Below are 220425 nucleotides of genomic sequence, written 5' to 3'. Positions count from 1 at the left end.
TTTAGTAAGAAGCACACCCATGGTTTCGGCCTTTGGAGGGAAACAAAAGAGGAAAGCAGTACGTGTATTACGTTTTTTCCTGTCTTAAGGTCAGACCACTCAACCCTGAATTTTCCCAGCTTCTCTTTGCTATGTTTATGGGAGCCAAATTGGAGCTTTAAATAGACATTATTCACTTTGTTCCTCAGTCTGGATTCTCTCTTCGTGCCTCGATCATATATATCATATATATATTTCTGTATATCGTTTATTCACCTCACTGTTCTGTGAGAAAACTAAGAGCCAAATTTGCTCAATTGGGATAAATAATGTTGCGAGTCCCTAAGGCAGTCGCCCACCTATAGTTAGACAACGTGTTACTGTGCTATGACTTGATCTTCAACACTCCCAATAAAAACTTCGGTTCTCTAAATAACTAAGACAGCCGGCAACCAACACAGAAAATGGCAGAAGCACAAGCTCCTTTACTCCATGGCTTCTGATCTGGGCTTGTTTACTTATGCCTTGGACAGGAGCCGGACCTTGAGTCGGAGCGGAGCTGTTTTTCGGCGCTCGACTGTAGTTCCTTGAACGATTGCTCGGGCGCTCCTGCTTTGATGTCTGGGGCGATCGTGGATTCGGTGATCTTTTGCGCCGTCTTCTTGCTTGATGTCTCCTGAGCGGCGGCGGCACCGGGTCGAAGCCTGACTTTTCCGCGAGGCCGCGCGCTCAAGCTGCTTTCTCCCGCTGGTCGGTGGAGCGGATCCCTTGCTACCTCCCTGCCTCTTCTTCCTCTCTGTGGCTCAGTCCAGCCGCTGGGCAGCCGACCGAGCCCCCGCCCGCCTTGCAGGTAGGCCCGGAGGAGTCTGGGAGGCCGGGCCCGGCATCCTTCCGCCGCCGGGTTGCGAAGACCTTGGCGCCGGCGGGTGGGCGGGCGGCTCGGTCGCGGAGTCACGGCCAGAGGAGGAGCTACGCGGCTGGGCTCGGGGGCGCGGTCGGAGAGGCGGCGGAGAGCTGAGGGAGAAGCCGGAAAGAGGGAGAGATGCTGGGGCTTCCCGGTGTGGCTCGGTAGGGAGGGGATGTGGGGTCGAGGGCGGGTGTCGCACCCCCAGTGTGTGGGGAAAATCGCTTTCCAGGAACGGATGGAGCTTTGCGCGCTTTGACCCTCCCCCTTAGTCTCTTCCCCCCTCCCCGCCCCCAATGCTCTGGGTGTCATGACTCAATTGCACTGAGGATCCCCTCTGAGTCCAGCCTTTGAAGGGACCCTTGAGTAGGTGGAGGCATGTAGAACAAGGCCCTCTCGCTCCTCGGAGCGAAGTGTCACATTCTCGCCTTTTTCGGGTAGGGAAACTGAGGCTGAGGTCTGGGATGTGACTTTTCCCCATATCCCCGACAGATCTTTAAATGTCGTTTTTTGTCATTTACCAGTTCACTTTTTTTTTTTTTTTCATTTTACCAGTCAGTGGTTTCCCGTTTGGTTGTCTGTAATCCCTCCTTCCTAGGAATATAGATTCTGTCTCTGGGGACTTCAGAAGTCAAGGGACCATGCGATCTTGTGGCTGGTTTTGCTTTTCAAAGTCTGTATCATTTTAGCGAGAGTAGCAGTAACAGTTTCTTTTTCTTTCTTGATAGAAAATTTTGTTTGCTGTCCGCTTTGCCTTCTGGTTGATACTTATTTCTCCTCCTTCCCCTCAGCCTGTTTCTCAGTGGACGTCTTTCAACTCTGCTGTTGAGTGGTTAATGTCCAGCAGAGGATGCTCAGATTTTGAAGTCAGATATTTGTCCCGAGAGAGTTTGCTTTCTAGGAAGAATCCAAAGAAAACCCAAGGGGTCTCTTTCAGAACAGTTTTGTTATCTTTGGTTAGGGGGTTAGTTACTGCATGTACTAAGAGTTAAAAAAGCTGTGTGTAGGAATCATTCAAATATTGAGATATTTAAATGAAAAGTTAACATTCTGGGAACTCCATTATGTTTTCCTTTTCTCTCCCAACTTGGAAACTTTGGGGACTAAGTGTTCTTACTCATTTTATTTTCATTGGATTTAGTGTCATGATCCTAATTTCTGTGACTTCTTTGTCGAAAAAAATAATCAGCCTAGAGGTCATTCTAGGTTGAATAAGTATTTCCACAGTATGTAGAATCAGTAACAGAATTGTTTTAAGGGAGAGCAGACTAAATTCTTAGTTCTTGGATGGAAACTCTACAAATCTATGTTCCTTTAATAATTTTAGAATTCTCATATGAGTTTTGGAAAGATTATTGTTGCTCTAATTTTTTTGGGGGGTGTGAGGTCAGCAAGATTTAAATGAAGGGCCCTTGATCATGAATGATTTTTCCTAGTTATAAGGACCTCTGTACTTCCAGAAAGGGATTAATGAAAAGCCACCAGACTATCTTTATGGAGAATCTAGATTGGGAAGTTAGGCTAAGAATGTGTGTTCTCTGAAAAATTTTTTGTGATAGAAAAGACTTTATGTCAGAGGAGAGAATTTAGAGAAGGAAGCACATTATCTCCTGGTGTTTAATGGATGCTGTGTAAAATTTAGAGTTAGAGAGTCTCTGAGTGGCTCCTAATGAACGCTAAATAATAAATGGAGTATGCTGTGAGTACCACAGAGAAATGTTAGGAACGTTTTGTTACGTTTCTGTAGGAAACAGCAGAGATGTTGAATTGAGGAGGGCAAGAAATTTAGTTGCGGTGGGGAGGATATGGGGATGCAGCTTCTTATCAGCTTCTCATGTGCTTTGTGATCGAAATTCACTCCACTTTTACCCTTCTTGGTTAAATCTTGTGTTATTCTGTCAATGTCAGATCAAGCTCTCTTCTGGAGTTTCCTTTCGGAAATTTACAGGTTCAGAATGTGACTGAGGTATTCCGTCTTCTCTTTAGTAGGAAAGTTCTTGGAGATTATTAAAAATGTGAACTTCTTTGAGTGTCATCTAGAACTTGTCCTGGAAGGAGTTATGTATATCACTTGATAAAAATTAGTCATTTTTATTAGCAGAGTAATAACTTTATGCCGTATAATTTTCAAAATATTTTCAACACGTGTTATAAAACTTACAGAACTTTTTCTCTTTTGGTCAGACTGCTTTATGCTGTTTATTAATGCTAAATCTAAACATTTATGGTCTTTAAGGATCTCCATGAATGTTGGCAGTTTATGTTGACAATTTATCTCACTCTTCCCATGTATCCCACTCTTAAAGGAACTAGAGAAAAAGTTTTGTTGTTAGCATACTGAGGCCTCTTTTTTTTTTTAAGATGTGTCTCAGCCTTGATAGACTTATTTTGGAATGGAATACAGATCTTTTTGCCCAGTGGTTTGGTTTACCAAAAAAACCCCTTAAGTTCCTTTAATCATAGTCATTCTTGTTTCTTTCTCCAATTGTTCCTCATAAACCCAGAGAGAACTTTCTGTTTCTTGTCATAATTTCTGTTTTTACAGAAGTGCTATGGTACAACCTGTCCTGTGGTTTGGGGGTAATTTATATTTTATAATATCAAACCCCTTTTCCCTCCAAGTTAATTAGATCTATTTTTTTTTCCTTTGCGCAAAGCTAAAATTAGTTACTTATAAAAATTTTGCGATCACTTATTGGCGGAATGTATTTATGTGCCCAGTAGCATGTGGCAGTCTGCCAAAGTGATGTGGTAAGAAGAAAACAGATTAAGGAATCAGGAGACCTGGGTTTAAGTCTTAAATTTACCAGCTTACTTGCTGAGAAATCGTGTACAAATTATTTAAGGAGGCTATAGGAAAGGTTACTGTCCTTTATTGAGCACTTATGTGTCATGTCCTTTACATGGGTTGTCTCATTTAACACTCCTAGCAGTCCTTTAAGATAGATACTATTTTCCCCGTGGGTACTGAACTCAGAGAGAGTAAATAATTTGACCAAGATCACCCAGCTGCCATGTAGTAGAGCTGGTATTCAAATCGAGGGCTTTGAATGCTTTTATGAGTCCGCATGTAAAGAATGGGAAAGATAATACTTCTATCATAATACTTCCGTTGAGAAAAAGTGCGTGAAGCTGCTTTCAAAAGATAAAGTGCTCTTCAAATGTTAACTTCTGTGCTATCTTACGGCAACAATGAACGGATGTCATCTAGGTTCTTGGACAACTTAGTTCTTTCAGGGCAGCGTTACGCGTGACAGTCATGGAGGCTAGTGGTGACAAACACTACAGCGGCGTTGGAGGAGCTTACTCATGTGGATGTGGAGAGGAGTAAGTGCTTGGAAGTCCTAGTGAAAGCCGGGGTTTAGGTGCTGTGTGTTGAGATGGGGGAGACTAGGTTGTTTACGCCCTCTCTTCCAGTTAGTGCTGGCTTGGCTGTCTGTAGATTAGTGTAGGAAGTATCTTTTCTGTCTCGTTCTCTGTCTGTTCCTTTGCTTGTGGGGTTGATAATCTCCACTTTTCTACCTAAACTTTCTCCTTTCTTCATTGAGTATTGTTCTTGGACTGTGGTTTTTCCTGAGCTATGAAATATTCCTCTCAGACCTTTTGGAACTATTTCTTTTCTTTTTTTTTTTAAGATTTTATTTTTTTTCCTTTTTATCCCCAAAGCCCCCTGGTACATAGTTGTATATTCTTCGTTGTGGGTCCTTCTAGTTGTGGCATGTGGGACGCTGCCTCAGCATGGTTTGATGAGCAGTGCCATGTCCGCGCCCAGGATTCGAACCAACGAAACACTGGGCCGCCTGCAGCGGAGGGCGCTAACTTAACCACTCGGCCACGGGGCCAGCCCCGGAACTATTTCTTGATTGTGACTCTGTTCCACCCTCACCTTTTCAGACTTTCGTTCATCTAGCAAATATTATTGAATGCTCATTAGATGCTGGGGTACAAAGGTAGACATGAGTGTTCTGGTTCGTACAGTTTATTCCACTGGGGAACAGAGTTGACTAGGTATCTGATGAATATTGAAATTTAGGCTGTGCTTTGAAGGAAACAAACAAGGGCTGACAGAGAGATGAAGCAGTGAGGAAGGTGTTCCCTGGCTGTTCACTGGGATTGGAGTCTTCAGTTATGACATCCTTAATCCCCCTAAAAAGTTGCAATCACAACATACCATGATTCAGTAAATTAAAGTTCCCCTGCTGCCATTACAGTGGAAGCCTTCATTTAAGATTGCTCCATGTAATATTTGTCTCTTACTTAATGTGTGATGACACTGGCTTTGGCATCATAAAGGATAACTATGACTTATAAATATCCAGCTTGCTTGACTAATGAGTTTAATTTCTTTTTTTTTTCCTCCAAAGATTTTATTTTTCCTGTTTCTCCCAAAGCCCCCTGGTACAGAGTTGTATATTTTTAGTTGTGGGTCCTTCTAGTTGTGGCATGTGGGACGCCGCCTCAGCGGGGCCTGTTGAGTGGTGCCGTGTCCATGCCTAGGAGGCGAACTGGTGAAACCCAGGGCCGCTGAAGTGGAGCGTGCAAACTTAACCACTTGGTCATGGGGCCGGCCCCTTCCCAGACTCTTGAATAACATAGTGGCACTGACTCTGGAGCCAGGCAGTCTGGGTCCAAATCCCAGTGCCACTACTCTGTGACTTGGGCAAGTTACTCAGCCTCTCTGTGCCTCTTCTCATCTGTAGACTATCACACAGTTGTTGTGAGAATTAAAGGAGTTGATAGATGTAAGGCATTTAACAGCACATAGCACTATCTGTGCCAGCTGTTACCATTTCAATATGATTGTTATAAGAAGATAAAGATTTGTATGTTCAGGGGCTGGCCCGGTGACGCAGCAGCTAAGTTCGCACGTTCCGCTTCTCGGTGGCCCGGGGTTCGCTGGTTCTGATCCCGGGTGCGGACATGGCACCACTTGGCAAAAAGCCGTGCTGTGGTAGGCGTCCCACGTATGGGGTGGAGGAGGATGGACATGGATGTTGGCTTGGGGCCGGTCTTCCTTGGCAAGGGGAGGAGGATTGGCAGCAGTTAGCTCAGGGCTAATCTTCCTCAGAAAACAAACAGAAAACACATTGTGTGTTCTTCAGAAGGAGAACAAATAATAGTGATACTAGATTGAAGTTTACAGTCTTGAGAAAACTTGAAGAGGACTTGAAGAGGGAACAGGCAGTTAAAGCAGCATGTCAGGGGCTGGCCCCGAGGCCGAGTGGTTAAGTTCGCGCACTCCGCTTCGGCCACCCAGGGTCTCACCTGTCCGGATCCTGGGCATGGACATGGCACCACTCATCAAGCCATGCTGAGGCGGCGTCCCACATGCCACAACTAGAAGGACCCACAACTAAAAATATACAACTGTGTACCGGGGGGCTTGGGGGAGAAGAAGGAAAAATAAAATGTTAAAAAACAAAAAACAAAAAACAGCGTGTCAGTCCCTCCTTCCCCTCACTGCCCTTCAAATTAAAGTAAGCAGATGAGTCTACTGGGCAAGAGAAACGTAGAAAACAAAATTTTCTGAAAGAGTTCCAAGTGTCAGATAAATGGCAAAGTTTTGAGGATTTTTGTAATATATGTAGCATAACAGGCCAGAGTTATTTTAGGAACAGAAGAACATTTCTTTGCAAAACAGGTAGAAGATGTTAGCATCTGAATTTTACCATCTATTTGAACTGTGATTGGTGCTTGAAGGATTTCGGAGAAGTTGATTAAAGGCATGGAAAAAAATGACATTTAGGGAAAAGTCAAAGCTACCAAATCACCTTGGGTAAACTTGTGGAAGAGTGAACATGTTTTTTGCATAGTGGTATGCAAGGAATCCAGTGGAGTTAGTTTTTGATTACTCTTGTCTCTTTATGCCATTGTAAATTGTGGGTGGCTTCAGTCTTTGCGTTAACTGTTCATATTTTCTTCTCTATATCTTTATAATAGTCCTGCTCTGTCATTTTAAAAAACTGATTTAGGGGCCAGCCCCATGGCCTAGTGGTTAAGTTCAGCGCTTTCCACTTTGGTCGCCTGAGTTCGGTCCCCAGGGGCAGAACTAAACCACTTGTCAGCAGCCATGCTGTGGCAGAGACCCATGTACAAAATAGAGGAAGACTGGCACAGATGTTAGCTCAGAGCCAATCTTCTTCAGCAGGAAAAAAACCCAACAACAACCTTATTTAATGGTAAGAGTGGAGTCTGTTCTTTTTCAGTTATTCATTCAGTAAATGTTTATTGAATGTCTCCCTCTGTGGTAGGTGGTGAGGAGACCATAAGAGCTGATCAGAACCAATACTTACTGAAGTGCTTTGTGCCAGGTACTTGGCTAGGTGCTTTGTGTCATTGATTCTTTTCATTCTCATAACAACCTTATGGTGTAGCTACTTTTATTCTCGCCATTTTATAGATGTGGAAATTGTGGCACAGAGGGGTTGAGCGGTTTGCTCAAGGTCATAGAGCTAGTGACTAGTGGAACCAGGATTTGAATCCAGGCAGCCTGGCTCCATAGTTTCCTCCTCTTAATCCGTAAATTATACTGATTGTAACCTACTTTAAACAATTCTAAACTCTCTAAACTACTGCCACCATACTAAGGCTAGAGTGAAAGAAATAGATGTTGTCCATGCCCTTAGTCCAGAGGGGAGAGAGAGAGACAATAAACAAAAAATACACCAGTGGAAGTATACTTGCAATGTGTGTAAAGTCCTATGATGGAAAAGTGAAAAAGAGAGTATAGTGGGGGAACCTGAATTATATTGGAGCTTTGGGGAGGGTTTCTCTGAAGAAGTGGTATTTAAGCAGAGACGAGAAGCATGAAAGGGGAAGGTAAAGAGAACAGCATATATGAAAGTCTTGAGGTGGGAAAGAACTTGGCACATTTGAGAAACCGAAAGAACATTTGTGTGGCTGGAATACAGTGAGCAGTGGGTGAGGCAGGAGAGGGGCACAGGACAAGAGTACAGACTTCGGACTGTGTCAAGGATTTTGGATTTTTCCCCTAAGTATAATAGGAACCTTTGAGGGTTTTTTGTTTTTTTTTTTTTAAAGATTTTATTTTTTTCCTTTTTCTCCCCAAAGCCCCCCGGTACATAGTTGTATATTCTTCGTTGTGGGTCCTTCTAGTTGGGGCATGTGGGACGCTGCCTCAGTGTGGTTTGATGAGCAGAGCCATGTCCGCGCCCAGGATTTGAACCAACGAAACACTGGGCCGCCTGCAGCGGAGTGCGTAATCTTAACCACTCGGCCACGGGGCCAGCCCCCCTTTGAGGATTTTAAGAATGAGTGTTGTGACCTAATAGATGACTTTAAAAGATTACTCTGGCTACATTGTGGAAATTTTTGGAAATTTGTCGAAAAAAATTTGGAAATTGTGGAAAATTTGGAAACAGAACAAGTCAGGGAAGTATAATCATTAGGATGTGTTATAGTGGTCCAGGCCAAAGGTGATGATGGTTTGGATTAGGCTGTAGGCAGTGGAGATTGAGGGAAGTAGAAAGATTCAGTAGATATTTTAGAATTAGGACAGGCAAGACTTAATGATGGCTTGGATATGTGGGAAGAGGAAGGTGTCAAGTATGATTCCCAGATTTCTGGCATGAGCATCTGGGTAGATGAAGTTGCCATTTTTGAGACAGAAACATTGGAGGAGAAGCAGATTTTGACTAGAATTGGGGAGTGGAATGAAGACCTCGGTTTGAGTCATGCTAAGTGTGAGATGTCTGTGAAAACATAGAAGTGGAGACATCAAGTACGCAGTCTTTGAGCTAGTGCTCAAAAGTGGCGCTGGAAATAAATCTGGCTGCTCTTGGTATATAGGTGGTATTTACAGCCAAGGAAAATGGATGAGATTACCTAGAGGAAGGGTGTGTATAGACCAGGAGGAGAAGAGTGCTCAGGACCAAGCTCCAAGGAATTTAAGAGAAAATCTCAGAAACTGATAGCAGCGCATGTTTCAAGAAGGAAGTGATCACCTAAATTTTGTTGGATTTAGCAACAGAGATCATTGATGATCATAGCAAGAAAAATGTTGGAGGAATGTAGGGCCAGAAGCCAGATTGGAGTGGGTTTAAGAAGTGGAAAGGGAGGAAGTGAAAATGGTCTGTATATTTTGATTATTAGCCTGTCTGCCTCTCCGTAAGAAGTAATACTTTAAGAAGAAGTAATATAATAAGGTCCATGACGGTAGGAACAATACCTTTTCATTTCTGTGTCCTTGGCTGCTTAGCCTTGGTGTCTTGCCAGGAGGTTGTATAAAAGGAGAAAGGGGCAAGGCAATGAGGATACTTGCAAGATGGTGAGAGTAATGATTCTCATGGTCCTTATATGTGGCCTCGGAATTTAAGGGTTTATGTACTTTTCAACGTTAGTGCCATTAGCCTTTCTATTTTCACCTCCTTACCTAATGGGTCCATATTTTGTTATTATTGGCTTTTAAAATTCTTTCTTTACCTTTATTTTTTCTTATTGCTTTCCTATGGTCATTGTTGCTATAGTTAATTAGCTAATGTGCTTGGTTATTTACTTTATCTTTCTTCACTCACTTATTTCTTGGCTCTTGTTTCCCTATGGGATACTGTATAATTGTGACTCTAGACTTTTGGTTTCTTGTTTGTTTCCCATTACATACTCTTTGCTGAGAGTCTGATAGGCTATATTGAGGTAATGTTAAACATTTTGGTTGTCATTCTACCTAGAATTTTATATGATGGCTTTCCTGGGAAGAGCTAAGCATTTTGTGGATATTGTCCCCGTTAGTTCTCCTAGCATTCTTTTTTACAAAATAATTTATTGAGGTAAAATTCACATAACATAAAATTAACCATTTTAAAATGAACCGTTTAGTGGCATTTTAGTACATTCACAATGTTGTGCGACTGCCACCTCTCTCTGGTTCCAAAACATTTCCATCACTCCAGAGTAAAACCTCCTTCTGATTAAGCAGTTTCTCTTCACTCCCCCCTTCCACCAGCCCCTGGAAACCAGCAGTCTGCATTGTGTCCCTATGGATTGATCTGTTCTGGATATTTCATGTAAGTGGAATCATGTAATATGTAACCTTTTGGGTATGTAGATACCATAATTTCTTTGTCCATTCATCCGTTGATGAACATTTGGACTATTTCCACCTTTTGGATATCATGAATAATGCCGCTGTAAACATGCATGTGCATGTACTTGTTTTCAGTTGTTTTGGATATGTACCTAGGAGTGGAATTGCAGGTCCCTGTGGTAATGCATTATTGTTATGATTCTTCCTAAACCATAAGGACCAAAGCCAGCATCTGCAGCTTCCATAGAGTGTGAGCTTTGAGAGTTGGCTGGGCTTAGATTGGGACTGAGAATCTCTTTCCTGTAGGTTTAACCTTTTGAGGAAGTGAGTTCTCCTAACTCACTGGTTTTATTATTTGCATTTTACTGATGGGATAATTGAAGTACAGCGTCTGCATCGTTTTAACTTCCTGTCATCTTCAGAGCCAGTCAGTGATGGAATTGGGAATTTAAGACTCTTAATCATGTTCATTGTCTAAGGTGACCCCTTTAAAAGCACGTCGCGTTTGCATGAAGCTGTTTGAAATGGGCTTCCTATATTTTATAATCTCTTGAAGGGATATTGTTCAGGTGGTGGTAAGCAGATGTTCTCTTTCCATAGAGGACAAGACAAGAGGGAATGTGTTTTAATTGCAACAGGAGGGATATAGATTACAAATTAGAAAGAACTTCCTAACTACGAGGTGCTGGAAAGTTACCAAAGGCGGTTGTGAAATATCTTCCCCAAAGACTTGATAATTGTCTTTCTAGGATGATTTAGGTGTGGGCTTGTTAAGAAATGAGGGAGATGACAAAGATGACTTGTGGAGGTCCCTGGTAACCCCAGAACATAGTTGTTTGATGGTTAATCAAAACGGTATCTCTGGCATTTTAATGAGTATATTTTCATTTTCCTTATGAAGAAATAATCAATAGAGAGTAGGTGAATTGCTCAAGGTCTCCTGGTAAAATAGATGATTAGCATTCTGAATCTTGTTGGCTCCCATGTTGAATGCTCAAGGCTGTGTTCTTTCTTGTGAATGAGTCTTTCCATGGCTGTATGATGTTTTCTGATTGTTATGATCCTTCTTAAACTGTAGGGATCAAAGCCAGCATCTGCAGTGTCCATAGAGTGTGTGACTGGAGAGTTATTGGCTGGGCTTAGATGGGGACTGAGAATCTCTTTCCTGTAAAAATTGATTTGGTCTCCTGTTGCACGTGTAGAAATGGGAACACATTATCACTAAGAGTTCAGGAAGGACCAGGTTAAAATTGCTTCGGTGAAGGTACATATGACATAAACGTATTTTTGGTTTGTGCTGCCTGGAGAAATAGAAGCCCAGAAGATGAGCAAATGAACATTAGATTCTGTTGTAGAACATGAACATAAAAATACTCATTAAATGTAGTATTAAGTTGCCAGTTTCAGTGCTCAGCTCAGGAAATGCCAAAGTTAAAGTACTCAGAACATCAACTCTTTTACCTGAGACTTAGGGTTTTCATTAAGGTATATCTCCTAAGGGGTCTCTTGTTAGTATCAAATCGAGCTTCGCCGTCCGTGGGCCTCTGACTGGGAAGCTAAGCTGGGAGGGGGTATTACTGTTGGTACCTTTAACGAAGGATTTTTTAGGTTGGTTTGTTTTAGTTGAGCTATGGGAGCATTTACTTGTTCAGTTCTCTCCTACTGAAAATATCATCAGATAGATTTATTGAGCTTTCTTGAATTGGCAACGACTGTTACCTCTGCAGGATAAAAGAGAGGGGGCCAACTTTTAAATGCTTACTGTGCTGGGAATTTGATATTTGTTCCTCCATGTAATATTCATAACAAACCTATAAAGTTGATGGTGGCATCTCTATTGTAAAGGACAAGAAAAAATGAAATATTTTCTTGCCAGAGATTATAGAGTGAATGGCAAAGCTCAGATGCAGAAGGCAGAATCTTCTGTTTTTAAGCTCGTGTTCTTCAAACTGTGTTTTTTGGAGGTGCCTAGGGGGTGGCCGCGAGAGAAGAGAAAAGCTTTGGTTCTCCCACTCTGCGTAAACCAGAGCAGCTCAACTTTGATCTGTTTGGTATTTTAGTGTTTTCACAATAAGATTTCATTTTGAAACGATCGTTTTGCTTCTTAAAAAAAAAAAAAGGAATATCTGGAAGACCACTGAGGAACCATGAAAGAACATTAGTTAAAACAATCTGAAGGTTGAAAAGATGGTTCAGTTAGGTAACTGTCAGTCATGACTTGATGGCACAGCCACGCCTGCAGTGCAGTCACCGTGTCCTTAGGGAGCATAGGCTAGTGGGAGGAGAGCACGGACTCGAGTTAGAGTTCTAGCTCAGCCCCTGGGTAGCCGTGGATTCGGGGATACTCCTTGAAACCTGGCGAGCGCAAATGTACAATGCGGTGATAACACCTGTCTTTCAAGAGTGGTGTAAGGATCAGCAATAACAGGTAAAGTGGCTGGCTCACAGTAGATACCCCCCAAATGCTAGCTATTGCTAAGATGGTGGTGGTGGTGTGATGGCAATTTTTTAACATGCTGACGTTTTCCTCCCAAATGCCTGAAGAGCTTCTGCCACGTCAAGGATAGGCAGTCCTTACCTCCGTATGTACCTCATCATGAGTGCTTAGCATGTTTGTTTTTGATAAAGTTAGTCTTTAAACTGCGCATGATTATTTATTCGTGGATGCATCTGTCATTTATGAAGTGAGGAAACTTGACTTTGATTAAGTTCATTTTCATTGGACTTAAAGAGAGAAGCAGCAGTTGGAAGGAACCCCATGCAATGAGTTGGGAAACCTGGGCTTTTTGTCTCAGAGCTGCCTTTAGTGAGACTGGAAACAATGGACGGGTGAATTTAACTTTTTAAGATTTTGTGTTCAAAATGATGTCTCAGTCACTTTTAACTCTGTACATCCATGATTTGACCGAAAAGCTTAAAGATATTTCATTGTCAGTGCCAAAATTTCAAAAAATTACAGGATTATTTTTGGAGAAGGAGCTTTATGCTGATTCGAGCTGGTGACTTCCGTTCTTACTTATTGAGTGTGTCCAGGCCAGCGTTATGTGTAGAAGGACATCGCAGACGTGTTGCCCAAGGATCAAGAAAGGAAACAATGTGTGACTTGTCGAACGATCAGAGCAGTGTTGAAACTAAGAACAATTGTAAGGAAGCTAACGTGAGGGATTTTCATCTGTTTTGGGGAGGATAGCTGCATTCTCCAAACCCAGAGCACGCTGTCCTTCCTTGAGGGTGACACTGGCCGCATTTCAGTGTGGTAGTTACACTTAACAGCGTATTGCAGTCCTCTCGCGCTAGACTGAAAGCTCTTTGAGATGGCTGGGCTTTGCTGTGTTTGTTCCCACCTCTCTGTCCGTGTCACCTATAGTAGGGCTTGGCACATAATATAGTCCCCCCCAAATATGCTAAATGAGAAAAAAAAAGTTGAATCAAAGTCAGCAGACATATTAGAAAATGGCTTCTGCCTAAATACACTTGTTAAATTCATTGACTCTCTTCTGTTGGCATGTGATAATATAGAAAAGCTTGATAAAGTGGAAAAAGCACTAGTTTTGTAGCTTTGAACGCCAGCTTCACCCTTACTGGCTGTTTGGTCATGGACAAATTATTTCCCATTGAGCCAGGTTTTTATCTGTAAGACAGGCGTGGGGAGGAGGGAGCTTTAGAGAGAGAGTCTGTAAAGCATGAGCACTGAATAGTGGTGGTAGCTAATATTGCAAATGATGTTTAAAAAATTATCAACAATACATCTTGCCCTTCTGCTTGAAGGAGGAATGTATTTTCCGAGATGTTTGTTTGCTGTGGCTTGAGTACATGGGAGAATTATCCCCTCTTGCAATTTTCTGCTGAAAAGAAATCCTTTAGCATTGCTTCCTCTGTGGGCCCACAGGATGGTTAATGGAGGAGGCCTAGGGGGAACGGGAGCCTCGAGTAGCTGCTGAAGACCCTGCATTTTGCAGATCTCTTTAGAATGTTACTTCTATATTGCACTCTCTGTTTGACTCTCACTGAATGCAGCTGACTCGGCTGTTGACATTAGCACGGTAAACATTTGTCAGATTTACCCCAGTCAGAAAATATTCTGTACCTGCCATCCTGCTTGGCGCTTAAAGATTTTTTTTTAGCTTTCTATAATAAAGTGATTATAGGTGAAGAAAGTAGGCTGCAGGATAGTGTGTAGTGTGTTTGATCTTATTTTGATACAGAAAACAGAACTATTACATGCTTATGTGTTTGTATAAGCAGTGAGTTTGCGTGGTTATCTCAAGAGGGTGGGAATGGGCGGGCTCAGGAGGGAGACTGACCACAGACTGTTTGACTTGTTACAAGGAACATGTGTTACCTTTTTTGAAAAAAATTAAACCTTTTGTCTTGAGATAAATGTAGATTTACATGCAGTTGTACGAAAGAATAGTGAGAGAGAGATCCTGTGTGCCCCTTCCTCAGTTTTACCCAGTGGTAACATCTTAGAAAACCATAGTACGCTATCACAGTCAGGGTATTGCCAGTGATACAGGCAAGGTACAGGTCGCGATACACAACGTGTCCATCGCTGGAAGGATCTCCCCTGAAGCCCTTTCTTAGCCTCTCCCAGTCTCAAATCATAATGCTCAGATAGTACAGTCGGTAAAGTTACAATAAAGCTTTGCACAGAGAATCAAGGGAAAATACCCATGGGAGAAGATGACCCATTTCGCTCTCCCCCAGCCCTATCTGTAATCCCTGGCAACCACTAATCTGTCACCCTTTGTCATTTCAAGAACGTTATGTAAATAGAATCATGTAGTATGTAACCTTTTGGACCGGTGTTTTTCACTCAGTATAATTCCCTGGAGATTCATCCAAATTGTATGTATCCATAGTTCTTTCTTTTTAATTGCTGAGTAGTATTCCATGGTTTGGATGTACCACAATTTGTTTAATCAGTTGACCCTTGAAGAACATCTGAGTTTTTTCCAGTTCTTCGCTATTACCAGTAAAGCTGCTGTGAACATATGTTTATCATTTCTCTGGGATAAATGCTAGGTCATATGGTGTATATTGCTTTTTAAGGTGAAATAAAAGGAAAAAATAAAAAGTAAAATAACTAATTATATGGTTCTTTTTCAAAGTACTCAAACCCTACATTCTTGCACATCACATACTTACCTTGATTTCTGGTGCTTTTCTCTAGCATCAAAGCAGTAACAATAATGCTATAGTTTTCCTTGTCTCTTTCATCTGGTGATCTGTGTATATATTACAGATATTAATTAACACTCACGACCCCCCAGGAGGCAAGTGATGGTTAGCTCTGGTGAAGTCAGCTCCTTTGTGGATAGTGGGTTGAGGCATAGATGTCATGAATTTGCCTAAGGTCACAGACTGAGTCACCGTGCTGTGACTCAGACGAATTTGGATTTATTCACTCTCTCTCTGTCTCCTAAATCAGCTCTTTGTAGTTATGACCTAGGTGTGAGGACACGAAAAGGGCTTTTTTCTGTGTCTGAGGTTTACTGCCTGTTCTTTAGAAGCTATGTGTACTGTGGTTAGAGCACGCAGTTTGGCAGCTGATTTGATTTTGAATCTCTCCTCCATGTGGGCAAATCATTTAACTTCTCTAAGCCTCAGTTTTGTGATTTGTGAAATGAGGATAGTGGTAGTACCTATCTTAGAGTCATTGCGAGAAATAAATGAGATAAGTGTGGAAAAGCAGTTAGTGCTGTCAGGTGTGTGGCAAATGTTCAATGAATATTAGATAAAAGTATTGCTTTAGGGGCCGGCCCCATGGCTGAGTGGTTAAGTTCACGCGCTCCGCTTCGGTGGCCAGGGTTTCGACAGTTCGGATCCTGGGCGTGGACATGGCACTGCTCATCAGGCCATGGTGAGGCGGTGTCCCACATGCCACAACTAGAAGGACCCACAACTAAAAATATACAACTATGTACCTGGGGGCTTTGGGGAGAAAAAGAAAAAATAAAATCTTAAAAAAAAAGTATTGCTTTAAATATGTGTGTTATATTATGTGACTTGTCTTTATCAGTTGGCAGATAATTGGATAAATATCGGGATTTTTCTGCCATGTATTTACAAAACTTTGATTACTGTTACTTTTGAGGTAAGGATACTTTCTTTGAATGCTGTTTCAAATTTAGCCTTATGTAGAATTATTTAAAAATAGGAAGTAATGTTGGATTATATTTATTGTAGTATTTATATGAAAATATTTTAAAGTTTCTTCTGTGTTATTCATATTTTTCAGGCTCATATTCATAGAAAAGAAGGAAATGATTCTAAACTATTGATTTCCTCCCTTTAATCTGCTCCCCTAAACATTACTTTCTATATTTTCTTCCTAGCATTTATTAGTACTTGAATGAAAGTATTATCACTTTTTAATTAGATAAGTAATCACCTAAGTTTTTCTTTCTTTCTTTCTTTTTTTGGTGAGGAAGATTGGCCCTAACATCTGTTGCCAATCTTCTTTTTGCTTGAGGAAGCTTGGCCCTCAGCTAACATCTGTGCCAGTCTTCCTCTATTTTGTATGTGGGACACTGCCACAGCATGGCTTGATGAGCAGTGTGTAGGTCTATGTCTGGTATCCAAACCCGCGAAGCCTGGGTTGCCAAAGTGGAGTGCGCACGAACTTAACTGCTACACCACTGGGCCAGCCCCTACATAAGCTTCTTGAGGGCAGGAATGTTCTTATGCACGGTGGTATCCCCAGTGCCTAGAATAGTGCTGAGTTTGTAGTAGATGTTAAATAAACGTTTGTTGGCTGTCTATCATTACTTTTGCATCCTCCCCCTCCCCTGAAGTGTTTTTTGTTTGGAAAGTTGGGGAAATGGAATCAGCTTCTACGCAGCTTGAACCGACTTGGTTCTTAAATCGAGTGCCTTATTTTGATTGGCTGAGAAGTGTGATTGGCAAGCTGGAGGGGCATCTGGACCTTTTAGCATAAGAGCTCTGCATTTAATAATTTGACTTCTCCTTTTTCTGAAGCCTGAGGGAAATTTTTCCTATCCCTGTCCTAGTGAGCCAAGAACCTGACCTGGGCTGACTCTAACACTGGAGAACACTGAGCGCAGTATCTGCTGAGCCAAGGCCCGGGCGTCAGGCTCTGATAGGATCTGAAGGAAAAGCCTGAATTCAAATCCTGCTTTGGCTACTGACTCATCCTGCAAACCTGGAGGAATTTCTTAACGTCTTCCAGGTTTTATTTTTCTTATTTGTCTGACGAGTGATCTCATCTGTCCTGGGGCTTGTGAGGACTCCTGGGTTCATGTTATCAAAACTTTTTACAGTGCTGTCGCTGTGGCTCGAGGGGTTTCCAGGAACTGTTGGGGGCATTGTGGTGCTCCAGGAAGGAGAGTGGGACTGCCCATTTCCCAAAGAAAACAGAAAACAGAAAGATAGAATCCTTCGTGATTTGAAATCTGCTCTATTTCTGCCTCCTAATGTTGGTGGATGAAAGGTATGTTGTTGCCAGAGTTGTTAGGCCTGTTTGCCTGAGGCATCTGGGGTCAGTTCCCATTTCTGGGGTTAAGCTGTTTGTGCCTCTGTGAAATTGCTTCCATCAAAAGTGACTCTTTTTTTTCTTTGCTTGCTAATAGAAAATCTCTTGCCATTTTTGTGCACTTAAGGGTAGCCCTCCTGGTCTTCTTGATTCTGATGATAGCTTGAGACTTAAAAACTGAGCTTCACTTTCTTCTTGGTTCAGTGGTTTCCTCCTTGTTCTTCCTTTTGCGTTTTTGGAGATTCTTTTGTTCTCAGTGCACTGTTTCCCCCAGAGTAGTTTGCAGATAAAACTTCATTTCTTTTTCTTCATCCTTCTCGGGGAAGAGGGAGTAAGGAAGATTGTCAGTCTCAAATTTGGGACTTCGGGCTCTCTATTTCCGGTGCTGATCACACCTTGTTTTTGAGCACAAACTTGCCTGTGTCTCAGACGTTAGGTTACATCGTTGTGAGTTACTTTCGGAAGCCCTGGTAAGCAAAATCTGTAGCAGAAAAGCTGGAGCTTTCCCCTCCCCTTTATTATACTACGAGTAATTAGAATTTATTTAGTTTTGTGTCTTCAAAGTGTTTTGTAAAGTTGTTAGCCTATACCCAGTAGATGTCTGCCTTATTCTGAGTTTGTATATGAAGAACCTGGGGGAGATGGATATGAGAACAAAAAAGAGATTACATTGCTTGCTTGTCTCTTGGTAAATTTGCGGTGACATCCTTTGTACCAGGTGCTTGATTCATTGTTGCTGCTTAGCCTGACTTTCTAGATGGAGACCAGTGTGTTTTAGAGTATTTGTAGTCTGAACATCAACACTGTAGCTGAGATAGAGGTGCAGGTGCTGTCCATTAGCATTTTCTTTCTGGGTTTCTGGCTTCTTGTAAAGCAAGTGTGTATAATTTTTTTTCTCCCCTCCCCAAAGCCCCAGTACGTAGTTGCATATTCTAGTTGTAAATCTTTCTGGTTCTTCTGTGTGAGCTGCTGCCACAACATGGCTGCTGACAGACGAGTGGTGTGGTTCCGCCTGGGAACTGAACCCAGGCCACCGAAGCAGAGTGTGTTGACATTTAACCATCAGGGCTGGCTCAAGACTGTGTATAATTTTAATTCTATTGGTTTTGATTCTATAAAATTATTTCCTTCAGTTTGTCAGGTGATTAATTAGAGGTACTCTCTGATTCTGCTTCACAGCCGCTGTCATCTCCTTTGCCCTCAGATTGGTATGTGCCAGACCCCCTTGTGTGAACTCCATTAGTTGTGTACTCTGGTTATTGTTGGTTCCTAACTTGGCTTTTACTTCGAAAAGTAGTAATCCTGCCTTGAGTTTTTTGTAACCCATTTCTTTTAAGATGCTCCAAGGACATTATCCCCTTAAGGTGGAAAGAGGGTGTTATTACTTTCAGTTTATAGGTGGAGGAAAAGCTGAAGTTCAGCAGGAGTGTGATTTGTCCAAGATTATATAACAACTCAGTGGTAAAAGTCAGTCATTGAAGCTTCTTACCTCTTAGTCTTATCTTTACTCATTAAATCACATCTCTTTTATATCTGTACTCTCAAGCTTGAAAGATATAATATCCCATATTCCCATCCCTGCCTGTTTACTTTGTTCGAAATATGCTGGGTTTCAAACATGAGGATAAAAAAGTGTTGCTTCCATTGCTAAGGTATGTAAGTTTTTAGGTTTTTTCCCCCTGTGGTAGTGGTGGGGATGCCTTTGCCCTGGACATGCTCTGTTGCCTGGCCTTGTCGTGATTAATGACATGTGCATAATGAAATGACTGGTTGAGAATGGTACAGAGTTTTCTCTTTTCAGTGATATTTGACTTGTGGAACTGGAACTTATCAGCACCACCCCATAACTGACCACATTTTTTTTTTTCATCTAGATGTTGCTGTTATGAGAGTTTGGGGTTTGTTTTGGGTTTTCCTCATAACTGGATATAAATACAAACACATATTCGTTCTGTTCTGTGCTAGGCACTGTGCTAGGTACTGGGCCTATGACTGACATGGTTTTGTCCTCAGAGCTTGTAGTCTAGTAAGGAAGAAAGAGTCCCAACAGGGAACTACACTGGCTTTTAGGTGGATAGTGGTTTAGTTATCTGTTGCTGTACACAAACCACCTCTAGTATGTGTTTTTTCCAGCACCACCAAGCATTTCTCCAGTTCTCAGCACACTGACTGGGTGTCCTACAATTTAACTCAGTTCTCACACTCTCTACCTGGAGATAGTGTCAGATCCCACCGGTTTAAGGGCTCGGCTCCACAAAACTGCACCCCTTCCCCAACTTTCGATGCCAATTGCAAGTCCAGGTTGTCACCTGTGCTTCTGATTGACTGGCTGTAGATGGAAGTTCCTGTGACCCTCTCCTTGGATTCAAGTAATTTGCTCGAATTACTTGAGAGCGGCTCACAGAACTAAAACATTTACTTATGTTTTCCAGTTTTTTTTTTTTGGGGAAGATTAGCCCTGAGTTAACATCTGTGCCCATCTTCCTCTACTTTATATGTGGGACGCCTACCACAGCATGGCTTGCCAAGCAGTGCCACGTCTGCACCCGGGATCCTAACTGGCGAACCCTGGGCCGCTGAGAAGCAGAACATATGAACTTAACCGCTGCACCACCGGGCTGGCCCCTCATTTACCAGTTTTTTATAAAGGATGCAGATGAACAGCCAGATGAAGAGGTACATAGATCCAAAAGGGTCCCAAGCGCAGGAACTTCTGTCCCCATGGAACTGGGGTGCGTCACCCTCCCGGTAGGTGGATGTGTTCACCAACTTGAAAGTTCATCAAATCTTGTTGTTCAAGAGTTTTTCTAGAGCTAAATCTGCAGGCCTCCCTAACTCCCTTCCCCTTCCCAGAGGCTGGAGGCTGAAAGTGCCAATACTCTAATCACTTGGTCTTTCTGGTGACCAGCCCCATCCTGGGGCTATCAGGGACCCCACCACAAGTCACCTCGTTAGCATAAGCTAGAAGGGGGCTTCTTATGAATGACAAAAGACACTGCTGCCCCTCAGGAAATTCCAAGGGGTTTAGGAGCTTTTTGCCTGGAATGGTGAAGAAGATCAAATATGTACCATCATGAGCTGCATAACATTTCGGTCAACAAAGGACCACACATAGGACAGTGGTCCCCTAAGAGAAGTACCATACGGTCTAAGTGTGTAGTAGGCTCTACCATCTAGGTTTGTGTAAGTACACTCTGATGTTCACACAGTGACAAAATCGCCTAACGACATATCTCTCAGAACATATCCTATCCTGAATTCCTGGGTTAGGAATTTGGGCAGGGCTCATCTGAATGGTTCTTCTGCTCTGTGTTGCATCACTTGGGGTCACTCATTTGTCTGCTTTCAGCTGGTGGCTGGGCTGGGTTAGAGGGTTCAGTAGGATTTCAACTCATTGGTCTGGTTCATTGATAGTCTTCCCTGTGGCCTCTCTCTCTCCAAGTGGTGTCTTATCATCCAGGGCTTCTCTACCGGGTCACTCTCTCCAACAGGACATCCTGAATTTCCTTGCAGCTTGGCGGTTGGCTTCCAAGAGTGAAAGTGGAAACTGCCAGGCCTGGAACTGGCACATCATCACTTCTGCCACATTCAGTGGTCAGAACAAGTCATGCAAGGGGAGAGAAATACATTCTCATCTCTTTTTTTTTGAGGAAGATTAGCCCTGAGCTAACTGCTGCCAGTCCTCCTCTTTTTGCTGAGGAAGACTGGCTCTGAGCTAACATCTGTGCCTATCTTCCTCTATTTTGTATGTGGGATGCCTGCCACGGCATGGCGTGCCAAGCAGTGCCATGTCTGCACCTGGGATCCGAACCGGCAAACCCTGGGCCACCGAAGCGGAATGTGCGCGTTTAACCGCTGCACCACTGGGCCGGCCCCCATTCTCATCTCTTGATGGGTAGAGCAGCATGGGAGTAGGATAGGAAGGAATTGGTGGCAGCTGTCTTTGCAGAGAATCTAGCCCAGGCAGGTAAACTAAGTTAGTTATAGAGAATCTTGATTTGGGACCAACTCTGGCAGTGCAGGGAGGTCACTAGCACTTGTGTCTGCCATGTGGATGAGAACGGGTTGGCTTGAAACCATAAGAAGACTCAAGTGTGTTTATGTCATATTTCATGTTTGACAAAAGGGTATGCACAGGTTTGACAGAGTATGCACGATCACATCCTCTATTGATTATATATATATATATATTTATTGAGGTTATGATAGTTTAGGACCTTGTGAAATTTCAGTCGTACATTATTATTTGTCAGTCATATTATAGGTGCGCCACTTCACCCTGTGTGCCCACCTGCCAGCCCCCTTTCCCCTGGTAACCACTAATCTCTTTTCTTTGTCCATGTGTTTGTTTGTCTCCTGGGTGTGAGTGGAATCATACATATTTCGTCTTTCTCTATCTGACTTATTTTGCTTACCATAATACCTCAAGGTCCATCCATGTTGTGAGTGGGACAATTTTATCCTTTTTTATGGCTGAGTAGTCCATTGTGTATATATACCATATCTTCTTTATCCAGTCATGAGTTGATTGATTATATTTTTTAATATTTATGTTCTATCCTGGTTGACAAAGTAAATTTACTGTGACATCTCTATTTCCTGATAGGTAATTTTTCTTATTTTGATGGAGTTCGTAGTTTTGTAGGGTAAATTCATAGTAGCCGAATTTCATGATAGAGTCTCATTTGGCACTTTATCAAACTCAAGAGTTATTTGTGGTCAGAGGTTTTGAAGTCCTGTTTTCTCTCAAAAACTGTGTAAATGAATTACTGTAAAGGAAAGATTGAGAATTTTTTTTTGTTTTTCCTCTGCGTCATTCTTTAATTTCTTCAACTTTGAGGAAATGAACATTCAAAATAGAAAGCCAGCAGATTTCCAGTTGATCCTGTAAGGTAGTGTACATTGATGGAGGGCCTAACACATGAAATAGGATAGGAGGTTTTATCTCAGGCGTCAGGGAGTTTTCTGCAGTAATTAAGTATCTAGACTGTGGAGCCAGACTGCCTGGGTTTGAATCCTGAATCCACCACTGACAGTGTGGTTTGTTCTCCTGGGACCTCACGCACCTGATGGGGGTGCTGTGAGGACTAGAAATGAGTTACTTTATGTAAAGTGCTAAGAACAGTGCCTGGGGCACGAAAAGCACTGTGAAAGTGTTAGTTGTTATTATTTTAACCATTATCTCATGGTTTTTTTTTTTTTTAAAAGGTGACAGTGGTAAGTCCTTTTATATGAAAGGGTGTGGAGAACTCTGCAGTGGACAGTCTCATTTTGCCTAGAATTTGTCTTAAATTAATTTGCCTGATTGTTTACAGGACTTTGTGGCCCCCAAAAGTTTATTTTTCTTATTGCCATTTTAATTTTAATTCTTTATTACAGAATGAAATTATCATTCTAGTATAAACATTGGAATTATATAATAGTGAGCACTTTTCATATGGTAAATCTTTTGATCCTCATGGTAGCCTTATCATATACGTACTATCAGTAGTCACGTTGTACAGATGAAGAAACTGAAGTATGAGGAGGTTAAGTAACCATTCCAAGAAACCTTCATATACCAAGAAAACGACAAAGCTGGGATTAAAGCAGCCAGTCTGATTTCAGGGCCCATATACCACTAAACTCTTACTTAGAAATTATGGCTAAAAAAATAAAATAAACACTACTTAACATTTCTCTATCTAGATTTAACCACAGTTAGCACATCCTAGGCTGTCCTTTAGTTGTCTGCACACCGTAGGTACACAGTTCAGGTAGTGGTTGAAGTTGTTCTGCTTGCAGGTGTGTTTGCCTTCCGATTGTGTTAGCTGTTTACACTTCTAGATTTGTGATGCTTTGCCCCAAATTCCCTGCCCCCGTGTAAGTTCAGTCTTGTCTAGGTGTCAGGCAAGAGCTGTGTGGAGGCAGGTAATGTTGCTGGCTGTGGTGCTCACGTTTGGCACTTGGATCCTAGATGGTGTCATTTGAAGTGTCCTGAAATGCCTTGTAGAAAGTCCTGTTGATGAAAACAAAGCCACCAATTGTAGAAAGCCCTGTGTGTTTCCACCCACATGGAGTTTCTAAAGGGTACTGGGTCACTTTTAGGCCTCCCATTAATGGTCTGACATTTTTCAGTTAATTTTCCAGTTGTTGTGAGAACTTTACATATGCAAGTGATCCTAGATTTAGTATGTAAAGGATCTTTTTTTCTTTTAAAGAGTTAACCTGGGCTTGAATCCTGTGTGTTGTGGAATGTATGCTGGTATGACAGACATGGTCTGACTCCTGGGCTTCGCCTGCGTGGGCGCAGCGGAGGGATGCAGCTCCTCAGGTAAACGAGGTGGTTGGATTCCGTTTGGACAGTGCCTTCCAGGTCTTCAGATAGTTCTCTGATTCCCCCCTCTGAATGCTGTTGGAAGGGAGGCTGAGGGTCTGAATTATCAGCCAGGCTGCAGATAGAGCTTAAAGTTGTTCATTCTGTTTTTTAATTCACTTTACTTATTTAATTTATTTTTGCCAAATCTCATTAATTATTTTTGCTACACAAATCTCCTTTATTTTCCTGAATGCTGTTTACTTTGTTGTCTGGTAACAGCTTTGAAGTGTTTCTTAGAAATCTGCTCCTCTTAGGAGTTGTGCCATCTTGGGTCTCTGGGGTTTTACTGGCCGTATTGTTTGGTGAGGGAAACCAGAGTGAGCCCCAGAGAGGATTGAGTGCTAATGACAACAGTAAGTCTCCACCACTCTTTTCTTACTGGAGCCTCGCAGCAACCCGATGAAGCAGATATTGCGATTCCTGTTTTACAAGGAGGGAGCTGAGTCTCGGAGAGGTTAAGTAACTTGCCCCAAGTCAAATAGCTGGAATGTGGAGTAAATGCTGACATCAGATGATCAAATTGCAAGGGACCCCGGAACTCTAACTTTGAGTTCCCACCTGGTTGTGGCATACTCTCTAGGCGATTTCTATTAGTAGTCGTTAAGTATAATTATGTCTTACAATTAAGCGCAGAAAATCTTGAAAGGTGGTTTATCTTCCCATCTTTTTAGAGTGCTCAGTCATGTTATGTGGAAGTTGGGGGTGGGAATGGGGTAGAATCTTGGCATTTGTGTTATGTACGCATCCCAGTTGCCTCCTTTTGGTTCTACTTGCATAAAGCTTTTGGTGATTCAGAATTGATTCTGGGGACTGTGTAAAGGCATCACAAAGCCTCTTCCTGGCACCCTTTGTCCCAGTCTGGTTTAAGGGACAGATTGGGAAACTTGTTTCTTCCTCCTATTTAGAAAGAGGAATGAAAAACACACTTGACTGTCACTTCCTCCTCGCGACAGGCCTGTCTGACTTCAGTTGCTTTAGCGCCTTTTGTTCTTTATAGAGAGCAAAGTAAAAATCTCTTCTCAGGTGGCTGTAAGGAGTCTTTCAGGAGAGAAGTTCTTATCCTTTTAAAGGAACAGAGCAAATATTTTTCTTCAGACAAAAGAGAGACTGTGCAATTGTTTGAGTCCCTTTGACTTGTTGCCATCAGTCAGACTTTCTCTGGTTTGAACTTTTAGTGTGTTTGGGTCCCTGGGAGTTGATAGACAAGCTGTCTGGCAGTCCTGAGCTTTAGTTTGTAGTTTTCTTGATCAGTGGTCTTTGTAGTAGCTCTTCCCTTTCCCTTGATCTCTGTAGGAACTTGAAGTTGCATCCCAGTTTTCTAAATTGTGCCATGTTTCTGACCTATATTTTCTTCTTCCTCTTGAGTTATACAAGATCAGAAGGTCAGATTTTTTTTAAGGGATTGGACTGCTGCTGTTTTTACCACATTTTAGGTTATAAATGGTTCAAATGTATTTCTTTGAAAGTACTTTTATGTTGCACTGTTAGGGTAAGGGAGCCTCAAAACTCATTTCTTCTGAGCTTTTCTATATTAGGTAAAAGAATTATAGGCTCAAAAAAAATTACAGACTCAGTAAAGGGTTAAGGTGAACTAATGGGAACTCTATTTCTGGCACCTTGCTGGTTAGTAATTATTCAGCTGTGTGGCAGTTTCACTTCCAGACTTTTGGTGCTAAACCATGAGTTGTCAGGGTCGCCAAGGAGATTATTTCCTTCCAGTTAGTTCATCCGTAGTTTATTCAGGAGGTTGGCCTGCAGCATGTTGACATTTTCAGTGTGTACATATTTATATCATGCACTAATGAGGCATGAGAGCTATACCATGGGGGTAGAGGCTAGAGTTCGTTCCTTTGTCCCTCCTTAGGGAACTTTCTGCTGTATGTGACAAGGAACTTGGAGCTGTCTTTCTGTAGAATCTTTCTAACTTTTTGCATATTAATATTCCAGGAAGAAAACTCCTTTCAGCACATGCTATAAATATTTTTCCTTCTGTCTATATTTGGATACACTAGTTGTGTACTTTTTAGATTGCAACCTTCGTGAAATGTAAAGAGACAATTGTTGTTTGACGTTTTGAAATAAGCATTTAAATTTAAAAAGTGAAAAGAACACTGCCTTTTCTAATTATTAAATTATGTATAATCCCACCACCCCAAAACAACCATGGTTATTATTTTTTATATTTCTTTTGTGCCATTATTCTCCAAGATTTTTTTAAACAAAATTGAGATCATGCTGTGTGTGTAATTTTGTATTCTGCTTTTTTCACTTAACATGTATTTTCACGTCATTAAATTTTTAAAAATAAATGTTGAATAGGTAAAAATGACATAAAACAAAAACATTGAGAAGGCTCGCTTTCATCTTTGTCTCCATTCACCTTGTCCCTTCAGTCCCTAATAAGTGACTATTAATTTCTCCTCTTATTCAAGAGGTAGCATTACTATATATATTGTTCTGTGCTTTGCTTTTCCCCGCTCTTAACAAGGTATCTTGGAGATCTCTTGTTATCAGTACCCAGAGAATCTTCCTTTCTGTAAATTAGTCCTCTAGTCCCCTTCAGAGAGATATTTTTGTTGTCCCCAGGTTTTTCTATTACAAACAACAAGACAGAAGTCATAATTAAAGGGGAAAAAATTAAGCATTTACCCTGCTTCAGTTAGTACGGGAAAGTTTTTTTCCCAGAAGAATCCCAGGTAAAAAATATAGAAATAGGGGCTGGCTGGTGGCGCAGCGGTTAAGTTCGCATGTTCTGCTTTGACGGCCCAGGGTTTGCTGGTTCGGATCCCGGGTGCAGACATGGCACCACTCAGCAAGCCATGCTGTGATAGGCGTCCCACATATAAAGTAGAGGAAGATGTTAGCTCAGGGCCAGTCTTCCTCAGCAAAAAGAGGAGGATTGGCAGCAGATTTTAGCTCAGGGCTGATCTTCCTTAAAAAAAAATGTAGAAATAATGATGGAATTAGAACATCATATTTTTCAGCCCCCAAATGAAATAATTTAAGAAGGAATCATCGATGACTGCTAAACGGTTAAGCAAAAGGTTGAGGACGAACAGGATATTCACATGGTGCCAAATGTTAGCCACAGATTGCTAATTGTAAAGGTGGAGTAGACCTTTCTAAAAAGAGCTCTGGCTGTTACAGACTCAACCAAGTGATCATATTTTGCCAAGTGGTCACATAATTTACCAAGTGCCACTAAGCAGGACAGTCTGAGCACATATGCTGCCTGATATGCTGCATCATGAAATACATAGATAGCATAACCTGTGAAGCATCCTAGCCGACAATGCTTAGCCTAAATCTCATCAGTCTCTTAGACCTAGCCTTTTTTACAGGAAATATAAGGGATGGAGAGGCAAACTAAATGGCACTGTGAAGGAACAATCAGGCAAAACTAGGATGTAAGACATTCTGTAAGTCAGCTGTCCTGGTCTTTTTAAGAAGCTTGTGTTGTAAATAAATAAACAAACAAACATAAAACCAATCAAAAGAAGACTTGGAGGCCATTCTAGAATAAAAGAGACTAAAGAGACATAACATCCTCATTCGTCGCTTAGTCTTGATTAGATTCTGGATTTTTTTTTTAAAAAGCCAACTATTAAAGAATTTTTTTTTTTAAAGATTGGCACCTGAGCTACCAACTGTTGCCAATCTTCTTTTTTTTTCCCTGCTTTTTTCTCCCCACATCCCCCCAGTACACAGTTGCATACTCTAGTTGTGGCACGTGGGACGCCACCTCAACATGGCCTAATGAGCAGTGCCATGTCCACGCCCAGGATCCAAACCCTGGGTTGCCGAAGTGGAGCGCGCAAACTTAACCATTTGGCCACCGGGCTGGCCCCCTAAAGACCTTTTCTGGACAGTTGGGGACATTTGGATGAGGACTGAATATTAGAGATAATCGGTATGATAATGGAATTATGGATATGAAGCCAAATGTCCTTATTTCGAGGAGATGCACAGTGAGGTATAGAGGGTTTCAGTGTCTTGATGCCTGCTGAAATGGTCCAGAAGAAGGATTAAAAACAACCCATGTATAGCTATATCCCTATCCATGGAGCTAGATAAAGCAAATTTGACAAATTATTAACAATGCTTGAGTCTAAGTGGTGAATAGTGTGTGTTTATTCTGTCTTTTCAGCTTTTTTGTATATTTGAAACTTTTCCGAATAGAGTTGAGGAAACAGTGCTGCAAGGAATAATATTTACATACGTATTCTTTTGAAACGCCATTTTATTGGGCTGCATACTCCATTGTATAGAGGAGCCACATTCTTCAATTGTAGCATGCATGTGTATTTTGCTGCTAGTTGACATTTTAGTAGAATTTTTCTTTCTTTTTTGATAGCTTTATGCCCCTTCAGGCTTGTGGTGGGTGAGAAAAAGGAACTGAAGTTTTCTTCTTCTCTTTCCTCCTCCATCCTCTACTTTGGGATGTTAGTGGAGAAGAGAATAAGAGAGCGAGAAAGGTACCCCACAGTAGTCCTTACGTCCTTGCTTTTGGGCAGTGGATAGAGTTGAAGCTGCTACTTCAGAACCATACCTCAGGTAATAGCCTTTTAAACTCAGTTACCTGTCGTGTAGTTTGGAGGCTGCCCAGGTGACTAGGAGGGGTGCCAGCAACTAGGCAAGCGGCGGGGCACGGAGTGGGAGGGCAGGTGTGGTGTTGTGTTTTATTTTGACAGGTTTTTAGACCTTTTTATTAGTAGCAGAAGTTCTTCCTGCCTGATAAAAATAATAACAGAATAACTGCTTTCGAGAATTGTCTGTTCTTTAGATATGAGGCTGAGCTATGGAGGATATGAGAGGAATTTAAGGATGAAATATTTTTGGAAGAAGAGTCCTGGGAGAAGGGTCTTTTCTGAGAAAGTGTCTTTAAATGTGAAAAGAATACTTTCCTCTTTGAGCTAGACTTGCATCTGCTGTGGGCAGCTTCTCTGGTGGTCCTTTGACATTAATATCCATACCTTAGGTTTCCATGAAGACAACTTACAAGGACCTGAATGGCCTCCTTTTAGCTGCTTCAGCGTGTGGAGCTGTTGCTTGCTCCTTCTCTTCCTGTGCCTGGTGTGACAGTGGCTACTGAGCGCCATGAAGGTCGTTCCAGAGAAGAATGCTGTGCGGATACTCTGGGGGCGAGAACGGGGCACTCGAGCCTTCGGAGCTCAGCGGCTTCTGCAGGAGCTGGTGGAAGATAAAACCCGATGGATGAAATGGGAGGGCAAGGTAAGAAAAATGGATATTTTTGACATATGATTTGTATGGGTGATAGTAGAATGGGGCATTAGAATGAGTTAATGACATAGAGTTAGGGTGTAATTTATTTTGTGTAGGAGAATTGATATATCTAACTTAGGGAGTTTTTTACAAGTTTGGAAGAATTTATGGGCTAAAAATATCTTTTTCCTTTAGAGCTAGACATTTTTCCTAAAGGTAATTTAGATTTACCTCTCTCAGTTTGTAGCTTGATCACAGTCCCCAGTTTTTAAGCTTACACTGTGAATGCTAATGTAGAATGGTTCATGTGCTTTTGACATAGAGTAAGCCATAGCTTATAAATAATGTATTTTAACTTTTCTTTTTCCCAGAGGGTTGAACTGCCGGATAGTCCGCGCTCTACCTTCTTATTGGCCTTCAGCCCAGACAGGTACCTCGTACTTCTCTATAACTTAACCTAAGACGTGTGACAGCATTGCTTTCTGTATATGCGGCCTAGCTTGATCTTCTAAGTCAAATCCCTTCAGATACTGCTCTTTGAAGTATTGTGTGAACAGAGCTTTGCCAGTGTATCAGAAAGGGATAGAAAGTAGATGAGCAGTGCTAACCATAAAAATAATGGGAATAAGCAAAGGAAACTATGAACATCAAGGATCAAAACTTGGAAAGTTTCTCAATAACAGTCCTTTGCCTGTGTGATATAGGCCACCAATGGCGTGATAGTTTTCCCAGCTGGAAAAAATACTCTCTGAAGGAGTATTTATTTGTCATCTGGGAACAGTGTGGAGAAGCCAAAAGCTTCTAAAGATCAGAATATTTCTGTTCTTTGTAACTCTAAGGTGTGGTTTTTTTCATGCTGGGACGGGAAATAGTATCAATTTTCTCTGTTGTCCAAAGTTGATAAAGTCTGTTACCCGCCCACATGCTTCACATTCACTTCCTACTCTTTGATTCCCTAGGACTCTCTTGGCCTCCACCCACGTGAATCATAATATCTATATTACGGAGGTGAAGACTGGCAAGTGTGTTCATTCTCTGATTGGACACCGCCGCACTCCATGGTGTGTCACTTTTCATCCCACCATCTCAGGCCTTATTGCTTCTGGTTGCCTGGATGGGGAGGTTAGGATTTGGGATTTACATGTAAGTATTTCCTTTTCTTAGGTATTCTTAATGCAGAGACTTGTTTCCCATTGGGTTCTTAACTCTGGAGGAGAGACGAGCCAGGTTCTTAGGACTGCATCGGACTGAGTGGTAGTCATTGCCCGCTTAATTGATAGGAAGTCTAGCCCATAGTCCTCTATTCTAAGATGAACATCTCTTTGTTCTTCCATCTCCCCATTCTGACATACAACAGGAGGCTCTAAGACGTGTTCAGGATGGATTTCTGTTGTCTGAGAGCAAGGATTGTACTGTACTGTGATCATGATCATCACAGTAATATTGCTCCTTGTCATGGTGATCAGGTAGTGGGTTGTTGTGCATCATGTCATGCACCAAGCTTGAGTTTTCACAAGCTTCAGAAACAGAACTGTGTGGATGCTCATTGCTTGTGGATTGCAGATGACTTGGAGAACTGAGCTGACAGTAATATTTTTCTAATAAATTGGTGATACTGCCAGATCACTGATTTTCTACGTTGTTTTACAGAAGACATATTTAAAGTAGCCCTTTCTAGTAATCATTTTACCTTAAATGGATGGTTCGTGAAATTGACATCCTAGCCTGCTGACGGCTTATAACCTGAGAATATTTGGGATTGGTTCATTCATAGGGTGGCAGTGAAAGCTGGTTCACAGATAGCAACAATGCCATCGCCTCTCTGGCTTTCCACCCTACGGCTCAGCTCTTGCTGATTGCCACTGCCAATGAGATCCACTTCTGGGATTGGAGTCGACGGGAGCCCTTTGCTGTGGTGAAGACAGCTAGTGACATGGAACGGGTCCGGTGAGTGCTCTGCCCACCAGCGATGTCTGGCGTAGAACTAACATGGTAGACAACCTTTACACTTGCTGTCACTTCAGGAGTCAGATAGTTATCCCTGCTGAGGGCAGGTTGCTATTCCTGCTGCTCCCCTTATATTTTAAGCAGCTGGCCAATCAGCTGAGAAGCAGTTCATTTTGTTTATTTTAGCTGTTCCTTATTGGCCTCCCCTTCTGGTCTCTGGAGACCAAGGTCATTAGAATCTTTTTTAGGTTCAAAGCTATCTGGGTTTGGGATAGAGCTCTTTTCTGGGGAAACCCGAAGGTGGGTAGCTTGGTGGATAATTGCTCATCCCTGTTTATTAAACTGAAAGATGGAAATGTATGTATGAAATGGGCTAATTGATATTTGGTCCTCAAGATGAAACACACATTGCTTGAATTAAAGTTGATACGTTGTTTTTCTTTGATCCTATTGGTATTGCAATTGGATATAAGCTAATTTTCTAGTCTCAGCTATGTCACTTGATGCTGAGACTGTTGTCAGCACAACTCATGCTTCTTGCCAGTGTGACTGCAGTGTGAGGGAAGAACCGAACCTGTGGCAGAGGGAGGATGTGTTCTCTGCTTTACTGTCATGACGAGTCTTAGATATGAGCAAATGTGTGCTTAATGTAGCTGCTTCCTGGGATGGAAGCCTAGATGGTTCTTGAAGTTATTTTTGTGATAAATATTCTCTTCTTCTGGCAAGTGTGAGGAGGTAACAGGAAGTATTGAGCCTTATTATTTTAGTCTGTTTGAAAGTTTCGAAAGTCCCTAGCGTGAAATGGATAACTTGGTAACCCCACAGTTATCAGTGATCGCTATATATTTGAACACGTTTGCTCTTCTCTGTTAACATGATCTCTCCGTGTGTGTTTCTGTCTGTGTTTTCCTCTGTGTTTTCAGTCTAGTAAGATTTGATCCTCTTGGACACTACTTACTCACAGCAATTGTTAACCCCTCTAATCAGCAGGTAAGTCAGCTGTTCCAACTCCATCTAAACTGTGGGTTATTTTCTAAACTAGTGCTCTAATTCTGATTGTATTGGACTTTCATTTTCAATGCCCAAGTGTTTCTTTCTACTCAAGATTCAAAACCAGCTTCAGACTATCTATTCAGAGTTACAGCCATAATCTTGACAGGGGTGTCAATTCTGAAACCCCCAAATGATCGCCTCATTAGAAGTAAGCAGGCAGTGTTGGGTAGCTTGTCATTCATTTGCCTCTGGCTGGATGGCATTTTGCTTCCCCTCAGTGATTCCATGTCATGGAGATGCCTTTTCTAAGAGAGATGGTTTGCCAGCTGTACTCGTTCGGAAATGTTGCTAATTGGAAGTGAATATCTTATGGTCATTCTGAACCTGAAGTCAGTGGGTTCTCAGTGCTTCTTGGGTAGAGTCGTTGCTGTCTATGAAGGTGGTTTCCTTGGATGATTATCAGTAGTTACTTTTTCCTGATTTACCTGGAGGTTCTGCCTAACTGCCTTGCTCTGCCCCTGCCCCACCTTGGTCCACGTTGCAGGGTGATGATGAACCAGAGATCCCCATAGATGGAACAGAATTATCCCACTACCGTCAGCGTGCCCTTCTGCAATCACAGCCAGTTCGCCGGACGCCTCTCCTCCACAATTTCCTGCACATGCTGTCCTCCCGCTCCTCTGGCATCCAGGTGGGAGAGCAAAGCACAGTGCAAGATTCTGCTACCCCCTCACCCCCACCGCCTCCCCCTCAGCCCTCCACGGAGCGCCCCAGGACTTCCGCTTACATCAGGCTCCGACAGCGGGTCAGTTACCCCACAGCTGAGTGCTGCCAACACCTTGGGATCCTGTGCCTTTGCAGCCGCTGCTCTGGCACTCGAGTTCCTTCCCTCTTGCCACACCAGGACAGTGTCCCCCCTGCTTCTGCCAGGGCTACTACTCCTTCCTTTTCTTTTGTACAGACCGAGCCCTTCCATCCCCCGGAGCAGGCCTCGTCAACGCAGCAGGACCAGGGCCTCCTGAACCGGCCGTCTGCCTTCAGTACAGTCCAGAGCAGCACTGCCGGCAACACGCTCCGCAACCTCAGTCTGGGTCCCACCCGTCGTTCTTTGGGAGGCCCTTTGTCTAGCCACCCTTCTAGGTATCATCGAGAAATAGCTCCCGGGCTGACAGGATCTGAGTGGACCCGGACAGTGCTCAGTCTGAACTCCCGCTGTGAGGCGGAATCCATGCCCCCGCCCAGGACCAGTGCCTCTTCGGTGAGTTTGCTGTCTGTGCTGAGACAGCAGGAAGGTGGCTCTCAAGCATCTGTGTACACTTCAGCCACAGAAGGGAGGGGTTTTCCAGCGTCAGGGTTGGCAGCTGAGTCAGATGGAGGGAATGGCTCCAGCCAAAACAACTCAGGCAGCATTCGCCATGAGCTTCAGTGTGACCTGAGACGCTTCTTTTTGGAGTATGACCGGCTTCAGGAGCTGGACCAGAGCCTGAGTGGGGAAGCCCCGCAGAACCAACAAGCCCAGGAAATGCTCAACAATAACATTGAATCTGAGAGGCCAGGCCCCTCCCACCAGCCCACCCCACACAGCAGTGAGAACAACTCCAACCTGTCCCGTGGCCACCTGAATCGCTGCCGTGCTTGCCACAATCTCCTGACCTTCAACAATGATACACTGCGCTGGGAAAGAACCACACCTAACTACTCCTCTGGCGAGGCCAGCTCCTCCTGGCAGGTCCCCAGTACCTTTGAGGGCATGCCGTCAAGTGGCAGCCAGTTGCCACCTCTCGAGCGGACTGAGGGCCAAACGCCCAGCTCCAGCAGGCTGGAGTTGAGCAGCTCTGCTAGTCCACAGGAGGAGAGGACTGTGGGGGTGGCCTTCAACCAGGAGACAGGCCACTGGGAAAGAATTTACACCCAGTCCAGCAGATCTGGAACTGTATCACAGGAGGCCTTACACCAGGATATGCCTGAAGAAAGCTCCGAGGAAGATTCACTTCGGAGGTGAGCAGCTCTTTCCTGTCCTCTGCATCCTCTCCTTTTCTCCTTCTGTCTCTTCCTTCAGTCCTGTAGATACTGTGGCTGGTCTGGAGTGTCTGGGACCCACGCATCTGGTTCTGATCTCCTAGCTTCCATTGCATCTTCTTGGGAAATCTGGCCTGGTGGCAGACAGAGAGGAGGGGGCCTGGCAGTGTGAGTCAGTTGGCTCTGCCAGCTCCTTTTCTGGCTAAGCTCATGTGACTTTTAGCCTTAAAGTAGAGTGTCGGTTACGTTAGAGAGGCATGAGGAGGTGGAACCATTGACTTTCTCTGCCCTGCTTCCTGACCTTCTTGAAGGATTGTATGTGCAGGACTAGTTATTAAGAAAAGGTCCCAGAGTGAGTGCCTAGGAATGAGTAGTAAGAGAGAACCCTGCTTGGGTCACATTACTGTGTTGGCTCTTCTTGGATTGCGTTGCTTTGGACAACTGTGTTTTCCTCTTAAACCTTATCTTTTGGAACATTGCAGCTTGACAAAGGGGAAAAGAATACATATATATGTCAAGGAAAGTCCATATTTTCTTAGAGATACCTATTTTTTGGACGGCCAGGTATTTTCTTAGTTAAGAGTCTTTGAGTAGATCTTCCAGATGGACATTCACCTCGGGGTGGGGAAGAAGAATAATGCATAGAAGGAGGGCCTGTCCATACTTGGATCAGCATCCCAGGCAAGTCTTTCATGGAAGGAACAGAGTGGGTGTAGTTGATTGCCTGCCGCATGTTCTGTGTATGGCCGTGTGCGCATCTATCTTGATTTATTAGGGACTTCTTTCTGTCATTCTGTAAAGGTCAAATCTAGCGTAATCACCAACTCCCAGAATATGCCTGTTGGATCCAAACAGCATATTGCTCTGCATTACATCCTCTGTTGAAGCAACTGAAATTTTTCTGACATAAGCTTCTAACAAGGGTGAGAATATGGATTGTGCACATAGTGTACTTGTTATTTTGGGAGAATCCTTTAGAGAGTTACCCATTAAGTATTTGTTGAATGGTTACAGTTTTGCCACAGTGCTAGGCACTGTGGGAATACAAAAGAAGCATAATACCTGGTTTTTGTCCGCTGGGAATATACAATGCTATTGTAGAGGCAAGACTTATTTACGTGCAATTATATAAAAAATGTAGATGACCCCAGTGCTTCATTGTATGGTACTGAGATTAAATGTCGTGTAATTTCAGAGAAAAGGAAGTGTCATCAAAGAAGGCTTTACAAAATCAGGTCTTGAACGATGGGTAGGATTTAGAGAGGGGAAGACCTTTTTATTTTAGGGGAACAGCACATGCTAAGGAAGGAAAGGGCATGGTGTATGTAAGACAGTAGGCGGTTACTAAGGGCAGTTGCTAAGGGGAGCAGAGGGAGACTTGGTTAGATGTGAAAGATAGACGGAGCAATAGAGGTGGTTACTGTGCCCATATGATTGAGGCCAGTTCTGGATTAACATCTCCTAAATGCCTGACTTTGGAATAGTTTGCCTTGCATAATAGCCCAAATCGGGAGCCTGGGACTCTGTTCTTCCTCTTTGTCAAGAGAAGTGAGAAGGCAGCAAGCAGAGTGCCTGACATATGGTAGGCATTCATAAGTTTATTAAAGGTAGCCATAGAAGGACTGTCTTCAGTTACTGCTCTGAAAGCCAACCACGGTGGCAGTGGGCTTCTGGTCAGCCTTGGGCCATCCTCTTCTAGCTCTGCCTCTTCTTGGGTGGTTCTGAGAAATACCTGAGTGGTTTAAACCAAAATCTACTGTTTGATAATAATTTGAGATACCAATTACTGAGGGCCTGCCTGTGTGTTGTTAGGGACTGTGTTCTTGCTTTGCAGCAATTATTTCTAATTTCCACAATAACTCTGTGCAAGGCAGGTATTAAATTTCCCATCATACACTTGAGGAAAGTGAGACTCAGAGAAGTCGAGTTTCTTGTTAAAGGTCCTGCAGTAGGTTGCCGAGTAGGGATTTGAACTCTGGTCTGCGTGACTACAGATTTTTCCAAACTGCCTTCCACGGTGTATTCCTTAACGTGATGACTTCATTTTTAGGTGAACTGATTTTTATTTATTTTTCTTTTCTTTTAATGTTTTATTAATGGAAATCTTCAAATATATAACATTGAAAAGAAAAGTATAATAAATGAACTATACCTATTACCTAACTTCAAAACTTACCAACACTTGGCCAGCCTTCTTTCATTTATATCTATATCCCTCATGCACTCCTCCCACACAGAAATCATAATAATTTCATCTGAAAATACGCCAATACGTTTCTTTAGAGCAATGCTGTCCAATACAACTTTCTACAGTGATGGAAGTGTTCGGTATGTGTGCTGTCCAGTATGGTGGCCGCTGGCCACAGGTAGCGCTATTGAGCATTTGAAATGCAGCTAGTGGGATTTGAGGAGCTACATTTAAATTTTTAAATTTTAATTAAATATATATAGCCACATGTGACTAAAATATTAATAGTCACTTCTTAATAAAGTAGGCCATTTAAAACCCAGAAACTACTAAGGATCTACCACAAACTTCTGTAGACAAAAAGTAGTATGTTTGTGGTTTAAATTTTAAAAATTCAAGAATTCAAAAATGTGTATTGTAGAAAATGAAGTCCCTGTGTTCTTGCTGTAAATAATTTTATCTGTATGCCTTTTTTCTTTTAAAATATACAAATGCATGGTTCTCACTGTAAAATAGTGCATTAATACAGTAGTTACATTATTTTTGGAGTCACTTTTAGATGAACTAGACTGAGATGTGCCAGGAGGGCTGATAGCCTACTCAAAAAATGAGGTATACTGTAAAATATTGTAAGTGCACACCCTTCGATGGTGGGCTGCCACTTCCTCATAAGTTGAGTGGCTGCATTCCAGTGTAAATCACTAGTACAAACAGATGCTAATTAGCATCTTCTGCTACCTTCTAAAGGGGCCCATCCTTTCTAGCTGATGAGCCGGCCCTTGCTTGGATTTCCCCAGCAGGTGTCACTGTTGGGCTGTTGCTGCCGCTGGGCTAGTATGTCAGGGAAGAAAAGATGTCCTAAATGTATGTGTATGTCTACTTGAAGGGAGACGGTTTATTCTTTGACCTTGTAGTGGGAGATAGACCGAGGCGGCGTGTTTTTATCCTTGGTGCTGCTGATATAATTGTAGTGTTTGCAAATAGTAGAGAGTATTAAGCACAAGTGTCTTTCAGTACAGCTCTCTGTTGCCGAGTGGTAATAACCAGTTCACAGTTTGTCCCCTTTGGCCAGTGGGCAGTGGAGCGTGAGCTGTCTGTGTAGTCTGACTCCAGCTTACAACTTAGAACGTCAGTGGCAGGCCCCTTTGCTCCACCACAAGACACTTCTTTTGGGGTCTGATAGCCCAGGATCTAGCAGAAGACGATCAGGGTATTGTGGCTCTTTGCAGCAGGTGTCCCATGGGTCTTAAAAAGCTAGTATTAGGGAAAAGAGAAAATTATTTAAATGGCATCTTAAAACTGGAGAAAACTTAGAGTTTGTGTAGTCCAGCCTCCTTTTTTTTTTTTTTTAGAGATGAGAAAACTTAGATGTAGAGAGAAGTGCATCTTTAAGAGCATCTTCAAGAAGTGCATTTTTAAGAGGTGACTGTAGCAAAGGTGAGATTTGAACCCCTGGGTCCTAAAGAGGGCAGTCTTTTCTCCTCTTCATTTGAAACTCCTTTCACACAAGAGTTTTCTCCATCAAAACCTCTGTTGCTCCTGTAGATCATTGCCAAAGGGGGCTCTTCAGTCAGCTCTCTGTAAGAAATTGGAGTTCTGAGATTGTTTGTAATTAGTGTCTCAGGTAGAAATGTAATCAGCACATTTCTAGGGCTACAGGAGAAACGTAGCTTTAGTCTTTTGCCTATAGAACTGCGTTGATTAGTCCTTTTAAATTTAGAAATGTTAGAAAAGTTTACTGTTAAAATCTCAGTAACTGGGAGCTCAAGATTGGGCTGAATCTTCCCCACTTCCGTTGTTTCTGCATTCCTTCTCCAGGTGGGTACCAAGGCCTTGTGCCTGGAGTATTTAGTAAGGTCGTGTTCTGAGAGCTGTTTTTTGATCTGTACTTTTCCCTAATGAAAGATGAAGATTGGGACAGACATTGATGGTTATAGCATGAAATTTGGCTCAGAACATCGAAGGTTCGAATTGGAAGCCCTCATTAGATTTCTGAGATTTTTTAGACTTTTGTGAAGGAGTTGCTTTGGCATTTAGAGTGATCTGAAGCCTCTTGAGGTTTCATGGGCCAACTTGTTTGATGCCTCAGCTCTGGTCACATGGGGATTCTGTAGGCAGCTCTCAGCAGAAACGTCATTGATGAAGGGGAATAAATGGCTATGTCTGCAGGACTAGTCATAGGTCCCTAAGTGGGAGAAGGTGACCTGGAAATTAGGAGAGTACCTAATCAGGAAATTAGGAAAGTATACGGAGCATCCATCTTTAGTAGTTTTCCTGTGCCAATGACCTAACTGAGCCTGAAGGGTTTATATATCTAAAATTGCTCCCATTTGCTTTGGACGAGGAGTATACTCACTTTATTATTCAGAACCTAACGCAGCTGTCACTTTGCCTTTGGGAAACCTTCCCTGACTGCCCCAGATAATCACTTTCTCTTTTTTGCTGCTTGTGCACTAGATATAGATACTTCCTTGTAGTATTGCACCCGTGACAGAAAAGAATTTGTTTCCCTTCTGTTAGTGAGCTCTCTGAAGGCAGTGATTGTGTCTATATCCCTACTATACCTAGAACACTACCTAGCACATAGTAGGTGCTCAGTACATGTTAGTTGAACAAATGGAATCGAAATTACATCCCCTGTGATTGCGTATGCAATGTAAATCCTTTTTGGCTTTTTTAGTAAAAAAAGAAGAAAAGACCCATTATTACATCGCATCCGTTAGTCTCCTAGAGAGTTGTCGGCTCAGTCACTGCTTGCTGAATAAGTGAAGTGGCAGTACCCAGGCGGTACATGCTGAATAAGTGAAGTGGCAGTACCCAGGCGGTACATGGACGACACCTTCCATGCCTTGAGCTCAGGTGACCTAGAATTTGTTCCTCTGATATCTCCCGTTGTGCCTTGTTTTTAACTTGTGTGTTGGTTGTCCTGCAGCCTGTAATAAGTCTTGTGCACCTGATCAGCTGTCTTTCATGTTGTCTCCCACTGACAGCTTCAGGCCCGCACAGTCCTTCAGTGCACTGGCATCATATGCAGCTTCCTCTGGGGACCATTGGCTGGGCATCTCCGTGATATTAATGTTTCTGCCAGTCAGCGCTGCTGTTGCTTTTTCCTCCTTAAACACTGTAGTCTCAATGATGGAATGCTTGGTCTTGATAAAGTCCAAATTAGATATGAATGAGCCAAATTAAAAGTGAAGGTTCTACTTCCCGTTGATGCTTTGTGTTTCTTTTAGTTTCTCTGGAAGGCTTTCACTGAATTTGTTTAGAAGTAGGATATTTTGGGTTTGAGGAAGTGGGTGCTTTCACCTTTTTTCATTTTGGGACCTCAGCATTGTTAGAATGAATCTTTTTTAGTTTTGAGATGATTTTAGGTTCTTTTGGCAGGGGAGGGGTGTGTGTGTGTGTGCGCGCGCACAGAATCCTTATGTTAAGAGAGAGTTTTGCTTTACCTTTAATTATGCTCCTAAAAAATTGATGGAATTGTTGTCTTTGGTGTTCAAATTACAATAAACTCTTCCTAACTTTTGAGTTCTCAGAAGTGTGGCATTTGAGGACAAAGAATGGGGAAGAATCTACAACCAAGAGAATTTAATTTGTGGAAGGGCAAATCATGAGTTCCTTCTGAGAAAAGAAAGAGCCAGGTATTGAGAAATCCAAAAGGAGACAAAGCTGATGGTGGCGTTAAGCAGCTTAGTTGTAAGAGAGGTAAGGGAATCTGGGGAGGTAAACCCAGGCCTTAGAGCAGGGAGCTGAGGAGTACGGACAAGGGCTGCCCGTGCGTGAGCCTGGCTCTTACAGTAACCCTGGGAATCGGGCTGGTGAAATAATTACTCTGATTGATCCGTTCATTCATTCGTTCATTCATTCAGTTAACAAATATTTACTAAGCACCAGTAATGTCTCTCATTCTAATGGGAGGAAAACAATAAACAAATCAATAAAATATCTAGTATGCCAGGTGTTGGTAAGTTCTATGGAGAAAAGTAGTAAAAAATATAGGGGGTGCTGGGGTGGAAGTTTGCAGTGTTAAATAGGGTCATCAGAGGAAGCTGCTAATGTGACATTGGAGCAGAGACCTCAGGGAAGTAAGAGAGTAGACTCTGTAGACATTGGGGGCAAGGGCATTCTAGACAAAGAGAAGGACAAATGCAAGTTCCCGGAGATGTCTGGCTGGAGCACAGCAAAGGATGAAGTGACAGAAGATGAAGCTAGAGAGGTAATGGGGACCAGATTATGCAGGGCCTTCTAAGCCATTTAAGGGATTTTACCTCTTACTCTGAGTGGCTTGCGAAGCCGTCGGAAGTGGAGTAGCATGATCTTATATTTTAAAGGATCACCGTGGCTGGTAACTGAGAATAGACAGAAGAGGCTTTGCTAAATAGGGTAAATTAAAGTTAGGCCAACATCACACACTTTTAGATTAATTTATGCCTTGAGACTGTAGTGAAAACCAGAAGGCGAGAGTCAGTGATTGTGTCAGAATTAGGAAGGCCTTAAATATTTGGATGAAGAAATTGCTAAAGAAATAAAGACATAAAGCCTCTTAGCAGGCGTATCTTCTGCAAGAAAGCCCTGCCAGTAACATCCGCCATCCTACAAACCATAATGGCATATTACTGAAACTGCGAGGGAGGGAGAGCCTGAAAAATTTGTAGTGGGCAAAGGGCTCATCAATGGAAATTTTGAGATGCCTATTTCTTCTGCGGACAAAACTAATATGAATCCATTTATAAAAATTCGAACATTATAGAAATGTGTGATACAAAACGTGAATGCCCTCTGCAGTGCTAACCACTGGTAGCAGTTTGTCTGTGAACTCCAGAATTTTTTTCTACAAATGAAAACACGTTTTTTCTTTATTTGTGAAAATGGGATCATACTAAATCCTGCTGTTCCAGTATTTACGTATTTTGCTTAATATGTCATGGACATTTTTCCGTGTTGATGTGTATAGATCTGCCGCATTCTTTTTAACAGTGGCATAGTATTCCAACAGTTGGACGCACTATAATTAACCAGTCTCCTGTTTCTGGGTTTTGCTTCCACAGACAAGGCTGCAGCATCTTGTGTCCTTGTGCAGGGGTTTCTAGTAGAGGATGAATTTTTAGAAGTACAGTTGCTGGGGCTCAAGAGTATGAACATTGTTCATGATAATTGAAAATTAATTGTATAGTGTTCGTCATTACTAATTTAAGATGTTTAAAATGATATTTTGTGTTTCCTATTCCACTTTAGTGAATGTAATTTCATAGGTATTCATCATTTTATAGATTGAGATTCCTGATGCTGTTTTTATTTTCTCCCGTAAAGGCTTAAGTTTCTTCTTAAGTAGTTAATTCTGCTACCACTGGGATTTTCAGGAACCTGCTCCAAGGTTGAGAAGGACTTCTGTTTTCTTAGTTCTAAGTATCTGCCACCTGGAGGTGTTGGTGTCCTTTTCTTCCCCAGCAGCCTTGTATGAGGGAGACATAACCTTGCTTCTGTCTTTGACATTCACTTACTAGCTCTGGGCCCCCTAGTCTTCTGGGTCTTGTTAAATGATTGGGGAAATCCGGGCATCTCTTGCCCCATCATATGGCAGTAACATTTAGCTGTTTGACTTATTTATCTTCAGAGGTAGTGAGAAAACTCATTTCTCTCTTTGGCAGCACGAGGGTGAGGATGAGGTGGAAGGGAGGTACCATTGCTGTTAATCTTTTTTCACCTTCACTGCTCACCTGTCCAACTAGGTCACTCGATATTTGAACCTCTTTGAATTCTGACTGTGATCCATGGCTGTATCCTCTGGATCAGGGATTGGCAAACGTTTTCTATGAAGGGCAAGATAGTAAATATTTTAGGTTTTGTAGGCTGTACCGTCTCTGTTGCAGCTACTGAACTTTGCCGTTGTAGCATGAAAGCAGCCGCAGACAATATGTGAGTGAGAACGGCTGTGTTCCAATAAAGCTTTTATGGACACAATGTGATTTTCATTTCATTTTCACATGTCATGAAATAGCCTTTTGATATTTTTCAGCTATTTAAAAATATCACAAACATTCTTAGCTCCTGGGCTGTACAAAAACAGGCAGCAGGCCAGATTTAGTTTGCCAATCCCTGCTTTAAAATGTGAATGTGGGGCCAGCCTGGTGGCGCAGCGGTTAAGTTTGCACATTCCGCTTCGGCCATCCAGGGTTTGCCGGTTTGGATCCCAGGTGCGGACATGGCACCGCTTGTCAAGCCATGCTGTGGCAAGCATCCCATGTATAAAGTAGAGGAAGATGGGTGTGGATGTTAGCTTAGGGCCAGTCTTCCTCAGCAAAAAGAGGAAGATTGGTGGCAGATGTTAGCTCAGGGCTGATCTTCCTCAAAACAGAAAAAAATTGTGAATGTGATTTGGAAGAGAGGTGCTGTGGTAATAGAAGGCATTGTGATAATGAGGGCCAGGAGGAGGTGGTAGGGCGCTCCTGCACTGTTCTCTGTCTCCATACTTTGGACTAGATATCCTAAGTATTGGCCCTTAGAAGATTCTTTGCTGGTTAAGAGCAGGTCTAAGTGCAGAGAGTTGCTTGTTTCCTCTGCTGTCTGCCCTGAAGCAGGGTTTTCCAGCCTCCGTCTGTGTCTGTCCTGGGAATTGTTGGTAGTGAGGAGGCTTGCCCTGGTGTTGGGACGGTGTGAGCCTCCACGTCCTCCCGGCAGTGTGCTTGACGGACAGCCAGTCCCCCATGGCAGGTCACATGAGCACCTGTTAGGCTGAGCTAAATGATGCCCCATCAACTCTCTTTCTGGGGCTGAATGGTCTAGAGCAGGCTAGGTGCTTTGTATACACACTGAGAACCTGAAAAGATGTGATCACTCCTGGCAGCCCCGAGTGTTGGAGAGGTCGGATCTCTATGTGTGAGCCATTTCCTGTGTCCTCATTCTTCCCCCTTCAGGTCCCCTCCTCTACTCTCTGTTCAGAGCAGTGCTCTAAAGGGTGCGTTGGAGGTTTTACCGACAATAACACCAGGTGTATGGGGTTCTGTTTGCGTAATGTGTTTTGCTTATTGTAATCTCTCTCAGTCCATTAGAGCTGTGCACGGAGCTTCACCTCCTCTTGGATTTCTTCTATATTTATGGGGAGGGGGGGATCCAGTACATCTTCCTTCTCCTCCTTAGGAGCGTTCCTGACAGTGTGTTCATGTGAGCAAATTTGGCTTAAATGGGTGGGCCTGTTACATTAACCCAAAGAGTGCAGGATGCCATTCAGGTATGTTTGTTTGGCCCTCACAGTCTTTCTTAAAATTTCATTTTTTTCCACATAAATCCAGATTTCTGGATTCTATTGAAAAAAATTAGAAGTTCTGGCCTGCCTTCCCACAGAATAACAATCAGCAGGAGTTGAGTAGCTGTTGCCCCTTTTAGTCGAGGCGTGGACTTTCTTTGTGCCTTAGTCTGCACTGGGTTGACTTCACCCATTTACTTCCAGTGTTTTGTGCTGGTTACCATTGCATTAGCTCAAGCAAAATGTGTTGACGGCTATGTGTAGACGAGTACATATTTCCCAAGTGCCCTACCACTCAGCTCCACCAGGGGGAGGCAGTGGACATTGCCGTCCCCTCTCCTCTACCCCACCCACCCTGCCAAATTCACCCACAAGGGGCTCCCCTGCTGGCTGTAGGCTGACATGCTGACAGCCCCCTCACCTGAGAAGCTGCCTGACTTTTTAATAGCAACAATTAATAAACTCCTCCTCAGTTTCCAAAGAGGGAAAGTGGGGGTGCCCAGCTTATTTGCTGGCTGTGGCACACTTTAGTGAGCAGATCTCTGTTATGTCAGGTTATGCAGGATGAAAGCAAGCTTCCTTTAATGATAGACCATGTAAAATCTTGGAGAAGAATGTCTGCACCTCTCCCTGTGAGCAGAGCGCCTTGGACAGAGGGGTGAGTTCCAGTGAAAATGCACTTGATTTGGGTGTCACCTGCCAGAAAATGAAAATCAAGTTAGACCAGGAGTAGAAAATTATAATGATAAAGGAATCAAAGGCTGAAAGTATGACTTGTCATAGAGAGAGAATTGCAGCTTAACATGTGCCCTCTTCCTTTGCTGCATCAGAGGCCATAAGTGTAAATCATTTTGCCTCTTTTGCTTTTTTCCTCCCCTACAGGTGTTCACATATGTTTCTTAGTTTTCCTCTAGCTCCCTGCTGTCTCCTTGGATCGTTTCACCTCAGCAAGGTGGCTTTTATCCTTTCCTTTCTTTGTTCTGATGGTAAATGTAACCTCCCTCCTCTTTTTTTTTTGGTCTTTTTTCTTTTTGTTTCTTTTAAAGATTGGCACCTGAGCTAACGTCTGTTTCCAATCTTCTTCTTCTTTTTTTTTCCCTCCTCCTTCCCAAAGCACCCCCTGTACATAGTTGTATATTCTAGTTGTAGGTCCCTCTGACTCTGCTATGTGGGACGCCGCCTCAGCATGGCCTGACTAGTGGCGCTAGGTCCGCCCCCAAGATCCGAACCAGCGAAACCCTGGGCCCCTGAAGCTGAATGTGCGAACTTAACCACTCGGCCATGGGGCCGGCCCCTGGTCTTTTTTCTTATTGTGATAAAAAACACATAACATAAATTTACCCTCTTAGCAATTTTTAAATGTACAGTATTGTTAAGTATATGCATATAGTTGTGCAACAGATCTCAGGAACCTTTTCTTCTTGCTTGAGTTAAAGGCCATATTCATTAAACAATTCTCTGTTTCTCTCCCCTCATCTCCTGGCAGCCACCATTCTATTTTCTTTTTCTATGAGTTTGATTACTTTAAATACCTCATATATGTGGAATCATGCAGTATTTGTCTTTTTGTGATTGGCTTATTTCATTTAGCATAATGTCCTTAAGGTTCATCCATGTTGTAGCATATGACAGGATTTCCTTCTTCTTAAAGGCTGAATAATATTCCATTGTATGTATATACCACATTTTCTTTATCCATTCATCTGTCGGTGGACATTTAGTTCACTTCCACATCTTGGCTACTTTGAATAATTCTTGAGTGAACATGGGTGTGCAGATAGTTCTTTGAGATCCTGTTTTCAGGTCTTTGGGATGTATACTCAGAAGCGAGATGGCTGGATCATATGGTAGTTCTAGTTTAAATTTTTTGAGAAACCTTTAAACTGGTTTTCCTAGCAGCTGCACCATTTTGCAAACTCACCGACAGTGCACAAGGGTTCCAGTTTCTTCACGTCCTTACCAACATTGTTTTATTCTGGCGTTTTGACAGTGGCCATCCTAATGGGCATGGGGTGATATCTCATTGTGCTTTGATTTGCATTTCCATCATAATAAGTGACATTAAACATCTTTTCATATGTTTGTTGGCCATTTGTATATCTTCTTTGGATAAATGTTCAAGTCCTTTGCCCATTTTTTAACTGGATCATTTGTGTTTTTGGTATTAAGATGTAGGAGTTCTTTATATATTCTAGGTATTAACCTCTTATTTGATAAATAGTTTTCAAATATTTTTTTCCTATTCTGTAGATTGCCTTTGTACTCGCTTGTTTCCTTTGCTGTACATAAGTTTTTTAAGTTTGATGCAGTCCCGTTATCTATTTTTGCTTTTGTTGCCCGTCTTTTTGGTGTCACACCTAAGAAATCATTGACCATTACAATACCATAAACTTTTTCCCCTCTGTTTTCTTCTAGGAGTTTTATAGTTTCAGGTGTTATGTTTAGGTCTTTAATCCATTTTACATTAATTTTTTTTATTTGAGTGCATAATAGTTTAGATCATTATGAAATTTCAGTTGTACATTATTTCTTGTCTGTCACCACGTAAGTGCTCCCCTTCACCCCCTGTGCCCATCCCCCACCCCCTTTCCCCAGGTGACCACTGAACTGTTTTCTTTGTCCATGTGCTACTTTATATTCCACATATGAGTGAAATCATCTGGTGTTTGTCTTTCTCAGTCTGGTTTATTTTGCTTAGCGTAATTCCCTCCAGGTCTTTCCATGTTGTTGTAAATGGGATGAATGTGTCTTTTTCTGGCTGAGTAGTATTCCATTGTATGTATATACCACATCATCTTTATCCAATCATCGGTCAATGGGCACTTGGATTGTTTCCATGTCTTGGCTATTGTGAATAGTGCTGGGATGAACATAGGGGCGCATATGTTACTTTGGATTGTTGATTTCCAGTCGTTTGGGTAGATACCCAGTAGTGGGATGGCTGGGTCGTATGGTAGTTCTATTTTTAATTTTTTGAGGAATCTCCATACTGTTTTCCATAGTGGGTGCACCAGTTTGCATTCCCACCAGCAGTGTATGAGGGTTCCTTTCTCTCCACATCCTCTGCAACTTTTATTATTTTTAGTCTTAGTGATTATAGCCATTTTAACAGGTGTAAGGTGGTCTTGGTGTAGTTTTGATTTGCATTTCCCTGATGATTAGTGATGTTGAACATCTTTCTATGTGTTTATTGGCCATCTGTATAGCTTCTTTGGAAAAATGTCTGTTCATCTCCTCTGCCCATTTTTTGATTGGGCTGTTTGTTTTTTTGTTGTTCAGTTGTGTGAGTTCCTTATTTATTATGGAGATTAACCTCTTACTAGATTTATGATTTGCAAAAATTTTCTCCCAGTTGGTGGCTTGTCTTTTGGTTTTGTTCCTAGTTTCTTTTGCCTTGCAGAAGCTCCTTGGTCTGATGAACTCCCACTTGTTTATTTTTTCTTTTGTTTCCCTTGCTTGAGAAGACATGGCATTCAAAAAGATCCTTTTAGGGGCCGGCCTGGTGGTGCAGTGGTTAAGTGCGCATGTTCTGCTTCGGCGGCCCCGGGTTTGCCAGTTCGGATCTGGGGTGCAGACATGGCACTGCTTGCCAAGCCATGCTGTGGTAGGTGTCCCACATATAAAGTAGAGGAAGATGGGCACGGATGTTAGCTCAGGGCTAGTCTTCCTCACCAAATCAATCAATCAATCAGTCAATCAAGAAGGAGCTCTTTTTTTCTTTGAACTTCTCCAATTTAGTGTCTTCCCAGTTAAGCACTCTTTCTTCTCTGCATGCTTTTCTGATTCCTTTTTATACTTACCTCTTATGAATTCTCAGAAAGAATTGAGGCAGAAGCTGAACTGGTTATTTTCTGTTCGCTCCTTGAAGGCAAAGGACCATTGCTGTAATAGGTATCCTAACAGCGTTGCTGAATTTTTAGTCCTTCATAGAGCCACTAAATTTGGTACTGTTTTGGATGTGATAGGGTCAGAAGACAGAGGTAGATGTATCAGAATGTGTTTATTGTGAGATCTTTGGCTGGTGGTTCTCAGAGTGTGGTCACCAGACAAGGAACATCAGCTTCTCCTGTTAGAAATACAAGTTTCTGGGCTCACCCCAGACCTGCTGAATCAAAAACTTGAGTGGGGGGCATGCAGTCTGCATTTTTAACAAGCTCTCCAGGTGATTTTGATCCGCACGAAGTTAGAGAACACTCTTTTAGACCATCTAGGAACTCTTTACCACCACCTCCCCCTCCCCCACACCTCTGTGTACTAAATCCCTTTGCGTGACCGTCAGCTTTTATTTTTCCTTTTGCTCCTGTCCCCTGTGATGCAATGCTGCTTTAACTGTCAGTGTCCTTAGGTGGTCTCTCTCCTTGTAACTTATTCTAATGGAAAGATTTGGAGTTGAGCAACGCTGGATTCAAATTCTGGCTCTCTTGTGTCACCTGGGCAGGTTAAGTAGCCTCTCTGAACCTCAGTTTCCTCAGTTGTAAAATTGTGTGAGGATTAAATGAATTAAACATCAGTTGCTTTTTCAAATTTAGGTCAAGAAATGTCTGCTCTTTTCTCCCTTTCTCCATTATTACTTTGCTCAAAAAAAAAACACAAACTTTTGCCTGATACATTGCCTGCAGGTCAGTTTTTTTTCTGTCTGTATCATTTCTTGGACTTCAGGCTTCATGGGGTATCCGTGAAATCTCACCATGTAAAATTAGAGTAAACCGAACACATGAAAAAGTGAAGCGCCTTGTAAGGGAGGGTAAGGAATGGCTGTTGTGATGGGGCTGCTGCTGGTTACTCACTTGCAGCAGACACAATGAGGTTCTATTTTAGAAAGTTCAATAATTCAGAAGGTAGCCTGGTCCATAGCAAGGGAATAGGATATTATTTTCATTTTTCCTGCACTCTTTTATAGTGATTTGTGCAAAAGGAACTGGGTCCTGCCTCTTGATAAGAGAGGAAGCACAGATAACCTTAATTTCCCATATTCTAGGGCCACCTTCTACATTGAGAGGGAGCCATCCGGAGTAGAAGTGTGTTTCAGAACGACGGAGAGCCTGATTGGGATAGCTAGGAAAGCGTAGCAAGTCTTTTGAAATTGACATTGACCCTTCCAGCCAGTCCCAAGACCTTGTGCTTTGGGCAGAGTGAGCAAGTTTGCACTGAGTTTTATTGTTTCCAAATGTCTTGTTTAGTGGGATTTTTCCTTTGATCACCAAGGTTCCTTTAAGTCCAAATGTGATTACTTTAGGCTGGTAAGCCAACTTTATGGGCTTAGTTCTAATGCAGCTGTTGTGGCTAGCTTGAAAGCTCTACAAGTCAGGAACCATTTCATTCGTCTGTCGATGCATAACAAACCACACAACTTAAAACCTTAGTGACTTAAAATAACAATTTTATTGACTTTCTTTGTTCTTTGGGTAGACTGGGCTCAGTTGAAGTTTTTCTGCTGGTCTTGCTTGGGGTCTCTCTAGAGTCATCTGGAGGCTCCGCTGAGACAGCTAGGCCTCTCTCGCTCTCCATGTAGTGTCAGGGACTCCTCTCTCCATGTGGCCTCTCTAGCAGAGTAGCCTGACTTCTTACGTAGCAGCTTAGGGCTTCCGTAAGTGACAGTTCCAAGAGGGACGGGATGGAAGCTGTGAGTCCTTGTAAAGGCTTGGCCCAGAACTGGCACAGCTTGCCACATTCTCTTGTTTAAAGCACGTAACAGACTGGGCTAGATTCAGTGTGGGAAGAGACCGCACAAGGGCAAGAATACCAAGAAGTACGTTTCTTTGGGGTCCATCTTTAGAGACCAGCAACTACAGGGACCATATCTATTTTATATACTAATATATACCCAATAGTAGACACTTAATAAATATTTGTGGTTTGAATCAGTGATTGGATGGACCAACAGACGGATTGGTGGATGGGTGACTGCTTTTGTTGGTGTATTTGGGTGAGGCTGATGAGATTCTTAGGGCTCAGATCCCATGTTTATGCCTTTACAGTACCCATCTTTCAACACATGTCTTTCTTTCCAAGAAACCACCTTTTTTTTTTTTTTTTCCAAGAAACCACCTTTTTAAGCATAGTGACTTGAGTGGCCAGAGTGCCTCATGTTCCCTGTAGACACTTTGGGAGTTGTAATCCAAGGAAGAAAAAGTTGTCACTATTTACTGGACTATGTGCTGGCTGCCACACATATGTTCTTATTTAATCATAACACCTTGTGAAGTAGGGATTTCTCCTTAAATTTGGATGCTGATGATAATGAACTTGCCCAAGGTCACACAGCTAGTAAGGGACACAAGATGGTGAATTTAAACTGCAATCTGATTCTAAAGCTGAAGCACTGACTTCCTCATCTATTAGTTATTCAGAGTTCCTCTTGGTTGGTCTCAGACCATTAGTATATATCAGAGGATTTCTCAACAGCAGAGCTATTAACACTTAGGGCTGGATCAATTCTGTATTGTGAGAGGCTGTCCTGTGCACTATAGGATGTTTAGCAACATCTCTGGCCTTCACTTACTAGATAGATGCCAGTGCACTCCCCCCAACCCAGTTGCAACAACTAAAAATGACTCCAGACATTGCTGTATGTCCCCTGGAGGGAAGCCCCTCCCATTGAAAACCACTGGTGAGTTATTTCATAATTTGCTGTCCTTTGACCTTGCTGTGTTTTGAATATTGCATCTCACAAGGAACTGGCAGTGACTTCAAAGCATCTTATTCTTATTATAGTTATGATAGTATTGCCTGGTTCTGATGGTCTTGAGTCATGCCTTTCTCTCATTGCCTCTCTCCTCTTTTGCTTTGTCTTCTTGCTTTTGTCTGGATTCCCCTAAATAAAATGCAGCGGGATAAAGTGGTGTTTGTAAGGACTTTTTACACAGGTATCGATTCAGCAGGCATTCAGATCTCTGAGATTATAACCATTAGTGCCAGTGAAAAGAAGGCAGTTTACATCTTCTGATTATAGTCTGGGGGGAAATGCATAATATTTAGCAAGCTGGGAATTAAATGGCTTCCAGGTTCCACAGGGTTAATCTTCAGGGTATTACTAATTGACATGCCGGAGGACACTAATGTGCAGTTCTTTTGGCGAATGGGGGAGGAGAGTGGAAATTGCACTTTCTCTACTAATTATTCTTTAGGTGTCGTTTATGACAATTTCATGTTGTCTAGACAGAGGGAAATGGTGGAGAAATTATTCCACTGGAGTCAAATGCTGAGTCCAAAAGGAGTCAGTTAGATTGCTGAAGTCAGGATCAGGATGGAAGGGCAAGTAGTATACCCCCCGAGGCAAGTCAGTGAAAATCAAACGTCACTAGGAGAAGCAGTTCAGAGTGAACCCGTGATATGAGAAAAGTGATTATACTCTGAGCTTTGTGTTAGCTCAAGGCTAACAATGGATTGTTTGGGGGCCCAGCTGGAGTCTCTGCTCTCTCGTCTATTTCTGTAGACTCCAGAAATCTCACTGCTTGAACAGACATGAGCCAGGAAGGCTGCCTCTTTGCCTCTGCTTCGTAAATGCTTCAGCCCACTGTGCATTCCTTTTTCTTCATTCTCTTGTAAGGCTTCATTTACTCACTCTTTGTCCTCCTGATGTTGGCCCTAAGGTTTTACTTCATATTATAGAGTACAGTGTTTGCAGTATACCAGGGTCAATGGTCTGTCACTTAAGAACGAATGGCCTTGATCAAGGGTTTTAGAAATTTCAGGTCAGGAATATGAATGTGAAAAATCATCTAAGAAGAAATGTACAGGTTTGCTGTTATTGAAGCGGTGAATGATTCTACCAATATATTCTTTGTAGTATTAGTGGGTCTAGACATAGACTTGTTTTGGAATTTTGTGTTATTCTAAATAAAATTAGCTGAGAATTCAGGATTAAATTCTCTAAAGCTCTTCTTGATTTTGGGGGAAGCCAGTCAATTGGGATGCACTCCTGCCTCTTAATTAAAGTCTAAGCCTGTATGTCACAGCTGCTGCCTGTCGGGGTGTGTGCACATGTGAATATCAGAACTGGCCGTTGTCTTTGACATGCTCTTACTCATCATTTGGTGAAAAGCCTCTGGTCTAAATTCCTAGTTTTAAAAAAAAGTCTGTGGTCTGGGAGCCGACCCCCAAGTCTCCCAGAGAAAATGGATTTGGAGACAGAGTAAACATGTCCATGTAGGTCACCTTGGGCCTTTGAGTGAGTTTTTATTATAAATTGAAGTTTTGTAACTATAGTGTAATGTGTTGAGGATATACAAGAGCCAAACATATTGCCAACCAATCGTTTTATACTTGTATTAAAAATAACCACCCACCAAACAGCAGAGGATCAGATGTTCCCAGAGGGGTCTGGCTGATTCTTCAGGCAAGACTTTTGTATAGCTAGATACACAATTGCACACCACTTATGAATTCTGTTTCCAGCTTCTTCCCTTCTGGTGTCTGATTATGTTGTGCTCTGATGTTTTGCCATTTATCTCTCACTGCACAGAGGCATTGAGGAATATGTTAATGTTTTGTAAAGATGTTTTAAAGCTTTTCTGGTGAAAGACGTTGTTTTGAGCCCCGTGAATTGTTTGTGCTTGATGATAGTAAAATAAGGCCGATCCACAGACAGGCACTGTGAGCTCCTTCTGTAGTATGTCTGTTTTTTCCTGACATCAGCCTTTTAGCAGTGCTGCCTTGCCTTGGTCCACCCCAGAGCAGGGGCAGGAATTGCCTGCCAGGCTCTGCTGGCAACTGCCTCATGTGCTGCAAGTGCACCCCTAGAAGTAGGGGGCCCTGCAGCGATCAGATGAGTGCCTATCGTTGGATAACTTAAACGATAATTGCCAGTGTGTGAAATGGGGAGGCTTCAGTGCCTCCGCGTTACAGCAGAGATGTCAATTTGGAAATCATAATAGAGGTGTCGTTTCAGAACACACAATTATTTTTTACAAAGAATAAGGGCTTGTCATCTCCCAGCCCAGGCATGCGCCAAGGCATAGATATGGGGCTTGCAGAGCAAGATTCAGAAAGGAAAGAAGGCATTTAGTGCATCCAAGTTTCTTTGGCCCCCTGCCCCTTCTTCTCCCGAAAACATTGCCCTCTTTCCCCTTTGAGGTCTCTAGGCACTACCCCATTCAGGAGCATCATTGGTAGTTTCCCAGGCAAGTAGCCAGCCTCTGACTTTATGAATTAATAAGCCTCCCAGGGACTAGGCTGCCCTGCATTTATCAGGACAACTATGTCAGCACTTTAACCTGAGCAGCTTAAGTGACCAGAGAGATGAAGGGTGATATAAGCAGTTTCTGAAAACCTTGTTCCTTCGGGAATTTTAGCGTGAGTTTTGGACATTTGGCAACCTCGTCTGAAAGTCACAAGGTTAATGAGGGGCAATCAAATATGTCTTCTTGCCTATTCTTCCAAATCTAGTTAGGGCCGCTGACGTATTCACTTAGTTATTTATTGGTCTCCTATTACATGTTAATTAGGATGTGAGTGGGAATAAAAAGATGACTTGGATCCAGTACCTGCTTTCATGTAGCTTGTAGTTCAGTAGCTGGGGCGAGACATACTTAAAGTAACTGCAGTACAACGTGACTTAGGAGAAGCCCTTTTTTTTTTTTAAAGATTGGCACCTGAGCAACAACTGCTGCCAATCTTCTTTTTTTATTCTTCTCCCCAAAGCCCCCCAGTACATAGTTGTATATTCTAGTTGCAGGTCCTTCTGGTTGTGCTATGTGGGATGCCACCTCAGCGTGGCCTGACGAGTGGTGCCATGTCCGTGCCCAGGATCTGAACCGGCGAAACCCTGGGCCGCCGAAGTGGAGCGTGCGAACTTGGCCACGGGGCCAGCCCTGGGAGAAGGCCTTTTAAGAGAGGTTTCAAAATGCTATGGGGTGTTGGGGAAGAGAGGGTGAACTTTTGCCCGGGAGAGTCAGGTATGTGAGCTTTGAAGGATTTTTACAGGCGGAGATGGGGAAGAAGAACTTTCCAGAAAGAAGAAATGGTCAAGCTAAATACATAGGTGAGATAGTGAAGGTATGTTTAGTTTAGCTAGAGAACCTATAGTTCTCAAAGTGTGGCCTGGGGTCCCCAAAGTCAAAACTATTTTTATAGTAATACTGAGACGTTCTTTGTCTTTTTCACTTTTATTCTTTCGCACGTATACAGTGGAGTTTTCTAGAGGCTACATGATGTGTAATGAGGTTATCACTCTGATGGCTAATGGAGTGTGTCCTTGTGTATTAAAAATTTCTCGGTTTTAATTTCAAGTATAGTAAATATTGATAGATAAAACCCATGTAAACAAAAGCTCTTTGGGGTCCTCAATTTTTAAGAGTGTTAAAGGAGTTCTGAGACCAAGTTTGAAAACCACTGGGCTAGAGCATATAGTGTACCCAGGAGGAATGAGAAATTTGGCTGCAGAGCTTTGGATGCCAAGCTGAGGAATTTGGATTTTATTTCCTAGGCAGAAGGGAGCTATTAGTTTGGGTTTGGCTCCCCTGAACTGAAATAGCAGATGTCACTCAGACATCAAAGCCAGGATGGGAAATTACTGTTTAGGCCTCGGGTACTGGTGGCGTCTTAGCTTCTAGGAGCAGGTTTTCCATTATCAGTACAGGTCACAGAGTTGTGGCAATTCATTGTTTCCAGTGATTGGAGGAGAGCTAAACGTGTTTAAAGTTGGCTTTAGGATACTGATTTTCTCTGTGCGCTGACAACTAGTTAAAAGAATATCTTCAGGATATGATTGATTACTAAGGAAGAGTTGTCTCTGGCGTGTTTCTTCTGTCTGAATTTGAAACAAAGCTTCTTTTCTTTTGCGTGACCCTTCTCATCTGCCCTGACAGCTTTGCTCTTTTCCAGTGCTGCTTCCACTATTTTTGATTGTTTTCTTTGTCATCGAAGGATACAGCGGATTTGGGGAACTCCGTTGCATATACTCAGGGTATTAATCAAGGAAGGAAGAAATATTTGTAGTCATTTAAAATGCTAGGAATTTTACAGCTTGAATTGTGTTCCTATTGACTTAGAATTTTAGCGGGGCTTGATACTCATTTTTGATAGTGTGTAATACTTTGATTTCAAGTTTTCTGTTCCATTCCTTAGTGTCTCCACCTTATCTTTCAAGGAATCTTATGTAAGCAAATATTTTAGAGCAAGGATGGGCAAATTTTTTCTGCAAAGGGCCAGGTAGTAAATATTCTAGGCCTGTCCCTATCCAGGATTACTCAACTCTGTCTTCCCAGCTCCAAGGCAGCCACAGACAAGATGTAAATGAATGAATGTGGCTCTGTTTGGATAAAACTTTATTTACAAAAACAGGCAGCTGGCCCAGGGCCTATAGTTTACCAAACCTGCCTTAGAGAATTAGGGCAACTTGCTGTTAGAAGAAATCCTTTTTAAGAAGTGTGTAATTCTTTTGAAAATGAACGGTTATCTCTTTAGTTTTTGGTGGTTTACTTTTAGATTTTTGTATATTGGATGTTTTTAATTTTTAATTTTGAAATAATTTGAGACTTGCAGAAACGTTGCAAAAATAGTACAAAGAATACTCTTTATCCACATTCTCTAAATGTTAACATTTTGCTACATTGCTTTAACATTCTCTCTCTTTTGCTGTCTATGTATGAGTGTGGTTATACTTTTATATATTTATGGGTTTTATATTTATATTTTACATATTTGTGGATATATTTTAAATAATGAATTTTCTTAAAGTGGTGTATAGTTTGATAGAGCAGTGGCCTTCAAACTTTAAAAAAAATTCCTCCGTTAGTAAAAGACTTTTGAGCAATCCCTGTGTGTGTGTATCAAAATAGCACAACCTGTGGTGTACCTCACCTGGATACCACTGCTATAGAGAATGAACCAGGCAAGCTTGCAAAGAAAAGATTTTTGTTTTTTTCTGTCACGGCTTCAGTGACTCTTTAAAACATTTCTGAATTGAGATTATAGGTCAGAATGATATGGTAACTTCAAGCTTGAACATGCTTGTCTGAGCCCTTCCTGAGTCCTACCTGATTTCACATTGTTGAATTGCATGATATCTCGTTAGGTCAAGTCAGATTTGCGGTGGCCAGAGCAGAAGGCTCGCAGCTGCTCTCCCGTTCCGTTTTCTTTTTTTTTTTTTTTAAAGATTGGCACCTGAACTAACATCTGTTGCCAGTCTTCTTTTTTTTCCCCTTCTTCGTCTTCTCCCCAAAGCCCCTCCCAGTACATTGTTGTATATTCTAGTTGTGAGTGCCTCTGGTTGTGCTGTGTGGGATGCCGCCTCAGCATGGCCTGATGAGCAGTGCCATGTCTGTGCCCAGGATCCGTACCGGTGAAACCCTGGGCCACCGAAGTGGAGCACGTGAACTTAACTACTCAGCCACAGGGCCAGTCCCCCATTCCATTTTCTTATGTCATTTCTCCATTGATGGCTCTTTGCAAGAAGCTAACTGGAGGAGAGAAAGATCTTTCTTTGAGGTTCCTAGAAATGGTGGCGATGTTTACTCATCTAGTAGCTCCCATTCTTTCTTCATTCAATACCAATTGCAGAAGTCTTTTTTATTCCTTCAAATAGCGTTTGTGTTGTAACCGTAGAGAACTTAATGTTTCATCAGTGATATGTGTGTGGGGGTACCATTCGTAGTCATTGGCTCTCCTGGTTTTGTGTATCAGCAGTTAAAATGCCATATATATATGGCTTGCCAGTCTACTGTATTGTCTGGGGAGCAAATGGTGCCAACAGATTGTGTCGTAAGTAGACACAAGGGATGCATGTTCCAAAAGAACCTCATCAGGGACCCTCCAGAGACAAAGCTTAACATTTTGGTTTTACTCTGATTTAAAGAAGCCTTCCTAATTAAGATAGGAAGTTAGGGTGGGAAGTAGACTTTGCAGGATTATAAAATGGAATCATTAAAATTGAAATTATCTAATCCAAACCCTTCTAAAGTTATCTCTCTGAATCCTCTCACTGCCTTGGCATAGTAGGGGGGAATATTGGCCTCCTAACTTGCCAGGGTCATTTTCTAGGCAGAAGTACTTAAGAAGGATATATCTTGGTCACTCTGGAGGATGCTCCCTGCCGAAGGCCCTCTGCTTACTAAGCAGCCATTTGGAGGGGAACAGGACAGGGCTCAGTGACATTCAGGACTCACTCCACAGCCCTCGGGGGTGGAACAAGCTTCTGGGTATTTCAGGACAGCCAGCTGCTCCCAGATCTTCCTTCCCTTCTTCAGCTCCCACCCAACTCCTATAGAACTAATTTATTCGTAATGAATAAGTAATGAATTCGTAATGATTGAGATGGCATAAATGTCCTGAATAGATACTCTTCTCACAATTTCGCTTTTCTTCTTTCTCTAGTCGGTGTACCTCTCCTACTCCTACCTCTCACAAACATTCTGTATTTCAGACTCAGAGACATGCCTTGAGTTTATTTCCCCCAAAGAAAGAAAAAAATCCTAAGAATTAAACTGTCGCACAATTGTAAGATGCATCCCAATTTCAGAGACATTGAAATGTGGAGGAAAAAGTGTGTCTTAGAATTGATGAAACAGCATTTCTGCTGCTGTGAACAGTGATATCATTGAAGATTCAGGTTTTCAACCAGAGAGATGTATTTTATTGCTTTCTTCTTTTCCTCCTTGGTTACATTGTATCCTTTCCCTTCAATGGTAGAACTATTTCAAATGTCTTAAATGTGAGGGTTACAGGCCTTGTCCAGATAGAAAACATCATTTAACAATTGCTTGTCCTGGGCAGGGAAGGTAGCAAGCCAGGTTGACAGAGCCTCTGCTGTCTCTCTTCCCCAAGCTGTTGGGGGCAGTGCTTCTGTGGGCCAGTTGCTGAGATAAAGTGACTGCACATGACTATACCTAAAGCCAGCTGGTTTTAATAACAGTGAATTAAATTAACTCAGTTGGAGAAGATTGGTAGCTGCTGTCCTTATCCTGCAGCTCTGCTTTAAAGAAGAGTCTGGCAGGGAGCTGGAGGCCTGTTCCCGGGAGAGCCAGGCAAGATGCTGCTGGAGAGGAACAATGTGCGTTTCTTTCTGAGACATTTCCTTTGAAACGTGCTCTATGGCAGGAGCCTGATTGGCTGCCAAGGCTCGTTTGAGTTGGGAAGCAGTGTGGCAGACATGGCAAACTGGGGGGTGCCTGGGCCATGTTTAGCGGATGTATTTTAACTGGCCCTTGCTGTATGAAAAGGGAAAAATGTTTTCGCTAAAATTTAACTAAAAGAGATTTCTTGTGAAAGGCCAGATTTCTGGCTTCTCTTAAAAAATAGGAAGAGCCAGCAATACTGAGCCCACGTTCTTGCTTGGACCACGGTGGATACCTGGAAGGTCCTGTGGTATAGCATGGCAGTTTGAAATTGACAGACCTTTGCTAGACTCCTAGCCCTATCACTTAATAGCTGTGTGCCACAGGGGAGTATACTTCTGGGCCCAGTGTTCTCATGTATGTATAGTAATGCCTACCTTTCCAGGTTGTGGTGAGGTTTAAATAAAGAAATATATATGAATTACTTATATTTGCCTGGCACCAAAAATGCTCAGTAAAATGTGTGTGTATCACGCATGATCAGTTGAATTTATGATTGGTGTAGATTATATAAGTAAAGATTTTTGTCGGTTGTTAAGAGTGCCCGAGGAGTACTCTTCCTCACAAAAGGTGTGGGCAAAGCAGACTGATTAGAAGATAAGGGGATGTGGCTTAGCTTGACATGGAGGAACTGAACACCAAGATAAATGTTGGCACTACGTGATAATCTCTGGGTATGCCTAATTTTTCCCTCCTGTGTTGATCCTAACCTCCTATTTGTCTCCTGGAGGTACTGCAAATAGAAATAAGATCACGTCTCTGAAGCGCTTGTTCATTTCTCACTGAAGAGCAGTATTCAACCTGATACAGCGGCCGGATCCAGTGTGGGAGCTCTGTAGCTCTTCATTTATTTATGTCTCTAAGTATTTACCTTGTAGGAAGGGTGTGATCCCAGATAACAGGTGTTAGCTAGCTGCAAAGGGGGATGTTATTTATATCTCCCCGAATTTTTCCTTATGAATGACCTCTGAGTTGGTAATTGACAGGGATTATTGCCATTTTTTTAATCTCTGCTAGGAGGCTGCTGGAGTCTTCCCTCATTTCATTATCCCGTTATGATGGAGCAGGATCCAGAGAGCACCCAATTTACCCAGACCCAGCGAGGTAAGGCCAAAGTGAGAAATGGCACTAGGTGGGGGGGAGGGGCTCCCCTTGGGGTTGCCAGGCTGTTGGAAGCCCCATTCTGTGCCTCTCTGGGCCTGGCGCTCTTTTGCTCTTCAGTTACAGTTTTGAGACAGGTGGTTCAGGTGATGGGGGAGTATTGCAGGTAAGTGAACAGAGCCTCTGGTGACAGAGGGTTATGATTGAGCTCTTGTTCTTTGGGGCTCATTTCTTTAAGTGGGGCACTAGAGGGGGAACCCGAGGAGGCCACTGGCAGAGTCACAGGATATTCCTTTTCTGCTGCTAAGAGAGGCTTTTGCCATTCAGATGGCTAGCCAAAAGGGAAACAAAAGTTTTTATTAGTAAGGAAGTTACTTACAAATTAAATAAACAAAAAATCCTACTTGCTCTCATTTGAGAGAGAATTTAGAATATTCAAAGGTAGAAATCAAGTGCATTCACATGTTGAATTTTTGGAGAATACTTGAAAGAAGAGATGACTGACAAGGGTAACTGAATAAAACAAGTTGGCATTTTATTAAAATGCTTGTTTTACACCGAGTAGAAGACTTTGGAAAAGTTCTTGAGGAGATTAAAAAAAAAAAAACACTAAACATTCAAATGAGTTCAAGGCCAGCCTTTACCTGATAGTGGTAGCTGAGGACCAAGGATGAGGTGTTGAGTTGATGTGTTAACATTTATTTATAGAGAGCAGCTCCTTGGGCTTGTCACAGCCAGACTTAGTGATTTTGTTAATGATCTAAAAAGGGGATAAACCTGCACATTATTTAAGCAATAGCAAAGCACACTGTGAGTCTCTGCCGAAGGAAAAGGGTAGCTTATAATGGTGGGGTTGGCAAGTTAACAGTGTAGGTCAGATAAAGCCAAACGACCTTTGCTCTAGATTAAGAATTTCAAGTGTGGGAACCTTCAGGCCAAGTTGATTCCGGGGATAGTGAATGATTTGGTTGTTGCCACAGTTATGCCATGATACCGAGCATTCTTTCTGAGGTGCCGGGGAAAGCCTCCCCATTATCCTCTTACTTCCTTGTCCACACCCTGGAAATGGCAAGTCCAAGGCTCAGGGAGCATGGAGAGGGACGACTTTAGCTGATGACTAAAGCAGGCAAGTTTATGTTAGTCTCTGATCATATTTGAAAGTTATAAGCCCTAAATGGGAGAAGGAAATTTTTTGCATGAATCAAATACTCTGAAACACTGAGCTAGAGAACTTCTTGCTATAAAACAGTGCCTTTTAGGACAGCAATGGGAGTCTCATCCCCAGAACCTTTAACCTGACAAAGTTTGACAGTGATTCTTAAAGACCATTATTTGTCCTCCTTTCATGTAATGAATTTGTTATTTATTCCTACTCAGATCTCTTTATCACGGAGAGTGTCATACATTGTGGTGTTGGTATTTTCATATTTTCCCTTTGAACACAAAACAGGCTTTTTTGGGAGGGGAAAATATTCTTCCTTGAAGAAAACTTGAAGATTTATTTAAACATTTAAAATTTTCACTGGGAACACTTTAGGGTTGGGTGATTTATCCAGCTCTTCTGTGGGAGGGTCATTGTTACGTCATTACCGGTTAATTTCTTTTTCCTCTTAGTCCTCACCTTACACAGATGTATATGTCAGAGCCATTGGGAGACAGCTCATCATTCAGATCCTTAGCTTCCCTCTGAATACCTAAAAGAATGAGGCTAAGATGTACTTGTATTTAATAATTGTGCCAGGAATCCTTTTTAACCGTTGATGCATAGTTTTGTAGCTCAGGGAATTCCTGACTTTTAGTGAAATTAAACAATTGGGGTTACCTAGTGCTGAATCTGTGCCCCTACATAAAAGGGCCATCTTTATTGTTACTGTCAGCACCAACATTATTTCTGCCTCTATCACCAATAATATTATAATTTTTCCATTAGTTAGGGTAGGCTATCAACTGAGGAATGAGTGTACTCGTGGTCATTTTTCAGAATCAATTCCAAAAAAAGATTTCATCATTCTCCTCTTGAAACTTTTTTTACATTCTTTTCTAGGCTGATTGACTTGAGAATTTAGCAATGGTTGATTTCTACTGGAAGATTTCTGTATATTTGATAGATAGAGGAACAACTCAAGAGTATTGATTTGTGTCTGTTGAAAATTTAGAATTCTTGATTCATCGTGACAAAATGCACGGGAACAGGGACTCAAACAGATAATAAAGTTCTCAGTGCAAGTTGAGACTTCTGAGAAATAGTTCTCGTACTCCGATGATCTTGGCCAAGGCATCTGTGCATCCCATGCCCACCTGCTACGTAAAGATAATTTGGATTCAGGGGTGCCAAATGCAGCATATTGTTTCATAACACAGACTTTTGAGATCTAAAGATTGTCAGCTGGCATGCCTGGGAATTCCATTTTATGCTTGGCCGGAAGCACACTCCGTCAGATGACAGACATTTCAGAGGCAGGCGTAGTTCCTCTACCAGGTGACCTTGGCCTGAGTCAGTAGAGTTACTGGGGATTTGGCCAGAGATTTTGCCCAGGGTGATGAAACATTAGGCAGCAAGATATTTGTAAATACTTTTCCTACAATTCGCATATAACTATTTTTATTTCCGTTCTCAGTTTTTCCAGATTTCCATTAAAAAAAAAAGTTGCAAGCCTTTTTCCTTTTCTATTTAGACATTATAGAAGTTAAGGTCTCCAGGAATCCTCATTAGGATTGTGGTGTTTCCTTTTAGTTTTTTGTTCTCATTACATAAATATATATTTTTATATCCATATTCGTGTATACATACCATTCTACAATTTTTCTCCCACTTAAAATTTTATTTTGGAGGGCTTTCCTTGTGCATATATAGGGATAATTTATTCTTTTTAATAGCTACATAGTGTTTCTTTGTGTGGATGTAATTTATTTAATATGTTGGTGGGCATTTGCTGTTTCCCAGTTTTTCACTAATTCTGGCGATGTGCTTATGTGTATATATATATTTTTGCATCCTTGTCTGTTTCTGTAGGATAAAATTCCTAGTGGAGTTGTTGAGTCAGTGTGTGCCTCAGGCAGGTTTTAGGTCTGGAAGTTTTTTAGTAATCCACTTAATGTTATCATATAAAACATTTTTCTGTTATTGTTCTCCCCCTTTCTCAGTTCACAACCTCAAATTATGTAAGCGTTGTGAAAGAAGGAGGAAAAACTTGAGAAAGAAGGGAACGTGGCAAATTGTATGGGACACTAGATGTTTTCGTGGAGTGTGAAGACACTAGGCCGTAGTTGGAAGAATATAGACCTAGATGAATTATTTACTGAGAATAGCCATACTGAGGGAGAAGAAAAAGGAATGCCTGTGCTTTCTGTATTGCTCCGTGCCCATGTAGCCTCTGATGCTCTGTTGTAAGAAAGAGAAAAATCTCCTTTTTTTTTTCTGTAGATTTTCTGTTCTGAGTATATTTTACTCTGTCTCTATCCTGAATATTTTCTCTTTGTTACAGTTATCTATGAATAATCCGGGAAGGAGAGATAAGAGGTTCAAAGAGATAATTTTAAGGAGCTAGGACAAATCTGGGGCTATGTATATTTGTTGGAGAAGGAAGGAGTTCTGGTGAAGATGATGCCTGTAGATGCCTTTAGTCATCTCAGGTTTGCCATCTCCTGGCCTGTTTTCTTATCTATGAAATGAAAGAAGAGATGACCTGTAGATGATGCCTTGGTCCCTTTCACTTCTTACATTTTGAGTGTGGATCATTGAGGAAAAGCTGTGAATCTGTATAAAGGGTGCCCTGAGAAGCTAAAAGAAACTAAAAAGAAAGGTCCAGTGTTACCCTCTTGGGAGGGGGCAGCTGTTGATCAGATGATGACTGATTAAACAACCCCTTTGCCTTATGTCAGAACAGAAACTCTGGTGGTAGTCTGATAAGCATATTGTGCAGTACAAACCTCCTGGTGAGTTAAATGCCCTTTATTTTTCATGTCTCTGGAGTTCGCCTCGGCAGGGAGACGCCATGGGAGAGCTGGATTTCCTGCCTCGCACAGTGTTCTCCACATTAGTGCTAGTTTGTGTTTGTCCATCTCTGTCTCTCTCAGATTATCTCCTGCTGCATACTACGCCCAGAGGATGATCCAGTATCTCTCACGGAGAGACAGTATTCGCCAGCGCTCCATGCGCTACCAACAGAACCGTCTCCGTTCTTCCACCACCTCCTCTTCCTCAGACAACCAGGGTCCATCAGTAGAGGGAACCGACTTGGAGTTTGAGGACTTTGAGTAAGTACCTCCTCAGCTTACTTTCTTCCCTCTCCTCCCAAGCTGTGAGTGCTTCCAAGTTGGCCACTGTCTGAGCAGCAGTGGTCGACACTCTTGCTTTGAACCCCTGAGTTCTTATTTATGAGTAATAGGATGGGGTGAGGAACAGGGTTAAAATGCCCAGGGCTCCCCGCTCTGGCAGTTGCACTGCTGATTCACCAGAGCCTGTGGGAAGAGACGGCCCATTGGGCCCCAGGCCAGACTGGGAGAAGATGGCTGCTGCTCTTTAGGCAACATTTTTATTTCCCTTTCATGAACAGTGACTGGGGAAATGCTTCTCATGGACTGTCTTTGTAGCACCAGGGAGGCAGAAGGGCTTGTGTTTCTTCTCTTAAGCAGAGTAGGTATAGAGATTAAAAATAAAGAAAATACCCGGATTTCCCTAAAAAGCATCTTCTCTTAGTACCCTTGATCAGACCAGTTCTTGGAGGTCCTACTCCCTTGCCTAAGCTTTCTCACTCTCCCCCGAGTAAAGATCCTTTGAAAGTTGCCTGTCAAATTAATATGGCGGGTTGAGAGGTGAGTCCTTGCTCTGCTGGTCTCTGAGTGGTTGGTTGTGGGGTGGGGGTGAGCTAAAGGAGCACGGTCAGCTCCAGGCTCTAGAATTCCAGCTCCCCAACCTTGCTGCTGGGTTTTGCAGTCTCTGACCTGCTTCTCCTGACCTTTCTAGCCATTCTTTATGGGTTTTTTCATCTTGAGGCTGAACTTTCCTGGCTTGTATCAAATTGGACATTTCGCTCGTTTTGATTCTTATATTTTGATGTTCTCAAACATGCAAAACAAGAGAGAGAGAAGGATGATTAAGCATTTTTTCCCCTCCTTTTTTTCTGGCAGTATTGGAATAGGACAGCCTGTCGGTTACTTTCCCTCCCCACCCCCCAACCCCCATCTTGACATAACCTGGTCAGGTTTGGGATCTTAAGAGCTCTTGCCTCCCCTCAGCCTTCTTCCTCTGCAGTGAGCTGAATGGCTAGTTCCCCAGGAGCCTTGAATTTCAGCAGTGCTGTATGGTGTGTTTGAGGAATCTCTTTGCCAGAGAGGATTGAGAAGGGGGGAACAACCTTGGTCCCAATTTGCCTTCCTGATGCTGGGGTTAAACACACTGGCAATTGTGTACTTGGAAGCAGAAGGAAGACTAAGTGGGAGGTTCATTTGTCTGAGGAAGATGTAAATCTGAAAGAAATGCAGAGATGCCCTGAAGCAGCTGTGGTGTGGCCATGGAGCAGGGGTGGCAGTCCTCTATCATCAACTAGGCGGGAAGAGCCCAGCTCCTCTCTGACTCTCAGCGTGTGTCATTCTGCCTTCTGTCCTCTCTAGGGCAAGGTGGATGCGTATACCGGCAGTGAAGGGAACAGAGTCTCCACTCCCTTAGCCAAGCAGACACCTGTAGTGAAATATGGTCCCCTGTAGATAATGATTATTTTCCCAGCACCAATGTCTATTCAGGGGAGCACTGTCAACGTACACGCTGAGGCTGCTGGGACTTAGTGCTTCTGAAAAGCCTCAGTAATCCTGTGGAGCTCTGGGCGTTAGTGCAGATTGCATAGCCCTCTCTCCGTGCACGTCTGGAAGGCTGTGTTATCTCTCTGCAGTGGTGAAATGTGGGGCTCGTGCCTTTGAGCTGTATCTTGCCTCGTGACTTGTCCTTCACAATGGAGTTCTGGGTTAGTTTAAAATGTTCTGTTCTCATCTTACCTTCTCTTTCTTCTGCTACCACCTCCTCCCTTCCCCTTCCTACCCCCTCGATTTTCCTGTGTCAGACTGCCTCCTCCTGTGCTCCCCACGGCCCACCTGTGCTCTCACCTCCCCCCTGGCTTCAGCACGACCTGAATTTACATTGCCTTCTTCACCTTTCGTGCACTGACTTACCATTGTTTGTTCCTAGGGGCCTTGTATTGCTCCCTGATTAGTAACAATGGGCTGCTTCTCTAACGCCCCTCCAAAAGTCCCTCCCTGGGTGTTTGCTTGCTTTTTGGGCTGAGACAGACTGTAATCTTGTTTTTAATGGCAGCTGAGGATTAGTCACCTCAGTATTAGTCCAGGTCTTCTAGTGAAGGATGTTGCTGGCTGGCTGATACTAATTTACCGTCTGTGCGTTCTTTCTGTCTCCTTCCCTGCCCTCCTCCCCCCACTGTAAACCAAGAGCTGCTTGTGGTTGCTCCTCTTCTCTTAGTTCCTGGGTGCTCTGAGGAGGGAGAGAGTGAGAAATTAGGGAATGTGCCAGCCCGTTTTAATTTCTTTGCCTCAATCTTTTTCCTTAGCATTGATAACTAGAAGGAAAGTTGGAGGCTTATACAGTCATAATTTATAGTTCTTTCAGGAACAGGGAAGCAGGTAAGTTAGATAAGGCCTGGAATGCTTAGGCTTAGGGTACCATTAAGAGAGGCTGTTCTTCTCCTGGGTTTCTTCACCTTCACAGCATATGCCTTTGCCACTCCACTTCAGCCTCTTCGCTCTCCTGCCGTTTGCTAAGTTGTAGATCATTTTGCCATTCTCTAGCTTGTCCCATCCAGGTGTATATAGTCCCCAGAAAACAAAAGGAGCCATTGCCCAGATCCCATCTTTTGTGATTCTCTTCCATCATCCATTGAATGAAAAATATCAGCTATAGTATTTTTCATATGTATACTAATTTATAACCTACAGAGCATTTGTAGTTTATATAAATGTTAATATATATAATATATACATTTGAAAATCCTGTTTAATCCTTATAATAACCCAATGAGATAGTTATTTACTCCACTGTGATATTTTTCTAAATGAGGATACTGAGACTTGACCAAAATCAGACTTGTCTAAGATTAGAGACTAGAAACAAACATATTTAATATCTGACTTCTATTGACCTGAAGATTTAGAAACCTTTAAAAATGGTGTACAACCGTATTTATTATTGAGCCCTTGCTCCATGAGCTTGCTTTGAAACAAGACTATCTACATTTATCTCTAGGGAGGATAGCTTTGAAGGTTGGTCAGCATCGGGTTAAATTTTCTGTACTTCTGTGGTTTAGATTAATGACCGTCCTCCCAGGCAGGCATCTTCTCCTGCCATTCATCTCTGTCTGCGGCGAGAATTGAGGCTGCATGGTCCCTGTGTTTATCAAAATGCACAAACAGGACATCCAGAAACCTGCCGTCAGGAGGTCTGTCCTGAAGCCCTGAGCATCTGTCTTTGCATAAAGATGTTCACAAGCAGGGTAAAGGTGTGACTGCCCCTGACATTGCTGTCTGCCTGCTTTTGAGCCCAGACCACCTGCTAGAATGTAGATAGCAAGTAAGCATTAGGAAAATTCCCATTTTCATTTTCACCATTCCTCTGGAAAGTGGGAAGGAGGTTTTTATGAAGCCCAGGGTGAGTGCTGTGTCCCAATAGTTGTTAAGGCCTACAGAAGAGATAGTGTTATGTGACTTTATGACTTTTGTTCCAGCTGTCCCCAACCCCTTCCTCATTTTATGTTACTCTGAATGTAATTGTAATCCCAGAATCGTCGCCAGCTCATGTTCCTGCTTTTTGTAACTACTTTGCCTTCCAAGACAAAGGATACCCTGAGCTAGTAACAGAGCTGGAGAAGCTTCCAATTAAATCTGTCACAAATATCTCTACCCTGCATGCTGGCCACTGGGAAATTGTTTTTTTTTCTTTTTAATAAAGATTGGCGCCTGAGCTAACAACTGTTGCCAGTCTTTTTTTTTCCCCCCTGCTTTTTCTCCCCAAATCCCCCCAGTATATTTTAGTTGTGGTCCTTCTAATTGTGGCACATGGGATGCCGCCTCAACGTGGCCTGATGAGCAGTGCCATGTCTGCGCGGAGGATCCGAACCCTGGGCCGCCAAAGCGGAGCGCTTGAACTTAACCACTTGGCCACGGGGCCGGCCCCTGGGAGATTCTTGACTGTTGCTGGCACGGAAGAGAGCAGGTCCTTTATTCACAGCTGTAACACTGGGCTGTAGTTTGGAAAAACATCTCAGTGAGAATTCTAGTCTTTCAGCCTTAAGATGAAGTGTCTTTAGGTCTATTACACTTATTTTCTTACTTCTTCTAATTTATCTGGTTGTATTTGGGTTTCCTTTACCTTGAAATCCATATTGTGACCATATCTGCAGCGATATTTCATTGTGAGTATAACAGTCATTTCTGGGTGCCAGAGATGAGTTCTGGTTCCTTAGTTTGGCATGATCTGTTCTAGCTGTACCACATACACATGTACAGAGCAGCCTCATGCAGAAAGAGCTTCTCCTTTTATGGTCCCCTTGCTAGCACCTCTGGCAAGGGAATCATTATGAGTTTTCTTGGTGTATGTTGTAGCTGAGGCGAGTTCTGAAGGCTGTCACTCAGCTCTGACATCTCATTGGATGTGGCACAGGAGAAGTTGCTTGCCTTTAGTTCATAATTTAATATTCATCTGCCCTTTTGCCATAACTGAAATTTAGTTGAGCCATGGCAAAGAAAATATGTTAGAAACCAAGCACTGCTACTTTTATCATTTGTCTATAGGTGAAATCTTGACGGCTTTGCGAGACTCTCCTGCTTGCTTCAAGTTCTCATAGCAAGAAATTCCAGTAGCATGAAGCCACGTGTCCTGGTAGTGCTTGCTCCTGCTCTTTCTTCTGTGCCCGGGATTTCCAGGACTCCTGTGGGAGTCAGTGACTCCTGATAACAAGTTGATAACTTGTAGCCTAGAAAGGAAAGGGTAAATCTTTGCAGGGGGACGTCGTCTACTTCATTTTGAAATGGAGTTGCCTTTGTCTCTTCCTTTGACATACAAACTGTAGACTTTTTGGTATTAGAAGTGCAAGACAGACTCTAAGGAAACACTCTGTAAAGTTATTATTCTCTTTACAGACTGGAACCTACGAAAGCAGTCAGGATCCAACTCCATTTGTTGAGTGGTGGTATTGTACAGAAGTAGTTCTTAAAGTGGCATGAGAGAAGACACTGTTCTCTTCCCTTTTACCAGAAAGTTTTAAATAATTTCAACTACTTTATTTTTGTAGTGGTTGGTTATTTTTACAAAGTGGGCTTATAAAAGAGAAAGGCGTAGGTCTTAAAATAGGACCTTCTCTAGGTGTATTTGGGAGAGAGGCAAATAAATGCACATAGAAACGTGAAACAGTATGGAGTGTTTCAGGAATTCCCTTGTTGATAAGTATGGCTAGACTCAAAGTCCGAGATGCGTGGCAGGAGATGAGCCCCAAGAGTTTGAGTGGCACCAGATCTTTAGAGTCTTATGTGCCTTGCGGTGGAGGTGAGCTTTATCCCGTAGGTGAGAGGAGGTCGTTGGAGAGTTTTAAGCTATAGAATAACACAATCAGATTTTTACGTACCATCTTACAAGATGGACTAATAAGGTCCTACCGAATTATACGGCAGCACTGTGTGCAGGGAAGAGAGTGTTTGGAAAGATGTGAGAAGGCTTGATGGGTTCATCAGGCTATGATGAATTGATGTGGCGGATGGGGTAGGGAAGGAGATCGTAGACAAAGGGCGGAGCAAAAGCCCGGAGACAGAAGATTTACAGAATTTATTCAGGGACTCTGAATAAATTTGTGGCTAGAGCTGTGGAGTGTTGTAATATGAGAGAGAAGATCTGAAAGGCCTGAACTGTGGAGGGCCTGGAATGCCTGGCTGAGAAGTTTTGACTTTATTTTTATCTGGGGGCAGCCATTATTCAATATGTATTTCAAGCAGCCAACTCTTGACAGCACTGGTTAGGGTGACCTAAAGTGGCAAATGTATGAAAGCAGGAAAACCAGTTAGAAAGCAGTGGGTGAAATACAGCAGAGAACATGTGAGGACTTGAGTATTGGGTCTCAGAGGCCTTGGTGTTTTCTAAGAGTGGGGACTGTTTGTGAATGTTCCCAGAGGAATGAGCTGTCTGAGAGCTCAGCCGTCACACTTCCTACTTCTCAAAATAAAATGTTGCCCAAGTCCTTCTTTGCGCTTACTGGAACCAATTTTGAACTAAGTTTATAAAACAGCAAGTGACTTCTAGAACAGCTGTGATTGAACTGGGATCACTTGTCAGTGCCTGGGTCAGTGCCTGCTGGCCCCGTGGCCTGACAGCTCTGTCTAGGGAATAGCTCTGAGTCCTAGTTTTGGCTGAGCGTGTGATTTGTCATTTGATCGTGGGTAAGTCCCTCCCCCGCCCTAGGCCTCAATGTCGGATCTGTAAAATCACATTAGATAATCTCTGAAGTTTATTTTAGCCTGAGAGCTAAACTAGGAACTAAGGAACTAACTACCTTAGAAGAATTTCCCTTGTACTCAGCAGAGGTAGAATAATTAAGAAAGAGTCTCCAAAATGTGGGGTAACTTCCTGAGGGTTAGGAATAGGATTTCTGGTACCTGAAGAGCCCCAGTATATTTATAAAATATATGCCTACCTGAATGCTAGCTCTTTACTGAGGATTTTGAGCCTATTGCTTAGAAATATATAATATTGCTTGGCAACTTGAGAATTAGTACTCTTTGGCAAGTAAAATACATATGAATATTTATTATGAGTGATGCAGAAGAAGAGAAAGAAAATGGAATATGTCTGGATTATGCTTGGGCTCAGAATAGGAAAATACAAAAGGAAGAATTAAATAGCCAGGAGGGGAGAGAGGGCAAAGGAGGACGTCACCACTTAGAGATATATATTTATTTTTTTAACATAAAATACACAATAGGAATGTGGATTTGCATAATGTACGCAGATGAATTAAAGGTAGACTGAGGAAGGAGTGGAATTTGTACATGGTAATTACCTGTTATTGCTATTCCTTGGAGGAAAATTAAGCTCTGCAGTTCCGAGAGACCTCTGCTATTAGGTATACCCTGTAAATGATGTCAGCTGGGCCTGGGCCCGCCTCCCAAAAATCTAAGCCCTTACACATGTGCACAGTCCTTGGCAGTAGAGGCTGCACAGTGTTTTCCTAACAGCACCCAAGTAAGGAAGGGACTTGGCCAAGATGACTGTGTCATCCAGGGACAGGAATACCAGCTCGGCCTTCTGTGGTCTGGAGATTGAGTAGAAACAGAGGAACATAAGGAAACAGGTATTTTTTTAATAGTCTAGTTTTCAGCAAAGTCAACTGTGTATTGTCAAGAGGGCAGTGGCCTTTTGAGCTTTTTGCTGCAAGAGCTTCATTTATAAAAGCTCAGATCAGGGCCGTTTGTCGGTGAGGAGTAATGACAACCCACCTGTCTGGTCAGGACTCAGACAGCAGTCTGTAGGTGTGTTTTTCATTCCTTTAAATTACAGCCTGTCTCTGAGGCAATTAATCCCAGGCATTTAGCAAGAGTTGCTGCTGTGTTTCTCCCTTGTTCCAGAGATGCATTTTCTTGTATTTGGCACTTGTCTTGGATGCTTGATTGTTTGAAGGATGTTTTTTCCTTATGAAATCATTTACAAGAAAATCTTATTTTTTTCACTCTCCTTCCCAAATTATCCCTCTGAGAGTTAATCAGAGATGCACAGAGTTCAACAACTGGAAAGGCCCTTAATAACTGAGCCAGCCTCTATCCTGCTGGCTTAAAGGCAGCTTCTGGCTGATGAAATTGATGAGGATTTCTTTGGTGTTTCCCCGAAAGGTATTCTGGTGAGAAGGAGTCCTCCTGTGAAGAAGGAGCAGGACCAGCATATTTGCATAGTCTGGTCTTCGCTGTTTTTTTTTTTTTAAGCCCCCCCCTTGAAAAGGGTGCAGGCTATGTTATGTTAGGCCCCAGGATTTAGCACCCTCCGCTGTTCCTAAGGTGAACTGTCTCTCTGGGTCTGCCTTTCTCCCACTGTTTGTCTGGCAAACATCTTCCAGTACACTCGTATTCGGTCTCTACCTGACTAGTTTGGCCTCCTTCATTTTGTGGAGCCTTGCTTCGTGCTGATCTTGTATCAGCACTGAAACGAGTGGCAGAGTCTGTGCAGTTTTCTAAATACATTATTTTAAGTACTTTTAATTCCTTTGCTCTTTCCTTGCAACTTTTACCACTCTCTCTCTCGAGAGCCCCTTGCTTCTACTCCCCCAACCCCTAGCCCCGAGAATATCCTATGCATTGAAATTTGTTTCCCCGTCTAAACTCCTTATTTCTTAATCTCCCTTCTTTCTAGCCTGTAGAATCCAGAGTCGTTAGTTGTTGTTTTACCTCTGGTTTATCTGGAGCTGTGCCTTCCGTCAGGGAGTTTGTGTGCCAGTACTAAAACCCTAAAGAGGGCCTTTTCCTCTTCTTGCCTAACGTCCTTTGGTTGGACATTCTGACCTTTTGCTGCCTTCCTGATTCCTGTTTTCTAGGTTTTTCCTAGTCAGTAAATGTTTGAGCTGCTTTTGTGGTAGGCTGTTTCTCCTAGATGTCTTTGTTTTTTTCTCTCATAGGCAGCATCTCATTTGTGTGTTCACCACGCTTCACATTTTTCTAGTCATTCTGGGTCCCGTTCTGATTTCTCCTTCTTTGCTAGAGCTCTCAACACTTTCAATTTGAAGTCTTCTAAACATTTTATTGAGATGCCATTTAGCTTCTACTTTCCCTATTGTTAGTCAAGATATTAAGTTGAGGACCAGCAGGTACATCTCCACTTACTTAATGTATTGCCCCTTTCGTGGTGCCTAATGTAACCGTCAGTCTAAGAGTGCTTGTATCTGAGCCAGCTGAGCTCATTCTTATTTTCCTATATGTACATCCTCTGGTAATCTCTAAATACCATGAAGCCATTATCTCTGGCCATGTTCCCCTTCCCCCTTTTTTATAAATAGAGGAAGAAACTCAGGAAGTTTTTAGGTTTTAATAACAATGAATAGAGGCTTGTGAAATATGTTGTAGGAGGCCAGATTTTTCCCCAGCTCTGGTGTTTGTCCATTTTTCTGGGTTATCTTTTTGTGTCCTTTCACCAAGCTCTGTGTCATCTTTGGGCACTGGCAGCTGCTGAGCAGTACAGGCTATGCGTGACTTCTCCTTTCCCCCTCCCTCTGCTAACACCAGGGAGAGTACTGTTTGTTGTCCTGAGGGAGAGGGATCTTTGGACCTTGCAGAAGCATTATCTGATGCTCCACAGTGTGGTAGCTGTAGAAGAAAGCAATGAGATCTGTCCCATGTGCTTCTTCCTGTAGCTTAGCTTTCAGCCTTTTTGAGGCTTAGGACCCTTTTTCTTCTTTTGGACCCTTTTTAACTTCAAAATATTTCCTAACCCCTCTTGTGTTAATTAGTTGTACTTTTAGTGCCTGTTGAAAAGTAAAATATGCTACTGTGAAAAGCTGTATGAATTCACTTGTACTTTTAAGTGAATTGGTACTTTGATCACAATTTGAAGCTACATATATTTGAAAAATAATAATATGCTTAATTTGGGAGCTATCTTATTTATTTGATATTCAGTTACTACTTGGGTACATGTGGCTCCCCAGAGCTAGTGTCTGCTGGACAGGAACTTCTGAGTTCATTGTTCTTTTTAATCCCCTTTTTACTTTCCATATGGTCTTCTCTCTCTTTCTTCTTGCCTCTTCCTTCAGCTGTAGAGTTTCAAGTCAAAGAAATATGATATGTTAAAGAAAATAATAGAATGGTTTCTCTTTTGGGGAAATAAAAACCAAGTACTAACTTTTAATAGATCAGCTTCCAATATCCCTGGTATTGATTTATCTCTTAATGCTCAGCATCCAATTCCACCAAGATATAAAAACCTTCCTAGGCTTTCATTTCTGGCTTGTAAAGCTCCCAATGGTCCATTTGAAAGCCGAAGTGTTGTCTTAACTTTGGTTCCAGGGCGAGTTTGAAGATTATCTCATTAAGCTGAAGACAATCCAGAGGGAGAATTCAGAAAATGTCTCAAATCAAGCTCTCAGAGGTTCCTTTATTTTGTGGAGTTGGTTAAGCAGCTAATTAACTGCTCTGTCCAGCCAATGCCCTTTTGGCTTATTGTTCCTTTGATGCCTTGGGGAACTAAGCCATGTGAAGGCTCTGTCGGCTCTTCTCTTGTAGGAAGCAGTGAAGCGTAGTGGAAAGAGCAAGCCTTCAGAGTCATATTCCTTGAATTCTGCCTCAGGTTACTGGTTATGTGACCTTGGGCTTGGTTTCTCTGGTTCTTAGTTTCCTTATCTGTAAAACAGCTAATAATACCTCATAGGATAGCTAGAAGGATTAAATGGGATAACATATTAATAACCGTTGTATTAGAACTTAGTAGATATTTAATAAATGGTGGTTATTACTATTGCTTTAACAGACCATAAAGAAAACTCCTAGACTTTTCTCTTTTTACTCAAATGACCTGGCTTAGGATTGTATTGTCTCATATTCTTCATCATTTCCAATTTTTTAGTCTCCAAGAGAAGGGACTGCCTAGTGTTTTTTTTTTGTGTTGTTTTTCTTTGACTAATCGATGATTTTTCCACACCAAGGACCTAAACAGATTCATTTAAAGATAACCATTTGCTGAATGAAATTGTTGGGGGAATTTTTCATTTTTCAAGATCTCCACAAGCCAAAGTTTCTCTGTATCTTTCAATCTAGAAAAAGAAGTTTGTATATATCCATTGCATATCTCTTAGAAGATCTAACCTCGGCTTCAGTTTCAGATGTTACAGGGTTCAGAGATCACATTAACTCAAGAAAATCTTCCTCCTTCTTACTGAACTGTTACTAAATGCTTGTAAATCTTGTGGTCGAGGTACTCTAGAAATGCAGAATATTAATGTGCCACCCATATTGGTAAGCAGCCAGATGACTGACTTCTCTGGGGTCTTCACCTAAGTGTAGGCGTTTAGTTCGAGGGATGTTTGTCTTTGGGGCTGGTGGCTGATTCTGCTTAAGTGACTCTCTTATGTGTAGTCTTTTTGTTTTCTCCAGGGACAATGGTGACAGATCCAGGCACCGAGCTCCACGCAATGCCAGGATGTCTGCACCGTCACTTGGACGCTTTGTCCCGAGGTAAGAACTGGGTAGTCAGTTTTTATGAGAGACTTTTCTGAGAGCCTGGGGTTTCGTTTTTAAACCTACTTTCTGGTCTTTGGATCTCGATATCTGGGATTATTTTCTAAGTGAGCCTGCCACCCAACCCTGCCACCTAAAGTCTTGACAGTAGATGATTGACCACAATAAAATGGTAGAAAAGTGGCTTCCAATCCTGTTCAAGATTAGAAGCCCTGGGAAACTTGAGAAGAAAGATCGGGAAGGAAGGAGATCTGAAAGGACAAATCCTAGGAATTTTTACTCCTCTCTGGGCTGCTGTGGATTCCTGGGCTTAATGGATCCCTTAGCCTCGACTGTTGAGGGTAGGGAGCTGGCATGGCTCCTTTGCTTTATGGGAGTCTTTAGTAGGCTTTTCATACATGCTTCCTTTTTGTAGGCGTTTCCTGCTGCCTGAGTACTTGCCTTATGCTGGGATTTTTCATGAACGTGGACAGCCTGGCCTGGCTACTCATTCTTCCGTTAACAGGGTCCTGGCAGGTAAGGAAATGTTTCTTTGGATTTCGAAGTTTTGCAGGGGCAAGGAGCCAGATAAAGCATTCTCCTTCTTTACCTATGTTGATGGGATGGCATCTTGGTACCTGGTTGAAAAATCTGTTTTGAGGTCTTGTGCTCAGTTCCTGACTTCAAGGCCGAAGACTGCAGGATTGACGATAACTGTTTCTCTTGGCCATTCTCACTGCCTTCAAACATCTTAAAAAAAATTTTTTTTTAACTATTTGTTTCTTAGTTCTGCAGTTAGATTCTGCCTTTGCTTTTAATTGAATGATAAAAGTGTCTTGTTCATGTTTCGGTTGGTGAGATCCTCATGAACCAGATCCTGTGATTTAATTAGGAGCTTAATGCACACCCTCCAACCACTCTTTGCTACTGCCAGCAGATGGAGTTTCCAAGCACTGTGGAACCTTCCCGTAGAAGGAGGAGGAGAAGAGACCCATAGAGCTGGCTCAGAAATCTCCCCAGAACAGAAAATGGGCTGGACAAGCCCAGCGGAGGCAGTTTTATGGTGGCTGCATAGCTTAGTGCCCAGTGTTTTGGGGCTAAGATGCGTGAGAGGACTGGGCTCTGAGACATGGTATGTGCCGCTGCTCCTGGGCAGTCTCTAGAGGAAACAAAGCAGAGTTCTGTCTTTTCCTAAGAATGGTTGTTTCCCTGTCACTCTTTCCCCGCCCCTTCCCCCACCTCCACTGCCCACTTGTAAATTTATGTATGCGAAGGCATGAAAGGTATAAAAATCAAGTCACATTTAGGTATATCTTTAATCAGAATCTTTATTAAAAATATTTTAATGACATTATGTTTTGGAAAATCTGGGCCATGTGGTGGTTGAGGGTAGGAAGGGATGTGTGTGAGGCAGTGGCACCGTCAGCTGGGAGAATGGGATTTCTAATTAAGCTGCTGTGACAGCTCATAGGCCATGTGATCTGGCCCCCCCAAGTACTACTCTCTTTGACCCAACATCAAGGCCTAGAAATCCCAGAAACCTCAACGGTTTCTCTGCTGGACGCCAGGACTTCATAGGCCCAGGCTTGGCCGGGGAGCAGAGGACACTCTGGTCTCCTGACAGCCTTATCTGAGGAGGGCTGTCACCCTGCTTGGTAAACAGACCCCCTGGCTCTGCGCCTCTCCATGCATGGTGCTTCTCTGTGGCTTGGCTGATGGCACGTGGAAGGTCCTCACTGGCAGATAATCACTTGCTGCCAGGCAGTACTACAGAGCTCTTCTCCACCCTTCTTTGTTCCAGACATCTGCCTCCACCACCCCACACAGCACCTCCTGCTTCGCTACTGCTGGAAAAGCTCTGTTTCTTTGGCATTTGGCTTTTCTGGAACAGCTGTATGTTGTTTTTTTCCTCCTTTGATCTAATAACTCTCCCTGCATTTCCTATTCCCTACTTTATGCCCAGAGATCTGACCCCAAATGGCCCAATGTCACCTCTGGATACCTTTGAATATGGGGGTTGTGTTCTGGCAGATGGTTGTTTATAGATATGAAATCTACTGAGGAAAGTTCTCTAACAAAGGATGCTAAGTGCCTCGAGGGGAAGGAAATGTAGCCTCAAGAACCTCACTCTCGAGTTAGATTAGCAGATGGTTTCCATTCACAATTAAACTAGTTTCTCTCATTTTCTCAAGATACCTGTTACGGAGTGCCTATTGTCTTTTTAAAAAAGTCCTCATCATTTGTAGGTATTTGGATGTCCCTCCAGATTCTATTAACAATTCTGTTAGGTTTTTTCTTCTCTTGAGAAAATTCTAATTATAATAATAATGGCAACCCAAAAATCCTAACATTTGTTGAGCACTTGCTATATACTAAGGAGTGTTTTGAGAGCTTCTCGCAGTCATATTTCGTTTCTTTCTCACAGTAATCCTGACCTGGAGCTGTTCTCTAATTAGCAGTGGAGGGAACTAGAGCCCACGAGGCTGACTCGCCCGGAGTGATGCGTGCAGCTGGACGTAGAGGAGCCAGAGAGCTTCCTCGTCCGCCTCCCCAGTTATCTTAAAGGACCTTAATCTAGAAGAGGGAAAGAGCCCCCAGGGAACTTGGCTCATCTTCAAGGTTTTTCTTGTTTGTTTTAGTTCCTCTTTTTTTTAGTGGTTTCTAGACATAACTTTTTATGACCCAGTGGCACTTGCTGAGGAAAATCTCATTATGTAACAGCCCTTTCCTGAGCCTTCTTGCCCTCCTGGACACAAATATTTTGCTTTTTATTAAACTTACTTGTGATCGTATAATAGAGCTGCTATAGTAATGGCTTTCGAAGTAAAAGACAAATTGGCCTCTTAACAGTAAGCACTCCCAGTTTTCCTGAAAAGGCACTTTCCCTTATGTGATAGGAGTGAGGTTGTGATGGTCTCAGAAGAATTACATCCAACAGGTATTTGTTCTGCACCTATGTGCCAGGCACTGTCCTAGAGTACCGGAGTGAGCAAGACGGACGTGATCCCTGCCCTCCTGCAGCTCAGAGTCTGGCTGGTTGACCATACCTCAGTCTTGCCATGTGGTTCTTAGCTCCAAACATAAAGCAGAACCCTTTGTGAGTGAGTGGCTTTTTACAGGGGTGAAGCATGGAAATTTGGCAGACCTGGAGAGATAAAGCATATACACACCTGTAGTTTTAGGAGGTGTGACTGGTGCTATGGTGGCAAATGAGTCTCCAGTGGACCCTAGCCAAAGCCGTTGGGAATCATCAACAAAAATGGATTTGTAGAAAATTAAGAGCCGTTCGGCTCACTTCCTCCCACGTGAGCCTGAGAGCGATGATAGAAAACAGAAGCTCCTGCAGGGGAGGGTTTTGTTCATCGTCATCTCTTCCGTCACATCTTGGGGCCTTCCCCACATTCTGTAGGTTCTTGGTGACCTCCAGCCACCCGTCGACACATGCCATGCCCCTTCTTCAGCAACACAAATTCTGAAGCTGTGCTTGAGGAAGTGCAAATACATTTAAAGCCACTGCAACTCTCCCAAGTATATTCTTGGGGAAACAGGAAAAAGTCTGGGGAGCTCCCCCTGCTGACTTTTTAGCAGACAGCTCTAGCTCTGTGTAAGTAACAGCAGCTGCTGGTAAAGGAGGAAATGAGGTTGAGGACCGCCTGCCGTGTGCCAGGTGCTGGCCTAAGTGCTTTCCCATGTGTTAGCTCCTTTCATCGTTATGACAACCCGGTGAAGTAGGTGGTGCGTTTCCACTCTGCAGGGAAGAAAACCGAGGTTCAGAGAAGTTCTGTTACTTGCCCAGTAGAAGATAAGGAGAGGCAGACCTGGAACTTTAAACCAGTCTGTCTGCCTGACTCAAGAACCTATTCTGTCTTCTGTGGCGTGTTTGCCTGAGTTCAAGTAGGGAGTATTTGCCAAAAGGTTCTTAAGCTTATAATATTTTTCTGCATGTTTGAGGCCTCATAAAAGTGAAATGAGAAGCTCTGGCATTTGACATCTTCCTGGTAATTGCTGGAAGAACAAAAAACTTGTGAGGGATAGGGACCAGGGTAATGTAGGGTATTAGTTATCTGTCCTGCCTAATCTTTTTGACTTCCATCCTAATGAGCATCTGCTCCCAGCAGATGTGGGCCTGATGTACTTAATTTAGTATTTTGATTAAAATCAATGTGAAGTGTCAGGATTTTCTTGCTCCTAGCCGCAGGTCATTGGGTCCTGGTCAAGTCTCCTGGGCTAGAGCTGGCTTTGTGCCTAGTCATCCTAATTTCTCTTATGATTTCTTGTGACCCATTACTTGTTTAGGGGTATGTTCTTCACTCTTCACATATTTATGAATTTCCCAAATTTCCTTCTGGTGTTGATTTCTTGTTTAATTTCATTGTGGTCTAAGAACATGCTTTATGTGATTTCAGTTATTTTAAATTTATTGACGGGCCGGCCCAGTGGCGTAGTGGTTGAGGTTGTCTGCTCTGCTTCAGTGGCCTAGGGTTCGCAGGTTAGGATCCTGGGCGTGGACCTAGCACCGTAGTGGCATCCCACATAAATAGAAGAAGATTGGCACAGATGTGAGCTCAGTGACAATCTTCCTCAAGCAAAAAGAGAAGGATTGGCAACAGATGTTAGCTCAGCAACAATCTTCCTCACAAAAAGAAATAAAATTAAAAATATAAAAATAAATTTTTGAAGCTTGTTTTATGGCTTAGCATAATGGTCTGTCCTGGAGAATGTTCCTGTGTGCTTGAGAAGAATGTGTATTCTGTTGGTGTTTAGAGTGCTATAGATGCCAGCGAGATTTACTTGGTTGGTAGTGTTAGTCAAGTTTTCTATGGTCTTGCTGACTTTCTGTCTAGTTGCTCTGTCCTTTATTAAGAGTGGGATATTGAAATCTCCAATTGTTATTACTGAATTGTGTATTTCTCCCTTCAGTTTTGTCAGTTTTTGCCTCATATATTTTGAGACGTTGTTGTTAGGTACATATATGTTTGTAGTTATTGTACCTTCCTGATGAATTATAAAATGTCCCTCCGTCTCTAGTAATGTTCCTTTGTCTTTAATTATAATTTTTCTTATATTAGTATGGGTACTTCAGGTCTTTTATGGTTGTTGACTGCATGATATATCTTTTTCCATCCTTTTACTTTCAAACTTTTTTTTTTTTTTTGGTGAGGAAAATTGGCCCTGAGCTAACATCTGTTGCCAATGTTCCTCTTTTTACTTGAGGAAGATTGTCACTGAGCTAACATCTGTGCCAGTCTTCCTCCACTTTATGTGGGATGCCACCACAACATGGCTTGACAAGCAGTGCTAGGTCTGTGCCTGGGATCCAAACCTGTGAACCCCAGGCCACTGAAGCGGAGTGTGCAAACCAAACCACTATGCCACTGGGCCAGCCCCACTTTCAACTTACTTTTGCCTTTGAATCTGAAGTGTGTCTCTTATGGAAAGTGTATGTTTGGATCTTGTTTTTTATCCAGTCTGACATTCTTTGTCTTTTGATTGGATTGTTTAGTCCATTCACATTTAATGTTATTGGTAGTTGGATCTTTGTCTTCCATTTCGCTGTTTGTTCTCTTTATTTCTAATGTCTTTTGTTTCTCTGTTTTTCCATTCCTGACTTCTTTTGTATTAGGTGGATATCTTCTAATGTACCATTTTAATTCCTTTATTCATGTTTAAACTATATTTTATCAGGATCTACTTCAGACTTACATAGACTGAGTTCTGGTGAGATACAGACACTTTGCTCCGCTATCGCTCCATTCCCTTCATCTTTGCTATTATTGTCATAACTATTACATCTCCGTCTACATGTTACAAACCCAACAATACATTGTTGTAGTTATTACTTTATCTAATCCCGTGTCCCAGGCTTCCTTCTGTTTGTTGCCTCTGGTGGGTAAGACAGAGCTACCCCTTTTGTAAGAATTTACTTTTCTTTTCCTTGTTAACTTTATTTTGGTTGTCTTTTACCCCCTCATCTCTTTTAAAAACACCGGTCTTCTCTCTTAGATGTTTCCCACTTCTCTGGTATCTTAGGGAATTAACTTTCAGGAGGCCTGTCTAGTCTAATTTGGCCAACTAGGTGGGCGTCTGGGCCCTTGGGCTTGCTGACTTTTAGGAATTAGCATCATTTCTCAACCTGATATCAGCTCTCTAATATAACAGATTGCTTAATTACTACATACCAGATCTTCACTTGAATTGGCAAATCTGGGAAAGATGAATCGTAGTGAATACAGTTGAGGGCCATGATGGTATACTTAAATGAGTTTGAACAGAAATGAATACTAATTCTGGTGTTAGACCCTATATCTTTTTGGCTGGACCCTTTATCTCCATCTCCTGTACCTCTTTGGTATCCAGTAGTCAGGCAAATAAAGTGAGTGGCACATTCCAACTTAACATCAATTAAGATGGCTGTTTATAAACCCCAGATAAATGGACAATTAGTGGTGGTGGTACTAGCTAGGGCTGCTTTAATAATTAACCCAATTACCTTTCATTCTGCTCCAGTGATGAAAGTGAAGGCGATAAGGGGCTGGCTCGGTTGCCCAGGAAACAGAGAAGTAAATGCAACACTCCTCCCAGAGAACCCAGCCTCCCCAGATGCCCTGCACACCCAGGGCGTTGTATTTATTTGGTGTCCACCCATCACTGGAGTGTCCACGTCCTCTCCACCCCAGCCCTTCACTGCATCTCCTTATACACTAGTGAGAGCTGTGCTTATTGAGAACCTGGGTCCCAGTTTCGAGGCTGAAGTGTCTGTGCTTCGTCAGGCTTTTCTAGAGGAAAATATTGGGCCTTATCAATAAACTTTTCTGTCCCTTTTATATTTTGTGACTAAGTTTTCCTGGCCTCCATCTCTCTCCACCCCCAGGAAATTTCCTGTTGATCTTTCCCCCTGATGCTTTACACCTGTGCCGTCTCTGGACTGTCATTTTGACATGTACATAGCACCTTCTAAATGCTTAGCATTTCCCAGGGCGCTTTGGGTCCTACAAAAGAATTACATGGCTCTGCCCTTAGAGAGTTTACAGGGTAGCCAGGGAGTGGTCTGGTTTTCTGTATTTTGTTTTAGCCCTGCCACTAAAAATGTACTAATTCCCCTGTGACTTTAACTGCCAGTCCTTTTGGATTAGCTAGGGAGGGTGCAGCTCAAACCTGGGCTTGGACCAAGTATTTATGTCTCTTGGTACAGTTTGAAGAAATTCTGAATGTGTCCCATTCGTCTTTTCTGTGGGTCCATGAGCCTGAGTGAGCAGAGCTTGGGAAGGACAGCTGCCATTTTCAGTGTCTCGTCGGCTTGAGAGGCAGGATAGCAAGTGTTTAAGAGTTTGGGCCCCAGAGCCAGCCTGTCTAGGTTTAAATGTTCATTCTGCTACTTCCTAGGAGTGTAATCTTGGTTAACTTATTATACCTTTTCTGGGACTCAGTTTCTTCATCTGGAAAATGGGCATTAGAATAGTGTCTAGCTCATAGGATTGTTTTGAGGATTAAATGAGTTAAAATATGAAACGCTTAGAACAGTATTTTTGGCACACAGTAAATGTTCAGTAGATGTTGGTTATTATCATTATTATGACTTTTATTATAAATCTCAGGGGCCAGTATGAGTTAGAGCCCTATCAGTCTCCTCACTGATTATAGCCTTGCTGATCTCTCTCTGTTCTTCTGCCTTCCTGCCCAGCAGTGCTCTTCCTGGATCTGGAGCAGGGCTTTCTTCCCTTTGCTGTAGTCAGTGAGTTGAAAAAACTGGGAGCTTGTGCTCTTTGGCACCAACAGATGGTAACCTGAAGGTCCCTGTGTTGATAGTTTGACAAGCTAATGTGTCCACTGTAGTCATGTCACTCAAGGGGCTAAGAGTAGAGGAGTCACAGCGTTTGCGTTGGGAAATCCTTTTCTGTCCCCATCAGAACCTATGCTGATGAAATAAGCATCTACTCAGCAGACCAAGTGCTTGCTCCTGTGTTACCATGGCAACGTGGATTCTCAAAGTGTAGTTCCTGGACCAGTAGCATGATCACTTGGGAACTTCTTACAAGTGCAAATTATTGGCCCCTACTGCAGACCCACTGAAGCAGAAACCCTGGTTGTGGGGCCTAGGAATTTGTGTTTTAAAGAGTCTTCTAGGGCATCCTGGTACACTTGAAAATTTGAGAACCACTGCTCTAGATTAACTCATTAAGCTAGGAACAGAGGCAGAGGCATGGGAAGAGATGACTTGTTAACACAGTTAATGGGTGTGCATACCAGGAATCCAAGATGCGTTGGTCTGGGTGAAGCCCTGGTATATAACTCTTCTTAATCTGGAGCTGTTAGTAATGGGGGGAAATGAATGAATTCATAATTACCTACAGGGTGCTTAGCTGGTATGTGAGCCATTTTGACTTGATAAGCATTTATTGAGTTTCTGTTGTTTACATGGTACAATGATAGGTATATAACAGTACCCAGAGGAACAAGACATGATCTCTGCTCTCCATAAGCTCACCGTCTACTGAGCAAGCCCGTCACACTCATAAACAGGTATAGGACAGTGGGTATTGTGCTAAATGCTGAAGTAGAAGTATAAACAGAAAGCTGGCTGTGAGAGCTCAGAACCTTATAGCATTTCTGCAGCAGAAAATAGGAGCCCATTAAGCTTTTATGCTGGAATAGCAGGTTCTTCTCAGCTTTGCTAGGAGTTTCATTCCTAGGAGAAATTGACCTATAACCTTTCTTCTAACATTTTAACCAATTTCCCACCTGTTCCCCTTCTTCCTCCTGAAAAAGAAATGTTAACATCAACATATCTGGATTGAGACCCCTCTATTTCCCTGTCCTTTAATTTCTCTGTTCTGGGGCTTCCCTAACCCTAGAGTGGTCTCAGAGCTTATTAAGCCGTCCCCTGCTTGTGTACTCTTTAGAAATGCTGTTCATTTTGAAAGCGGCAGCTGAAGTTGCCCTCTCATCTACAAGTACCCACTGTAATGCCAGAACCCTTTTACTCTTCTCTTCTTAGGTTATGATTGGTTTGTGCTTTGACTTGTTTTTCAACGCCTCAGAACAAAGGATGTAACAATATAGAAATCTACAGAGGAGATGTGAGGAAAGAAAAGCCCAAATGTGAGGTCAAAGCCTGTGTTTTCCAGTGGAGGCAGCAGCCAGCCAGTCTGCTCTTTATTTAAGATGAGAGATCTTCCACAGCCCCTGGAAAGACTTGGAACAGCCCTCCTTGCTTTCCCATCTGCTCCATCAGTCTTCACCCAGTGATCAATGTGAATTCTGGAAGCTAATAACCCGTGCTAACCTTCTACCTCCTTCTTTTTAAAACTCTGAGCTCACATTAGCTTTTCTTTCTCCTCTTTTCATGTCTTCAAGCAGCCTCATTTATTCCAAAATGGCTGGAAATGCCATGGCAGCTAGCAGACAGCACCTCTCACCCTCTTTACCAAGGAGAGCCACCCTGTGGGTGTTAATTTCCTTTCCCAGGGTCCTTGTGCCACTCAGCTGGAAGCCAAGAGCAAGCATGGATATCTTGGTATAAGCTATGATGTGGAAAGAGGTACCTGTAGGTGGGTGACCAGGGACATTTTGGAATGTTGAGACCTCCTTGGAGTGTTTCTTTTGGCTAGGAGTTGAGTGTCACCCCAGAGCCAGATAGTTATCCTTTAACCACAGTCTCATATTACAGGCTACTGAGATGAGTGCCTGCGTTTATCATAAGCGTGGCTCGCTGCAGCTGTGTGCTATGCAGAAGGGGCCCAGCTTCACTCCTGTCTTGAGCTGTGGGGCTGTATTCTTTAGGACGACTTGGCAAACAAACTCATGATTTTTACTCTTATGGCTCATGGCTGGTGAAGCGCAAGCCAAGAAATATTCCTTCCTAAGCAGAGAATTTAACTGCTCTAGACTACAAAGGAACAAAGGAACACCGGATAGGAGGTAGAAGGTCCACGTTTCTAGTAGGAACAAGGGTTCAGGGAGGTGGGGTGTACTGTAGGCATGTGAGGAAAATATATTGTTTATTTTCATAAATAAATCTAGCTAGAATGGTGAATTTTTTCCAGAATCTGCCATGATGCCAGTGGCTGCTTTTGGTATACTTGATGATTTTCCCAATGGCCAGATTTCACAACAGACTCTTTATTGTAGTTTCCTTTGGACTAGTAACATAAATGAAAGGAATGACATGGAAATATCCACAGTCACTCCTGCTTATTAAACTGAAGTTTTAGCTATGCAGATAGCTTGGAGACTGACAGTTCTATAGCAGGAGTTAAAATTATCCCACACATTGCCCCGCGTGCTGAACTGGCAAAGGGGGCTGTGGAAAGAAAGAACGGAGTAACTCAAGCTTAGACTTGACCAGGAGCTAGCGTTAGATTACGTTTGCAAAATGTATTGGCTATGGAATATGATGCTTCAAATGTGCTAAAACAAACAAAAAACACCCAAGAGTACTTACTATACGCCAAGTGTTGTTCTAAGCACTTCTCACGTACTAATTCACGTAATCTTCACAACATTCCAGTGATGTCCTGTTACTACTCATTTTTACAGATGAGGAAACTGAAGCATAGAGAGATGAAGTAATTTGCCCAAGGCCACAGCTGGTACTTGACAGAGTGGGAATTGGAACTCAAGCAGTCCAGCTTTAGATTGGGACTTTTCAAACAGAACCCTCATGGTGTGGGCGATTCCTTATGGGGAGAAAAACAGCTGAAAATCTAAACTCTGGCTTTACTTTTAAGAAAACAAAAATAGTTTAGCTCACAAGACTGCTACTGGGGAGGGGGCAACAAATTCTGTTATATTGTTGTAGCTCCTTTCCCCTGGAAATGGGGGCCCTGTAGCAGAATTACATTCCCAAACAATGAATCCTGAAGAGGTAATTACACTGTTGCCATCCCATTGGGAAGAAGGCTGGGGCGGTGATTACATTCCAAAACAAAGCTGTTCTGGTATAATTGCACTGTGCTGCTCTTATCAGTCTGGGGAAGGCAGGCCTCTGGTCTCCATCCTCATTTGTTTTTGAGATGGAATCCGAATAGCATTCAATTAATAGGCAAGACCCAGGCAGAGGGAAGTCAGCCAAAAGAGCCAAGAGGACATTAACTTGCTATTGGCATTTTCCTTCTACTGAAGTTTTCCAGACCTTTAAGTATCAGCAAATTTGAGGGGGAGCCCATTTGAGAAAATGTATTTGCAGCTAATGCAGGGTTAGAGACCCCTGCTTAGAGACTGTGCCCCAAAGCCCTCATTGGTCTTTATGCACAGAGGAGAGATGGTTGGGTAGCAATGAAATTTCCCTCTTCTATCAGCAGCTTTTGCTCTATCAAAAGATGGCCATTCCTTCAAATCTTTCTCTAAGACTTCTAGCATATATGCTTTTTCACGTATGTAGCTTCTAGTTACAGATAAAAAAAACCCCTCTGTGGTTCTCTTGAGATAAGAAGTCTGGCTTTTGTTAAATTTCAGCAATAATCTCCAGATCTGGACTGGAAGAAGAAATAAAACTAATTTAATTATTTTGTTTTATGATTCGGAGAACAGAAAACTGCCAGTGGCCTCTTAGGCCTGTCTGTTGAACTAGAGCAGAGAAGGGAAAAAGACCCATGTCATCGGATTGAGGGTTGCACAGATTCCTCAGAAGTCGTGTAGCCTTGGCAGTTTTATCAGTTAGCTCTTGCTGCCTCACAAACCACCCCAAAGTTTACTGGCCTCAAATAGCTTTTATTGTTTCTCACAATTCTCTGCATCCAGTGTGCAGTTCTGGACCAACTTGGCTGCTCTCTGTGATCAGGTGATGGCTTGGCCGGGTGTAGATAGTCTTGGTTGGTATAGTAGGCGGGATAATGGCCTCTCAAAGATCTCCACATCCTGCTCTTTGGAACCTGTGGATATGTTACTTTATGTGGCAAAAGGAACTTTGCAGGTGTAATTAGGGTTACAGATTTTGAGGTGGAGAGATTATCCTGAATTATCAAGGTGGACCCAGTCTAATCATGAGCCCTTAAAAGTGGAAGAGAAAGGCCAAATGGTCAGTCAAAGAGATGCAGCGACAAAAGATGGGAATAGCCTTTAGCTAACAGTCAGCAAGGAAACGAGGACCTCGGTCCTGCAACCACAAGGAGCTGAATTCTGCCAACAGCCCAAATGAACAAGCAAAGAGACCCTCCCATGGACCTCCAGAAAGGAACAGAGCCCTGCCAACACCTTGATTTTAGCCCCTGAGACTCATGTTGGACTTCTGACCTGCGGAACTGAAAACTGGTAAGTTCATGTTAAGCCACTGAGTTTGTGGTAATGTGTAATGGTAGCCACAGAAAACTAATCCAGATGGCTTTACACACATATCTGGCACTTGGCAGGCCGGTTGGCCTCAGCTGGCTGATGTCTCTTTTCTCTTCACCAGTCAGCTCACTCAGGCTTCTTCATGTAGTGTCTCAGGGTTCCGAGGAGAAACGAGGGATAGGGCCCCAGTGGACAAGCACCTTTCGAGTCTCTGCTTATGTCACTTTTGTTACTGTCCCATCTCAGAGAGGGGACTCTCCAAGTGCCTGGATACAGTGAGGCTTGAATCATTAGTGACAGTGCTGTAACATTCTACCACAACTGAGTAGATTTTTGAGATCTGAGGTAGCCTGGTAGCTCACTTTAAACAAATTGCTTTTTAAAATGTCCTTACATGTACATGAAAGGAAAGCTTCAGCATACCTAGGGATGTAGATGTGTAGATTTGGACCTTCAGAGAGACATCTTGGCTTAGATCATTATTTAGATTATTCGGAGAAGCATGAATTTAGAAATTACATCCTAATAGGAAGCTGGATCATGGTTTTCTAGACATAGCATTTTGGAGAAACTACCTATTCTCTTCCTCTGGGTTTTCTGGGATGTAGCCCTCTTCTATTTCTGTGTGCTGAAGGGTAAAAAGATGTACAAAAGAGCTCTGGGGGTGGTTGGGCCCCTTGGGGCCACATATATTTCTGTGTAGGAGTAAGACTGACAGAATTAACTGTGCAAGCACTTACTAAATTGGCTGTAAGTGAACCTGTACCCATGGCATCATTTATAATCTGCAGCTTCTTTAACAGAAGCAACTTGGAAGAAAAGTTCTTGAAAACTAAGGCAAGGGATCCTTGTGTGTCCGGTCACTGTGGCACATTTTGTTTTTTTAGCGCAGTGGTTGGGAGAAGCTAGAATTCAGTTCTTCTCAAGCATAGGAGTTAGCTTTTCGTTGGCCTTATTGATGAGACTGGTTACAACTGGTTTATGGGCTATAAATGTGAATGCATGGATTGGGCCTCAGGGCACATAGAGACATTTAATATTCATCGGTCACTTTTTAGGACTTCCTTGATGTTCTTTCAGAGCTGTCTCAGTGACTGGTGGAATGCAGGCTCTGCTGTTGGTGAGGCCTGGGTTTTGCCCTGGGCGGTTGCATTCAAAATAGAATAGCCTTCGTGCAAGAAAGCTGTATACTTATCGCTGGAGATTTAAGCTGGCTTTGACGAGAACTTCCTCCAGCTCAACAGGGCAGCCGGTGGGTTGTGTGCTTATTAAACATCTCTTTGCTCTGCCTCGAAGTTTAACCAAGATTCATGAAGTGACCGTGAGGCAGAAAAGGAGCTGCTGCCACAGCCTGAAATGTGTTTGCGGCCATGTTTACTACTAGAAAGTGAAGAGAAGTGACACGCTCAGCTGAGCCTGGGATGGGGGAAGTGTAGACTTCCCTCCCAAGAGGAGATGGAGCAGCGGTGTGCCCTGGGAAGGAAGAATGGTGCTGAGAGTGGAAATGTACAGACTGTTTAATCTAAAAAGGCAGAGATTCTCCCCAAATAAAACTAGAGCTTATCTCTTATTGCCTGATAAGAGGTTAGAGCATGTGGTGATGAGATTCAGCCAGTGTCCTTCCTTTCTTCTGCCTTTGCTCTCTGAGTCCCCTTCCTCTCCTGCCTTTCCTCTGTCTGTCAGGGGTCACAGAATTTGAACTTGATTTTCTTTAAGGCAAAGTGAATACAGCTAATGTAAGTGCTAATTGAGAGCTTCTAAAAGCCACAGTTTTCGTTGGTCTAAATATTCTCATTGATTCTGCTGAAGTGAAGTGATTGGGAAAAGTGGTAAAATGTTATATTGCTTATTAGGTAAACTAATTAAAACTGAAAATCTCAATGCAAAGCTGAAACAAGTGTTGTTTCAAAGCCCAGTTTCTCCGCTCCCATGTTCTAGGTGGAGGGACTACAGGGACAGCTTAGGAGACCTGCCCTGAAGAACCTGCTGGCTGTTCTCGTCTTTGTCTTGTCTAGGAAGAGTTTTAAGGTCCTATGGGATAGAAGCAGCCAGCACCAAGGGTTAACCTGGGAATCTTCAGATACCTCTCTATCACTGGTGTCCAACCCAGGCCACCCCCGAAAACAGACCATCTAAGTGTAAGCAGTGAGCTTGCTCTTGCTCATTTATAGAATTTCTCGAGCTGCCACTGGGTGGAAGTAACAAAGGAATTGGCCATAGAATTCGGAGATTATAGCGGGGAGGAAAGGCTGACAGGCTGTTTATGTCCCCCAACTTGGTGTATATTTTTTGTCCCCTTCTACCATCACTTCCAGGCGCTCCGTGTTTTAGGTTTGGTTAGCGTGGATTTACTAGTCTCTGTTTTCAGGCACCACGTGGAGCTGCCTGCCTTTTCCTTTGTGGTGTTGATGTCTCTCCTGTGGGGCTTTTTTCTGAAAGGCTAATACAGCTACGGAGAGAGATAGCTGACACCTGAAGAAAGGTTGTTAAGAGTTTAGAAATCCTGAAACAAATCATTTTACTCGTGGCATTTGGCGATATCCTTTATTAAAGAAGCCTGCTTCCTTTGCCTGCTGTATTTTGAATGCCACCAGTTCCCTATTCCACCTCTTTCCAGATCTGAGATCTTAAAGTAAAAGTGAAAAGTATATGGCAAGAAATTATGGGATTCTTCTATCAGGATCTAAGCAGTGTTGGTTACAATTAGACTATTTTACTTTTTACACCTTTACGTGACTTACAGCTTTTGTGTGGGGAATATAACTGAAACAAACTATCAAACTGGGAATGGCCTAAGGGGCCCTGTCTCTAAAGGAAAATGTTGGAATTTTGAGTCCTTAGACCTTCTAATTTTGACAGATTGAATTGTCCTCAGAGCTCCTCTTATATCTTCTCTTTTTGCTTTCTTCATCACGCAGTTTGTGATGGGAGGGGATTTTTTGTGTGTGCATAAATAGACTCAATTCAAAGAATATTGCAAACTAATACAGGTGAGATTAAGGTCCAGTCTGCTTCCCAAAGAAACGCGTACCTCTCTCTTCCTTTTTCAACCCAGGACCTGGACATTAAGCTGTCGAATATTTCACTTACGGTCTCCTTTGGCTTTGACGTTCTTAAATGCTCAACTTTAGGAAATATCAGGGCATCACCCTTAGCTGCTTCCTTGCAAGAAACCAAGGATTGGAATTCTTTTCATCATGATTAATCCTTTGTATTCCAGATTATAGCTAGCATTGGGCCCTGGAGGCTACCTGCCAGCTGAGTTGACTAGGGTTTAAAATTAGTTGGTAATTCTTCTATTTTCAGAAGGACGTAAAATACTTTATTATTTATTTATTTATTTTTTGCTGTTGATAACACTTTTTTTTCCATTTAAAAACGTATTCATAAAGAAATCCTGAGAAAAAGGAACAAAATTGGAGGCATCACAATCCCTGACTTCAAAATATACTACAAAGCTATAGTAATCAAAATAGCATGGTACTGCACAAAAACAGACACACAGATCATTGAAACAGAATTGAAAGCCCAGAAATAAAACCACACATCTCTGGACAGCTAATCCTTAACAAAGGAGCTAAGAACATACAATGGAGAAAGGAAAGTCTCTTCATTAACTGCTGTTGGGAAAACTGGACAGCAACATGCGAAAGAATGACAGTAGACTGTTCTCTTTTGCTGTACACAAAAATTATCTAAAAATGGATCAAAGACTTGAAGGTAAGACTTGAAACCATAAAACTCCTAGAAGAAAATATAGGCAGTACACTCTTTGACATCAGTCTTAGAAGGATCTTTTCAAATACCGTGTCTACCCGGGTAAGGGAAACAAAAAGAAAAAATAAACAAGTGAGACTTCGTCAGACTAAAGAGCTTCTGCAAGGCAAAGGAAACCAGGAACAAAACTAAAAGACAACCCACCAACTGGGAGAAAATATTTGCAAATCGTATATCCGACAAGGCGTTAATCTTCAAAATATGTAAAGAACTCACACAATTCTACAACAAAAAAAAACAAACAACCTGATCAAAAATTGGGCAGAGTATATGAACAGACGTTTTTCCAAAGAAGATATACAGCTGGCCAACAGGCACGTGAAAAGATGTTAACATCACTAATCATCAGGGAAATACAAATTGAAACTACACAGAGATATCACCTTACACCTGTTAGAATGGCTATAATCACCAAGACAAAAAATAAATGTTAGAGAGGATGTGGAGAAAAGGGAACCCTCACACACTGCTGGTGGGAATGCAAACTGGTGCAGCCACTATGGAAAACAGTATGGAGATTTCTCAAAAAATTAAAAATAGAAGTACCATATGATCCAGCTATCCCACTACTGGGTGTCTATCCAAAGAACTTGAAATGAACAATTCAGAGCCTCAAGCACCCCTATGTTCATTGCAGCACTATTCACAATAGCCAAGATGTGGAAGCAACCCAAGTGCCCATCGACTGATGATTGGATAGAGAAGATGTGGCGTATATATACAATGGAATACTACTCAGCCTTAAAAAAAAGACAAAACCGTCCCATTTGCAGCAATGTGCATGGACCTTGAGGGTATTGTGTTAAGTGAAATAAGCCAGACAAAGACAAACACCGTATGATTTCACTCACATGTGGAAGATAGAGTAACACATGAACAAAGAGAACAGATTAGTTGGCTACCAGAGGGGAAGGGGGTTGGGGGTTGGGCAAAAGAAAGAAACACAATGTTGCAAAACTTACACTATCTGATTTCAAAATTTATCATAAAGCTATGTAATCAGTACAAAGTGGCACTGACATCAGGATAGACAAATAGATCAATAAAACAAAAATGGATTCAATCTACTCCACTCATTTTCTCCTCTCCTCATCTCTTCTGCAGGTACTCAGGTTGATTCTTTGGGAACATAGATCCTATGGGAACATGCTATGGATATCTGTGGACCTTCTTAAGCTGAGCCTTAAAATGTCCATTTCTCAACTATACACTATGTTGCTTCTCTTTCAACTTGCTTAACTTTTGCCTTTTTCCCCATCTTCTGGCTCTAAAGACCATGTCCAGCATCTCCTTAGAAGAAGATAGGGATCGGATGTCCTTGGTGAACCAGTACTGTATTTCTCTCCTTGAGCCCAATCTTACCTGCTACCCATAAGGAAAAATCTAGAATGAGTACTAGTCCTTGGGAGGTTTTCCCTCCTCTGTCCAATTGATAGTATGCCTACATTAGAACAAAGGGTAGAATTTGGGTAGAAATTAGGGTTTCTCTTTTTATTTGAGAAGTGCATGAATGGATCTGTTCTGTTCATAGCAATTTTGTACCTTCCCTTGTCCATTGGAAACTATTTTCTACCAGTGATTCTAATATTTACTAACTTCATTATGAAATTAATCACCCAGGGAAAATACCAAAACTGACTGATTTGACTACTGCGTTCATTCCTATTCAAATGGATAGTATAGTCCTATTTTCAAGATTGTGTGTAATCAATTCAGTGGAATATACTTCTTGAGTGCTGTGATATGCTAGGTCATACACTGAATGCTGGGACTTGTTAACAGAAAAAATTGTTAGCTTCCTTAAGAATCCTTCCAGGTTAAATTATTATTTCCCTACCTTTTCAGTGCTTTGAATTACTATTGTTATTATATATCCAGAAGTCCTAGATTTTATCTGATTCCTTACACCTGATCATTTTATCACTCTGTCACAATGTCCCCCACAAGTTACAGGAAAATAATTAGCTTTATTCTGTTACAAGGCTTTACCCAAAGATGTCAGTAGATTACTATTCTATCAGAGAAATGTGTTACAATAATGCAGGTTATTAATTCTCTGGTTTTCTTTGTGTCTCTTAACCACACCTAAAGTTCCTCCCACTCCAACCAGGTGTAAACTGCCTTCTTTTTAGTCAGCAAGCTGTTTTGGAGAGGTACAGTGTCTTTCCAGCTTTGGCTTCCTTAGATGAGGTTAGTTCTCTCTTCCTGGCTACCAGAGAGGCTGTCATTTATGTGATACAGAAGGCTGTAGTCCTTAATGAGGGCCTTTGGCCCTGCCTGTCAATGGCTTATTTCCTGGTGATGTTGAATTCAAGTATTCATTAAGCACTAAATTTGAGTTGACCTGTTATTTGAGGAGGCAGCTTTGCTGAGTTTTCTTGCATAACCTAGCACACTGGTGTGCCACCAAGGTTTGATCAGTGTGTAAAATGGACTTTTGCTAAAATTGTTATTGCAACATCAGGTTGACTTTTGGGCTGAGGCAGTCACACACTGTGTTCTAGAGTAGGATACAAGTTGGTAGGAGTACAAGGTAAGAGTCTGGTGCCAAAGAAGGAGCTTGTGTTTCCTAGAGCGTGTGACAAATGAGTGAACAGTTAGCCAGGGAGAACAGTTCTGCTCGTTGACACAGTACCAAAGGCCGCCAGACAGGTGCTATGAGACATTGTCTTATAATAGTGACTGTGTTTTTATTATTGCTGGCTTTACTGTCGTTTTGAGTCTTTTAATCTCTTCCAGATATACTCCTGAAAAATTTAGTACCCAAATCTATGTTTTGAACTACGATCACGTGTGTTGGAAGCTGAACTAGTTGACAGCCTGGTTGTTGTCATTCTGACTCCTTCAATAATTCACTGTATAATTTGAGTGAGTCATTTAATCTCTTTGTCCACTTGACAGGTGAGGATGTGGTGCTTACCTCCATGTTCCCTCCAGTGATTAAGTAGGACAAATGGTAAAGCACTCTAACTTCCTTTGAAAAAGATATTATCTGAAGTCAAAAGAAAGAAAAGCAGATACATGCCTTAGCACCCAGGATATTTGCAGTGCCTGTACTACTTGAGACAAGCTGGGACTGCCATCTTTAGATGTTCTAGTGACAACAACACCTCAGTGCTTAGAGACAGGCTCAGGTGGCTGAAAAGGATTCATCTTAGCTTAATAAAAGGAGTCGGTAAAGAACATCTGAGTTGTGCTAGGCACCCTTGGGACATAAGATAAATAGTTCTTGATGGACTGAATAGAGCTGGTCACAGCAGCAGTAAGGAGGAGGTAGGACCTGTCCAGGGTTTGTGCATAATCTTCTTGGAATCTGAATGTAGTTCATGAGATGTCCTTTGACTCTCCCTAGCTAATTATTATTTTGATCTCTTCTCAGTTTTTCTAAGAATATAATGTCAACCAGACATCTTAGGCCATTCACTACACCTTTGTACAAGTTGATGTGGATGTGAAGTGAGACATCAAATACTGAAATAGAAAGTTATTCCTTAACCCCTTTGGGAGATTAAAAATGCCGATATAATCTTAAAGAAATCTCTCATAAAACAAACCATTATAACTGAATTTATTACTGACTTGGAAAGAGGCCCTGTAGCTTCATACTAAGGGCAGTTGAATTCAAATTTCATCTCATCTCTTACTACCTGAGTGACTATGGGAAAGTTATTTACATTCTCTGAACCTCAGTTTCCTCATCTGTAAAATAGGGGTTCAGGAAAGCCTTTTAGGGACTACCCTATTTAAAATTGCCCAGCCATTCACCCCTTGTACTTTCCATTCCTCTTCTTTCTTTTGTATTTCTCCGTGGTACTTACCATAACTTAACATTGTGTGTGGTGAGCTCATTTCTTTGTTATGTTTCTTCTTCTTTCCCCACAATGTAATTTCCATGAAGGCAGGAATTTTTCTGTTTTGTTAATTGTCTGGGATGTACTTGGCACTCAGTAAATACTTGTCTAATGAATAAATAAACTTCCTTTAAGGTAATTGTGAAGATTGAATGTGAATTTTATTGAATGAGAACTTATTTTGGCTCTTGGCACATAGTAAGTATTTAGAAAATGATAGCAATTAGGAAATTTTCCTTGGCTCTAAGGAAGATAATATAAATCTTACTTATGTAACTGATTAGTATATAACACATTTTGCTACATATTTTGAAAAATAAACATAAATCAGAGTGCTCAGTTGTATCAGAATGCATGGTATGCATGTTAGATGATTGTAACTTTAAAAAATATATATGTTATGTCTTATTCTTAGATTTATTTTACTCTCAAAATAACTTATATTCAAATTGTTCCTAGGGTGTATAATGTATTAACAATATTTTACCTTGTATTCTCCTATTTGTGTACGTATTTTCTGTCTCCTACTAGATTATGAGTTCCCTCCAGTTTGGAACCTTGTCTTTTTTCATATTTCTAGTCCCCAGTGGTTCTGTTATAGCCTGTTTCGCTGTAATGCAAAGGTGATGTTCCTAAGACATTCAGAGTAATAAAAAAATTCTGTAATAGAAACAGTGGTTTCATTTTGGGGATGGAGGATTAGGATCTCAGGAGGTCAGTGTGCAACAACACATTTTACCTGGGGCACTTTGAATTAAAATATATTACAGCTATATCTATATAAGTATAAAGCCTAAACCAACTAGATATAACATGTGATTGCATCTTCCTTTTCCTTAAGAGTGATGCATGGGCCCATTGTTCTGACAGTGCACAGAACCACTCCAAGAAGGCAGCACTGTTGTTCGGCCAACATTCCTTAGGCAACAGATGTCTGAGGGCTTCCTATGTACCTTTCACCATCATCTGTCCTGGGGATATAGCATTCGTGTTTTTCTAAGCATACGGAATGTTCCAGGTTTAGGATCAAATTCCTGTTCCCTAATTAATTGATTCAACTTAGGTTATAAAAATTTGCATTTTGAGTAAGTTCCTGTACTTTATCCATTGTTATCATTCAGTGCATATTATTGAATTAATTAAGGGCTGACAAACCTTTTCTCCATTCCTTACTGATATGATTTTAGAGCTGATTCAAATTCTTGGGACAGACAATTGAAGAATATATAGTTAGACCGAGTGTTTTAAGCAATTTTTTTAGATTTCCTCTTTACTTTGGCTATATTGACCTGCTCTCAACTTCGTCTATGAGTGTGAATGATCTATCATCTTTTTCGTCCCTTCACAGTGACTTATCCCCTTAATGACTTTTTCCTTGTTCATTCTCTTTGACATCTCTTTTTTATTAATTGAGGTATAATTCACTTAATAAAATTCACTCTTTCGAAGTGTACCATTCAGGGCTTTTTAGTATATTCACAGAGTTGTACAACTATCACCACTATGTAATTCAAGAACATTTTCACCACCCCAAAAAGAAACCCCACGCCCGTTAGTAATCGCTTCCTATTCCTCCCCCCACCCAGTCCCAGACAACTACTTTCTGTCTATATTTGCCACTCCTGGACGTTTCAGTAAGTGGAGCATGCAGTATGTGGCCCTTGGGGTCTGGTGTCTTTCACTGTGCCTGCTGTTTTTGGTGTTCATCCATGTTGTAGCGTATGTCAGTACTTCATTTCTTTTTTGGAAGTAGAATATTCCGTTGTATGGATATACCAAATTTTATTTATCCATTCACTAGTCGATGGGCATTTGAGCAGTTTCCTCTCTTTGACCATTGTGAATAATGCTGCTATGAGCATTCAAATACAAGTGTTTGTTTTCAGTTATCTTAGGTATATACCGAGGAGTGGAATTGCCGGTTCATATTGTAACTCTGTGTTGAACTCTGAAGAACTGACCTCTCCTCAACAGTAACGTCCTTTGATCACTTTCCTTTTTGTAAAGCTCTCCTTTCCTTGCTTCCCGATTCTGTCTGCCAGCTCCTCTCCAGCTCTCCCGTTTACTTTGGTCTTCTGTTTTCTGAGTTGTCACTTTTATGAAAATAACTCAGACATTTTTCTAAATTCTTGCTGCTTTGGATGGCCCACAGCCATCTTATATTTAATGTGTCAGAACCCAAACCTCCTTTTCTATGATGTTCTCCCCTCCCTATTTTCACTCCCTATTTTTGCTACCAACGTTCTTCTCGACCTCTAGGTGCTAGGCCTGTGAGTTCATGCGGATTGTTACTTTCCCCTAGTTACCCTGTGTTCTGTTTCCTCCCGTGTTCAGATGACCCATCCCTAATGGAATCTCATTGTTTCGTCCTCTCTCTTCTCATTATTCTAACCCTGATTCTGGCCGTTATCCTACCGTTTCCTAACTGGCGGCTCCCTACTTGAAGTCTTCCCGCCTCTAAAGTACTTGCCAGTTTACTGGTCATAAAATGTAACCAGAGACTTATGGTAAACATAACAGAATGAACATGTGTGTTTATCTCCACCCTCTCCTAAATTCCCTCCAAAATGACAGGAAAAAGTAGAAAATACTCAATTGTATAAAGAGAATGGGAAAAGGAGGGTGATGAGTAGTGAATGATGACAAGAACTTTTCTCTTCCAGAAGAAACAAAACTGTATGTGAAAGGAAATATAACTTATTATAATATTGCTGTATGCTGTGAATATTTACATAGTCATAATACTGTAAATAATTAATATTATTTGGGCTAAAAATGTGATATAACTATTTTGGAACAATGAAGGAGGAAAGAGAGTAGGAGAAATCATCTCCCATCATAGGAAGCCAGTAGATAATAGCCGAAATTGAAAAATTAGTAACCGTAGAGATGACAGTTAATTATCAGAAGAAAAACAGCTAAAAGATTTGAAAAGTAATTGCTTCTAGAGATCAGATATCAAAGGAGAGGATGAGGCAAGAGGCTGCTGTTTAATTTTATTAGCTTCGTAATACTTTTTAACTTTTAAAATTATGTGTATGTAATACTTTGATAAAAATTAAAATTTAAAAGCTATCCACTTTGTAATTCCCATACTCAAAAAATTTCAAAGGACTTTTATTTCCTGCTGCACAGATGACAAATTCCTCATCTTTATTTAGCCTGAGGTTTATGTTCTTTATATGAACTCTTGCTTCCCACTGCACTGATAACAGCCCTTGAACCCTGAACTTCCCTCAGCAAATTCAGGTAGCCGCTTTCTCCCCTGAACCGTTCTCCTCCTCTCCTCCTTTCCAGATCCCATCGTTCCCTCCTTTAAGTCTGCCCTGAGCTCTCCTGGTCTCCGCCTCCCTAAGCCCAGTGACCACTCCTAAATGGCTGTGGCTCTGGGTATCTGTATCACTCATTAGACACTTACGTTGCCTTTTCTCATTTGTAATGCTTTGGATGTAAGTCTTATCTCCCAAACTGGATTAGAGGCTCCAACCAAGCAAGAAGGACATCCTATTACCATTTTATATACATCTTCCAGAGTGTTATGTTTGATAGATATCTGTTTAATATTCAGTCTTCACTCAGCCATCAAAAAGCTTTCTGTTTTGAGATCACTACTCTTTATTCTGGGCATGTCTCAAGACTTTGTACTTTGGTCTAAAAATCTCTCTATCTTTGTCAGCCTTAGTGAGGTTGAAGGCCAAGGCTTTATCTCTTTGCTGATGATACTGTCGCTGTGCTAGTTGTTTTTACAGAACATAATGTGGACAATCCCTAATCTTTCAAACCCTGTAGATGGTTAAGCATTTGAAAAGTTTTGTCTTATTTGAAAGAAATGCTAATTTATCATTACCATCACCACTTGGGGAATTTTTGAACCGTCTCTCTTTATACTCCCTTGCCTCATGCTCCCCTGCACTGCAGAGAGCCTGGAAAAACAGAAAGAAAAGCAAAGCCCTCTGCAGCCTCCACTATTTCTCTTTGTGCTAAGAACAACCACCTGGCTGGACGTCTGCCCTAGAGACATCACTGCCTCATCAGTGACGTATTCTCACCCACTGAACTAGAGCCCCAGTGGGACCTGAAACGTTTAGGTCACTAGTTCTTAATCTTTTAGAGGACAGTGATTCTGTGAGAACGTATGTTAAAATCTTGGACCCTCCCCTCACAAAAAATGTGTACACATAGCTGTATTAAAGTGTACCCAGGATTTTGGTTTTATTCAGGTACAGTAAGGCCAACAGATGAGGAGATGCTTGCCATTGAAAAGATAGTGTGTTACGTACAGTTTCCAAGAGTAGGGGGACACACCGTGCCACACAGGGCCACGTGGGGAAGTGTCAGGCTCTGTCAGCAGGCGGAAGGAGTCGAGGAGAAAGCATGAGCCAGAGCCCTTCTTGGGGTTTTCACGGGCAGGAGTGGGTAAAACAGGGTAGGTATGCTGGGTACGTTTAGAATTAGATAGTTTGGGTAATTTTGTCAGGCTCTGGGCTATGGGGTGGTCCCTAGGTGTCCATACCTGGCCCTGGGATGACTTAGGACAGAGGAAATAGTGGTTTGGTGTTTGAGAGTTGGATAAAGAAAGTGGTTGGGGGTGCAGGCTCTGGATTGGTTGGTTTGTATGCTTGCAGCCAAGTTGTTTGCTGTCTCTAGGAATTAGCAAGCACCGTAAAATATAGAAAACAAGAAACACCATTAACACAATAACACATCCTTTTTTTTTTTGTTATTTCAGTGGCTTCTTGGACCTCCTGAAGCCCCTCTGTAGACCCAAGGTTTAAAAACCCAGCTGGGGCCCTGGGAGCTCTGTTCCTTTGAATACAATATTTGATTTTAGTTTACCTTTTCACAAGAAGGTCTGTAGTTAATTATCTGCTAAGCCAAGAGAGTGTAGCAACTACTCAATTTTTTTTATAGTAAAGCTTTTCTTTCTGCTTTCTTTTGACCTCCCTACTAGGACCTTATTTGTGGATATTTCGTGCTGAGAGGGATAAGCCTGCCTTCCATAATTGCTGCATCAAGGCTCTGCTCACAGGGCATCCTGATGACATTTTAAATACATGGAAATTTTTGAATGCATGAAAACATCTAGTGCTGATTCTCTGCTGCATTTTGGCTCTGGCACCTGCTCCTCTCTTGGAGTTTATCCCATTGCCTAATTCTGTACATTGTCTCCAAACCTTTCATTAAGCATTGTTGGAAATTTTGCTTTTTAACCTCAGCATCCCCGCTTATCTTTTGAACAGAAACAGAACTGTCTCTGACTACTAGGCAGTTCCTCGAGTGAAAAGCTCCCCATCTCTCCTTTTCTGACTTTTCAGAGCATGAAATGGCTGTGCTAATCCTGTTGGCCTCAAGGCAAGAGCCTTGCAGAGGCAGACAAAGGGGGTGGCCTCCTCCCAGCTTGGATCCTCCAGAGGCCAGAGGGAGGAACTTTTTAACATTATACCAACTTGCAGTCAGAAACCTGCCCACCCTTGCTTTGTTTTGGCTGCAGTTATAAAGGAAGTAAATTTTTGGAGTGTTTCCCCTGCACGTAACCATCCATTTTTTGGTGCCCTGAGTACTGTACTGGGTAGATTTCCAGAGGTTGTGTGCTTTCCTAGAGTTTCAGAAATCAAACGGGGTTTTAGGAATTCTGGAAGTGTCCCTCTGCTGGTTGAATGGATATTTCTCAAAACCAAAGGTACTTTGGCTCCAAGTTGATAAAGTGGGTTGCAACTATGTGCTTTGTGCGAGGTGCTCTTTAGGGTACAACGACTGAGCGGTGCTGAAGTCTCTTAGAGGGACTGAAGTTGGTCCTTGCTCCTAAGGGGCTAGCAGTCTAGTGGTAAGAGTCACACGTGTTCAAGTGACCCTTTGTTTCTGTATTTAATATGGAGTTACTGCATACCTCCTGTGGTAGGGCGTCAAGATAGTTCATCTAAAGCTGAGAAAACTGTGCGTGTCCTTCCCATCAAAAGCAGCTCTTTATACTGTACTGTGCGGATTCGGGTTCAGGGAGAGTGATGAGTGGAAACAGGGCAGATGTACTTCGCTTGTAGGTTTTGAGTTGAACCTCTGGTGAACTGAATTTTATACCTGTCCTCAAGTGGAGTAAATAATGGTAGAGAGTCCTGCCTGGACAGGAGGGCGGGAGCTAGAGCAGAAGGAATATGACAGAATGAGAGAGAAACAAAATGCTATGGGGCTTCCAAAGAGAAGATCATCCCAGGTTAGTGAGATCAGAAAAGACTTATTGCAGAAAGGAATTGAGAGAGTCCTTGAACAGGGATAGGGAATCGGGGGATTGTAGGAAGTGTTTATTACTGAGCTGTGCTCTGGTGAAATGATCCAGCAGGCAGCTATGACTGGCATATGGTCACACAAACTTTGTGCCCCACAAAAGCGGAGACTCTAAGGCCACAGGCTTCCTGGGTTCACGCTAGGAACAGTCTGTCTGCACAGACGAAATGTACAAACAGATGTCCAGCCCCAAGCTTTTCTCTTAGATGCCATCTTGATGCCTTATGATATCTTACCTTGAAGACAAGAAAGGTTTATTTTTAATGTCAGGGTAGATAAATTTCTGAGAAAGGCCTGCGGCAAAATTCTAGTTTTCAGAAGAGATATTTCACAAGAGAAAGCAAAAGGAGATTAAGATACGTTTTAGTCTCTTCCTTTCTGGCAGAGATGCTTATATGCACTTCTCAGAAAATACTGGACCTGCCACCATGCTTCAGGGCTGTCTGTAAACCAGTGAGCATGGTGGTGCACACACTTTTTAAAGATTTTATTTTTTCCTTTTTCTCCCCAAAGCCCCCTGGTACATAGTTGTATTTTCTTCGTTGTGGGTCCTTCTAGTTGTGGCATGTGGGACGCTGCCTCAGCGTGGTCTGATGAGCAGTGCCATGTCCGCGCCCAGGATTCGAACCAACAAAACACTGGGCTGCCTGCAGCGGAGCCCGCGAACTTAACCACTCGGCCACGGGGCCAGCCCCCGCTATTTGCCTCATTTTTAAAAATAAAATCATTTCAGATAAAGTTGAAGTTCCCTTTGACCTCCTTAATTATATTTCCCACTCTACATAGAGGCAACCCCTGTCATGAATTTGGTTTATATAATCGCAGTCCATCTTTTATAACTTAATATATTAGTAAAATATCATTGTGTGTTTTAAGAATTGTGTTTATATAAATGGTATCATACCATATGTATCATTTTACAACTTTTAAAATTCAATATTTTGTTTTTTATCAATCTACATTGACATAGTTTGCTTTGGTTTGTTCCTTTTATTTGTTGTGTAGTATTTTTTTTTTTTTTTTAAGATTTTAGTTTTTCTTTTTCTCCCCAAAGTCCCCTGGTACATAGTTGTGTACTTTTAGTTGTGGGTCCTTCTAGTTGTGGCATGTGGGACGCCACCTAGCATGGCTTGACAAGCAGTGCCATGTCTGTGCCCAGGATCCAAACTGGCGAAGCCCTGGGCCGCCATAGCAGAGCGCATGAACCCAACCGCTCGGCCATGGGGCCGGCCCCCTGTTGTGTAGTATTCTAATAGTCATTTATACACATGTTATTATCTGTTCCCTTATTGAGCATTAAACTCTATAGACTTTTACTATTACAATGTGCCTTGAGCTTTCTTGGCATATCTCCTTGTGTACATGTGGAGCGTTTTCTCCAAGATATTTACCCAGAGATGCAATTGTTCTGGCTCCTTTTTAGTCGCATAGCACAGATTTATTGTCTACCAAAGACATAACCCTCTTACTTCTTAGCTATATGAAGGACATCTCAGGGTACCATTCTGACTGGCACTTGGTGAAAGTGGAAAACTTGAGGTTTGTGAATTTTTTTGCAAACCCAGGACCAAGGAGTTTTTCTCAAGTCCTTCAACTAGTTAGTTTCATGGAACAAATAAATATATATGTTGAATATAGGGGATATTAAATAGTAAAATGTATAAATTTTTTATAGTTCCTTACAAAGGTTAACTTCTCACTCTTCCTGCCCTTCTTTCTAAATTTTGTAAAAAGAAATACAGGTTCATTGTAAATAATTCAGGTAATATCAAAATATGTACTGTAAGAAGTTTCTCACCTCACCACTCTTATCTCCAATTCCATTCTCCGAAGGTTTATTAGTTTGGCTTGTATCTTTACAAATTTTTTCCTTTGCATAATCAAACATATATGTATATTTGCACACCTATATAGTTTTCTTCATTTGTTTTATAATGGAGATAGGATCGTACAGAACAATGTATCAAGGGCATCTTTCTGCATCAGTGTGCATAGATCTACCTTATTATTTTTAATGGCTGCATGGTGTTCCACAGTGTGATTGACCATAGTTTAACTATTTTCTTCTTGATAGATATTTAGGTTTATTTATAATTAAAGGCAAGTTCCTTTTACAAACTATGGTTGCTTAGTCCCATTCCTGGATGTATATACCAGACTGAAAATTCTCTTAACATTTCATTTAGTTCTTTATAATTCAGCCTGTCCCTCTAATAGATGTGGGTAGTAAAGACGGTCTAGGACCCATCTTCTCGAAGGAACAGTTTATAAGGCTTTCAGTGACACTCCTTGCAGCTCCCATCAGCGCTCCTCACCCTTTATATTTCACAGTGACTGTATGAATGGCAATATTCTAAGTCCCATGACTGTATAGTATTTAAAGTGTGGGTGAAAAGCTGACCCCTTCTCTCAAGGAGTTCACTATCTTAAAGAAGAAGGAAAGAGGCCATGCAGTACCAACTGAGAATTGATGGCTCAGTGTCCCCAGAGATACAAACACTTGAACTCAGCAAACGTTAGGTACTTATAGCAGGTAACCTAAGAGATAGCAAGTGTTTTGTGTTAGGAAAATAGCTAATACTGTGTAGGCGGGGACTTCTCTCTAATTCAGAAAAGCTCCCAAGAGGAGATGAGATTTTATTTAGGTTTAAAGACTAGAAAGGTTGATCTGGAGTGTTGTCTAGCTTCCAGGTGCAGCCTTTTGTCGGTGTCTCAATATAGGGCTCGTTACTCGTGCTTTTCCACTTTGCGTCTGGTATTACTGTCTGAACAGTGGATTTTTTTTTTTTTAATGTTATGATAGATTACAACCTTGTGAGATTTCAGTTGTACATTTTTGTTAGTCATGTTGTGGGTACACCACTTCCCCCTTTGTGCCCTCCCCCCACCCCCCCTTTTCCCTGGTAACCACCGATCTGATCTCCTTATCAATATACTAACTTCCACCTATGAGTGGAGTCATATAGAGTTCGTCTTTCTTTGACTGGCTTATTTCGCTTAACATAATACCCTCGAGGTCCATCCACGTTGTTGTGAATGGGCCAATTTTGTCTTTTTTTTGAACAGTGGATTTTAATTAGAAACTATTTCAAATTAGCTATCTTTATGCGACAAGGGTTGTTCTCCTAGGGTCCCAGAGCATATGCATGGCTCTGGGGACTACTCAAGTTTCTGAACAGTTTGTGGTTTGAAACAGACCCATTCACCAAGCTCTCTTCCACTTATTTTTGCTCCATGCTTTCTACTACTTGATGCCTGCACTTTAGAACAAAGGTCTGGAATCTTTTTTTTTCACCCCAGGATCTAGAGCAAAACAGCCTGGCTGGACCAGTAGGGCAGAATGTCTTTCTGAATGTCCCGAAGGATCTAATTGCTAAGATTTTTGTCAGGCTCACTTTTAGCGGAATCAGAATGTAGTTTTTGTAAAATTTCCAACCATCTTCTTATAAGCAACTGCCACCCCATGCATTAGGAATTGCTCAACTTTTGACCTTACTCAAAAAACCCTAGTCCCTTTACAAAAACCAGGTCGGCTGGATGCTTTATCTCAACGTCGCAAGTCCTAAAATACGTGATAGTTCCCTTCTACCTACATGTGGGAAATCCATAAGATCGTCCGCCTTATTAATGTTTCCTTCCTTCCGAAGTGAATGTGAAGATGGTAGTCAAGACTGAGTATTGTATTTCGTAGTCCACTTTCTGATATGACATCATCTTTGACCTCCAAGTCTAAAGGCTTCTTGGTTGGCCCTCAGAGCTAACTTAGCCTTGCTGTCCCTGGGTAAATAGCAGTGGACAGTGATTGCAGTGAAATGCACCGTGCTGTCCTCGGAGCTCCAAGGTCTCCTCTAGACTGAGTGAGGCAGGCTTTGAATTACAGCGTTTCGCAGGCTGGGCGAGTTCTGTAGCTTCCCCTCTGGGAGCAGGCCTGGCCTCTTTCTTACATATTGGCCCTAACTGACTCAGCCGGTAATGCGGTACCCTGAAATGTACAGGTGTGATTTGACAGGAGCTTTTCACCCCTTACACACTGGGCCCCCCAATGAGAATGTAGGCTCATGGAGCAATAATTCACGTGTAGGTGGCCTGTAAGGAAAGTTTTAACAAAAGAGTTGGTTAAGAAGCTGATTTATTTTCTTGCTTTAACTCTCTTGTCATGTGCTGAGTGGGGGCGGAAGAGGAGGGGAGGGTGGGAATGGTGCTGCTGAAAGCATTTATCTTCATTTCTGCCATCTCCCAGTGTTTATTACCCTGTGATCGACAGATGAGGAAAGCTGCCAGTCAAACCCACGTTCAGCATATTTCCATTTCCCTTCATTGCAGATTTTAGGCTTTTGAAATCTGCATCCTCTTTGCAGCAGTAAAGGTCGTTTCCCTCCTGCTGCTGACAAGCCCAAGACCCTCTGGTCCAATTCCACTCTTGTGCTTCCACCAAACGATAAAAGCTGCAGGAGTCTCAGCAATTTAAGACAAGTGGTTGGAGAGAGCTGTTCATTGCTTGAGTCAGTCAGTCACTCTCTTGATCTTTCTCACTTCTTTCTCCCTCAATCCTTGTGCCTGCCTTCCCCCCCTCTGCCCATCTTTTTGCTGCTAAGGCACCCCCCTTAAGCAACTCCGTTGTGCAACAATGAGAGGATGACAGCGTTCTCGACTTCTTTCCTGGTTTCATTCAGGGACCTGCCTAAGCCAGTGTCCTCCCAACAACAGGGGTTGCTGGGACCTGAATATAGGAAATGCCAAGTTGTGGGGGCTGTGGAAGTGGAGGTAGAGTAATTCTTAGTACTCTTATCCACCTGCATGTCTTCTGTCAGAGGTAGAGGCTTTGAGGAAATCCCTGCCTGGTGGGAGTGAAGGCTAGGTGTTTTGTTTTTGTTTTGGGGTTGCTGGGTTTTGTTTCCCTCCGTTTCTCCTGAAAGCTGTAGGTTTTGAAATGCTGTTCCTAATAATCTTTCAGTAGCATGTGTTCTTGTAAGCTTATTTGTTTTTGTCTTAAATAATGTTTGTGGGTGGAAGAAAGGTAATGATATTCATTTCTTTGAAAATGGATGTTCTGCTCTCATAATTACTTGTCCCAATTACATCATTAGTGTAAGTGTAGATAATTGCTTCATTGGGGCATATATATCAAAAAAGGACAGGTCTACAGAACGGTGATGAAAACGGCCTCAGCTGCTTCATCTACTTGCACAGGAGCATCTTAGCTTGACTTCAGAGAGCTAGGAGGTGCAAGTCCCCCTGTCAACAGTCAAGATTAATCCTAGGTGTTAATGTGATGGGAGCAAGGAGTGAGGACCCAGCGAAGAGCAGCTTACTTCCCTTGCTTTAGGGTGGTAATACATTGCTGAGCTCTGGATGACACTGGTATGTTCAAGACCAGTGATTAAATCATTGGTGGTCCCTGCATTAGGGAGCAAAGCAGTCCTTGGCGGCCTCACCACCTGTGGGCTTTCTGAAGCTCATAGGTCTAAGAGCATGAGCCCTATGCACGCTCCGACCTCTTTGAATGGCTTTTTAAAGGAAAATGGTCATATTGGGCCTGGAGATTACATTCTCCCATCAGACCTAACTACTTTCCTGTAGATTTGAATATGACTGATTGCACACCATATCTGTGAATGACTGTGTGCGTGCTATGTAGTTGAGTATCTCTTCTTTCGAGGCGTGTTAAAAACTAATACCAATACTGCCTGTTTCCACTTATATGAGATATCTAAAGTCATCAAATTTATAGAAACAAAGTAGGTTTGTAGTTACCAGGAGCTGGGGGGAGGGGGGAAAAAGGGAGCTGTTTAATGAATATAGTTTCATATTTACAAAACAAAGTTCTGGAGATCTCTTTCACAACATTGTGAATGTATTTAACACTACTGACTGTACACTTAAAAATGGTTAAGATGGTCAGTTTTATGTTATGTGCTTTTTGCCACAATTTTTTAAAAAGCTGATACCAGATTCTTTGTACTGCTTGCTCCGGATAGGAAGGCTTGATCCACTGCTCTGGCCTTAATGAACGTCACATCCATTTCTCTTCCTCCTCTTGGCCTGTTATGGTGCTTTCTCTGCTGTGGCCGCATAATTCTGGTTTGAATTGTTTTGGGAAAATTTTTGATGAAGTTGTGATACATAGATGATTTCTTAGCTGTTTCTTTTCCCTTCCTTGCACATTGTCTGTCTGTGAGGCCTTACTAATTTCCGTGTTGAGTTCTCTGACTGTCGTGTTGTTTTGTTGGCTTCATCCAGTGCCTTTGACCTCAGCAATGTCTGTGATGATTTGTATGTGGACTAATGCTTATTCTTATGACAAAGAGTTCTGGGGGGTTTAGGAGTTTATTGGACAATGGATTTATGTTGATTTAGGGACCCAGTTCCCGCTAAGAGCATGTATAGTTATGGACATCTGTATCTACAAAATATTTACCCTTTATGTTAAATGTTTCAACTTCTATTGCATCATGGTTGATCTCGATATCAGTTTGTGACCAGTTAGAGCAGTTATTAAACAGCCTAAATTTTTTTTTTCCTTTTTCTCCCCAAAGCCCCTCGATACATAGTTGCATATTTTCAGTTGTGGGTCCTTCTAGTTGTGGCATGGCCTGATGAGCGGTGCCCTGTCCGCGCCCAGGATCCAAACCAGCGAAACCCTGGGCTGCTGAAGCGGAGCGCGTGAACTTAACCACTCAGCCATGGGGCCGGCCCCTAAACAGCTTAAATTTGATAGACAAACCACACAGCTTACTCAGAACATTTCCTATGTCAGAATTATAGTCACCCACATGATACCTGTATGGGGTTTTATTTTTGTGTTTTTATAGAAAATGATGTCCCCTAATACTCCTCTTATCTTTTATTTTAGCTTCAGGAAAAAGTGAAGACTTGGTTTCAGCTATAGGTAATATACTCAGAACTGATCTTTGAAAATTTACTCTTTCCTTCCAAGGGAAATAATTCTGTATCCCTCAGACATTTTTATGACTGCTGGGTTCCATGCAGTGTATTTTCTATAAATAAAAGCTATTATCTTATTCTCACGTGAACCTGTAGTTCAGTTATAAACATACAGTGGAATATTATTCAGCCATAAAAAGGAATGAAACACTGATACATGCTACAACATGGATGAACTTTGAAAACATTATGTTAAATGGAAGAAGGCAAACACAAACAACCATCTACTGTATGATTCCATTTATGTGAAATGTCCAGCAGAGGCAAAGATAGAGATGAAAAATAGATTAGCAGTTGCCTGGGCCTAGGGACTGAGTGGGCCAGAGTGGAGGGGATGACTGCTAATGGGTAAGGTATTTTGAGGGGGAAGGGGTGATGAAAATATCCTGAAATTAGATAGTAGTGATGGTTGTTGTAAAATTGATTTTGATAATGGTTGCACAACTGTGTGACTATACTAAAAGCTCTTGACTTCTATACTTTAAGTAGGTGAATTGTATGGCATATGAATTATTATGTCTCAATAAAGCTGTTACTTTTCAACAAAGAAATTATATATAGTTTGGTCATCTTCCTCAATGTCAAAACCACAAATGGGAACCAAGAGAACCGTCTCCCCTTAAAGGAAGTCTTGTTATCTGCCATCAGGGACTCTTTCCAGGTCCTCAGGCAATAGAATAATTGACTGTGATCTTAGATGAGATTTTTCAAATGGTGATAAGGTGAGAAAGTGCTTAATTATACCCCCTTCTTAGAACAGATTTAAAGACTGCATTTGAATGAAGCTTTCTGGAAAGAAGAATAAATGTTTTTCCTAGGATGCCATTCAATATATACTTAGAATGCTTTTTATGTCTAAATAATCCTGTGTTGTATTGCTCTAGGAATTATTTTTCGTAGACAGAAATCAATTTATTAATTTACAAAGGGCTCAGACAATCTGTAAGAAAAAACTTAACCAAACATAAAAGTCCACATAAGATGTGGGTAGGCAGTGCACACTAAAAAAACACAGTGGCCAATAAACCAATAAAAAGATGTTCACCAATACTCTAAATTATTAAAGAAATGCAAAGGGATACCAAAAATGGAATTGCCGTCTTTTACTTCACAAATTGACCAAAATGTATATTGAATAGTGTTTTTTTAATTAAGATTATGATAGATTACAACTTTGTGAGATTTCAGTTGTACATTATTGTTAGTAATGTTGTGGGTACACCACTTCACCCTTTGTGCCCTCCCCCGACCCCTCCTTTTCCCTGGTAGCCACCGATCGGTTCTCCTTGTCTATATGTTAACTTCCAGCTATAAGTGGAGTCATATAGAGTTCGTCTTTCTCTATCTGGCTTATTTCACTTAACATAATACCCTCAAGGTCCATCCATGTTGATGCGAATGGAACAATTTGGTCCTTTTTTATGGCTGAGTAGTATTCCATTGTGTATATATACCATATCTTCTTTATCCAGTCATGGGTTTCTGGGCATTTAGGTTGGTTCCACGTCTTGGCTATTGTAAATAATGCTGCGATGAACATAGGGGTGCATGGGACTCTTGGGATTGCTGATTTCAGGTTCTTAGGATAGATACCCAGTAGTGGGATGGCTGGGTCATAGGGTATTTCTATTTCTAACTTTTTGAGGAATCTCCATACTGTTTTCCATAGTGGCTGCACTAGTTTGCATTCCCACCAACAGTGTATGAGGGTTCCTTTTTCTCCACAACCTCTCCAACATTTGTCACTCTTGGTTTTGGATATTTTTGCCAATCTAACGGGTGTAAGGTGATATCTTAGTGTAGTTTTGATTTGCATTTCCCTGATGATTAGTGATGATGAGCATCTTTTCATGTGTCTATTGGCCATCCTTACATCTTCTTTGGAGAAATGTCTGTTCATGTCCTCTGCCCATTTTTTGATCGGGTTGTTTTTTTTTTGTTGTTAAGCTGTGTGAGTTCTTTGTATATTATGGAGATTAATCCTTTGTCGGATAAGTAGCTTGTAAATATTTTTTCCCAATTAGTGGGCTGTTTTTTTGTTTCAATCCTGTTTTCCCTTGCCTTGAAGAAGCTCTTTAGTCTGATGAAGTCCCATTTGTTTGTTCTTTCTATTGTTTCCCTCATCTGAGGAGTTATAGTGTCCGAAATTGAATAGTGTTTTTTAATAATACCCTTTTTTGAGATACAATTCACATACAATATAGTGCACCTATTTAAAGTATACAATTCAGTGGTTTTTACTAATTTTCACAGTTGTGCAACCATTGCCACAACTATATTTCAGAGCATTTTTATCACCTTTTGAGAAACCCCATACCCATTAGCAGTCACTTCCCCCTTCCCCCTTCACTTCCCCTGCCCCGCTCCAGCCCTGGGCAGCCACTAGTCTACCTTTTGTCTCTATGGCTTTGCCTGTTTCTAGACATTTCGTGTCAATGGAATCATACGTTTGTGGGCTCGTGACCGGCCTTATGAAGAATGTTGAGAAGTTGATGAGCTGTTCACTTGCACCTGCCCTGGGGTTTCTAGTCTCAGTTCTGCTGCCCAGTTAGCAGGCTGGTTCTTGGCTTGGTCTCACAACCAACCAGAAGGATAGTAATTGTGTTTCCAGGCTGACGGGTGTTTGCACCCCCAGTGCCATTCTTATTCTGTCTTTCCAGCAGCACAGTCAGATGGCCATTCTGAATTAGGCAGACTCAAATGGAACAAGTTTATGGGACTGAAATATAATTTAATCTTTTCCTTCTTTGTAACTTGCCCTTTTTTACCCTCCCAAATTAGCTTTTCTGATAGATTTGCTAATGATTCCCATTGTTCCATATTTTCACTGTACTGTTGAATCATACTCTTCATTTCTCTGCTCCTAGAACAGATCTTGGGGAGAGGCTAAAAAGCTATTTTGGAAAAAAGGTTCCTAATTCTCCTTTTCAAGCAATGGAAGAGAAGAATCTGAGAGAAGCAGAGGCAGAGAGGTGCTTGCAGGCTATCAGGCTTAGTAGAGCTCACCTACCATGTGACCCTCAGGACTGTTAAGGTTTATCCCTAGACACGCTACCGGGCTTCTGGCCTACAAGTTGAAGACCTGACTCGGAGAATGAGACTTGGCAGCTTGGTTTTTGCCGTTGTTCTAATGATTGGCCAGGACCACTGGATTTAAGTTTCTTTTCCCCCTTGTTTTTGTTTCTCATCAGTATAATCTGTGTTTACTCTTTTGCCCTGAGGCTCCAGGGGAGGAACTCTGGTTGTGTGATAGAAAGTGAACTGCCATGACTAACAGTGTCACTATGGACAGCTGCTGTTTCCACTGTCTCCTAGAACATGAAGGAGAGTCTTGGGCTCTTTTTTAAATTTTTTGTAAATTAATAGACTTTTTTTTTTAGAGCAGTCTTAGGTTTACAGAAAAATTGAGTGGAAAGTACAGAGTTCCCATCTACTTCTCCCCGCCAACATCCCCAACCCACCCCCACACCCATAGCTTCCCACACCATCAGCATCCTGAACCAGAGTGGTACATTTGTCATAATCCATGAACCAACACTGACACATCATTATCACTCCAAGTCCATAGTTTACATTAGGGTTCACTCTTGATATTGTAAGTTCTATGGGTTTTGGCAAATATTTGATGACGTGTGTCCTCCATTATAGTGTCATACAAAGTAGTTTCACTGCCCCAAAAATCTCCTTGTGCTCCATCCATACATCCCTCCCTCCCCTCAAATCCCTGGCAGCCACTGATCTTTTTACTGTGTCCATAGTTTTACCTTTTCCAGAATGATGTATAGTTGGAATCATACGGTGTATAGCTTTTTGCTTCTTTCACTAAGTAATATGCATTTAAATTTCCTCCAGGTCTTTTCATGGCTTGATAGCTCATTTATTTTTTAGAGCTGAATAATATTTCATTGTATAGCTGTACCGCAGTTTATTTGTCCATTTTCCTATGAAAGACATCTTGGTTGTTTCCAAGTTTTGGCGGTTATGAATAAAGCTTTTATAAACATCTGCGTGTAGGTTTTTATGTGGACATATATTTTCAGCTCCTTTAGGTAAATACCAAGGAGCTTGATTGCTGGATATGGTAAGAGTATGTTTAGTTTTGCAAGAAATCTGCCAAACTGTCTTCCAAAGTGGCTGTACCATTTTGCATTCGCACCAGCAAGGAATGAGAGTTCCTGTTGTTTCACGTCCTCTTCAGCATTTGGTGTTATCAGTGTTCTGGATTTTAGTCATTCTGATAAGTGTGTAGTGGTTTCTCATTGGGTTCTTTTTGCTGAGGAAGATTTGCCTTGAGCTAGCATCTCTTGCCAGTCTGCCTCTTTTTCTATGTCAGCTGCCACCACAGTATGGCCACTGACAGACGAGTGCTGTAGGTTCGCACCCAGGAACCGAAGCCAGGCCGCTGAAGCAGAGCACGCCAAACTTAACCACTACACCACTGGGGCTGGGCCAAGAGTGTTATAGTTTTGTGCTTTACTTCTACGTCTGTCATCCGATTTGAGTTAATTTTTGTGAGAAGTGTAAGATTGGTGTCTAGATTCATTTTTTTGCATGTGGATGTCCAGTTGTTTCAGCACCATTTATTGAAAAGACTATTCTTTCTCTTGAATTGCCTTTGAATCTTTGTCAAAGATCAGTTAACTATATTTGTGTGGGTTCATTTATTCTGTTTCATTGATCTGTTTGTTCTTTCACCAGTGCCACACTCTCATGATTATTGTAGCTTTATAGTAAGTCTCAAAGTTGGGTGGTGTCAGGCCTCCAACTTTGTTCTTTCCTTGCATATTTTGTTGGCTGTACTGGATCTTTTGCCTTCCCAGATAAACTTTAGAATCAGTTTGTTGATATTCACAAAGTAATGTTCTGGGATTTTGATTGAGATTGCGTTGAATCTATAGATCCGTTTGGAAAGAATTGACGTCTTAACAGAATGGAGTCTTCCTATCCATGAACATGGAATATCTCTTTAATATTTATTCAGATCTTTTGTGATTTCTTTCTTCAGAGTTTTGTAGTTTTCATCATGAAAATCTTGTACATAGTTTGTTAGATTTATACCTAAGCGTTTCATTTTTTTGGTGCTAAGGTAAGTGATGTATTTTTAATTTTTAATTCCAGTTCCAGTTACTCATTCGTTCATTGCTGATATATAGGAACACAATTGACTTTTTTTGTAGATTAACCTTGTATCCTGCAGCCTTGATATAATTGCTTAATAGTTTCAGGAGAATTTTTTTTTTTTTGATTCTTTGGCATTTTCTGCATAGACAATCACGTCATCTGCAAACAAAGATAGTTTTATTTCTTCCTCTTCAATCTATATAGCTCTTATTTACTTTTCTTGTCTTATTGCATTAGCTAGGACTTCCAGTACAGTATTGAAAAGGAGTCATGAGAAGAGACATCTTTGCTTGTTCCCAGTCTTAGGGGAAAAACATATAGTTTCTCACCATTAACTATGATGTTAGCTATAGGTTTTTTGTAGACATTCTTTATCAAGTTTAGGAAGTTCCCTCTCTTCCTAATTTGCTGATAGTTTTTATCATCAGTGGGTGTTGGAGTTTGTTAAATGCTTTTTCTGCATCTATTGATAAGATCATGTGATTTTTCTTCTCTATCCTATTGGTGTGATGGGTTATATTAATTTATTCTCAAATGTCAAACCAGTTTTGCATACCTGGGATAAATCCCACTTGGTTGTAGTATATAATTTTTTTAATACATTATCAGATTTGATTTGCTAGTGTTTTGTTGAGGATTTCTGCTTCTATGTTCATAAGAGATATTAGTATGTAGTTTTCTTTTCTTCAATGTCTTTGTCTAGTTTTGGTATTGGGGTAATGCTGGCCTCATAGAATGAGTTAGGAAATAGTCCCACTTCTGTTTTCTGGAAGAGATTGTAGAGGTTTGGTGTAATTTCTTCCTTAGGTGTTTGGTAGACTTTACCAGTGAACCTACCTGGTACTTTCTGTTTTGAGAGATTATTAATGATTGATTCAACTTAATAGATAGAGGCCTATTCAGATTATCTGTTTCTTCTTGGGTAAGTTTTGGTAGACTGTGTCTTTCAAGGAATGGTCCATTTCGTCTAGCTTATCAAATTTGTGGGTGTTTCATTGTTCATAGTAGTCTTTTAGTATCCTTTTAGTGTCCATGGGATGAGTAGTGATGGCCCTTCTTTCATTTCTGATATTAATAATTGGTGTCAGAGCCGGCCCTGTAGCCAAGTAGTTAACTTCACGCCCTCCGCTTCGGCGGCCCAGGTTTTTGCCAGTTCAGATCCTGGGATTGGACATGGCACTGCTCATTAGGCCATGCTGAGGCAGCATCCCACATGCCGTAACTAGAAGTACCCACAACTAAAAAATACACAAATATGTGCTGGGGGGATTTGGGGAGAAAAAGCAGAAAAAAAAAAATAATTGGTGTCATCTCTCTTTTTCTCTTATTTAGCCTGGCTAGAAGTTTACCAGTTTTATTGATCTTTTCAAAGAACCGGCTTTTGATTTCTTTGATTTTTTTTTTCTCTGTTGATTTCCTGTTTTCAGTTTCATTGATTTGTGCTATGATTTTTCTTGTTTTTTACCTTCTGCTTACTCTGGATTTAATTTACTCTTCTTGTTTCCTGAGATGGAAGCTTCAATTATTGATTTTAGATCTTTCTTCTTTTCTAATATATGCTTTCAATGTGGTAAATTTCCCTCTTAGCACTACTTTTACTGCATCCCACAAATTTTAATAAGTTCTATTTTCATTTAGTTCAAAATATTTTTAAATTTCTCTTGAGATGTCTTCTTCAAGCCATGTGTTATTTAGAAATATGTTGCTTAATCTCCAAGTATTTGGGGATTTTCCAGTTATCTTTTTGTTATTGATTTCTAGTTTAATTCTCTTGTGGTCTGACACCATACTTTGTATGATTTCTGTTCTTTTAAATTTGTCACAGTTTGTTTTGTGGCCTAGAATTTGGTCTGTCTTGGCGGAGGCTGTTTTGCTAAAGAATCTAGGGCCTAGACATTTGACCTTAATCTAAAATAAAGTGCTTCTCTCTGGGCCCTGGCACATTATTTGGGGCAGTCTTTTACAAAAGGACCTGTATCTATCAACTGTTGATTACTGAGCTATCCCTGTAGAAAAAAAGCATACAGAGATTGGAATCAACGATTAAAATAATTTTAGTGGCGGTAATTTATTAGACAATGCTTACCACCACTTTGTATGTGTTGTTTCAGTAAGTTCTCCCAACAGTCCTATAAGTTGTAGGTATTATTATTATTATACCCTTTTTACAGATAAGGAAACTGAGGTTCAGAGAGATTAATTTACAGAATCACACTATTGTAGGTATTAGCTAGAAGTGTCAAAATTGGGTCCATCTTGATTCTGAAGCCTGTATTCTCAGAAACCATGCAAAAAACAAACAGACAGACAACAAACCATAAGGTCCTGGTTCAAGCCAGACTGTCTTCCATGGCGGAAATAGAAAGCTGGAAGGGAGCAGAGTTTAATGCTGTGCCTTTGATGAGTTTCTTTCCAGAATCGGTATCGCTAACAGTGTGGGTGCCTTCAGCAGTGGGCGTCCCAGTAGTGGTGCTCTCTAGGAGCACCTATCTTGGAGTTACAATGTAGGCTCTATTTATCTAGCTTGGGGTATCCTACCCAGGGATAATTTTGATCTCCAGGGACCATTTGGCAATGTCTGAAGACGTTTTTGGTTGTCACAACTGGGTGAGGGGTGATGTGCTACTGGCGTCTATTGGGTGGAGTCCAGGGATGCTGCTGATAAGCATTCTGCGATGCACAAGACCCACCCTACCTCCTAAACACAGAATTATCTGGCCCAAAATATCAATAGTGGAGCTTGAGAAACCCCGAGTCCAGCTTTTTCCATTCTGTTAATACTGAGAAGACCTGGAGGCTTCAGAAATCCCTCAGCAGTCTCTCAGGATTTTATTTCTGAGGCTGAGTGCCTCCTGTGTAAATACTCTGTAGCTCAGTTCATTAGCTCATTCTGGCACATTTCCTATACCTTCAGGTTAGTGGCCACAGGCCTACTAAATACATGGTTGGGGTTTTTTAATAGGGTGATACTTTCTCTTCCTGATGTTTCCGAGAGACAGGCTCAGTTGCCCTACAGTTCTTGCAGAAGAGAACCTGGTGACAATACTCTAATCTGTTGCTGGCTTCTTTCGTTTCCTAATCTATGTTTACGTGGCACTGAAAATTGACTCTCCCTGCTGCTACCTTCCGTTCCTCCTCAGCACTCTGGCACCCTTGACAGAGGACACCTCCAATCTCTTCCGCACAGTGCACCCATACCTGTTTGTTTCATTGCACAGCTGTTCTCCAGAAGCCATTTCTCAGGGCATGGACACTACAGGATGCTTCTGGAGCTGTGGGTTGGAGTCTTAATCACTTGTGTTCCCAGTTGCAGATCCACAACTCTTAAAGCATCTGGTATTTTCCTTAACTGTTTTCCTGTTTGTAGTTCTCATCCTTGCCCCTAGATTTTAAGCTCCTAGAATATGGGGTTTGTTTCTTCAATTTATTTTCTACCCTCTTTTAACAACTAGCATTTTATTCATCATATGCTGAAAAAATCAGCTTTCCTTCTTCCATTTGGGGTTGTGTGCTTTTCTATTAAAAGTTGGAGGAAATGATAAGAAACTAAAGTAATTTGAGAGAGGCTAGTGGTCAAAAACAGATGCAAGCCATCTAGATAAGCAATCCAGGGGAAGAATTCATAAGCTCAGTGGAATCGAGCCTGGGTCAGAGTGGAACTGAATAGGTCTTTCAAGAAGTGGTAGACCTTAGAATTAAAAAATGATTTTCATTATCAAGGAGGCCTAGAAAACTCAAGAAAATTCCTATTATGAAAGTCCTATAGGTAGCATACGCTCCTCATGACCCAGAAGTTCAGCAAAAGTTCCCAAGTCAGATGTAATTATTACAGAATTTTCTATAAAGGTTTAAAAGCAAGGGCAGATATTTACCTCATTTGAGTGATATGCTACAGGGCCCTCAATAGGGGTTTGAGGTCAGTGGGCTCATTGACAGCACCCCTAAATGCTGTCTTTCTCAGGCCTTTAAGGAAATCATGACTATTTGGGTCTGTGTCTTTGAATCTGCAAGATTTTAAAGAATGCGTTGTTTTGGCGGTATTAGTTTATCTAGAGTGGTATTTCTCTTTATTTTATTATCACAGAAAGATGATGATACTGAAGAATCTAGATATAAAATTGTCCATTGTTCCAAGGCTAGTAAGCGCTAGCAAGTTCAATTTTTCAAAATAGGAGTTGATTTGCAGCAGAAAATACTATTTAGGTTGTCTAGCATATAAGAATGTTCTATTCTCCCAAGAGGGTTTGGCTCTGTCTGATCAGAAGGGTGGTTGTGTATGAAATGCACCTCGGAAGGAGGAGGAGGAAATGACATGTTCATGTAAATGAAATACAACTGCAAATTAAAGTGTCACCCTGTTAAAAAAAATCCATTTTTTATTTAATTGGTTACCAAGGAAAAAATGTCATACAGAAGTGTGTATCTCAGGGAATCTTAAACTGTGAGATATGACAAATGAATCTGGATTCAAGGAAGTTCTCAGGAGGCGGGGTGGGGTGAAGGGGTTATAAAATATTGCCTTAATAAAAATATTCTAATGCTGAAAAGCTAGGCTCATAAATTTCTGCTGTGTTACATGCCAGGGGTCCAGAAGAAATTAACAAATATTACCTCATTTGTTCTTTACTGTCTCCATCTATCCAATCAGCTGTATGCTGGCTGCCTCTTCCCTGGAGGAAGCCTCCTTTTGAGATGTTTTATTAGGAAGAAGGTTATATACAAAGGAGGAGACGCTTTCTCCCAAAAAGCTCTGCTTCCTACAAAGACATCCATGGAATGAACTGCTTTTCTGTGTGGCTTTTCTTTGTTAATGGTGTCCTTCCATTTTTCACCCCCCCACACACACACATTTTTATGAAACTTCCTGTCTCTTTAGATTGTGAGCCTACCAGCCAGGATGTATACTGTACCTGCCACGTGGTTGGCACTAGTTAAATGTTAAGTAATAATGGGAGGGGCTGGTGAATGGGATTATTCCTCCACGTAAAATTGTTCTTGAGAAACATATCTGCTTTCTCTCTGAGATAGAGACTTGACAGATGGCACTCGTCTGCTTTCTTCAGCCTTAGTTGTGGTTCTTCCTCTTCCCCCTCTCCTGCTAATCCCAGTGTTATTTTATGTTTGCAGTGGAAACATGTAGATAAATACAATCATGTGCTCTCTTTGTCTTCTCCCCCGCAGGGGCGGTGATTGGTGATGGACAGTCTGCCGTGGCCAGTAACATTGCTAATACTACCTACCGGCTCCAGTGGTGGGACTTCACTAAGTTTGACCTCCCAGAAATCAGTACTGGTAAGCCAAGATAGAACTAAGGGTCCTGGTAAAAGGGTTATCTCTTACTGGTGAACCAGAACTCCGAAACCCAGGTAGCACTGGATTTTTTATCATCTCATTGAGCAGCTGATTGCCATGTGCCATTTCCGCAGCGTCTGCAACTCCCAGTTAAGCAGCTCAGTGAACGTATATTGAGCACCCACCCTGAGCTGCGAGCAGTGCTAGGAACAATGCTCAGGTGGACGCAAAAGTGAAGGTGTCCCTGCCCTGAGGAGTTTACCAACTAGTAGTTCATTGTCCTAAGCCTGAAGCTTCAGGTGGAACTGAGAAGAGAAGAAGGGAGTGCAGGACTGACAGCTAGATCTTGTGACCCTGAGGAAAGAGAAAATGTTCAGATCATTTGTTAATCCAGATCTGAGGAGAATGAGTGAGTGGCGGGTGGGTGTGTGATTTACAGACACGTTTGTCTGACAGTCCATTTGCCCAGCTTCTAGGGAAGTCTGCGATCGCATGCCCCGTTTGTTCAGTTGGAATCACAACATTTTAGACATCTCCTTTTACTTTCTATCTAATGAAGGACTCTCACATGTTCCTGAGAAGTGGTTCAGCCTCCGCTTGAAAACTTCAGATGCTAAGTCTCACTGTCTGACAAGATGGTCTAATCCATCACTGAGAAATTCCTTTTAAAATGTTTGTTCTTTTCCCCAGACACCATTTCCCTTGTTGTTGCTTCCTCCCATTGGTCTGGTTCTACCTCTGAATCTCCGTAGAGTGAGTTCAATGATGCCTTTTCTAAGTGACAGTTCTCCAGCTATTTAAAGATGAACCACCATTTCCCTTTAAATCTTTCTTTTGCAGGCCAGACTTCCTGAGATTCCTTTAGCTGATCTGGTTTCCAAATCCTTGGGAGTTCTGCTCATCTTCCCTTTTGACTTTGGGGGGCCAGAACAGAGTAGAAAACCCCAGATGAGAGCTGTCCAGTACATAGTGCACTGGTGGTTTGGACAGTATTAGTTCATCTGAAGATTTCAGCAGCTTTTTCTGAAGCCACTTTTGAGCTTGCAGTCACTTCAAATTCCTTGATAATTGTTAATAAACCAAGACTCTACTGTCTGGTACTTACTTATGCAGTTTGAATCTTTTAAAAACCAAAGCAGGTTTGTATGTGTTCCTGTTAAATTTTATCTTAATAGTGTCAGTTGCGCTTCCTAGTTCCTGCCTCTCAACATCTTTTTGAACTTTGGTTCAGTCCTTTTCTCTCAATCTTCCATCATCTCCTAATTTGAGAAGCTTGCTTTCTCTGTCTTCCTTTGGATTACTAGCAGAAGTGGTGAATCAGTCCGGACACTGCACCCAGCCTTGTGGGATGTTACCGTGGGCGCTTCTGTGTCGATTTTTGGGCTTCCTTGTTCACATCTGAAGCCCGTATCTTCCTGTCTTGTCCACAGGCTATTGTAAAAGTTTCTCAGATGCCTTAAAATAATCAAGATATTCTCTGTCTGTGGCATTGCCCAATATGCCAGTCTTGGTATCCTTATCAGACCATGAAAATGAGATTAATTTTCCATGTCCTAATCTTAGTGAAACCTCAGTAGCAATCATTTTGTTCTTTGTAAGTGCTAATAAACCACATGTTCAATAATCTGTTCTTTAACTCTCCTGGGAATCAACTGCAATCCACCTTTTCCCTTATTGAATACCAAGTCTGCTTGTTTGTCTCTAGATTTCTGGCCCAGATCTTGTTTGCCATAATTTATTTCCATTTATTTTGGGTTTTAAAATTTTGTTTACTTTGTTTCTTTTATTATAACCTGAAATACATTCACCATTCAAAAATATAAAAGGGGGGCGAGCCCAGTGGTGCAGTGGTTAAGTGCACACGTTCCGCTTCGGCGGCCAGGGGTTCACCGGTTCAGATCCTGGGTGCAGACACAGCACCGCTTGGCACGCCATGCTGTGGTAGGCGTCCCACATATAAAGTAGAGGAAGATGGGTATGGATGTTAGCTCAGGGCCAGTCTTCCTCAGCAAAAAGAGGAGGATTGGCAGCAGTTAGCTCAGGGCTAATCTTCCTCAAAACAAAAGTAAACAGCAAAGAGTTTCTCAGTCCTGCTCCCAGCTTCCCACCATTCATCCCCATAGGCCCCCATGGCCAGCAGTTTCTTGTACATCTTCTCAAGGATGTTGTGTGTCGATACAAGCAAATGCAAATGTGTGTTTCCCACCTTCCATTTCACCAGACGGTAGCATGTTAGACATATTCTTCTTTCTGCAGTTTGCGTTCTTTACAGTATATCTTGGTGATCTTTCCATTTCAGTGTATGGAGTTTACTTGTTCTTTTTAATGACTACCTAGTATCCCGTTGTCCAAATGGCATCTCTAGGTTCCAGTTTTTTAACCAGTCATCTGCTGAGGGACTCTTCAGTTGTTTTCAGTGTTCTGCTATACAAATGGAGCTGCAGTCCATCATTTTTCACATGTGCAAGTATCTCTATAGGATAAATTCCCAGGGGCTGGCCCAGTGGCGCAGCGGTTAAGTTCGTATGTTTCACTTCTTGGCGGCCCGGGGTTCACCATTTCGGATCCTGGGTGCGGACATGGCACGGCTTGGCAAAAGCCATGCTGTGGTTGGCGTCCCACATATAAAGTAGAGGAGGATGGGCATGGATGTTAGCTCAGGGCCAGTCTTCCTCAGCAAAAAGAGGAGGATTGGCAGCAGTTAGCTCAGGGCTAATCTTCCTCAAAAAAAAAAAAAAAAAAAAGGACAAATTCCTAGATGTGGAATTGAAGGGAGAAAGAGTGTGTGCATTTGTGATTTCGGAAGATTCTGCTAAGTCACCTTCTGTAGGGGTTATGCCAATTTTTACTCTCGCCTGCGATTTGTGAGAGTGCCTCTTTCCCTAAATTCTTTGTTGAAGAATCTGTTATCATATTTTTGGATATTTGCAAATCTGATAGGTAAAAAACAGTATGTAGGTATTTTAGATTTGTATTTCTCACATTGCAAACTGGTTGTGTGCCTCTTAGCCACATGTGTTGGCTTTTCTTGACCAGTCCACGTGCTTTACATATTTGTCTATGATGTTGCTGGTCTTTTCCTCATCAGTTCGACAGGCGTTCTTTATAAATCAGAAATTCACTTATAATAGGAGTTTCCTAACTGTCGTTTGTCTTTTAACTTTTGCTGAAGGTTATTTTTGTCATAGAACTTATTTTAAGTAGTCAGAATTACCCAGCTTTCCTTTTATGGTTCCTAGATTTTGTGTCATCATTAGGAAGATCAGTTAGTGCTTTTATATTTTAGTTTTTTTACCTTTAAATCTTTGTTTCACTAGAAATTTAACCTAGTCCTAAATAAGCAGAGTGTGATCCAGCTTTCCCCCTTATGGCTACTCATTTGTCCCAACCAATTTGTAGAATAATCCATTTGTCCCCGTTGATGTGGGGTGTCGCTTTCATGCTATTATTAATTTCCTGTGTATATAGATGTATTTCTAGACTACCCTGTCCCAGTGATCTGTCTGATTATTCATGTGAGAGTAGCACATGGGTTTAAGTTTTGAGGCTTTGTGTTTTAGAATCTCGTGGGACTAGTCTCTTCTTGTTGTTTTTTTAATCCAAATTTTCCTGCCTGCTCAAGCATTTTTTTTTTCTATATGAACTATTAAAACTACCTTGCTTCTTCCCTTCACCCTCTTGAAAAAATCCTGTTAGTATAATTATTGCAATAGCATTAAATTTATAAATTAACTTAGGGAGATTCCGTATCTTTATGCTATCTTCTTATGTGAGAACGTAGTATGATTTTCAGTTACTCCAAGTCTCTCTTGTGTTCTTAGAAATGTTTTAAAGTTTTCTTCATATAGATCCTATACATTTCTTAAGTTTATTGTTATAAGCTTATTTTTTAACTCTAACTATCTTATTGAATTTGTTTTCTAATTACAGTTGTTACTCAGTTAAATCTCCTGGGCTTTCCAGGTATATGATCTGTAAACAGTGATCATCGTACCTCCTCCATTCTAAGTTTTACAGCTGTGAGTCCTTTTTCTTGTCTAAATGCACTGGCTGCTACCATCAGCACAGTGTTAAACCATAGCAGGCATCCTCGTATTTTTCATGACCCTAGTGGGAAAACTTCTCGCTTTTTCCCAGTAAGCATATTGCTGGCTTTTGGGTTAAACTACAACTAGTTTGTCATTTTAAGGAAGTCATCTATCCCTATTTTATTGAGAGTTTTTATCAAGAATAGCTATTGAATTTAGTCATGCCTTTCACCATCTATGAAGATAATCATGTTTTTCTCTCTCCTTTGATCTAATAATATCATCATTATGTTAATAGATTCTGTCATATTGAACCCATCCTTACATTCCTTGAATAAACCCCACCTGGTTCATGGTATATTCTTTAATTTTAATTCCTTCCATGTGGCTTGCTAATAGAAGTTTTTTTCATTGATATTTGTAAATAAGATCTTTTTCTTTTTTATAAAATCTGTGGGTTTTGATAATGATGTTACGCTTGTGTTGTGAATATAATTTGGAAGTTTTTCTTCTTTTTCGTTGTCTGGAACAGTTTAAATGGTATTGGGATTACCTGTACTTTTTATAGTTTAAAGTTCTGGGTCTGATTTTTTTCCTTCTCTTTTTGGTAATCATAGGGAGAGGTAGTTCTATGGTAACTTTCTGTCAGCTGTCCTGTGGTGGTTAAGCACATGAACTCTTGAGCTGCACCCTTCTGCTTCAAATCCCTGCTCAGCCACCTTCCAGCAGTGTGATCTGGGTCGCTTAATCTCTCTACACCTTAGTTTCCTTGTCTATAAAATGACAATCATAATAGTGCAGATTTCATAGGATTGTTATGAAAATTTAATTGATTAATACACGCCAAGCACTTTGAACAGTATCTGATGCTTACTACATATAGTAAATGGTCACTAAGTGTTAGCTGTGTTTGTCATGTCTTTTCTTAGAAATTGCTCCATGATTCTGTGAGAGTATGGCCAGAACTCTAAAGTCACACCTGCCCGTGGTGTAGTACTCTGAGATATGTGTTTTTTATCTCTGGAGAGTGATGTTCACGTAAACAAGATGTTGCTCTCCTTGAACCTGTTGCCTCCTTTGTAATGGGCTTCTGATCCTTCTTAAGCATGTCGTTTCTACCCAGTTAGAGATCATTTTCCTTGATAGAAAACCAAAATATTCAGAAGAATAGAGGCATCGGATTTGCTGCTAGCATAGCCTTTTTGGTTGTCCTTAACATTTTTTGTACAAGCCTCAACTCATTCCGACTACAACTTCCTATCATTCCCCTTGTGTGTTCCTTCTTACGTCTTCTGATCATGGTTCTTGTAAACCTGAGCTGACACAGAGCGTCATGTGCAGCCAGATTAACTCAGTTAGTTTGGCTCGCCTTTAAATCATGTGTGGTTAGAATTCTGCTTTTTAAAATTGCCCTACTTTTCTTAGAGTTTTGGCCTTGGGAAAAACTTGCATTCTAGGAGTTTAGGGCTTATATGTCTGATGATAGCCGGTGTTCCTTTCCATGGCATTACCCTCTAGAATGACAGGCTCTTTCACCTGAGCTTCCTGTCATTAGCTCTTAAGTGTTTCCTGGTTGGTCTGAATAAAGTCTAGTCGCAGGTTGATGGATCCAGCCATCAGCAGAATAAGTTGGGAATCCATTTTGCTGTAGGATTCATTTCTGAATGTCACCTATTTCCCAGTCAGGTGAGTGACTTTGGCTTTGGCACAGCATACTCCTGGGAGCCACTGGTCCTGGTTTTATGCATGTGTTCAGCAGCCGCTATGTTGCTGGTCATCTGACTTATCTGAATTACATTTAACCCTTTTCTGGAGTAAGGCTAAAGATTCTCGCAACTTGTTTCTCTTAGTTGGGGTGCAGGATTAATGAATTACTCTCTGTAAAGAGTTTAGAAGTTTGTGAATAAGGCCTCATATACCTGGATAATTTTGAAATCGCTTCCATGAAAAAAGTAGCTCATTAGATTCACTGGGTGAATAAAGTATTGGTCACTAGTGTGCCCTGCCAGAATGGCCCTTAAGAAACCCGGGGGCTGAGTCGTGTGAGGCAGACCGCACCACAGGGGATGTGGTGACTGGTGCCTTTGGGGAATGCTTAGAGTGTCATCTGGAGCTCTGCACAGGAGGTCTTATTCTGCAGTCACAGGGGCTCAGGGATAGCCAAAAGGAAATTTTCCTACTGATTTAAACCCCTTTGGTTTTCCAAATCGGTATCTAATGCATTTGCAAAAGCACTATAACTGCTAATTGCTCCCATGGCCTCATCTGGCCGGCCAGCAACAGGCTACAAATCGATCCTTGTACAAGGTGTTTGTTTATAATTTATGGAGCTGATAGGAAGGCAGAGCCATCTGCTCCTCCAGGCATCAGTATTTCTAGCCCCTCCCATTCCCTGCTAGGGCATTTTCACTTGGAAATCATTTATAATTAGGAGGAGATTACATTGCAGAGTCTGGAACATGGCTTCCTGCTGTCTTCTGCAGCGTTTTTTCTCCCCCTGGAGCTGCCCCCTGAAGCTCTTAAACAGTTTTGATTTGAAAAATCCTTTCTTTCCCAGCCTTCGTTTCCATCTCAGCTGCCCAGCTAACTGCCCCATCATCCTTCTGCACGCGTGTTTTGGCCTTAAGTGCGGGGCAGGTTGCTGCGGCTCTAGCTCCGGGATCAAGGACGGTTTGGTAAGGCAGCAGTTTTCAAGTGCGGTCCCAGACCAGCAGCATCACAGACACGTGGGAACTTGTTAGAAATGCAAATTCTTAGGCTTCACCCGAGCGTTCTGTGTTTTAATAAGCCTTCCACGTGACTCTAATGCATGCTAATGCTTGAGAACCACTGTGGTAAGACAAGGCCCGGAGCAGATCAAAGATTTCTAGTGGTGTGTGGGTTGCCAGTCTCTTGGGCTGTGTTTCAGTTCACCTTTTTCTCTACCTGCTTATCTTATCGTTGAGTCCAAAAAGGATGGCTTGTCCTTTTCATTAGTGCCTTACTTTCCTATGGCCCGAGAAAACAAGTAACAGAGATCCAAGAAATCGCTCCCCGCATAAATGAACTCATCAAAATTTCCATCTTATGAGAAGAAGCTGCACAAGTGAATTGAAGCAGTGACCATTCACCATTGTAACTGAACATTTCCATTTCCATGTGGGAAATTAATAGACAACAAGCAGCAAATGTAAGTTGCTAATTGGAGCTTTGAAATAAAAGTGAAAGTGTAAACAGCACCCAGTGCTTGCTGAAGTGAAGCTGCTGCATCATTCCGTGCCTCCCACCTCCCCTTCGCTAGGGGAGAAATGAAACCCTCAATGGCCAGCCGCACCATTCCTGAAACTGAACGTGCTGCTAGAGAAACTGTCTTAGTTTTCAGCATTCTCTTTTTGTTTGTCATTTGCCTTTTTGCCTCTGAGCTCACTGCAGTCACTGGGAGCAGTTGTGAAATTGGGTGGAGTTGAGGGGCGGGGACAAAATTTGGGAGATGGCCATTGACTTGGAATCCTCATAATGTAGTACAAACACAAACACAATGGCTTAGATTTGAGGCTAACAAAATGCTTTTTGTCTATATGCCCAGTTTTTCAGGGGCTTACAGCCAAGCTTTCCAGAAGAAGGAAAACCTTACTTTGTACTCTCCTTCCCATCCTCCGCCCCCTTAGAAATTAACCTGACAGTGAGCAGTTCAATGCATTTTTCATGTTGGTGGTGAGTTTTAAGGGTTATTGTAGGCTTCTCTATGTTTGGTCAAATTACATGTTAACACACATGAGCTAGATCTATGTAACGGCAAGATAGAAAAGCCTGCTTTCATGAAGTACCCAGCATGTGTTTTTGAGACATGAAATGTGGATAAAATGGTACCTGCAGAACTGTCTTAAAGTTGACAGAGTCCCATCTCCTTCCCTATTTACTTTTGTGCCCTACTTAATATTTATGATTTTTTTGCTTTCTTTATCTCCCTGCCTTTGATGGTTACGGTCTAAATTGTCAGTTTCTTTTTAACTTTCTGAGGGTTGTGCTAACCTCAAGGTTAGAGAAGCAAGATGGGCTCACTCCTGAAGCTTCTTCCCCCACTTCCTTCGGTTCTCCATCCCCAACTGGAATCGTGTCAATCCAGGGAAGGAGGAAGAGATTGTCATCTTTTTGGCAAGAGGCTTGGGACCCTGAGTAAGGAGCAGACGGTCTCGGTGCTAACTAGATAAATCTAGCCATACAGGCTAGAGCAGATGGTGGGTTGGAAGTTGAGCAGTACGGAGCCCTAATGGTGATAGCAGTGAGTATTTGGATGTCATTATTTTATTAGTTGGCAAACAGAGCCGTCCTTGTGGTCCCTCCTCGGTTTTATGCGTAATGTGCTGTAGGTGTCAGCCCCCAAGAGTTGGCACAGTAGCCTCATCAGTGTGTTCTGATGTCTTTTTTGATCTCCTCTGTCATCTCTGTGCCTTCATTGGCAACACACAGGGAGAAGGAGATGAATAAAGAGTTTTAGAAATCACCCTGAGTCCCTGATCCCATAAGCCACCAGGCCCCTGAAAAGCAGTTCTTGTTTTGTCTTCCTTAAGGTAGTTTCCTGGGGGAACTTGCCCTTGATCTCCCAGGTCGAGCCTTTTGGCTCCCTGGAGTAGATCACCCAGAATCTAGAGAGGGCGTTGAGCTCAGCTTTTTTTTTTTTTTTTTTTAACCATAATGTTTGTAACAGTGGACATCCAGGTAATCTCTTGAGATAAGAGGAGTAAAAAGTCTCTTTGCGTATGCATATGCGACAAGGCCCAAGGGAGCTTCGTCCTTTTGGATGTGTTGTGCTGTTCTGCTTGTGCCCATGATGTGGCCACTCTGGTTTCAGGCTCATGTCAGGGGTAAGCCACTTCTTCCTGGCAGGGAATTGCACAGTTGGCCTCAGAGAGAGATTCAAATGAAAACTAAAACAAAGCGTGCAGGCACAGTCCCGGTGCTGGCTAACATCTCATTAGTCCTGTCGTGTGGAGCGTATTCTCCCCACCGACAGACATTCCTCCACCCCCGACCCCCTCTCTCGTGCTGAGCGTGCCGCATGGCTGATGCTGTGCTTGATTCTCGGTAACTGCTAAGTGCAGGCTGGGGCTGCCCGTGGACATTGGCTTACGGTGTGGAGCAGGCATAGAGCATAGTGAGAAGTGCAAAGAGTTCCGCCATCCAGCCAGGCTGGGCTTTTTTTCTCTTTATCCTCTCTGGTGGAGTTAGGGATTAGTATTAGCAAACAGCTTTCCAGAAGATTGAAGTCTCTGAATGTTCTAGTTCTCTTAAATAAGAAAGACACAAATTTGTGAAATGACTTCCTTCTCTGAGGCCACATAGCATGTGTAGAGCGGGATTCTCACCCTGAGGAAGCTTTACCTATATCACCTTTCTCTCGGAATCCGCGGGTTTGCGCTTTCGTTCATCTTAGTTTTGATCATTGGACAATAACTGCTGTTGAGTGGCTCTCCAGGAACAATTTTTAATAACTTTTTCCTTATCCACTCTCTTAAATGCTATTTCCTAAGTGTGAACTAAGACTCAGCAGGTGGTTGTGGTTGTGTTGACTCTCTGTAGTTTCCTGTTAAAGTGATAGAAGAGACATATCTTTCCTGTCTCTCGTGTTGCTTGTTCCATGACATTTTAGTTTGATTGACAAGGCAGCCCTTAGCTTTTCTAAAGAGGGTTCAGGCCCTTAGAAAAGCCCCCAGATTTCTTGACCCAGAAGTCTTCACACCATCAACTCCAACCTTTCTTACCTCTTTTCTTTCTTTGTCTGATGCAGCCTCCGTGAATGTGCTGGTGCAGAACTGCAAGATCTACAATGATGCCAGCTGTGACATTTCTGCAGATGGCCAGCTTCTGGCAGCTTTCATCCCTAGCAGCCAAAGGGGCTTTCCCGATGAAGGCATCCTGGCAGTGTACTCTCTGGCCCCCCATAACCTGGGTGAAATGCTCTACACCAAGCGATTTGGTAAGGGATAGGAAGCCCAACATAGTGACAGAGGGATGCTGGTACCATGGCGTGGGCATTCCTAGGTGAGGCATGACTTAGGTGGGAATAATGATCACATACTGCCCCTGCTTCACTGGGGCACAGGCCAGAGGAAGATTGCTTTGCAGGAGTCCTGGCCAGTAGCCTTGCAGAAGAATCTCACAATAAGAGTTCTCCCCACCACAGTAGCATCACTGGCATGCTCCTGTTGTGATGGGCAGGAATAAGGGAGGAGCTTTGGTCCTGCTTGGGGAAGTGGGCACGCTCATACACTGCAAGGCAGCTTGACATTGTGTATTAAAAGCCCCCAAAATGTGTGTTCCCTTTGATTCAGCAATCTCACTTGTAAGGGAAGTAATCAGAAAACTATACAAAGATATTGACAGCAGTGTTGTTTATCATAGAGAAAATGTCAAATTGTGAAGCATCGCTTAAATAAGTGGTGGTGCATTTATAGGACAGAATACCATTTGGCCTTTAAAATGCTCTTATAGAAGAATATTTAATGGTAGAGAAATGTTCAAAATGTATAAAGTGAAAAAAATAGATTTCCAAGTAGTATTTACAGTATGATACCAGTTTTCTTAAATATGATTCTATGATAACAGTGGTTAGGATTTATTAACTACTTTTTGTACGTCAAACGCTGTACTCAGTACTTTATATGTCTTCTTATTGTATTCCTCACTACAGTCCTGTGAGGTAACCCTAGGATGACCAAATGAAGATGAAGATTGGAGAGAAAGAAAAGACTAAGAGGGAAATTACCTCCTTGTCATGGCAAGAACTCTGGGAAATGTCTCTCTGTTCTTTTGGCCCTTAGGTCCCAATGCCATTTCCGTGAGCCTTTCCCCAATGGGCCGATACGTAATGGTGGGCTTGGCCTCACGAAGGATCCTGCTGCATCCCTCCACAGAGCACATGGTGGCCCAGGTCTTCAGGCTGCAACAGGCCCATGGTGGCGAGACCTCCATGAGGGTGAGTTCCATTGCTTGTGCCTCCACTATACGGCAGCTCTCCCAGGCTTGGCAGGGTAATGAAGGACAACGGTATGATCTCCCAGCCAGGATCAGAGATGCAGTGTTCATAATAAGTAAGGAGACTGCAGTCCAGCCCATCCGTGACCAACAGACTTCACTTTTGGAAGCTTTGTACTGTTAAATACAGGAGCTTTCTCACACCCTAGATCATGAGCTGGGCTCCCCAGAGGCCTGAAAGTATCTTTGGATAAAGACCAAAGACCAATCCTTCCTTACCTCAACATGAGACCTTTAGTCTGGAGATACATAAAGGACCCAATGAAATATTTATGCTTATTTAAACAAAATTTTTTTTGAGGAAGCAACTTATAGAAAGTGATAGATGGTATACTATGAAATGTTCTTTTCTGTGGGTTTTAATCATGATGGAAGATGAGGAGTTTGGGCAGCTGCTGTGCTCTTAACCATTCTGTCCATTTTAGCAGCAGAGCAAGGTACTGTTTAGGACCCTCTTTTGTCTGAGGTAGACCTCTCTTGTATTGCCATAAAAGCTTTCTGGGCATCATAGCGTTGGTGGCCTTCTGGACTCAACCAGACTAGTTTCTGACTGAGCTTCCCACATCCCATGGGGCTCATTTGGCCAGGGTTTTGTCAGGGGGAGTCGAGCATTTGAACAGTTCTCTAATTAGATGGTATTTAAGCTCTCTCTCCAGCTAAGAACCTGTGAATTCCCTTAGCACTTTGTGCTGTGCCATTTATAGTTTTATACACTTGTTTATGTGTTGTTTTGCGTTTTCTTAGCCTTGTGGTTGTATGTTTAATCCACCTAATTAGGTTCAGTGTAAGCTCCTTAGGGGCATATCCCCCCAGGCGCCTCATTTAGTCTATGCTTGTTGAATGCCTGCAACGAAAGCATTTGTTTTAAAGAACAAACTAGAGCTAGAACCCATTAATGTACGAAGGGATAGAAAGTGGGTGGTCTGGTGTGGTCATCTCCATCCTCTTCTCCCTCCTGTCTCCTGCAGGGACCCTCCACCCAACTCTACCAAGCCACTTTCCAAGCATCCTGGATTTAATAAGGGTCTTTTTTGCCAGTGTGCCTTTACCTGGAATGCCCTCCTCTCCCTCAAACCCAGCTGCCCGCAAGCTCTTCCCCTTCTGTGGAACCTTTCTAAACAAATTAATCACTCGCTCCTTTTGCCACCACTGTACCTAGTACACATGCTCCTCTTAACACTCAGCACACCAAACGGTAGTTATTTGTTTCCATGTCATTCTTCTCTCCTGGACCGTGAGCTCCTAGAGAGCAGAGACCATGTCTGTTTCATCTTTATGAAGTCCAGGTACCTAATAAGGCAGCTAACATTCAGGAGAAGCTGAATGAATGAAAAAGAACTTTGAGAAAAGCATCCTCCTTATCATTTCTAGGTGGTAACTAGCAGAACCCATGATGGCTGACAGCATGTCCCACCCAGCCTTGGACAGGCTAGAAACAGGGCCATTCTCTGCTCTTGACGTCAAAACTGAGAGGCAAGTTCTGATTCGTGAGTCCCATATGACTTTGGAAATGTTTGACATTAGATGATCGGGAGAATACTTCGTGGGAAGTTTGAAAGCCTGTTTTCTTATCTAGATATTTGAGGATGGACGTTGAATTTTAGTTCAAGTATTCTTATTTTGCTTATCTGAAGCAGATTTGGATGGTGAAAGTACCCAGTGTCTGCTTTTCAGCACCTAGAATCCTCGTCCCAACAGCTGCTCTCCTAACCCTTCCTGCCTAATTGTGGAATAATTGTTTATAATCAAGAGACAGGATCTGATTTCTGCAACACTAATGGACATCTCCAGCCTCTTCCGGAAGCCAGGGCTCCTGCCCTTCTTCTGGGCACATCCTGCCAGTCCTCCATCCTAGCAAGGTTCCTCTTTTCCATAAGTAGCCAGAAACATCTAGCCAAGGGCAGACAGCTACAGGGCGGAAGCCAGGATGTTGTCACGTATGGGGCTGGCAGCTCAGGGAGTGCACTTGAAGTCTGCTGAGGAGATGAGGTAATCCGTTGCTGTCCTGCCACGGGGCTTCAAAGCATCCGGCCAGCTGCTGCAGCCCTTCCGGCAGGAGCTGTTCCTCAGGCCTTCCAGAGAGGCTTTTTGGTTCTCAAGAGGTACCATCCGCCACTTAGGAGAGGGAGCTGAAGTAACCAGAAGGCTCTCGTTTGGGAAGTGTTCCTCTCACCCAAGAGACAGGATCCAGGCTTCTCAACAAGGTTTTGCCCACTCTGTGTCCACCCAGTGTGACTTTAAACCCCCGTGCTACAGAAAGGTTTCTGGTTTTCCAGGTCTTGGTTGCCCCTTACGTCCAAAGGCACCAAAGCACTCAGCAAATGTCCCTGAATTCAGTCATTGGTGGAAGGGAAGACACCTGCTTTTTTGGATAGCTGTGCTGTACCACCGTTTAAGGCAAGAAGTGCATTTTTGTCTAAGAACAGGGAGCGAGGGTTTAATGGGACAGTAGAGCATCTCCCTCTTTGCACAGGTAAGTATAGGTGGGTGTCTCCATCTGTGATGTCAAGCTCCGTCTTTGAAGGAATGTTTTTGTGGGTAATGGGCCTGTCCTAGAGCTTCTCTACCCAGAATTCCCCTTCTCTTTGGCATTGCCTCTTGGAATTCAGAGGTGAACTTGTTGGGCTAACAGACATTCCCAGGAGAACATCCTCCAGAGTATTGACTTATTTTAATTCCCACTAAGAACCTCTCTCCCCAAGAGATGATCTCTTACACAATCCCATATGAAAACTCTTCTGAAAATGAATTACTGATTGCTGTTAGCCCTAGCGCACTTACTCTAAGCAGTTCGTAGACCTCTGGATCAGTGCTTCTCAAACTGTGCTCCTCAGACAACCTGCGTTAGAATACAGGGGTCCTTGTTAAAGTGCAGACGCCCCTTCAGACCTGAAATCAGAGTGAGAATGGGGCAGGAGGGACCTAGGTATTTGTATTTGTAAAACAAGCTTTCCAGATGATTCTGATAAGCGTTTGAGTTTGAGAGCGCTGTCCTTCATGATTACTTTCTTCATTTTAGGTTTCTGCCCTCAGCCTGTTCAGCAAGGCAGACAGTCTCAGGTTTATTTCTTGTTGTGGTTTCATGCGTGGTGCTTTGACCCTTTGCTAATTTTGTTGCAGGCCCAGTGGTGTTTGTGTTCCACTTCCTACCAAACTCTTAGCTTTCTGGCTGTTTGTGCTTTACCTCCCATCTTTTCTCAGCTGTTGTTTCTTTCCAGGGTCCTCCCCTGAATTTCTCTACATGCAGGATTCTTTTCTTCCCTATGTTGAGTCATTTTAATTTTTAGCCTTGTTTCTAGGATCCAGGGTCCTTTAGTATTTCGCTACTCTGCTTACTGGGGCTAGGCTTAGTCTTCCCAATTTTAGGATGATTGGCAAATCAGGAATAATAAAACTGGGCACATACTGTATCTCCCCTTCCCTCTGTCCATCCAGGCTCCTCCAGGCTGGATCTGCTCCTCTCGTGACTCAGGGTCTTACTGTCTGTCTGACTCCCTTACACTTGAGCCAGGGAGGGCTTTTTGTTAATTTCTGTTTTGTTTTTAAGCTAGGCATTTAGAGATTGCTGAGCTGAAGTTCTGCTGAATTCTCAAAACACTAAACTGTCTGTGTTCCCTCTCTGCTTTCATATTCTAATTGGAACAAGGCACAATATTGTAACAGAAAACTGCAATTAATTTTCTAAAATAGTGGCAACTTGCACATTATAATAACTTTGGTTGTAACCAAGTGAAAGCATAACAACAAAAGTATAAAATTACTAATGAAACCAGAAATAGTCATTTAGCAAACTGTTCTTCCAGTTTGTATCAGTAAGAAGTGCTATTTTACCTAGGAATGGGAGCAAAAGTCAGCAGTGGGAGCGGGGAGCGCTTGGGCATTTTGAGCTAGAAAGCAAGAAGGATTAGTGCTTTCAACCCAGGAATTAGCAGGTGGTGCATACTCTCTCCCAGATGCATAGCCCATCCCCCAACAGGTGGGGGTTGTAGGCATGTAAGTGGTTTAATGAGAACTGAAAAGGATCCTTATTGCATAATCCCTGCAGATCCTAGAGGCGCTGGGGGCCCGAATCTCACCAGTGCTGGGTTGCTTTTCTCTCTAGTCGTTTTATTGGCAAAAGTGATGGACAAAGACACCTTCATTTGACTTGGGTGGGAGAAGCAGCTCTATGACAGAAGCAGTTTAGCTCTCCTTTCGCCATGGAATAGCCTTGTGCTTCTTAAGGCAAAGCCTCAAATACTTAAGGGTCAGTTTTATTGAAAGCTTTTTCTTTGTGGCTCTGCAGTAAAACTGATTCAAGTGTTGAGCGACTGTTACCTAGACAGATTGCTAGTTTGAAGGGGCTGTTGGAAACAGAGCCTGCTCTCTCCCCACCTCTCTCTGCCCCCTCCCTCTCATCCCTTCCCCCTTCTTCTATCCCCCTTCCTTTGCTCTCCCCTCTCTTCCTCTCCTCCTCTCCCCCGCCCCCACTTCTTGACCCTGAGGGTCTGCTCTTCACTGAAGACTGTCCCCTGTGAACCTTCTGCCTCTAGAGTCCAGCTCCAGAGATGTGCATCCCCTCCTCTCAACAGGTCCTAGGCAGCAGGGAAGGAAAGCAAATTTGTTACCATTTTTTACAGACCTGCAAGGTATTCATCTAACTGGGCTGTAGTTCTCAACGTGTATTCCTGAGACCGCATCAGCATCACTAGGGAACTCAATAGAAATGCAGATTCCCGGCCCCACCCCAGACCAGCTGAATGAGAAGCTCTGGGGGTGGGGCCCAGCCGTTCTTGCTCCCTAGCCCTCCAGATGGCTCTGCACTCTCAGTCAAGGTTGAGAACTAGTCATTGGCTGCATGGAGATTCTAGTTTGACCTCACCTGTCAGTATAGCTTTGTCCTTTTCCTGTTTGCTCTCGCTCTGTCTCCTACTGTCTCTGGAACCTCACCTGGTTTACTTCTGTGGTTCCTGTTAACCACATCTTTCAGATACTTGCAGGAAGTTGAGAAATTATTGAGTACCCTGAGCATTTCTGGATCATGCTAGCATCCTAGTGATGGTACTTTAAGGACTAACTAATGCTGTGAGGCGTTTTCCAGTTCTGATTAAAATTCTTACCTGCCCACGGTTGACTTTACTCAGGCTCTTAACTGCGAGCCCATGCCTGTTAGCCTACATGCTGTAGAATACAGAGGTGCTCCGGCTGAAAAAGTGAGCAGCAGTATCTTTGTCTTTCTCTCTAGGCCCTTCCCCGTCTGAAAGAGTATATCTTGAGTTCCTTTTTCCAATGTTCACCTCACTGTTATCCTTGGATGGGCGACATCACCATCATACCCCACTAATGCGTGTCTTTCTGTCACCCTGGTTGTAAAGAAACCTTGGTAGGCTTGCTTTCTTTCATACCATTTTATAGCCATCTTCACAGAGCCTAGAGATGACTGATTATTGTTATTATAAGTTCATTAAAATGAACCACAGAAAAGGATTGGTATCCAGAGTGCTCAGATTAGTCATGACTAAATTATAGCTTAGACCCTGGGTCAGGATGGGTGTCCAGTGCTGTCAGTACTGACCAGCATTTATGTAACTAACATCTATAGGCTCTTTTGGTCTGTCCTAGCTTCTTTCTTCAATATATAATCTGCATAAGGCTCCATCCTTGCCCTGAATTTAGCCTGTGATATAATTTCATCTCCTATACTTCCCTAGATTCTGAAAGTTTGATTTTCACAAGTCATCTGGAACTCTAGTTCAATCCAGAGTAATCTCCAGGAATCTAAGAGAGTCGAGCCTCTTCTTAATCTTGTCTGGCCTTGGGAGTGGCAAAGACTAAAAATAAAGATGTTTTATTTTTGTATCCTGGAAGGGTACTGTTTCTTCAAGAGGAGATTGGGATAAAAGAGAGACAGCTTTGTTGTCAGGAATGATTTACTCTTCCTAGGATTTTTGTCCTCATTAATTTTCTTAAAGCTGCCTGTCAGTTGATTAAAAGCTGCTTCCGCTGCAATTATCTTAAAGTTGACTTCTGAGATGTGGTACAAAGCAGCTATCCTCAGAAAGTTCTTTTCTTCAGCACGTTGTAGGAAAGGGGGAGGGGTGGGGAGAAGGCAGGGCTGTCTCTGATGCGATTTGTCAGAGAAGGAAGGGGCAAGATAAAAAATTAAAAATAACATTGGAGCTGCAATCAAAGCCCTTCGTTTAGGCGAATTTCTCCGTGACAGACTCCTCCAGCTCTGACAGTTGCTTTCCCTCTTGGCCTCTTAGTGGAGTAGAGTCTATGCTGCATTTTATTCTTTTCACTCAATAAAATTTTATTGAGCCCCTACCTTAGGCCGGGTACTTTGCTAGGCCTGGGAAGACAGTGAACAAAACGGCCCTGGTCCTCTCTCCTGCTGCTGACAAGCTAGACGACTGGCTTTGTGACTGGTCTTTCTGCTGCTGCCCTCGCAGCCGGCACTGTGCTTGGCACGCCAGAGGCTCTCGGCATTGGTTCTGCAAATGTGTGTCACTGAACTTCCGTGTGCGGTGTATTTCCTGCACATACGTGAACTCACACTCCTGCTCACCACCACCATCAGTGTAATTGAACAAAAGTATCAGTGGGACAATCCTTATGGAAACAGGGAGTATCTTACCCATTTCCACAGTTCTGCCCAATGTCAATGAGCTTCTCAGAACTCATCGAGCACTGAGACATGGTGAGCGATCCCCAGGAGATAATTCCAACAGTGAAAGGCAAAATGTTTTGCTTCTTCAAGAATTGGTAGGAGAAGCAATTTCTGTACTTTGAGAAGCTGAAAGTATTTTAGTGTGATCCCTGTCCTGAACTTTCTTCTTCCAAAAAATATGGACCAACAATTGAATATATTGAAAGACACTCTTATCCAAGGTGAATATCTAGAACAACTACTCATTTGGCGACTTCCTTTGAGATTTAGAAAGCCAAGGAAATTCAAGAACTTGTGCTGCACTCAGAGATGTGGGAATGGGAAGAAGAAATTATTTTAATTTCTAGGAGTTCCAGGAGCATTGATGTTGGTATGTCATTTAGTGCAGAAGTAGATCCCTCAGCTGAAGTAGTCGCTGTGCTTTGATCATAATGGCCAGAGGTAGCCTTTGGAAAGCATCAGGCTAGTGAAGAATCAAATTCTTGTCCTCTGGCTGTCCTTGGGATCCCTTTGAGAGGAACAAATGAATCAGACAGAGTTGACGGGTCTCAACAAATCGCAGGAGGTTGGCTAGAAATGACTTCAAGGCAGCAGATTATCAATAGCAGCAGAGGGCAACAAATCCCAAAGAGTTAAGGAGGAGCTGTGCTCTTTTCTGCTGGAGAGTTCGGTTTGCACAAGGGCAGTCTGGGCAGATTGTTCCTGCTTCAGCTGAATAAAGAGGAGAGTTAGGTGACTTGGTATTCTGATTCTTGTTTTAAAATAACCACTTTAAAAAGCAGGGGGAAAAAAGCGGGCTGGGGGGGCACCAGCCCTGTGGCCGAGCGGTTAGGTTCGCGCGCTCCACTTCGGCAGGCCAGGGTTTTGCCGGTTCGGATCCTGGGCGCAGACATGGCACTTCATTAGGCCACGTTGAGGCAGTGTCCCACATGGCACAACTAGAAGGACCTACAACTAAAATATACAACTGTGTACTGGGGAGATTTGGGGAGAAAAAGCAGGGGAAAAAAATAAGGAAATAAAATAACCACTTTAAAATCAACATTCTCTGAGTTCTGAACTCCAAAGTGGAATGTAAAGAAGGCTTGGAAATTAAAGTTTCTGAAAAACACTCGGATTTTCCTAGAGGATGAAGAAAGTCCCATAATTCATGAATATAAGCAACTCAGCAGCTCCAGAGGAAGACAAGACAACCATAGCATCCCTCCACCCGCCTGCTCTGGGATGTGTGCACTTCTCAGTCTGTGACAGGGTGTGTAGCCATCCGTTTCCAGTGGAAAGGTCAGCTGTCTCTTAGCAGCCGCTTTCCATTGATTTTTTTCCCTCTTCCCAGAGAGTTAATTCTCCTCTAGTAACCCTCGAAAACCTTAAAGCCTCCCTTGATTCCCATCGTGACCCAGAAGGCATTTCTCCTACTCACAGGTCCTTTCTTCCTCAAAGCCGCCTTGGCTTGCACCTTCTCGCATGGCCCTTCCAGCCTCCGTTTCCAGTTGGCCCCTTCCTCCAACCAGCTTCCATGTCTCAGTTAAAACACGCAGATCTGCCAGCTGCACTCAACCTCTTGCCACTGTGGCGAGGTTCCAGCTTTACTGATGATGAGATTCCCGAATGTAAACAAGATAACCACGAAGTTTTTTCTTTTAGCTTCTGATCTGGGCTGATCTGAGCAGCTCAGTTTGCTGCTTGCACTAATGGTCTGAGCTTTATTGACATGCGGTAGAAAAGAAAGCATCTTGTTGAGGGCAGCAATACATTTTTCTTCTGAATTTTAAAAGGATGGAGAGGAAGCTTTCCCACTGAGCTCCTCTGGCTGCTTCTCATTCTTTTCCTGTCTGTCTTTGAATAAGAAACAAGACCCCTTTAGTTTGATCTGGCAACTGTTTTCTTTTCTTCCTGTTCTTATTAGAGTTTGAGAGATGGAGGGGCAAGTGGTACAAGAGGTTGTCTTAGACCCCAGAAGTGGAGGAACACATTATCTTCTTCCATTCCCGTAGAACCATAAAGATCTTGGCGACCTGACTCATTCCCTATTGACGTGCCGAGACTGCACTGACTCTAAAAAATGTGTTCCTCCTAGCATATTGATTCCAATTTCCTTCATAGATGTTAGACAGAAATGAGAACAGCCTGCTTGGGAGGGGAGTTTCTTTCAGCATTTGTCATATACTAGGGAACAGCTCCAGCTGGGACAGGGGAAACCAGGACTCTGCACACATGAATCACCTGGGTTTTGTATCCAGTCCCACAAAGGGTCCCCAGGTCCTGATAATCCTCCTCCAATTAATGAATGTTGTGTTGCAGCTTCATGGAATGTCACTTTTGTCAGAGAGAGGGATTTTTGGCAGGCCATCCAGCTTTGTCCTTAACATCCCATGGGGAGCTTCAGGGCACCTGACTAGTGTTGAGGAGACCTTTACTTGAGATATATTTGGGGTGCCTTTAAGTGAAGGCCGGAGCTGTCCTTTACGCTACTTCAGATCTTCTTGTCAGTGCTGGTGAATTTTGGGTTTACGGAGACATAGCCAGGCCCCATTGAAATCTGGGAGGAGCCTCAGAGATCACTCAGTCAGTGGGTTGGAAAGACTGATGGCCGAAAACGTAAATGGTTGGGGAGTAGCCAGAGCTACCTAGCCATCTGTCAGCACTGGGGAACTTGCTGCCCCGATATTGTCCTGTCTCTAGGGCTGACTAATTGTGAGGAGTACCTCGCCTCAGTGGGGTGCTTTGAGAGCTGTGAAACTCCAGCTGGAGAAAGGACTAGAAACTACATCTCTGGATGGTTTTCAAAATGGACCAGATTCTCACTCTGCTAGGGTCCTTTAGCTTCAGGCATTTTGTGAAATAAGGAATATTGGAGCAGATGACCTCTGAGAACTTAAATCAGTGATTCCTACCCATCCTACACCCTCTATGCTCATCACTCCCGCCCCCCCGTACTTTCTGCCCTCATCTCCCTCCTTCCCCCTCCCACCCTAGAGTGTGATAAGCAAGCAAGTGCTTATCAGGAATTCTGGAGGCTGCTGATCTTCACATGGCGTTTTCTGGCTTCCTGCCACCAAGCAGGATTTAGCCTAATACTCAAACGTTGGAAGAGATGGGCCCTTGGGAGCTGCCCTTTCAGTACTGTTTAAGGACTTGGTGGGGGTGGGGGCCGCCATAGTCAAAGGACAGATCGATGCCCTGTGACTCCTGTAGCCATGGAGCTTGTGAATATCTGTGCAGCAAGGTCTGGGGGGTCTCAGCCTTGAATTACTTCTCACCAGTCCCTCTGACCTTGTCTCACCTAAGCTGGGTCATTCATCATACTGGCCTCTTGAGGGTTTTGTCCCCAAAGCAACTTTCTGTACTTAGAAGCAAATTGATAGTATTTGCGTGTTAATCCCTCTGCAGCAACAGACTAGAAAAGGTAAATTTGGGACATGTGAGAGGCTTGTTTGCGTCTTTCCTGATGTGGAACATTTTTAGAAAAGAGTTCTTGTATTCTCTTCTTTAAGACCCCCCATCAAAAAACTTAGCAAGCCTTCCAGCATCTGACTTTCTGACCTTAGTATCCCCCTTCTCGCAAGGCCGCTTTGTCTGGCCCTCTGCCCCATTCCCTGCGGTTATGAGTCAGAGTGATTCTAGGGGAGCCCCCGTTGTGAGACCCACGTAGAACTGCCACAAGCCGAGACCGAGACTCCTCTCGTCTAACCGCTGAAGTGAACGCTGTCCTTCCTCTACTCTGGGTGTACCTGCTCACGCCGTCTCACCTTTGGGAGAAGGAAAGTTAAACTGATTGAGCCCAGCCGCAGTCGTCTCATCACAACCACTTTGTCCTTTTAGTGTGTATACCAAGTCATATTTAACCTCATAGCCCATAGGTGAGAGGGAAACCATGGATTATGTTCTGGAAAGGCGAAAACCTCTGTGAGAAAGGATGAAGTCACCACACCCCGTCCCCTGGTTTGAAGGAAAAGCATTGATTAGGTGTAAGGGGAAAAGACTGGTGTTGTCATCATCACTGACAGGCAGCCAGTGAGGCTGGCTAGGGGTAGGAGCTGTGAATTTGTTCAGGGGTCTGCCACACATATGTGTGCAAGGAAGAGATTATCCAAAGGTCAAGCGACCATGTTCTGGATGCTTAGTTTAGAAATTCATAGGGGCCGGCCCCATGGCCGAGTGGTTAAGTTTGCGCGCTCTGCTTCGGCCGCCCAGGGTTTCCCCGGTTCGAATGCTGGGCGCTGACATGGCACCGCTCATCAGGCCATGCTGAGGTGGCATCCCACATGCCACAACTGGAAGGACCCACAACTAAAAATACACAACTATGTACTGGGGGGCTTTGGGGAGAAAAAAGAAAAATAAAATCTTTAAAAAAAGAAATTCATAAACTCTGTTAGGCTCTCCTTGAGTAGTCTCCTTAGGCCAAAGATTTAAGGAGCCCTGGCTCATTCTTAGATTTGGAGTTAAACCAGACATGGTGGGCCTGGGAGGTTCTTAATGCAGCGGCCACGTGGCAGTCTTATGCCTCAAACCAAAGCCAGTTCCATATCTATAAAAGACCCATTCAACCTCAGGACCATAGCAGGCTGTTCTGGCGGTGTGCCATTAGCTGCCCAGGCACAGTTCTCAGCACCAAATAACCTGGAAAGTTATTCATAACAGGATTTTCTGTGTATCTGTCAGTACACTGAATACACATGCTACTGTAGAGACTGTCCTGGTAAAGGTCTTTCAGATAGATACCAAGGCACAAGCGTTCCCGTATCCAGGACTTCTCATCACTTGATTTGTGTAAATGCAGTGGACCCTTAGCCCAATTTTTACTTTTTTTTTCTTTGCTGAGGAGGATTTGCCCTGAGCTAACATTTGTTGCCAATCCTTCTCTTTTTTTGCTGAGGGAGATTAGCCCTGAGCTAACATCTGTGCCAGTCTTCCTCTATTTTGTAAGTGGGATTCCGCCATAGCATGGCTGACAAGTGGTGTAGGTCCATGCCCAGGAAGCCACCTGTGAACCCGGGCTGCCAAATTGGAGCCTGCTGAACTTAACCACTAGGCCATGGGGCTGGCCCTTTTCTTTTTTTTCTTTTTAAATCTCTCATCAGGATAATCAGAAAAATAATTATTATTGTACCACTCTAAGTTCATTTTTGAATATTCCTTTCTAAATCAAACTGTCATTTGGTCTTTTTGTTTTTTCCCGTCAGCCCTATGGAAAGGTAAAGGAGATGAAGTGCATTCCTATTTTATAGATTAAAACCTGAGGAGGCAGAAAGGGAAGTCATCATATTGACTAAAACTCCACTTTATAGATCTTCAGCTTCGTGTCCTTTTCATATGCCCTAATGACCTGTTTTGAAGCCCCAGGTGCAGGTTCCTGGTAATGACAACAACAGTTACCATTCACGAGCTTGCACCGGGCCAGGCATTTTATACACATCATTTCTTTTAATCTCCCCAGTTATCTGAATGTCACTGCTGTTTCTTTTTACACTGAGATCTCGAGAAGTTGTTAATGCATTGGGGTCAGGACTCAAACCCAGGTCTGTCTGACTCCAAAGTCCGTGCCCTTCATTCTCCCACTGCCCTGCCCCGTCTCTCACTGAAGGTGCTTCTGGAACATCACGTAGGTCAGTGGCCAGAGAGACTGGGCAGGCTTTTTTTTTACCTTCAGCCCAAACCCTAGACATAGTCAAGCTACCCCCCCTAGAAAATAATCGCTTTGGAAAGATGTAGACTATTGAGAGGAGACTCTCTCCCTTTGAGAAATGGAAACGATCTGTTTAATGGTGGTTTATATAAGCTGGAAAGAAATCACGTACCTGTGTGCTCAAGATTCCCCCTGCCCTGCTCCCTACATCTTGCTGCACCTTTTAGGTTTCCTTAACAATAGCAGTTTTAACATTGCTTTTAATTAGATGAATTAAGAATGTTCTCTGATGTTATCTCCCCCTCCCGCCCCCCTGTCACCTTCAATTCCCCATTGCGGAGAACGCAGCAATTTCCATGGTAACAGGACTACCAGTTGAGCTTGGCTCGCACTGGCTTGTGTGGTCAGAGGAGAGTTAGGGCCAGTGCTTCCCGGTGAGCCGGACTCTGAATGGGGCTTTCCTTAAAATGGGCTTAGCTTAAAAGCCGTGAAGTGAGCGGGCTCAGAGGCTCGCAGGAGAACGCAGCTAAGCTTCACGCAGGAAAGCCCAAGTATTCCCCTAGTATCTCTTGGAAGAGTCGTAGCCCTCGCCTGAAGTAAGAAGGTCCCCCCTTCTCTCTGCTACCCCAAGTTCTCAAACACGTGTGGAGAGTCCTCCCCTCCCCAGCCTAACCGTCTCCTTTCCTCCCTGTGGTTAACTTGCTTCAGGCCTTAGAAGGACTTTGTTTCTCCCTGGATTTTGTTTTTCTTGGTAACAAATTGTTTCTCCTCCCATTCTCTTTTCTTCCCTCTTTCTCCCCCATCCAGAGAGTTTTCAACGTCCTTTACCCCATGCCTGCTGACCAGCGGAGACATGTCAGCATCAACTCTGCCCGTTGGCTGCCCGAGCCAGGGCTGGGCCTGGCCTATGGTACCAACAAAGGAGACCTGGTGATCTGCCGACCAGAGTGAGTGGCTGGGGCGGCAGTGGGTGTGGAGGGAGTCCTTGGGCTGGAGATCAGCGTTTCCCTGCGCAGGCTGGGAGGGGCGGGGCCTTTTAGATGGAAATTAAATCTTGAGGCTGCCTCGTCCTCAGTGTCGCTCCTTTGGAGTCTTTTTCACTTACGGGAATGGGAAGGGGGGATGGGAAGGTTTGCTCTCCGTTCCAGAGATCTTCAGAAGACTGGTTGAGTTTATTATGTCTTCTTAAATCTAAGGCAGTGTTCTCTTTCTCTGTTTTCTCTTATTCTCTGGTTTCCTAGTGATAGTCAAGTTTCCCTGCAGGCAAAAGCACAGATATCAAAGATTCTTTTCTAAATCCTTTTTGAAAAATTCAACAGGTGGTCTTGGATTTGTGTAAATGCCATAGACATTAACTTAAGAAAGAAAATTGGAAATAGAGTATTGTTAAAGCCCTAATTTGTCAAGCCACTGATGTCTAACAGCCTAGCTCTGTCTGTGTCCTACCTGTTTTCCTTTCTGCTTGGGGCTCTGGTTCATAATAGTAAAGGCAGGTTGAAAAGCCTAATTTAAAATCAAAATGATTGTTATCTGGTCTTGAAGTGTAGGGGTAAGAGGGGTCAGGGAACCAAAGCATTTCCGTCCTGAGTCCTGATGACACTCCTTCCCCTTCCTCTGGCGTTTTGGAGGATGGAGGTCTCTCCAGGCCTCCTTTCGCTCAAGACCCTGGGAGTCAGCCAGGGCTGTCATCAGTCCCCAGACTCAGCCAGGTGGGGATACGGAGCTCTGTGCTCAGTACAGATCGGGCTGATTGCTGCGTGGGCCGCTGCAGGGCTCCAGGCAGCTAAATGCCACTTGTGCCTCCAGGCCGTGGTGATGCTGTCCTTCACTTGGTGCAGTCTTCTCTGAGAGGGTACCACACATCGCAGAGCGGTGTGACTGGTCTCTGGCTATTGGGAGTGCGCATGTTGCCTTTTGTTGGGCAACTGTCACTCTAGTATATGTGTCTTGTGGCCTGATAGGTGACTGGTGACAGCTGAGTTAGGTCTGTGCCCCAGGAGTAAGAAAACCTGGTTCTAAGGACATCTCTTTCATTCCATCTTTAATTTTCACAGCCCCTCCCAAAGAGAGGCTGCTGTTTGAGCCGGACCAAGTCCAGCTGCTCTTGGAGCTGGAAGACTGCGTGGTTCTTGCCGACCACGCTCTCCTCAGGCTCTGTGACCAGAGAACCTCCTTCACTAGCAACTTGTGCCTTTCCAGGACACAGCATGCCTATTTCACGACTGTGCCACTCTTAGTCCAGGCACTGGGTCTGGCGGTGTCTGCCCTTCTCCCATGCCTGTCCATAGTCCCAGAATCAGTCTGCCTTAAAATATTTCTTTTTCCCCAGAGCATATGAGACTGGTTGGCTTATCTCTTCCTCTTTTCTTAGGAATCCATAAGAGGAATCTAATAGGCATCTTTTCCAAAACTGGCACAGAATTCTGGACCGTATTTTTACCAACTCTGTGGTTACAAGCCTTTCTTTACTTGTGTCTCAGAGACGTCCTTCCTCAGCATTGTTGTGTTATCTGTGGCTCCAGCGACTAACCTTGTCCTGACCAAACTCCCAGCCCCTCCTTGCGAAAGCGAGCTGCTCTTTCAGAGGCAGAACCTCTACCTCCAGTTTGTTGTGGCCCCACGAAGGCTTTTGTGTCTGAAACCCCAGCCTACGTCCTTGGTGTGAGTCACAAACACCTCAGCCAAACCTGAAGCTGGCTTTGGCCTCTCTCTTCTCCCCATATGTCGTCTTCAGCATCCCAGAGTCTCAGCAGGCTGAAGCCATCTTGATTGTCTGGGGAACACTCTTACCCACCAGGAACTCGAGCCTTTTGCATGAGCAAGACGGCCCCAGCATGTGACACAGCGAACAGCCTCCCATCGCAGACCCGGTTGTGTTGGACTGACAGCAACTAGTTTAGCCTGCCTTTTTTGGTGTTGCTGTTTCTCCTGATTTTTTGGGTTGTATTGGCAAATGCCCCAGGCCTAGGGCCGGATATTTGAGGGTACCATGTAAATTAAGACGGACGTGACCTTGTCCCACGTCGTTCGGAGCTTCTCTAGCTCTCAGTCTCCTTTATGCCTGTCCAGTTTTTTTGCTTTAGGTGGGGAAGACTAGGAACAATATTCAGGTGAGGAAGTGAAGGCTCCCCCAAGGCCTCCCAGCAGATCAAGACAGAATGAGGCTTCCTAACTTTCCAGTCCACAGCTCTTTCCTGCAGCTGGTTCTTAAGCTTTTTTCAATCAAAACCCTCTTTAAAATTCTGATGAAGGCAATGCGTATTCCACAGAAGAATATACCACAAGAACACGTGTAATTTTATAACTCAAGACCTCAGGTGAAGAATGCAGCCCAGGATCGTGTAGAGGCATTTAAGCTGGTCAGGTGACAGGTGCAGTGGGAAACGAGAGGGGATACGTGAGACCGTTTCCATCTTTTGAACAGTCTGTGGTTGGTCTCTGGCCTAGAATGTGGAGAGCAGATAAATAGGGAAGGAGGAGCTCAGGGTTGTTGTCTCTTAAGTAGGCAGCTGCCTGAGGCTCGCTGCCTCTCCCGTGTGACGCAGCTCTCTGGCACACCCGTTCCCAAGGGCATAGGATCCAGCCAGCCAGCTGGGCCAGGATTACAGCCCTCCCTGCAAAACAGGTGGTTGTCTGCCTTTGTCCCAGGTACAGACAGCTGCTCCTTGTTTTGTGCTCTCCATTCTGCTGTTGACTTCCCCTCCGTTGTCTTAGCCTCAGTACTCTCTCCAAGCACAAAGACAGAGGTGACAAGCTCCTTGGGCATCTCCTGGTGGCACTAAAACCCCATTGATGGTAGAAAAAGGCCTACGGAAACACTCTCTCTCCAGGGAAAGAAATTCTTAGGGCAGGTGAGGAGACAAACACCTGGCCCTCAGCCTCTGTACAAAGCCATTGTGGTGGCTGATAGCCCATTCACCCCACCCTTCCTAGCAGTGAGGTGCTCCCTTCTCCTTTGCTTTGCTACCCCACCCACCACTCCTCCCAAGCTGCTGCTCTGCCTTTGGCTGACCGCCAGCCCAGCCAACACCCTCACTGATAACCATAGTTGGTGTGAAGTACCAGATTGATATGAGGGGGTGCTTGCTCACTTCCGGCTTCATAGATCAGCCCTACAAATGGGGGGAGGTGTTGCTGGAAAGACCACTGCTTCTCAGAGTCAGCTCAGAAGACAGAATTCAGAGACTCATGTCAGAAAAAAAGTAGGCTGGGACTATGGGGCATCTGGCCCTTTGGCTGAGTGTCGGACTCCTGGCAAGGCCCCAGCTCTTGAGGGAGCTATCAATGTAAACAGTGATTATAATCAAGCATCATTGACCGAGGAGGAGAAAGGCTCGCCTCTAAATCCAAAGGGGAGCCACAGAGACTGCATCTTTCAGGCTGTCCCACAAGACCCAGGTGCCAACTCTTTCTCACATCGCAGAGATAGTGGGGGGTCAGGCTAGTCTTTTTGGAAGCAGTCCTTCTTTCCAAGGAGACAGCCATGCGGTCCAAGCCTCTGCAACCATGTAGCTGATAGAAGAATGTTCTCCAAAGGAACATCCCCTAGAAATTGGGAAGTGCAGAGCCGGAGTTCTGTGTGAGAGTCGTCACCACCAGGTTGGCTCTTAGCTGTGTTCAGGGAACCCAGGAGGGCCCAGCCATTAGGACGTCATTGAGCCACGCCCATTCAGAAGCGCAGTTGACAGACACTGCTGAGGGAAACCAGGTGCTAAGTGGAGGTCCATTTGAGAAGCCTGGTCCTGATTGGCCTTCCCATTCTTCATCCCTCTGTGTGTTTGCCTAGCTTCCAGGAAGAACCTCGAGCAAACAGTGGTGACTCGTGCCCCCTCACTAAGACCCGAGAAGGAAGGACATGGGACTGTTTAGCTTACAGATCAAAATCAGTGGTATTGTCTATTGAAGACCAAGAGTTTCAGTAGCCAGAGAGGGTGTCTTCAACTCTTTTCCTTGGTACAGTGCCGGGAATTTCAACCAAATTTTCCAACCTGTGAACTTGTCCTGGTGAAGGTGCTCTGATCGCAGAACATAGAACAGATCGGGGCTAGAATAAGACCTGTTGGTGGGAGCAGAAAGGATTGGGGTGGTGGAGGATCGTGGACAGCATATCTGATACACTTTCCATCACCTCTGTTCTCTTTGGCAGTTGACCTCATCAACAAAGGGCTAGAGCTCACAGCTCTGAGCTGCCAGGTGGCCAGTGTTTGAGGGGACCCTTTGACCGTCAGCGTCAGGCTAACAGTCCCAGCTGAGAGAGTGGGCCTTCAGGTGGTTCCTGGTCGTGCAGTGCATGGTTTGATGTAGGTTCGGTGTGAACAGTTTGTTGTCACTGATCAGCCCTGGCTAACAACAATTACAGAAGAGGAATTGGCAGGGACCCACATGGTATTGCCACCTGTCAATAAATCTTGACAAGTTTGTAAATCACAGGCTCACTGGCAGCTGGCTTCATGTGGTGCCTCTTGCAGCCAGGATTTGCTCACCAAAAATGGCAAAGTGATGGCTTTGTTTTTAGAGGCCTCTGCTGACTTCTGGACAATTGCCTCTTCCTCTCCTCGCACCTTTGCCCTCCAGTGCCCCTGTCGTTCTCAGACAATCCCCACAGAAACAGCTGCGTGTTTGGAAGAGGAAGGAGATCCTGCTCTTTAAAGGAGCAGTCTGCAGAAGATCGCACCAAACTCACAGCCCCGCAGGCCCTCTGAGACGAGCTGGGAGGTGCGAGCGCAGAGACGGGGAAGGAGGAGCACATTGTTCGGCTGTGGCTCTTTCCCTTCAAAGACGCTGGTGTGCCCTCAGGTGAAGCCTGAGCCCCAGAATCTTAGTGAGCCCCTAGAGACAGATCCGGGGGCTCACTACGTAGGCCTGATTCCTTCCCCCTGCAGTGGCACAGCCTCCTGACACACAGTCCCTCATCCTCCCAGGCCTGTCAGGTCCCTGTCCTGTCTACTCCTCACATCTAGGAAGGAAGCACTTACATCACCCACCACAACTCGTCCTTCTTGGCTAATCCTCATAACCCACTGACTTTGATTTGTTTGCTCTTTATTGAAGACACTCTGTCATTACAGGAAGGTAGCAGAGGCCACTAGGTTAAAAAGCTGGCTCTCACTGGAGCTTGTCTTTGGCTGCTGGGGCTGCTATAACAGAATACCTTAGACCTGGTGGCTTAATCAGCAGACATGTATTTTCTCACAGTTCTGGAGGCTGGAAGTCTGAGATCAGGTGCCAGTGTCGTCAGGTTCTGGTGATGACTCTCTTTCTGGCTTGCAGAAGGCCGCCTTCTCACTGTGTCCTCACGTGGTGGAGAGAGACAGAGATCTCTTTCTTCCTCTCCTTATAAGGCCACAGTCCCACTCTCATGATCTCATTTAATCATAATTACCTCCTAAAGACCCTGTCTCCACATACAGTCACATGGGGGGCAGGGCTTTGCCATGTGAATTTCAGTCCACAGCAGAGCTCTTCAAGCACCAGTGCATGCCCTTTGCCATTTAGGAGCAGAGCTTGCTGTTTTGACTGTCTCTCATGATCTCTACATGGACACCAGAGTCCTAATCAAAGGGCTTAAAGACACCTCTTTCCCAACTCCTGTCCCCCGCCTTCACCACCGTCATCAGCACCCCACCCTCAACCACGGTCCCTCTCCTGGGGTGGAATCTTTTTTTTTTCTCTTTTAAAGATTTTATTTTTCCTTCTTCTCCCCAGGGCACCCCTGTACATAGTTGTGTATTTAGTTGTGGGTCCTTCTACTTGTGGCATGTGGGATGACACCTCAGCATGGCTTGTTGAGCGGTGCCATGTCCACACCCAGGATCTGAACCGGCGAAACCCCAGGCCCCTGAAGCGGAGCATGCGAACTTAACCACTCGGCCACAGGGCTGGCCCTGGAATCTTTTCTTATTTATTTTTTTATTGAGATCACATTGGTTTATAGTATTACATAAATTTCAGGTGTACTCCATTGTATTTTGACTTCTGTTAAGACTGCACCATGTTCACCCCCAGAAGTCGAGTTGCCGTCCATCACTGTACACGCGTGGTGAGGAATCTGTAAAAGCAAAGCGGTCTTGCATTTTGGGCCTCGCCACTGGCAGCTGGGACTGCTGCCTGAGGTGGCACAGCGGTATAGAAAGAGGAGAGGCCACTGCTTCCCTGCTGGCACCTGTGCCTGGCTGAGATTGGAGGAGACTGCTTGATAGTCCATTGCGGGGGCAGAGGGAACCAGGGAAGGGTTGGCAGCCTGGAGAGCCGGACGGAGAGAAGCTGTCCTCTCTGCCGTCAGCAGTCCAGCCCCTTGCCACGTGGGGGCTCTCCTTCCCACCCCCATGAAAATCTTCAGCTCCAAGAACAGCTTTCCCAGTTGCTCTCTCAATTGTCTGGAGGCTTTGGGTCCAGCACAGAAAGGTGGGCCGTTCCAGAACAGCGAGGGCTTTTTCCTGCTTAGACTTCTGAACAGCAGGCTAATGAGGAATGTTGAGGCGCCCTCGTTTCCCTCTCTCCCAGTCCCATGGCCATAGGGAGACCAGCAGCAAGAGCCTGTGCTCTCTGTCTCTGAGCACCAAGCACACCCTGCAGGCAGGGCTGTCCGAGGCACCCTGTCCCTCCACGGCCTCTCCAACCTCACATTTACCATCTTAGCCCTTCTCTCTGTCTGAAGAACACTCAAACCTCTGCCTGCATCTGGTGTGGCTGTCTTTTTAGCTGTCTCTTAGCCCCGAGGGGGAGCCAGTTAGGCATTGTCCGGGGGAAGGAAGAGGCTGAAACCACTACTGACCTTTGGGCTGTTGGGGACTTGTCTGAACTGCTCCAGCACTGAGCATCCTGATCTCAGCACAGCTCCAGGAGAGGGGAAGGAAGGCTGCCGGGCCACGGTCCTCAAAGCCCAGGAATCGCGTGGAGTTCTGGCCACTCCCTCTCTGACGCCTTCCACCTTGTCTCTTTTGCCCTTTTGAACTGCTTTTCAGGGCCTTAAACTCTGGTGTTGAGTACTACTGGGACCAGCTGAATGAGACCGTCTTCACTGTCCACTCCAACAGCAGGAGCAGTGAAAGGCCTGGGTGAGTTTGTGGAGGAGGAGGGGTGCAGCGGGCTGGAGGCCTGTCCCTTCCTCTGAAGGCTCTCAGGCAGTGCCGTCAGACCCCTCCAGGGCTCCCTGGGTGCCCCTCCTCAGCCAGGGCGGCTCCTCTTTGATCTGCTTCATGTATTGAGCTTTTGCGCACAGTTCCGTTTAAGAAGAGTGTTGCGCAGCTAAGAAAGAGAACAAAACCTCTGCTCTCGGAGTCTTGCTAGGACACTCTCTGGCCCTCTCCCATCCTGGCTGTGGAGTCTGGCCACACTGGAGTAAGGAGAGAAGACAGGGAACTGGAGAAGGATGCTGTCCCTAGGAAGTGTGCTTGTGGCCCAGGGGGAACCTGTGAACTGTCTCCTAGGGGACTGGGGCCTCAGGGGCCAAGCCGCCCAGATCTGCAGCCTGAGACAGACCCTCCCCAGGGGCCAGTTAGAAGGGAGGAACCTGGTACTGATCCTCTTATCACTTAATTCATTAGTGAAGACTGGAACATTTTGAGACAACAGTGTGCTGGGACAGTGACAAACCCGAGGCCATCACTGCTTCCTAGGGGAATTGCAGGCACAGCTGGAGAATAGTCCCCACAAGAAGCGGAACTGTGAGTGGCCAGTGACCATCTCAGATGTCCTGGGCTCCCTCTGCTGCCAGCTCTAGCTGTCCCAAGGGTCAGTGCATGGGCAATGCCCAAGGAAAGGGGGGTGCTGACCTTGGGCCTAGGCCTTATTCTTAGAGCAGGATCTGTTTCCAGAAGGCCCTGAAGGAGAATCCCAGAACACCCTCCTAAGAGTCTGATCGGTTTTCCTCCAAAGTGGAGATCCAGTGGAAATTCTAAGAATTTAAATTGGAATTTTGTCAGCACATAGTTAGAAGGAAGGAAGAGCTACAGAGAGGAGGGTCCTTCTTCCACTGCTCACCCTGCAACCCATGGATCTCGGCTAGTGGCTTCCTGAATCCAAATAAGAGTCTTTTAAGATAAGCCGTCTCCACCTCCCCAGAAAGGCCCTCATTGTTTAAGGGAGTGACTAAACCAGCTGGGTTTGCAAAATCGGATGGTTCTGCCGTCTCCTTTGGTCGTCCCAAAGCATGGGCCGACCTGGAGGAGGATGGACGCAGATGAGTTAACTGCTCTCGGGAGGTAACCACAGGGGTGCAGGGCTTCTCTTCTTAGCCTGTAGGCCCTGGTCGGGGCTGTGCCCTGAGCACTGGCCTTGGAGCATCGTGAGGGCCACTGTCCCAAGCCCTACCTGACTTCGGTCTGCCTTTCTCGCCCTAGAACCAGCAGAGCCACATGGAGGACAGACAGAGACATGGGTCTGATGAATGCGATTGGGCTGCAGCCCCGGAACCCCACCACCTCAGTGACATCTCAGGGCACCCAGACTCTGGCCCTTCAGCTGCAGAATGCCGAAACACAGACGGAAAGGGAGATACAGGAGCCGGGGACAGCAGCTTCGGGTCCTGGTGAAGGTGAGAGCCATGTAATGTTGGAGGGGAACTGTGACTTGGGGGTGGGCATTTGGGACCGTCCTCACCATCCCTAAGGCTCCTGGCCCCTCTGTATGGCCAGGTGGTGCTGAGAGAGTGCACTCCCCGGGCAGGATGCGTCCGCCTTACATGTTTGGGTAAGGCCCACCTGGTGGCATTAAGAGCCTCCGCAGGCAGGAACATCATTTCCTGATCCAGTTCAGTTTCCAGCAAGCTGAGCTGCTCTCACAGCTTTGCTCAGCTCCCGCCACATACCCTGACTTCCCTCTTCTCTAAAACCTGGAGGCCCATGGTTCTTCCTAAGGGAGAGCCCAGAGAGGAGCCTAGATGGAGAAGCTACGAGAAACTCCCCGTGGCAGGCCCTCGTTCCAGGGACATCACCCCACAGGTAGCTGGTCTGCCCCCTGCTCCTGTCACGCCCATGGCTCATTGTCATTTTGGCTGCAGCTTGGCACACCATCAGCCCTTCCTGTCACCTACTTCAGGTGTGGCTCCGCCAGCCTCGGCTGGCTCTCTGTGCTGGCCTCGCACATCTGAGAACCAGTTAGCACTTCCCCAGTGGTAGAGCGCGAGCCACTTTGGAGGCTGTCGGCAGCTGTGTGAAACAGGCTGTTCTCACTCGGGGACTCTCCTCACCCCCTGCCAGTCCCTTGCTGGCCCACGCTCCAAACAAGGCAGCCTCCAAACACACCATTTCTAGGTCTGTGTTGAGCCGTTTGCTCAGAAGAGAGCATGGGAGGAGAAAGAAGCCATGGTGGGCCTCAGGCCGAGAGTCACTACAGGAGCAGCTTTCTCTACGGCAGGCCCCCCACCCGGCACTGATCCTCTCGCTGCCAGGAACTGAAATTTTTAAAAGTTGAGTCCTGGGGCTGGCCTGGTGACACAGCAGTTAAGTTTGCACTTCCGCTTTGGCGGCCCGGGGTTTGCTAGTTCAGATCCCGGGTGCGGACATGGCACCGTTTGGCAAGCCATGCTGTGGCAGGCGTCCCACATATAAAGTAGAGGAAGATGGCCATATATGTTAGCTCAGGGCCAGTCTTCCTCAGCAAAAAAAGAGAGGAGGATTGGCAGCAGATGTTAGCTCAGGCCTAATCGTCCTCCAAAAAATAAATAAATAAATAAAAGTTAAGTCCCTTTTTGGTGTGTGGCTTAGGCCACCTGCTACATCCAAGGCCTGTGACTCCCTAGTGGGTGGAAACCCCCTGGGTGTGGACGTCAGCAGCTGGCAGAAGCAGCCAGTTACAGCTGTAGGCCTCGAGGAGGAGGAGAGAGTGGAAGGCGTCTCCAGCCATCCCCAGGCTCAAGACTGAGTCTTAGGCTGCCCTTTCTGAATTGATCTTATGGCCTTTTACTGATCAGCTACTGGGGCTACAAAGACAAATAGGCCTTGGTCCTTCCCACAGAACCCAAAGTCTAGAGGGCGAGGCAGATAATCACTTAGTGGGATAAGGACCTCGGGAGCACAAAGGAGGGGGTGCTGTGGGGAAGACTTCTGGAAGAGGTGACCCTGAGCTGAGCCCTCAAGGATAAGTCGGAGTTAGTCAGGCCCAGTGAGATGGGGGGGCATTCCTGGCAGAGGGGACAGCACCTGCAGGGCACTGAGTTCTGCAGCCTCACACTGCACAGAGAACCTCCAGCAGGCTCGTGTGCGGGGCCTGTGCAGCACACCTTGAGAACCGAGGCTGGGTGAGTAGGGAGGGCAGATTACAGGGACTTACAGGGACCTAGTTAGTTGGGAGTGAGGCCTTCCTCCTGAGGTGACATACAGCCCAGGGTCTGGGACCGGGAGCTGCCAGCCTGAGAAGAAGGGCATCCTCCAGTGTTTCACCTCCCAGAAAACCGGCGACTTCTTTCTTGATTGGCATCAGCCTGTTTCTGACCTCCAGTCAATTACAAGTTCCTTTCCTCCTGTTTGGGGGTGAGGGTAGAGGAATGGCAGGAGGAAGGAGGCCCTCTCTCCCAGTTTTGAGAGGCCAGAACCTCCTTTTGTCCCCAACTCCTCCCCAGAAAGGAGAGAGGTGGTGGGGGCGAGCCTGCGTGGGTGGAGGCACTCTTCAGCGGTGGCGGCTGGGAGCAGGCGCCCTGGTGGAGAAGGCTCACGTGCCTCTCTGCCTCGGCCCGTGGCCCTGCGAACTGGGCCCAGAACTCCAGACCTCCAGCGCTTCCCAGCATCACAGTCCCTTTCAGAAGCCCCACACCTGAGAGCAGTAAGGGGAGAGGAGGCATGGTTTGGGGGCAGGGTGGTGGGGAATGGACAGCTGGTTGTCGCTGGCCAGCCTCATCTGGTGCTTACTCCACCGACCACCAACCATTCCTGCCGTTCTGGTGGCAAGGCAGGGGAACCAGGAATAGAGGCTCTTCCCTGGGCTCAGGCTTCCTCTCTGGCCCACCTTCCCCATCCAGCAGGCAGGCCCAGCAGCTCCGCACACCACCATCCCACTCCCCACCCCCACCACCTCTCTCCACGTTGGCACACTGGTGGCCACTTCTGCAGGAACGTGTAGAGGAAACCCCTAGGCCAGTTGGTTAATCCTTCTTCTGGGCTTAGCTGGAAGGTGGAGTCGGGGAAGATATCACCTACACACTCCCACACACACACCGCAGTCCCAGATTTATTAGTGTGGGAAGCTAGCTCTGCTTGTAGTAATTACTTTTCTGTGGCCTGCCCCTCCCTTTAGCCCTTTCCTGTCAGCTGGCACCAAAGGATTCCCAGGCTACTCCTCATTTTCTTGTTCTATAAAAATTGATTAAAATCCACTCAGCTCTTTCTAGGACTTCAGGGAGAGCCCCCCACAGGGGAAATTTGCAGGTGTCGGCTTTTTTCCTTGTCCAGCTTTAAAGCTTCCCTCCCCTGTCACTCCAAAAGGGAGGACACATTCGCTGGGCTCGCCGTTTGCTCCCAGCACGGACACAGCCCGCCTCTCAGACGGTCAGCACTCAGGAGGGGTGCAGAAGGAATGAATTGAGCTGAGGCAAGGCCCTGCCCCTGAGCTTGCCTGCGCCACACTGTTCGGGGAGCCCTTGGCTCTGCCTCTGGCCTTGTCTGGTGAGGACGCTGGTTGACCCACTACAGTAGCCTGTGCCCTGGGCCAGGGCAAAGCAAATGTGAAAAGCAGGGGGCCGGGAGACCAGCGTGCCCCATGAGGACAGGAAGAGTACTCCTGCTTGGGCTCAGCCCTGCCTCCCCCTTCTGGGCAGGGAAACCCCCAGAACGGACTGTGGGAAGTTGCTGATCCCTCGCTGACCTCTACATTCAGAATGTACCTTAGAACTTGCCAAGGACAAGATCTCATGTCAACACTAAATCAATTTCCCATTTTTGAAAGACAAAAAGAAATGCCCCCACCCCCCAGGAAGATTAGCCCTGAGCTAACATCTGCCAATCCTCCTCTTTTTCTGAGGAAGACTGGCCCTGAGCTAACATCTGTGCCCATCTTCCTCTAGTTTATATGTGGGATGCCTACCACAGCATGGCTTGCCAAGTGGTGCCATGTCCTCACCCGGGATCCGAACCAGCAAACCCCAGGCCACCGAAGTGAAACATGCGTGTTTAACCACTGCACCACTGGGCCGGCCCAGAAATGCTTTTGCGACAGGGAAGGAGACAGGAGAACTAACCCGTGGCCGCCACTGCTCCTGGAGCTAGTGCCTTGGATCCCTGGCCGTGGCTGCCATTGCCCTCAGGCCCCAGTGTGTTTTCCTCTTGCAGAATGCGCCAGCTGCCTTCGGTGGCCGTTAGCCTTGGCTGAGAGTTCCTGGGAGCCACACGGCTCGAGTGCTCTGGGCTGGGGCCGTCCGCACCCAGCCCTGAGGAGACCGCTCCTATGCACAGGGTTAGTCCTTCCCTTGATGGATTTGAGCGCACACTTTATGTGGGTGGCATGTTAGCTCTCGCGAAGCCAAAGCTATTGCAGAGGGAACCAGACGCACAGACGAAGCCATGTCTCTTCCTTCAAGAAGCAGCTCCTGAGAGGAGTCAGATGTCTAAGTGCTTGCCCCGTGGCAGAGAGGTGACATGGCACCAGTTTTCTGAAGTCACCTGAGGTCTGGAGCACCTGTCGCAGCCTGGGAGCCCTTTAATTCACACACACATTCATCTGACCAGTAGACACCGAGTGCAAGACCATGCGTTAGACGTTGGACCCAAAGATGAATGAAACTGAGTCCCAGACCTTCAGGAACTGAGAGCCCAGAAGGGAGGTGCCGCGGCCACAGGTGGCTCTTACACAGAGAGCTGTGGGTGCTCTGAGGGCTCAGAGAAGGAGCGGCACGTTCAGCTGGGGGACCACAGCCAGCTGGCCGAGATAGGTGGTATTTGCATTGGCCCTTGCAAATGAGCAGACTTGAGACATGAGGAGATGAGCAAGCGCACAGCGGGTGGGGCAGCTACGGTGTGTCCAGTGCACACAGGGGGTGCGTGGGCACACAGCAGTGCTGAGCGGGCTGCAGTAAGGTCAGGGGTGCAGGAAGAGTGGATGGTCCGGGGGAGGCTGGGACCGGACCAGCGGGCCGTTTAGTCTCAAGCTATGGAGTCTTAGAGCTGCTGGGTTTTGAGCAGAGTGTGGACTGGACTAGAGCTCACTGAATCAGAGCTGAGTTAGAATGGTCATGGCAACAGCCTGGAGGCGGGGTGGAAAGGGGAGGGTGAGAAGCCAGGCAAGGTTAGGCAAAGGGCCACAGTCATGGTGAGAGGTGGCAGGACCGGAGCCACGGGCACGGGGAGAGGACAGGGGGCCCAGGCCTGAGTGCCAGTAGCAGGGCCTTCCTGAGGGCCTGTCCTGCCCCTGGAGGGGATCTGCATGAAAGGGCTGCTAGTTCATCAGGCACAGAGCCCAGCACAGTGGGCTCTCATGCCAGCAGGCCTCGGGCCAGCCCACTGCACGTCCCAGAGTGGCTAGGGAGGCCCTCGGTGCTCGGAGTTCTTGGAAAGCAGTGGGGGTTGCAGTGAGCACAAGGAGGTCCCCATGGGCCGTCCCCAGGCAGCCCTTTTGGCACCGAGGCCCTAGGGGGACGTGTCCTCTTATCCTCTGCCCTGCTGCTTTCCCCTGAGAGAAGTACTCTGAGAGCCCTTCAGGTTCTCTTTCCTTCTGCCCTGGGAGTGCTGCTGAGCTGTTCAGAGTGGGGAGTAAGGACAGCAGCCTTGAGGCGTGAAGCAGCAGGGCAGAGTTTACCAGCAGCTCTGGAGAGGAGCAGGCTGGATGTGAAAGGAAGCCCAGGCGAGGTCCCACTGCTCAGTGCTGAGGAGAACTGTCTCACTAAGGCCTGGGGAGGAGCTGCTGGCGTGAGGCTGCTGGGCACCAGCGAGGAGCAAGAGAGCTGCCAGGCTCAGACCAACCCAGCTCTGACGAGGCAAGCAGAGAGGAGGAACCGGACGGGGAGGGAGCACAGAAAGTCTTGCAAAAATAGCTCTTGACAGCAAGTGCCCCTTTAAAAAAGCAAAGTACCGCCAAAGCCCCCAAAACTGCAAAATCCCAAACTGGCCGGCAAGGCGCCAAAGGAAACAAATGAGTAGTTCAGTGGGGCTACCCTGGCAGCTTGGGACCCTGGTCAGTTACCCCAGGCTGGGACCGCTTCTCTGCCCCGTGAGGGCCGGGCACAGGCGGGAGGGCAGGTCCCTCAGGACGGAGCTCCCCTGCAGACCTCAGGTCGCTCACCTCAGCCCCAGGGGCCGAGTGCCCACAGCGTGCCAGGTGCCCCGTGAGCAGTACCTCCTCTCCTTTGCCAGATGGAGTCCTCCTTTACGAGGCAGGAAGCTGAGGGATGTGGATGTTAAGGGTCTTGTCCAAGGCCACACAGCTAGTGAGTGGCAGAACTGAGATTTGAGCCAGAGCCTTGCCTGCTCCCGCACACGGGAACGCCCAGGCCTCGGGCAGGGAACAACCTTCTCATTCCCTGGAGATGCGGGCCGAAGCCTCTGGCCTGGGCAAGAGATGAGGGTATGAGGCACCAGCCCCAGCAGACAGCACGTGGGAAATAACCCAGGAGTTGGTGGGTAAAGGGGGGAAGGAGGAGAGAGAACGCCTCCCAGGGCACCAAGATCCTGTCTGCCTTGTGGGCTTTCAGGGAGTAACAAACAGAACAGCTCTGAGCGGAGATGGCACAGCTTTGAAGTGGAGCTGAGACGACCATTCGTTCCTTGCCTTTGGGCCACACCCTGTGGGCGCCCTCTCTTTCCAACAACCAGGCAGCAGACCCGGTCCCGGGCTCGGTCTGCCGGCTTCCCCAAGCCAGCTGTCAGCCCCATCCTCAGCCACTGTCGTTCGTTTAGTGACTAGCCTGCCGCTGGTGCCGAAAGGGTTCAAGCCGAACACCTGCCTTCCGGTCCAGCTCTGCGTCTTGACTGGCTGAGAAGCCTGCCTTGGCCACCTTGCGCCATCCCAGGCCTCCGTTTCCCCACCAGTGAACAGAAGTGTGGATTAGGATCGTTCAAGGAGTCTTGTCTAGCTTTCGAGTCTCTGATTCTCGGAAGGAGAGAACAGCCTCTTGTTTCCACTTTCCCAAGCTGGCACAGAGGCCTGGGCCAGCAGCTCACTCCCTATCTCTTCTGCTTTGTACCCTCCAGGTGAGGGCTCCGAGTACGGTGCAGGTGGGGAGGACGCCCTCAGCAGGATCCAGCGGCTGATGGCAGAAGGGGGCATGACGGCTGTGGTGCAGCGGGAGCAGAGCACCACCATGGCCTCCATGGGCGGCTTCGGCAACAACATCATCGTCAGCCACCGCATTCACCGCAGCTCCCAGACGGGCACGGAGCCCGGCGCCGCCCGTGCCACCTCGCCGCAGCCCTCCACCTCTCGGGGGCTGCTCCCAGAACCTGGGCAACTGGCAGAGCGGGGCCTGAGCCCCCGGACAGCTTCCTGGGACCAGCCTGGTACCCCTGGGCGGGAGCCCTCGCAGCCAACCCTGCTCTCTTCCTCCCCTGTCCCGCCCCCTGTCCCCCTCCCCAGCACTGAGGGACCAACCCTGCACTGCGAGCTGACCAGTACCCGCCACCTTCCTGACGGTGGTGGCAGCAGCAGGGGGGAGGCGGCAGGCCCCAGTGGGGAGCCGCGGAACAGGTAGAGACAGACGCACGCTGGTGCCTCCCCTCGAGCCGCCGAGCAGAAGCCGGACCTCACAGCTGACTGGGAACGGGACACGCGGAAGAGCTGCGGGCTGCGTCAGGGACAGGAACGTGGGGGGGCCACTCGAGAGGAAGCCGGAGTCATGGCATGAGGCAGTCGGATGGGCGAGGCTTGCCTCAGGGACTAGAACCTTCCAGGATCTGGAGCCCAGGGGAGCCACACTGCTGTGCTGTGTGACTGCAGGAGCAAGTGAGAATCCCTGCCGTGAACCCCCGCCAGAAACATGGCTCAAGGAGTCAGCCCTAGGCGGACAGTCTTCCAGAGCTGGGCCAAACCATCCTAGACAGTGGCCAGTAGGGCAGCTTTGCCCTGACCGCCTGTTGCGTGGGCAGAGCCACTAGGACCCCAAGAGCAGGAGGAGTGGCCTGGCCCCAGAAGCCACCTCCATCTCTGAGCCTTCTGGAGCTTCAGCCTCTTTCCATCATTTTACCCCACAAGGACTAGTCGGGGTCAGGCCTGGCTCCCAGATGCCTGAGGACGGGGACTTCCTGCACCTACTAGTGGGGACAAGCATGGAGTGAAGGGGGCAGCCTGCTTGCCTGACAGGTTGGGGCCAAGGGACGGTGGACAGGTCCTCACTCAGGAGTGCGGGGTGTAGGCTGGCCAGCCCCCAAGGGCTTGTCCACCAAGCTCCTCTCCCCCTCTCTGGCCCTCAGCAGCACCCATGGGTGTCAGTATTACCTGAGCCTAGGCCAAAGCCAGCCCAAGGCTGGGGGAGGGGATGAGACTCCAGGTCAGAATGTGAGGTCTTGGTCTGTGATTTAAGGTGTTGCATGTGGAATCTTGAACTGTACGTGTAGTTTCTAGTGGAGAAATCAAGGCTCTGATTATTTTGTTTTTAGTATGAAAATGTGATTTCTTTTCTGTTTGTAACTCATCATAGAAACATTGTGGTGGGAGGAGAGGGGATAGTCTGACTGCTAATGAGGGAAACACCAAAGATCTACATCATTAAAATGATGACATGCCCCTCACCAGGCTCGTCTCTGTTTGTCTCTGCGGAGGGTGGAGGTGGGGTGGTGGCTGTGGGGAGAGGAGAGTCGTGAACTGCGCCGGGCCCGGGTTCTCCCGGGCCCCGTTTCTCGTGCTGCCGTCCTAGGTCGGGAGCCCTATCTGACGCCTCAGAAGCTGCTTGGGTGTGGGCTGCAGCTCTGCTTCATGCAGCTTCTCTGGGCCACCACCTCCTGCTTCCTGGGGGCCTGCCAAGGATTGGGACAGCTGTGACAGTGGCGGGTGGGTAGGTAGGAATGACAGAAGGTTGCTCATCTTGATGGCTTTCTACCCAGGACTGTAGGCCTGGAGTGAGGATGTAACTGGCCAAAAAGCTGGATCCCCTCCAGTCCTGGGAGCCCACCCACAATGGGTGTCTGGGCTGGCCGGGCAGGGGGCTTGGTCTTGTCTACAGGCATCCCTCAGAGATGCCATTTGCTGGCTATCAGGGCTCCTTTTACTTGTGTTCTCAGTACAGTGACTAAAGGGCCTGCTGTGTTCGTGGCCCTGGCCATGTCAAGTTTCAAGCCAGTTAGAAGGTATGAGGAGGATATTGGCCCCAACTCTTAGCGTAAAGGACAATCAGAGCCACACAGGGCTTTTGGTCAGCACTAAGTACTTCTTGAGTGTCTTTCGTGTGCCCACCTCTGTCCCAGACACCATAGGGCACACAGAATTATAGATTCTGCCCCAACAGAGATAAAACTAAAAGATTAAATGGGCAAGCAAGTAAAACAAAGCAGTGTGAAGAGCCATATAGTTAGGAACACTAGAATTTTCTGGAAAATTAAATATAACGGGACTCGTAACTAAAAGACATATCAGCTAGATGTGTGACCTTGGGCAAGCCACTTGCCTTTTCTCTGCTTCACTTTCCTCCCTTGTAGGATGCAGGGCTTGTACTGTGCAACCTCTTCACATTATCTCCAGCTCTATATTCTCGAGTCATTTGAGCCTGGAGAGGTGAGGTTTGAGCCAGGCGTTGATGGATGGAGGAGGCGGTCGCCCCACTGCGACCCCTGCCCTCCACCCATGTCTCCCCACAGCAGGAGGAGGAATTCCTTGGTCTGACGGTGTGGACTGTGAATTTGTTGAGTATAAACCATGTACCAAGGACTTGGTGTATACCATCTCAGTCCTCATCACAAAAACCCTCAACCACGCAACTAATGGGTGGAGCCAGGGTTTGAACCGAGCTGGGACCCTGACTTGCCCTTTCATTTTGGAAACAGGGGTATGAGGAGGCCTTGTGGACGAGGTGATCCAAATTCAGTGCTGGCTGGCCTCGGTTCTGCCCTCTCTGGCCAAGGATGAAGCCAGCTCCCATCTGTTGGAGGCACCTATCAGCCCCTTCCTGTCCCCACGCCAACCCCTCCCTTAGAAAGCCCTTGCCTGGTGGATGGAGCCTCCCCAGTAGTAAAGCTTTCCGGGGATCCCCTTGCATGTCATAAGGTTATGGGGGCAGCAAGGCAGAGCTTGGTGATCCCGTTTGGAGGTGAGGAAATATGTTCAGAGAAGTTCTCTAGACCAGCTGGATCCAATGGAGAGAACAAAAACTAAACCAGGTCCCCCGGTTCCCAGGTCAGCTCTCCACAATTCCACTGTGGGTTCTGGGATTGGGGGAGGCCGAAGGCCCCAGGCCAAAGCAGGGATTTCGGAGAAACTGGAGCAGCTTTGCCTGGCAGCTTCTGGAAGAACTCCAGGCAGTGGTTGGAGACATTCCTGTTTTCTGTGCCCTCCAGTCCTTGATCTTGCTTGTTTCCCCATCTGACTGTTGTTAGGAATATGGCCTGGCCCTCACCCTGCTTGCGCACACCCACTTCCACTCTCCTGGGGCACCCCCTCTCTCCGGGACCCTAAGAGGGAGGTGGCAAGGTGGAACAAGTGCAGGACTGTGACAGGAACCAGCTGAGCCTGTTTCCTCATCTGTGAAGTGGGGGCAAGAACAATAGCGCTTCTTTCATCCTTGGTTACGAGGATCACGGGAGACCAGAGCATTCATGTAAAAATGATGGCTTCCCACCCTAGCCCAGCCAGCCGACTCCAGCCCTTCCCCTCTGAAGCACCGGGCGGGGGACCTGACCACCTCGGCGTTCAGCCTGCAGCCCCTCCCACCCCAAGATCCCAGTGCGCTGGCTCTTGCCTGAGTTCCCGCCCCTTCTCTGCCGCCTCCCCTCCACTGCCATACCCGCCTCCACAGACACAGCCCCCCGCCCGGGCCTTGGGGGAGGGTGAAGGAGGGGTGGGACTTGAGTTGTTTTTCCAAGAGAAGGAACCAGCTTCTTAAGGTTAATCGGGTGTCCGCGCTCAGAGAGTTTGGGGTGACAGGCCTGGGGGCCGGGGCGTGGGGGCGAGTCCGCCTCTGGCCGGCCTCAGGAAGGGCGGTCTCCGGGAGCCGGAGCGCCGGTGCCTGGTCGGGCGGAGCGAGCCGCCGGGGTCAGGGCGGGGGCGGAGCTCTCCGAGGTGCTGAAGCCGCTGGGCTCTGGGTCCCGGGGGCGCCCCAGCCGCGGACTCCCGGGCCCTCCCGCTCCGCGCACGCAAGGCCCCAAGTCCCGAGGCTCCGGCCCGTGCGGCTCCCGGAGACCTCAAGGGACGGGCGGCTCGCCCTCTCGGGTCTCGTTCCGGGCTCCGCCCCCAGTGACCTTGGACACTCGGTTTTCTCTCGGGCATCGGCGAAGTCGCCCTCCAGGCAGCGTGTCCCGTCCCGGGGCTGGGAGAGCGGATGCACACCCTTTCCCCGGCCTGGAGCGCGGGAGCAGGGAACCGGGCGGCGGGGGCGGGGGGCGGGCTCCTCTCTTCCCGGCGGACCGCCGCCTGCCTGCTCTCTGCAGCTCCTTCCCAGGCCCCGACGGCGCCCCTCTCCTCGGCCTGCCCGGCGGCCAACACGCAACCCCGAGGCTGGGAATTGCCGGCCCCCGGCTCCCTGCCCCGACGGAACCGTGGCGGCAGGGCCGACCCCACCCACCATAGCCTCCCGTTGGGGTCAGACACCCGCGCCTCCGCGATCCAGCTCCGAGCCGGGCCACGTAAGGAGTGAGATCCTGGCCGGGCGCGAGACCACCTCGCGGTCCCTGGTGCTTGGTCAGAGCGGAGGCGGGGAGCGCAGCCAGACGGGGCTGCCAGCTCTTTCCCCAGCCCGCGAGGGGGCGCCGCGTCCCCATGACAACGCGGACACCCCACCCCCCTGCATCCCGGCAGGGCAGCGCCCCCCTCGAAGCAGCCCTGGCGACCGTGGGCGGTGCCCCCACAGTGACCGAGCGGGGAGCAGCCGGCCGGTTCCAGTGAGGGGCGCGCGTAGCTGGGGTCCCCGACGCCCCGGGAGGTGCCCCCCGCGCGTCGCCGTTGGGTGGCCGGCCCGGGGCGGGCGGCACGGCCCCTCCAGGATTGGCTGCTTCCCCGTGACATCACGCGGCTCGGAGAAAAGTGCGAGCGTGAGCGCGAGTCGGAGCCACAGCGCCGGGAGCTGCGGGCGGAGCAGGGGCCGCCCCTCGGCACCCCGTCCCCGCCCCCGGCCCGCGGCCCGGCCGCCCGCCCCGCCCGCTGGCCCGTGGGGCCGCCCGCCTGTCCCGCCGTCTGTCAGGTGCGAGGGGAGCGGGGCGGAGGTGTCTGGTAAGTGACTCCGCCGCGGCGCGGGGGCGGGGGGACTAGGTTGGGGGAGAAGGACGCGGGGCTCCTGGACCCTCTGAGGCTCCCCGGAGGCGGGTCCGCCTGGGACTGGACCCCAGGCTTCCTCGGGGGCGAGCGCGGTGCTGGGAGCTGCCCAGGGCCCGGGGGTGAGGGGCCCCGCTGGAAGAAAGGCCCGGAGTCTCTCGGAGGCTTCCCCAGGTGCATCTCCGGGAAGGAACGGACATGCAGGAGGTCGGGGGGTGTGCCCGCCCACAGCCCCCAAAGAGCCAGGGGCAGCCGTCGGGGGCGGGACCCCCCACTCCAGCCCACCCACTGGCAGTTCTGCGGGGCGCCGGGCGCTGCAGCCCCAAAAGCGTTTTTCCCGCCCGTCTCCCTGCCCCTCCCGGCGCTGCCAGCCCACTCCGGTCCATGGAGTCCTCCATCAGCGACCTTGAACCCCGACAGAAGACACCCCTGCCCTCTCCTGGCGCCCCTCCCCCACTCCAGGACCACCCCTAGCTGTTCCCCAGGCTCAGACCCCGGGAGATCCAGCGCCAAACCCCGAGCCCCGTGGCGGAAGTGTCAGGCGCAATGTCTGTGCCAAATCGCCTGCGCCCCTTCTCCCTTCCCTGAACTCCTGAGTCTCGTCTCCAGCCCCAGGGACAGATCCAAGGGCCACAGCCTTCCGGAGCCCCAGAATGAAAGCCTAAGAACCGAGGACTCACACCCCACAGCCCCCGCCCCCACGGCGTCCAGAGCACGCGCTCCCGTCTGGTCCGGGAAAGGAGGGGCTCGAGGACCCAGGAAAGCACGGTGCCCACGCCCAGAGGCTGCAGGAACTGCGTGCTAGGGGGTTGGGGGAGGGCGGGGCACCGGAGAGACGGGGCCCCATCCACCGCCACGGAGATGTGGAGGAGCCTCCAGAGGGGTCCAGTAATGACTCCCAACCTGGCCCTCGAGGCCCGCCCAAGCCTGGGCTTGAGAACTCGGGTGCCCACTCTAGCCGCTGGAGCCAGACGGTGCCTCTCCGGCGGGGTGCAGGATTAGGAGTGTGGGAGGGGAAGAACCTTCCACGCGCCTGACCCAAGCCCCCGCCGGGCCTCCCTGTTGTGGGGTGCTGCCCGCACTCTCCCGCCCGCAGCCTGGGCGCCCTTTGGCGATAACGCGCAGTGGGCACGCAGAGCTGAGCCTAGTGTCCCGCAGCGCCGGGTCGGGCGACTCTAGCAGCGGCTCCTCGACAGAAGTCAGCCTGAGGCTGGGACTCCGCACCGCAGCTTTGGGGTCGCGGACACCACTGCGCGCTCGGCTGTGACGATGCCCCCAGGTCAGGGGGCCTGTCGCGCCCCACAGTGTAGTCTGGCCCTGTGGTCCTGCCTGGGACCCTTCCTCACCCACAGGCGGGGCGCCATCCAGACACTGGCTCTTGGCCCGACCTTCTTCGCGCTCAGACAGCCAAGGTCTGGGTTGAATCTTCCGGCAGGGGCATTTGGAATGTGGCCCCGTCACCTACTGTCGGCCCCGAATTTGCTTGTGTACACAAGCTCACAGGTACAGGCGCATTCGAAGCGTGTGTATCCCCCAGGCCACAGCACTCCAGGCACCCACACGCATGCACATGCACGTGTCCGCATGGCGCGGGCATGCACACGTGCCCCCGAGCTCACACTGGTATCCAGGCGTGGCCGAGCGCACACACACGCACATGCAGACAGCTACTAGCTTCTACTCGCGCGCCCCAGGAATCACACACACAAACAGAACTCGCACTCGCCTTCCCTCCCACACGTTCTTCGCCGGGGGCCGGGTGGAAATCCGGGCCCCCTTAACTTTCCCACCGTTGAACCCTGCGCGGAGCCGAAGGCAGCTCCTGGGCGGGGCCTGGCGAGGGGACCTCATGTCCCTCCCTGGAAGGCCCTGCCGGGGGCCTGCTCTGTGCTTGCCGTCGCGTTGGAGTTGGGGGCGGTGGCGAGGGGCCGCCACCTGTCCTGGGTCCGCAGCTGGCACCCGGGGACCGACATTGCCATCTAGCGGTAGGCACAGCCCAGGGCGGCGGCTGCTCGCCTCCCCAGATCTCAGGCGGCCTGGATTATAGACAACATGCCAGACAGGGTTGCAGTCAGAATACCTGCGGGAGACCCGGAGTCATCCAGAAACATGCTTGGGGTGAGGGCCAGGGGACACTATGCCTCGCCAAGTCTGCAGCTGGCAGCTCCCCAGGCGGGCAGAGCGGGACTAAACCTGCCACCTCCTTGGAGACAAGATGTCTCCAATGGAGGCAAGAGGTCTCTGCTCTTCTGGGAAAACTAAGCGGGGGAGCTGGCAGGGAATGGGAGGGGACGTCCCCAGGCCTCACTTGACTGACCCCTAGTTGTGTGGTTTTGATAGAGGAAGAGCTGAGGCAGGAAATCAACTCGGAGGCAGTAGCACCTTGGGGTTGAGAAGGTGGCTCCTGAGTTCTAATCCCGCCCCGCCCCTACTTACACACCCTGGGCAAGTGAATTAACATCATCCTCATCTGTAAGAAGACACGTCCCTAAAATGAGGCTCCTGATCCGATCGTGCCTGCCTTTTCTGGCTGCTGTAAGGATTAAACCAGATAATCTATATAAAAAGCTCAGAGGGATTCCTGACTCATAGTTAACAGTCAATAAACAAGACCTATTCTGTTTTTCCGATTTGGCATCTCCAGCCCCGTTCTGATCTCACTGGCCTGTGTCCTGGCCCCAGGAGGTGAAAGCGAGGGTTTCCTTGGGCCTGGAGGACAGATCACTGCCCCCCACTAGCCCCCGCCTGCCTGGGCCTGGGGAGGGCGGCTTCTCCCTGCCGGCCGCTTCTGCCCTCCCTGCCCCGAGGGTGAGCTTCCATTTCAGAGGCTCTCAGAGCTGAAAGGGGCTGTCAGAAATCTGGGGAGAGGGGGGTACCTGGTCTTTGCCCTTGACTCAGTTGTGACCTTGGAGGTGGCTAGCCCTCTGAGCCTCTCCTCCTGTGAACCAAGGATTTGGCAGGCGGACTTGAACTGCCAGGCCCACCTGGAGGGTGGGACTGTATCTGCGATGGTGGATCAAGGGGGCTGAGGCCAGGCTGGGGGGTCACGCTGGCTCTTGGCTCCAGCCCCCAGGGCATTTTCCTGCTGGAGATGGAGTTTCAGTTGCTGATCCCCATAGCTGCTCGGGAGGTTGTCCCAGGACAGGAGTCCTTTCTGGGAAAGAGAAGTGCAGGAAGCGAGGTGGCTCGTCTGAGGCCACACGGCTAGACGCCGCCGCCGCCGCCGCCGCTGGCCTTGGAGCCTGGGTGGCCGGGTGAGTGCGCCTTCCTCCACACGCCCCTGCCTCTCCCTGCCTCTTTCTCTCACACACAGACGCACAGAACTGCGTCTATACGACAGCGCGCTGCGGGGCTGGTGCGGCTGTGATGGGGCCTGTGTGCGTGTGTGTAATGGTGTGCGTGTTGGCGGGTGTGAAGGAGCCTGGGCTGGGCGGCTGCCCTGGCACAGCGCAACGGGCGTGGGCCTCCCTCACATGTATGGGAGAGGAAGGGGAGCCGGGATGGAGGAGAGCGTGGTGGGAGGGAGCACAGGCTCAGGGGGAGGGGCTTCGCGCTTGGGGGACCCGAGCTGGGGTGCCATCTGTGTGCACTGGTGGGTCAGGGGGCACCCTCAGGAGCCAGCCAAAGGCTCCCCCGTAGCAGCCCCTCTCTCCCCTCTGGGATGCTCTTTCACCCTTTGGGGTCCCTGTTAGGCCCGGCCGGGGCAGACCCTGGCCCTTGGGAAGCCATGTCTGTCCTTCCTCAGCTGGTGGGCCCTTCACGATTCCTCATGAGTCTCAGCCCCTGGCTGCTGACAGTCCCCAGCTACCCATGCGCTGGGGCAGGGGTGAGGGCTCAGGGAAGGGATGCCACAGTGGCACGCACTCTCCTCCTCCTCCAGGATGTCCTCAGCTTCATGCCACCTCGGGTCCTCAAGGAAGCCTTCCCCCAGGTGGGGTCACTGGCTCCCGTGGCTCTTTGGGCTTCCCTCTGCCCAAAGGGACAGCTCTGGGACAGCAACATGACGTCAAGGAGCTGTGGAACCTTGGTCAGGTTATTTGACATCTCTGTGCCTCAGTTTCCCCATTTGTAAGTAGTGAAAAATAGCAGTATCTACTTCATAAGTCTGTTGTGAGGGTGAAATGAGTTAGTACTTATAAAAAGTGTAGAAAGTGCCTGGCACTTAGGAGACAGTAAATGTCACCTGCTGATATAATTGCCTCTGTCCTCAGTGTCTTCGGTAGGGACTGAGAACAGATCCCCAGGTCATGTTTGGTTAAGAAATGACCGAGAGAGAGTGGTTAGAATGAACACTTCTGACTAGAGCCCCATGCTGATCCCTGGGACCACTCCTCCCCTCCCCCTCACTTCCTGGGGCCCCAGCCTCACTGGGCTTCTGTCCATGCCTCACACATGCCCAGGGCCTTTGCTCCCGCCATTGCCACCCACTAGGCCACCTCTGTAGCTCTTCATATGGCTCCCTCCTTGCCATCCTGCAGATCACCTCCTTGGAGAGGCCTTCACTGATCACCCAGCGAGGAACCACCCCTGTGGGTCCTCACCATACCACCGCTCTGCCTTGTTTCCTTTCTAGCACTTTCTCTGTTGCTCGCGTGTTGGTATGGCTCCCCTGAGTGGATTGTAACCTCCATGCGTGTCTCATTCACTTCTGCAACCCCAGCACCTCGAACACTGTGCGCACCCTGAGTGCTCACACTCAACAAATGGGGAACGAATGAATAAAGGAGGAAGTGACGGGACCGAGTTCTCTAAGGTTCTGCAGGATGCTGTTCCGCTGTCACCTTGATCCAGTTCACCCCACGTGACCCCTCTAATCCACCTTGGCACTTCAGCCCTTCTCTCTCCTTCCTCCTCCAGACACGGCCCCCCCACGCCCCCGACGGCTAAGCAAAATGGCGAACTTCACACCAGTGAATGGCAGCTCGGGTAACCAGTCTGTGCGCCTGGTCACATCAACCCATAACCGCTACGAGACAGTGGAGATGGTATTCATCGCCACGGTGACAGGCTCCCTGAGCCTGGTGACGGTGGTGGGCAACATCCTGGTGATGCTGTCCATCAAAGTCAACAGGCAGCTGCAGACAGTCAACAACTACTTTCTCTTCAGCCTGGCGTGCGCCGACCTCATCATCGGCGCGTTCTCCATGAACCTCTACACCGTCTACATCATCAAGGGCTACTGGCCTCTGGGCGCCGTGGTCTGTGACCTGTGGCTGGCCCTGGACTACGTGGTGAGCAATGCCTCGGTCATGAACCTCCTCATTATCAGCTTTGACCGGTACTTCTGCGTCACCAAGCCTCTCACCTACCCCGCCCGGCGCACCACCAAGATGGCAGGCCTCATGATCGCCGCTGCCTGGGTCCTGTCCTTCGTGCTCTGGGCACCTGCCATCTTGTTCTGGCAGTTTGTGGTGGGCAAGCGGACAGTGCCGGACAACCAGTGCTTCATCCAGTTCCTGTCCAACCCGGCGGTGACCTTCGGCACGGCCATCGCTGCCTTCTATCTGCCCGTGGTCATCATGACCGTTCTCTATATTCACATCTCCCTGGCCAGTCGCAGCCGAGTTCACAAGCACCGGTCCGAGGGCCCCAAGGAGAAGAAAGCCAAGACGCTGGCCTTCCTCAAGAGCCCCCTGATGAAGCAGAGCGTAAAGAAACCCCCACCAGGGGAAGCCACTCGGGAGGGGCTGCGCAACGGGAAGCTAGAGGAGGCCCCTCCGCCGGTCCTGCCACCCCCGCCACGTCCAATGGCTGACAAGGACACTTCCAATGAGTCCAGCTCGGGCAGTGCCACCCAGAACACCAAGGAACGACCACCCACCGAGCTGTCCACCACAGAGGCCACCACGCCTGCCACGCCCGCCCCTTGCCTACAGCCACGGGCCCTCAACCCTGCCTCCAAATGGTCCAAGATCCAGATTGTGACGAAGCAGACAGGCAACGAGTGTGTGACAGCCATCGAGATTGTGCCTGCCACGCCAGCTGGCATGCGTCCGGCGGCCAACGTGGCCCGCAAATTTGCCAGCATCGCCCGCAACCAGGTGCGCAAGAAGCGGCAGATGGCGGCCCGGGAGCGCAAGGTGACACGGACCATCTTTGCCATTCTGCTGGCCTTCATCCTCACCTGGACGCCCTACAACGTCATGGTCCTGGTGAACACCTTCTGCCAGAGCTGCATCCCTGACACGGTGTGGTCCATCGGCTACTGGCTCTGCTATGTCAACAGCACCATCAACCCTGCCTGCTACGCCCTCTGCAACGCGACCTTTAAAAAGACATTCAGGCACCTGCTGCTATGCCAGTATCGGAACATCGGCACTGCCAGGTAGGCAGGCAGGGGTGCCGCAGGAGGTGCTGGTGGTCGCATGTGTGCACTGGGGGACCACACAGGCCAGCTGCTGTGGGGCAGAGATTTGCAGGCACCTCTCCATGTTCTTGTTCACTGAAGAGGAGAACTGAGGTCCCCAAGACCCTGCGAGCTCAGGAAAAGGCTCTGGCTGGAATCGGAGAGACCAGATCTCTGCTCAGGCCGGGGAGGGTCAGCCCCAGGAAGCATCTGCACCAGGACTGCCTGGTCCCCTCTGTTGCCCTGGCTCAGGGAGCTGGGGGCACTGGTCTACGTGGGCTCCTGCCCCCTGTGACCAACCAGCGTGGCTGAGACAATGGACAATGGAGCCCGAAGCTCAGGCTCCCCTCGGGAGGAGGGAAGGCGCCTGTGCTTGGGAAAGGAGGCTGCGAGGGCAGTGGAAGGGTGGGGCCCTCCATTCTGCTGTAATTGGTGCTTGGTCCCCCCTGCACCCCGCATGTAGGCTCAGCCCCCTTCTCCCAAATCCCACTCCAGGGCAGAAATCCCCCACTTGCTGCAGCTACTCAGCCAGGTTCTGGTTGGGCGGGTGGGCTTGCTGGAGGCCAGGCAGAGAGGGCTCTGAGGTACGCCCCCCACACCCGGCAGGTCATACTCGGATGGGCCAGCTCGGAGCAAAGAGATTCACACTTAGGACGAGATTCACACTTAGCACCGTGGTCCCAAGCTGAGGGGGAATAATTCACCTTATTCTGAAGAGCCCTCCCCTGTCCCCAAGGGGGGTCACACAGACGGAAGGTGGCGCTGCGGTGGGCAGTGTTCCCCGCTGGGCTCTGCAGAGTGTGAGCGAGGCCTGGGTCACCAGATGAGAACAGGGGTGGACTTGACCCAGTGACAGGGGGGTGGCGGCCCTTAGAGCGGCCCCATCTCTACTCTCCCAGTGGCTGGAACCTTGCTGATTGGCAGCGGGCTAGACGGAAAGCCCTTTGCCTGAGGTGGGAATGTCAGTTCTAGAACCTTCAGGGTCCTCTCCCTCAGCCCTGGTGTGGCCCCTAGAGGACCCAGAAAGGCTTAGGGGACCTGATGGGGGGGGGGTACTCTTTCACGGGTCAGTAAGGGGCTCTGGAAGAGATTTTCGTAACCATTCTGCTTTTTCCATGAGCGCCAGGGAGCACTGGCGGCCAAGCCCCACCGCCCTGAACGCCCGACCCTCAGCCTTCTTTTTCTTCCACACTCTCCCACCTCCAACAAGTCACAACGGCAAACTCTCTGGGAAGGGGCTTTTATATATTAAAAGAAAAACTTTTATTGGGAGAAAAACGACAGTTTATTTTGTTTCTTAGCAATGGCATCATTGTGGGGAAGAACAAAAGGGGTGCGGGAATCCATCGCTTTGGGGGGGCTCAAGCTGCAGAGAATCCCTGTCCCTCCCCACCTTGGGCACTTGGGTGGGGGTGGGGGTGGGGGAGAGAGAGGGAAGAGCAGGGCCTGATCGACAGCTCAGAGCAGAGCAGACAAAAGGCACTGGCGGGTTACATCGTGGGCCTGCGGGTGGCAGGGCCTGGGCCAGGCCCCCAGTAAGGCCAGGGGCTCCCAGGCATCCAGTGCTGGCCTCTAGTCCTTTCCCTTCCCTTTCTTGGCTGTAAAACAAGAAATACCGCATTAGCAGGTTTCTGGTGACCTGGCAGAGACCCTCCTGACATACTAGAGGGAGAAGAAAATTCTGCCCCTCGTGGTTCTCCATCAGCGGACCTGGAAGGCGGTGGGATAGGGCAGCCATGATGATGCTGGACCTGCCCCACGTCCCCAGCTTCAAACGTCCCCTGGGGATCCAGAAAACCTCCCAGTTCCCAGTTCCACGCCTGGTCCCAGCAGCCCTCGACCACAGCCTCAGCCTCCTCATCCGAGAAATGGGCAGATTCACCCTGTTGGCCTCTCTGGGCCGCGGTGAGTCAGGAAGCAGCTAAGGGTCAGGGGACGCAGGGCTGTGAGGTCCTTCCCATAGCGGGAAGGGCCAAGCTGACCAAATGCTGGAGCGATGACAAAGCCGAGCCCTTCCAGGACAATGTCCCTGGATCCTAAGCCAAACGCTCCCTCAGGACACTGTAACTTTGTCCTTGCTTGGGCCGGAAGATTGACTATCCCCTGAGCACCTTTGGTGGGCTGCCTTCAGTACGCGCCCATCTAAGGTATCGCTAAAGACAGGGAAACCCCGTGCAGACACGTCAAGACGTCACTCGCCAGGGCCCCAAACTTCAGGCTTAACCATTCCCCTCACAGGTGGGGGCAGCCCCCGGCGGCGATCGCCCTCCCCCCGTGGCTGACCTTTGGCCTTAGCTTTGGTCTTGGGGGTGCAGGGCTTGGTCACGCGGATGGTCTCCTGGCACTGGGCATTGTACCGTGCCTTCTTCAGGGTGCCTTGGCGGGCTCTGGTGCCCGTGCCCCCATCACACGACCCCCAGCTCTCAAACTTGTACTTGCAGTCAGCTGGCGGGAGAGCGCCCGGGGTCAGAGCTGGGCACCCGCGGCCTCCGTCCACAGGTCCGCCCAGGGTTCCGCGAGGCTGCGCCCCGCCTTGCGGGCCCTCCGCCTGCGCCCCACCTCACCTCCAAACTCCTTCTTCCAGTTGCAGGGCACCCTGCACCGGATGCGCTGAGTCTGGGCCCCGCAGGTCCCCTCGCGGAAACCCACGCCGCAGTCCTTGCTGCTGGGGGTGCAGGGCCCCCAGGTCCACTCCCCGCACTCGCTCCCCGGGCCGCCCTTCTTCACTTTGTCTACAACGCACGGGGAACACAGTTCAGGACCCGGGGCACGGAGAGACTCACGCGGGGACACGTTCCTGGGGTCCCGGCCTCGGAACCCAGGTGGCCGGGCTCACCTGCCCATCTCCAGCCCTCCTCTGTCCCCCACCCCGCAGATCACCTTTCTTTTTGGCCACCGCGGAGGTGAGCGCCAACAGGGTGAGGAGGGCGAAGAGGAGGAAGCTTCGGTGCTGCATCCTGGGGGGAGAGCACAGGTCAGAGCCCCCGCCCGTCCCCTTCGCCACTGGGTGCCGCGGGCGTGGACCTCCCAACCCCCTCTCCCCATTTTCCAGGCCCAAAGGGTGGGGCCGCTACGGCGGCGGCGGCGGCGGGAGGACTTCAGGGGCCGGGGCGCACGGCCGGGAGGCGTCTCCCCGGGGGATGCCTGGATCCCAGGACGCAGCTCAGACCCCCACCCAGCCTCCAGCCCCTGGGCGGCAGCGGCCGAGCGCGCGAGGGGCCAGGCCGCCGTGCGCCCTCCGGGGCCCCGCGCGCTCACTCGCTCGCCGCCCGCGCTGCTTCGCTCCCTCCCGCGCCGGGGCCGTCCCGCTCCGGCCGCCGCGGCCCCTTTTGTCTCCAGAACCGGTCTGAGCCGGTCACATGGGCCCCCGCCCCCTCCCCGCCTCCCCCCAAACCGAGGAAAGACCCGCCCCGCCCCCTCCCCTCAAACCCGCACCGCCCCCGACCCCGGCGTCCCCGCCTCCGCGCCCGCCCCGCGCCCCCGCGCTTCCACCCAGCTTCCCGCCGCGCGTGCCCGTACCCTCGCCCTGCGGGCGCCGTCCGCCCCAGACCGGGCGCTCCTGGCCCCCCTCCCCCGACCCCGGGGTCTCCTGGCCCCAGGCCTCCGTCCTGCCCTAGCACCCCCAGTCCGGGGCCCCAGCTTCCCGCCCCCGCCCTCTGCCCCCGCCCCGGGGCCGTCCCCTTTCCCCACTGGACGCCAGCTCCCCTTCTCGGCGGCGGAGCTTCAGAGGGAGACTGGGAGGGAGCGCAGAGCCCGGGGTGTGTCACAGGACCCCGCGCGGGGCCCGCATCCCAGCCTGTGCGCGGCTCCGTCCCCCGACCCCCGGCCGCGCTGTTTCGCCCCGTCAAGGCCCCGTGCCACCTCCCAGGGCCTGCGCGGCCCTTAGAGCCCCCGTGACTGCTGGGCCAGGAGCGCCGGCCCCCACCTGGGGTCGCTTCAACAAGTGTGCAAGCTGATGCACACCTCCCCGCGCCCTGCTCAGTGCGGGGGGAGCCTGGGGCCGGGCACCCCAGGGCCAGCGCGCGGGGCGGGGGCGGGGGCGGGGGCGCGGCGCCGCTCCCGGAGCGCAGGTGGGCGGGGGCGCGGGCGGGGGCCGGTGGCGGAGCGGAGCCCGCGGGCCTGGATTTGGTGAGACTTGAGCTGACAAGAGCCGTCTGAGAAGTTCCAGACCCGGCCCGGCGGCGGCTGCAGATGCTCACCCCCTCTGACCCCGGGGCCCACCGCGCCCGCTCCTCTAAATTGCGAACGCTTCTAGGGCCTGGGGGAGGGGGCGTGCCCGAGGCCACGGGGCCGAGGGGCCTAAGGATCGGGCCGCTCCCGCCCCACCGCTCTTTCACTTTCATTGTTATCCTCCCAGCGGGAAGCGGGAAGCGGGAAGCCGGAGGAAATCAGCTCCTCCCCGGACCGGGCGAGGTCAGGTCCCGGGCAGGCCCGCGGACCCCACCCCTAGTCGGGAACAGGGGCCCCGACAAGGAGCTGGGTCACGGTGTCCAGCCCCCCACCCTAAGGCTAACCCTGCGGACCCCGCTGCTCCTGGAAGACCTCCTCCTCAAAAAAAGAGAAAAGCAGAAAGGAAAAAAGTCCACTTTACTGAGTCACACCCAGCTGTAAACATGTCACCGTGAGAGCCCACCCCAACCCCCAGGCCACACAGTCGGCGTTGCAATGACTGGGTACATGGGGAGGGTCACGGGGTAGGTGCCAAGCAGGGCAGTGGGCAGGCAAATGCAGCGGCTCCGTTTCCGGGAGGAGGCCCTGGGGAGGGTGGGGTCAGGGCACAAAGGGCCAGAGCCTCAAAGGGGGCTCTGAAAGGCCCCGGGGGCTTAGGAAACCTCTTCCTGCAGGCTCCCCAATAGGGCCTCAAGCCCCTGTGCCCCACCCTGCCCCCTAAACCCCAGGAAGGGCCGCCCTGAGGTGGCCCAGGCCCAGCCCCCAAAGGCCTGCCCAGCCCAGTCCAGTTTCCTGTTCCCCTGTGAGGCTGCAGTCAGACTGGGGCCTCAGGGGGACAGGTGAGCCCCCCAGCTCCTCAGAGTCCAACCCTAGGTCTGGCGGCTCCTCAGGGGGCAGCCCGGGGCTCCTTCCCTGCGGCCTGGGTCCCCCCGTGGCAGTCCAACTGGAATGTGGCAGTGAGGCGGGCAGGAGGGCCCGGTCCTCTGGCCGGCGTCCTGCCGCCCTCGCGGGCCCCACAGCTACACAGCCGTCTCCTGGTCCTCCCGCTGGATCATCTGGTAGTGCTGCCGGTTCTCCAGGTAGGCGGCCAGCTCGGTGTCCTGAGCCTTCTCAGCCCGCTGCCTGGGAGTGTCGCCCTGGAGGGGGAGCAGCCGTCAGCTCAGGCCTAGGAGAGGGCAGGGGCTCTCCCCTCCAGGCTGCCCCACCCCTGCTCGCTCGGGTTGCTCAGCTTCTGCGCTGTGTCGGAAGGACAGCTTCACACCCCCCGAGACAGCCCTCTCCCATGGCCCCTCTCAACAGTGCCCAACTTTGGAAGAGGGTTGGTCTGTGCCCCGTGGAGCCCCTGCCCGCCCTGGTGGCCTGCTCACCTGCTGGTCTGTCTTCATGAGAGAGGCCCCTGCCTCAACGATGTAGTGGCAGATGGTGCGCTGGCCCAGGGCTGCCGCCTGGTGCAGACACGTCTCCCCGCTGGGGGCACAGGGACTGGCTGTGGACCCCATCCAGTCCTCTGGGCCCTCTGGTCTCCCCAGGGCCATTGGAAAGGGAAGGAAGTTTGGGGCCTTGGGGCAAGGGGGGTGGCCCAGAGAACAAGAGATGTGGCTGGGATGGGTCTATGGGCTCTGAGAGGACCAGATGGGAGGGGCTAGATGAAGACAGGGCGGTTTCCAGGGTAACCAGCATCCTGCACTGCCGAGATACTCACTTTTCCTCCACGGCGTCAAGGATTTCTGGAGGGGCTGGAGGAGAGGGGAGCGGGAGGTCAGAGAGGCCTGGCAGCCTCCCCCCTCCCACCGGGGCGCCCCTGTGGCACAGCTCACCATGGTCCAGCAGGTAGCGGACCACGTCCTTGCTGCCGGTGCTGACGGCATGGTGCAGGAGCGTGCGGCTCCGTTCGTCCCGGTGCATGAGGTCGCCCCCGGCTCGGTGCAGCTCCTGGAGCTGAGGGCAGGGGCAGAGCGGGGCTGGGGCTCCCAGGGCCACCTCCTTCCACCCACAGAAATGCCCCAGTTCACAAGGCTACAGGCCTGACACTAGTATGCTGCCACACTCTGCTCCCCAGGGCCTCTGGGGGGGTCTCTCTGGAGTGGCAAGAGATAATGGCTTCTCTCACCCCAGACGCTCCCCAGGAACACTGACGGGCAAGCCCTGGGACCTGCAGGTCCTTTAGGACTCTCCTACAGAGGGACACTGAGTGTGGCTGGATGGGGACGGGGCAAGGTGGAAGGGGACAGTCACCATGGAGGCCCTGCAGAGGGCCAGACGATGACAGATGACAGCGCCTGAACAGGTCAGCTCTTGGCCCAACCCAGGGGCCCTGTGTCAGTGCCTGAGGGCTGCCCGGGGGAGAGGCCCAGCCGGCCGGCGCCGGTACCTTACAGAAGTCGTTCCTCTTGGCGGCCTCGATCAGCTCTTCACCTGCATGGAGCACCTGCCCGTTACCCTGGAGGCCCGGGCTTGTGCGGCGCATGCACACGCTCGGGATGCACCAGCGCGCAGAGGCGGGCCTGTCGGGCAGTGTGCCAAGGGCCGGGCTCACAGAGAACGGGGCCTCGCAGTTAGGTTTGGGTGAGGCTGTGGAGGGGCTCCCCCCCGGCCCACGAGCCTCACTCCGAGGAGCAGGGAGAAAGAGGGGCCGTGCAGGGGGAGGCCTCACCTTTAGGAGCTGCAGCATCCCCTGACAGTGACCTGCGAACAGAACAGGAGATGTGACATGGCCGCAGCCAGGCCAGCCTGTCGCCCTCCCCAGCCCCAACTTGGGACACCCCACAGTCCTGCAACAGTTTACTGAGTGCCTCCAACACAGAGCCTGGTGAGGTCAGCCAGCCAGGCTCAGGCTGTGTGATGACCGGGCACATGGGGAGGGGACAGGACAGCAGGGTGCTGGGAAAGAAGGTTCGAGGCTGGGGGTAGGAGAGCAGGAGGCCAGGGGTGTGGTGTGCTCAGCTGCTGGGGGAGGAAGGGTTAGAGCCGGGGGGAAGGAGAGAAGTCAGGGAGGGAGCCTAGGTCTTTGGCCAGCGGGGCAGGGTGGATGGTGACGCCTTCCCTGGGGACAGAGGGCTTTGGCCGCTTGGGTTTGCTGTCAGTGAGTCAGGGGTGGGGGGCTGGTGGGCTGGGGCTGAAGGAGGGAAGACAGGAGCTGCCAGCTTGCAGGTGGGGTCTAGAGCCAGGGCCTGGAGGAGACTGGGGACTCACCGGGGCGTGGGTGAGCAGGGGGAGGTGGGGAGAGGGGACGTCGGGGTTGGGAGGTCCGGCCGGGCCGATGCCCCCAGCAGCTCTGGGTCCAGGATATAAATCTCGTCCTGTGCGATCTCAGTCACATAGTTGAGGTGTTCCTGTGGGTGGGGAGTCAGGGCTGAGGGTCAGGGCCTGCCGGTGGGGGCGAAGGGGCAGCCAGGCCGGCAGGCCCGGAGAAGCGTCTGCTGTGAGCAGGCAGCCAGGGCTGCGTGCCAGTCCCTCCTTCCCCCGCCTCTGCACTCCCTCCTCTCCTGGCCCACCACCCAAGCCCGGCCCCTGACCTCTGTGTACTGGGCCCAGCAGCTTGCCAGCCCCTTCCCCCTGCCAATAAGCCTTCACCCCAGTGGCCTGGCCCCGGCCAGAAGTGCCTTTCCTTCTGTGTCTCCCTGGGTGGCAGCTGTACTTCACGCTCTCCCGCCCACCCCGCAAGCCTTTCCCGGCTACGGCAGCTCCCTCCTCCTGCCAGCACGATCCCTGTGCACCCAGCCTGGAGGGCAGGGCCATGCCCTGTCCGTGCATATGGACCAGTGTGAACACACTGCAGACTATGAGGATGGGGCGAGCCGGCTGCAGAGGGGCGCGCTCCCAGGAGAGTGACACAGGTGCCCCAGGACCAGCTGTGGAGGGAGCAGGACGGAGGTGCTCACCTGGGCCCGGTCAATCCTGTAGAAGCGGCTGGCAGTGGTGGCTGTGGGGAGACGGTTAGCTGGCTGAGGGTGGAGGAGGCCCTTGTCTAGGCTCAGGGCTGCTGCCGCCCCAACCCAGGATCCCGAGGGAGGGGCAGGACACAGCCAGGAGCCGCTCACCATCGAGGAAGCACCACTTGGGGGAAAGTTTCTGGCACGTTGGGGACCCGGCTCCAGCACCTTCGGGCTCCTGTTGAGAGAAGCACAGGCCGGGGCTGGCAGAGAGCAGCCCCCGAGCAGCTGGGGCGGCCCAGGGCAGGCTCCCGGCCCCCCTCACCTGCTGGAGCCTCTCGATGTGCGCCCGGCAGAGCTCGAGGTCGCTGTCTCCTGGGACCACTACAGTGCCCAGGGGCACCGCTGGAGGACAGAGCAGGCCATCAGCGGCTGCATCCACCACCCGGCCCTCAGGACCCCCCCAGGCCTGCCCGCCACTCACAGGCCTCCTTGAGCTGCTCCTTGTCGTAATGCAGGGCCTCGTAGTCGTGCATGCTGACTCTGCTCACCTGGATCCGCAGCTGCTCGGGCACCGGCTGCTGACTGAGGGCAAGGGAGATAGGGGGCCTCAGTGAGGGCCCTGCCAGGCCGCTGGCACTGAGCAAGGGCCCCTCCCAGCTGCCTCAGGATAGAGGGACTGTCAGTTGCTTTGCAGATGGGGAAACCAAAGCTCAGAGGGGGCAGAGTCTGGCCTCGGGCCCAGGGCATGGGAGGGGCGTACTCGCTGTGCAGGGGGGCGGCGCTCCGCCGCTTGGCCTTCTGCACCATGGTGGCCTGGTTGCGCAGGGCGATGCGAATGCGGGAGGCCGCGAGCTTGCAGGGCTCGCCGTCCACCTGCACTGGGATAGCCTTGGACGTGGTGAGCACCACCTCACGGCACTGCGTCAGCCGCTCGCCATGCCCACCAACCTGCAGCGCTGCCTGGGGGCGAGGAAGGCTCAGGTCAGGGGCCGGGGTGGATGGCGCCCCACCTCTGCTCGTTCCAGGGGTGCTCTGGCCTGAGACAAAGGGAGAGTGACCCCCCAGACAGAGAGAGGGAGGGTGAGACCCCAGTCAGAGAGGGGAGGGAGGGGGAGACCCCCGACAGAGAGAGGAGGAGGGTGAGACCCCAGTCAGAGGGGGTTGATGAAAGAGTCCTCCAAGACACAGAGGTTGACAGTCACTCTTAAGTCAGATAGAGAAGAAGACAGTGAGCCCCCAGCCAGAGAAGGGGGGCTTGGTGATACCCTGCCTTGGGGCCATGCTCCTGGGCACTGTGGGGACTCCGGTGGAGCCCCACAAAGCAGAGCCAGGGCTCCAGGCAGGCCCCATGCCAGCCACTCACCAGGGATGTCATGGTGAAGCCGATGACTTCGAGGTAGCCATCATCGTGCCGCTGGGGCTCGAAGTCGTGGTGCTCCCCAGGGTGGCCCCAGGGCATGGTGCCCGCGCAGTACCTGGAGGGGAGGGCAAGAGGCTGCGCTTCCGAGGACAGTCTTGCGGGACAGGGACAGCAGGGCCCACACATCGCCCTCCCCGCCTCACCTGGGGATGTTGAGGAAAACGATGCACTGGGGTTTCAGGTCCTGGATCTTGGGCGTCAGGTCAGTTCCATCACACTGGAGGCAGGAAGAGGGGCGGGTGTTGAGGGCATATGCGCCGGAGGCCGTCTGCCTCCCAGCGGGGCCACCCACCTGCCTGCTGGCTTGGCCCCGTGCTCACCACCACCCGGATATGCTTGGCTAAGTCCTTGGAGCTGCCCATCAGGAAGTCGGAGAAAGCTGTCTGTGGGAGACAGAGGGCGTCACCATGTGACAACAGGGGCCTTTTCCCATCACTGCCCGGCAGGGGTCCTGCGGCCTGGTGGACACAGGTGGGCAGGGGGCATGGGCGATAGAACAGGTGGGTGTGGGGTGTGCTGGCAGAGCCCAGACTCACCCCGGCATAAAACATCTTGTTCCGAAAGCGGCTGTTGAATTTCTCTGGGTTGGCCTCTGGGTGGCGACAAGACATGGGGGACATTCAGTCATTCCGGGTCTCCTGGGGCCTCCCAGGCTGGGGTGGCGGAGGGAGGGCTGGGAACGAATGCCTTTCCTGGGGGAAAAGGTCCAACCCTCCCGGAGACATGCGTGTGTCCCTCCCGCCCCAGCCGCCCAAGGCTTCTCAGCAAGGGGCTGCCCACCTCGAGACTCATGAAACTCCAGGGTGACGTGGGCATCAAAGCCCAGGCTGAAGTAGTTGTTGAAGACATCCAGGGGCAGCTGGAAGAAGGGCAAAGTACCAGCATGAGGGCTGGGCCCCACAGGGGCCCCCGAGTTTCGGGCCCAGCCATGGGTCCCCTCGCCTGCTCAGCCCTGTGTTTCCAGAGGCCTTTCCACAGTTAACAAGATCCACGAAAAGCTCTTCCCCCAGCCTGCCTGCCGCCTCTGGCTCTGCCCTCTCGGGCCCCTTGCCCTGCTGGCACGCCTTCCCTGGCTTTACTTCCCCGGCGTGCCCTATTCTGGAGGGGCCCCAGGACAGCGGAGACTGTGTGTGGCTCGCCGCTTAGAACAGGGCCTGGCAGGTGGGAGGCACTCAGTGAACACGTGCATGTGCCGAGGGGCTGAATGACACCACCTGTGAGCTGAGGACCATCACCCGCTTCATCCAGACGAAGAAGCCAAGTCTGGAGAAATGAAGAGACTCGCTCAAGGCCCCAGAGCCAGCAAGTGGGAAAGTGGGCCCAGCCCAGGGCTCCTGGGAACCCCAGAGACCAAGGCGTGGAGAGGCCCCCTCGACTGCTGCCCCACCCTGGCCCTGGCTGACCCACCCGGTCGGTGGCACCGTCGTCACGCTCCTCAGGCCCCGCCTCGGGGTTGGGCTCAGCGCGGAGGTCCCAGCGGTCCAGCTGCACCACGTTCCCCTCCTCTACGTGGGAGAGGATCTTGGACACGGGCTCATCTGTGTAGCCCTGCAGGGGGAAGCAGGAACTGAGTCCTCCGTGGGGACAGGCCAGCCCAGCCGCACGGCCCACTCGTGGCTACCCCACCTCCTGTGGGCTCTTACCCCACCCCAGTTGAGGGTGCGGGCCAGGTCGTTGCCAGTGCCCAGAGGCAGGATGGCGACAGGCGGCGGCGGCTTTAGGCGGAGCTGGTCCAGAGTGGAGAGGATCCAGCCGACCTGGAGGGAGCGGAGCAGAGGCGGCCAGGTCAGGCCGGCGGGGCCAGGCTCAGGCCCATCGGCAAGAGAGGGACGAGGACTCACCGTGCCGTCGCCCCCGCACGCCAGGATCCGCAGGTTGTGCACCTTGCGGTACATCTCCAGCCTGCGATCAGAAGACAGGAACAGGGTCGGGGTAGGTGTGCTGTACCCCGGTGCCAGGCAAGCCCCGCCACTGGCCCCACAGAGCCTTGACAAGTACTTACGCCTCCTTGGGCCCTCCCTGGCTCAGGTCAAAGACTTGTCGGGGATTGAGATACCAGAGGAAGGACTGGATGATCTTGGCGCCCTGTGGGGGACCAGGAGCCAAGAGGGACAGAGAAGAGGCAGTCAGGGGTGGCGGGCTGAGGCGGGGAGAAGGATGCGGCTGTGGAGCGAGGGGTGGAGGCAGAATCAGACTTTCTCAGGGTCCCTGGGAAGGAGGGATGGGGCAGAGGCCTGCAATGGAACCTGGGAACAGCTGCTGGGGGTTGGGGGGCGCGTAACCCTACCCTTCCCCCAAGGCTCCCAGTGGAGAGGGGAGGCGTGCCTACCTGGTTACCCCCACTCTTGGGGTTCACAAACACCAGCAGGGGCTTCATGAGGGGGGACGGGGTGGGCCTGATGATGAAGGGTCTCCAGCGGCCCTCCTTGGAGACAGAGAGCCTGTAAGGCTCTTGACTGCCCTGGCGGACCCTATCCCCATCCTCAGCAGTGCCCCCTCATGTACCACTTCCGGGTCAGACGTTACCATGGGCCTGGCCATAGAGAGGCAACTCTGATCTCCCACCCGCCTCCGGGCCCCAGAGCCCAGAATAACCCACAGGAGGCAGAGCCAGCAGCATCGGCTCAAGGGCTCAGGATTCCAAGAAACAGGCCCCTCTCCTGCCCCGTCCAGCTGCCTGCCTGGCCCCAGGTCTAACCTCGGGCCCTTTCTTGCTGGATTTCCTCTTGAAGGATGCTCTCTTTTTCTTCTTGCTCGCCTTGAGGGTATTCTGCAAGGGAAGCAGGGGTGTTGGTGACAAGGTGGGTGGGCTGGGGTGGCTGGCAGACCCCAAGTGGGGGGTGGTGTCAAGGGTGCAGGCAGGACTCACCTGGGGCCTGCGGGCCCGGAGGATCCAGGTGGGTGGGATGACCACAGCAGCATGTACCCCCAGGGAGCACGGCTCCTCAATCTGCTGCAGCATGAAGCAGGATACCTTGCTGTGGTACTAGAGGAGAGAGGGGGTGTGGCTGAGGGGGGCTGAGCTGAGGCCTGGGGACCCCAACTCGGTGCAGCACAGGGGACAGCCTGCGGGGCGGGGCGGGCACAACTCACGGCTTGCTTGCACCAGGAGCAACTGATGGCCACAATCTCCTTGCTGTGGAAGGTGAACTTCTGCTGGAAGCCCTAGGGTGGACAGGGTGGCTAGACACCAGGGACCGGGCCCAGAGCAGTAGTCCAGCCCTTCTTCTGTGCCAACCTCTCTCTACCCAGGGAAACTAAGCACATTTTTTTTTCTTTCTGGTGAGGAAGACTGGCCCTGAGCTAACATCTGTGCGAATCTTTCTCTATTTTGTATGTGGGACACCACCACAACATGGCCTGATGAGTGCTGTGTAGGTCCACACCTGGGATCTGAACCTGCAAACCCTTGGCTGCCAAAGCAGAGCACACGAACTTAACCACTACGTGACCAGGCCGGCCCCCGGAGCACATTTTTTTAAATTCAAGAAGCTATAAAATAAGCCCCTCGAGGGGCTGGCCCGGTGACGCAGTGGTTAAGTTTGCATGTTCCACTTTGGCAGTCTTGGGTTCGTTGGTTCGGATCCCGGGTACGGACATGGCATCGCTTGGCAAGCCATGCTGTGGTAGGTGTCCCACATATAAAGTAGAGGATGATGGGCACGGACATTAGCCCAGGGCCAGTCTTCCTCAGCAAAAAGAAGAGGATTGGCAGCAGATGTTAGCTCAGGGCTAATCTTCAAAAAAAAAAAAAACCCCTTTGAGCAGGGAGTTTTAGCAAGGGGCCCAGACTCTCTGAAGTTGAGTGCAAAGTGTTGGGGGGGCAGGTCCACAGCTAACGCCTGCCTGACTCAGCTCCCCTCCTTCACGACCCCAGCCCTGCCAGGCCCCTGTGTGCTCTTAGAGTACTTTATCCTTCTTCACAGTGCCTGTCACGTTCATCCCTGGCTCCTTCCACAGACATTTACTGAGGGCCCACTACGTGTCGACACCGTGCTGGGCGCTGAGGATAAACGGAGGAGAGAGCGACAGGCCCCAATCCTCTGGGAGCCTCTGCTCACCGGACACGGACAGGAAGCAGACACACGTTACTGCACAGAACGCCTGCGGACGGGGCTCGGGCAGACGGCCTGCAGAGTCCGCCTTGGAGCCCCAGCCTCCTCCAGGAGGGCAGGAGCCCCCTGCCCAGCTCAGCGCTCGGCGCCCCACAGGCGCTCGGCACGCAGCGGTGGTGTCAGCGAAAGAGTACAGTGTGTGACTCTCAGAGGGCCCCTGCACGACCTCAAAGCAGTCTGGAAGCGCTCCCTGCTCTCCTGCTCAGCCGGAGACCAGGGTGTTTCGGAGCTGCCTGGGCGCTGCGGCCAGGCTGAGAGCGAGCCCTGGGACTCTGTACTCTGGGGACACAGCCAGTGAGGGACAGGCCACCCTGGACGCACAGCACGGGGCTCGCGTCCAGTGGGCAGGGGCTCTTACCTTCCCACAGTGCCGACACTTGCCATCCTGGCGCCGCCTGTGTACCCAGTGGTGCCGCACAAAGGTTGGCTGGTGGAGGAGGGAAGCATCATGGGAGGGAGGGGTGGAGGACAGGCTCAGTGGCCTGCACCCCTCAGTATATCCATGATGGGGTGCTGCAGGAAGCTCTCTGCGGTCCTGCGCGTCAGTGAGACGGGCTGCAGACTACGCTCTGTGGCCCCGAACAGGGCTAAGGCTCCCAGGGGGACAGAGACATGGGTGCCCCAGCCCCTGCAGGCCGGGACAGCTAGGCTTTCCCTTGGAAACCTTCTCAGAGCCCCATCCCTCACACCTCCCCGGGGCCCCAGAGCAGCCTGGAAGGAGTGCCCCCTGCTGGCGCTCTGGAGACACTCCCGAGAGGTCCACTCTGGAAACTCAGGGCCTCCTTGCCCCTGACCATGCTGGGCACTTACCTCACGGATGTTCCTGGAGCCCGACTCACGGAAGGACGGCTTACAGCGGAAGTTGATCTGTAAAACACGCAAGACCAGCAAGATGTCAGAACTTCCCTCCAGGATCAGGCGTAAGGCCACCCACTGGGGGCAAGGGTCACTCAGAGTCATTGTCACAAGGTAGGGATAGCCCCAGCTCATCCTGGGAGCCCTGAGAACGTGAGACGCCTCCTCTCAGAGGCCCTGCTGCATCCCTGCCCCCTCTCCACCAGCCAGAAGGAGTCCTTCCTTCCTCTGCCCAGTATCCTGGGATGCGGAGGCTGGGCCTTTCCGGCCATCTCCTGTGCTAGAACAGCACCCCAATTTACTCCTCCTGTATCTTCCCTCGACCTCCAGCACGCTCAGCCAGGCACACGCTGGCACCCCAGTCCTTGCTGGCACACCTGTGCTGACTGGTCCCTGGAGACCTTTAGCTAATTTGTGGAACCCTGGTTTGACTTTCTCCTGGGGGAGGGGGGGTGACAGGTGTGCAATGCTGGGGCTGCCCGTGTTTCTCTTTCCCTAACTGTCCCTGCTTCGGCTTCAGCAAGGCTGTAGGAAAGCCTCTCTCTACGCGGCGGTGGCTGGGGAGGAAGCCCATGTTAGCCTGGCTCGTGCCATTCCTAGTCCTGTAGGCTCTCCCGGGTGTCGGTCTGTGTTTCTGCTGCCTGGGGAGCCCTGATTGGCCACGGCAGCCCTCCCACGCTCTGCCTGGACCCCCCGCCCAGTATTTCTGCTACGTCCGTCCGGAAGCACAGGCCTAGACATGCTTCCAGCTGCAGACACACTGTGGACAACGGTCCTTGGGGAAGCATCTCTAAGTGGCAGTGTGCTGGGGACAGAGCCAGGCTTTGGGGTTACACAGGACCGGCCCAGCCACGGCTGAGTTATGGAGCTTCAGCAAGGCAATGGTCCCTTCTTAGTTTGGAGACTAGTAAAATGGTGTCACGGCCATCATTCATTAATTCATCCCATTGACTAATAGTCAGTGAGCCCCCCTCTGTGCCAGGCTTGTTCCAGGCAGTGGGGATAGAGCAGCTAATGAAGGGGGAGCCAGATTCAAACACAGGGTCCCTGGCTCTTCACCACCATGCACACCGGGGTGCCCCTGGCAGGCGATTCTTATGGAACATGAATGTGCGTGTGCAGGCATGCGGGAGTGCTGAGGGGGCTTCAGCAGCCCAAGGGGCGGGGTGGGAAAGGCTGAGAACCACACTCACCTTCTCCAGCTGAGCGATGCAGGGGGTGTGCACCACGATCTTGCAGGCTGCACACTTTCTCCGGGACACCGATTTCTGCTGCAGCAAAGGAAGAGCAGGCCCCTGAGGCACCAGATGCCTCCATCCAGGATGCTGCTCCAGGGCAGACTGAGAAAGCCTCACATCTGCCCCAGCAGAGCGGCCCTCCCTGTGCCCCGGGAACCCCTACTCTTGGCTCCTGACATCCGGACACAGCTCCCATTCCTTGCCATCCTTGGGGGCAGCCCACAGCAGAGGCAATCAGGCAAGAGCCTGGTTCCCACCTTCCCCAGGAAGGGCTGCACCGGTCCAGCTAGCAGGGGTTGGCCTACAGGCATCTAGACCCGGCTCTACCACCAGGGGGCAGCATGCCGCACACAGCTCACTCACCAGCATCTTAGCTACACAGTACTGCTCCCCAACATAGCAGAAGTCCCCCGACACGTTGGTCTCGAACCAGATGTGCTCCCCATATGTCGCCGACTCCTAGACCATGGGACGAACACGCTCAGTGAACGCCTGCCACCTGGCTCATCAGTCACCTGTGCCCTGCCCCGCCAACCCTCTCTCTCCCAAGACAACCCGGCTCCAGCCACCACCATCCACTTTGCTCCATCCTGTTTTCCCCACTGTCCCTACTCTTTAGGGCTCGGCTCAAATGTGGCCACCCCAGGAGGTGTACCACAATCCCACAGGCCCATGGGCTCCGCTCGCAGCTGCCCACGGTACCTCCGTCCGCAACTGCTCCCAGAGCCCCAAGGGGGCTGGTACCCCTCCGCCCCTCCCAGCACCCCGCCACTCACGCTCCAGTCCACAGTGCTCCGGATCTGCCGCTCTGGCTCGCTGCACGGGGCCCCGGGAGTGGGAGGAGGGGGGGCCAGGTGCTGAAGGCCCGACTTGGTGATGGCTTTCCTACAGAAAAGGAGACAGCTGAGGCCAGCTGAGCACTTGGCGACTCTGCTCATCCCCCCTCACCTGGGATCTCTGCCCTCACTGTGACCTCGACCCAAGGGCCAGGCAGGGACACAGCAGGGAGGGTGGAGGACCCCCATGGCAGCCAGACCCTGAGAGGACCCCTGTAAGAGGCTCTGCCCTCCTCACGACCCTTCTAGGGCACGCTGGCTTCTGGGCCCTGCCCAGAGCTGCTGCCAAGCGGGATGCCTGCAGGCCAGGCAGAGCCTCGAAGTCCCTGCTCCATGCCAGCCCCCCTGGAGGCCGCAGCTATACCTACGCAAGCAGGGCGCTCCAGGCCTGGGGTCCGGCTGACTTGCGCCGTAGGGCTACCTGGCGCCTGCGGGAGAGCGGGCGCACACGGGCGGGCATCATGGGACCAGGGTGCTGGCCCCCGGGCCGCTGCTGGCTGAGGCAGCTGTAGTAACCGTGCAGGCCCCAGCGGGCACAGTCGTACACCACGTCCGCAGGGAGCAGGTGGGAGGAGGTGCGGCGCCGGCGCAGGCACCGTGGCACAGGCAGCAGAGCCCGGGCGGCCTGGGGCGGGGGGCGCCCTGGGCTCTCGGCACCTGGCTGGGTGGCACTCAATGCCGCAACTGTCATGTCCTTCTGGACCCTCTCCCCCTCCTCCTCCTCGTTCATGCCCACAAGCCCGGCCAACAGCAGGGGTGCGCCCAGAAGCCGGGCCCCACCAGTGGCAGGCTGTGCGGTGGGCACCTCGTCCACGAGGAAGCGGGGGTTGCAGGAGGGGGGTGCGGTGCTGGAGCGCCGGCGGCGGGTGCCCTGGGCCCCCACCCCGCAGACCGGGAGGCAGCCCTGGAGCTGGCCGCTGGAGCGGCGCCGCTGTGCCAGGGAGGATGAGGCCTGGCCGGCAGGGGAGCGGCGTCGGGCCTTGCCCGTGGGCAGCCCCACACCACCGGGCCGCCGCTGCCCCTCTCCAGGGCCTGGCACCTTCCGCTGGAAGTGTCTCCTAAAGAAGGTCTCCATGGCAGGGGCAGCAGGTGGCTGTTGGGCACAGAGACCGGGAGCATCAGGAGCCAGGCCATGGCCCATCCTGTGCCCAGGAGCCCATCACAGCCTCTGCCCTTTGAGCAGGGAGGGGACGCTTGGGAGGGAGGATGATGGCCTCTGACCTCTGTAAATGGGGTGTTCGAGGGTACCAGGGAGCGCACACTTCCCGCTTTGGGAAGCACTGGCGCCCTCCCAACTTATACCCCTAGGCTGCCCGAGGAGTAAGGCAGAGGAGGGGGCTCCCCTGTCCAGGCACCATAACCCAGAGGCCCGGCCCACACGGCTTCGGCTGCGCTCCCTGAAGCTGATGGGAAAGAAAAGGGAAGCTGGAAGTCCGGAGGCCTGGGTTCCAGTCCGGAGGCGGTCTGGATAGACTGTCAGCCGAGAGCAAGGCTTTCCTGCTCGGCGGGATTTTGCTTTGCCACCAACACGGAGCAGGTTCAGGTTAGGTGTCCCCTCCTGGGACATGGCGTAAACAAGGCTCTCTGAAAAGCAACTCAGACCTGGGAGGAGCCAGCCTCTCTCAGCCCCAGGCCTGGGTCAGGCTGAGTGGCCTGTGGAACTGGAGAGGCTGACACCTGACCGAGGGACAAAGGACCCTGGGGAAAGGAGGCCCTCCGAGAGAGAGCCGGAGAGGCAGCGGAGCAGCCACCCATCTTCACCCAGGGGACTTCGTATGGAAGCGCAAGAGGCCAGAGCCGAGAGAACAGCCTTCTGGATTCTGGAGGGGGCGGGGTGTGCATGTCCGTATCCGAGGGGCTGACGGTAAGGACTTTTCTAGAAGTAGACTGGTCTGCACAGGCAGATTACAGACTTCCCACGTGTGACAATGGGCGACGTCTGAAAACCTTCCCAGCTCTGTCGCTGAGGGAGCCCGTGAACTGCACCTTGTCCTTAGGGCCAATGCAGCAGCTCCAACTCTCCAAGGCCCAAACCCTGAGCTGCCCAGAGCTCCCTCCTGCAGGGAGGCGGGACCCTTGCTGACCATCCTCGCTCCAGCCGCCCTCCCTTGACCTGTTCTGAACACGTGCTCCGCCTCCTTCACCCGCTCACCTACCCCTGCACCCCTTCTTCACAGGCCGCTGGGGTCACCTGCACCCTTGCCTCTCCCTAACCGTGGGGGAAGGGCAGGAAGCCAGATACGCTTCGGGGGGCGAGGCCGCCAGAGTGTCTGGGGATGCCTGTGTCCTGCCATCAGGGGCTCTCCCGGGCCCTGGCAGCCAGAGGGGGGCCCATCACGGCCATGAGACATTGACTGGGGCTGACAGAAGCTCTTCTGCCTGCAGAGGGCCTGGCAGTGGTCAGGCGGGGCGGGGGGTGGGAGCCCTGGACAAATGGTGGGAGAGGGTGGGCTTGAGGACTCAGGCAGGGCTGCATGTCTTGCGCCTACTCTGCCCACCCACCCACCCAGCCACCGCATTCTTTGATTGGGTGGGTCCGGGCAGGCAGCGTCTGGCCGCAGCCCTGGGTGGGTGCAGGGGCCCTGAGGGGGAGGCAGACGGGGGCCCAGGGGTCTGAGCTCCTATGATCAGCGAGCGGTGGAGGCAGCCGGGCCTGGGGAGGCAGCGTCCAGGACTGCCCGGCTCCTGTGCCCTGGCTGTTACAGTCCTCATCCCCTGCAGGCGACAGGGAGGCGGGCAGGAGGCAGCTCTGTGGGCAGAGGGCCTTCGGCTTCCTCCTAACATCGACATCGTCACAGCTCACATTACCGAGTGCTCGCATGTGTCACACACCGTGTAAGCCTCCTCAGATACATCTGCCACTTTATAAAGCACAGCAAGCCTGAAGGACAGCACTGCATCAGGCCACGTTCCTGCAGGGGAACTGAGGCGCAAAGAGGTAGCTTGCCCCAAGGCCACAGCTAGTCAGGGTAGAGCCAAGGTTGGACCCCAAGTCTATCTGGAAAGATACAGAGAAGAGTAGGGTATTTCCTCCTGGGCCACGAGGCTGGGGATGGGGTAGAGACGGGAACCCTAACAGGAACAGTAAGGGTCACATTTTTTTTTTTTTTTTGAGGAAGATTAGCCCTGAGCTAACTGTTGGCAATCCTCCTCTTTTTTCCGAGGAAGACTGGCCCTGAGCTAACATCCATGCCCATCTTCCTTCACTTTATACGTGGGACGCCTACCACAGCGTGGCGTACCAAGTGGTGCCATGTCCGCACCCAGGATCAAAACTGGCGAACCCTGGGCTGCCAAAAGCAGAATGTGTGCATTTCACCGCTGCTCCAGCAGGCCAGCCCCCGGTCACATTGACTGACCACCTCCTGTGGGACAGGCCCTGGGCTAAGCACTTCCATTCATCATCATGTCTGATCCTACCACAACCCTGCAGGGCAGGCAGGAAGCACGGCTCCACCAGAGAGACGAGGAAACTGAGGCTTGAAGAGGGGCAGGAACGTGCTCAAGGCCACATGGCCGGTTAGTGCCAGAACGGGGACCTGAACCCAGGTCTGCCCTGCACCCAGAAGACGAGCCTGAAGGCCCAGCTGGCCCCTGCTGCCAGGGCACCAACCTACCAGCACTCCCCCAGGGTGTCCGCTTTCCCCGCCCGTCTAGTCAGGCTGCCCTGTGACAGCTGCCCAGCCTGGAGGAGATTAGTCACCCGGACACACCGCCTGATGCTAGTGTCACCCAGAAAACAAAACGCCACAGTCAGTGGGAGGTGGGGGGGGGGGTGCCGCAGGCGCTCAGCGGGTGGTGGTGACGGCTGGGCCCTGTCTGCTGGTCCAGACCCACAGTGACAAGAAGGGCCAGGAGGAAGAGGTGGCCAACACCTCCCGCCTCACAACACGGGGGCCGCTTACAGGTGCTCCCACAGTGCTCTGGCCCCACGCCACCAGGCAGCCAGGTCCACATCTATCGGGAGTCTCCTCGGCTGCCTGATGGTGCGGTCAGTCCGAGCAGGAAGGCAGGCCAGGCCAGGGTTGTGTGACCATGTGCAAAGCTGTCCCCTCACAGGCCTCAGTTTCCTTATTTGTTCGAGGAGGCTGTCAGACTGGCTGATCTGACCTTTATGACAAGCTCTCCTGCCAGGCACCCACGCCTTTGTGCTCCCACGCCCCTTCCCCTGGCCCCATGCTTCCTGTTCCTCTGGTCTCCATAGCAACCTCTGTCCTCTGGTCAGCAAGAGCCTGACTCCTGACTTCCTATCTCTGCCGAGGCTTCTCCTGGGTCTGGTCGGAAGCCCGGGCTGGCTTCCGGCCTGTCCCAGCCTGTCCCCTGCTTGGGCCGGGAGCCTTTTCCCACAGCCCAGCTCTGAGCAGCAGCTTCTTCTCACCTCACGCTGTCACCTTCGGCACACCACAGAGTATGTGTAAAGGTCACTGGAGGAGGCCCCACAGGCTTCTGACACCAACAGCAGAGCAAAATGGCTACCCCTCAGCCTCCGGGTGGGAGGCCTGGGGGAAGCCTGTCACGTCCAAAGGGGACAGTATAGGAAAGGACTCAGGGGCCCCATCAACCTCCAGCTGGCTGTTGGGGGCTGAGAAGGACAAAGGATGTACAGGAGAGGCACGCATGGTGGCGTCTGGCCACGCGCCCTTGAAGGACAGCTGAGCTCAGGCAGCCGCCAGTGTGGGCGAGCGGGCCCAAGTGCCCGACTAGAAGGACCCGGCCACCTAGCCCAGCACATCTCACCCGCTGGGGCTGCTGCAAGTGGAAAAGTGCAAAGGCTTTGGAACCCTGCAGCTGCCAGTGCTCTCCTGGGCTGATCAACTGACCTTTCAATGTCCTCATCTGCAGAATGGGAACGGTACCACTAGCTCAGAAGGCTGGCATAGGCCGCTCTGATGAGATGGCAATATAAAGTACCTAACAATACGACACCTGGCAGAGCGTGGGGGCCTGGCATGGCCTCTGCTCACGGCAGACACCAGGGCATGTGGATTGTGCCGCCTCCTGCGTTCGTCTCTGCCTGCGGTGGGGGTGGGAACCCAGAAAGGGAAGCAGGAGTACCCAGGGTGGCCACCACCCACCACATGAGGAAGAGAGCCTGGCAGCCGGAGCCACCTGGGTGTCTGCTCAGCTGTGAGGAATGCCCTCTGCCCCGATACCACGCCTGACCCCCAGCGACTCCTCTGCCTCCTTAGGTGCTCGCCCAGGACACCCTGTGGGATTCAGCCAGAGCACCCATTCCGTGCTGTGGGCAGGGCCCATACATGCCTTTCCCCTGTGTGCAGGCTGGGAATGGTGCACGGTGGCCCCTCTTCCAGCAGCCCCAGAGCAAGGGCAGGGAGCTGACCCCAGCAGACTGCCAGGCAGAAGCCACCTCTGGCTGCTCTGCTCCCACAGCCCCCAGGTCGGAGGGAAGGTGACAGGGACTGGCGAGGCAGGATCCCACCTTCCCCAAGGTCTCTACTCACCAAGGGGATCCTGCCACAAACAAAACAAAACAAAACAAACAGAAATGCACAGCGGGGAGTAGTGGGACCAGGGCTGCACGGTCAGAGAGGTGACAGGCCAGTAGTGTTGGCTCCCTGGCTCAGGGGCCAAAGCCCGACATTCCCTTCCCCTGGACCTTTCCATCAGCTTCAGGAACCTCATCTTGGGATGATGGTGCCTGAGCCCACCCTGACCCACCCCTTCCCAGACCACCCCCAGACACAGAGAGCAGGGAGGAAGCAGAATGCAAGGAAGGATTGTGGGTGCCCCCTGTGACCTGATCTGGAAGGCAGGGTGGCAGGCAGGAGGTGGGCGAGCAGGTGGGGGCCTGGGTCCCCGTGGGCAGGTGAGCCCCGGCTCTGGCTCCAGCTCCAGGCTGCCGGCCTCGGGCTTGCAAGTCCTAGTTTGGAGAGCGAGCGGCTGTGGCTGCTCATCTGCCCCCTCCCCCTCGCCACCCGCCTCCCCCCAGCTGAGACAGCCGTTATGAAAATAACCCGATTGGTAACCGACTGCACTTCCTCTCCCAGCGGTGGCTCCGGGCCCTGCAGCAGGCAGGCGGAGGGTAGGTGGGCGGGCACAGAAGCGTGCACGAGTTTTGCCTCCTGACTTCTCTCCCCAAAGTTCCCAGAGCCAGGCTGAGTGACGGGCAGCCCAGTAGCCTCCCCTCCCTCTGGCACCTGTTTCAGCGCAGCCCCTGCCTCAGCTCCAGGAGGCGGGGGTGGGGGGGGTGTGTGGGGGAGATTGGGGGTCAGGCCGGAAGGGGAGCTGGCCACCTAACGCCGTCTCCCACCCACGGGACAGGTTTTCTGGGGTCTGAGAAAAGCATCCGAGACAGCTAAGCACTGGCTCCAGACCTAATAACCACAAAAATAAATATCTGTCAAGTGTCTCACAACTTATAAAGCACTTTTTCACACGCGTTATCAGAAAAGAGGCTTGCAATTCCCCTGCGCTGGTGGCATTACGGTAAACGAAGGGGCACCTGAGGCCGTGGAGGCCTGTGACCGCCCACGGCTCACAAGTGGCTGAGCTGGGACTCCAGATCCTGGGTCTCGAAGCCCTGCCAACGGGGCGGGTCCCAGCTGCCCTGGCTCGTGTCCAGGGGAGGCCAGCCCCTTGCACACCCACATCCTGCCCAGGATGCCCGCCTGGCTCCCAAGGGGCTAGGGTGGCAGCTGTCAAACTTCCTGGTCCCAGGACTCTTTCACACTTAAAACTTGAAGTGAAGATCCCAAAAAGGCTTTGATTATGGGGGTTAGAGCTATTAATATTTACTGTTAGAATTTAAACGGAGAAACGTTTCAAGTATGTGTTAATTCCTTTAAAAACAACAAACCCATGACACGTTAAGAAATAAAACAGACTTTTAGGAAAACTAAACTATTTTCTAAAAAAAAAAATTAGTGGGAAGAGTGACATTTTAAAAATTTTTGCAAATCTCTTTAATGCCTGGCTTAACAGAAGACAGCCGGATCCTCGTACCTGCCTCTGCAGGCAATCTGTTGTGATGTGCTGTTTCAGCTGAAGTATACGAGGAAAACGCTGCCTCATACTGACGCGTACTTAGAAAAGGAAGGAGTATTTTAATAGCCTTTTCAGCCAATTATGGACACTTTGCAACTACACTAAAATACGACAAGCGGCAGTTTCTTAAAGGTTAGTGGCTGTGTGGAATCTGGAGCCCCGTCACTGAACCTTTCACTGGCCCATCTTGCTTTCTGAATTTCGTAACGTCAAGCATTGGTCACTGGAAAATATTGGGCTAGTGAATTGTGATATCTTCCAAATGTTGACACATTTCCTCGTGCAATATCAAAAAACCACACTTGCTAACATATTCCGGGTCTCATGAGAAAAGTCTTTAAGTCCTGGGAAGCTCTCAGGCTCTAGAGAGTGCATCCGAGGATTCCAAAATTCTAATTTTCGTTCAAAAGCTCGAATTTTATCATTAGCAACAAATACGGATGCTGTTTTTGAAGTGACAAGCTCACTTCATTCATTTTTGAGAAAACGTCTGCCTAATACCTAAGTCTGAAGAGTTTTGCATGTCAGGTGTTCTTTCAAATTAAAATGGTGTTCCTTAAAAAAAGTGACTAGTACAGCTTGCAATTCAGTCACAAGAGTGCTTCTCAAGAGAACCAGCAGAGTTCGGCTTGCAGTAAAAGTATATTACGTACATGTCATATTTCTTCATACAGAGTATTTAAAAAGATGTATCTCAAGGATCCCGGCTTTATGAAATTAACCCTTTTACTGCATTTTTTGTTGCTGTGAGTGGGAAGAACACAATGGCTGCTGGTTTACATTGGGGCCACCGCCCTGATCTGTGCGAAGGTTCCAGCAGTTTCACCCACGATTGCTTCTGCACCATCAGTCCAATATTAATACAGTGAAAAAGACAGCTCCGAAAGTAGTGTTATGAGAATAGTTCTGGCCTCAGAAATGCCTGGAAAGGCTCTAGGGCACTCCTAAGACCATACTTTGGGAACCACGGATTCAAAAGGAGGCCCGAATCCTCCAGCCTGGTGAATGTGGCTTCGGTGTGTGGCTCTCCGATGCCCTGACTCACCCTTGGTTCTAACCAAGCCAACGTGTTCTCTGCCCCCCAGTCTGGCTGTGCCCAAGCTCGCTGCTGTGTCCCTGCACGTGGCGTAGCTTCTGCCTGGAATCCTGGCCCCCTTCCCCACCTGGTATCAAAATCCCAACTCTCGCAGCTGCCCTGGCCAAGAACACGTCACTCCCACTGATTATCCCCACCCCCCGTTTGGCTCCTCTGCCACTGGACCCCTGGGAGTCCTGATTCTCTCAAGTCCATATGCCTCGTTCCTCCTACCCACCAGACCGCCAGCTCCTGGAGGCCAGGGGCCAGTTCTAGCGCATCTGGGCACGCCCAGCACGGTGCCTGGCAGTGAGGCCAGTGCTTCCTGCTGATCAGCTCAGGAGGAAGGAACAGGGAATTCCGTGGGGGAGGGGCCAGAGCCATAAGGGGAGAGAAGGGTCCCGCACCCAAGGGCTGACCACAAGGCCCAGGCTGGCCCAGGCCACTTCTCTCTGTGCGCACAAGTGGATGGCGACAGCCTTGGTTTTAGCAGCTACCTTCTCTCCTCTCCAGAGGCCCCAAGAGCGACAGCTGAGCCCCTTTCTGAGCCGGGTGCCCTGCCCACTCCATGCTCTCCTGGCTTCCTTTATAAAACCTGGACAGCAGGATTCGGCGACGTGAAGTCACAAGGTGAGGGTGGTGGGCAGGGAGGGGAGGGGAGGGGAGGGGCTGCCTCAGACGCTGGGGGCCGCGCCAGGACCTTAGCTCTGAGCTCTTGCTGAAACAGCCCCAGTCTCTCCTTCATGTCCCCGGTGCCTGTCTCAGGGTCTGACTCCTGGTCAGCCCCAGAGAAATGTGTGCGGAATGAACAACTGACTCGTTCCTTTAGGGCCTCCCCTCCAAGCCATCCAGCCCACTGCCACCAGAGTACAATGCAGAGACCTGGGCCTGACAGGCAGCAGGCCTCCCAGCCTCCTCCCTCAGCTCACTCCCATACATATTTTTTTTTGTGTGAGGAAGAGTGGCACCGAGCTAACATCAGTTGCAAATCTTCTGCTTTTTGCTCGAAGAAGCCTGTCACTGAGCTAAATCTGCGCCCATCTTCCTCCATTTTGTTTTTAAGTGGGATGCTGCCACAGCATGGTTTGACCAACGGTGCTAGGTCTGCGCCCAGGATCCGAACCTGCAAACCCAGGGCCACAGAAGTGGAGTGCTCAAATTTAACCACTACGCCACTGGGCCAGCCCCCTCTCATACTTTTCACATTTTATTTGACAAACACATAACTCACTCTGGGCTAGACACTGTTCTAAGCATTTTACAAGTATTAACTCACTTAATTTCATAAAAATTAATAGGATTATTATCCCCGTTTTACAGATGAGGAAACTGAGGCACAAAGAGATTAAATAACTTGCCTGCAGTCACACAGCTAATAAGTGGCAGAGCTGGGATTCCAACCCAGGAGTCTGCTCCAGGCCCAAGCTCTTAACCTCTCATTCCCTCCCTCTAGATGCTTCTGTCAAAGCACCATGGGTCCCTCCGTGCTTGTGCACCTGGCACCTGGAATCCAACTGTCCTCTTCTGCCTAGTGAACTCTCCTTTATCTTTTCCCTCTCATCTTTTCAGAGTTGGTTCAGACATTGGCTCTGCCGGAAAGTTCTCCCGAGGCCAGGCTCCTGGGGGGTTAGCTGCTCCCACGCTCCGGCCCCTTCAGTCATTCTGGGCCAACAGCCGTGGTTTACAAGTCTGTATTCCCCACCAGATTGTGAGCCCCTGGGACGGTGTATTGCTTGTAATTGCATCCCCAGGGCCTAGAAGTGCCGGATGTGGTTTGAAGAGCGAATGGAGGGAAAAGTGAATGGTCCAGGCTCAGCTTCACGGATCAAGCTGAGAGCAAAGGGCTTCAGGCCAGCCAGTGACCCAGCGCTGCCCAGCTCCTGAGGCCTCCCTCCAGCAGTGGGTGGGTACGCTGCTGGTCTGGGCTGAGCTCTCTGATCTCAGAGACAACTGAAACTCATCTCTGATGGATTGCTGATGTCTCCCTCTGAGACGCCCAACCCCCTGCTGAGAGTGTCACAAAGCCCCGGTTGACCCCCCCATCCCTCTTCTCTGGTGACGGCCCCTCTCCTTGGCTTCTCTTGTGTCTGCGGCAGGCTCCCATTCCCCATCTGCTACGAGCACCATTCCCCCATCATCCCTCATTCAAAATTTAATTCCCCCTCTGAACCTTCTGGTCACGTTGCTCCCCCCTCCATTTCCTAGAAGAAATTCTCAGAATCCGCGGTCAGCCCCGGGGCCCCACCCTGCCCCGCAGGCTTCCGTGCACCCAACACGGGGGTTTTCCTGCCTTTCGGTCAGGAACTGTGCCCAAAATCTCTCTGAGAGGTCGCAGGGGACAAAGGTCTTGTCCGAGGATTTGGACTCAAAGGTACAGAAGGTTCTGCCTCGGATTCGCTATGTGACCTCGAGCCAGGCTTTACCTTGAGCCTCCATTTCCTCATCTGATAAGGGGGACAGCACCCGCCTCGTCCTCCTCACCAGACCACTGCAAGCTTGACAGAGACAGTGTTTGTTCACAGTAAGCAATTCCTCAGTTTACCAACACTTCGAAGAAAGAAAGTAACTCCTGAGGCCTACAAATGAGGACGACAACTTTGGAGCACAATTGGGCAACAGGTGTCTAAGCTGAAGAGACCCCACTCTAACCAAGTGCTGGGGCAGCACACACAGGACCAAGTACCAGAACAGTCTCTGAAGGACAGCTTCTATGACAAAACCCCTGCCATCGGCCTAGATGTCCATCAACAGGAGCCGGGGCACATAAGCTGCTGTACAGGTACAAAAAGGAATAGGATAAAGCAGTTAAAAGGGGTTCACCAGAGCTCACGTTTCAAGACGCTTAAACTCCACACGATATAGCGGGAAAAATCTAAATTCAGAATACGTACGGTATATCATTTAAATCAAGTGCAAAACCACAAAAAGAGTACTATATGTGGCTATGGATGCACAGCTATGTAGGAGAAACTTTAAAACAGGCATGGGCATACAACCGCCACCGCCAGGACTGTGGTTTCCTCCGGGGAGGGAGACGGGGGCCTCCATCTCTATCTAAAGCATATACGACATAAGGGTAAGATTTGACCGAGCTAAGAGGCGGGTACGACATTATTCTGTGTACCTTTCTAATTGCAAAATATTTAATGTTTTTTAAAAGATTTAAAAACAATTTTTGAAAGAGACCCCCCCAGAGAGAGAAGAGCTCGCCGGGGATGCCCTGGGTCTTCTGTGGCTGGGTTTCAGCAGTGGCACGGGACCCCAAGTGTGCTCCTTACGCTGTCGCACAGCAGGAAGTCCACGTCTGTGGGGCTGGAAGGAGGGTCTGCTCCCTAAGGAGGCCTTCCAGAGGAAGGAGAGGGGGGCAGGTTGTGTCAGTGGGGTGTCTCTGTGGGCTGGGGAGCAGGAACCAGCCTGCCCCCTTTCACAACCGCCCCCGCCTCAGGAAAATGTCAGCAAGCTGGGGAAGGGGGGTGGAGAGACAGGCAAGCTGTGAACCCGCGAGATGCTGGGGCGTGGGCGGCGCAGGCCCAGGCTCCCGGACAGCTATTTTGGCAAGTGCTGTGATAGGGCTCAGCCCTGGCAGCGGAGAGGCCTCTCCATGGGAGCTCTGAGCTGGCGCTCAGCCAGGAGCAAGGGGGAGCAGGTCTCTAAAGGCGGAGGGGCGCTCTGGGCCCTCCCTCTCTCTTGAGAGTTCTCACCACGAGGCGCTGGGTACAAATGAGGCCCGGTGCGCCAAGCACCTCTCCTTAGGCCACAAGCCACCCACTGCCCCCAGGGTGATAGCACAGGCTCCTTTGAACACGTCCATTGAGTCTCCTGCTCCCTGCCCTTTGAAAGCAAGATAAAGGTCACAGACTTGCCCCTCCATCCAGACCCAGCCAGGGAGCCATGTGACAACCTGCTAACAACCCCAGTGCCCCTACTCAAGGGTCTCCCCCAGCCCAGCCTTGCTCCCCCTGAAGCTGGGATCCCTGTGGCAGTTCCCCCTCGAGGTCCGGGAGCAGATCACCTCCTGGGTCTCACTCCAATCCCACACAAGACAAAAGTCTCTCAGTCTCACGGAGCACTCAAACCCCCTCCCGGGCTCCGCCAGTTTGGGGATGGGAAAATAACAGGAGAAGAGAGTGCTGACCAGGAGGGCAGCCTGGCGTTGGGAAAAGAGCCTTGGGTCTGGGCTCAGGCGTGAGCTGTGTGATGCTGGGCCGGGCCCCTGACCTCTCTGCCCTGGCTTCTCATCGTAAAATGGGAAGCAAACCAACTACAAGGATGTTGTGAGGATCACACGAAACTGGTGCCTTTACAAGCTTCTGGCAACTGGTAATCGCCAGAAGAAGATGAGCTGGCATGGCACTCACCTGGACGCAGGGGAGTGGAGGGGAGGGTGGGGGTGCTCATGTCCTCACCTCGCCCTCCTCTCCCCGGGCCACAGAGCCCGTGGGCTCACTCAGACCTGCTCCCCACCGCCTAACCATGTCTCTGGTGTCTCAGCCGAGGAAAGAGCAAAAGGGAAGATGGCGGAACGAGAGCTCCTCAAGGACACTTGCTCTGGCTGGCACTTCCCCCCCGGAACTGCCCTCGAAGGCTGCCACCTGTGACGGGAGTGGCAGCCAGGCCTGAGCTGAGAACCCTGGTGGGTGGGGAACCACGCTGCAGGTGCCACGTGGGGCTGATACCCTATGGGGGACCTGAAACACAGCAGCAGTCAGGGGGGCAAGAGACGAGTGCCTGGCACCATGCAGAAGTGTACCCGCTCTCCACCCAGGGCCCAGGGAAGCGTGGAGCCTGGACGCAGGGGTGGCCAGCCCCCTCCTCACCCACGCTGGCCCCAAGCTGACTTAGAGAACTGCTGGGGGGGGTGGCCTCCATGAGGAGAGGGCAGGTGGGAAGGGGCCACGCCAGGAAAGCAGGGAGGGCTCTGGGGTCCTGTGATGTGCCACAAATTGACATGACCCTGCAGTCAGGGGGCCGGAGCTGGGGTCCCAGACAACCCCTAGCTGGCTGTGAGACCGTGGCCCAGTCAAGGCCACCTCACTGGCCTCGATCTTCAGGGAGGGGCTGGGTTGGGCCAGGTGACATGGAAGCTCAGGGCCTGCCTTCTGCCACACTGGGACTGGCCCCACTCTGGCAGCAAGAGATCAGATAACTCGCCAGGAGGAGGCATCTGTGGGGCCACCTCCTGCAGGTCTGGTCCAAGCGGACTGGCCAGAACGAGAAGCTCCCCTCCCACAGCCCTCCCCACAAGGGCAGCTGTCGCCCCCTGGTGTCACTCTAGGGATACTGCAGGGCAAGTGCCCCGGTCATCTTCCAGACCTTGAAACTCTCTTTCTTGCCTTTGGCGGGGTCTAGGGACCTAACCTCTGCTTCTCCTGGGGACCAGCACAGGCCAAGCCTCAGGACCAACGTCGCACTCATCTCCTCTGCTTGGGGGGTGACTGGCAAATTCTGGAGAGGGCTCAAGGACCCTGAGCAGGGCAGCCCTGTTTCTCTAGCCCTCCCACCTCCAGCTGCCCAGGGCCTAGCTTTCCCTGACCAGGGCCACTCAGTCCTTCCTCTGTCCTTGCCTGGGAGGACACCCACTCTCATGCTCTCTTTTGCCAACTGAGTGTCCTGGGTGGCTCCGCATCCTGAGATTTGACCTTTTGGCGTACGGCACGGAGAGAACATGACAAGAGCTGCTCCTCCCCTCCCCTGACCTGTAAGGCAGAGACTCCTGCAGGAAGACCCTGAGAGCCCTACCCTAGCTCCCGACCTTGCCCAGCTCCCCACTGGCCCAGACGTCGCGAGCGTGGGGAGCAGGCCTGGGAGGTGAACCGACGCACAGCTCAGCCACTGAGGCCCCTTTTTCTTCCCAAACTGGCGGGAATCCAGGGACTCTGGCTTGCTCCCGCCTCCCCTGGCCACCTGGGCCACTCCCAGTCTTAGTGGGAGCAGACAAACCACTCTGAGAGGCTCCTTGGGCTCCCAGACATCCCGGCGCCTCGGAGTGGGAGGCGTCCCTCAACACCCCCTCCGCAGTCACTGCAAAACCAACCCAAACCGGGGCTGCTTCGGCTCAGACTGCCCGGCGGGCACCCTCTGCCAGCCTGGACTTCAGGACCATGCTCACCTGGGGCCAGGTGGCATCACCTCTAAATGGGGCCTATTGTCTCAGACTTGTTCCGCAGGTGAGCTTCTTGCCCTCTGGGAACTAATGACTTTGAGCACTAATGAAGGGCAGTGGTGGCAGAGGCTCCCAGGGGCTCCATGGGCAGAGGCTCCCCATGTCTGCAGGTGTGAAGTGATGCCCCTAGGGTGCAAAACCAGCTAATCCACAAGCTGTGGGACCTGCCCAGGGTCAGGCTGCTGGGACCAGGCCAGAGGACGAGCGAGGCCTCTCTCCAGGTGGGCCCTGGAAGGGGAGGCAGCGTCGACTTCCCTCCCACTTCTGACCCGGCACCTTAGGCCAATAGAACCTGAATGCTAAGGCTGAAGGAAAACCGAGATGCCCCGGGGTTCCAGCAGGGCCCCTATCTCCTCCAGGGATGGAGGGGTTGAGGGCTCCCCACAAGGACAGGTGAGGTGGGATGGAGCTGGGGAGAATCAGCGCTCGGCTTTGTGTCTTACTGGGCTAAAATGGGGGAGACAGCAAATTGCTCCCCAGATTCCACAAGGTCAAGCCAGTTGTGGGGGCTGAGGTGGGCTTTAAGGAAAAGCCTCCTGAAGGAAGATGCCAAAGAGGCTGCCATTCAGAGACTGTTCCACCTGACTGGGCCAGGGATGGCAAACACATGGCCCACGTCCCACCGCTACCTGTCCCTGGCCCACGGGACAGCGTGCGAACTGATTACAGAACTCTCCCACGGGGCCAAGATCCAAACGCAGAATTCTCCAGAGCTGCAGCAGGCACCACCATCTACGTACTATCCTTGATCCGCCCTTCCAGCTGCTGTCTGTTCATTTATCAGGCCCCTCAGCCCCAAGGTTCGAGGGTGCATGGGAGGGGAGAGGAGCAGGTTGGGGGAAACGCAGAGGGTGGACACCCAATGGGAAGTAAGAGCCAGGTAAAGAATGAGCAGAAAAGATGGAGCGGTGGATTCAGCTGGGGCACTGGGTCCTTCCCCTGAGACTGGCAACCAGCAAAGGTGGCAGGACCAAATAAACAGCATGAAAGGGACAGTGCCCAGGGTGGGCGCACTATCCTGAATGTCCTGCCTGCTCCCTACGATCAAAGCCAGGGGAGGAACGTCAGCCCCAGTGGGCATCCGATTCTCTGAGCTCCCAGGCCCCTCTGGGGAAAGTCTTCTCCTCCACTGCCTTCTCCCTGAGTCTACTGGATTTTCCAAATACATTCATTTCTGAATGCCCCACTGCCCCAGCCCAGTGCGACTGCACTGGGGACACTCCTACATGCTTTCAAGGTGCTACTGGACTTTCTTCTATTCAGCATCCTATCAGATCACTTCCCATCCCCAGAGTGACGTAACACTGCGCTTCTCAAACTTGGGAGCGTACTAGAAACACCTGGGAAGCTTTAAAAAACACCCAGGCCCCACCTCCAGGCCCATGAGTCAGACAGGCCAAGGGGAAGGTCTAGGAATCTGTGTGATGTTCTGTTTGGGGACCTGGCAGACAGAAAGGGAGGTGGGTTTTGGAATCAGACTAGAGTTCGAATTCTCTCTCGGCCTCTTCCTCGCTCTGTGACTCTGAGCAAAAGACTTATCTCTTTGAGCCTGTGTTTTTGTCGTCTATAAAAGAGGAGAAATAACACTAATCCTGCTTACTTGAAAGAATTATGTAAAGGTACTTGTTGGCTCTCTTGCTTCTTGCTCTTCCTCCTGGAACTGCCTAAAGTTCATGCCTACACGTGCAAATCTGTGCCCTGCAGAAGGGGCGCAGCCACAGGTCAGAAGAGCCAGCACTTGGCACCCTGTGGGCAGGGACAGGAAGCCGCTGGTGGAGCCCCTCCCGCCCCCTCCGGAGCCTGTGAACACTGGAGGCGACATCCTGCAGAGCTGGGTGTAAAGTGCTCCATCTTGCAGGGCTGTGGGTGACAAAACAGAGGTACCAGAAGCTTTGCTCTTGGCCCCGTTGTATGTGACATTGAAGCCTGCGTGGCTTCACAAGAGCCCACGGAGCTCCATCTGGCAGTGTGAGCATCCAGCTCTCTGGGTGTGCTTGGCGACACAGCGCAGGTGCAAAGAGCAGGGCTCTGCTGGGGGGAAGGCAGGCAGAGGGCATAGGTCAGCATTATAAGGACACCAACGCACAAAATGGGAGACAATCGCCCATGTCACTCGTGGGTAAAGTCTACGCCGGGAAGGGACAGGGCAAAATGGGGACCAAATGCCACAAAGCCTGGGCAACTGAAGAAAAGGGAGAGGGTGGCCTTGGGCAGACGCCAAGCGGTCAGAGTCCAGTCTGAGTTCGCTCTGGGGTCCTTAGCTGATTGGCTACAAGCTCCTCAGCCACTGGGGAAGGGCAGGGGGCAGCCAGGAAACAGCCCAGGGAGCCAGATGGGGTCCTCACGGGGCTCCACCTTCCCTCACCTTACACGGGGCTATACCGTGGCAGGAAGCGGCTCCCAGCCAACACCGGTGCGCTTGTCATGAGCTGTCTGTACTCAGTCTTTCCACACCCTCCCCCAAGTTCCTCACCAGAGTCCTGGTCAAAGCCCCGTCATAGGCACAAGATGGGGACATTTGGTGTGCTGGGGGAGGGGGCAAGATGGAGCTTGAACAGCCAGCACAGATTCCAGACTGCAGTCCAGCCCATTCCTTTCCCAGCAAGGACTGGAAGCAGGGAGGGGAAGAGACACCTACTGTCTAGAAGTAGCAGAGTTTGGGGGTCTCCCTGCTAATTGAGAGCAATGGAGGACAGGTGGCCCGGCACCCCGAATCCCAAGGAGAGGCTGAAAACGCTGAGCGACTAAATCAGTGACCAGTGCCCCAGGACAGGCATGTGTGGTGACAGGAGCAACGGGGCCATGTTCTGCAGATGCCATGCAGTGGTAGTAGGCGACCGGGCACCACGGCAGCCCAGGGGGGCGGCGGGACCCCCATCTCACCGGGGCTAGGAGGCTCAGAGGGAGCCCTGTGCTATCAGTGCCAAGAAGTGGCGAGAGCCCAGCTGCGGGGGCCCTACCTGCCGGTGCCAGGGGGCAAGGTGACTGTCTCGCTGCGGGAAGCTGACCCTGCCTCGATGCCACAGAGGAGGAGCGCTAAGCGGCCGGCGCCAGTGCCTGGACGCCGGGGGACCCCCGCACGGAGCCAACGCCAAGACAGCCCGTCCGGCCGGGGCCCGGGGGAGACCTCCGCCAGCTGTCAGTCTCGAGGGGGCCGAGGATGCCGGCCGGTGCCCGCCGCCGCCCCGCTCACCTGTGCCCGAAGAGCCGCAGCCCCGGGAAGCGCCGCTTGCTGAGCCGCCGCGGCGCCTTGTCCGGTTCGGGACCCGCGTCGCGCTCGGAGCCGCTGGACGAGGCGGAGGCCGACTCGGAGTCGCTGCTCCGGGCCTCGGGGCTGCCGTCCCGCGGCTCCATCCGGCCCTAGCCCCGGCCGGCGGCGGGCCCGCGGGAGACGCCCATGCCGGGCCGGCGGCCGGGCTCAGCACGCCCGCTCCGTGCCGCCCGGCGCGGCCATGGCGCGCGCTCGCTCCGCCCGCCCCTCGCCGCGCGCCCCCGCGCCCCACGCCCAGGTGCCCGGGAAGCGGCCGCCGCCGCTCCAGGAAGTGCCGCCAGCCGCGGCCGCAGGACCCCGCATAGCTGGCCGGGCCGCTGCCTGCCCGCCGCCGAGCACGCCCCCTCGGCTGCGCGGCCGCGCCGGCCCGAGGCGCCCTCTGCCGGCCGCCGGCCGCGCAGCACCCCGCCTCGGCCGGCCGGAGGGGCGGGGCCGAGAGGGGCGGGGCGACCGAGGCCCCGCCTCCACCCCGTCCCCGCGGCTGGTCCGCCTGCATCCCGCGGAATCTCGGGCAGACACACCCAATCTTCTCCTCCTCCGAGCACGCCCCCCCCCCCAACAGCCTACATGCTCACAAGTGAACCCCCGCGAGGGCAGCTGTCACCACCTCCCCTCCCACAGCCACGCGGAGTAGACACCTTTCTCGCACACTCTGTGCCGGCTCACAGCCGTTCAATCTCCACCCTTACCCCCAGGCTCTTCCACATCCCACCCACGGGAACGAAAGTCACACAGAGCTCTCCATACACACGGAACAAACAGGCGTCGCATACACACGTACGTCCCTCATTGCTCGAACTCACGCCTCCCACTCCAGCCTCTCGCACTCAGAGGGACATACCAGGACGAAAGTCACTCAGCGACCCTCGGGCACACCAACAGAGAAGGCACACGTTTGTCATGCAGATTCGTCTTTCCACAGCTATTCACAGTTGTTTCCAAGACTTTCACACACTCCTAAGATGCAGCATTTTCCCAATACACTATCCAACGGAACCCGTAGATGGCTTACACACTCCTAAATACAGCCACATAAGGACCACACTCTCATTCACCAACATACACACCCACGTAGAACATACACATCTTTCTCCTGTGCACAGATACCCCCAAGAGGGCGGTGACACATTGCCACATCGCTCTCACACACACATCACCCACCCAGAAATATACCTCGCGGGTACCCACAAACACACCCCAAGGGCAGCAGAGGTTGTCCCCCTCTAGAGACGACGAAAGCAACTGGAACCAGAGCAGTCACCTGTAGTGGCCCAGCCAGCACAGGTGCGGGGGAACCAGCAGCTCGGGCAGCCCCTGATAGCCCCTGCAGGGCTCACAAAGTGGGGCCGGGAAGCCGGAGAGCATGGTCGGCTCCCTCCCAAATCCTGCGACCTTGGTGCCCACACCAACTGCCCGCTGCTTCTGCTATTGCTCCTCTCTGCGAAGCCACATCCTGTCATCTTTACTCTCACCCTTTCCCCTGGGGTTCTGGCAGCCCGTTTCCCAACTGTAGCCAACCACATGTAGCCTGTGCTGGGGGCTGTGACCTCTGGGCAGTCCTGCCGCTTTGAGAAATAGCACCCAGAAGCTCAGAACCTCCTCCCAGCTTCCTTCAGGTTTCCCGTGGTCCTGGCAAGGTCTGACAGGGGAGGTGGGGCACCAGCCCTCCAGCCAGCAGCAATGCCAGGGTGGCCAGGAGGAGGGCAGTGAAGTCCCCAAGTCGTCGACACTGTCCTACTGGGGTGCATGTGTCCCTTTGGGGAAGTTTCTCAATGGTTCTGACACCCAGCTCTGAGGGCAGTTTGCAAAAGGCCTTCCAGCAACCAACGCCGCTCTCCCGTGCAGGCTCCTCTTCCCAGATCCCGCTGCTCTTAGCTCCCTCGACTGTGAGCCTCCAGCAAGCTCGGCCCTCCACCACACGGCCCCCCAACAATTCGAACATCAGAGCTCCCGTCACCCTGCCAGGAACCTCTTTGCCCTTTTCTGAACCTCCGCAGAGCCGTTGGACAACAGGTGGGTAACCCCACTTATGCCACAACCCCTCACCCCAGAAAAAAGACTCATTGAGGGCCAGAGGTCCCCCTGCCCATGCCCAGGCCGCCCCGAGTACCTACTGTGTCTGGGGGGCCTCGGCTGGGATCTGTGGCACGTCCCAGGAGCGGTAGCGCCACATCTGCCTCAGTGCCCCCGGCTGCTCCCCTTCTTCTGTCCCCAGCGCCTCCGCGGGGCCCAGAGCAGTGGCCTCATCGCAGCCTCCCCCGGTACTGTGGCCGGCCCCCAATACGCTCATCCTGCCCGACGACTCTCTTCCTCTTTCGGCACTTCCTGACCGGGGGGCCCTGCGAGAGGCCAGCTGGCTGCCCCAGAGGAGGGCCACAGGCCTCCCAGGCGCCTTCCGCTGGCTGGGGCAGGAGGCTGGCTGGGAAGAGGAGCTGCACGAGAGGGCAAGAGGCAGGTGAGGACAAGCCCAGCCCAGCAGCCAGGAGACAGCCCCAAGAGTAAGAGGCTGCCGGGCAGCCAGCAGGCCTGCCCGGGCTGGAATCTGAGCCTCAGCCGCAGTCTGGCCTTCCTCTCCACTTAACCTCTCCAACCTTCCCCGCAGGGTCCTGCTGAGGGCTGCCACCTCATCACAACTGACGGGTACATGGGTGGGCGGTGCTCAGCCCACATATAGTTCTCTTTCCTTAACACCTCTGTCAGCATCGCATCATCTAACACAGGGTCGGGCACGTGGATAGTGATGGAGTGGGAAGAGTAACCAAATTGGAGCTAGAAGATGTGGGCCTCTGTCCTGTTTCTGCCACCTACCAGCTGTGGAACTGGATCATTCATCCCCTAAGTATTTAGTGAGTGCCTTCAATGTTTCAGGCGCTGCATCAGAGTCTATAGCAGTGAGCAAGGAAACAGGGCCCCAAGCCCACGGAGCTTAGATTCTAGTGGGGAAGACATCTAGGAAATGAATAATCAATATGTAAAATAATGTCAGGAGATGCGATGCGCTATAGGGAAAAATGAAGGGGGAAGAGGAGGAGGATGGGGGTGCTACTTAGGTAGGGGGATCTGGGAAGTCCTCTCTGAGGAGGTGACATTTCAGAACAGATCTGAATGAATACAGAGAGCGAACTATGTGTCTGGGAGAACACTATTCTAGGTGGAAGGAACAGTAAGAGCAAAGACTGAACAAGGAATGCACTTGAAGTGTCTGAAGAATAAAAAAGGCCACACTGTGCTGGACTTTGGGGCCATCACAGGGACTTGGTAAATAAATTGTAAGGCATACGCTTACTCTTTATTATTCAGGTTGGTTCCAGGATGGAAAGTGTACCTTCCTCAAGCGCTCTTTACTCACAATGCTCTATAATTAATTCTTTAGCTCTCTATGTGTGTGTTACCCCAGAAGGCTGTAAATTTCTCGAGGACACAAATGGTGTCAGCTCAGTTCAGTTCAATAAACATTTACGCTACAGAACGTGCAGACACGGGAGTGCTCACGATGCCATCCTCAGAGAGCTCCCTCTGATGCTGTAATCACCTTTGTGTCCCTCATGACTGGGACATAATATTTCTCAAGAAATATTTGCTTAGTAAGTCATGCTATGTCATGAGTCATTAACACTCAGTAATAATAAAACAATAGCTAATATTTCTTGGACACCTCCACGCCACAAACCTTGGAATCCTTGTCACGACCCTATGAGGCAGCTCTCGTTATTTTCCTCCTTTTATAGATGGGGAAACTGAGGCACAGAGCTGCTAAGTTCATTTGTCCAAGGTCACCCAGCTGGTCAGTAGTGGAAATAAGAATCGGACCCCAGAGTCTGTGCCTTTAAATAAGACATCCCGTTGCCCCTCCAGGCTTAGTGGCATAGCAGGGGCTTTCCCTCCAGCCCCTCACCTCTGAATCCCTCATGCTGTGGCCCATCAGAGACTCTGCCAGCCAGGCCAAGGGCCATTCTAGAATGAGGCTGTTGCAGGGCCCTGCCCTCTCCCAGGGATTCTGCAAGTAGCTTGAGCAGTTAAACAGAGGAAATGGGGCTGGGCTTGTTTTCCAGCTGAGGCTTCTCACAGCCCTGGAACAGCAGAGAGCAGGAAATGTGGCTCCTGGAGGGGAAGCTGGGCCAGCTGGAGGCTCTGGGAGGCAGAGCAGTCCCAGCTGGGGCACTGGGGTCCCCTCGGCCTTGTACTCTCTGAAGCTGTCATCACTTTCCAGGTGGGGTGGGGGAGGGCAGGACTGGAAGGCACAGGTGCACAAGGCTGGGGAGGACGCCCTTGGCAGTTCCTAGGACAACATGTGCTGGCAACTGGGGAGCTGGGGACCCCTCAGAATCCAGCCAGATCCACACAGGAAGAGGAATCTGGGTAAGAAAATTATTCTGGGCTTTGTGGAGGCCCCAGAGAGTGAGGCGTTCTACTTTCCGTGGCCTGGATGAGCAAGTGGGAGCTGGGGAGAAGAAATGTACCAGGGCACCAAGCACTCCACCTGCGATCTGGACAGCCTCTGCTCTCATAACCAGCCAGGACAGCCTCCTTGGCCTGACCTTCAAGGCTCCTTCTGCTCCGGTTCCTTTCTTTTTCGCCTCTTCGTCCAGGCTTTCCCTGCTGAGCTTTCCTCTCAGCCCACACCATGCTGGTGCCTGCCTTGAAGCAACTGTTGGACAATTTCTTCCCTCCTTTTTTGCACTCTCTTCAACATGCCGCCCTCACCCCTGCCATTCCATTCTGCATATGCTGCTCTCCTTACCCTGTCCGCCCTTAATGATTGGCCAGTCAAAATCTCCATCCTTCAGACCCCAGCCCAAGAAACAAAAGTGGGGAAGTGGAAAGAGCCCCAGCCACTGAGTCCATTTGTTCAAACTCCAGCCTGTGCTGGGTGACCCTGGGCAAGTCACTTAACATCTTTGGGTTGGACCCGATGATTTCTAAGATCTTGTCTAGCTTTGCTGGTTTCATTTGGATCTCCTCCCCTGATCTCCAGGTTTTCACTCATTCATTCATTCATATGACAAATATTTTGTAAGTACCTACTAAGTGTCACAGCCTGCTCCAGAGCCAGCATTCCCATCCCACTGATTTATCTCTCGCATGCATTTTTATTCCCAAGAATATTCCTAGATCATGTGGCCTTTTGGGCACATTAGTCTTGTCTCCTTACAAGATTCTTGAAGCCTCTGTTGCTGCTGGCTAGGTGCTGGGTGCACAGTATGTGCTCAGTAACTTCCTATGGAAATTGAGTACGGTGTCCAACAAGTTGAACAGGGGCAGGGGGACTGGCTTCCTCTTGCCGTGAGTGGCTCTGGTGAGACATGGGGGATTTTTGAGGCTAAGTCCCTCCCTAGCAGCTAGGCCTGTGATCCAGGTAGCTGCTGAAGCCCTTGGGAACAACCCAGAGTCCAAGAGTACCTGCCGATCGCTGGCCCCTGCCCCACAGAGGAGCAAGATGCACCTGCGTTGGACTGTAAGTGCCGCTGGCTAGTGACAGATGGAAATTCGATTAGGCTCCTTCTGGGAAGCCTCATTAAAGTCCTGAGCAGGAGGAAATCTGGAGGAGGGGCTGGGGACTCTCTCCCACTGGGGCCAGAGAGCTGTGGGAGCCCAGCAGACACAGGTGGTCCCTCAAACCACGATCTCTCTTGGAAACTGTCCTTTGGTACCTCCGAGGCCCCCGGCTGGAGGGGAGGGGAGCCTGGGTGGCTCTCCTCTCCATCTGGGTCAGCTGGATCTGCCCTAAAGAACTCTCTTCTGCCCCCAGCCTGGACTGTAGCATCAAGCCCCCAGGGCAGGATCAGGGGGACTCCAGCCCCGCAAGTCTCCCCCGCTCCCCCCATCTGTTGGCTCATAAACCCAGATGGCAGAAGCATCTTTTATCCCCCACTCCTTGGGATATGTGCACTTGGTATAGAGCCAAAAGAAAAGATCCTAAGGATGGAAGTCCAGGTTCTTGGAAGCCTGACAGAGTAAAAGGAGTTTTTGGAGTGAAACCGATCTGAATCTGGATCCTGGTCTACCAGTTCCTGGCTGTGGGACCTCAGCAAATTGCTTAACTTCTCTGAGGCTCAACTTCTTACCAGTAAGATGCTGCCCAGTGGTCCTCAAACCCCCACCTACTCTGCGCTCCCCACTTAGTCTTCCTTCCCCAGACATCGCAGGCCGAGAGCACTGGTCAAGCACGGCGGAGCCCAGCAGAAGCCAGATCGAATCCAAAGGCCTCTCCGACTCGCTCTGTGTATCCTTGAACAGAGGTTTCCCCAGCCTGTGCTGCCCTTGTCCTCTGGACCTGGACCCTTGAGGACTTTCTCTTAATGCTCGGCTCTGAAATTTCACCAATTGAAGCAAAAATGAGACCTGGGGTTTTTCAGCAGCTCACACACCAGAGAAGCTGTTTAAATGCTTCTGCTGGAATTGGTCCTCCCAGCTCCCCTCTGAAATGCCCGAATAGCTTGTGCCCACTGGTGCGAGGGGTTGGGGGCGCATCAGCTGCTGGGGGGCATGCCCCAAGCACCCTCTGTCAAAACAGGGTCGGAGAAAACCCTCTTTCTTGGATCTTAGTCCTGGTGGCTGCTGCCTTCATGATGAGCCTGGCTCCACCTCCGGCTCTGCCCTCCTTGGCCTTCGACTCTCTCGTCAGCAAGAACCTCAGGTCCCTGGAGGGAGGAAGGCGTTCTGGGAGTTGGCCCGGGCCCCGCCCTTCCCAAGGGAAGGAAAATGGAGAGACCCCCAGCTTCCGGCTTCCTCTGGCAACAGGCCCCCTCCTCCCGCTGCAGCTCCGCTCTCTGCCCCCGGTTTTTGCATTTTTAATTCAGGACAGAATGTGATCTCTTGCAGCGTGTTGCTTTATCCTGTTGCTATTTAAATTACAAATCGGCCCCATCTCCCTGTCACTCCTGGGTTATTTTTAGCTTCTGGTAAATAGCAGCAGGGAGAGTGGGATCAGGTGCCCCTCCCTCGAGGAGCTGTGTACCCACAGCCCCGTGCCCGTTGCTGGGGGACCCTCCCCTGCCAATTGGCACCCCCAGTCGCTTCCCCCAAGCCCCTCTGTGGCAGTGGAGCGGGTATGGAGAGGGCCGCAGGCTGGGACATGCATGCTTGCTCAGCCCTTTGCTCTTAAGTCTCTGTTTTAACTCTGCCACCCTCAGGTCTCACCACCCATCCATCACTCAGGGTCTGCCTCCTTCAGAGGCCTTCCTGGACCCCCCCAACCCCCAAGGCGGTCCAGCCGCAGAGGGCCAAAGATCTGTCTCACCTCTGCTATGAGTCAGGAACTTCACGTCTCTTATCTTCTTTCATCTTCCCAGCCACCCTCTTGTGCAGGTATTACTGATCCCAGGTTTCCATGAGGAAACAGGGTCAGAGGTGAAAGCGACTTACCCAGCGAGGAAGGGGCAGGGCTGGAATTTGAACCCAGGTTTTCTGACCCCAAGTCTGCATGCGTGTGCATTGCACTGCCTCTCGTGGCAGAATGCATGTGCCACTCTGCCCAATGCCCACCATCAGCTGGTTTTCCCATGTGTTTGTCCTGTCCCATCTATGGGATCAGGGGCTGGCAGACTATGGCCCACGGGCCGTATCTGGCTTGCTGCCTGTTTTTGTATGGCTGTGAGCTAAGAATGGTTTTTACAATTTTCAATGGTTAGAAAAAAGTGAAAGAATAATATTTGTGAAAGTGGAAATGATATGAAATTTAAAGTTCAGGGTCTATAAATAAAGCTTTACTGGAACCCAGCCATGCTCATTCGTTTACATATAATCTATGGTTGCTTTTGCACGACAATGGCAGAGCAGGGTGACAGAGACCATGTGATCCCAGAGCCTAAAATATTTACTGTCTGGCCCCGTACTGGATCACACTTTTGTCAAGGGAAGGGACCATGTCCCATACTTTCACGTCGTACAGTGCGTGGCCCAGGGGCAGAACTCCAGACAGAGGTGCTGGTCTTCCTTCAAGGCCCTTCTGGGGCCACAACAGCACGCAGCACGGGGAAGGCCCCTGCCAGCCACATCCCAGTCATTCGGCTCCCGTTTTCCCTTTCTCTCTCTCCTTCAGCTTCTTCACAGATGAAACTAGTGGTTTCCAAACCTGCCTGGCTATCAAAATTAGGTGGCGGAGGTTTTTAAATTTGAGATGCCCAAGCCCAACCCCAGACTATGTGTATCAGGATCTCCAGGACTAGGGCTTTAGAAATGATTTGAAAAGAGATCCCCAGGTGATGTAGTTTGGGAACCACTGGGCTTAGCTTCAGAGGCCCAAGTTCTGCATCTTCTGACGGGTCCTTTCAGACCAAACCCAATGCCCCTTGCTCCCCTCTGGCTTTTCCCAGGCTGGAGGCCACCTTCCAGTCGTTTCTTGAGCCCAACCCTGAGCATTTAGGACTTCCTTAAGTGTATGGGAGGTAACTTTCTTAATGCCCAGATGCAGACGCAAGACATAAGAGCATCACCTCTCTGCCCTTTCTGGACTTATTGGAAACCAGATCCCATTAAAACCAAACAAGAAACCACCTCTCTCAAGTCTTTCTCTTGCCTATTTTCCTGCATCCCCCACTCCCTCCACATCGAGTTTCTCCTGGCACAGACCTGCCATCTCTCCATCACCTAAACCAGCTGCCACGGCTGCTTCCAGCCCACGCCGGGGCTGTGGGATGAAGGGAACCTGTTTCTCAGAAACCCCCACGCCCCTAAAAGCTTCTACTGTCCTGCTGAAAGCCCCCGTCCTCGCTGACGTCAGAGGCAGCCAGGCCTCAATCCAGCTTCCGCTTCCACCCCTCGCCCTCAGATTTTTTGCCCCCGCATTCCTATCTAAAAAGCCTTTTCTCTGTGTGAAGGGCTTTCAACTGCTTTTCTTAGCAACTCCTCACAGCAGGGGTGGGAGGTTGAGCTTCGAGCCAGAGCTGCAGGGAACGGTGGCAGGCAGAGGGACGTGAAAAGGGCCCCCGTGGGCCTGAGCTCCTGCCAGCCCCCATGGCCTGTACAAGGAAGGGTGGCACTGGTCACCAGGCCACTCAGCTCTGCAGCCACGTGGGAGGGCTTAGCTGGAAAGCACAGCTCGTTCCACTGGGGTCCCCTGGGCAGCCTAGGGCTGCTGTCTCGTTCCCAGGGCTTCCTCTGCCCCTTACCCAGGGGGCTCTTCCTGCCTTGATGCTCTGTCCAGTCTGGTCCTAAGACTGGGCTCCTGGCCTGACCCTGGGGTACAAAGAGGTGCCTTGCCTGACCCGTCCAAGGCTGACAGCTGGAGCCCACCCTGGGGCTGTCTCCTGCAGCCCTCACACAGGTGACCCAGTGGTCTCCTGATCCCTTCACAGCCAGAGAGGAGCCATGGCTCAGTTACCTTGCATCCTTAGTGACTAGAGACCTCAAGTTTGGGATGTAGAGAGGCCTCCAGTCAGGAACCACCCAAGGGGAATCCCAGCCCTTGCAGCTGCCTCTGTGTGTGTGCGCGTGCAGCATCTTCCATCTCAGCTCTTTAATTATTCTCTGCTCCCTATCCTCTAAGCCTCTACCCCATTCTGGTCTCCTTTCCAGGCCCAGATGCTGTTTGTCCCTGACTCACAGCCAAGGAAAATCCTAGAGTCACCCCCTTATGTTATAGGGGAAGAACTGAGGCCCAGAGAGGGATATTGTCTAGCTCAAGGACACAAAGCAAGTCACTGGCAGAAAACAGAATACAAGCCAGGTCTCCTGACTCCCAGACTAACATTTCTTTCAGGTTTCTACAGTCTATACCCATCCCTCATCCATTCCTCTGCACTCTCCTCCCTTAAGGGACTTTCAGGGGCTCCTTTATCTGCAACCAGAAGGCATGAGACAGAAGAGGCCCTCCTCTCAGCATGGCATTCTGAAAGGACTTGGTAATGGAGCCCAGTGTACCTCTGATTCCTTCCCCAGAAGTGAAGGTGGAACCCCCGGGAACCTAACCGACTGCCCACTTACTCTGAGCATCTCCCTCCATGATGGCGGAGAAGCCCCACTCCTTCTCTCTCAACCTCCCCGAGGGATGGAGGCCTCATGGCCACTAAAAATACCGGAGCCCTTCGAGCTCCCGGGGCTGGGCTGGTTTTATGAAACCCCTTCCCAGAAGCCCCAGAGAGAAGCAGGCCAGCCTCAGACACACCCCAAAGCCCCGAGGTTGTAACCAGATGGGGACCTTGTCCCCTCTAACTAGGCTGAGGGCTTCAAGGACTGCAGATGCCTCCATGTCCCTGCTGGACCCTGCAAAGGAGGTCACGCTGGGCCAGGGGCTTTAGCGGGGGCAGCCTGTCCAAGTCGAGGCTGTGGTCTGGGAGGGGAAGAGGGAAGTGCGGGCTGCCCCTCCCATGTCCCCCCCCCATGTAGCTTACCCACCCTTGCTGAGGGGCACCTCACTGTCTCCATCCCAGGTCACAGAAGTGGTCCCTGGGGCCCACTCCAGCTGTCTCCTCCAGGGGATCCCTGAGTAGAGGCGGCTGGACCGCGGAGGCTGGGGATCTTTCACAGGCGGAGACGGTTTAATTAAGAAGAATCGGCTAGAGGCGCCAGGTTCAGCCTGCCACTGGGGGTGCCAGTGAGGGCCTGCTGGTGCAAAGGGGTCCAGGAGCGGATTCCCTTCCCCATCTCTAGGCATCAGGGGCTCAGCCCTGGTGGCAGGGAGCATCTCAGTCACTTCCACAAGCCAGTGCCTAGCACAGGGTCAGCACACAGGAGAGCTCAGGTAGGGCCTAGTGAATGACTAAGGGGTCCCTCTTTCCCCAGCAGAAGGGCCAGGGGGTGTCTCCCGGCTCTCCCCAGGGCAGAGGGGTTTGTAAGGATCACGTCTTGGTTATTTCTCCCCTCAGCGCCCAGTGCGGTGCCTGGCACGCAGTTGGCATCAGTAATTCCGTGTTGAATGAATCGGGCTTTCACGGTTCATATAGAGAAGGGGTCCCAGAAGCTCTCCCTTCCCCCTGCACACGGAGGACAGAGACCCCCTGGAAGTCATTTCTGAATCCCCAGGGCCTAGAGCGGCGCGGGGCCAGCTGCGGGCGCTCCATGAATGTCAACTGAAAATGGGGGTGGTCCCAAGCGCTGCGCCCCCCGCCCCCCAGCCCCCGTTCTCCTTACCTGTAGGACACCTGCTTTAGGAGGTGCATCTGGCGGAAGCGTTCCTCCACCGGGGGCCCAGCGGCCATGCCCCGGGGGCCCTCGGGCCACGGCGGCGGGACCGCGGGTTCCTCCCCGCGCCGGCAGCGCCGCCGCACCACCTCCTCCTCGGCCGCCCGGCCGCCGCCAGCCCCGTCCCCGCGGGGCCCTCCACCGCCCGGCCCCTCGGCCATTCTGCGGCAGCCGGTTCGCGCGGCCTCCGCGGCCTGTCGGGGTTCCCTGCTAAAGTTGGGTCTCCCTTCCTCCTGGGCCCCGGGACGCGCGGCGAGGACCAAGGCAAGTGCTGGGTCCCGCGCGTCCCTCCCGACGCCGGGGCTGCGCCGACGGGAGCAGCGGGATGCGGGGCGCTGCGCCTGGAGGGGCCGGCGGGGAGCCTCCCGCGCCCCGGGGGGTCCTTGGCGGGGGTCCTCGGTGGGGGTCGGGGTGCCGCGTCGTGCGCGCCGGGGTGCCCCCCGGACGGCTGCAGCCGGAGCCCGAGCGGAGCGGGAGCCGGAGCTCGCTCGCCGCTGCTGCGCGCCCGAGTGTCACCTTAGAGACACCGCCAGCCCGCGGGGTCCGGGGGGAGGCGCCGCCCCGCCCCGCCTGCCCGGCTCGGGCACGGAAGGAGCGAGCCCGGCCCAGCGGAGGCCGGCACGAGCCCTACCCCGGGGCGCAAGGCTGGGGGCGTGGGGCGCCCGAGGAGCCCACCCCTGCGCCCCCTCCCCCGGACCCCGCGGCTCGGCAGCTGCCAATCACAGCCCCGCCTGTCACTCAGCGGCGGCGATGCGCCCCCACCCCCCCCCCTCGTCCCGCGCTTTCCGGCTTGGCATTCGCCGCGGCGCCGGGCAGGTTGGGGGGGGGGGGGGCGGGGGCGTTGACATGAGCTGGCTTTAACCCCGTCGGCGCCACGGGAATTTAGAGACCCGGTTAGATTTGGGGAAGGGGCACAGGAACACACTCTGGGACGCCTTGAATTTGGGGATGGATCTGATCGCCGGTAACACCGTCTCTAGGCCTAGAGATCTTCTGGACTTGCCCGGAGAGGGACCCCGCTGGGGGTGAGGGAACTTCCCCAACTGGAGCCCTCGGTCGCCAGCCCCAAGGCGCGGCTGCCTCTTCTGACCTGCCCTCCCGAGGCTCCCGGGCCAGGGTCTCCCAGAAGGTTGAATGAGCCTCCTGGGTTAGGAGAGGCTGATGGGAGAGAGGGAAGCCCACTGGGAAAGGAACGACTAGAGGGCTCCTTGTGGTCCATCTTGGACGCCCCCTCTTCTTCCGCCTCTAAATCTCATGGTCCCTCCTTGCATCATCTCCTCTTGTCCTTGGGGTATTCATCACTTGAACGTTACATCTGGATGATGGTGGGACCCTGGTTAACTTCTCAGATCTAACGCCTCCTGTTCCCCGCCCAGGCTCCTCTTTCTGAAGTCTACCTTTGGCCATAGCATTTGCTCTCCCTTTGCAGCATTTAATGGCTCGCCCTTGCCTATACGTTAGCCTGGCGTTCAAGGCCTGCCTTGCTCTTCCCACATCCTATCCTCTGATTCCGTCCATTTCCTTCCACTCGTCTATGCTCCTTCATTCTGGGAACTGGCGCCAGGCCTGCACAGCATTGTTCATCTGAAATCCCCTTCTGTTGACGTACTACAAATTCTGAGGCTCCACTCAAACGCCTCCTCTTCCAGGAAGTCTGCCTTGATGGCTCCAGCTGAAAGGCACTCTCCTTTCTCCCAGACCCCACTGCCCTTTTCATCAGATGTCTAATCTAGTGTGTGTCTTGTCTTCCGCCCCTTGACTGTGAGCCTAGGAAAGTGGGAGGGACCAGGATCACAGAGGCAGAGAGAGGGCTACAACCGGGCAGAGCTGTGCCGCTCACAGCTCCTCCAGCTCTCATCAGCCCTGCAGTGGCTGTCCTGCCGTGCCTCTGCTCAGGTTGTTCCCATTGCCTGGAGTGTGTCCCCTTCTCTGAAATCCTGTCCATCCATCAAGGCCATTCTCAAGTTGCACACCCCCCAATACTCCACTACAGACGCTGTCCACCTCCTTCAGCCCATCCCTGTTTCCTGGGCCTCTGTCCGGGCTCTCCCCTTCACGCTGTAACATCTCATGTGAGTCTCATCACAGCCCTGGGGCTAGATATTATCACTTCCTCCATGTTACAGATGAGGACGCTGAGATGTCATTCAAGAGATTTTTTTCATTCAAGATGGCTCAGCCAGTGAGTGGGCTGAAATCCAGGTTTTTGGCCCCGGAACTCATGCCCTTTGCCACTCCCTCACGCTGCCCGCCACAGTAACAGCCTCACATTTGCCTCTTTCCCGCATCTGTAAACTCCCAGAGGGAAGGAATTGGCCGCCTGGGTTCTGCCTCCTCTCTCCCGGTCCAGCCACCTCATGTAGGATAAATGGAATAAATGGAATTGCATTAAGGTTCTTGGCCACAGGGGAACTTCCTCCCTAAGGCCAAGTTCTGAAGCATCCCTGCTACCACGGGGTGGGGCAGGGCACTCGGCAACAACTCCACCCCCCACCTCACCCTTGGGATTGCCAATTTTCCGAGCAGCCTGGCCCACGGTGGCCTCCTATACCGTGAATTATGGCAGTTCTGGCTGGGTTGGCAGTCTCTCGCCAGCTGTCTAACTGCTGGGTTTCCAGGTTGGATTTTTGTTCTGCTCTTTCCTGCCGAGTTCTCCCTACTCAATCCTTTTAAGAGGGGAGCTTCTCCCCTCTGTCCTCCCACCCCCCCCCCACAGGACCAGCTGCCGACTGTGTTCTGTTTTAGCTGTGCTCCGCCCTCTTTCCAAGAATCCCGGGAAAAACGAAGGCCTCCTCCTCTGCCCAGCGACCCACCTTCCCCAGCCTCTGCAGCTTCCGCTCGCTCCTTTGAACACCTCCAGCCCATCGCCTCTGCGCTCGGAAAATAGTAGCGAATGCCTTTTGAGTGTTTACTGCATGACTGACCTTGTGCTAAGAGCCCCATGTGTAAGCTTTCACCTACGCCCCACGGCAACTTTATGAGGGTGGGTCCCATTTTACAGATGAGGACACCAAGGCTTCGAGAGGCTGCGTCACTTGCCAAAGTCACGCTGAAGTACAGCAGGGCCCTCAGCTCCCTCCCAACTGCCACTCTGATGACAAATGGACTCAGGCTCCTTTGGAGGTGAGTTCCCAGCCTGTCTCCCCTCCCCCACAACCCAAGGGGCACCTGTTGTTTGTGTCAGAGAGGTCCCAATTTGGCCAGATGGCCCCTGGGGTGGTCGAGCCCTCTGGAATTGGAACCTGCACTATCCCATCCCCGCTCCAGGCACCGCCATGGCTGCTCGGTTTCCAGGTGTAACAAAGGGTTTGTTGTGGCAATCTGAGCAGGGTCACTGCGCTGTGAAAGCCATCACATCACATGTGCATGCCGCAGGGCTGGCTGCCAGGCTGACGACAGAGTGTGGAGGCTGCAGCTCCCTCACTAGGGACGCCCTGAAGACGCCCCCCCTTAGGGATGGTGACACACAGCCCTGAGGACGTGCTATGTTAAGAGGTGGATGGTACAAGGGCATTAAGCCTGCATCCTAACATAGGTGGGGAAGCCTGCCTTGGATGGATGAGCATACGCTGGTGACCACAGATGACCACACTTTGACCTGCTCGCCACACCCTGGCCTCTCTAGATTATTGCTCCAGGAAGCCCTGTCGTTCTTGCATCTTGCGCAAGAACGAAAAGCTGGGCTGGGGGGAGGGCTTCTAGAGCAGACGGGAAGGGGTATTGGGGTGAGAGCTGGAGAGCTGGAGGGGCAGCACAAGCTCTGAAGCCAAACAGACCTGTGTTCAAGTACCAGCTTTGCCGCTTTTGGCTGCATGACCTTGGTCAAGTCATTTCACCTCTCTGAACCCCACTTTCTTAATCTGTAAATATACCCACCCCTTAGGGTTCTGTGGATTCCTAATTGGGACAAGTAAAGTTCTCAGTCCAATGCCTGGCACGTGGTAACTAGTCTATAATGGGAGAATGCTAGACTTCAAGGCGTTGGATATCAGGAGCCGAGTCTTGTTTGAACTCCACTGTTGGCATGGTGCCATGCACATAAGGGACACCCCGAAAATATTTGTTAAATGATTGAATGAATGATGACGGGTCGCACCAAAAGTCAGCTTTGTCTCCCATTCCTTTGAGCGACTATTTCAAACTCCCCCTCCCCCCATCAACTCCCATGCCAGCCCTCTCCATTGCCCTATCCCCAAACTTCACAGACATCAGGGGCTCCCTCAGTTTCCTGTCTCCCCACCTTCTGCACCCACAGAATGCCCTCCTTTTCTCTCCAGGCTTCTCAGGTCCCAGGTGGACCTCTCCACCCGCTCCCTGAGTCCCTTCCCCACCCCTCATCCATCATCTTCCCTCTCTACTGGCTTTTTGTCTTCTAGAAATAACCATGGTCAACTCTCTCCCATCTGAAAGAACAGCCCCCAGCTGCTCTTGATCTTACCTACCTCCCACTCCAGTCGCCTGCCTGCCTCGGCTCCTTCACAGCTAAGCTCCCTGAGGAGTCCACCTACATCTCCCGCCCTCCTCGGTCTTCGCGTCCATCCCTCCTGTTCAGACTTCCCCCGGGGTCACCTGGCCCAGCTCTCCCCTCCGCGCCTCCAACCGAGGGCACCGGTGGCCTCCTCGTTGTCAAAGCGAACAGACACTTTGTTTTCTCATCTTTCCCAGCCTCTCAGGTGGCATCTGACGCCTCTGAGCGTGGCTCCTGGAAGCTCCCTGCTCCATCAGTTTCGGGGACACTCACCTCTCCTTTCCTTCCCAGCCTTCTCATTCACGCCTCTTCTTCCGCTGTCTCCGTATGTCCATCTTCCCTGGAGTTTTGCCCTCACCTCTCTTCCCTTTGTGCAGACCCAAGTCTCGAACATACCGCCTGGATGCTGACGATTTCCTTGTCTCCACCTCGCTCTCTTTCTCCCCAGCCCGAAACCGACATGTCAACATGAACACTCTGCAAGCAACTCAAACTCGAGACGTGCTAAAATGAATTCCTTTTCTCTCCGAACCTTCTCCTCCTCCAGCATTCCCTGGCTCGGGAAACAGTCTCGTCAACCCTTGTGGCCTCCAAGACAGACGCCTAAATGTCATCCTGGGCTCCACCCCCTTCCTTGCACCCCACAGCCAATTTGATGTTAACGCCTGTTGATAATTCCTTCCAATTATCTCCAGACTCCTGACTCTACCCCCTGTGGAGCCCCCAACAGGCAAATCTGATTATCAAACTCTCCGGCTTAAAAATATTCAGTGGCTCCTCATCACCTTTGGGATGACGTGTTCTTTCTTTCGATCCCAGAGAGGGCAATACCCAGGAGCAGGACTCAGGTGAAGCAAGGGGGCGCCTAGGATGCAAAATTGAGGGAGGTACTCATTCTCAGGCTTCTACAAACGCCTCTTGAAATTTTATACCTTAACCACCCCCTGGTCTCTCCCCAGTCCCGGCCCTGCTTTTCATGGCTCCACGTCTTTGCACTTGCCATTCCCTCCACCCCAAGCACTCAAAGCCTTTCTCTACTTTACCAACTCCTACCCATCCTTTAAGACTTGGTTCAAGGGCCACCTCCTCCGAGTTGCCCGCCCTGACCCACCAAATCTGGGTTACATGGCACTTTTCTGTGTCTCCTTAACATCCCGTATACTCCTCCATCACATGGGCCCTGATGGCTGGTTTACTCCCCAGCCTCCACTGCCAGCCTGGGGGCCTTTGAAGGCAGTTTGTTGAATGACTAGTAGAGGGAATGGATGGACCAATCAGGAAATGTGATGTGCTAAAAGTTACTGTTAATAATAATAATAGCTTGGGGCCCAGAGCCCAGCCTTGAATGGCCTTGCTCTAGAGGCCTACATGTCCTAGCAGTTAAAACTGATGCCCAGCAGTGGGCAGAGAGCTCCCCATCATTGGGAAGAAGGGGGATAGAGGATGGGGCCTCATGGCCATAATTCCGTCTGGTCTTGTTCAACTTTTCCTGTGGTGGCAGCTGGCGTGGGCACCATCTGGCCACCGTGTCCCTGCTTCTGAGGATGACAGTATCCTGCCTTTGTGCCCAAGTCCAGATGCCTTAGCGTGGCATTCGAGGCCCCTCTGGATCTGGCCCCGATCACCATCCAGCCTCAGCCCTCAGCATCCTTGCCTTCCGCTGTTCTGAACGATTTGAATTTTCTCGACGTTTTCCTGCTCCCTCCCACCCTGGAGGCCCCTGCCCAGGCTGCTCTCTCTTCCTGGAATGCCCGTTTCCTCTCTCCTGCCTGCTCCCAACAGTGCTTCCTGTCACCTCCTCCAGGAAGCCCTTGCTGCTTGAGTACGGGGGAGGCTCCGCTCCGTGCTGTGGCAGCATCCCTGGCCTGGCCCTTAGCACACCGCATTGAAGTTGCCTCTAAATGCACAGCTCGCCTTTCTCCGAGTCACTCCGCGCTGGGCCCTGTTCTAAGCACCGTGGGTAATTTACCACGTGGAATCCCCACACAGCCTCACGCATCGGGCCTTCGTTACATCCTCTTTTGACAAACGGAGAAATGGAGGCTCAGAGACACTCAGGTTCCATAGTTTCTCCGCTTCCTTTGTTGCATAACAAATCACCACAAACATGGCGGCTTAGCACACGTATGACCTCAGCGTCCGTGGCTCAGAGTCTGGGCGCGGCTCGGCTGGGTCCTGTGCTCTGGCTCTCACCAGGCTGCAGTGCAGGTGTTGGCTGGGCCGGGGTCTCACCTGGAGCCGGCGGTCCTCTTCCAAGCTGGTTCAGTTGTCGGCAGAAGTGAGCGCCTTGCCACGACAGCACTGAGGCCCTCAGCTCCTGGATGCCGCCCCACTCCACGCAGTTCAAAACATGGCCGTTTGCTTCTTCAAGGCCAGTGAGAAGCTGTCTTTCTCTTCCGGAAGGGCCAAGGCCCTCTTTTATGGGCCTTCCCCTGATTAAGTCAGGCCCACCCAGGATCATCTTCCTTTTGATGAGCTCTAAATCAACTGATTGGGGACCTTAATCACATCTGCAAAATCTCTTGACCTTTGCCACAAAAGGTCACGTAATTATGGGAGTGACAGCCTCT

The 220425-nt window shown here is 48.5% G+C and overlaps 4 protein-coding genes across 62 annotated transcripts; 2 read left to right on the top strand and 2 right to left on the bottom strand.

The window, feature by feature from the left end:
• The first annotated feature begins 353 nt into the window (after positions 1-353).
• On the top strand, positions 354-158230 carry AMBRA1 (autophagy and beclin 1 regulator 1). 32 transcript variants are annotated; one of them, XM_070564994.1, is made up of 21 exons: positions 644-829; positions 19937-20169; positions 23622-23734; positions 28758-29011; positions 29374-29432; positions 29962-30145; positions 30777-30949; positions 31873-31939; positions 32487-32747; positions 32904-33940; positions 58464-58550; positions 62625-62804; positions 73665-73745; positions 74164-74264; positions 117152-117262; positions 127058-127246; positions 128091-128245; positions 141390-141529; positions 148547-148639; positions 149924-150117; positions 156698-158230. In XM_070564994.1, the coding sequence occupies exons 4-21, from the start codon at positions 28877-28879 to the stop codon at positions 157192-157194; spliced, it is 3744 nt and encodes a 1247-aa protein (XP_070421095.1). In that variant the 5' UTR covers positions 644-829; positions 19937-20169; positions 23622-23734; positions 28758-28876; the 3' UTR covers positions 157195-158230. The 32 variants fall into 32 exon arrangements, 28 of the variants coding, with proteins under 28 accessions (XP_070421089.1, XP_070421086.1, XP_070421100.1 ...); XM_070565003.1 differs by lacking the exons at positions 19937-20169; positions 23622-23734 and adding exons at positions 16940-17118; positions 17210-17379 and having other exon boundaries at positions 32487-32633; XM_070565002.1 differs by lacking the exon at positions 19937-20169 and having other exon boundaries at positions 623-829; positions 32487-32633.
• A 2857-nt stretch (positions 158231-161087) lies between these two features.
• Positions 161088-169509, top strand: CHRM4 (cholinergic receptor muscarinic 4). Of its 3 annotated transcripts, XM_070564970.1 has the most exons (3): positions 161722-161855; positions 164964-165151; positions 166755-169509. In XM_070564970.1, exon 3 carries the CDS (start codon positions 166790-166792, stop codon positions 168224-168226), a length of 1437 nt encoding a protein of 478 aa, XP_070421071.1. In that variant the 5' UTR covers positions 161722-161855; positions 164964-165151; positions 166755-166789; the 3' UTR covers positions 168227-169509. The 3 variants fall into 3 exon arrangements, with proteins under 3 accessions (XP_070421070.1, XP_070421071.1, XP_070421072.1); XM_070564969.1 differs by lacking the exon at positions 164964-165151 and having other exon boundaries at positions 161088-161855; XM_070564971.1 differs by lacking the exons at positions 161722-161855; positions 164964-165151 and adding an exon at positions 165834-165965.
• MDK (midkine) lies at positions 169505-172590 on the bottom strand. 4 transcript variants are annotated; one of them, XM_070564978.1, is made up of 5 exons: positions 172443-172590; positions 171124-171200; positions 170808-170975; positions 170527-170688; positions 169505-169841 (listed from the first exon to the last, which is right to left on the bottom strand). In XM_070564978.1, exons 2-5 carry the CDS (start codon positions 171197-171199, stop codon positions 169816-169818), a joined length of 432 nt encoding a protein of 143 aa, XP_070421079.1. In that variant the 5' UTR covers position 171200; positions 172443-172590; the 3' UTR covers positions 169505-169815. The 4 variants fall into 4 exon arrangements, with proteins under 4 accessions (XP_070421079.1, XP_070421078.1, XP_070421077.1 ...); XM_070564977.1 differs by lacking the exon at positions 172443-172590 and adding an exon at positions 172169-172278; XM_070564976.1 differs by lacking the exon at positions 172443-172590 and adding an exon at positions 171763-171867.
• A 221-nt stretch (positions 172591-172811) lies between these two features.
• On the bottom strand, positions 172812-213863 carry DGKZ (diacylglycerol kinase zeta). Of its 23 annotated transcripts, none has more exons than XM_070564948.1 (32): positions 202189-202424; positions 185121-185845; positions 184693-184801; positions 184280-184375; positions 183872-183946; positions 182634-182690; positions 182182-182250; positions 180802-180873; positions 180578-180694; positions 180407-180478; positions 180038-180133; positions 179711-179793; positions 179550-179610; positions 179352-179465; positions 179116-179256; positions 178489-178567; positions 178245-178300; positions 178029-178091; positions 177852-177925; positions 177652-177763; positions 177049-177248; positions 176770-176870; positions 176611-176690; positions 176454-176523; positions 176295-176335; positions 175606-175745; positions 175067-175098; positions 174785-174828; positions 174231-174351; positions 174116-174149; positions 173781-173880; positions 172812-173549 (listed from the first exon to the last, which is right to left on the bottom strand). In XM_070564948.1, exons 2-32 carry the CDS (start codon positions 185825-185827, stop codon positions 173433-173435), a joined length of 3333 nt encoding a protein of 1110 aa, XP_070421049.1. In that variant the 5' UTR covers positions 185828-185845; positions 202189-202424; the 3' UTR covers positions 172812-173432. The 23 variants fall into 23 exon arrangements, with proteins under 23 accessions (XP_070421049.1, XP_070421047.1, XP_070421048.1 ...); XM_070564946.1 differs by lacking the exon at positions 202189-202424 and adding an exon at positions 190511-190633 and having other exon boundaries at positions 183872-183949; XM_070564947.1 differs by lacking the exon at positions 202189-202424 and adding an exon at positions 190511-190633.
• Between the last annotated feature and the right edge of the window lie 6562 nt (positions 213864-220425).

The sequence above is a fragment of the Equus przewalskii genome, chromosome 11 (assembly GCF_037783145.1).
Source record: "Equus przewalskii isolate Varuska chromosome 11, EquPr2, whole genome shotgun sequence".
Lineage (NCBI taxonomy): Eukaryota > Metazoa > Chordata > Mammalia > Perissodactyla > Equidae > Equus > Equus przewalskii.
The sequence above is the reverse complement of the archived record's forward strand: the minus strand, read 5'-3'. Positions and strand labels throughout refer to the sequence as shown.

Bases quoted from the DNA above. Each gene is read 5' to 3' on its own strand.
- CHRM4 (XM_070564969.1), top strand. From the start codon at position 166,790: ATGGCGAACTTCACACCAGTGAATGGCAGCTCGGGTAACCAGTCTGTG.
- AMBRA1 (XM_070564985.1), top strand. From the start codon at position 28,877: ATGAAGGTCGTTCCAGAGAAGAATGCTGTGCGGATACTCTGGGGGCGA. The intron at 29,433-29,961 runs GTACCTCGTACT...TTGATTCCCTAG, and splicing joins TTGGCCTTCAGCCCAGACAG to GACTCTCTTGGCCTCCACCC. The intron at 30,146-30,776 runs GTAAGTATTTCC...GTTCATTCATAG, and splicing joins TTAGGATTTGGGATTTACAT to GGTGGCAGTGAAAGCTGGTT.
- MDK (XM_070564978.1), bottom strand. From the start codon at position 171,199: ATGCAGCACCGAAGCTTCCTCCTCTTCGCCCTCCTCACCCTGTTGGCG. The intron at 170,976-171,123 runs GTGATCTGCGGG...CGTGCGTTGTAG, and splicing joins CGCGGTGGCCAAAAAGAAAG to ACAAAGTGAAGAAGGGCGGC. The intron at 169,842-170,526 runs GTCAGCCACGGG...CTTGTTTTACAG, and splicing joins GACCAAAGCTAAGGCCAAAG to CCAAGAAAGGGAAGGGAAAG.
- DGKZ (XM_070564944.1), bottom strand. From the start codon at position 185,827: ATGGAGACCTTCTTTAGGAGACACTTCCAGCGGAAGGTGCCAGGCCCT. The intron at 180,479-180,577 runs GTGAGTCCTGCC...CTTCCCTTGCAG, and splicing joins TCCGGGCCCGCAGGCCCCAG to AATACCCTCAAGGCGAGCAA. The intron at 175,746-176,294 runs GTGAGCACCTCC...CCCCACCCACAG, and splicing joins ACAGGATTGACCGGGCCCAG to GAACACCTCAACTATGTGAC.